Source organism: Gorilla gorilla, chromosome 3 (genome assembly GCF_029281585.2).
Source record: "Gorilla gorilla gorilla isolate KB3781 chromosome 3, NHGRI_mGorGor1-v2.1_pri, whole genome shotgun sequence".
In the NCBI taxonomy this organism is placed as follows: Eukaryota; Metazoa; Chordata; class Mammalia; order Primates; family Hominidae; genus Gorilla; species Gorilla gorilla.
Window position 1 is genome coordinate 114,431,547 of NC_073227.2, and position 288,358 is coordinate 114,719,904.

General features: G+C 38.5%; 2 protein-coding genes, 1 long non-coding RNA gene and 1 pseudogene across 5 annotated transcripts; 2 read left to right on the forward strand and 2 right to left on the reverse strand.

The window, feature by feature from the left end:
* The first annotated feature begins 47,907 nt into the window (after nt 1–47,907).
* On the forward strand, nt 47,908–49,700 carry LOC129533131 (uncharacterized). The gene is made up of 2 exons (XR_008679171.2): nt 47,908–48,103; nt 49,523–49,700. It is a non-coding gene; the product is annotated as an uncharacterized lncRNA (long non-coding RNA).
* A 23,176-nt stretch (nt 49,701–72,876) lies between these two features.
* Nucleotides 72,877–74,586, reverse strand: LOC101125426 (high mobility group protein B3-like; annotated as a pseudogene).
* A 9,959-nt stretch (nt 74,587–84,545) lies between these two features.
* SMARCAD1 (SNF2 related chromatin remodeling ATPase with DExD box 1) lies at nt 84,546–170,974 on the forward strand. 3 transcript variants are annotated; one of them, XM_019025895.4, is made up of 24 exons: nt 84,546–84,679; nt 85,290–85,528; nt 105,968–106,145; nt 113,791–113,959; nt 116,785–116,851; nt 120,733–120,833; nt 129,495–129,596; nt 130,594–130,675; nt 132,454–132,845; nt 144,670–144,869; nt 150,698–150,788; nt 153,601–153,700; nt 154,712–154,771; nt 154,869–154,944; nt 156,328–156,463; nt 157,013–157,150; nt 158,416–158,511; nt 158,610–158,727; nt 158,913–159,034; nt 160,577–160,765; nt 161,461–161,579; nt 162,799–162,981; nt 164,618–164,727; nt 169,152–170,974. In XM_019025895.4, the coding sequence occupies exons 2-24, from the start codon at nt 85,339–85,341 to the stop codon at nt 169,211–169,213; spliced, it is 3,081 nt and encodes a 1,026-aa protein (XP_018881440.1). In that variant the 5' UTR covers nt 84,546–84,679; nt 85,290–85,338; the 3' UTR covers nt 169,214–170,974. The 3 variants fall into 3 exon arrangements, with proteins under 3 accessions (XP_018881440.1, XP_018881439.1, XP_018881441.1); XM_019025894.4 differs by having other exon boundaries at nt 84,558–85,014; XM_019025896.4 differs by lacking the exon at nt 84,546–84,679 and adding an exon at nt 89,986–90,103 and having other exon boundaries at nt 85,431–85,528.
* A 7,109-nt stretch (nt 170,975–178,083) lies between these two features.
* Nucleotides 178,084–222,476, reverse strand: HPGDS (hematopoietic prostaglandin D synthase). The gene is made up of 6 exons (XM_004039135.4): nt 222,348–222,476; nt 214,140–214,281; nt 197,483–197,575; nt 188,248–188,357; nt 181,752–181,850; nt 178,084–179,259 (listed from the first exon to the last, which is right to left on the reverse strand). Exons 2-6 carry the CDS (start codon nt 214,270–214,272, stop codon nt 179,095–179,097), a joined length of 600 nt encoding a protein of 199 aa, XP_004039183.2. The 5' UTR covers nt 214,273–214,281; nt 222,348–222,476; the 3' UTR covers nt 178,084–179,094.
* Nucleotides 222,477–288,358: the final 65,882 nt, after the last annotated feature.

The following is a 288,358-nucleotide window of genomic DNA, read 5'->3' on the forward strand; positions in this document are numbered from 1 at the left end:
ACAGTCTAAAAAAGATACAGTCTTTTTTTTCCCCCTTGAGATGGAGTTTCACTCTTGTCGCCCAGGCTGGAGTGCAATGGCACAGTCTCTGCTAACTGCAACCTCCCTGGTTCAAGCAATTCTCCTGCCTCAGCCTCCCGAGTAGCTGGGATACAGGCACGTGCCACCACGTCTGGCTAATTTTTGTATTTTTAATAGAGATGAGGTCTCACCATGTTGGTCAGGCTGGTCTCGAACTCCTGACCTGAGGTGATCCACCTACCTTGGCCTCCCAAAGTGCTGGGATTACAGGCATGAGCCACCATGCCTGGCCTAATCTAAGATACAGTCTTTTAAAAAACTGTTTCTTGGGACAGGCGCAGTGGCTTACGCCTGTAATCTCAGCACTTTGGGAGGCCGAAGCAGGCGGATCACGAGGTCAGGAGATCGAGACCATCCTGGCTAACACGGTGAAACCCCATCTCTACTAAAAATACAAAAAAATTAGCCAAGTGTGGTGGCACGTGCCTGTAGTCTCAGCTACTCGGGAGGCTGAGGCAGGAAATTGCTTGAACCCGGGAGGCAAGGGTTGCAGTGAGCTGAGATGGTGCCACTGCACTCCAGCCTGGCAGAGTAAGACTCCATCTTAAATAAATAAATAAATAAATAAATAAATAAATAAATAAAATAAAACTGTTTCTTTATGTTTTGCTGCAATAAGAAAAAGATTGCCCAAACTATATTCTGTTGTCCCTTTATGGAGTTCTATGTGAGAAATTTCTTGTAAAGCTTACTAGGAGATGTCTTGCTTTTCCTGAAAAAATAAGATTTTTTTTCTCTTTTACACTAGAAATATATAATGGACTTTATCTCTTTTCCCTTTGGCTGCCTTGAAGCTCAAAGCCAATCTAAATGGACCTTTTTTGTCTGTATACAGTGGAGGAAAATTCCTCTCTATTCTTAAATTCTTATTCATATTTTTGTAGTGCTGGCTTTAGTTCTTGATTTTATATGTATGTTTTCTCTGTGCTCATCTCAAATAAAAAAGAAGAAACATGACAAATATATAGATTAGATAGATAAAAGAGGGATAGAAAAATAATAAATTAAAGATAAATGAAATAAATAAGTAGTGATAAGAGAAAGAGACAAAGTAATGATCATGTATTCTTCCCATTTTATAGGCTACCTATTCAATTCCATAAATGTGTATACCTGTCCTTGTACCAATATCCCACCATTTTATTTTAATAGCACTATAAGACTTTATTGTCTAGCAGGGCCTTGTTTTCACGTTGCAAAATTTCTTTCGCAAAAAAAATCAGTGATAAAATCAACAATAATCGATGACTTTAAATATTAATTTTAGCATTTAATATTCGCTAATAAATTCTCTTCACTTTGAGCTCTTAATCAATTTTGTACTCTTTTGGAATATATTGGGTCTGATGCCTTATAGATGTGACTTGGCCAAAATTTTGGAGGTATGATCCTTTCCTTGCTACATTCATATCTCTCTACATGCATTAGGCCAGTTTTAAATCCACAGAGCTTATATCTTTTTCAGACTATTTCTACCTTGCACTTATATAACCATATTCATTTGGCATTAGACTCCATCCTTTTATTATATGTGAACTGTTCACCTCATATAAGGTCTCAGAAGAATTTAAGCATTAGACCTGGGATGGAGAGAGACAGAAAGGACTTGAAGGAATTAATGGTGATCCCATAAGGAAAGTGGAACATTTCACACAAAATTTGGGTTCATCTATACACTTCTTGGAGAACCCGGTGAGAATGCCAACTCACAACAAGACATTGTTTGGGACAAATATGTTCTGGGAAACAACTAAGCTCAAACTTGTTTGCCATCAGTTTAGTGATGATCTTGGAAGGAAGAGTAATTTTTCCTTTAGGGTAATTTTGAGGACCGGCCAAATCTTAAACCTAAGAGGTAACCTGCTAAAGATTTAACTTCTATTTTCTCACCATTTTTATAGATAGTTGGTTGAGTCTGCTAACTGTTGGGCAAAGTAGTGGCGAGAGACAATAGGCACAGAGGAGCAAATACAGATAATGATATTTACTGACCCAGGGAAACCAAAAAGGCAATTTGAGTGCCCAAGATCTAGGCCCTTCTTGTCTTCGAGAAAGATATAAAGAATTTTATGACTTTCTCAGTCCTCCTTTTGTACTCAAAGACCTGGAGGGAATGTGTATACATAGTAAGGAGGTAATGAATATTATTATTATAAAAAATATAATTATTCAAATCACTTTTCTATAATATACCTATAGAAAAAGTATCAACACTAACCTACTGTACTCCAACTTGAGACCTTACTTAAATATCCTATTAATACTTCTGTATTGTTAGAAGAGTTGAACAGTGAAGTGTTCTACTATTAGGGTTTTCAGGGGTTTTTTTGTTTTTTGTTTTTTGTTTTTTGAGACGGAGTTTTGCTCTGTAGCCCAGGCTGGAGTGCAGTGGCGCCATCTCGGCTCACTGCAACCTCCATCTCCCGGGTTCAAGCAATTCTCTGCCTCAGCCTCCCGAGTAGCTGGGATTACAGGCACCCACCACCACGCCCAGCTGATCTTAAACTCCTGACCTCATGATCCACCCGCCTCGGCCTCCCAAAGTGCTGGGATTACAGGCGTGAGCCACCGTGCCTGGCCAGGGTTTTAAATTTTTAAGATATTACTGATTGCTTAAGGAGAGCATCCCCCCCACCCCAAGACATACACCAGGCTGCTGCCCTGCACCCTTGACCTAATTTTTTAGCAGGATCCAGATCTAAACACATTCTAACTTTCATCAACGTGCAGCCTTGTATCTTACCTCTAACTTTTAAAAAGAATTCTGAGGACTTCATTTATTATTCTCCTCAATGCCTAGGTGATGCAAACCATATTCTTGTTGCTCAGTTACATTGACTGCCAGCAATTTTTTTTCTGGATGATTTCTGATACAGATACATTTCCTAGAAAATGAGAGGGTTAAAGGTAAAGTGTATCATTAAGGCAGAATCCACTTAACTCTTAGAATTCAATGGAAATAAGTTACAGGACAAATTATAGTATCTCTACCATACTTTCATCTTTCAGATGAGGAGAAAAAGTGTTTTTTGAGGACTCCAAGTCCCCAAGATTTCTTCATTTCTAAATAGCCCTTTGGGCTTTTTAATGTATACTATTAAATAGTTAATAGTGTATACTATTAAAGATACTCATAGAGACACTAGAATTTACAGACAAAATCTGTTCTTAGATCAGATTTTAGGAGGTGTCAGAATTATTTCGCTTTGTTTACTTGAGCCCTTTAAACAGAGCCATGTTTGGATTAATTTATTTCTTCAAGTTTGCTTGGGAAAATGATCACAAATTGTTTAAGTTTCCCACTTAATGAAGTATTTAACAATAGATGCTATGTTTGTGGGAAAAAATTACTAGGAATGAAAAAACGGTAATTTATTTTGATAACCTCCTATTGCATATATACAGATTATCTAGATTTTCCAATCAAAGCAATTGCATTGATTTGTTTGCTTTTTGTTCGCTGTTGTCGTTGTTGTTTTAGATTGAAGATCTGTTTGGTATTTTCCTCCTCTCTAGAATTGATTGGCCAATAGTTTAGTTTAGTTTATGTCAGTTACAGAGAGAAACAGGGGTGAAGAAGAGAGAGAGTCTTCCATACAGGTTACAAAGAAAGGGATTGATCTGAAAATTAATTTTCAAAACACATTAATTTAGAAAAAAATACACACTAAGCGGTAAAATTCACTAGCTACTTCAACAACTGAAGTCAGATTAGGTGCAGTTTTTTAAATTCACTGCAGATTTCTTAGTGATTAGATATAGTGATCAAATCCTCAAAAGATTTTGGAAGTAGGGAAAACACAGTGCCATAAAGTTATAATTGCTCTAGGGAAAAATTGCTTAGGTGACTGGTAATCTGGAGGAAGACAGAAGACTGGCCTCATACTATCACATGATTAAGATACATTATATATTTTATATCATCAAATGCTAATCTCAGATTCAATTTCCATGGAGGTGTCATAAATGACAATTCACAGCTACATCAAATACTTGTGGTTCAAGTTCAGTGTAAATATTCTCAATACTTAGTAGTCCGGTGAGCCTTGTTTCATAACATGGAGTGGGAGCTTGTGGGATAATGCCTTGTACTTCTCCTATTTACTGATTTCTATTCATTTTATTATTGAATTCAACCTACGAAAAATGTCAAAGAAAACGGAAAGACTGTTATTTTTTTCCATTTTAATGATCTCTGAAAACAAAATAAATGTCAGTGTCTCTAAAGACAATTTAGTCAGTTTCATTCAACGTAGTTTTCCAAAAAGTTAAGCTACTTCTCCTTATTATATTTTTTAAAAATTGGCCTTTCTATGTTTTTCTTGAGAGAGGAACTAGAGAATATGTATACAAAATGAAAAAAATAACATGTAAATTTAAAAATCAAATGGTGGGAAGAAAAAAGTCTTTAGCTGTCATCACAACACACACACACACACACACACACACACACACAGTGCTCCAAAATGAGGGATGTTAACTCTGACTTGATCTTTAAAGTCAGCAAATATAATTCTCTGTACTTGTGCCTAAGAATCTCAGCAGAACTTTATAACGTACCACTACTAAGCAAATTTTGGATGATTAGGAATATCATAGTAGGAGTGAAAGAATGTAAGGGAAAAGACAATTGAGTTGGGGTCCTGTTACCGTTACCAAATACAGTAGCATCTGCATAAAGCTTGTCAGGAGTCAAAGTACTGCTTAACTCAGCAAAGGAAGTGTGGCATCTAGTGGACATTTAGTTTCTGCAATATTTTTCTGTATTTTGCAGAGAAATAGATCTGATACATGATAGATCTTCGTGGTTTAATGGTTTTGTTGTGATTGTTTTTGTTGTTTTAAACAAGTCATGTTTTTATTTTCCACATTAAGTCTGATTTTTTTAAATGAATTTGGCAGTAAAATTCAAGCTGCTCATATAAAAATAAATTGTTTAGGACCTATAGTTCTACACAGTGATACTTTTCTGTGTGCTTACTTTTTATTTTGAAAATTATTGCAACCTAAGTTTCTTAAATTATACTTACATGACATAAAATCTTTTTATTTTTCTTAGAATATTTTCACAAAATATGAAAATGCTTTCACATTTGTTAGAACATTTTGTGAACTATGCAAAATATACTGCTTCATATCATGAAAATCTTACAAATCAGAGATTTCAAGTAATAACAGAGATAGTGAACTTAAAATTCACAGAGTCCTAAGATACACATGAACTTTATTTTGGAAAACAATATTTTCAAACCATGGCATTTTAAATTACAGAATTACAAAAATGTTGTAGGCTTTATTAATTTTAAGTTATTCACTGATAAAATTGTCCCAATAAACAACATTGTTCCAATAAAATCTTCTGTATATTTATCATGACCCCAAATACATTCACATACTACATTATGGAGTCATATTTCAAAATTCACCTTCATCTTCTTGTCAAATAAGTCGTTTTTTAAAAAATGTATAAATGTGGTATTTATTAAAAGTTGAGCAATTTCAAAATAGTTTATTGTTTTTCTAAGAATGGATAAATTTTCAAGTTATCAAAGACTCTTGGCAAGCTTTAGCTTTACTCTAAAATATTATATGTCTAATATTGACTCCCCAATATTTTCATACATTTGCTTGTATATCCTGATAGAGTTAGCCTTTTAGAAATAGGAAACACTGAAGACTAATTTGTGATTTCAAGTGGGTCATCTGAAATGGCTTGGGTTTTCCACCACCTGGAGAAAAAATAGAAGCATATATTCTGTTCGTGGTTTGGTCCCCCCTAGTGGACATCAAGTAACACTGTAAATTAAAATTCTTACGTAATAATCCAGTGGTCAAAGTAATAGAGACTAGTTGTAGGTTAAACTGAGGAACTAAAATGGTCGTGTTCCTGTGATACGTGTGAATTTTACAGTTCACACATAACTTAGTATCTTTCCATCTATTGTTCAAAATGTGGAGGAAAGACCCTTAAATAATCTGTAAATCCATGAAGAAAATTATATACTCCCAAAATTAATGTCTTAATGACTTGAGAAAATTTGAAATAAGACACTTATTTATTTGGAAACCCTCTTGTTCATTTCCGAGGTAGATAAATAATCATCTATACGTTGTTCCATGAGACTTTCATAAATTTGGAAATATCTCTTCTGCTTCCTAAAAGACACCTCACTCTAAAAGTTTTGCAGTGGCTTCTTAAGTGCACAATAGTATTTCTTAAAGGGAAAGCTCTGTGTTCCCTTATAATGATATCTCTTTGCACATAATCTTCCACATCTTTCTGAAATAAATGAATAAATGAGAAAATGTAATGGAAAGACTCAGTGAATGTTTAAGGTAATATTTGTGTTTAACAAAATTTGCTGTTAATCTACCATTTCTAAAAAACACATTATTCCTGACCTTAGGGGCATACAGTAAACTAAATGAATAGTAATTTTATCTCTTTAAATTTAGCAGCCAGGAGTGGTGGCTCACGCCTGTAATCCCAGCACTTTGGGAGGCCAAGGCGGGCAGATTGCCTGAGGTCAGGAGTTCGAGACTAGCTTGACCAACATGGTGAAACACTGTCTCTACTAAAAATACAAAAATTAGCCAGGTGTGGTGGCAGGCGCCTGTAATCCCAGCTACTTGGGAGGCTGAGGCAGGAGAATCGCTTGAACCCAGGAGACAGAGGTTGCATTAAGCCGAGATTGCTCCACTGCACTCCAGCCTGGGTGACAGAGCAAGACTTCATCTTAAAAAAAAAAAAAATTAAATTTAGCAAACATTCTAGCTAATTTTCACAACTCCTTACCAAAAAAAAAAGCAGAAATAAGGTTTTTTAATGATTTCAAACTTTCTGAATATTCAATTTACCTTAGAAAAGACAATAAAATTAGTCAAAAAGTTTACAGTGGTAAGCCTGCACATCAGGATCTTGGAAAGGTCATCTTCATAGAGCAAAAGAATTCCTAGAAACAAGACTTTAGGACAATTAAAATGAGCAAAATTTAGTTATAATGACTATAATGTTAGCAAAGGTATACTTTGAAAAAAGGTGACGGTCTCAAGCTATGAAAATATTCATACACTTTTTCTTAAGAATTGTTGTCTTGGAAATTTGTCCCAACAGAAAGAAAATTAGAGAGAATGCTGTAAACATCAAAATATTGCTCACAGCATTATAAAGTAAGAAATTAGAAACAACCTAAACAACAAAAGAAGAGTGATTATGTGATTATGAAACTAGGTGAAATTTACTAAAATAGCTATTATTATGAAAACTAAATAGCATTATAAATAAACACATTAAAAATAAAATTAGGCAATTTCTTGGGAATTAATTTTAGAATTTTTTTTTCATTTCTTTCAGCTTCAAAAAGAAAAAGTTAAAAAAAAAAAAGCAGGAAAAAAAGACTACAAAATACTTAGGTTAAGTAGGGTTTTTGTAGGTAGAAGGAAAAAAGTGATGAACTGCCAGAGCTTGTGTTTTCTTCAGCATCCAAGAAACATCCTCTGCACCAGAAAGTCAATGTTTCTGTAGCTGATGGAGTGATAATGAAAATGAGTACACAGGGCCAGGTGCAGTGGCTCATGCTTGTAATTCCAGCACTTTGGGAGGCCGAGGCAGGCAGATTACTTGAAGTCAGGAGTTTGAGACCAGCCCAGCCAACATGGTGAAATCCCCTCTCTACCAAAAAATAACAAAAATTAGCCGTGCATGGTGATGCATGCCTGTAGTCTCAGCTACTAGGGAGGCTGAGGCAGGAGAATCCCTTGAACCCAGGAGGCAGAGGTTACAGTGAGCCCAGATGGCACTACTGCACTCCAGCCTGGGTGACAGAGTGAGACAATGTCTCAAAAAAAAAAAAAGAAAGAAAGAAAAGAAAAAGAGAAGAAAAGAAAAGTGAGCACACAGCAGCACATGGTTGTCATATAGCTAGACTATGCTCATGAGTTCAAGGCCTGCATACCCTTAGTTCATGATGAGATCCCCCAAGTATACAAGATGTTGAAGGATGAAAAGAGAAGGAAAGAAGGAAAAAGGAAGGGAGGGCGGGGAGGAGTGAATGGAGTTGCTCTGTGACATTGGGAATGGGAGGGATTGCTCTACTTTGGCCATTTCAGCACTCTCCTATGCAAGCAGCCATGGCAAAATGCTGTAACGTAACACAAATGCATTTTATACACATAGCTACAAATTATTTTAGTATTTAGTATTAGCTGGGGCTCAGAAAATACTACCTCAACAACTTTGAGCTGAAAGAGATTGGGAGGGCCTCAGAAGCAAGATGGTCACCCTGACCTTCCCCTACCTTTCTGTGTGAGAGCTGGCCATAAAGAAAAGGAAAGAAAAGAAATTCTCTGACCTACCTTCTGTGAAAGTAAGTCATAAGACCCTCATTCCAGGGAGGTCCTGCCCCATACTTTTTTTTTTTAAAAAAAAAAAAAGGTCTAGGGTCTCACTCTAGAGTGCAATGGCGCCATCACAGCTCACTGCAGCCTTGACCTGCCTGCCCCATACTTTAGGGAAAGGAATCCTGCACAGAGAGGCCAAGAAGAATCTGAATAGACAGGCCTTCCTGGGTTTCCCCTGCTCAATCTGTTACCATTAGATCATACCCTTTTATCCAATCATATTTCTACACTGCTGTTTATTTTTCATCAAACCTAACCATAGAAATAAACAGTTTTCCCTGGGTCTTTGGGTCTTCATTTCTGAAGGCTCCTGTGTCACATAAAACTTTGATAACGTAAATGTGTTATGCTTTTCCCTTGTTAACACATTGGGAGGCCTGCCTCGGCCTCCCAAAGTGCTGGGATTACATGCGTGAGCCACGGCGCCCAGCCAATTTTTTGTATTTTTAGTAGAGACAGGGTTTCACCATGTTGGCCAAGCTGGTCTCGAATTCCCGACATCAGGTGATCCACCTGCCTCGGCCTCCCAAAGTGCTGAGATTACAGCCATGAGCCACTGCGCCCTGCCTCAGGTATTTCTTTATGGCAATGCAATAATGGCTTAACACACCCAGCAACTTCCAGTCTAGTAAGCTCCATTTATGGTAATAGGAGTTTGTTATAGGAGTTTCAGCTGTTACCCTGATGGTGAATTAGGAAAGGTGTCCCACATTGGGACCCCTACACCACAGGATTTCTTTAGGTATGAGAGCCTTATGTAATGTCTAAAGCACTACACAAACATGGTAGCAGTATTAGTAGAGTAGTACCCCCTTCTTCATGGAGGATATGTTCCAAGACTGCCGGTGGATGCCTGAAACCATAGATAGTACTGAATCCTATATAGACCATGTTTTTCCTATACATACATACCTATGAAAAAGTTTAATTTCTAAATTAGACATAGTAAGAGATTAACAATAACTAATAATAAAATACAATAAAATAAAAAACAATTCTAATAATATTCCAGCATCACTTCTCCTGCACTGCAGGGCCATTATTAAGCAAAATAAGAGTTGCTTGAATACAACAACTGTGATGCTGTGTCAATCAATCTGCTAACTGAGAGGGCTAAAGCAAATAACAGGCAGGCAGCCGATCACATCCGCAGTGTGGATATGCTGGGGAAAGGGATGATTCACGTCCTGGGAGGGAGACAGCAGGTTAGCAAAAGATTTTATCACACTATTCAGAACAGTGTGCAATTGAAGACCAAAGAATTTATTATTTCTACAATTTTTCATTTAATATTTTCAGACTGCAGTTGATCACAGGTAACAAACAGCAGAAAGCAAAACCGCACAGAGGGGGAACTACTGTACTGCTGTTTTTGCAGCAGCAATAATAGCTGGGACTTAGAGAGTGCTTACAAAAAAATATAGATACAGTTTTAAGTGGTATACATACCTAAATTAGTTCATTTAATCCTTACAACAACCTTACAATGTGGGTTCTGTTTTATCCTTATTTTACATATAGGAAAATGAGGCACAGAGAGAGGTTAACTGCCCAAAGCCACACAATTAGGAAACGGTAGAGTAAGGTTTTAGCCAGTAATCCTAACTCATAAATCTGTGTGCTTCACCTCTGAGTCTCTTGAAAATAATATTAGTAATACAGGAATAGTAATAAGAATCTGATACGGAAATGCAGTCACGGGCTACAGAATGACATTTCAGTCAATGATGAACCGCATATACGACAGTGGTCTCATAAGATTATAACGGAGCCGAAAAATTCCTATCACCTAGTGACGTCTAGCTGTCATAAAGTTGTAGCACAGTTATTATTTTTACAAATTTAGTGTAGCTTAGGTGTACAGTGTTTCTAAAGTCTATGCTAATGTACAGTGATGTCCTGGGCCCTTACATTCACACACCACTCACTCACTGACTCACCCAGTGATATAGTCTGGATGTTTCCCCTCTAAATCTCATGTTGAATTGTAATCCCCAGTGTTGGAGGTGAGGCCTGGTGGGAAGTGATTGGATCTTGGAGGCAGATCTCTCATGATGTGGTGCTGTCCTCACAATAGTGAGAGAGTTTTCATGAGATCTGGTTGTTGAAAAGTGTGTGGCTGCAAGGAGCTGTGGCTGACGCCTGTAATTGCAACACTTTGGGAGGCTGAGTTGGGCAGATGGCTTGAGCTCAGGAGTTTGATACCAGCCTGGGCAACATGGCAATACCTTGTCTCTACAAAAATAAAACAAAATAGCCGGTCTTGGTGCTGCACACCTGTAGTCCCAGCTACTCAGGAGGCTGAGGTGGGAGGATTATTTGAGCCTGGAAGTTCATGACTTCAGTGAGCCAAGATCATCCCACTGCACTCCAGCCTGGGCAACCAAGCAAGACCCTGTCTCAAAATAAATAAATAAATAAAATGTAAAAAACATAAAAAGTGTGGGGCACATTTCCCCCCCACCCCCCACCACTGTCTCTTGCTCCCACTCTTGCCATATAATACACTGCCTCCCTCTTTGCCTTCCACCATGATTGTAAGCTTCCTGAGGCCTCACCCAAAGCCAAGCAGATGCCCGGCACCATGCTTCCTGTATAGCCTGCAGAACTGAGAGCCAATTAAACCTCTTTTCTTTATAAATTACCCAGTCTCAGATTTTGGGTTTGTTTTGTTTTGTTTTGTTTTGTTTTGTTTTGTTTTGTTTTGTTTGAGGTGGAGTTTCCCTCTGTCACCCAGGCTGGAGTGCAGTGGCTTGATCTCAGCTCACTGCAACCTCAGCCTTCCAGGTTCCGGCAATTCTCCTGCCTCAGCCTCCCAAGTAGCTGGGATTACAGACACATGCCACCATGTCCAGTTAACTCTTTGCTTTTTTGATTTATTTTTGTTGAGGGGGGGATGGAGTCTTGTTCTGTCGGCACAAGAGGGGGGGATGGAGTCTTGTTCTGTCGGCGGGGGGGATGGAGTCTTGTTCTGTCGCCCAGGCTGGAGTGCAGTGGCGCGATCTCGGCTCACTGCAAGCTCTGCCTCCCAGGTTCACGCCATTCTCCTACCTCAGCCTCCCGAGTAGCTGGGACTACAGGTGTCCTCCACCACACCACCACACCCAGCTAATTTTTTTGTATTTTTAGTAGAGACGGGGTTTCACTGTGTTAGCCAGGATGGTCTGAATCTCCTGACCTCGTGATCCGCCTGCCTCGGCCTCCCAAAGTGCTGGGATTACAGGCGTGAGCCACGGCGCCCAGCCAATTTTTTGTATTTTTAGTAGAGACAGGGTTTCACCATGTTGGCCAAGCTGGTCTCGAATTCCCGACGTCAGGTGATCCACCTGCCTCGGCCTCCCAAAGTGCTGAGATTACAGCCATGAGCCACTGCACCCTGCCTCAGGTATTTCTTTATGGCAATGCAATAATGGCCTAACACACCCAGCAACTTCCAGTCTAGTAAGCTCCATTTATGGTAAGTGCCCTATACAGTTCTACCATCTTTAAACTTTTATATCATATTTTTACTGTACCCTTTCTTACACAATACTTACCATTATGTTATAATTGCCTATAGTATTCAGTTCAGTGACATACTGTACAGATTTGTAGCCTAGGAGCAATAGGCTATGCCATATAGCCTAGGTGTGTAATGGACTATGCCATCTAAGTTCATGTAAGTACACCTTATGATTGATGTCCACGTGACAAAATCACCTAACACCACAATTCTCAGGATGTATCCCTGTCATTCAGCAACACATGACTGCTTATTAAGTGTATACAGTAGAACTAATTATTATAACCCAATTTTGGATAAATTCTACTTTAAAATAACAAATATCACTAACATACATTGTAGACACTGATATTATGTTTTAGATTCATTTTCACATTTGAGAAACCAACCAGCAAAAAAATGCCCTCTTGCAGAATCAGTTTCTATACGTTAATATTTAAAATGAAACAAAAAATATGAAAAGCCTCTGCACCAACTTGTAACAAGAAAATAATGTATTTAATCCAAGATCTTCATTTATTTATTTTTTAAACTGGTTTTTTTAAGTAGTGAACCCCTTATAACCTTTCAAAGCATTGGATTAAAGGGAGATTTATCTTTTTCTTTAAAAACAGCTTGCATGTAAAAGTCTGGAAATTCCCCAGCTCTGGGTGATAAAAGTTCAAGTTTATACAAATGTATCATCCTTTGAATGTGAATTAATTATATCAAACATTAAATAATAAGAATTTCAACGTATTTTCAAAGTAAAAGTATCAAATCTGCATATTAACACCATTGACACAATTTAGCACCAATCTTTGTTGTATTTGCTATCATTATTTTCCCTTCAATTAAAATGTTTTCCTATTTTATGATTGATTTAGATTTATGTACTATAAGAACATTAATTTTAGTTATATGATCTTATATAGAGCTCAAGTTACATGAATGTCTTATACCAGAAAGGATAAAAATTGATCTTTTACAAATTTTATCTTTTGCAATTGGTGTGTTTCTAATTTCTTTATACACAGGCTTATTTGTTTTTAATAAACCTCAAAAATATCAATATAAACATTAGAGCCAACACCAAAACTATGACAACAGAGTATGTTTTTCAAAGAATGAATGACTTTTGAGTAATAGAATAGAAGCAACAGAATAGAATCAACAATTATGAGGTACCTAGAACTGCATTAGATATTTTAATGTATCATCTTATTTCCATGATTCTCAAAGTGTGGCTACTAGTGCACTTACATAATCAGCAGGGTACTTGTTAGAAATGAAAATTCTCAGACTTACTCAATCTGAAATGCTGGAGGTGAAGCCCAGCAATCACTGTTTTAACAAGCCTTCTAACAATCCAATTTAATCTTCACAATTCGAAATTAATAATTTCTGCACTTTACAAACAAAAGTTAACCAACATTCCAATGGTACAAAATGACAGAGAGAGAGAGAGATCCAATTGTATGCTACCTATAAGAGACACATTTTAGATTTAAAGACACAAACAGGTTAAAAGGATGGACCTGGCACAGTGGCTCATGCCTGTAATTCCAGCACTTTGGGTGGTCTAGGCAGGTGGATCACCTGAGGCCAGGAATTTGAGACCAGTCTGGCCAACCTGGTGAAACCCCATCTCTATTAAAAATACCAAAAAAAAAAAAAATTAGTTGGGTGTGGTGGTGCATACTGGTAATCCCAGCTACTTGGGAGGCTGAGGCAGGAGAACTGATTTAACCCAGGAGGTGGAGGTTGCAGTGAGTGGAGATTGTGCCGCTGCACTCCAGCCTGGACAACAGAGTCAAACTCCAACTGAAAAAAAAAAAAAAAAAGTAAAAGGATGAAAAAAATGCTATACATGCTATACAATTAATAGCCACAAGACAAGTGGAGTGGGTATGCTAATACCACACAGAACAGAATTTAAGACAAAAGGTATTACTAAAGACAAAGAGTAGCATTTTATAATGATAAAAGCATAAATTCATCAGAAAGATATAACAATTATAAACATACACATCTAACAACTGAGCCCCAAAGTATATGAATTTAAAGAATTAAAGGGAGAAAGAGACACTTCAAAAGTAATAATGGAGGACTCAAAATCCCATTCAAAAATGGATAGAGCAACTAGACAGAAAAATCAACACGGATATAGAAGATCAGGATAATACTGCCAACAATCTTGACCTGACATTTACAGCAAACTCCAGCCAACAACAACAGAATGATGCTCAAGTGCACATGGAACATTTCCCAGGACAGACCATATGTTAGTTCACAAAGCAAGTCTCAGTTAATTTAAAAGAATTGATATCAGCCAGGCACAGTGGCACACAGCTGTAGTCCCAGCTACTCAAGAGACTGATGTGGGAGGATCATTTGAGACCAGAAGTTCAAGGCTGTAGTGCACTATGACGATCGTACGTATGAACAGCCATTGCACTCCAGCCTGGGCAATTCAGCAAGACATCATCTGTAAAAATAAAAATAAGAATAGAAAAAATTGATATCATACAAAATATATTATCTGATCATAAGGGAATTAAATAAGTCATAAACAGGAGAAAATATGGGAAATCTACAGATATTTAGAAATTTTAAAATGTACATCTGAATAACCTATGAATCAAAGAAGAAATCACAAGAGAAATTAGAAAATATTTTGAGCTGAATAAAAATGAAAACCTGGGCAGGCATGGTGGATCTTGCCCGTAATCCCAGCACTTTGAGAGGCTGAGGTGGGAGGATCACTAGAGCCCAGGAGTTTGAGACCAGCCCTGGCAACATAGTGAGACTGCAACGCCACAAAAAATTAAAAAATTAGCCAGGCATGGTGGCTCACACCTGTAGTCCCAGCAACTCAGGAGGCTGAGGTGGGAAGATTGTTTGAGCCTGGGAAGGTGAGGCTGCAGTGAGCCATGATCACATGACTGCACTCTAGCCTGAGCAACAGAGCGAGAAGAAAGAAAGAAAGAAATCAAAAGAAAAAAAAGGAAAGAAAGAGAGAAAGAAAGGAAAGAGAGAAAGAGAGAAAGAAAGAAGGAAAGGAAGAAAGGAAGGAGGGAGGAAGGGAAGGAGGGGGAGGGGAGGGGGGAGGGAGGAGGGAGGGAGGGAGGGCGGGAGGGAGGCAGAGAGGAAGGAAAGGGAAAGAAGGAAAGAAAGGAAAGAGGGAAGGAAAGCAAGCATTATATATCACAATTTATGAGATCATAATTTAATTTATCACAGCTTAAATCAGGAATAACTAAAATGTATAGAAAAGCTAAATAAACCTAACAAGTGAGGAAATTGAACTAGTAATTAAAAATCTTTACACAATGAAAAGCCCAGGTCCAAGAGGCCTCACTGATAAATTCTACCAAACGTTTAAAATATGACATTAATTCTTAACAAAATTCTTCTAGAAAATAAAAAAGGAGGTCAAACAGTTCAGTCTGTGAGGTACTATCTTCATATTCGAAGAGAAGAAAAAGTGACCGAGAAAAAGGAAGATACAAATGACCAAATCAGAAAGGAAAGAGGAGACATCACTAGTGATGATAGGGAAATACTGTGAATGATTTTATGGCAACAAATTAACTTAGACCAGGTGCAGTGGCTAACACCTGTAATCCCAGCACTTTGGGAATTCAAGGTGGGCAGGTCATTTGAGGCCAGGAGTTCAAGACCAGGCTGGGCAACATGGTGAAACCCTGTCTCCACTAAAAATACAAAAATTAGCTGGGTGTGGTGGTGCATGCCTGTAATCCCAGCTACTCGGGAGGCTGAGGCATGAGAATTGCTTGAGCCTGGGAGGTGGAGGTTGCAGTGAGCTGAGATTGCACCACTGTACTCCAGACTAGGAGACAGAGTAACACGCTGTCTCAAAATAAAAATAAGAAAAAGAAAAAGAAAAAGGAAAGAAAAGAAATAGAGGAAAAAAAATTTTTGAAAAAAGAAAAATATTACTAAAATTGACTCAATAGAAAATATGAATATACCCACAGTAAAAAAGAAATTGAATTTGTAGTTTAAAACCTTCCCACAAAAATAAAGCTCAAGCATAGATAACCTCACCGGTGAATTCTACCAGACATTTAAAGAAGAAAGCAGATCAGTCCCTCATAAACTCTTTCTCAAGATAGAGGAGAAGCTTTCCAACATATTGTATGAAGTCAATATTACTCTGATAGCAAAGCCAGACAAAAATATCACAAGAACACTACAGGCCAATATTCTTCATGAATATACATACAAAATCTTCAACAAAATATTAGTAAATCAAATCCAAGAACATATAAAAAAAGAGAATGTACCATGACCAAGTGGTATTTAAACCCAAATGCAAGATTGGTTTAACATCCAAATATTAATTCGTATGATACCTTACTAATTAGAATTAAAAATGCACTCACACAATCCTCTTAATAAATGCATGAACATCACTTGGCAAAATCCAAGATCCATCCGTGATTTTAGAAGAAAACTATCAACAAATAAGAAATAAAAAGAAACTTCCTTGCTCGATAGAAGAAATCCACAAAAAACCTAAAGCTTTCCCCCTACTGTACTATAGGGAATAAGGCAAAGATGTCTGCTCTCATCACTCCTATTTATCATTGTACTGGAAATTCTAGCCAGGGTAATCTGGCAAGAAAAAAATAAATAAATGAATGAATGAATAAATAAAATACATAAAGATTGGGTTAAATCTTTATTTAACAAAACCAGTAAGTTCAGCAAAGTTGCAGGACAAAATTTCAATATACAAAAATTAATTGTACTTCTAAATATTAGTTATAAACCCAAAAATAAATTTTTTTAAAAAATTCCATTCACAGTGACATTAAAAAAATACTTAAGAATACATTTGGCCAGGCATGGTGGCTCATGCCTGTAATCCCAGCACTTTGGGAGGCCAAAGCGGGAGGCCAGGAGTTCGAGGCCAGCCTGACCAACATGGTGAAACCCCGTCCCTACTAAAAATACAAAAATTAGCCGGGCATGGTGGTGCCCACCTGGAATCCCAGCAACTCAGGATGCTGAGGTGGGAGAATTGCTTGAACCCAAGAGGCAGAGGTTGCAGTGAGCTGAGATTGTGGCAGTGAGCTGAGATTGTGCTACTGCACTACAGCCTGGGTGACAGAGTGAGGCTCTGTCTCAAAAACAAACAAAAAAAGAATACATTTAACAAAAGATATGCAAGACTTGTACACACAAAATGTTAAAACATTGCTGAGAAAAATTAAATATCTACATAAATGGAGAGATATGCCATGTTTATCAATTGGAAGACAAGATTATCAACATGGCTATTCTCCTCAAATTGATCTAAATATTCAACACAATCCCTATCAAAGTTCCAGCAAGCTATTTTACAGATGTTGACAAGCTGATCCCAAAATGTATGCAAAAATGCAAAGGATTCAGTATAGCAAAATAATCTTGAAAACAAAGCAAAGCTCATACTACCCCATTCCAAAACTCTCTATAAAGCTACTGTAATCCAGGCAGTGTAGTTGGCATGCAGAGAGACATTTAGGTCAATTAAACTAAGTTGAGAGTCCAACCATAAATATTTTTGGTCTATTGGTTAAAACTAAGACAAAGGTGCCAAGACAATTCAACAGGGAAAGGGTAATCTTTTTAACAATTGAAATGTGCATACAAAACAGTGAATTTAGACTGTTAACTCACACAATAACACAAAAATTAACTCAAAACTTATCTTAGCCCTCAACACAAGACTAATTAAACATAAACTAAAAATTCTTGGAATAAAATATTTTAAGAAAATTTGCATGGCTTTGGGCTATTCAAACTTTTTAAGCTACATCAAGAGCATGATCTGTAAGAAAAAAAAAACTGGAGACAGGTTCAAGATGACTGACTAGAAATATCATTTGCCAGTTCTCCTCAGAAATAAGAACCAAAATTACAAACAGATTATCATAACTCGAATAGAATATCAAGGAGAGAGTACTAGAACCCAATGGAGAGCTCATGGGGAAAAATAAACTGAGGCACAATAAAAGAAGGAAGGAAGGGGCCAAGTCGGGCCATCAGACGTTGTCTGGAATCCCTGAGGGACCTGGCATTGGGTGGAAAGGGTAAGTGGGAGGGTTTGGACTCCCCTCACCTCCATGGCAGACTGCTGGTATATAAACAGTAGGAGAGCTCTCTGCACTCATGATCCCAGACACTAGTCAGGGCGGTGATTTGGGGACTTCTTGAGGGCATTACACTAGACAGTGATTTTTTGCAGGGGCACTTGCCTTTTCCCCAGACTCGAGTGTCTGCAGCGAGGCACCATTGTAGGGGCGCAGCTGTTGGGGGACTGAATTCTGCCCAAAGAACCTCAGCCCTTGTGTTTCCATGTCCTGGAAGCTCCCATAGACGTTCGCTAGCACTCGCTAGGAGGGTGGTAATGGCACAGTAGTGTCTGGACCCAAGGGAGCTTCAGGGTTCCCAGTCATCTAACCCTCCGTGGAGCGCTGCTCCTAATGGAAGGGAAAGTACACCACACCAACGGGACAGCTCTTGGGACAAAGGAAACCAAAGTGTATGTTTCCCAGTACCCAAAAGCTCCCTGCTTGGGGCTGTGATTGGCAGCCCTCCTTCCAACAGACACACTCTATGCTGGGCTCTGCAAGTGAGGAATGAAATCCCATTTCACCAGCTGAGCAGCCTCAGTACTTGAGCCTGACATAGAGAAGGAGATTTCTCCTCTCTCTCTGCTCACAACTGCTGACGCGACTGTCGCTGCCAACAAGAAGTTAGCACAAGCAAGCAGAGGGGGCAGCCTGCCTGGGCCTGTGAGGGGAGACTGCATCCCCACGGGCAATGTGACCTCTGGGCCCAGATTAGCAAGAAAGGCAGAACCCCTTCCTCTCTCTGCACAGAACTGTGAAGGAGAACAGGAGGGCCAAGGAGCTGTGTGTTTGGGACTGTGGGGGAAGACTGCACTGCAGCCATTTCCAGACAGCACAGAGGCTTAGTGTTGAGCCACAAGGTAGGCATCTCCTACAGTTCTGGGCTACATTGCAGCCTAGTAATAAACAGCTGTGTCTGACCAAACTGAATAGCCAGAGCATCTGGATGGAAACATGACAGGGAAATAAATCACATTAATGCATGCTGAGGCCATGGTACTGGGACACCCCCTATCTGCCCTGCAGAGAGCTCAGTGTGTTTCACCAGGGGTCCAATGACTCCTCTGCCACCTTTGTCAGGGCTGGTGCTTGCACCCACCATTGGAGGACCAGAGGGCAGGCCTGCCTGGTCCAGCTCTACCCAGCTTCACCGTCACCTCCCTGAGGATGAGCATGGAGCCCAGGCCACTGTGCTTTCACAGACCAGTCCATTGCCAGAAGCATCAGAGAGCTTCTCCCAGTAAACAAAGATCTCCCCGTTAACAAAGCATAATTCCTACTGCTACTGCTGCAGCTAGCTGTTACCTACAAGTATCAGTAACTGACCTGGAGGTTGAACTACACAATCCAATACAAAATATGCTGACACAAGTACACAGTGCTTGTGAATGAGATAAGCTTCTCAAGACCTCTGCAACTCCAGTTCTTCAGGAGGTCATGAGCCTGCTCACATGCCCAGTACACAACTACTACAACCGACATTTGATAACGTCACCACACTGAGGCTATCTATAAAGAAGGAATTTATACAGCATTTTTGCTACTGAAAGCACCCAGAAGCAAAGCCGAACAACCCTGTTCAATGTACATTGCAGTCACATACTCAAGGGGAATAAAAAGAAGTCGTGTCCAAATGACAGTAAATTCAAAAATAACAAGAAATGAATTTCTTCAGATGAGAAGGAGCCAGCATAACAATTCTGGAAGTATGAGAAAACAGGATGTTACAGCATCCACTAAGTATCACAGTAACTCTCCAACAGTATATTCTAACCGAAATGAAAATTTTTTGTTTTGTTTTATACTTTTTCATTTTTTATTTTTCCAAATGAAATTTTGGATATACAAAATAAAGACTTCAAAATATTTATTTTAAAGATGCTCAGTGAGATCCAAGAGAAATCTGAAAACCAATACCAAAAAAAATCAGAAAATCAATTCAGGATATGAATGAGAAATTTACCGAAGTGATAGATTAAAAAAAAGAACTTCTGGAAATGAAAAATTCATAGAAGGAATAACAAAATATAGTTTAAACCTTCAACAATAGGCCAGGTGCAGTGGCTCACGCCAGTAATCCCAACTCTTTGGGAGGCTGAGGCCAGGTGTTCAAGACCAGCCTGGCCAACACGGTGAAACCCCATCTCTACTAAAAATACAAAAAAAGTCAAGCACGGTGGCACATGCCTGTAGTCCCAGCTACTTGGGAGGCTAAGGCAGGAGAATCACTTGAAAGGAGAAAGGAGTTGCAGCAAGCCAAGATCGTGTCACTGCACTCCAGCGTGCGTGACAGAGCAAGACTCCATCTCAAAACAAAACACAAAAACCTTCAACAGTAGACTAGACCAAGCAGAAGAAAGAATTTCAGAACTTGAAAACAGATCTTTCAGATTAATTCAGTCAGACAAAAATAAAGCAAAAGAGGATTTTTAAAAATGAAGGCTTCCAGGAACAATGAGACTATGTAAAACATCTGAACCTACAAATCATAGGTATTCCTGAGAGAGAAGAAAAAGGCAAAAGTTTGGAAAATCTATTTGAGGATATAATTGTGGAAAACTTCCCTAGTCTAGCAAGAGATCTAGACATGGAGCTATAAAAGCCTCAGAAAACTCCAGGAAAATACATTGCAAGAAGGACTTCACCATGACATTTAGTCATCAGACTGTCTAAGTTCAACGTGAAGGAAAAATTTTTCATATCAGCAAAAGAAAAGCATGTAATCACCTATAAAGGAAACCCTATCAGACTAACAGCAGACTTCCCAGCAGAAACCCTACAAGCCAGAAAAGATTGAGATTCTATTTTCAAAATACTTAAAGAAAAAAACTGTCAAGCAGAAATTTTATATCCTGCTAGAATAAGCTTCATAAGAGAAGGAGAAATAGTCTTTTCCAAACAAGCAAATACTGAGGGAATTTGTCACCACTACACCAGTCCTACAAGAAAGGTTAAAAATGTTCTAAACATGGAAACAAAAGGTCAATAATCACCATCATAAAAACACATGAAAGTATAAAACTCATATGTCTTATAGAGCAATTACACAAATGAAGAAAAGAAAGAAATCAAATGGCAACATGACAGAACACCAGACCACAAAGACAAAACAAACAGAGGAAAAGTGAATAAAGAATCTGCAAAGCAACTAGATAACAATTAACATTATGACAGGGACAAAACTTCACATACCAATATTAACCTTGAATTTAAATGGATTAACCGCTCTATTTAAAACATTCAGTTTGGCAGAATGGATATAAAAACATGAATCAACTATAGCTGGCTTGTAAGAAACTCACCTTACTCATAAAGACACTTATAGACTGAAGGTAATGGGATGGGAAAAGATATTCCACACAAATGGAAACCAAAAGTAAGCAGGAGTAGCTATACTTATATTAGATAAAACAGATTTTAAATCAGAAACAGTAAAAAAAAAAAAAAAGATAAAGAAGGTCATTATATAATGATAAAGGGATCAATTCAACAAGAAGACATAACAATCCTAAGTATATATTTAGCCAAAACTGGAGCACCCAGATTCATAAAACAAATATTACTGGACTATTGTACTTTAGACCAAATGGACCCAACAGACATTTACAGAGCATTCTATCTAACAACTGCAGAACATAAATTCTTCTCATCAGTACACTAAACATTCTCCAAGGAGACTATATATGTTAGGCCACAAAAAAGCTTCAATAAATTTTTAAAAATCAAAATCACATCAAGTATCTTCTCAGATAATAGTGAAAAAAAACTAGAAACCAATTGCAAGAGGAACTCTCACAACTATATATACACATGGCAACTAGATTACCTGCTCCTGTACAATCTTTTGGTCAATGACAAAATTAAGACAAATTTTAAAAATTTTTGAAACAAATGAAAATGGAGACACAATATACCAGAAAAATCTGGGGTACAGCCAAAGCAGTGCTAAAAGGAAAGTTTATAGATAGCCTTCAATGCCTGCATTAGAAAATAGATCACAAATTAACAACCTAGTGACACACTTTAAGCAACTAGAAAAACAAGAACAAACCAAACCCAAAGCTAGCAGAAGAAAAGACATAACAAAGATCAGAGCAAAACTAAACAAAAAGGAGACCAAAAAAAAAAAAAATACAAAAGAACAATAAAATGAAAAAATGGTTCTTTGAAAATATAAAACAAATTGATAGATTGTTAGCTAGACTAACCAAGAAAAGAGAATATTCAAACAAATACAATCAGAAATGAAAAAGGAGATACTACAACTGACACAGAAATTTATAAGATCATCAGAGACTGCTATGAACAACTCTATGCTCACAAACTAGAAAACCTAGAGGAAATGGATAAATGCCTGGAAACATACAACCTCCCAAGGTTGAACTAGGAAGAAATAGAAAGCCTGAACAGACCAATAATGTGTAGGGAGATTGACTCAGTACTAAAAATTCTACCTGCCCCCCCGCCCCAAAAAAAAGAAAAAACAGGAGCAGATAGATTCACAGCCAGATTCCACCAAACATACAAGTCCTGAGACTTTGCTGAAATTGCTTATCAGCTTAAGGAGTTTTAGGGCTGAGACAAGGGGGTTTTCTAAATATACAATCATGTCATCTGCAAACAGGGACAATTTGACTTCCTCTTTTCCTAATTGAATACCCTTTATTTCTTTCTCTTGCCTGATTGCCCTGGTCAGAACTTCCAACACTACGTTGAATAGGAGTGGTGACAGAGGGCATCCTTCTCTTGTGCGGGTTTTCAAAGGGAATGCTTCCAGTTTTTGCCCATTCAGTATGATATTGGCTGTGGGTTTGTCATAAACAGCTCTTAATATTTTGAGATGCGTTCCATGAATACCTAGTTTATTGAGAGTTTTCAGCATGAAGTGCTGTTGACTTTCGTTGAACGCCTTTTCTGCATCTATTGAGGTAATCATGTGGTTTTTGTCGTTGGTTCTGTTTATGTGATGGATTATGTTCATTGATTTGCGAATACTGAACCAGCCTTGCATCCCAGGGATGAAGCCAACTTGATCGTGGTGGATAATCTTTTTGATGTAGTTACTGCTGTATTCGGTTTGCCAGTATTTTATTGAGGATGTTCGCATCGATACTCATCAGGGATATTGGTCTAAAATTCTCATTTTTTTGTTGTGTCTCTGCCAGGCTTTCGTATCAGGATGATGCTGGCCTCATAAAATCAGTTAGTGAGGAGTCCCTCTTTTTCTATTGATTGGAATAGTTTCAGAAGCAATAGTACCCAGCTCCTCTTTGTACCTCTGGTAGCATTCAGCTGTGAATTCGTCTGATCCTGGAATTTTTTTGGTTGGTAGGCTATTAATTATTGCCTCAATTTCAGAGCCTGTTATTGGTGTATTCAGAGATTCAACTTGTTCCTGGTATAGTCTTGGGAGGATGTATGGGTCCAGCAATTTATCCATTTCTTCTAGATTTTCTAGTTTATTTGTGGAGAGGTGTTTATAGTATCCACTGATGGTAGTTTGTATTTCTGTGGGATCTGTGGTTATATCCCCTTTATCATTTTTTATTGTGTCTATTTGATTCTTCTCTCTTTTCTTCTTTATTAGTCTTGCTAGCAGTCTATCAATTTTGTTGATCTTTTCAAAAAACCAGCTCCTGGATTCAGTGATTTTTTTAAGGGTTTTTTGTGTCTCTATCTCCTTCAGTTCTGCTCTGATCTTAGTTGTTTCTTGCCTCCTACTGGCTTTTGAATGTGTTTGCTCTTGCATCTCTAGTTCTTTTAATTGTGATGTTAGGGTGTCAATTTTAGATCTTTCCTGCTTTCTCTTGTGGGCATTTAGTGCTATAAATTTCCCTGTACACACTGCTTTAAATGTGTCCCAGAGATTCTGGTACGTTGTGTCTTTGTTCTCATTGGTTTCAAAGAACATCTTTATTTCTGCCTTCATTTTGTTATTTACCCAGTAGTCATTCAGGAGCAGGTTATTCAGTTTCCATGTAGTTGTGTAGTTTTGAGTGAGTTTCTTAATCCTGAGTTCTAATTTGATTGCACTGTGGTCTGAGAGACAGTTTGTTGTGATTTCTGTTCTTTTACATTTGCTGAAGAGTGCTTTACTTCCAACTATGTGGTCAATTTTAGAATAAGTATGATGTGGTGCTAAGAAGAATGTATATTCTGTTGATTTGGGGTGGAGAGTTCTGTAGATGTCTATTAGGTCCACTTGGTGCAGAGCTGAGTTCAATTCCTGGGTATCGTTGTTAACCTTCTGTGTCGTTGATCTTTCTAATATTGACAGTGGGGTGTTAAAGTCTCCCATTATTATTGTGTGGGAGTCTAAGTCTCTTTGTATGTCTCCAAGGACTTGTTTTATGAATTGGGTGCTCCTGTGTTGGGTACATATATATTTAGGATGGTTAGCTCTTCTTGTTGAATTGATCCCTTTACCATTATATAATGGCCTTCTTTGTCTCTTTTGATTTTTGTTGGTTTAAAGTCTGTTTTATCAGAGACTAGGATGGCAACCCCTGCTTTTTTTTTTTTTTTTTTTTTTTTTTGGCTTTTCATTTGCTTGGTAGATCTTCCTCCATCCCTTTATTTTGAGCCTATGTGTGTCTCTGCACATGAGATGGGTCACCTGAATACAGCACACTGATGGGTCTTGACTCTTTATCCAATTTGCCAGTTTGTGTCTTTTAATTGGAGCATTTAGCCCATTTACATTTAAGGTTAATATTGTTATGTGTGAATTTGATCTTGTCATTATGATGTTAGCTGGTTATTTTGCCAGTTAATTGATGCAGTTTCTTCCTAGCATCAATGGTCTTTAACTTTGGCATTTTTTTGCTGTGGCTGGTACCAGTTGTTTCTTTCCATGTTTAGTGCTTCCTTCAGGAGCTCTTGTAAGGAAGGCCTGATGGTGATAAAATCTCTCAGCATTTGCTTGTCTGTAAAGGATTTTATTTCTCCTTCACTTATGAAGCTTAGTTTGGCTGGATATGAAATTCTGGGTTGAAAATTCTTTTCTTTAAGAATGTTGAATATTGGCCCCCACTCTCTTCTGGCTTGTAGGGTTTCTGCAGACAGATCCGCTGTTAGTCTGATGGGCTTCCCCTTGTGGGTAACCTGACCTTTGTCTCTAGCTGCCCTTAACATTTTTTCCTTTATTTCAACCTTGGTGAATCTAACAATTATGTGTCTTGGGGTAGCGTTACTCTTCTCGAGGAGGACCTTTGTGGTGTTCTCTGTATTTCCTGATTTTGAGTATTGGCCTGCCTTGCTAGGTTGGGGAAGTTCTCCTGGATAATATCCGGAAGAGTGTTTTCCAACTTGGTTCCATTCTCCCCATCACTTTCAGGTATACCAATCAAATGTAGATTTGGTCTTTTCACATAGTCCCATATTTCTTGGAGTCTTGGTTCATTTTTTGTTTTTGTTTTTAATCTTTTTTCTCTAACCTTCTCTTATTGCTTTATTTCATTAATTTGATCTTCAATCACTGAAACCCTTTCTTCCACTTGATCGAATCCGCTATAGAAGCTTGTGCATGCGTCACGAAGTTCTCATGCCATAGTTTTCAGCTCTATCAGGTCATTTAAGGTCTTCTCTACACTGTTTATTCTAGTTAGCCATTCGTCTAACCTTTTTTCAAGGTTTTTAGCTTCCTTGCAATGGGTTCGAACATCCATTTTTAGCTCGGAGAAGTTTGTTATTACTGACCTTCTAAAGCCTACTTCTGTCAGCTTGTCAAAGTCATTCTCTGTCCAGCTTTGTTCAGTTGCTGACAAGGAACTGCAATCCTTTGAAGAAGAGGCACTCTGGTTTTTAGAATTTTCAGCTTTTCTGCTCTGTTTTCTCCACATCTTTGTGTTTTTATCTACCTTTGGTCTTTGATGTTGGTGACCTACAGATGGGGTTTTGGTGCAGATGTCCTTTTTGTTGATGTTGATGCTATTTCTTTCTGTTTGTTAGTTTTCCTTCTAACAGTCAGGTTCCTCAGCTGCAGGTCTGTTGGAGTTTGCTGGAGGTCCGCTCCAGACCTTGTTTGCCTGGGTATCACCAGCAGAGGCTGCAGAATAGCAAATATTGCAGAACAGCAAATATTGCTGCTTGATCCTTCCTTTGGAAGCTTTGTCCCAGAGGGGCACCCGCCTATATGAGGTGTCTGTCGGCCCTTACTGGGAAGTATCTCCCAGTTAGCCTACATGGGTGTCAGGCACCCACTTGAGGAGGCAGTCTGTCCGTTCTCAGGGCTCAAACGCCGTGCTGGGAGAACCACTGCTCTCTTCAGAGCTCTCAGACAGGGACATTTAAGTCTGCAGAAGTTGTCTGCTGCCTTTTGTTCTGCTGTGCCCTGCCCCCAGAGGTGGAGTCTACAGAGGCAGTAGGCCTTGCTGAGCTGCAGTGGGCTCTGCCCAGTTCAAGCTTCCTGGCCACTTTGTTTACCTACTCAAGCCTCAGCAACAGTGGACGCCCCTCCCCCCAGCCAGGCTGCCACCTGGCAGTTCAATCTCAGACTGCTGCGCTAGCAGTGAGCAAGGCTCTGTGGGCGTGGGACCCACCGAGCCTGGCACGGGAGAGGATTTCCTTGTCTGCTGGTTGCTAAGACCTTGGAGAAAGTGAAGTATTTGGGCGGAAGTGTCCCGTTTTTTCCAGGTACAGTCTGTCACGGCTTCCTTTGGCTAGGAAAGGGAAATCCCCTGACCCCTTGTACTTCCCAGGTGAGGTGATGCCCCACCCTGCTTCAGCTCACCCTCCATGGGCTGCACCCACTGTCCAACCAGGCCCAGTGAGATGAACCAGGTACCTCAGTTGGAAATGCAGAAATCACCTGTCTTCTGCATTGATCACGCTGGGAGCTGCAGACCGGAGCTGTTCCTATTCGGCCATCTTGGAATGGACTCCATGAATAATATATCGTGTAAAAGATTTCTAATCAATAATTTTTTAAAAAGCACTCTTGAAATCCAAAGGCAAAAAGACAAATTACTCAATCTAAAAATAGGCAAAATACTTAGACATTTCACCAAAGAAAATATATAAGTAGCCAACATGATAGGAAATATTAGGTGTCAACTTGATTGGACCAAGGGCTGCCTAAATAGGTAGTAAAGTATTGTTTCTGGATGTATCTGTGAGGGTATTGCTAGAGGAGATTGACATTTGTGTCAGTGGGCTGGGAGAAGAAGACCCACCCTCAATGTGGGTGGGCACACTAACCACTGCCAGAGTGGCAAGAATAGAGCAGGTGGATGATGGTGGGATAAGTTTGCTTGCTGAGTCTTCTGGTTCTCTTTCTTCTTCTTATGCCGAATTATTGCTTTTGTTCCTCCTGTCTTTGGACATTAAACTCCAGGTTCTTCAGCCTCCGTACTCTGGGAGATGCACCAGCAGCTTTCCAGGGGTTATCGGGTCTTCAGGCACAGACTGAAGCCTGCACTGTCGGTTTCTCTGGATTTGAGGCTTGTGAACTTGGATTGAGCCACTACCAGCTTCTCTCTTTCCTTGGCTTGTAGATGGCCTATCATGGGACTTCACCTTGTGATCATGTGAGCCAATTCTCCCTAATAAACTCTTTCTTATATATACATATATCCCATTTGTTCTGTCCCTCTGGAGAACTCTAACTAAAAGAGATGTTGGTACCGGGGTGGTTCTAGAGGAACAGAATTTTAAGGATGAATTTCCTTAATTGGTTTTGTCATTTCTGGAGTTAGCTCTCTAATCTGATTAGACCTAAAAATGCTAAGGACTCTACTTTGTTTTTTCTTCTAATTTTACTTTAAGTTCTGGGATACATGTGCAGAATGTGAAGGTTTGTTACATAAGTACGCATGTGCCATGGTGGTTTGCTATAGCTATCAACCCATCATCTAGGTTTTAAGCCCCACATGCATTAGGTTTTTGTCCTAATGCTCTCCCTCCCCTTGCCCCCCATCCCCTGACAGGCCCCCGTGTGTGATGTTCCCCTCCCTGTGTCCACGTGTTCTCACTTTTCAAGTCCCACTTATGAGTAAGAACATGCAGTCCTTGGTTTTCTGATCCTGTGTTACTTTGCTGAGAATGATGGCTTCCAATTTCATCCACATTCATGCAAAGGGCATGAACACATTCTTTTTTATGGCTGCATAGTATTCCATGGTGTATATGTGCCACATTTTCTTTATCCAGTCTATCATTGGTGGGCATTTAGGTTGGTTTCAAGTCTTTGCTATTGTAAATAGTGCTGCAATAAACATACGTGTGCATGTGTCTTTATACTACAATGATTCATAATTCTTCGGGTATGCATCCAGTAATGGGATTGCCAGGTCAAATGGTATTTCTGGTTCTAGATCCTTGAGGAATTACCGCACTCTATTCCACAATGGTTAACTAATTTACACTCCCACCAACAGCGTAAAAGCATTCCTATTTCTCCACAGTCTTGCCGGCATCAGTTGTTTCCTGACTTTGTAATAATCACCATTCTAACTGGCATGACATGGTTTCTTATTGTGGTTTTGATTTGCATGTCTCTAATGACCAGGGATGATGAGCTTTTCTTCATATGTTTGTTGGTTGCATAAATGTCTTCTTTTGAGAAGTGTCTATTCATATTCTTCTCTCGGTTTTTGATGGTGTTGTTTTTTTCTCATAAATTTGTTTAGGTTCCTTGTAGATTCTGGAAATTAGACCTTCATCAGGTGGGTAGATTATGTTCTCTCATTCTGTAGGCTGCCTGTTCACTCTGATGATAGTTTCTTTTGCTGTGCAGAAGTTCCTTAGTTTAATTAGATCCCATATGTCAATTTTAGCTTCTATTGTAATTGTTTTTGGCGTTTTTGTCATGAAATCGTTACCCATGCCTATGTCCTGAATGGTATTGCACAGGTTTTCTTCTAGGTCTTTTCTGGTTTTGAGTTTTACATTTAAGTCTTTAATCCACTTTGAGTTAATTTTCGAATAAGGTGTAATTTTGTATAATTTTATATAAGGTATAAATTTTGTATAAGGTGTAAGGAAGGGTTCCATTTTCCGTTTTCTGCATATGGTTAACCAGTTTTACCAGCACCATTTATTAAATACGGAATCCTTTCCCCAATGCTTGTTTTTGTCAGGTTTGTTGAAGATCAGATGGTTGTAGATGTGTAGTGTTATTTCTGAGGTCTCTGTTCTGTTCCATTGGTCTATATATCTGTTTTGGTACCATTACCATTCTGTTTTGGTTATGTACCCTTGTAGTATAGTTTGAAGTCAGGTAGCATGATGCCTCCAGCTTTGTTCTTTTTGCTTAGGATTGTCTTGGCTATACCGGCTCTTTTTTCGTTCCATATGAAATTTAAAGTAATTTTTTCTAATTCTGTGAAGAAAGTCACTGGTAGCTTGATGGGAATTGCATTGAATCTATATATTATTTTGGGAATTATGTCCATTTTCAAGATATTGATTCTTCCTATCCATGAGCATGAAATTTTTTATGAGGCCAGCATCATCCTGATACCAAAACATGGCAGAGACACAATAAAGAAAAGAAAATTTCAGGTCAATATCCCTGATGAACACAGATGCGAAAATCCTCAGTAAAATACTGGCAAACCTAATCCAGCAGCACATCAAAAAGCTTATCCACCACGATCAAGTTGGCTCCATCCCTGGGATGCAAGGCTGGTTCAACATTCGCAAATCAATAAACATAATCCATCACATAAACAGAAACAATGACAAAAAACAAATGATTATCTCAATAGATGCAGAAAAGGCCTTCAGTAAAATTCAACATCCCTTCATGTTAAAAACTCTCAATAAACTGGGTATTGATGGAACATATCTCAAAATAATAAGAGTTGTTTATGACAAACCCATAGCCAATATCATACTGAATGGGCAAAAGCTGGAAGCATTCCCTTTGAAAACTGGCACAAGACAAAGATGCCCTCTCTCGCCACTCCTATTCAACATAGTATTGGAGGTTCTGGCCAGGGCAATCAGGCAAGAGAAAGAAATGAAGGGTGTTCAAATAGGAAGAGAAGAAGTCAAATTGTCCCTGTTTGCAGATGACATGATTGTATATTTAGAAGACCCCATTGTCTCAGCCCTAAAACTCCTTAAGCTGATAAGCAACTTCAGCAAAGTCTCAGGATACAAAATCAATGTGCAAAAATCACAAGCATTCCTATACACCAACAACAGATAAGCAGAGAGCCAAATCATGAGTGAATCCCCATTCGCAAGTGCTACAAAGAGAATAAAATACCTAGGAATCCAACTTGCAAGGGATGTGAAGGACCTCTTCAAGAAGAACTACAAACCACTGCTCAAGAAAATAAGAGAGGACACAAACAAATGGAAAAAAAGGACTCTACTTCTAAGAGTACATAGAGCACTGGTAGTCCTTGGCATGCATTGTTTAGAGAGTTATGCAAAATAAATGCATTTGATACTCCTGATTCACCACTACTGAGAGGCAAGGAGTTTAGCGACTCTATATATGATACCTTTGAATGTTTACAGAGAACCAAGGAACATAGTGAAGTTGGTTGGCTGCTCCTAAGTTTGCTGGACAAAGTGATGAAATAAAAAGATGAGCTCAGAGATTATATATCCCAGCTCCAGAAGTTCATACTTAACCTCAGTCTTCTAAGATTGCCCTGGGTTTTTTTCAGGTTTGTTTGTCTTGTCTTCTGCAGACAAAGGGCTGAAATTGCTGAAAATAAGACCAAGCTCTTATCATGTGAGTGGCTGACATACAATGCAAGGCACATACTCAGCCTCACCAGGTGTCTACTGATAAAGTGAGACCATTGACTAGGAAATAATGGAACTCTACAACTTGAGATGGGGATGTGTGGAAGGACCCTGATGAAGCTGGGGACACTCAGTTCCTGAATTCCCATGAGTTTTTTTTCCAGAGGAAATGGCCTTCACCTCCCTCACAACCCACTCCCCTGTGGGGGCAACATCCCCTCCCTCACCCAAGCTGCTATCAGCCTCTCCACCTTTGTCTGAGATTAACCCTGCACTGGCTGAGCAACAGTGATGGCCTCCCCTGAGGCAGTTGCCAGGCAAGACAATGCTGATTCTCCTCAGGACCCACCCCTAATACCTCTCTTTGCTTCTAGACCTGTAACTAGACTCAAGTCCCAGCAGACCCCTAAATGTGAGGTACAAAGTGTGACCCATGAGGGGGTGCACTATACTCCAAAAGAACTACTTGAGTTTTCTAATTTATATAAGCAGAAGCCTGGAGAACAGGTATGAGAATGGATATTAAGGGTGTGAAATAATGGTGGTAGGAACATAAAGTTGGATCAGGCTAAATTTATTGATATGGACCCACTAGGCAGAGATTCTGCATTTAATGTTGCAGCTCAGGGAGTTGTGCTTTTGTTTTTGTTTTTGAGATGGTGTCTCACTCTGATGCCCAGGCTAAAGCGCAGTGGTGTGATCTCGGCTGATTGCAACCTCCACCTCCCAGGATCAGGCAATTCTCCTGCTTTAGCCTCCTAAGTAGCTGGGGTTACAGGTGCCCGCCACAATGCCAAGCTATTTTTTTTTAAATTTTTTAGTAGAGACGGGGTTTTACCATGTTGGCCAGGCTGGTCTCAAACTCCTGACCTCAAATGATCCACTCACCTCAGCCTCCAAAGTGCTGGGATTACAGGCTTGAGCCACTAAGCCCAGCCAGCTAAGGGAGTTTTAAAAGGTTCTAATAATTTATTTCTTAGTTGAAACATGCATCAAAAGATGGCCCACTGTGAGTGAGCTGTAAATGCCTGATCTCCCTTGGTTTAATGTAGAGGAAGAGATACAAAGGCTTTGGGAGACTGGAATGCTAGAGTGGATTTTTTCACGTTAGACCTACTCACCCCAAATGGGAGGGTTCAGAGGGCATACCCTTCACCAATACCCTGTGAAATAGATTTGTGAGGGGAGCACCAGCATCTTTAAAGAGTTCTGTGATTGCTCCTCTCTGTATGCTAGATCTTACAGTAGAAACCACAGTCACTCAACTGGAAAACTTAAACACAATGGGAATAATCGGATTCCAAGTGGTAGGAGCCAAGTGGTAGCACTCAATTATCAAGGCAACGTGGGAGTAGTTACCATAATGGACAGCACAGGCAAAGCCACAATCAGAATATTCTGACCCATGTAGAGCTCTGGTACTGGCTAATTAATCACGGCATTCCTAGAAGTGAAATCGAAAGGAAGCCTACTATGTTTTTACCTGATCTGTAAAAAGAAAACTTCCAGGTCAAGTAGACAAAAGTCTAATTTCAGTTATAAAAGCAGATAATCATAGCCTTCAATCAGTTTCCACACTTGAGCCAGTTTACACACCCAGAGCCCCTTGAATGAAGAGGAGGCCAGGTCCCTTTGAGGAAGGACCCCACTATACTACTAAAAATTTATACTGTTAATCTTTCTTCCATCCTTTCCCAAAGAGACCTCTGGCCTTTCACCAGGGTAACTGTGCACTGGGAAAAGGGGAAAAATCAGACCTTTGGGAATTACTAGACACTGGCTCTGAACTGACATTGATTCCAGGGGATCCTTGGCCTTCCAGTTACAGTAGGGGCTTATGGAGGTCAGGTAATTAATGGCATTTTGGCTCAGATCTGACTTACAGTGGGTCCAGGACCTGTCCTGTGGTCATTTACCCAGTGCCAGAATTCATAAATAAATAGACATCCTTACCAGCTGGCAGAATTCCCACATTGGTTCTCTGACCTGTGGAGTGAGGGCTATTATGGTGAGAAAGGCCAAAGGGAAACCATTATAGCTGCCTCTACCTAGAAAAATAGTAAATAAAAAAACAGTATTGCATCCCTGAAAGGACTGCAGAGACTAGTGCCACCATCAAGGACCTGAAAGGGGTGATGATCCCTACCACATCCCCAGTCAACTCTCCTATTTGGTCTGTTCAGAAGACAGATGGATCTTGGAGAATGATAGTGGATTATTGTAAGCTTAACCAAGTGGTGACTACAATTGCAACTGCTGTACCAGATGTGGTTTCATTGCTTGAGCAAATTAACACATCTCCTGGTACCTGGTATGTAGCTACTGATTTGGCAAATGCCTTTTTCTCCATTCCTGGCAAGGCGTGGTGGCTCACGCCTGTAATCCCAGCACTTTGGGAGGCCGAGGCGGGCGGATCGTGAGGTCAGGAGATCAAGACCATCCTGGCTAACACAGTGAAACCCCGTCTCTACTAAACAAAATACACAAAAAATTAGCCAGGCATGGTGGCAGGTGCCTGTAGTCCCAGCTACTCAGGAGGCTGAGGCAGGAGAATGGCATGAACCTGGGAGGCAGAGCTTGCAGTGAGTCGAGAACACACCACTTCCCTCCAGCCTGGGTGACAGAGCAAGACTCCATCTCAAAAAAAAAAAAAAAAAAAAAGTAGCAACTGGGGAGACATTTGCATATCAGGGGATGAGAAATAAATCTGACTGAAATTCAGGGGACTTCTACCTCTGTGAAATTTCCAGGGTTCCAGTGATGTGAGGCATGTTGAGATAGTCCTTCCAAGGTGAATGATAAGTTGTTGTATTTGGCCCTTCCTCCAACCAAGAAAGAGGCACAATGCCTAGTGGGCCTATTAGGATTTTGGAGGCAACACATTCCTCATTTGGGTGTGTTACTCCATTCCATTTATCAAGTGACCTGAAAGGCTGCTAGTTTTGAGTGGGGTCCAAAACAGGAGAAGGCTCTGCAACAGGTCCAGGCTACTGTGCAAGCTGCTCTGCCACTTGGGCCATATGACTCAGCAGATCCAATGGTGCTTGAGGTGTCAGTGGCAGATAAGGATGCTGTTTGCAGTGTTTGGCAGGCCTCCATAGATGAATCACAGTGGAGGCCTCTAGGATGTTGGAGCAAGGCCCTGTCATCTTCTGCAGATAACTACTCTCCTTTTGAGAGACAGCTCTTGGCCTGTTACTGGGCTTTAGTGGAAACTGAACATTTGACTATGGGTCATCAAGTCACCATGCGACCTTAACTGTCTATCACAGCAGCATTCCATCATCAAATGGAAGTGGTATACACGTGATTGGGCTCAAGCAGATCCTGAAGGCATAAGTAAGTTACATGAAGAAGTGGCTCAAATGCCCATGGTCCCCACTCCCGCCACCCTGCCTTCTCTCCGCCAGCCTGTGCTGATGGCCTTATGGGGAATTCCCTATGGCCAGTTGACAGAGGAAGAGAAGACTAGGACCTGGTTTACAGATGGTTCGGCATGATATGCAGGCACCACCCGAAAGTGGACAGCTGCAGCACTACAGCCCCTTTCTGAGATGTCCCTAAAAGACAGTGATGAAGGGAACTCTTCCCAGTGGACAGAACTTTGAGCAGTACACCTGGTTGTGCACTTTTCTTGGAAGGAGAAATGGCCAGACATGCATTTATATGAACTCATGTGCTGTAGCCAATGGTTTGGCTGAATGATCAAGAACCTCGAAGAAGCATGATTGGAAATAGATGACAAAGAAATTTGGGGAAGAGGTATGTAAATGGACCTCTCTGAATGTTCAAAAACTTTGAAGACATTTGTGTCCCATGTCAATGCTCACCAAAGGGTGACCTCAGCAAAGGAGGATTTTAATAATCAGGAGGATAGGATGACCTGCTCTGTGAACACCACTCAGCCTCTTTCCCCAGCCATCCCTATCATTGCCCATTGGGCTCATGAACAAAGTGGCCATGGAGGCATGGATGGAGGTTATGCATGAGTGAGAAACATGGACTTCCACTCACCAAGGCTGACCTGGCTATGGCCATCATTGAGTGCCCAATCTGCTAGCAGCAGGGACCAGCACTGAGCCCTTGATGCGGCACCATTCCTCGGGGTGATGAGCCAGCTACCTGGTGGCAGTTTGATTACATTGGACCTCTTCCATCATGGAAGGGGCAGCAGTTTGTCCTTACTGGAATAGACACTGACTCCAGATATGGATTTGCCTTTCCTGCACCCAATGCTTCTGCCAAGACTAAAATTCATGGGCTCATTGAATGCCTTATCCACCTCCATGGTATTCCACACAGCATTGCCTCTGACCAAGGCACTTCACAGCCAAATAAATATGGCAGTGGACTCATGCTCATGGAATTCACTGGTCTTACTATGTTCCCCATTATCCTGAAGCAGCTGGCTTGATATAGAATGGTGGAATGGCCTTTTGGCCTTTCAGTTACAATACCAACCTGGCGACAATACTTTGCAGGGCTGGGGCAAAGTTCTCCCAAAGGCTGTGTATATATGAAAGGGAGTTTATTAGGGAGAATTGGTTCACACAATCACAAGGCAAAGTCCCACGACAGGCCACCTGCATGCTGGGGAAGAAAGAAGCCAGTAGTGGCTCAGTCTGAGTCCAAAAGCCTCAAAACCAGGGAAGCTGACAGTGCAGCCTTTAGTCTGTGGCTGAAGGCCCAAGACCCCCTGGCAAACCACTGGTGTAAGTCCAAGAGTTCAAAGGCCAAAGAACCTGGAGTCTGACGTCCAAGGGCAGGAGGAGCAGGAAGAAGCATCCAGCAGGTAAAGTTATCCCACCTTCTTCCTCCTGCTTTGTCTTTGCTGTGCTGGCAGCTGATTGCATGGTGTCCACCCACATTGAGGACGGGTCTTCCTCTCCCAGCCCACTGACTCAAATGTCAATCTCCTCTGGCAACACCCACACAGACACACCCAAGAACAATACTTTACCAGCCATCTGGGCACCCCTTCATCCAATCAAGTTAACAAATAATATTAACCATCACAGTACTGTTTCTTTCAGAGCCAGTATTTATGCGTCCAGGAATCAAGGGGTGGAAGTGGAAGTGGCACCACTCACAATTACCCCTAGTGACCTGGCTAGCAAAATTTTTGCTTCCTGTTCCTGCCACATTATGTTCTGCTGGCCTAGAAGTCTTATTTCCAGAGGGAGGAATGCTGCCACCAGGGGACACAACAATGACTCTATGGAACTGGGAAGTTAAGATTGCCCCCTGGCCACGCTCCTCCTACCTCTAAGTGTACAGGTTAAGCAGGGAGGTACAGTGTTAATTGAGGTGATTGACCCAGACTATCAAGATGAAATCAGTCTACTACTCCACAGTGCAGATAAGGAATGCAGAGTATGTCTGGAATACAGGCGATTACTTAGGGCATCTCTTGCTATTACCCTGCCCTGTAACTAAGGTCAATAGAAAACTACAACAACTCCATCCAGGCAGGACTACAAATGGCCCAGACCCTTCAGGAATGAAAGTTTGGCTCACTCCATCAGGTAAAAAACCATGACCAGCAGAGACGCTTGCTGAAGGGAAAGGGAATACAGAATGGGTAGTAGAAGAAGGTAGTTATCAATCCCAACTATGGCCATGTAACCAGTTACAGACAGGAGGACTGACTGTCGAGAGTATTTCCTCCTTATTTCATTAAAAATATGCTTGTGTATATATACCTGTACTAAGGAAATATCTAAGTACAGGTATATATACCTGTACTAAGAAAAAATCTTAATGATTTCACAGTAAGTGATGGACCTGGCATTTAAATTCAGGCCCACCTGCCTTCAAATATGTGTTCTCCTTTATGATGACTTAATTGCCTAAAAATAGACCTTTTGGATTTGGAGGTAGCTGAAAGGTAAAATATTTTAGCAAAAGGTACCCTCCAATACAATTAGTTTGTGAGGCTTTTTTCACATTTTCTTTCCCAAATATTTTTCTTTAAAATTGTGATTAGTCAATGATTACTTGCAGGTTATTATCCTTTATTTGCTAACTTTACTAGCAGAAAGTCATTACAAAAATTTTAAATTCAAAACATAACACATTATAAAGTGCCAGGTTTTCTTTTATTCAACAAAAGTAACAGATTATATCAGCAGCCTAGTCATCCTGATTTCTACTCTCTACATTGTCTAGGACTTCTCGGAGCCAGAACATCACAGACTGAAAAGTGAGTCACCTTATCCAACACCTGCATATAACAGGATCACCTCAATACTAATTCCACTGAGATTTTTATCTAGCACATTTTTCTACACCTCTAATGATCCTGGCTTAATAACTAAACACAGTAATATATCAGTAAAACACATTTCCTTTACAAAAAAAAAAAGTTTCCTGTATTTCACAAAGCAGAGCAAAGCAAATTTCTAATCTCACAATTGTGACACTCATGGCCTTTCCCTCCTTTAAAAGCTTCCAAAAGTTCTTGCAGAAAAGTCTTTCTAATGCTTCCCTCCTACACACAACCTTTGCCTAGCTAAGTCCTAGTCATCACCCTTCTGGTCTTAGTTTAAATGTTACTTTATATACCCAGGTTTTTTGGGGGGGGGGGGGGTTTCTTTTGTTTTGTTTTTAAGTGTAAGTACCATGTGCATACTAGAGGCAAGGCACTGCGTTGTGCTGGATTTTGAGGGGTGACAGGACAAGCATGGATATCTATCCTTTGAAAGCTTCTGGGAAGTTGGGGGTAGGGACAGAGAAACATTACAATTTAAAACCTATTTATAATGATATAATTATAATCACTAAAGGATAAGTGCTATGAAGGAAAGGTTCAGGTTACAAAGAGAAAGTAAAACTAGGGAATCTAATTTAAAATGAGATGTCTCTGAAGGCCTCTTGGTAAATGACATTTAAACTGAAGCCTGAAGTATAAAGAATAATTATTGTGAAGGGTGAGGAGAAGTGTTGACTAAACCAAAAAAGTGAGGAGACACTAAAGCTTGGGAGGGCCTGAAAGTAGCCTAATGTGACTCTAGGACAGTGAGCAAAATGGAGAAAGGCATGCATGAAAGTGAAAAGATAGGCCAGGTGCTTGGTGGCTCACACCTGTAATCCCAACACTTTGTGAGGCTGAGTCGGGGGTGAATCACTTAAGGTCAGGAGTTTGAGACCAGCCTGATCAACATGGTGAAACCCCGTAACTACTAAAAATACAAAAAAATTAGCCGGGCATGCTGGCGGGCACCTGTAATCCCAGCTACTCAGGAGGCTGAGGCAGGAGAATCACTTGAACCTGGGAGGTGGAAGTTGCAGTGAGTTGAGATGGCACCATTGCAGTCCAGCCTGGGTGACGGAACGAGACATTTGTCTCAAAAAAAAAAAAAAAAAAAAAAAAGTGAAAAGATAGACCAGACTTGTAGGCCTCCTTGAGGATACCTAAATTTTATATTTTATTTTAGTACAATGGTAAGCCTGTGACTGGTTTCAAACTGGTAAATAACAAAATCTGATTTACATTTCAAAAAGATCTCTACTGCTATTGTGGGAAAATTGGATTAGGCCAATTAAATTCAGAATGTTTAATCCCCAGATTCTTTTTTTTTTTTTTCATTTTACTTTAAGTTCCAGGATACATGTGCAGAACATGTAGGTTTGTTACATAGGTATACATGTGCCATGGTGGTTTGCTGTACCTATTAACCCATCATCTAGGTTTTAAGCCCCACATGCATTAGGTTTTTGTCCTAATGCTCTCCCTTCCCTTGCCCCGACCCACGGACAGGTCCCATTGTGTGTTGTTCTCCTCCCTGTGTCCATGTGTTCTCATTGTTCAGCTCCCACTTATGAGTGAGAACATATGGTGTTTGGTTTTCTGTTCCTGTGTTACTTTGCTGAGAATGATGGTTTCCAGCTTCATGCATGTCCCTGCAAAGGACATGAACTCATCCTTTTTATGGCTGCAAAGTATTCCATGGTGTGTATGTGCCACATTTTTCTTTATCCAGTCTAACATTGATGTGCATTTGGGTTGGTTCCAAGTCTTTGCTATTATGAACAGTGCTGCAATAAGCATACATGCGCATGTGTCTTTATAGTAGAATGATTTATAATCCTTTGGGTAAATACCCAGTAATGGGATCATTGGGTCAAATGGTATTTCTGATTCTACATCCTTGAGGAATCACCACACTGTCTTCCACAATGGTTGAACTAATTTACACTCCCACCAACAGTGTAAAAGCATTCCTATTTCTCCACAGCCTCGTGAGAAATGAGAGAATCACTTGAGCTCAGGAATTCGAGACCAGCCTGGTCAACATAGTGAGACCCCATCTCTTTAAAAAAAAAAAAAAAACAGGCAGTCTGGATCGGGACGCTTTTCCGTCAACATCTTTCTGTTGAACCACTGAAGGGACAATATTAACTTTGGGTAGGTGCTGGGGTCTGGTAACGTCTTTCTTTCTTCCAAATTTCTGGTGCCCTCTACTATCTCCCACTTGATGGAAAATCAAGTAATCTCTGGATCACTTCCCTCGGGATGGGATGACCTGTGATGGCTGTCATGCTAACAAACGTTTTGTTTGTTTGTTTGTTATTATGGATCATGGTTTTGTTACTCGTGGACCCCAGATGGTTTTATGAGCATGGAGCAGTATCAACAAGCTAGCAGGATGCATACCTCACCACAGCATCCTCAGGGCACTGTCCTTCAGTAGGAGTTCTGTCACCAAAACCAGGGGGCTGCTCCTCAATGATGCATCTCATCCTAGAGTAGGAGCTTATTTCTCATTCAATGAACAGTTTCTGCATTAACGAGAACAGCAGCATAAATAAAGAGCCACATCAGAAACTAGTATGTGTTGAAAGCCAGTGATTACTAATACTTCAAAATAATTCTGGGAGTAAAAGTAAAATGTGTTCAACCTTTCATGTCTTCCCTGAAGTCTTACAGGAAGCTTTTAGTGTTCTGTTTTTTATTTTCTCACATTTAGAGATAAGAATGGGAGAAGAGCAAACATCATCATGTTTATATATTGTTAGAAGAAAGCAGAATTAGAATAATTGAAGATATAAAATATCTACTTTGCATGGGAAAATGTCATGTCTAATATCTGCTTTAAAATAATTCAACAAGAAGGAATAAAAATAAAGTTGATGATTATTGAAATGGGATGTTGGGTTTATGGGAGCTCATTAGACTATTTCCTATTTTTGCTGTATTTAAAATTTTTCGTAACAATAAAAAGCGAAAAAGAATTCATATGGGGGCCGGGCGCGGTGGCTCACACCTGTAATCCCAGCACTTTGGGAGGCTGAGGTGGGTGGATCACCTGAGGTCAGGAGTTTGAGACCAGCCTCAACATGGGGAAACCCCGTCTCTACTAAAAATACAAAATTAGCCGGGCGTAGTGGTGCATGCCTGTAATCTCAGCTACTCCGGAGGCTGAGGCAGGAGAATTGCTTGAACCTAGGAGGCAGAGGTTGTGGTGAGCCGAGATCGAGCCATTGCCCTCCAGCCTGGGCAACAAGAGTGAAACTCCGTCTCAAAAAAAAAAAAAAAAAAAGAATTCATATGGATTGAAGAAGACATTCTCTGACATATTACTGACAGCACAAATTAGTACAACCTTTTTTTTTTTTTTGAGGCAGTGTCTTACTTTGTCACCCAGGCTGGAGTGCAATGGGGCAATCTCGGCTCACTGCAAACTTGACCTCCCGGGTTCAAGCAATGCTCCCGCCCCAGCCTCTCAAGTAGCTGGGAAAACAGTCATGTAACACCACACCCTGCTAATTTTTGTATATTTTTTAGAGACAGGGTTTCACCATGTTGCCCAGGCTGGTCTCAAACTCATGAACTCAAGCAATCTGCGTGCCTCAGCCTCCTGAAGTGCTAGGATTACAGGCGTGAGCCACTATGCCCGGCCTTGCACAATCTTTTAAAAAGTAATGTGGAAGTATCTATTAGAATTTAAAATGTGCATACCTTTTGATTTATCATCCCAGTTGAAATTTAACCTACAGAAATAATAACATTAATATTTATGTGCAAGGACATTCACTTCACTATCATAATAGCAAAATAATAGACACACAAATGTTTATTAAATAGACCAATAGTTAATAAGACAAAAAAATACTATATTCATCTTAGTACATACAAGTGTCAGAGGCGTTTGAACTAGAGCAACTCCATCTTGAATAGGGGCTTGGTAAAATGAGGCTGAGACCTCCTGGGCTGCATTCCCAGATGGTTAAGGCATTCTAAGTCACAGGATGAGATAGGAGGTCGGCACAAGATATGGGTCAAAAAGACACTGCTGATTAAACAGGTTGCAGTAAATAAGCTGGCTAAAACCCACCAAAACCAAGGTTGCGATGAGAGTGACTCTGTTCATCCTCACTTCTACACTCCCACCAAAGTCAAGTGACACTTTACAAATGCCATGGCAACGTCAAGAAGTTACCCTATATGGTCTAAAAAGGGGAAGCTTGAATAACCCACCCCTCGTTTAGCATATGATAAAGAAATAACCATAAAAATAGACAACCAGCAGCCTTCAGGGCTTCTCTGCAGATGGAGTAGCCATTCTTTATTCCTTTACTTTCCTAATGAACTTGCTTTCACTTTAGGGACTCTTCCTGAATTCTTTCTTGCACGAGATCCAAGAACCCTCTCTTGGAGTACGGATTGGGACCCCTATCCAGTAACACAAGATGATTAGTACATACAAGATGAATATGTATGTACTACATGGCTCATGTTAGATCACTGAATGATGTTTTTAATTCCAAACCAGTATTATTGGCATTATGCATGTGTCCATTATATACTGATCTGTATAACTTTTGGGGAAAAGTTGAGAAGGATACATATTACATGTAGAATGGTTAATGGAGTATGGGTTTGCTTTCATACTTTACTGTAAATACTTTGTATTTTTTTAAGTAGTAAGATTACAGGCGGTTTTGTTTGTTTACCCAAGTGGCAAAGCTGAGCGATAAACCCAGGCAGCCTGGCTCCAGATGCCTGGCTTTTAACAACTCACTACATTGCCTTTAACTGGAGCAGTATATAAAGGGTGAACTTAATATTCTTAGAATTTATTTTTATTTAGTTCTTCATATCATATCTTCATCTCTCCTATCATACTCAGAGTGACTATATGTTTCTGATTCCAAACATCCCTTGCCATCCTTGCATCAAGAGTACCTTCTGTTTCATGAAGTATTGACCCATAACATTGCAGGCCCTGGGTATGTCCCTTAGAGATCTGTTTACAAGAAAGAAAGAAAGAACAAAGAACTACTTAACAGAACTTTAACATAAATCCCTGTTAATTGTGGTGCCCTTGAAATTATAACTTAGTTTGATAGTGTAGTTAAGCCAATTATTTTGAAAATGCTACCGAAATGTTCAGTAAGCAACAACCCCTCTGGCCCCGTTTGCCTGGTTTCTTTGTCATTGTTTGGAGCTTCTACTTTGAAGCACAATAGCCTCTTTGTTGCGGAGCCATAGGTAAAAAGTACTCATGCTCAAAGGTGACAGATTCCTTTCATCATTAATCCCAGGATGACCCCACCCCACCCTCCAGAAGTTCTTAGTCTATAAAGGTTCTCATGTATATGCCTGTTAAAACCAAGTTCTTTTAGCCTTGTTCTTGCCTTTCTTCCTACCTCCTTTGCAATTGCTTTTTCCTTAAGGCATTTTATTTAAGTGGAGACACTAAGTTATATAAGAGAGGCAAGGAACATTTTCTTGCCTAGCCAACTAAAGGAATCTTCTTCAAGTAAATTGAGATAAGATTAGTGAAAAAGGCAAATTTTCTGCCAAAAAAATCAAAAAATTATTGTTAATATATTACCCAGAATTAATTAGATGGGCAGTTTAGCAACAGCATTACATTACTAATTTTTTTCCTTACCTCCAGCAGCTTTTAGAAGACTGATTTACCAAGCGTATTTTCTGTCCAAGCTTTCTTTCCTGGAAAAATTTGCTTTACCTAGACAAAGCACATTAAAGCAAATTAAATCACATGTAAGATTAAGGAGGTTCTTGTTTGCTTTCAAAGCATATTCTTTTTTTTTTTTTTTTGAGACGGAGTCTAGCTCTGTCGCCCAGGCTGGAGTGCAGTGGCGCGATCTTGGCTCACTGCAAGCTCCGCCTCCCGGATTCACGCCATTCTCCCGCCTCAGCCTCCCCAGTAGCTGTGACTACAGGCGCCCGCCACCATGCCCGGCTAATTTTTCTGTATTTTTAGTACAGACGGGGTTTCACCGTGTTAGCCAGGATGGTCTCAATTTCCCGACCTCGTGATCCGCCTGCCTCTGCCTCCCAAAGTGCTGGGATTACAGTCATGAGCCGCACCTGGCCGCACCCGGCCTCAAAGCATATTCTTAAATTATCCTGGTCTTTTCTATTCAGAAGCTTTGTGCACCAGGTATGTTTACTAACATGAATATGAAAATATTTCTGCTCGTAAACTTCAGTGTAAAACTCCAGAGCAAAGATGATGAACTTTTTAAGACTGATATTGGTCTTATTTGTAATTTGTAGAATTTAACTCTGCAGCAATAGATAAGCCCATGCACATCAGTATGCAAATGAAAATGGTGGCTATCTTAAAATCTTCCCTAAAAGAAATATGCCCTGAGTTAGCACATACAGTGTAGATACCATGATGCCCAATAATACTTACCAGGTTCTTTCATCCACTAAAATTATTTAGAATATTTCCACCAGGGCAAAATGAATAAACAAACTTTTATCTGATCTTCATATTAAATAGTTGAGAAAAACTGCCTACCATGGCAGCCACTCCCAATAAGGACTGTGATGATAATTTGACCTCAAAAGGTACCCCATCAACCCCACTTGTTCCCCACTTGTTCCCCACCTTTTCCCTGAAATGGTCACTTTCATGCGCATCCGTGTGAAGAGACCACCAAACAGGCTTTGTGTGAGCAATAAAGTTTTTAATCACCTGGGTGCAGGCGGGCTGAGTGCGAAAAGAGAGTCAGCGAAGGGAGATGGGGTGGGGCCATTTTATAAGATTTGGGTAGGTAAAGGAAAAGTACAGTCAAAGGGGGTTTGTTCTCTGGCAGGCAGGAGTGGGGGTCGCAAGGTGCTCAGTGGGGGAAATTTTTGAGCCAGGATGAGCCAGGAAAACGACTTTCACAAGGTAATGTCATCAGTTAAGGCAAGGACCGGCCATTTACACTTCTTTTGTGGTGGAATGTCATCAGTTAAGGTGGGGCAGGGCATTTTCACTTCTTTTGTGATTCTTCAGTTACTTCAGGCCATCTGGGCGTATATGTGCAAGTCACAGGGGATGCGATGGCTTGGCTTGGGCTCAGAGGCCTGACAGTCACCAAGGAAAACTTTCCACCTCTAACATTGAACAATTCTTCCTGTTTTGAAATGACCCCAACTGCTTGCCCCTTTATGGCCTACCAGCTATTGCCAGATGAACTCAATGACCACTCAATAAAATTCTCCCTTGCTTCTAAAATTCCTACCTTAATAAATGCTTGCCAATCAGAGGCTTAGTATTTTCTTTACACACTATAAACTCATACTTGTCCAATACCATTGAAGACCTGCTGAAATAAAACATTGCCAAGGGCTTTCTTGCTACAAGTTTATGAATAAATAGACTTTGTTAATTTTGCCTCATGCTTAGTTTTGTCTTTAACCATAATTGTATATGATATGTTAAACTATCTCCTAAATATCTCTGAATCCATCTTTTTCTCCCCATCCCCACTAACAATCTCTTTTTTTTTTTTTTTTTCTTTTGAGACGGAGTTTCACTCTTGTTGCCCAGACTGGAGTGCAATTGCACTATCTCAGCTCACTGCAACCTCTGCCCCTTGGGTTCAAGCGATTCTCCTGCCTCAGCCTCCCGAGTAGCTGGGATTACAGGCATGTGCCACCATGCCGGACTAATTTTGTATTTTTTTGTAGAGAGGGCGTTTCACCATGTTGGTCAGGCTGGTGAACCCCTGACCTCAAGTGACCCACCTGCCTCGGCCTCCCAAAGTGCTGGGATTTCAGGCGTGAGCCACCGCGCCCAGCCAGTACTAATATTCTTATTATGCATCATCTAGAATGAGAATTAGTCCAGGAAGTGATCTCTTTGCCTCCAATGTCCTCGGATTCATCCTTGTCTTGCTGACAAAGTATTATTGGTAGAAGGCAAATGCATTCACACCCTTCTCTTATTTTAATGGCATCCCCAAAGCTAACTAACGTAATAATACCCAAATGCTTTCCAAAAGACTTGCAATAATAGTAATAGTAGTAGAATATTCTAATGAAAATAAATTAATACGTGTTAATTTATAATAAGAGTTTCCATTAACCTTGACAAATACTCTGAAGGGTAGAAAGGCTTTGTTATCCTAGCTGAGAAATCTAAGATTCAAGGAAGCTAAATGAAATTGCTCAAGGTAACTTAGCTAGTAAGTAGCGGATCCAGAATCTAAAACTGTGTTTATCAGATTCCAAAGCCCATGCTTTCCTGAATGCCCTCCCCAACAGCCATACTGAATTCTTTCCATTCTTTCAGTATGCTGTGCTGGCTCATACGTCCTTCCCTCTGTACATGCTTCTGTCACTCTCATCTTCTGTGAAACTTTCCCACACCTTCACTCTCCCCAGGCAGAGATGACTGTTTCCTCTCCCTACTGCTGCTTTAGCTGAAACTTGCCTCTTTCATAGTCTTCATCACACTTTAATATTATATAAATAATCCCTTACATTGGCATTTCACAAAATTGTAAGCTCTTTGAGAACAAGGCGTTCTACTCCATTTTCCAGTTTAAAAAAAAGTGTTAGGCCAGGCGCAGTGGCTCACGCCTGTAATCCCAGCATTTTGGGAGGCCGAGGCGGGAGGATCACAAGGTCAGGAGATTGAGACCACGGTGAAACCCCGTCTCTACTAAAAAAAAATACAAAAAATTAGCCGGGGGTGGTGGTGGGCACCTGTAGTCCCAGCTACTCTGGAGACTGAGGCAGGAAAATGGCGTGAACCCGGGGGGTGGAGCTTGCAGTGAGCCGAGATGGCGCCACTGCACTCCAGCCTGGGCGACAGAGCGAGACTCCGTCTCAAAAAAAAAATTAAAAAAAAAAGTGTTATTCTGACATACCAAATGACATAGAATTTTCAGAGAATTCAAAAAAACCTTTTTTTATTGCTCATTAAGGCTCTTCAACAAAGAAAGGAAACGGAGATGATAATTAGTTATTTCTTTGGTGAGTTAGTTTGAAGACTACATCAGTGGTTCTAAAACCTGACTGTAAACTGAAATTCCCTTAGGAGAGTGGGATAATGTGAATCTCCAGATCTTATGCCATATCTTGTGATTCATAAATTGTATATGATTCATGATTCTATGTGCATGTGGATATCCAGGGGGATCTACTAAGCAACTAGATTTGGCTACCACAGAATTTAATGTTATAAGCTATTTAAACACTCATTAAACACAATGCCCAGCCCATGGTAAATGCTCAATAAATGTTAAATGATAACACCTTACAAATGTCATACTACTTCACAATTTACAAAGTATTCACACAATAATTATTCCACTTGATCTTCAGAACAATACAAGTGATATGGTTTGGATCTGTGTCCTCATCCAAATCTCATGTGGAATTGTAGTCCCCAAAGTTGGAGATGGAGCCCAGTGGGAGGTGACTGGATCATGGGGGCAGATTTTTCCCCTTGGTACTATTGAGAGGTGACAGCCTGCTGGCAGCCCTTGCAGCCCTCGCTCACTCCCAGCGCCTCCTCTGCCTGGGCACCCACTCTGGCGGTGGTTAAGGAGCCCTTCAGCCCGCTGCTGCACTGTGGGAGCCCCTTCCTGGGATGGCGGAGGCCGGAGCCAGCTCCCTCAGCTTGCGTGCAGGGAGGTGTGGAGGGAGAGGCACGAGCGGGAACCAGGGCTGCGCGAGGCGCTCACGGGCCAGCTGGAGTTCTGGGTGGGCGTGGGCTTGGTGGGCCCCGCACTCGGAGCCGCCGGCCGGCCCCGCCAGCCCCGGGCAGTGAGGAGCTTAGCACCCGGGCCAGCAGCTGTGGAGGGTGCACCGGGTCCCCCAGCAGTGCCGGCCCACCTGCGCTGCGCTTGATTTCTCACGGCCCTTAGCTGCCTCCCCACGGGGCAGGGCTCGGGACCTGCAGCCCGCCATGCCTGAGCCTCCCCACCCCCACCGTGGGCTCCTGCGCAGCCCGAGCCTCCCAGACGAGCACCGCCCCCTGCTCAATGGCGCCCGGTCCCATCTACCGCCCAAGGGCTGAGGAGTGCTGGCGCACCGCTGCTACTGGCAGGCAGCTCCACCTGTGGCCCCAGTAGGGGATCCACTAGGTGAAGCCAGCTGGGCTCCTGAGTCTAGTGGGGACTTGGAGAAACTTTATGTCTAGCTAACTTTGTCTAGCAATCAGCACTCTGTGTCTAGCTCAAGGTTTGTAAATGCACCAATCAGCACTCTGTGTCTAGCTCAGGATTTGTAAATGCGCCAATCAGCACCCTATGTCTAGCTCAGGGCTTGTGAATGCACCAATCAGTGCTCTGTGTCTAGCTAATCTAGGGGAGACTTGGAGAACTTTTGTGTCTAGCTCAGGGATTGTAAATGCACCAATCAGCACCCTGTCAAAATGGACCAATCAGCTCTCTGTAAAACAGACCAATCAGCTCTCTGTAAAATGGACCAATCAGCAGGATGTGGGTGGGGCCAGATAAGGGAATAAAAGCAGGCTGCCCAAGCCAGCAGTGGCAAACCACGTGGATCACCTTCTGCACTGTGGGAGCTTTGTTCTTTTGCTCTTTGCAATAAATGTTGCTCCTGCTGAGTGTTTGGGTCCACGCTGCCTTTATGAGCTGTAACACTCACCGCAAAGGTTTGCAGCTTCACTCCTGAAGTCAGCGAGACCATGAACCCACCAAGAGGAAGAAACTCCAAACACATCCGAACATCAGAAGGAACAGACTCTGGACATGCTGCCTTTAAGAACTGTAGCACTCACCGCAAGGGTGCGCGGCTTCATTCTTGAAGTCAGGAAGACCAAGAACCCAACAATTCCGGATACACTATGTAGGGATAGTGAGCAAGTTCTCATTTGATCTAGTTGTTTAAAAGTGTGTGGCTTTTTTAACACTTTTTGGTTAAAGTGTTAAACCACCCCACCTTCCTCCTACTCCAGCCACGTGAACATGCCTGTTTCCCCTTCACCTTCCACGGTGGTTATAAGATTCCTGAGGCCTCCCCAGAAGCAGAAGCTGCTATGCCTCCTATACAGCCTGCAGAACTGTGAGCAAATTAAACCTCTTTTCTTTGTAAATTACACAGTCTCACATATTATTTTATAGCAATTTTTAAATTCTTTTATTTTATAGCAATTTGAGAACGGACTAACACAAAGATCAACATTAATCTTTCTCATCCCAAACTATTCAGTAGAATGTGATCACTTAAATGCTGTCTCCTTCTATTGGAATGAAATAAAGAGATGAAGACCCCTTAAAAATAAAACTTTCTTTAACCTGAAAAAACTCATCTGCTCTTCCAATGGTAGATTGAATATGATGACTCCCAGCTTTGGGTAATCAGATCTCTAGCTTGTTTAAATGGCATTTAGATCCACTGGTCATTGGGAGGAGAAAATAGAGAGTACTGGTTGGGCAATCAACACTGTTGTAAGAGTTATCTTTAGGCAAGATACAAATCTATATTTAGCCAAAAGAGTACTAAACCTTTATTTTGCAAGAAGGAAGAGCACCAAACGAATGAGAAAAGATGCTGTTGTAAACGTGATGCCAAATTGTGCAATTCCTACTCATACAACTTCAGAAAGCTGAAGTTGAGCAAATTCTTCCAAATTTTTGCTTCCGGAAGTCCCAGCAGGGCACCCTAGTGGTAATACTAAGAATTACATCTAATATATTGAGTAATCTCTGTCAATAAATGAACATAGAAAGTCATAAAAAAGATATACAATAGGTTTCATGTCAAATTAGGTAGGTCAGGAGTTCACGGCCAGACTGGCTAACATGGTGAAACCCCATCTCTACTAAAAATACAAAAAATAAGCTGGGAGTGGTGGCAGGCACCTGTAATCCCAGCTACTTGGGAGGCTGAGGAAGGAGAATTGCGTGAACCTGGAAGGTGAAGGTTGCAGAGAGCCGAAATTGCACCATTGCACTCTAGCCTGGGCAATAACAGCGAAAATCTGTCTCAAAATTAAAAAGTCACACTACAGTAAAAATGAATTTTAATCAGGGGATTGAGGGAAAAATCCTATAAGTAGTGTCAATATCCTTTTTGAAACTGTATTTGTATAAAGTTCCTAAGTTCTAACCAGTTACATCAGAGATGAGAATGAGTGGGCAGGCAATATCGCTTCTGTGCTAATCCAACAAATTTAATGATTTAATTTGTGATTTATTATGACATTTTTAAATAAATACATCTAAATACATTTAAATAAACTTAAATGCTGTTGGACTCACGAATTTAATTTGAAATGTATAAATAAGTTTGATATTAGACTTGTAACTTTAATTCAAAAATTGTGAAATTGTTTGTTCATGAACATTATTTCAAATTTTAAAATAATTCAATATTAAACCCTCAAGTTTAAATTTATCAGATATGTAAGTAATAGTCAAATGCTTGAATAGACTTGTTGGATTTGCAAGCCTTCCTTGATTTGTTGTATTCTTCCCTCAGACATTGGAAAACTCCAGTTGAGCTTTCTCTTCACACATGCCCTCTTCGCCTTTGACCTTCTATGTCAACATTTTGACTTAGCACAAAAGCTCTCACCAGAAGCCTAGCAGATGACAGCACCATGCTTCTTGTACAACCTGTAGAACCATGAGCTAAATAAACCTCTTTTCCTTGTAAATTACCCAGCCTCAGGTATTCCTCTTTTAGCAACACAAAATGGAAAAAAAAAATCTTCAATTGAGTATCTTCTAAATAGATGTTAAGAATATGTAAGAGATAGAAAAAAGAGAGACAATACTGTGTATTGGTTTTGTTAATGTGTCTACTAATTTCCTCTGTTTGGAATGACTGGCATTTCTTAATGTTTCTACTTCTATTAACATTGAGTGGAGGCTGGGCACAGTGGCTCACGCCTGTAATCCCAGCACTTTGGGAGGCCGAGGTGGGTGGATCATGAGGTCAGGAGATCGAGACCAGCCTGGACAACATGGTGAAACTCCATCGCTACTAAAAATAAAAAAAAAAAAAAAATTAGCTGGGTGTGGTGACATGCACCTGTAATCCCAGCTACTTGGGAGGCTGAGGCAGGAGAATTTCTTGAACCCGGGAGGCAGAGGTTGCAGTGAGCCGAGATTGCACCACTGCACTCCAGCCTGGGCCACAGAGCAAGACTCTGTCTCCAAAAAAAAAAAAAAAAAAAAAAAAAAAAAAAAAAAAAACATTGAGTGGAATACCTAAAATGTTTCTGATTTTTGTCACATGATGTACAAATTTAATCAAAATTTACAATTAGGTGGACACAAATTTCATTCACAAAATTATTTTAATTTTATTCCTGATCACCTTATATTCCTTAAAAAGAAAAAAAAAAGAAGGAAGCAGGGAGGAAGGAGGGAGGGGAAGGATAAAAGAAGGAAAGAAGGGAGGAAGGGAGGGAGGGAGGAAAGGTTGGGAGGGAGGGAGGGAAAAAGGCAAAATTCCTACGTTTCAGAGTGCTATGATCTGAACGTGTCCCCCCAGAGTTTTGTATTGAAGCTTAATTAACAATGTGATAGTGTTAAGAGGTGAGGTCTTTAGGAGGTGAATAAGTCAAGAGGGCAGAGCTCTCATAAATGATCAGTGGCTTATAAAAGAGCTGTGAGGGAGCTATTCATCCCTTCCACCCTTTTTTTTTTTTAAACCCCTTCTCCATGTGAGAATGGAGCAACAAGTTGCCATCATGGAAGCAGAGAGCAGCCCTCACTAGGCACCAAACCTGCCAGCACCTTGATCTTGTGCTCCCCAGCTTCCAGAACTGTAAGAAATAAATTTCTATTGTATATAAATTACCGTCTGGGGTATTTTGTTTGAGCAGCGCAAATAATCTAAGACACAGACATATTCAAAATGTGATCCTTTTACTCTTTTCTCTTTTGGAAATATTCAGTAATTCACCAAATATTTTTCAGGTGCCCAAGTGCCACATCTTGTGTTAGATGCTAAAGATGCACTCCTGAGTAATACAGGCATGGCCCATACCTGTGTAGAATTTAAACAGAACTTCATCAGGTACAATAGAATAGACTAAAAAACTACAAAAGACAAGTAGATTTTAATTTGCTAATTAACTTGAAATATCTCTAAAGTATATTTTAATTCCTCACTTTATCAATATTTACTATACTAATAGATGTATTGAATTTAAAGGGTAGATGTGGGAAAAAAAGGTTCTATTACACCAAATGCCCTGTAGGTGGATTTTTAAGATAAATATTTTCATATTTCAGTCTTTCAAACTAGTTATTGTTATTAAGCAAAGGACAAATATAACAGACTAATTATGCTGTTTGGGGCAATGGTTTTAAAAATGGTCACAATTGGCTGGGCACGGTGGCTCATGCTTGTAATCCCAGCACTTTGGGAGGCTGAGGCTGGTGGATCACCTGAGGTCAGGAGTTCAAGACCAGCCTGGCCAACATGGTGAAACCTTGTCTCTACTAAAAAATACAAAATTAGCTGGGTGTGGTGGCATGTACCTATAGTCCCAGCTACTTGGGAAGCTGAGAGGCAGGAGAATCGCTTGAACCCAGGAGGTGGAGGTTGCAGTGAGCCAAGATCACACCATTGCCCTCCAGCCTGGGTGACAGAGCTAGACTCTGTCTCAAAAAAAAAACAAACAAGTCACTATTAGTATAGTATATTAATTGTTTTATAAGCTTAGACAATACTATACAACAAAAATCTTTACTTCTAATCCATGGAAATTAAATCTGAGATTATTTTTAGCCTATTAATACAATTTTGAAATGCCTTCTAAAGGAATTATATAACAGACAGGAATCACTGAAATTCAAGTTAAGAAAATCTCTTTATAATTTAGAAAAATCTCCTATAGTCTATAAGATTTTATAGGAAATAATTAAATGCAAATAAGAAAGCCATCTCAATATGAATTTTGCTGGCTCTTGAGAAAATATTTTAATTTTAAAACCCACTTGATATACTTGTTCTTTTCTAAGTGTTTCATCCATTTCCATGAACTGAAAAGTATAATTTAGATTTAGGTCTTCCCTGCAAGAATTGGTCAGAAGCATTCCTACACAATACGCAAAATTCAGAAGGTGAGCACAAAAGGCTAAGTCTACTCTCTTACTATAAGAACAAACAAGCTAACATTGCACTTTCTCAGTCTTTGAGTCCTATCTGATTTCTTCATTCTTGTCTGATTACTTTTCTGGCCTCAATCTGTTAACACTGCCCCTTTTCCTACTCTTTAAACACCACTTAGCACACTGAAGTTGTACTGACCCATTTACATCTTTTGACATTATGGTTCAGTGTTTCTCATACTGTGCTATACATTTCCTTTTACTTTGTTCAAGCAATAGAAATGATTTTGTCATAAATTTTGACCCCAGCCCTTGTTCAAAAATGGGCACATTAAAAATTTGTGCTTACCTTTTAGATGTCTCTCAAATAATCTTATTGTTTCATTCAAATCCAAAGATCTAGTTTAGTTTCTGTGGAGCTGAAATGCTTACTGGTTGCCTCCTCACTGGCTCTACAACCTGCAGGCTGCCTCCCACTTATCAAATCATTCCTTAATCTTGTTTTCGAAGACAATGGCAGTAGTGACTATCAGCTGGTGATAACATTTGGTGCCTTCCAGATTTCAGCATTTCATGTCCCTTGTCTGGGACACATGCATACCACCAGGCTCACCCTGTTTCTGGGTTTTCTACAGCTTGGTAAAGCTATCACGGCTTCTCAATTTCTTACTTAATGCTTAGAGGACATCTACGGGAGTTTGGATTGGGTTGTCTGTCTTGCTGGAATCAGACATTAAATAGTGCCAGTGCTTAGAACCACAGACTCAGCACTTGCATCTGGCTCTGATTCACATCTGCTGTCTACTATCTAGTTCAAAATCATACAAGTTTTTTTTTGTTCATGGTCACGTGATCAGAAATCCACATAAAAGCAGGCAGCATGAATTATTTTATGGATTTATTACAATGATGAGGCAAGAAGGTCTGTGTGGCAACTCTTGGGGTGATCAAGTGCATGTAGAGGTTCTAGCTATACTTGTTTACCTCTGGTCGTGGTTCTTCAAAACACTCCAAAGTGGACTTTTAGTGGAATTTAATTTGAACATCTCAAAATTGATTAATTCAACTTCAATTATAGTGTCTAATATAACACCTTATAGCAGGCAATTATCCAACATAGCACAGAATTAGTTGGGACAAACTGGCACCCAGTTTGTGCTTGGGTTTTTTGTTGTTATTGTTTGTTTGTTAATCTCAGGGAATATATGCAGCATTTTAGATGCTCAGGGTCTACTTTAATTTTAGAAACACAATATTGTGTTCTTACTGCCACTCCTCCTTGTTTGGTACAGATCCTATAACCCAAAAAGTGTTTAAAAATGTGAATTTAATACAGGTGAATTAACATTTTCTAAGCTAGTGGCCTGTCTTTCTGGTGAAGCAAAGCTATAATTTTCCTATTCTTTAAAGCCGCAGTGGGGTGCAGTGGCTCACACCTGTATCCCAGCACCTTGGGAAGCTGAGGCAGGCAGATCACTTGAGCTCAGAAATTCAAGACCAGCCTGGCCAACACGGAGAAAATCTGTCTCTACAAAAAACACAAAAAATTAGCCAGGCATAGTGGTGCGTGCCTGTAGTCCTAACTGCTCCAGAGGCTGAGGCAAGAGAATCGCTTGAACCCGGGAGGCAAAGGTTGCAGTAAACTGAGATTGTGCCACTGCCCTCCAGCCTGGCCACAGAGCAAGACTCTGTCTACCACAATTTTGATCGCAAACGTGTACAATCAACCCTATCATGAAAGACAAAAGGCATCTGACAATTAAAGAGATTATTATATTTGGGCTGTATTGGGAGATTATTCATTGATGAGGAACATCTCAAGGAAAAGTGGAGGTAGGGTTTTAAAGAGGTGGATAAACAGGGAAGTCATTGAGGAAGGATGGAGATGGGTTTTTTTGTTTGCTTGCTTGCTCTGTTTTTTGTTTGTTTGTTTGTTTGTTTGTGACAGTCTCACTCTGTTGCCCAGGCTGGAGTGCAGGGTTGTGATCTCGGCTCACTGCAACCTCTGCCTCCCAGGTTCAAGTGATTCTCGTGCCTCAGCCTCCCGAGTAGCTGGGATTACAGGCACGTGCCACCATGCCTGCCTAATTTGTGTATTTTCAGTGGAGACAGGGTTCCACCATGTTGGCCAGGCTGGTCTCGAACTCCTGACCTCAAGTGATCCACTGGCCACCACCCCTTGCCAAAATGGGTCTTATCTAAGAGCACACAACAGACAGCAGGGTAGTTGTTTGTGGTTAGCTATTTCTTGGAGCACAAAAGAGTCGGAGGAGGGATCCTGACTATCTGACTTTCCAGGTACACAGGGTTCAGATAAAATTGAACATTGTCAATTGTCCTTTTGTTCAAGATAAATGAATATCACTTATTGCTGAACAACTGGGAGCTGATTATAAACTTCCCAAATGTTGACGAAGGGTCTAAGAAGTAGTCTCTCAAGAATTATTGTTGGTATTGTTCTTAGAAATCAGTTAAACCATCTATTAAGAGGTGGTAAAAAATGTTGATTGTTTTAGGATCCTGGAGACCCTAAAGGCTTGGGCATTGCAAGAGACAGATGCCTAAAACGAAAAAGAGAAATATTAGTATAAAAAGTTGTATTATAGTAAAGAGCTAGGAGTTGAACTCTGAGGGTACTAGTTCAGTGGATTCTAAGAGGTTGTCGAAAATCTTTTGGGTATATAGCATTGCTTGTTGCATTTCCTGCTCTTAAGATAGCTTGTCAGTGCTATTGATGTTGTCCACAGTCTTGGTTGCATCTCATCTAAGGGTATGCTTGACCCAGGAATTCCTGGAATTCACTGGAATTCCTTAGTAGTCCAGACAATGGCTTGTCCAGGGAGAAATCCAGCTCACTCATGGGTTGCTGCAGTGGTGGGTTCTTCCAAGTTTATATCAGATCATTGTTTAACTTGAGGGACTTCTTCAGATTCTGAGGAAAGGGTCAGCTGCAAGGCAGCCTAAAGTCCCAGAGATTGGGCAGTCAGGTTTAGTTCTCCGTGACTCCGAGTCAGGCAAAAGGAAGAAAAATTAGAAACATTAGTTTGGAGGACTGTAGCCAGATGTTGAAGGAAACCAGAAGAATTAAAAATTTGGTAAGGATTAACTGTTTGAGCAAGGTAACCAAATTCAGTCCAATTTGTGGGTAGGTACCAGAACTGTTTTTTTTCACAGGGTGAGGGTTGGAAGTCACTTAAATCTCTGACAGACAAGACAGAGTTTGCATGTCTATCAGTTATCTGAAATTTACAAAGAGACATGAAAAAGACTTCAAAGATCATGAACTGGGCTGGAATCTAATAACCAGGAAGGATGTGCTGTAAATGACGCATAGTTTTCCATTGAAACACAAAATTTCTCTCTATAGTCACCTGTCTTTTGATCAAAAATATTCCCAAAAAGAAGTTTTTTGTTTTTGGTTTTGGTTTTTTTTGTGTGTGTTTTTTTTTTTTTGTTTTGTTTTGGGGGGACAGAGTCTCGCTGTCACCCAGGCTGGAGTGCAGTGGCACAATCTTGGCTCACTACAACCTCCGCCTCCCAGATTCAAGCAATTTTCATGCTTCAGCCACCCCAGTAGCTGGGAGTACAGGCACACGCCACCATGCCCCGCTAATTTTTATATTTTTAGTAGAGACGGAGTTTCACCATGTTGGCCAGACTGGTCTCAAACTCCTGGCCTCAAGTGATCTGCCCAATTCGGCCTCCCAAAGTGCTGGGATTACAGGCACGAGCCACTACATCTGACCCCCCCACCTCTTTTTTTTTTTTTTTTTTTTTTTTGAGACAGGGCCTCACTGTATTGCCCAGGCTGGCCTCAAATTCTTGGACTTAAGTGATCTTCCCAGCTCAGCCTCCTGAGTAGTTAGGACTACAGACATGCACCACCACTGTGCCTGCTAAAATTATAGATTTTTTTTTTTTTTTTTTTTTTTGAGACAGGCTTTTATACCCAGGCTAGAGTACCAAGGCACGATCTTGGCTCACTGCAGCCTCTGCCTCTTGGGATCAAGTGAGCCTCCCATCTCAGCTTCCTGAGTAGCTGAGACTACAGGCATGCACCACCATGCCCAGCCAATTTTTACATTTTTTATAGAGACAGGTTTCACCATGTTGCCAGGCCAGTCTTGAACTCCTGGGCTCAAGCAATCCACCTGCCTTGGCCTCTGAAAATAATAAGATTATTCTTGATTACAAAATAAAACTGGTCTAATTAGATTTGACTTGATTATTTATTTAGGTGTAGTCATAATAATAACTTACCATTAAGACCTTTCTAAATTTGCTTTACTGAATGTTTTCAATAAGGATTTAAGAATTAGATTAGACTTTTAAAAGCTTATTGAAGCTAGAAAGCTAAGCCAAGAAGCTAGATTTCACCTGCAGAGGCTATAAATTTGGGAGAATTCTTCTCTTCTTGGGGTTCCCAAATTATCTTCAGGCATCTTGGCTTGCTAGGAAATACCTTTTCTCACTCATCTGTAAGGCTAGAATCACTATAAGCCATGAACCAGGCCAGTTTCCCAAGAGGGCTATGTAAGCACTGGGTCCACAAAGTCAACCTTAGTTCCTTAAAAGTGCCTAATGATATTAATAAAAATAGCATCATTCTCAAATATGATGTTCCAGGCCAAGATCTTGGTTGCATAACCAATGCTTCTAGTTATGTCCTGGTAACAAGGAGGACAGGCTCATTTTCAACCTATCCAGATAACTGTATTGCCATTAGAATAAGAATACTCAGTAATAGTTTCTGAATTTTGGAGTGGTTGAAATGGAAAAAAAGATCATTTACAAATGTTTTATATTGTTTTAAAAAGCAGAGTCTATTAAATTGTTATGAGTTATAGATAGCTTAAGAGAAAAGAGCAACTGGTTTCTTATATTTCCAAAAACTAGAACATTAAAGCATCAACAATACTCAAAACAAAAATCATAATCATCTCTCATCAGTTCATTCCTTTCAGTGTAATTCATTCATTCCAGTGTAATTAATTCCAGTGTAAGAATTAATGCCCAATCTTAGATTAGTAGCCTCATGAGTCCACCTGCTTCTTGAGTGGCTTCTGGAAATACCTGAACATACCTGACTCAGTCTACTGGTATAGTCTGAAAGTTGTTTAAGTGATGCCATCAAAAGTCTGTACCTCAAAACATTTGGCATCATCCTTTTCCACAGCACATGAGACAGTCCTTCTTTGCTGAAGATGAAGTATTCGGGCCTGTAGTTAATTATAAGAGCTTTCAGAGCAGCATTAGAGAAAAACAAAAAAAACTGTCTATTGATGTCCAAAGATTAAAAATGATCGTGGTTAAATTATTACTGATAATTTTCAAAAGTGGAAGGTCTGATGGGTGTTTTTAACAAGAATAGTGCAACTGAGAAGAATATTTGGGTATTTCTGTGTTATATAAAACAAGATAATAAAGTCAATCCAAAAAAGCATTTAAGACAAAATATAAGCATAATGATGAAGCCTACTTTCCAAAAAGAGTGGTTATTACATTTAATTTATACATATGGATACGCATGATCTTTATGAAGAAAAAACTCCAGATATAATAATCCTGACATATACTATAACATGACTATATGCCAAGCACATATTTAGAATATACCAAGAATATCAAGTAAAAGGATTCTGTAAGTCTGGAGTATGTCCTAATCAGAAGATGCTAGATTCAAATTAAAGAAGTACAGTTGTAGCCAATATTTTTTAAATAACTGAAATTATGACTAATAACACTATACTGTTGCTTTTTTAATATGAGGCAAAGCAGCACCAGGACTCTGATAAATAGAAACATATCATGGACAGTAAAGGCACTGACAATTCTCCAGCAACTTCCCATACAGCTTACAATTTCTGAAATATTTGTCTTAATAACATTTTACCATTTAATCTAGGGAAGACTAATCATAACTTCCTGCTTAGCAATTGCCCCACCCCAAGTTCCATTTAGCAACTATGGGCCAAGAATGAATAAGGGCTCTGGGGACTCAAAGGTGAACAAGACAAAATTCCTTTCTCCAGAGATCTTTGTCTTACAGTGTAGTGGGGAAAATACAGTAATAGGAGTTACAAGCACAGACTAGCCACTCTGTGCCCAAACTCGGAGTAGTGAGTAGAGTGAGAAAAGGAAAGGTAATGAAGGTGGGTTATGTATGGCTTTTGGAGAAATGATCACTAAATGATTTTATGTGGTTTGAAGAATGAACCTGAAGAGTAAAAGAAAGGATATCTATGTAGACTTTTCTTAAAAGAGTTTAATGGAGTGAGTAGATAGGAAGGCAATGAAGGTATAGACAAGCTATGAACAAGATCCTTAAAGGGACAGAAATCAAGAGCACAAATTAAGAATACAGGCCGGGCACAGTGGCTTATGCACTTCGGGAGGCCGAAGCAGGCGGATCATTTGAGGTCAGGAGTTCGTGACCAGCCTGGCCAACATGCTGGAACCCCATCTCTACAAAAAACACAAAAATTAGCCGGGTGTGGTGGTGGGTGCCTGTAATCTCAGCTACTCAGGAGGCTGAAGCAGGAGAATCTCTTGAACCCAGGAGGCGGAGGTTGCAGTGAGCAGAGATTGTGCCATTGCACTCCAGCTTGGGTGACAGAACAAGACTTCATCTCAAAAAAAATAAATAAATAAAAATAAAAAGTAAAATAAATAAATAAATAATAAAAAGCAGCCCTGAAATAAAAACGTGAATTTAAATGTAAAGTGATAGGTAAATTCCTCCCCAATCAGTAGAATTTTCCCAATAATGATGTCCTCTGCCAAGTGTGATTCATATAGTAATTAGAGCTTTTGAAGATTGGCTATAAATGTTTGAAATAGTTGCCAAAGAAAACAGGAATGAAAAGAACAGTGTCCAAAGACTGTAAAAGCACTTTCCATTGGCACTGATCCCCACCATGTATTGTAGAGATAATATTTCTGGAGGCACCAATCAGGTTCCACATTGGAACCTTCTCTAGCAGGGCCAAAAAGCCATTGTGTTGAGTGGAGAAGGCAGATTATGGAGGAGTAAAGATGTGAGACCTGGAGTGGGAATCAAAGGAATGGAGGGCTCTGTGCAATTAATAGTAGGAATAATGGGACAGCCTAAAATAGCTGGAAGGATAGGACCACCTTAGCTCCTAATCTGAACCTAAACTATTAAACAGCTCATTCATTATATTAAATCACTTAATCCTCACATCAACCCTCTGAAATGAAGTGACATATTTTAGAAGCCACAGGATCCCAGATTTTGTACAGAAAATATTCTTCCAGAAATTTTTATTACACAAGATCTTTTGAACCAATTCAAATCAAAAGGTATTTTGGTAATTAACTGATTTAATTTTATTTTTTTTTTTCTTTTTTGAGACAGAGTCTCACTCTGTCGCCCAGGCTGGTGTGCAGTCGCATGATCTCAGCTCACTACAACCTCCACCTCCTGGGTTCAAGCGATTCTCCTGTCTCAGCCTCCTGAGTAGCTGGGATTACAGGCACCCACCACCATACCCAGCTAATTTTTGTATTTTTAGTAGAGATGGGGTTTTGCCATGTTGGCCAGTCTGGTCTCGATCTCCTGACCTCAGGTGATCTGCCCACCTCAGCCTCCCAAAGTGCTGGAATTACAGGCATGAGCCACCATGCCTGGCCTTATTTTAATTTTGTATTGTAGATGAGTCTGCTTCTACAGTAAACTCTTTTATAGCTAAGGATTAGGGTAATTTACTCAAACATGCTTTAAAAAGTTTATTCATTCTCCAGCAAAGTCTTGGTAGAAAAAAAGTTTATTCAGTCCAACAACTGATGAATAAATAAATAAAATGTGGTATAACCAATGAAATATTATTTGGGGATAAAAAATAGTAAAGTACTGATGCATGCTGTAGCATGGAAAAACTTTGGGAAAAAAGCAGCATGTGAAGTAAAAGAAGCCAGACACGAAAGGCAACATATTATATGATTCCATTTGTATGAAATGTCCAGAACAGGCAAATCTATAAAGACACAAAGTAGATGATGGTGCCTAGGGCTAGGGGAGAGAGGGAGGAGAATGAAGAGTGACCAGGTTTCTTTTAGGGGAGAAGAAAATGTTCTACAATTAGATTGTAGTGATAGTTGCACAACCTTGTGAATATACTAAAAAATACTGAATTATATACCTCAAATGTGTAAATTATATGGTATGTGAATTATATCTCAAAGCCGTTTTTTAAAAATTTACTCATTTCATGTTTAAGAGACCTAAAATGTACTAACAATTCAAAACATGATAGTTATTAACAATTTAGTAACCCGCTAGAAAATATTTCACAACCTATATCTGTTATTCCAAATAATTGGAAGATGGTAAATCAGTCATGTACCTAATTGATTGATAATTTATTTTTTTAAAAACTATGATATTTTGGTATAATGTAGAATGGACTTTTTTCTTGGAATTGTATTATTGTAGGATTGTGTTATAATTTATTTATTTTATGGTGCTTATACTTCCATAATTTAAATGATTTAAACCCAATTGTACTGAATTTTGCTCTATACTCATATTTTAATGTGACATTGATATTTTGGTCCTCTATTTGGTCCATACTTATAAAATCATGCAGTTATTGGTATTTTAATTATAAAACATTGCTGAATCATTTCATCAAAGATTAACAAATTTCTTGGATTAAGAAAATGTGGCACATATACACTGTGGAATACTATGCAGCCATAAAAAATGATGAGATCATGTCCTTTGTAGGGACATGGATGAAGGTGGAAACCATCATTCTCAGCAAACTATCGCAAGGACAGAAAACCAAACACTGCATGTTCTCACTCATAGGTGGGAATTGAACAATGAGAACACATGGACACAGGAAGGGGAACATCACACACCGGGGATAGTTGTGGGGTGGGGGGAGGGGGGAGGGATAGCATTAGGAGATATACCTAATGCTAAATGACGAGTTAATGGGTGCAGCACACCAACATGGCACACGTATACATATGTAACAAACCTGCACGCTGTGCACATGTACCCTAAAACTTAAAGTATAATAATAATAATAATAAATTTCTTCACCGTGGATTGCTAAACATTAAATTCAATGTGTGGCACCTTTACCTGTTTGGATAGGTTATCTCCTTAGTTCCCAAATCAGCCTTACATTCTTCTTAGCAGCCTTTGTTTTTTGTCATTCATTCATTCAACAGCTTGTATTGAGCACCTCTTATGTGCCAGGCACTGGGGATATGCAGCAAACAGACACTCTCTCTGGGATGTAGGAGTCCAGGAAGGATGTATAATCGAATAAATAATTGCAATAATAGGCATTGTGGCAGCACTTAGTAAAGAGTCCTTAACAGATATAAAAATCAAGCTAAGGCATTTCAAGGAAGGTGATGACAAGGTCAAGACTTGAAAAATGAATAAAAATTAGGAAGGCAATGAGTAGGGTAGTTCAAAGGGATAATAAGCATATTAAAAAGTGCAGAAATCGGTTACATAATCAAGCTTCAAAGGTAACGTTCAATATTTCAGAGTGGTTTAAGAATTGAGTGCAAAGGAGGAGATATGGCTACAGAGAACTAGACAGGTTTTGAAATGCCTAATAAGCTGGTTTAAGGAATTTGGATCGTCTAAGGGGAATGGAAGTCTTGAAGAGTCTTAAGCTTTAAAACAAGATTAAGATCTGTGATTTTAGGAAGATTAAATATCTTTAAGTACTCTTCAAATCAAGCAACCTGACAAATCCTTATAATCATGATTCCTATGAACCTCAGCTATTATTTCCAAATATTTGGCATTTTTTCCCACTTGAAAAAGAGTTATCACAAAGGGATAATCTGTCCCTTCCAGTAGCAACCAATCAATTTGCAAGTGGAGCTCCCTTGGCTGAGAACTTCCAGGTGCACTAGATCAAGAAGAGTAAGAACAACCATTTTTAAAGCTCCTTTTCATTACACAATGTTCCCTCTGAAGAGATAATGGTACGTTTGCACCATGAAATATTATGTAATCATTAAAAATAAAGAATTAGAGCTATTGACATAGAAAGGTTTCCAGAAAGTATTTCTAACAAGAAATGCAAGATGCAGGAAAGTGTCTCCACAATCTTGCAACCATAACATCCCACTCTATATGTACATGTATATTAGCATATGTATTGTACATGTTTATATTTGAGTATGATGAACATTTATCACAGTATCCAAGCTGAGTAAAGTTTCTCATTTCCATTTGTTTTATATGCATGTATAAAACATACATTTATATATATTTTGTGTATATATATATTTTTTATGTGTGTGTGTATATATATATATATATATGTTTTAGATAGGGTCTGGCTCTGTCACCCAAGCTGGAGTGCAGTGTGGTGCAGTCTCCACTCACTGCAACCTCTGCTTCCCAGGCTCAAGTGGTTCTCCCACCTCAGCCTCCTGAGTAGCTGGGACTTACAGGCGTGTGCCACCACACCCGGCTATTTTTTCTTTTTCTGTTTTTTTTTTTTTTTTTGAGATGGGGTCTTGCTCTGTCACCCAGGCTGTAGTGCAGTGGCGCAACCTCAGCTCACTGCAACCTCTGCCTCCCAGGTTCAAGCTATTCTCGTGCCTCAGCCTCCTGAGTAGCTGGGATTACAGGCGTGCACCACAACGCACAGCCAATTTTTTGTATTTTTAGTAGAGGCTGGGTTTCCACATGTTGCCCAGGCTGGTCTCGAACTCCTGAGCTCAGGCAATCCACCTGCCTCGGCCTCCCAAAGTGCTGGGATTACAGGCGTGAGCCACCACGCTGACCCTGTTACATTGTTATATAAGAGCACGTGTGATTGCACAAAGCAAAACAAAACGAACCTAGTAAAAAGAACCCCATCAACCAACTCCCACTAGGAACCTCAGCTTAGTCTTGATTTTTAATGAATACACATACACACTGAAGTTTTCTCAGTGTTGCAATTTGGCCTCCCTGGGAAGCTGACTCTGAGTTGGAGAGTGCAGGGAGTTCATTGAGAAATGCTTTGGGGATCAACCACTGTGGAATATTCTTGCAGAATTGTGCTGAACTGAAACAAAAGGACATTTATATTCACGCAGTAATCAGTCATCGATGCGGGCTTCCTCCTCCCTACACACTTTGACTTTGTAGACAGCAGGTCTACAATCTTTTGAGGGAGAATGCAGCTGGGATGGGAACTGTAAGTTACCAGCAGTCAGAAGGACTTAGTGCTTCAGTCGTGAAATGGGGAATGAATAGAACATGTATCACAGCATCTACTACAAGTCATTAGCATTTTTTTTTTTTTTTGAGAGGGAGTCTCGCTCTGTCACCCAGGCTGGAGTGCAGTGGCGTGTCATTAGCATTTTATAAGGAATCATGATTTAATAGACTTATTTATCCTATTTAGTGCTTTCATCTTAAATTCCAGCTTGTTTCATATTAATCACATTTATTACTATTATTAAGATTCAGGTCATTTTATAGACCTAGTAGTTAAATATATATTGTGGTAGCCAGACTCCATGATGGCCCCCAATGATCTCTGTCTCCCAGTTCTCTCACCCATGTGTAGTTCCTACCCACACTGCACTAGGAGTAGTCTCTGTGACCACTGGAATACAGCAGAAGTGATGGCATGTCAGTAGTGACATTCAGTTATAAAAGACACTGCAGCTTTTATTACCCTCTTTTCAGATCCCTTGTTCTGGGTGAAGATGCTAGCTACGATAGGCAGGCTCGCTGCTGAGGACCTGTGGCTTGCAAATAACATTAGTAAGTTTGGAAGTCAATACTCCAGTCCTACTTGAGTCTTGACATGACTGCAGCCTCAGCTAAAAACTTGAGAACCCCTTATGCAGAACCACACAGCTAAGTCACTCCCAGATTCCTGATTCTCAGAAATGAGGTGAAATAATAAACATTTGTTGCTTTAACCTGCCTGATTTGGTGGGTAACTTGTTGTGTGGCAATAGATAACTAATACATATATATTTTAATTATTGAAATATTTCTACCAAATTTCTGGAACTCATGAAGGTATAATTTAAACCAGCTAAAATAAATAAAGGAGGATAAACAATGGAAGATAATTAGGATATTAGAACATTTAGGACTATCATACATTTTGCTTTGCTAGAATCTAGGTATCTGTGTAGGCAAAGGAATAGTAAGATTGCTATAGAAACAACATACATTATATACACCCTTTCTTATGTCCTCTATTAACCCAAGATGATTAAGTTGGTTTAAACATTTGAGGGTTTCTCCTTTTTTTCTTTTTTCTTTAATTTTTTAAAAAATTAATACTCATGTAGAAACTCATCTGGGGCTGACAGTCTGTCTTCTAGCTTACAATTTATAGCAACACAGAACAACTACTTTTATGATGCTCAACAGTCTTTGGGAATCAGTCTTAACAGGTGTGCTTCAAATGTCTGTTTCCAAGATGACGACGATGACTACATCAATTTCAAACAGGAATGTGTTAGAATAGGACTGTGTGTCAATATTTGTTGAAAACTTAAAATAATCATGAATCAATGACCAAAAAGACAAGATTTAAAGGAAACAGGCCTAACAGATACTATCTAATACTATTACATAATTTTTCCTAAGCACACTAAAAATTGTATTTTTAGTTTATATCAGTTAAAAAATTAATTTTTAAAATTATTTGATTATTCTTACATCATTGGAGGACAGACAGTTTTACAGAAATCACAAGGAACATGAAAACAAAAAATTTTTCAGCAACAAATAGAAGTATAATAACTTTATAAAACTTGGAATAACTCTAAAGAGTTTGCAACAGAGCCCACTAGAACACAACTTTTTTCAAGTTCTAAGAATCATTCAACCTAATGTTTTTATTTACGTATGAGAAAACCAAAGTAATAATAATGATAATATTTTACTGAAGGCTCATATATGTCAAGCAAAGCACCCACCTAAGCATATACCCCCGCACTTGATCTTTTCAATTTTGCCTTATCCTTTTCTTTCCAAAAGCAATGATCACTTTCTAATATACCACATAATCTATATCATTTATTAGTCTACTGTTAGGTTAAGTAATTTACCTACTCCCATGGAGCTTGAGCTGGGTTTAGATTCTAGATTTCCTTATACCTGTTTGAGCCTATTTGAGACTGTCAACAAATTTGTGCCTACTACGCACCACAACACAATCTATCCACAGGCCAAATTGCTGCTTCTTCTTTAATTTATTTATTTATTTATTTTGAGATGGAGTCTTGGTCTGTCACGCAATCTTCCTGCGTTCAAGCAATTCTGCCTCAGCTTCCCAAGTAGCTGGGATTACAGGCGCCCGCCACCATACCCAGCTAATCTTTGTATTTTTAGTAGAGATGGGGTTTCACCATGTAGGCCAGGCTGGTCTCGAACTCCTGACCTCAAGTGATCCATCTGCCTTGGCCTCCCAAAGTGCTGGGATTATAGGCATGAACCACTGTGCTCCACCTCCAATTGCCACATCTTACTGGAAATACAAAAAATTTTGAGGAGGAAAGTGCTTTAGAAATGATTCTAAATTTTTTTTATTTCCTTAAAGAGAGTGTATTTAGAATATGAACCCATATTAATTATGAACTATTTCATGATTAAAATACATATGTTATTGTTTGGCTACTCTAGATATACAGAAATGTGTGAAATAAATGTCCCTTGTAGGATTAGTTCTTTTATCTTAAAATATTATGTTCACATTTAACTTGTGATTAGGGACTGGAATTCAGGCAGAGTAAAGACCTGTTTGGTTTGTGACTCATACTATATAGATTTTGGGTGGTTTGGTGCCTGTGGCACTTCAGGCCTGTAATGGCAAATCATTGCTGGAATGATGATTTTTTTCCCCTCACTTTTGAAATCCTTCATCAAATGGATAAATGCACTTAAATAACATAACTTATATAGGCTAAATATTGCAAAAATAGATATGGGGTTATACTGTTAATATGCATTTCCCAGAATTTTTACAAAAGACTTACATTTAACCAATTACATTTTGATCTCTATTCTTCCTTACAATTTAATCCCCAAACTCAGCCCTAAATATCAAAGGTGTTTGTATACCAAATTGTTCAAAGTACGGTTTATACATTTCCAAATTATTTCTCATTTAATCCAGTTAAATTGGGTGAATTTAAGTCTGAACTCAAGTTATTCATTCCTTCATTCCAAGAATATTTATACAGCATCTATTTCAAAAAGCATTTCAATAGGCTGTCACAGAGCTTAGAGTCTATGGGGGGTGACAGAGAATTATACAAGCAATTATGACACAGTGATAAGGACACACAATAGGAAAATACTGTATTCTCTGAACACTGAGAATGGCTGAGAAAGGGCATGAAAGACAATCAGCTGGGTGAAGGTGGGTGGAGATAACCTACCTTCAAGGAAGAGTGTCCAAGACAAGAGAACGGCATATGTTTAAAGGCTAGGAAGGGGGAGAATGTTGCACGGAAGGAGCAAAAGTTCAGTATGGATGGAGTTGGGTGGGGAGGGTCATAACTGAATATGAGACTAGAGAGAACCCAGTAAATTTTCCCCAATACAAAAGCTTCTTATCTATTTGTCAATGCTTCAAATTCCATTACTTTGCTCACTGGTTTGCTGATGATTCAAACTCGAGCCTTTCATTATGTAATTAAAAATTAAATTTAAACTGCAAAGACACATGGCAGAAATAGCCGCTGAAGCATTAATAACAGAGTATGCCTTTAGCTCAGGCATACAGGTGAGTCTAGAAGTTTAAAATTGGGTGCAAATTTATGAGGGCCAGAATATTAACCTTTTATTACTTACACCTTGGACATATCGAGTTCACACTTATCTTCACCTCCTTTTCAGAAGACACAGAAACATTCGTAACTGAATGTCTATGTGCAGATACTGGTTCCAGCTGGAAAGTCTTATCCCACCTTCTTTGTTTGCCCTATTTCAACTCATCCTTTCAGGACCCAACTGAATAGCCATGTCCTTAATGAGGCATTCTCAATTTACACAGTTAGTCTTATACCTTTTGTGCTACCAAAGTATGTCATTCATACCTTTGTAATAGCATTTACTCTGTGGTAATATTCTGTTAACAAGTCCATCTCCTCCCTTAATGACAAACTCCTTCTCTACAGGTACTAGATCTTATTGTCTTGGTATCCCTAGCACCCAGCATTGTAACTAGCCTATCAGACATAAAACTGATGGGCATGGTGATGAGTGCCTCTATTCCCACCTACTCAGGAGGCTGAGGCAGGAGGATCATTGGAGGCCACAGTCTGCTATGATGGAGCCTGTCAATAGTCACTGCACACCAGCCTGGACAACATAGTAAGGCCATATCTCAATCAATCTATTGAAACATAAATCCAATCAGTGGCTAGCAGGGACTGGGGAAGGAGGGGAGAAGACTGATAATAAGATAAGAGGATGATATATTACCTTCTTGATATAGATATATGTCTCAGGGGATATATCTCAGGGGTGATATGTCTCAGGGATGGTGGTGGTTATATGACCATATATATTTTTCAAAACTCATCAAACCGTTCACCTAAAAAATGTAAATTTTACTGTATGTATATTATACCCCAAAAAACTGCATAGGAACAAGGGAATAAACATGAATTAATGAAAGATACAATGAAGCATTTACCTGAGACTTAATTTCCTTGCTAGGACTACTTACTTTTTTTAAAGTAATATCTGAAACCAGGGCAATGCTTAGCAGCAACAGAACTTTAATGGTGGGTATTTTAGGTACACCAGTGAGCTTTCTGAACAGGGGCACTTCTACTAATTATTTACATTATTCTAATTTGCCTAAGTATAAAAGTTACTGGCCAATATCTATCATTCTGAGACAACTTTGGTATTACTTCTGATACAGTACAAGTCATTATAATTCACAAAAATAAAGTATTCCTTTTGGTATAGTTAACTCAAAAGTGCTTTTCCAGTAAGTCTCAGAGATATATTAAGGGAAGAAAACAAGTGCGCTACAGAAATTTCAAATGAAACCAAACTCTGAACATGTAGAACTTATAAAATATTTTGGACCCGGTGCATGGTAGCTAACATCTGTAATCCCGGCACTTTGGGAGGCAGAGGTGGGTGGATCACTCGATCTCAGGAGTTTGAGACCAGCTTAGCAAACATGATGAAACCCCGTGTCTACTAAAATTTACAAAAATTAACCACGCATGGTGACACACGCCTATACTCCCAGCTACTGGGGAGGCTGAGGCACAAGAATCTCTTGAACCCAGGAGACAGAGGTTCCAGTGAGTCAAGATAGCACCACTGCACTCCAGCCTTGGTGAGGAAGTGAGATTCTATCTCAAAAAAAAAAAAGGAAAAAAATTGCATTAAATTTGTGACCTTTTTACATGTGCCTTAAGATGATCTATTTATCAAGTTATCCTTAGACACCTTTAAAATTGTGATAATCTGACAACAAATTAACCGATGTTGAGTTAGAGTTGTGATGGGTTACTAACCTGTTTCTCCCTCTCTAAAGACTTAGGTTTAAATTTGTCTTAGGACATAAATTTAAATGTTTACTATTCTAATTTAATCACCAGTGAAAGGTGGTGTCTATGCAGGCGTGCACATACAGCACCGTCACCTCTCATGAATTTCAATCTCTGCTCAGCGATGTAAGGATATTCTCCTACATAAACATAGTACCACTGTTACACCTAAGCATATGAACAATAATTCCATAATATCACCTAACATATAAACTATATTTAAATTCCTCCAATTGTCCCAAAAATGTTTTTTACATGATAAAAGTATTCCTAAAATAAAAAGTGAAACTTGAGGCCTGTGTCAAGCATCATGGTATATTACTTGAAGCAATGTCTAGTATTGCATATAATTCACAGTTGTTTCATTTCTTCTTCTGTAATTTTCAAACCCAGCATTTTCTACAACACCCCGGGGCAGTTGGAAACAGCTTATGTCTGTTTTCCAGTCTTAGTTCCACTTCTTACCAGCTAAAACATGGGCTAAGTCACTGCCATGTAAACTTTCCAAGAGTCAATTTCTTCGTTTATAAATGAAGAAGTAACATTGTCATGATTATAGTCAGGATTTAATGAAATTATAGATGTCTTTTATAAACTTAATATACTCCATTATTTTATCCTGGATTCTTATCTTAGGACATGGACAAATCACTAGGTTTGTTGTAACTAGTCATAGCACAAGCCTGTCTACTGGTAAAATGAAGGGTGAATATGGGGAAATTTCAGAGATTGTTGTAGCTAAATCAACATATATTTGTTAAGCACTTACTATATACAAAGATAGAATAGTAGGCACCTGGGAAACAATACAATTCCTGCTTTCCTGAACTTATTATAACAAGTATTTATGTAAGTATTATCCCTGTTTTACAGTGAGGAACCAGGGCTCAGAGAAAAAAAATATGCCAAGTAGCTATTTCATTGGTCTCTATTAGGACCATATGTGCAATGTATTTGTAAGTGCCCAGCATAGTTCTTGGTCTTACAAAACTGCATTAAGGCCAGGCACAGTGGCTCATGCCTGTAATTCCAGCACTTTGGGAGGCTGAGACAGGTGGATCACCTGAGGTCAGGAGTTTGAGACCAGCCTGGCCAATATGATGAAACCCCATCTCTACTAAAAATACAAAAAAAAAAAAAAATTAGCCGGGAGTGGTGGTGGTCGCCTGTAACCCCAGCTACTTCAGAGGCTGAGGCAGAAAAATCACTTGAACCTGAGAGGCAGAGGCTGCAGTGAACTGAGATCACACCACTGCATTCCAGCCTGGGCGACAGAGTGAGACAGCGTGAGACTGGGTTTTAAAAAAAACTACATTAAAACATCATCTAGGGAAAAATCAGTGACCTTCCAAGCAGGTCCTCACCACAATGTGGTTATCATGACAGCTTTGTATGTCTAGAAATCCTGTCTGATGGTTATCATTTTCCAAAGTTTATTTCACCATCTCCCCCAAAGTAGCTCCTCCTCCTCCACCTTTATTTCTTATGTCAGGAGAACCATCATCCATCTACATCATTGTCCATTCCAGAATTCTCCTTTCCTCATAATCAATGTCCCCTACCTCATCTCAAACTATCAGCAAATCCTGTCAATTCTATTTTAAGAATTTGTTTCCAAATTCATCTTCTTCTCTCCATCTCCATTAGCACTACCCTAGTCTAGATAACTGTCATGTTTCCCTTGGAAAATTACAATGGCATTCTCTCTTAACTTTAGGTGGCCTTTGGCCTTTTGTTGTTGTTGTTGTTGTTTTCAATAAAATTATTTGAAAAGTTGAAAAATAATGTGATTGGCTCCCACATATCTCTCAGATTCACCATTTAACATTTTGTTAAATGTGTTTTCTGCCCCTTTTTCTCTATATATACATCTATAAATTTTCTTCCCTAAACTCTTTGGGATTTTTTGTGGGGGAGGGTGGTTTTGTTGTTGCTGTTGTTTATTTGTTTGTTGAGTCAGAAGCTCATTCTGTCACCCAGGCTGGAGTGCAGTGGCCAATCTCAGCTCACTGCAACCTCCGCCTCCTGGGTTCAAGCAATTCTCAAGCCACAGCCTCCCGTGTAGTTGGGATTACAGATGCATGCCACCATGCCCAGCTAGGTTTTTTTTCTATTTTTAGTAGAGAAGGAGTTTTACCATGTTGACCAGGCTGGTCTCCAACTCCTGACCTCAAGTAATCCACTCGCCTTGGCCTCCCAAAGTGCTGGGATCACAGGTGTGAGCCACTGCGTCCAGTCCCCTAAACTTTTTGAAAGTAACTTTGGCAACATCTCTACCCCTAAATGTTTCAGCATGAATATCTAGATAAGGAGGTTCTCCTACATAAACATAGTACCGTCGTTACACCTGTGCATATGAACAATAATTCCATAATACCACCTAACATATAAGCTATATTTAAATTTCTCCAATTGTCCCAAAAATGTTTTTACACTATAAAAATATCTTCCTTCTCCCATGTAGACTCCAGTAAATGTCTACACATGGTGTTTGGTTATTAGATTTCTTTAATGTCTTTTCATTTAGAATAGCCATTGCTTCCAACATTGATTTGTTTATGTTTTTCAAACTTTGCCTTGTTTGACAAGTTCAGGTTAGCTGTCGTAAAATGTTCCACATTCTGATTTTGTCTCATTGCTTTTTTTTTTTCTTTTTGAGACAGGTTCTGGCTCTATCATGCAGGCTGGAGTGCAGTGGCACAATCTTGGCTCACTGCAACCTCTGCCTCCTGTGCTCAAGCGATCTTCCCAGCTCAGCCTCCCAAGTAGCTGGGACTACAGGCACACACCACCACGCCCAGCTAATTTTTGTAATCTTTTTGTAGAGACAGGGTCTTGCTATGTTGCCCAGGTCAGCCCTGAGTTCCTGGGCTCAAGCGATCTGACAGCCTCGGCCTCACAAAGTGCTTGGATTACAGGCGTGGGCCACTACACCTGGCCTGATTGCTTCTTTATTATGTTATTTAACTTATACTTATATCTCCTGTATTTCCTGTAGATTGGAAGTAAGGTAGAGATCTAACTAGATTATTCAAAATATTTTTGGCAAAAATATTGACAAAAGTCTGTACTTCTGTAGTAGTTTGGTAGAGCTGCCCTAACAAAGTTCCACAGACTGGGTGGCTTAAACAGCAAAGACTTACTATCTCACAATTCTGGAGGACAGAAGCCTAAGATTAAGGGGTCGTCTGGGTTGGCATCTTCTGAGGGCTTCTCTTTGGCTTGTAGATGGAGATCTTCTCCTGGTGGCTTCACATGATCTTTCCTCTGGGTAAGTCTGTGTCCTAATTGCCTCTTTTTTTTTTTTTTCGAGATGGAGTCTTGCTGCATTGCCCAGGCTGGAGTGCAGTGGCGTGATCTTGGCTTACTGCAACCTCCACCTCCTGGGTTCAAGCGATTCTCCTGCCTCAGCCTCCCAAGTAGCTGGGACTACAGGTGCGTGTCACCATGCCCGGCTAAGTTTTGAATTTTTATTAGAGATGGGGTTTCACCATGTTGGCCAGGCTGGTCTTAAACTCCTGACCTTAAGTGATCTGCCCACCTTGGCCTCTGAAAGTGTTAGGATTACAGGCGTGAGCCACCACGCCCAGCCCCTAATCTCCTCTTCTTACAAGAACACCAATCATATTGAATTAGGGTCTACCCATATGACCTCATTTTTTCTTCATTACCTCTTTAAAGGCACTGCCTCCAAATATAGTCACATTCTGAGGAACTGGATTAGGACTTCGACATATAGATTTTGGAGACACACACTTCATCCCATAACAACTTGTTGCTGCATTGCATCAGGGGGCATATAATGTCAAGTTTGCCAGATCTCTGCATTGTAAGGATTCTCTTTGTAATTAGTAAATCATCTGTGGAATGAAAACTTGAAGACCTTCATGTGACTGTCTTGTTCACCACCATCCTTTCACCCATGAATTTTGCCATCCATTAATGATTCTTGCTCAAATTATTATTTTAAAGCTGCAAAGCAGTGGTTTGCCAATCATTTCTCTCTACATTTATTAACTGTCGTTTTTCTGTAAAAAGAGGCCTCCAGTCTTTCTGCATTCCAAATTAATATTTGTACAGCATTAGTCGACTTAACTATAGCTGCCTAAAAAACGATTGATATTTTCCCTGCCCTGAGGATTAAGGACAAACTCCTTTACATAACCTCTCTTTTGTTGTTGTTGTTGTTGTTGTTTTACAGATAAACAGTTTTTTTAATTCCTCCTCCTCCTCTTCTTCCTCCTTGTCGTCTTCATCTTCCTCTTCCACTTCTTTCCAGGCAACTTTAGCAGGACTCTTTGCACTATCAAACTTTCCTGTAGACTTATAGTCAGCAACATCCTTCTCACATACTTCTCCTTCAGCTTTGCCGCCTTAGTGACGTAAGGCTGCTTTTCACTGTCATTTAAGTTATTCTACATCTCACCAAGCTTTTTTGCCACATCTCCAATAGAGAGGCCAAGGTTTGTGGATTTGATCTTGGGGCGGAATTCTGAACAGAATAGGAAGAACCCAGATGGTGGCCTTTGGGGGCATTAGGATCCTTCTCCTTCTTGCCTCTCTTAGCTGGTCCATAATCCTTCATTTTCCGATCATAGCGTTCTTTATCCACCTTGGCCGTTTCATCAAATTTAGACTTTTCTTTCCCAGACATTGTCTTCCACCTCTCAGAGCACTTCGTGGAAAATTCTGCAAAATTGACAGGGACCTCTGGGTTTTTCTTCTTATGTTCTTCTCTGCACGTCTGCCCAAAGAAGGCATAAGCAGAGATCTTGCCCTTTGGTTTCTTGGGGTCAAGAAACGAAGAACGTATTGTTCGCTAGTCTACACAACCTCTTAAGGACTTCAGCCTCTTCTCTCCTTGTCTCTGTTTTGCTTTCTTTACTGGTTTACTTCTACTCATCTTTCATAACTCAGCTGTCACTTTTCCCTGGCTTCTTCTACAAAAATTGTAAGAGCGCTTTAGCACTATACTTTCACTATCATAGCATATTTTGCACTATTTTGTAATTTAAGGTCTTCTCACTGACTGAGCTATCTGAGGAGAGGAATCTCATCAATCTTGTTTATTCTTACATGTCTCAGCATCTCTTATAGTCCTTGGAACAGAGTAGGCCCGGAATAAAGATTAATTAAATTAATTAATGGGAGTTATGCACCATATACAAATCTATGTACACTGTAATTTATAATCGATTTATGAAATTTACAAGGGTAACTTTTAGTTTTTTTAAAACCTAAAAAAACTTTAGTTTTTAAATTGACAGAAATTGTATATATTCATGGTATACAACATGATGTTTTGACATATTTACATATTGTGGAATGGCTAATCAAGCTTATTAACATATGCATCACTTCACATATTTATTATTGTTTTGTGGCAAAAACACTTAAAAATCTACTCTCAACAATTTTCAAGTATACAATACAAGGAGAATTTTAATTCAAAGTGTTTTTTTTTTTTTCACTTTATTTGCTTTCTGGGAGCTTAATTCCTAAGTACGATAAAATTCCATTCTAAAAATAAGAAATATTTACGTAGTCTTAACTATATGCCAGTCCCGGCCCTAAGCATGAATTATTTCAAATTTAATTCACAGAAATCCTTTAGCATGGGTACTATTTTCCCCATATTACAGATGAGGGAATTGAGAGAATATCACACAGCTAGTAAACAGAAGACACAGGATTTGCACTCAGGTGTCTCTAATTTCATAATGACTTTGTAATTTTGAAATTACTTTTTTTTTTTTTTTTTTGGTGGAGGTGCCAGAGAATGAACTTGGGACCTCATACTGAAATTACTTTCTTAAGAGTTCATTTTCCTCATTATAGCTGACTATAAATGTGTCATTTTATGACCATTTGTGGAAGCCCATGTTTTTGATTCAGTAATACTTCTACCTTCAAGAGAACAGACACGTACAACATAACGCATTTACACTATTAGCAAATATCTAAGTAGGAATAGTCTGGACAACATACATTGTGCAAAAAATGTAAAATGTTAACATGTAACTTATTCCCAGAACTGTGATTTGATTACATCTAAGTAGATACGGCAGTAAGAGAATTTTGAATTACGTTTAATGTTTGTGGAATTTTAAATGGCTGAAAAAAGAAATAGTTTATTTTCTCTTGGAATCTTTTTGTAAAGACCATTTCAAGAAGAAAATATATATACGTACAGGATTAGGGTGATTAGAGTGATCCTGTTTGAGTTGAATATATTGTGAAATGTGACTTTTGCAAAATGACACATATAAGAGGATAATTTTCAAGGTAAGAATTACTACAACAAAGATAAGGTACCACAAGTACATATGTGGTAAAATTTGGACATATATATGTGAATTTAATGATTCAAAGTATCAAACACGATCCTGACATTGTGGGTACATACAACAAAATGGTGACTATAAAGGAAGGGCATGATGGCTCACGCTTGTAATCCTAGCATTTTGGAAGGCTGAGGTGAGCTGATTGCCTGAGCTCACGTCTTCATGACCAGCCTGGGCAACATGGCAAAACCCCGTCGCTACTAATAATGCAAAAATTAGCTGGGCATGGTGGCGTGCACCTGCAGTCCCAGCTACTCAGAAGGCTGAGGCAGGAGAATTGCTTGAACCCGGGAGGCAGAATTCCAGTGAGCCCAGCTGAGATCATGCCACTGCACTCCAGCCTGGGTAACAGAGCAAGACTGTTTAAAAAAAAAAAAATAGTGACTATATAACGTAATGAGGAAACTGAATTGCAAGGCCACTAGAAGAAAAAATGTAAAATCTTGTGTATATGTGAGCATGAATTCAACTTGCCAGTTGAGGGTATCCTGAAAATTTAAGATATGCATAAGCAGAAAAAGGAAGGGAAAAAATAGGATTTTAAAAATCAAGTGAAAAAGAGATGCAGGCCAGGCGCGGTGGCTCACGCCTGTAATCCCAGCACTTTGAGAGGCCGAGGCCGGCAGATCACAAGGTCAGGAGCTCTAGAGAAGCCTGGCCAATATGGTGAAACCCTGTCTCTACTAAAAATACAAAAAGAATTAGCTGGGCGTGGTGGCACATGCCTGTAATCCCAGCTACTCAGGAGGCTGAGGCAGGAGAATTGCTTGAACCTGGGAGGCGGAGGTTGCAGTGAGCCAAGATCGTGTCACTGCACTCCAGCCTGGGTGACAGAGCAAGACTCCGTCTCAAAAAAAAAAAGAGTTACAATATGGAATTTGTTCTTCAAGTTCTAAAAAATCAAGTATCATGTAATTTATTTAGAATTTAAATCCCACTTTTTTAAAAAAAAATAAATTATGTTAGCAAAACTGGCAGATAGTTACCAAACCAAAAGTATGAAAATTTTCAATATTTTTTAGTTTCCTAAATTGGTAATGATAGTTGCTAGAAGTTTTACGTTTAAGAAGGCACATATATGGATGTAATCACCATAAATTCTACCAGAGTTATGAGGATTGTGGACATCTTTGTCAGAATTTCTTAATATGAAGCTCACAGAGCACTAAGCGTTCCATGAGCCCCCTGAAATTATGTGCCACCTGTCATGTGCATATGTAGTTTTTTTTTGGAAGGGGTTTGTGACTTTTTAAAATTTGGATTCCTAAGAGAGGTTTATAACCATGCCCTCTACCTTCCCAAATTAAGAATCATTACTCTACTTAAAGAAGTATTTGCTTACGAATTGGTAATATTTGGCTTACTTTCTTGTTACCAAGGAAGAAAGTTGTTTTTTAGTTTTATGACTTGGTATCTTGTCTTTTCCATTTTATATTCATGTGTGGGAGGCAAGATTAGTTTACACAAGTTTCCATTACCAACCAGGTGTGGTTTACATTTCTAAGATACCAAGTTAAGAAAGGATCCAAGTTTACAAATCTCATTTTTAATCTCTGTTGCTGTTCGTTTTTTTGTTTGGTTTCTTAATCAATTCAGTTCAATTTTGGAAGGGCTGCTCCTTCCTCAAATTGCTTCATGGTTTTATTTTGGTAAGTATGAAGCAAAAAGAAATAACAATAAAATTCCCACAGTCTTTTCTCCTATTTAAGAAATTTGAGGATTCTATCAAACATTTTCACTGAGCCCATTTAAAACTAACAGGTAATTAAAATGATTCTTGCAGCCATACATAAGTACTTTAATTTAAAAAGTGAATTCTGTGGGGCATGGTGGCTCACACCTGTAATCCCAACACTTTGGGAGGCTGGGGTAAGGGGATTGCTTGAGTCCAGGAGTTCAAAGCCAACCTGGGCAACAGAGCGAGACACCATCTCTAGAAAAAATACAAAAATTAGCTTGGTGTGGTGGTGTGCAACATTAGTCCCAGCTACTCAGGGGACTGAGATGGGAGGAACTCCTGAGTCTGGGAAGGTCGAGGCTACAGTGAGCCATCATCACTGTACTCCAGCCTGGGTGAGAGTGAGACCCTGTCTAAAATAATAACAATAATAAAAGAACAGAAAAAGAATAAAAGAAAGGTGAATTCTATCCCCATAGGGACCCTTGAAGCAATATCTTATTCTAACCACATTTGAGTTGCCCTGCTGACAAAATTCTATTTTACGGTCTATATTCTAGGAAGTTTCTCTTAATGGCAATGTTTAATCCCATAAAGCCCTTTAACAAAAATTAGAAATAATGATGCTTTTCTATGATTCAGTAGCTATTTCTAAAGAAGAGATGCCTTTAATCTCATTTACACTCCTGAGAAAGAAGAATTAGACACTATTGTGGGAAATAATTATTCTGTAAAAGAAGATAGAGAAAATGTAAGGACACAAAGTATATTAAAAGGTGATTTTTAGACTGAACTACTCAAAACTTGACAAAAAGAGCATAAGATTTTCAGGCAGTTTTTGAGTATAGGGATTTTAAGATAGAAAAAAGAAAACATTTTAATTTTAACTGGAAGAATTGGTACACTCAAGACAAAAATGTAGAAAATATTTGGATATGTTTCAATTATCTAATACTGCATGACAAACTACTCCCAAAATTTAGTGGCTTAGAACAATAGCCATTTTTTTATATCTCATGATTTTCTAAATGAGCCAGGCTTGCTAAGTAATTCCAATTTATAGTTTTTTTCTCATTTGCTAGTTGGAATACTTTTATAAAGAGACACTTTCCCTTACCTCTTCTTCAATTATCTAGTAGAAGCCTTCAAAGAGTAAAGACAGGATAAAGCTTAATTCTTTCCATCTGTTTATCAGTTTTCACGATAATAAATTGTTTTCCTTTCATCCTCCAAAGTCAACCAGTTTAAAAAAAAATCAGTAAGAACTCCTGGATTTCAACATATTTGATGGCTTTCAAATCACTGCAATTTTTAATCACATTGAAGCTCAAACTGCCCCATCTTTGGCCAGTAGGAACCTCAAGTTGACCTCTGAATCTTTTTGACATGGTATTAGTGGTCTTTGATAATTTCCTTGCTTTTTGGTATAGGAAGCTATTTCAGTCTCACCTTGTGCATTTTCCATTGCATACTGTAATCTGCTCTTTTTCAAAGAAGTCCAGGTTTCTGTTAGCAGTAAATGATATTCAAAGATTATGATCATGGTACTAGGGCTGTGTACTGGGCTAGTCACTTCCTAGGCCTTTTCAGTGGACAAAGATGGAAAACAAACACACATTGTGTCTGTGTGTGTATCACATCTCATAAGTTCATATTGATATTTCCAATTCAAATAAAAGACCATTCCACTTGCGCTCTAGGGTTTGTACTATAACCTCTCTCTATTATATCTCTGTTTCCTTTCTTCCACTCTGAGAATTGTGGTTCTCGAAAAAAAAAGAAATAATTAGAATATAATTATTAATTTGTTTTACCCAACAATATACACACATTGGTCTCAGGATAGCAACACTAAATACACTTCAACTGTTTTACTGAAAACCACTTAAACATTTTTTTCATATGTTCCTATCATTCTTTGCCTTTTAGGAGGTGAACATTGACAGATCATATAACCATTATAAACTGTACTGTCTTTCTTTTAAACATCATATTATCTTTGTTCTGCAATAGTTAATGCTCAATACATATCCTTACAACATTGTCTCTATAGACATTTTGGTTTTGTGAAGCTTATTCTCTGATAGATACCTCAGTAGTACTCATGGAAACAATACCCACAGAATTCTTACCTGATGTTAGTAGTGTGTTTGTGCCTTTATATTTGGAAGGCACTTTTGCCTGATATAAAATTCTTGGATCACATTTTATTATCTTAAATCCTGGATGTCCAAGAAACTTTTTTATTTTCCTTTAAAATCTAAATTTTAATTGAGTATGTCTTAGGGTTGGCCATCTGTGTTGGTATGCTTAACTAAATGATGTGTTCTTTCAATATATAGTTTTAAATCCTTATAGTTTTCAGGAAATGTTTTTTTGAACGATAGTTTTTAGTTATTCTACTCCTTTGCTTTGGTTTTCTTCTGTAACAACTCGTATTATAATTATATTGGATCTTCTTTATCTTCAGTAATTATTTTTTAAAAATCTATTTACCTTTCTATTTTTATTTTTAAAGTATTTTCCCTTTCCACACTATATTCCTCTAAAGGCATTATCCATTATGTTTGCCTATCTATCTGTTAGGTCTACTTTAGTCTCCATTTCTAAAATATATATATTTTTTTCTCTTCCTTTCTTGAGATCTGTTGCCTCTTTTCTGAGATTTATGAACTCTGATTTATGTTGTACTTTTGTGACATATATCACTTGAATGGTAGTTTGCCTTACATTTTATTTGTGGTTATATGTATGCTCATACAATTTATCTAGTTATTAATATCATTAATTCACTCAACAAATATTCATTGATCCTCTACTATGTGCAGGCATTATAGTCTGAAGTTGAGCCACAGTAGCCAATCACTAGAAACATGAAAGAGAGATAAAAGCTTATTGCTTTATGCAACTAAAATTTTGTAGTTTGTTATACAACAATAGCTGACTAACACAACATATTTACAATCATTAACTCATGTGTTTAGTCTCAACAGAATGCTTTTACACCATGAATTCACCATATTGAAATTCTCATTTTGACATTGTCAGCTGGATTTATGTCTTTAGGAATATTTTAAGGAAGATATATTTTCAGGAAATTAGAAGTTTGAATTTTTTTCTTCCACAAATGAATATTTGTGATCTAGAAAATTATTGAGTCACAATCGTTTTCCCCAAATCATTATAAATATTGCATCATTACTTTCTGACGTTTAACAAAAAAGCTTTTGCTTGATTTCTTTCCCTTTGTAGGCTGTAGATTTTTTCTGAAAAATGCTTGCAAGACATTTTTTAAATTCTTGAAATTAAAACAAATTCTGCAGGATATTTTTACTGTATAGTCTCTTTCAATTGATTCTGCCTGAATTCACTAAGCTCTTTCACGTGCAGACTAAATGAAAGCCCATGAACATTTTCTATTATGTTTTTCATTATTTCTTTTTTTTTGGTATGTGTGTGTGAGTATGTATGATTGTTTACACCTATTATTCAAAGCTTCATTCTCACTTCTATGAATCTTATATTTATCATTTCTTTATATTTCATTGATTTTTTTTTTTTTTTTTGAGATGGAGTCTCGCTCTGTCACCCTTTAAAGCAGTGGCATGATATGGCTCACTGCAACCTTTGCCTCCTGGGTTCAGGCAATTCTCCTGCCTCAGCCTCCTGAGTAGCCAGGGCTACAGGCACGTGCCACCACGCCTGGCTAATTCATTGATTTCATCTATTGTCTGCAACAGATCTTTCCTTCATGGCTCTCAGAATATACTAACTCTACCAAAACCTTGAGAGTGGAAATCTAGCCTCCGGAACCAAAAGAAAATAAATTTCTGTTGTTTCAGTCATCCAGGCTGTTAATATACCAGCCCTAGCAAACTAATACATACCCTTAAACTTCTACTTCACTTTCAAAGAGAACCCCAATCATGAATCATTATAATTCTTCCAGGTCAATGAAGGTTGCAGAAAAATCCTACCCTTAGAACTGGTCAAAAGGAGTCCCTATCCTGGTCTAGTGCTTTAAAGGGCAAAATCTAGTTCTTTCCAGGTATGCCCTGCCCTAAAGGAATCTTTGGGGCCAAGAAGACATGTTCATTCAGAACTTGTGCCTTCACTTTTAGACAACAATTTGAGTACCTGGTCCCTAAAATTCTTTGCTCACACAGCCCCAAGAAGTCTAACAGTGACTTTTCCCGAGGTCCTTCCTACTGAGGGCAAACAGTGTTTTCAGTATCTATAACCCTAGGCCAAAAATGTAGCCAAAAGGCCCCAAGGTCCAAGAGGTGACAAAGGAGTGGGAGAGCAGTAAGTTTGCCAAATAAAATACAAGACAACTTGTTAAATTTGAGTTTCAGATGAACAACAAATAATGTCTTAGTATCAGTTCCAAGTATTTCATCATACAAATTTATACTAAGAATGTATTCATTGTTTATTTAAAATTCAAATTTAACTGTACATCCCTTTTTTAAAAAAACAAATATGGTAACCCTAGTTGGGGGCCAGAGTTGGGTGTCCATATGCTGGGCATCTATGTGCATAAGCACATGGCCCATTATGATATCATTATTGATACCATTAGTATCAAATTGTGTATGAAAAGGTGACACTAGGAAGGCAGGATATATGAGCCAATCAATTCTCTTTCATTAGCCCACATTCTGACACAATAGAAATTCTAAATTCAACCTGGCTTCCCTGGTATTTTCAAAATAGGAAGAACATATTTAACTTTTACATTTTGTTGCTATATTTATAATGTTTAAATATTTAGACATTTTTAATTTATGTGGTTCATTTTCAATCTTGTCCCAGCTATAACGTCAAGAGGTGGTACTGTTGCAGAAAAGCACTCTAAGCGTCAATATTATTGTTAATCACATTTAAAGAATGATGAAACTAAGACTTAGAAAGGTCATTCAGCTAGAGGAGTCCATTTTCAACGTCAGATCTCTCTAAATAGAAATCAAATTGTCTTCATCACCAAAAATAATTTACTACTTACAAGTAAATATATATTTTTTTCTTTTCTTTTTCTTTCAGTCATGGCTCACTGCAGCCTTGATGCCCCCAACCCACCTCTCCCCACCCCCACCACCAGGCCAACATGGCAAAACCCCATCTCTACAAAAAATGCAAAAATTAGTCAGGCATGGAGACAAGTACCTGTAGTTCCAGCTACTTGGGAGGCTGAGATGGGAGGATTGCTTGAGCCTGGGAAGTCAAGGCTACAGTGAGCCACAATTGAACCACTGAACTCCAGCCTGGGTGACAGAGTGAGACCCTGTCTCAAAAAAAAAAAAAAAAAAAAAAAGAGAGATGAAGTCTCCCTTTGTTGCCCAGGCTGGTCTTGAACTCTTGGCCACAAGTGATCCTCCCACCTCAGTCTCCCAAAGTACTAGAATTACAGGCATGAGCCGCTGTGCCTGGCCATAAGTAAATATATTCTTTGATCATATAATTTAATATGCATGCATAAAACTAATGCATTTCATGGGATATTAAAGATAGGTATAAAGGAAGTCCTAATTGTTCAGGCTTTGATCTTGAGTTTTATAGGCCCAGACACCTGATTTTATAAATGTGCCCACATTTGATAAAACTGTGGGTATGTGTTGTAAATATACAATTCACAACACTGACTTATAAAACAAACTGGCAATTTAAGTTTACAATGGCTAATATATCTGGCAGAATGATCATTTGTAGCAATTCCTCTTTATGGGAAATGCCAACCAGAAGATCAAATTATAACTCAGAAAATTGCTTGTCTAATGTTGGAACAAAGGGAGTATATCTTAGTTTTTTGTTTTTTTGAGACAGGGTCTTGCTCTGTCACCCAGGCCAGAGTGCAGTGGTGCAAACATGGCTCACTGCAGCCTCGACCTCCCAGGCTCAAGTGATCCTCCTGCCTCAGCCCCCAAAGTAGCTGGGACTACAGACGTGTGCCATCATGCCTGGATAACTTTGTATTTTTTTTAGAGATGGGGTCTCACTATATTGCCCCAGCTCTGCCTTGGCCTCCCAAAGTGCTGGGATAACAGACGTGAGCCACTGCTCCTAGCCCAGGAGTATATATTCTTTGTTTTTTTGAGATGGAGTCGCCCAGGCTGGAGTGCAATGGCGTGATCTCGGCTCACTGCAAGCTCCGCCTCCTTGGTTCATGCCATTCTCCTGCCTCAGCCTCCCGAGTAGGTAGGACTACAGGCGCCTGCCACCACGCCCGGCTAATTTTTTGTATTTTTAGTTGAGACGGGGTTTCACCGTGTTGGCCAGGATGGTCTCGATCGCCTGACCTCATGATCCGCCCGCCTCCACCTCCCAAAGTGCTGGGATTACAGGCGTGAGCCACTGAGCCCGGCCAGGAGTATATATTCTTAAGGTAATATTTCCATCAAGATAGGTGAATTATATGCAAAAGAAAGGAAATCAGTGTATCGAAATGATATCTGCATTCTCATGTTTGTTGCAGCGCTATTCACAACAGCCAAGATTTGGAAGCAACTTAAGTGTCCATTAACAGGTGAATGAATAAGAAAAATGCGGTGCATATACACAGTGGAGTACTATTTCGCCATTAAAAAAAATGAGATCCTGTCATTTGCAACATGGATGGAACTGGAGGTCATTATATTAAAGGAAATAAGGCAGGCACAGAAAAACAAACTTGGTATGTTCTCATTTATTATATTTGTGGGAGCTAAAAAATTAAAACAATTGAACGCATGAGAAACGGTAGAACGATGGCTACCAGAGGCTGGGAAGGGTAGTGTGGGGCGGAGGAGGGCCCCGGTGGTCGGTGAGCATGGTTAATGGGTACAAAAATACAGTTAGAATGAATAAGATCTAGTATTTGATAGCACAATAGCATGACTACAGTCAACAACAATTTATTGTACTTTTTTTTTTGAGACAAGAGTCTTGCTTTGTTGCCCAGGCTGGAGTGCGGTGGAGTGATCTCGACTAACTGCAACCTCCGCATCCCAGGTTCAAGCTATTCTCCTGCCTCAGCCTCCCGAGTAGCTGAGATTACAGGCGCCCGCCACTACGCCTGGCTAATGTTTTGTATATTTAGCAGAGACGGAGTTTCACCATGTTGGCTAGGCTGGTCTCAAACTCCTGACCTTGTGATTCACCTGCCTCAGCCCCCCAAAGTGCTGGGATTACAGGCGTGAGCCACCACTCCCAGCTTATTGTACATTTTTAAATGACTAAAATAACTGGATTGTTTGAAACACAAAGGATAAATGCTTGTTATGGATACCCCACTTACCCTGATATGATTATTACACATTGCATGCCTGTATCAAAATATCTCATGTACCCTATAAATATGTACACCTACTATGTACCCGCAAACATTAAAAATTAAAATATTTTTTAAAAATTAATTAATTAATTAATCAAATTCCACTCTAAGAACAATCAAGCCGAAAGTGAGGAATTACTTCAAATGCTTTGAAGCTCAGCATCCCGGGGTTCTTACCCGTCACTAATTACCTATACATTTGCAGGTCTCAGTTTCTTTGCTTTGTAAACATAGGCTTCTTGTAAGGATTGGGATTATACACTGAAAAAGCTTAGCACAGTATTATTACTATCATGCTATCTACATTATATTATAGATGAAACACTACAGATTATAATACATACAATATATACTAATTGTATTATATGTTGTTATTTTTTGTCATTATGCTATTTACTATTGTTCTATTTAATAACTCTAGATAATTTAACAGGACAAAGGTACAGAACAATCTGGCCTTTACAAGCCGGCGGAGACGGGTACGAATTACCATGACAACAGCGCGCGCCTCGACATTGTGGCTCGCGCGTTGTTTGGGAAGAAAAAGCCTAGGCTGCGTGTTGCGTCATCATTACGCGCTCTTAAGGGTTCTCCGTGGTGTTTTGGAAGGTCCCGGCACGGCTACCGTCGCCCCACGCCAGGAAATTTTTTTTTTTATTTTCAACCTTTGTTACATAGCACTGAGGCTACAAGATCGTAAGTACTGAGGGAAGAAAGAACAAGCGAGCGATTGAACGTTAAAAAGATGCCTTAGCATGCACTCCACCTCTGAACCTTCCTGTGTGTTCTTAATCCTATCAGCTTCCTCTCAGCTGGGATCGCGCCGCGTCAACTTCCGGGCGGATGCCCGCCAGCGCGGCCTCCGCCGCTCCCGTTCTTTGGCCCCTTTGTGTCCCCGCAGTGTCGAGGCGCGGGCCCTGGCAGGTCCTTTCTCGAGGCAGGGGGCACGGTAGCACAGGGAGCTTCTCTTTGTGGGCGGGCGCGAGGCCCGCTAGAGGGTTATACTGGGGAACGTGCCTGCGCGTGCTTGGGTAAGAGGAGGTTGCACGAGGGTCAGCTCGTGGCTTCAGTAAGGAGGGGCGGGCGGGGGAGGCGGACGAAGGGGAGTGAAAAGCAATGGAAAATTTTAAAAGATACCCCCGTCCACCTTCTAATTGTTGCGGCCTAACAATGAAGCGCAGCCATAACAGTCCTGAGCCACTGGCATGTTTGCGGGCCCTTTATTGCCTTGGGAATAAACTGCTGTGGCATTGTATCGTATATTGTTTTCATGGCCTCTTTTCGTCTCTTTATTTTTCCCCTGCAGATAGTTCATTTAAAGCCCCCATCCCTGCAAGGTGGTGCTTTCTACCAATATGAATCTTTTCAACCTGGACCGTTTTCGCTTTGAGAAAAGGAATAAGATTGAGGAAGCGCCCGAAGCAACCCCTCAACCCTCCCAGCCTGGCCCTTCTTCACCAATTTCTCTTAGTGCTGAAGAGGAGAATGCTGAAGGGGAAGTTAGCAGGGCAAACACTCCTGATTCAGATATAACTGAAAAAACAGGTGAGTTACAATGTTAAAATTGATGTAACATCAAGGACAGTTTTTAAAAGATGAAAGGCAGAAGGGATTCTCATTTTTATTCTTGATGTCATATATATTGATGCATTGTCCTACGGTGTGCCCTTTTAAATACAGCTTTGGGACTGCCATAAGCACCATGTACCCTCAACTGAGCATCCATCCGTTGTCGCCTCACTTTTATATGAGTTCTTCGAATATGGCCCCATGATGGAAGTTGAAATTAGAATTTAGGGCATCCATAGGTCAGAACGGTTGCTATTGGAAGAGCAATGTCAGTGATTCAGTCCTATGATAAACTTTGAGGCTATTTGGCCAGACATTTTCATTCATTCCAGTATTCCCTCAAAATATTGATCATCTACTGTGAGCTAGACATTGAGCAAGGTGCCTAAAGACAATCTCTGTACACAAGGGAAGATCAGCTCACATCAAGTTCTTGCATCCACCTGACTTCCTGGATGTCCTCAGAATGCAAATGAATAATTGGTATTCTTTATGGTGAATGAACATTTTTAACCTCATCAGCAGATTGTCAGAGACAAAAGTATTTGAGAATAAGCCAAAAATTAAGATTTCCACTCGAATCTATGTTCATTGAACAGTTAACTATTAGAGGAATATATTTGAGCTCTTGTTGTATTATAGGAATAGTGATAAGTGCTTCACCTTCTGTCATTTAATTTGCACAATAATCCTACAAGGTAGATATTACTGACATAGAGGTTAATGTGAAATGAGATTCAGAGAGGTTATTAGGAACTTGGTAGAGCCTGAACTCAAGTCCTGGCAGTATGATTCCTGAGCATAAACTAATTAGTTAGATAGTTTTTTATGAAAGGTGAAAGGAATGTTGGAAGTTATATTTTAATATTTATTTCAGTAATATCTTTTTTTATGCAAAACTCTGTTTCGTAAACAGCTTTTAACTTAATGTAGCCTGAAAGATTGGTAACACACATGTTTATCCTTGGTATCTTTTTGTTTGCCACTCTTCTACTTAAATGTAATAATGATGGCAGATCCTCTACAAGTTATCATTAGAATAACATTTTTAAATACTTTGGTGTAATTGGAAATTGGCAGAATGATTTGGTAGATTGGATTAGGAGTCAGATTTACAAAGGCTTTGTCTAAGTAGTTTTGAATTTAAATGCTATAGGGAACAACTGAAGGATTTTAAGCACCAGGATTTTAATCCCTGTGTTCACTCTTTGAATAGATATTTGACATCCAGGTATTTTAATGCTTTTCCAATGAATATATTTGTCTGTTTCCTCTGTAGTTAGATAGTTCAGCAAAGCCAAAGTGTAGACATGGGATTTCGAGTCCATAGAAGCTTCTGCTTCTTCATTTTTGTTAAATGTGGGACATTAGACAAGTCACTTGAAATCTGTGATCCACACTTTTTTCATCTCTGAAAGTGAAAGCAGTTTGTAAACTGGATTTCAGTGGAATGTTTTAGTTATTTATCAGTATTGGTCATGTGAAATCTTTAATTTCCTTTATTGATCGGAAGATATTTTTCTGTTTTTATTTCTTTCTAATGATACCACTCATTTTCTCTTTATTGGGACTTTTTTCCATACATAAATTCTGCTTAAAAACTGAGATTGCTTTAGGAATTACATGATCAGCCTTGATGGCTTCGGGAAATAAGAAAACTAAGTTTGTTCTAGGAATGTTGAGAATTAATCCTTGTAGGAATGGAGCACTTTGCTTTAATAAAAGATTGTTTTAAATGATACGGTGAATTTTGGAGAATCTTGAAAACTGAGAAGTTTAGATTTTACATTATAAGTATTAGATATCCATTGAAGACCTTACAGAGTGAATGGAAAATGGTGAAAGAAAGTTTTAAAAGTCAGTTTAGCAGTAGTGACTAGTACACACTGATTGAGGGTAGGGATTGAAGGGAAAGAAAACATTTAGGCAACTCCTGTAATTGAGCTTAATGATAGCTGTAGAAATGGAAAAGAAAGAGATACGAGAGGTTTCAAAGTAATGAAGGGCAGGGTTTAGATCCCTGATGGGAATGAGATAAGATGAATGGTAAGATTTTTATGCTCGGTGGCTGAAGCCTGTAATCCCAGCACTTTGGGATGCAAAGGTGGGCAAATCACCTGAAATCACAAGACCAGCCTGGCCAACATAGTGAAACCCCGTCTCTACTAAAAATACAAAAATTAGCCAGGCATGGTGGAGCGTGCCTGTAATCCCTGCTGCTCAGGAGGCTGAGGCGCAAGAATTGCTTGAACCTGGGAGGCAGAGGTTGCAGTGAGCCTAGATCACACCACTGCACTCCAGCCTGGGGGACAGAGACTGTATCTCAAAAAAAAAAAAAAAAAAAAAAAAGTAAATGTCTTTAAGAATTCAAATAAGAATCGAAGGTCTGGCTGGGCACAGTGGATCACCCCTGTAATCCCAGCACTTTGGGAGGCTGAGGCGGGCTGATCAGCTGAGGTCGGAAGTTCAAGACCAGCCTGACCAACATGGAGAAACCCCGTTTCTACTAAAAATACAAAATTAGCTGGGCATGGTGGTACATGCCTGTAATCCCAGCTACTCGGGAGGCTGAAGCAGGAGAATCACTTGAACCCTGGAGGTGGAGGTTGCAGTGAGCCGAGATTGTGCCATTGCACTCCAGCCTGGGCAACAAGAGCAAAACTCCATGTCAAAATAAATAAATAAATAAAAATAAAAATCAAAGGTCCTGCCCCCAAGTGCTAATTTAGCCTGGGGTCTAGGGGGAGCTGAGGAAGTGGGGATTCAGAATTGAGTGTTGGATCTCCGGAGAGGACAAGATACTGAAGTTAGATTTTAAGGTCAGGACTGGAGATGAAAATTGGTGAATTATAAATAGGATGTGACTATTGACCTTACTTCCTTTATCATGTGGTAACTTTTCATACTCCCATTGTGGGATAATGCTATGTTAGTTTATTTACAGTAAAGTGTCAGGTCAAACTAAGTCAGCTTACAGGACAGAAATTGTATGTAGTCAAAATTACCTGTAATCACTCTTTTTGACTAACCCTGTTATTTTATCTAGTGAGTTGACTTCATTTCCTATGACTCTCCTTCAGTTACTGTGCCACCACCACATTGTTTCTTGAATCTTTCAAGCAAGGTCCCATCTTTGCTTCTTCCAATTTGCTTTTTTGCCTGGAAGACTCTTCCTGCTGATATTTGCATATGACTCAGATGCTTTGTTTCATTAAATCTCAGTAAAATGTCACCTTTTTAAGAAGACCTTCCTTGATCACCCTGTGAAATAGCCACCCACCCCAGCCCACCCTACCCCAGCTTTACTGTTATTTTTCTTCATAGTATTTATCACTAGCTAACCTTTCATTATGTAGTTGTGTATCACTAGCTAACATTACATTATATAGTTGTGTCTCCCTTGTTAGAACATATGATTCATGAGAGCAGGACCTTATCTGTTGTGTTCACCTATTTATCTCCATTGTTTAGGGCAACGACTGGCTTGTAGTAGGCCCTCAATAAGTGCATTGAAGTAAATATTATTGCATGATGAGTGGGCATTATTAGTACTTTATACATTTTTTAAAATTTATTTATTATTTATTTGTTTTTAGACAGTCTCACTGTGTGGCCCAGGCTAGAGTGCAGTGGCAGAATCTCGGCTCGCTGCAACCTCCACCTCCTGGGTTCAAGTGATTCTCATACCTCAGCCTCCCGAGGAGCTGCGACTACAGGCTCATGCCACCATGCCCGGCTAATTTTTGTATTTTTTGTAGAGACGGAGTTTCGCTATGTTGACCAGGCTAGTGTCAAACTCCTGACCTCAAGTGATCCACGTGCCTTGGCCTCTGAAAGTGCTAGGATTATAGGCATGAGCCACCACGCCCAGCCCTATACGTATTTATTTATTATTATTTTTTTGAGATGGAGTCTTGCTCTGTTACCTAGGCTGGAGTGCAGTGGCACAATCTCGGCTCACTGCAAACTCTGCCTCCTGGGTTCAAGCAATTCTCCTGCCTCAGCCTCCCGAGTAGCTGAGACTACAGGTGCACACCACCACAGCCGGCTAATTTTTGTATTTTTAGTAGAGACAGGGTTTCACCATGTTAGCCAGGCTAGTCTCGAACTCCTGACTTCAGGCAATCTGCCTGCCTCGGCCTCCCAAAGTGCTGGGATTACAGACGTGAGCCACCACACCTTTATTTTAAAATATGACCTTAAAATAGTCCCTTTAGCCATTAGGTGTTCTTTGGCCATGGTTGCTTGAAGCTTCTTTCGGTACAGGACATGCTCCCTAATGCCCCTCTAAATCCCAGCCAGCCTTTGGATTTGAGGGCATACACTTAACCTCTGCCCCCTGATTTATTTTACTCTTCTCGGTGCCCAAAGTTGTCAATGATTGTTATTTACACATTATTTCTCCTTTTTTTCTTTGACTTTTGGGAGTACAGTGAGTTTGGAGGGATTGAAATAATGGCAGGTGAAAGGGAAGAGAGATCCTACTATATTTTATGAATAAAGAATAAAAATGAGTGAAGCCTGATCCTCCAAGAGCACCAGGAGAAAATGGTATGTAAATATATAGTTAAAATAGTATGGTGTGATAAAACCATATAATAGGGCAAAATACTAAGCAAAGTAGAATCACTATCTGTAATTCACAAATGATTAAATTATCCATTCTTCAGGGGAGGATCACAAAAAGTCACAGAGATGTGACCTTTGGAGTGGACTCTAAACAATGAAATCATTGTTTACTGGGTGAACAGATGACGAGAGAGTTGAAAATATATGTTGCCTCCAAGAGTCTAATATGTGTGTGGAGGGTTGGGGGCGGATTATAGAACAGGAGGTTTTAGACAATATAGATGAAACTGAAAAGATAGAAGTGTAAACCGTTGGGTTGTGAGGGGCCTTTATATCCTGTGTCAGGGAAAATAGATCTTATTTGGTACCCATCATAGAGCATTTCATTATGGAAATGCTATTAGTGAAGCTGTTGTATTCATTGAAGCCTCAATGTAGGGAAATGACTGTAGAGATGACAGAGGAGGCAACTGAGGGGAGTTGTAAATGATACGCATTTGATGATATTAGGTGATCAGTTGAATGTGGAGGATTTACAGATAACTCAAATGTTCCTTGCTTGGACAGCTGGAGGATTGACACCATGGACTGAATTAAGAGGTGAGTTTAGGAGAAAGATACTAAAAATTATGTTGTGTTTGCATTACCCATCCTATTTTAGTACCAAGGTAGTAGATGGTTGAATATTAGAGCTCAGAGAGTGGTCTAAACCCTAGAACTTGGGACTCATCAATGTCCTAAGCAGGGTGTACAATAAAAAACATCATTTGACAATGGGCAGGAAAACCAATGAAAAATTTGAAACCAATGAAAATGATAGTGTCCTGGATACCTAAATACCTAGTTTGGTATTTAGTTGTCTAGTAACAAATCCTGTAGAGAAGTCAAGTTGAGTGGGGACTGATCAGTGACCAGTTTCCTTGGAATTAAAAGTAACTACTAACCTTTAACAGTTTCAGTAGAATGGTGATGAGATAGAGATTATTCATTCAGGAAAGGAAAGAGAGAAATAGGTAACCTGATAGGGAAGTAATGTCAAGAAAATATGTTTCAGGATTATTGAAAATTGAGCGTTTTTTTGTTTTTGTTTTTGTTTTTTTTTGAGACAGTTTCACTCTGTCACCCAGGCTGGAGTGCAGTGGCACAATCTCAACTCACTGCAATCTCTGCCTCTCGGGTTCATGCCATTCTTCTGCTTCAGCCTCCCGAGTAGCTGGGACTACAGGTGCCCACCACCATGCCGGGCTAATTTTTTTTTTTTGTATTTTTAGTAGAGACCCGGTTTCACCGTGTTAGCCAGAATGGTCTCAATCTCCTGACCTTGAGATCTGCCCGCCTCGGCCTCCTAAAGTGCTGGGATTACAGGCATGAGCCACTGCACCCGGCCAAGCGTTTGTTAACCAAGGACAAGAAGCTAGTGGAGAGGGAAGGACTGAGGGAGGGAGGTATCTGAAGAGAGGCATCAAGTGATGAGAACTGAAGAACAGTTGGACTGTTTAACTGTGCAAAAGAATAAAGACATATTTTCCCTTGGGGGGGGGATAATTGAAGGAGATAAAAATAGATGGGTTCATAGATTATTTTGGCATTGGCGGAATGGAGGAAAGTTTTAGTATGTGTTTGATGAATTTTTTTTTTTTTTTGCTGAAATAGATTTAGTCCTCTAGAGTGGTTGCCTCTTCAAGGTGGTTGTCATATTGAAAGTAGCACTTGTTGATAAGTGAGAGACATTTTTAAAACTATACCAGTCGTCAAAAAGATTTCCTGAGAGTATTGCTCTGCCACATACAGATTGTATGATCTTGAGTAAAAAGTCAACTGTTTGGGTCTTACAGTCTTTTCCTGGCTTTGCTTAGTTTTCTGTATTCCTTGCCCACATTAAAATGGTTATTATCCTTTGAATGATGATACTGAATGTATCATTTTAGCTTCATAATTCCGTGACCATTGCGCAATACTCAGTCTTTTTGTAGGTGTCTGTGGCCAAAATGTGAGCCATCGTTAAACCTGTAGATAGTCATTGTGGTTTCTTAATGTCTGTTAATGTTAATTGAAAAGCAATACTTGGTTAAAGGGTTAGTGCTGAATTGTTGTAACAGAAAGTACAATAAGTACTCAAAAGTAAGTAGGAATCTTAAGTGCATTTTAAATGTACATGTATTTGGCTGGGCGCAGTGGCTCATGTCTATAGAGTCCCAGCACTTTGGGAGGCCAAGGCAGGAGGATTGCTTGAGACCAGGAGTTCAAGACCAGCCTGGGCAATGTAGTGAGACCCTGTCTCTACAAAAAATGAAAAAATTAGTCAGATGTGGTGGTGTGCACCTGTAGTCCTAGCCACTTGGGAGGTTGAGACAGGAGAATTGATTGAGCCCAGGAGTTTGAGGTTACGGTAAGCTGTGATCACTACACTACATTCCAGCCTGGGCAACACAGTGAGATTCTGTCCCAAAAAGGGGGGTGGGGGGGAGGAGGGGGATAGAAATATTATTTTAGTCATTGTCACTTCACCCTACACACAAATTTCACTAGTTTGTATCAGACTACATCTTGGTTTTGATGTCTGCTTTTTCATACCTGTCTAAAATATTGCAGACCTTTATTATCTTTAATAAGCTAATAGGCAAAAGTATGTTATTGTTGCTTTTTCTTTATTTTTTAGTTTAAGTATGTTTTCATAAATTTACTAGCCATTTGGATTTTTTGTGTTTCTTTATGCTTTTCTGTTTTTCTAATACATGTCTCTCCGATAAATTATTTGTAAGTATATTTTAAATTCCACGTGTCTTAGTCTGTTAGAACTGCTGTAACTACCATGAACTGGGTAGCTTATAAGCAATAGAAATCTACTCTTGGCAATTCTGGAGGCTGGGAAGTCCAAAATCAAGGTGGTGCAAGATTAGGTATCTGAGGGCCCTATTCCTAGACCACAATCTTTTAACCCCATGTGGCTGAATGAGTGAGGGGTCTCTTGGGCCTCTTTTATAAGGGCACTAATCCCATTCATGAGTGCTCTGCCCCCATCACCTAATACCCCTTCCTCCCTCCAGCAAATGTCACCTCCTAATACCATTACCATAATGGTTAAGATTTCAACATACCGTTTTGGGGAGTGGGGCACAAACAGACCATAGCACCCCCTTTGTTGTTTGCCATAGAAAAATTTTAGATTTTTATGTGGTCACCTTGTTCATCCTTTCCTCTAAGTCTTCTGCATTCCCCATTACCACACTGTAAATATACTCATTCATGTTTTCCTCTAGTATATCTGTTAATTTTAAAAATTATGATAAAATACACATAAGAAAATTTACCATCTCAACCATTTTTAAGTGTACAGTTCAGTACATTCAGTTCAATACATATACATTGTCATGCAATTATTCTCCAGCACTCTTTTCATCTTGTGAAACTGAAACTCTTTATGCATTGAACAACTACTCCTCATTTCTGATTCCCGCAGCCCCTGGCAACTACCGTTTACGTTGTCTTTTTATGAATTTGACTATTCTAAGTATCTCATTAAAGTGGAATCATCACTTAGCATAACATCCCCAGGATCCATCCATGTTGTAGCATATATCAGAATTTCCTTCCTTTTTAAGACTGAATAATATTTCACTGTGTGTATATACACATTTTGTTTATCCATTCATCCATCAGTGGGCACTTGGATTGCTTCCACATCTTGGCTGTTTGAATTGTATTGCAGTAAACATGAATATGTAAATATTCTCTTTGAAACCCTGCTTTCAATTCTTTTGGTTGTATACCCAGAAGTGGTATTGCTGGATCATATAGTAATTCTATTTTTAATTTTTTGCGGAACCTCCATACCGTTTTCCATAGGTGCTCCACCATTTTACATTTCTGCCAACAGTGTGGTGGGTTCCAGTTTCTCCACATCCTCTCCAACCTTGTTATTTCCTGTGTTTTTGATAATAGCCAACATAATGGGCATGAGTTTGTATCTCACTTTGGGTTTCGTGTTGATTTTTAACTTTAAATCTCCTCTGAATTTTATTTCATTATAGGGACTAAAGAAAGGGTGATATCGTTTTCTCCTTTGTTCATTATTCACCAGTTACTAGTCAGTTTTTCATTTATTGAAAAATCCTTTTTCTTACATTAAAACGTCATCATTATAGTCTAAAATTCCCATGTTTGTTTGCATCTTTGGGTCTGTTAATCTGTTCCTCTAATCTTAATTTACCAGATTATTTTAATTTTTATAGTGTCATATATATGATGTATCCTAGATTTTGATGTGTTTTTGTTGTTGTTGTTTTCTCTTTGACCTGAAAGTTGTTTAGAAGCCATTTTTATGAGGTTTTGTCTCTTTTTAAAAAATTTCCAACTGGCAGAAATTTTGCTTGCATATTTTTGTTAACATTTACTTCTAATTTCACTGTTTTGTGACCAGAGAATGTGGTCTGTAGTATTTCTTCTTTGGGGGAAATTAACTCAGATTTTCTTTGTGGCCTAATATTTAATTTCTGTAAAAATTCAAGGGTGCTTGGAAAGAAAACATAATCTAAGTACAGATTTAATTATATGTCAGATAATAGATGAGTTTTATTATATCTTTGTTTTTCAAACTGTGGATCATAAACATTTATTGTGTCATAAAATCAGTTTCTTGGGTCCTGACTAAATATGTATAACTACAATTTTTTTTTTTTTTTTTTTCTTTTTCTTTTTTTTTTTTTTTTTATTGATCATTCTTGGGTGTTTCTCGCAGAGGGGGATTTGGTAGGGTCACAGGACAATAGTGGAGGGAAGGTCAGCAGATAAGCAAGTGAACAAAGTTCTCTGGTTTCCCTAGGCAGAGGACCCTGCGGCCTTCCACAGTGTTTGTGTCCCTGGGTACTTGAGATTAGGGAGTGGTGATGGCTCTTAACGAGCATGCTGCCTTCAAGCATCTGTTTAACAAAGCACATCTTGCACCGCCCTTAATCCATTCAACCCTGAGTGGATACAGCACATGTTTCAGAGAGCACAGGGTTGGGGGTAGGGTCACAGATCAACAGGATCCCAAGGCAGAAGAATTTTTTCTTAGTACAGAACAAAATGAAAAGTCTCCCATGTCTACCTCTTTCTACACAGACACGGCAACCATCCGATTTCTCAATCTTTTCCCCACCTTTCCCCCCTTTCCATTCCACAAAACCGCCATTGTCATCATGACCCGTTCTCAATGAGCTGTTGGGTACACCTCCAAGCCGGGGTGGTGGCCGGGCAGAGGGGCTCCTCACTTCCCAGTAGGGGCGGCCGGGCAGAGGTGCCCCTCACCTCCCGGACGGGGTGGCTGGCCAGGCAGGGGGCTGACCCCCCCCCACCTCCCTCCTGGTCGGGGCGGCTGGCCGGGCAGAGGGGCTCCTCACTTCTCAGTAGGGGCGGCCGGGCAGAGGCGCCCCTCACCTCCCGGATGGGGCGGCTGGTCAGGCGGGGGGCCGAACCCCCACCTCCCTCCCGGACAGGGCGGCAGGCTGGGCAGTGGGCTGACCCCCCCACCTCCCTCCCGGACGGGGCGGCTGGCCAGGCGGGGGGCTGACCCCCCACCTCCCTCCCGGACAGGGTGGCAGGCTGGGCGGTGGGCTGACCCCCCCCACCTCCCTCCCGGACGGGGCGGCTGGCCGGGCTGAGGGGCTCCTCACTTCCCAGTAGGGGCGGCCGGGCAGAGGTGCCCCTCACCCCCCAGACGGGGCGGCTGGCCAGGCGGGGGGTTGACACCCCCACCTCCCTTCCGGACGGGGTGGCTGGCCAGGCGGGGGGCTGACCCCCCCACCTCCCTCCCGGACAGAGCGGCTGGCCGGGCAGAGGGGCTCCTCACTTCCCAGTAGGGGCGGCCGGGCAGAGGCGCCCCTCACCTCTCGGACCGGGTGGCCGGCCAGGCGGGGGGCCGAACCCCCACCTCCCTCCCGGACAGGGCGGCAGGCTGGGCGGTGGGCTAACCCCCCCACCTCCCTTCCGGACGGGGCGGCTCGCCGGGCGGGGGGCTGGCCCCCCCACCTCCCCCGCGGACGGGGCGGCTGGCCGGGCGGGGGACTGACCCCCCCCCCACCTCCCTCCTGGACGGGTTGGCTGGCCGGGCGGGGGGCTGACCCCCCCACCTCCCTCCCGGACAGGGTGGCAGGCTGGGCGGTGGGCTGACCCCCCCACCTCCCTCCCGGACGGGGCGGCTGGCCGGGCTGAGGGGCTCCTCACTTCCCAGTAGGGGCGGCCGGGCAGAGGCGCCCCTCACCTCCCGGACGGGGCGGCTTGCTTGGCGGGGGGCTGACCCCCCCACCTCCCTCCCGGACGGGGCGGCTGGCCGGGCGGGGGGGGGGCTCCTCACTTCCCAGTAGGGGCGGCCGGGCAGAGGTGCCCCTCACCTCCCGGACGGGGCGGCTGGCCAGGCGGGGGGTTGACCCCCCCACCTCCCTTCCGGACGGGGTGGCTGGCCGGGCGGGGGGCTGACCCCCCCACCTCCCTCCCGGACAGAGCGGCTGGCCGGGCAGAGGGGCTCCTCACTTCCCAGTAGGGGCGGCCGGGCAGAGGCGCCCCTCACCTCTCGGACCGGGTGGCCGGCCAGGCGGGGGGCCGAACCCCCACCTCCCTCCTGGACAGGGCGGCAGGCTGGGCGGTGGGCTAACCCCCCCACCTCCCTTCCGGACGGGGCGGCTCGCCGGGCGGGGGGCTGGCCCCCCCACCTCCCTCCTGGACGGGTTGGCTGGCCGGGCGGGGGGCTGACCCCCCCACCTCCCTCCCGGACGGAGCGGCTGGCCGGGCAGAGGGGCTCCTCACTTCCCATTAGGGGTGGCCGGGCAGAGGCGCCCCTCACCTCCCGGACAGGGTGGCTGACCGGGCGGGGGGCTGATCCCTCCACCTCCCTCCCGGACGGGGTGGCTGGCCGGGTGGGGGGCTGACCCCCCCACCTCCCTCCCGGACGAGGTGGCTGCCGGGCGGAGACGCTCCTCACTTCCCAGACGGGGTGGCTGCTGGGCGGAGGGGCTCCTCACTTCTCAGACGGGGCGGTTGCCAGGCAGAGGGTCTCCTCACTTCTCAGACGGGGCGGCCGGGCAGAGACGCTCCTCACATCCCGGACTGGGCAGCAGGGCAGAGGTGCTCCCCACATCTCAGACCATGGGCGGCCGGGCAGAGAGGCTCCTCACTTCCCAGATGTGATGGCGGCTGGGAAGAGGCGCTCCTTGTTTCCTAGATGGGATGGCGGCCGGGCAGAGACGCTCCTCACCTTCCAGACTGGGCAGCCAGGCAGAGGGGCTCCTCACATCCCGGACGATGGGCGGCCAGGCGGAGACGCTCCTCACTTCCCAGACGGGGTGGCGGCCGGGCAGAGGCTGCAATCTCGGCACTTTGGGAGGCCAAGGCAGGCGGCTGGGAGGTGGCTGTAGCGGGCCAAGATCACGCCACTGCACTCCAGCCTGGGCACCATTGAGCACTGAGTTAACCAGACTCTGTCTGCAATCCCGGCACCTCGGGAGGCCGAGGCTGGCTGATCACTCGCGGTTAGGAGCTGGAGACCAGCCCAGCCAACACAGCGAAACCCCGTCGTATAACTACAATTTTTAATGGAGTAGAACAAATAGAAAATTATCAAAGTGTATTGCTTATAGTAAGAGCTGCTCACATTTTCTTTCAGTTACACTTGCAAATCTAACAATCTGTGTGCTTAGGATCATAATCTGAAATATGTCTCTCACAGTGGGTTTCAGTCAAAAATGTTTGAAAAACACCGTTCTACGTCTTGTTTATTTTTGTGCTCTTGCTTTATTAAGAGCATAGAGAAAAGTTAATGCCTCATATTTGTCTCTTGACTCTTTGCCTTATATATCCTGAATTTTTATGCATTTCATTATTAGTATGGAGTTGGGATATGTCAGTTATATTTTTATTGTAGGTATAAAGTCTATTATTTAGAAGTCCCTCCTTTAGGTTTAACGCTTTTGCCTTGTTCAGTGTTAATTGCATGACTTTCTTTTCCTTTATGTTTTAATTAATTAATTGTTTTATTTTATTTTTTTTTGAGACAGAGTGTCACTCTGTCCCCCAGACTGGAGTGCAGTGGCGTGATCTCTCTCACTGCAACCCCCACCTCCTGGGCTCCTGAGTAGCTGGGACCTCCTCCTGACTCAGCCTCCTGAGTAGCTGGTACCACAGGCATGCATCACCACGCCCAGCTAATATTTGTATTTTTGGTGGAGACAGGGTTTCACCATGTTGCCCAGGCTGGTCTCAAACTCCTGACCTCAAGTGATCCACCTGCCTTGGCCTCCCAAAGTGTTGGGATTACCGCACCCAGACTCCTTTATGTTTCACCCTTTCTTTTGGCTTAAATTTGAAATGGGTTTTTTTCCCTCATTTTGTCTTAGAATGATGTATTAGAAACTACTCTTTAATCTTATATTTAGTGTATTGTTTGTCTTTTCTAGAGTATTTATTAGAGAGTTTGATTCGTCTTCTGTTAAGATACTAAAGGTATTTTCCTGTCTACCATGATATGCAAATTAAGACTACAGATTTTATAGTCTATTGTTTTGGTAATAACTCTTTTGAGACAGAGTCTCACTCTGTCACCCAGGCTGGAGTGTGGTGGTGGGATCATGGCTCACTGCAACCTCTGTCTCCTGGGTTCAAGCAATTCTCGTGCCTCAGCCTCCCAAGTAGCTGGGATTACAGATGTGCACCACCATGCCTGGCTAATTTTTGTGTTTTTAGTAGGGACAGGGTTTCACCATGTTGGCCAGGCTAGTCTCGAACTCCTGACCTCAAGTGATCTGCCCACATTGGCCTCCCAAAGTGCTGGGATTACAGGTGTGAGCCACTGTGCCTGGCCATATTTTGGTAATCTTCTAAGAGGGCAAATATATGATGTGTTTTAGTTGGTATTTGAAGGAACTGCCTTGAAAATCAGTCGCCATCTAAAGGATTGAACAGTGTAGAGCAATACATGATTTGAATATCAGAAATGGCAGGGATTTATAATTCTGCAGGACAGGTATAAAGGTTTAGGTGTTTTTATTCTATTTTGGGAGATCACCTTTGTTTATGGATTATCAAATTAATTTAAAGTATTTCTGTGTGAATTCATAATCTCCCACTAGTGATTTTTTTTGTTCAAATGAGCCTTAATCTCCCACTAGTGATTTTTTGTTTGAAGGAGCCTTGATCTTGGACCACCGAAAAGGTAAAACCAGTGGCAAGCTTGAATGCTTGTTTTATGGTACACTTAGATACGAGAACGGGTAAAGGGTACTGGATAAACTTGGGATATAAGATTGTCTTCTTTTATGCATACCACTCATACCACTGGTGGGAAATTTCATTTGGAATTACTCCCTAGGGCCATGGAGTCTTCCTGCATATGCTAATAATGTAAGTTCCCATTACCTTTGGTAATAAGAAAATATCTTTAAAACAAGTTAGCTTTTCCTATTGTTTTTATATGGAAGGACAGGCTGTTTTCCCTCCTGTTCATTTAGCATTTTGTGTATTCTCTCATTGCACAAATTATGCTTATAACATAGTTACTCATGAACATGGCTACTTCACTCCTATTTCAAAAGGGCAGGTTGAACTGTAACTTGCCATTATTTTGCTTTAATATCCCCCACCTGGTACAATGCCTTAAACATAGACGATATTCAGCATATGTCAGAATTGAATAGTAGCAGATGTCTTTTCTTTATAACTGTTTCTGCTTTTCACTATTCTTTCCTCTGTTTTTGTAGTTTTCCTTTTTGCTTCCTGTCTCTTTTATGGTACTACTTAAAAGTGCTTACTTGCTTTGAATTAAAAAGTGTCATTGCAGCAGGAATATCTTTTTAGCCATTGGCTGTTAGCTATTTTGCTGTTGCTTACTTCTGAAAATAGTCCAGATAAACAAATCTAAGTGTTCAGCACTATTCTAATTCTGATTATTGACTATACCAGTACGTTGATATATTATAAACGGCTTTTACTGATTTTATTTATTATTATTATTTTTTTGAGATGGAGTTTTGCTCTGTTGCCCAGGCTGGAGTGCAATGGCGTGATCTTGGCTCGCTGCAACCTCTGCCTCCCGGATTGAAGCAATTCTCCCACCTCAGCCTCCCTAGTAGCTGGGACTACATACAGGCGTGTGCCACCACACCTGGCTAATTTTTGTATTTTTAGTAGACATGGGGTTTCACCACATTAGCCAGATTGCTCTCGAACTCCTGACCTCAAGTGATCTGCCCGTCTCGGCCTCCCAAAGTGCTGGGATTACAGGCATGAGCCACCGTGTCCATCCCTCATCAGTTTTCAAAGTGTGGTCAGTGAACTTTTTGAATGTTCCCTGAGGCCTTCTGAGGGTGTCTACAAGATCTAAACTGTTGTCATAATAATATTAAGACACTACTTGCCTTTTTCACGATATTGATATTTGCACTCATGGTGCAAAAGCAATCATAGGTAAAATTGCTGGTGCCTTAGCACCACGGATCAAGGCCAAGGCTCTAGACGGTTCTAGTAGTCAATGTATTCTTAAAATTGTGTAAATGCCAGTATCACTTAAAGACTCTTGAAGCAGTAAAAATTAGTAATTTTATTAAATCTCAACTTAGGAGATGTCTTTTTAATACTTTGTGAAACAAAATGTGAAGTACGCGTTACTGCATACCGTACAACAGTGATCTCAAGGGAAGGCGTTTGAGCAATTGCTTTGTGCTAACCAGTCACGTTTCTTTCCCAGAACGCCACTGATTCACAAAGTATAGTTATACAAACTTAGGAATTTGGCAGATGTTTTCTCAAAATGAACAGAGTAATACAAAGAAAACAACACAGTATGTATTTCCAGTGATAAAACCCCAGTTTTCAAAGGAAAGTTTGAATTTTGGAAAACTAGTGTCCATGACTGTGAGTTTGACAGCTTCCAGATACTTAGACATTTCTGAGAAGATCAATGGTGATATTAACAAAAGTAATTTTTTAATATAATATCATGAAATGTGTCAACATTTGGAAGATGCGTATTACTCGGTGAACTAGTATTTTCCAAATGACCAAAGCACAGTATTAGGAAATAATACATGGTTAACGGTTTTAACGTAATAGAATGCAAAATGTTTTTTCGTATGGTTCCAGATTCCACATTGCAAATAACTCTAAGAAATTACCACCTGTCAAGTTTTAGTATCAAAGAAAAATATTCACAATAATCTAAAAAGACTATGCAAGTACCCCTCCTTTCTCCAACTACATAACTTTGTGAGGCATAATTTTTTCACAAAATGAAATGAAAACAATGTATTGCAACAGATTAAAGGTAGAAACAGATATGAGAATCCAGCCATCTTGTATTAAACCAGAGATTTTGACAAATATAAAACAGTGTCATCTGACTAAATAAATTGCTTGTGGCGTGGATATATAGTTTTCATGAAGATACTGTAGGGGAGCCAGAGATCACTTCCAATTCCCCTTTAGCTCTTATATGGGCTCTTTTGGCTGAATCTAGAAACCAGATCAACACCAGGAAGATTACAAAAGAAAAGCGTACCAGTTTATTAGGTCTATATGTACATGGAGATCTGCCTGAGAGAAATCAGAAGAACTGACCAAAGCAAGATGCTTTTTTACTTTTTAGACAAAGAGCAATAAATTTGAGAAGAAATGATAGGACAAAGGGGATCTGGCAATGGGCAGCAAACTTTTAAGGGAGTCACTAGGAGACATATGGGGGGTGTAAAACTGGTGGAAGATAAGTGTTACTTTGGTAAGTATATTTAATCAGGTCTGTGCAACCCTCAATTCTCAGTCACTGGTGATAAGGGCTATATATTTGCCCTGCTACGGAGAGGGTACCCCTCCCAGAGGAGCCTTCATGACTTGCTACATGCAAGAAGAGATGAGTCAGCTACCCATTTCTGAAACTACATTTTCTCCAGTGTTGTCAACTCATATCAATGGTTTGGCATATTTTGAAATGACATGTTTTTCATTACTTCAATATATTATGTTAATATGTGAAATGTTTGGTTTTAAGTAAATATTTAAACATTCACTTTTATTTTCAAGTATGGTAAGTATCAGAGATACAACTGACATAAGGAAAAACTCTTTGGGACTTAAAGAGTACGAAGGGGTTCTGAATTGGAGAAATGTTGTATCATAGCTTTTCCTTACCCACCCCCCAACCCCCAACATTATACTATTTCCTCTGTTAATCACTTGCCAAGCAGGCTGTGAGGATGCCACTTGGTTCAGTACAGTCTGCATGTTTAATGTATATATTTTGAGAGTATATATTACATATCTGATAAGCGCTAAGTAATTGAGTACATAATGGGAAGTAAGCCAAATTTTATTTTATTTTTTCTGTATTCTTTTTCTGTTCTGTTAACTAAGCATATTAAAGGTTAATTTTAAAAATTGGGGCTGGGCTTGGTGGCTCACACCTGTAATCCCAACGTTTCAGGAGGCCGAGGCAGGTGGAGCACCTGATGTCAGGAGTTCGACACCAGCCTGGCAAACATGGTGAAACCCAGTCTCTACAAAAAAATACAAAAATTAGCCAGGTGTCGGGGCAGGCACCTGTAATCCCAGCTACTAGGGAGGCTGAAGCAGGAGAATCACTTGAACCCGGGAGGCGGAGGTTGCAGGGAGCTGAGATTGTGCCACTGCACTCCAGCCTGGGCGACAGAGCAAGACTCCGTCTCAAAAAAAAAAAATAAAATAAAAATTGGTATGTCTTCACCATGTATTTTGTACTACAGTCTGTATAAGGGAGAAAAACAAAGAAAAGGTCAATAAAAAGTCATGTTCAGGAAGTTCTAGTTCTCCTAATCCTAAATTTTTAGACCCCCCCCCCCACAGGTGAAAAGATTATTCTTCATTTTTTATCTGCAGTCCAGTGCTCTGCCTCTGAGCTGTAACCCCTCCTGTCTTCATTTTTAATAAAGAGGGCCGGGTGTGGTAGCTCACATCTGTAATCCCAGCACTTTGGGAGGCCGAGGCAGGTGGATCACGAGGTCAGGAGTTTGAGACCAGCCTGGCAGATATGGTGAAACTCCATCTCTACTAAAAATACAAAAATCAGCCAGGTGTGGTGGTGGGCGCCTGTAGTCTCAGCTACTCAGGAGGCTGAGGCAGAAGAATCACTGGAGCCCAGGAGGCGGAGGTTGCAATGAGCTGAGATCACGCCACTGTACTCTAGCCTGGGCGACAGAGCAAGACTCCGTCTCAAAAATAAATAAATAAATAACAATAAAGAGAGTTTTTAAGGAAAACCGGACAATTCATTTTCTCATAGCCTTTCCTTTTTCTTTTTTTTTTTTTTGGAGACAGAGTTAAGCTTTTGTTGCCCAGGCTGGAGTGCAGTGGCACGATCCTGGCTCACTGCAGTCTCTGCCTCCCAGGTTCAGGTGAGTCTCCTGCCTCACCTCCCGAGTAGCTGGAACTACAGGCGTGCACCACCACTCCCGGCTAATTTTTTTTTTTTTTTTTAATTTTTTTTTTTTTAAGTAGAGACGAGGTTTCACCACCTTGGCCGGGCTGATGTCGAACTCCTGACCTTGTGATCTGCCCACCTCGGCCTCCCAAAGTTCTGGGATTATAGGTGTGAGCCACCGCACCCGGCCTCTCATAGTCTTCCTGAAGTGTCAGAAAGTAGGACTTTATTGTTAAAGTGCTCAATTGACAGGCATTAACTTTAGTTCTCATTTTTAATACAGTAAAGATCTAAATTTTTAGTTTTATATATTTTTAGATTTGTGATACATCAGCAAAACTGTAAAATCAGAGTCTAAAGTACCTCTATACTTACTATATAGGAGTTTGGACTGTTTTATTACTTTGTGTATGATGATAATATGTAGGTTTCTTCATGTTTATGGCAATTAACATGGATGTGATTTATTCCACTACAGAGTTGTTTGCTCAACTTGCATGCAATGTTTATAAAATTGTTCTTTTGGAAAAAAGTATGATTTGCTTTTTGCTGTTGTTCCTAGGACTGCATTGTAGGAAATAGAGAAATGTTTGTGTTTTGGTGCTCTCCAGAGCAAATAGTAGTTGTGTAGTACTTGGTTGTTGTTACAGGTTGAGTATCCCTTATCTGAAGTTCTTGGGACCAGAAATGTTTCTCATTTTAGATTTTGGGATATTTGCATATACATAATGAGATTGGGAATGGAACCCAAGTCTAAAACCCAGCTGATCTGTATTTCACATACACCAAGTTTGTGTGTAAAACAAAGTTTTTACAGCATTTTTGATCACATGAGATCAGATGTGGAATTTTACACTCTTGGAGTCATGTCAGTGCTCAAAAGATTTCAGATTTTAGAACATTTTTTATTTTGGGTTTTTGGATCAGGATGTTCAATCTGTATTTACAGATACAGCTCGTGAGCCCTAATAATGATTGTTATAATTTAGTGTTACGATTTAATGGAGGTGGCTAATAGTTTTAGGGTATAACAGTTTAGACTTTTGGACTTGGATTTCAGGTCTACTTTCTCCTATATGACTTTGGGCAAGTTGCTTTTTCTCTCAGGGTTTATTTCTCTCTTTCATGGGGGATATGTGTCCCTCATGATTATTGTGAGGTTTAAATGTTTATTATATTTGAAGACTTGATAATGACCTACGAGAGAATTAATGACAGCTATCATTTTTAACCTTTGAACTAAAGATTCAACTGGTCATTGCTTTTTAAAATTAATTTCCTAGACCAGGCACTGTGTTTACTTTAATACGACTCCCTTCAATCTGATCCTTTCCTCCTAAAATATGTAAGGGTAAATGGTGGTTTTATTGGCAAAAGGGAAAATAATGTTGGAATTTACCCCTTGGAGAGAAGAGATCTTGGTGTAATACTTTATTGACCTGTTTTTGAACAGACAGATGATACCAATCATACTAGTTTTCTAGAACTGCCATAACAAAAATGCTACAGATTCGGTGACTTAAGAAATTTATTTTTCACAATTGTGTAGCTTTGAAGTCCAAGATCAAGTTGGCATGTGTTTTCTTCTTAGGCCTCTTTCCTTGGCTTGTGAGGTGATCTCCTTCCTGCCTTGTCTTCAAATGGCCTTTCCTTCTTTTGCATCCCGGTGTGTCTCCCTTTTCTTATAAGGACATCAGTCATATTGGACTCAGAGCCCATCCTGTAGGCCTCATTTTAACATAATAATTTTGAGGGTCCAATCCCCAAGTATAGTCACAAAGAGTAGGGCCCACACACATGACCTCAGTTAAACCTTAATTACCTTTTTAGAGGTCTCATCTCCAAATACAATTACATTTTGAGGTATTGGTGATTGGGACTTATGAATTATGGGGAGGAGTACACAGTTCAGCCCATACACCACATATTCATAAGAGCTAATGTTTATGGGATGCTGGCTATGTGCCAGTTACTGAACTAAATGCTTTACATATATAATCTGATTTTATATGCATATTAACTTTGTGATTATTAGTATCTGTATTTACAGAGGAGGAAATTAAGGCTTAGAGAAATTAATAAGATGAAGAGGTGGGATTGGAATCTTTTGGGCTATGGCGTTCATGCTGTCTCAAGTAAAACCTAAGTGCTGCAAAGTAAAAGCACAAGAGAAAAGTATTAGAATATAAAACACAAACCTATGTTATTTTGCAGTTTCCACTAAAGTCTTGTTAGTAAACAACCTGTGAAACAGAAAATGTAACACCAGCCCTGGTTGATGATTAATTTTTTTCTTTAAAAAGTGGTGAGAATTTTGGTTTTTAGATTGGAAACAATGAATGAAATTTGAGATTTTAGCACATGATTATAACTAACAACAGATTCGTTTTCCAGTTGCTCAAAATATTTTTCTCCTTTTTATTCTCTTGCAGAAGATTCTAGTGTTCCAGAAACTCCAGATAATGAAAGAAAAGCAAGTATATCATATTTCAAAAATCAAAGAGGAATACAGTATATTGATTTGTCTTCTGATAGTGAAGATGTCGTTTCCCCAAATTGCTCCAATACAGTTCAAGAGAAAACATTCAACAAAGATACAGTGATTATAGTGTAAGCCGATTAATAGATATATTGTATTTGCATGTGTGTGAGATTTTCCAAGAAAAAAACCTACCTAATTTGAGATATTTTGGTGACTTCCCTTTTTTTTTTCTTTTTTTTTTTTTTGCCCCACCTGCCTTTCTTGGCCACATCTTGGTTACTTTCTCTAACTTATAGTCATGGAGAGGTACAATGTGTGTGTTTTCTGGGTAACAGTGATTTTTTTTTTTTTTTTTGATAACAGTGATTTTGAGAGCAGATACTTAATTTCCTTATTACGGATGTTTAAAAGAATTATTTAACTAGTACCTTTGATCGTGTATAACTGCTTTATGATTTATTCTTCAGTCCATGAATCAAGTCATTTTAACATGTTTATTGGAAACACTCTGAGCTAGGCACTGTTTTATGATTAGAAATACAACAGTGAACAAACCATCCCCAGCTTCCTTTCTGCCCTCACCCAGCTTATATTCTAGTCAGGTAGAAAAGTAATAAAAGATGTAGTGTGTCAAAAGATAAGTGTTATGGGCAAAGGGAAGAGCAATAGGGAGTTAGGGTCAGGGAATCTTTTTTTTTTCTTGTTTTTTCTAGAGATGGGGTCTTGCCATGTTGTCCAGGCTGCTCTCAAGACTCCTGGCCTCAAGCAGTCCTGCCATCTCAGCCTCCCAAAGTGCTGGGATTACAGGCGTTAGACACCACATCTGGCTCGAGGGTCAGGGAATGGTTTCTAAAGAGCGTGGTCAGAAAAGCCTCAATTGAGAAGACAGTGCTTAATTGAGAAGACAGTGCTGGAACAAAGACATAAAGGGGGTGAGAAAGTGAACCATGTAGATGTGGGGGAAAGAGTATTCCAGGCATTGGGAATATCATGTTCAGTGACTGTATTATGCCTGGTGTTTTTGAGGAAAGTGGGAGGGACATGATGCGGAGTGAAGGATCTGAAGCCATAGTGTAAAGGATGAGATGAAGGAGGGGCTTCATCACATTAGTTCCATAGGCTGTTTGGTTTTTATTCTGACTGAGATGGGAATTCCTAGGAGAATATTGAACAGAGAGGTAAAATTATCTGAGTTAGATGTTTAAAAGGTCTTAATGACTGTAAGGGAGCAGTAGTAAAAGCATAAATATTGTTGTAATAACCCATCAAAAAATGATGGAGACTTAGATGAGGCTAGTGCCTGTGGGAGGGATAATAAGTGGTTAGATTCTGGAATATACTTTGAAGATGGAGAAAGAGAGGATTTGTTGCTGGATTTCATGTGGGTTGGGAGATAAAGGAGTCAAGGATCACCCTAAGATTTTTGGCCTGAGCAAACTGGAAGGATGGAGTTACTAGGTACTGAGATAAAGGTGACTGTTTCTGCTGTGGGTGGGCAAACACCTTTTGAAGGAAAGTCAGCAATTCATTCTTGAACATGCTATGATTGAGAACACTCCTAGACGTCTAAATGGAGATGTCAAGTAGGTATAATTAGATTTGGGACATTTGAGTTCTGGGGAGAGATTACATGTCTGAATTTACTAGATGACAGAGTATTGGTTTGCTATTTAAAGCCATATGATCAGATGAAATCAGTGTAAGGGACACTAGTACAGTATAGCTGAAGAAGGGAAGTCCTCTTGGTTGAAATACTGAGGCTAGGGGAACTCTGGATTTTTAGGATCAGGGAGATGAGAAGAAACCTGTAGAAGGTTCTGAGGAGGAGCAGCTATTGAGGTAAAAGGCTACATGGTCTTCTAGAAGTTAAGTGAAGATAAAGTGTTGTAAGAAAGAGCAAGAGATCGGACTGTCTACTTCTGATAAGATGAGGACTTCATCTTAAAATGAACTTTTCACATGAAGCTGTGATAAACATGCCTAATTCTGAAATTTACTCCAAGATAAAATGTAGTGAAGATCCTGCATGGTTAATCCTGAGGAAAATTGGCATATTTTGGAAAAATTGTAGAAAAGTTGCAAAAAAATAATGCATTATCAACTCTCACAATCTTTTCAGAATTACCCTTGTTAGCATTTTCCCACAATTGCATTATCACTCTCTTCGTAAACAGCAATTACAATTACTACTGAAAACTTTGCCTGCAGTATTTTCTCATTTATCTCCTAAAAACAAGGTCATTCATTCATTTGCATATTAACAGTAATATTTCAAACCCAGAAATACCAATTAACACTAGTACAATACTATTATCTAATATACTTTTCATATTTCAATTTTGCCAGTTATACCAGTAATGTCCTTTAGAGCATTGCTACTCAAAATACTGATTTATAAATAAGGAATATGTCTTAGAATGCAAATCAGGGTACTGATTCCTTCACCAAGAATATCTTGCAGTGAAAAAAAAAAAACAGCTGAACTAAGCAATGTGCTCAGTAACGTAGTTGTTTACGTTCTGTTGCTAGTTCCTTATGTTGTCATGGACAGACTGCAGTTGGAGAACTAGCAATCAGTCCCTGGACCATATTTTCAGTAGTACTTTATGGTAATTTTTTTTTTACAGTGGATTTAGTTTGTCATATCTCTTTAAACTCATTTAATCTGGAACTATTTCTCAGTCTTTTTTTGTTTCTCAGGATACTGACCTTTGAAGATAATAGGCCAGGTTTTTTTAGAATTTTTCTAAATTTGGGTTTAACTAATGTTTCTTCATGGTTAAATTTAGGTTAAGTGGAAAGACTACTACATACTACTACCTAAATGATCTTGTGTCCTCCTCAGTGTGTCATATCACCCTGAGGCATGTGTCAGGAGACACATGATATCCATTTGTCCCATTATTGTTGAACTTTGATGACTCAATTAACGTGGCCCCTGCTAGGTTTTGTCTGTCAAGTTACCATTTTTCCCTTTGTAATAAATAAGTTATCTGTGGAGAGATACTTTGAGACTGGGTAATAGTCCTATTCGCTAGCCAGCTTTCACTCAGTAGTTTTAGTATCTATTGATTTTTGTCTGATTAATTTATGATAATGATGGTGGGAAAATGTGGTATACTAACCAGTGTTCTAGAACCTAACACTTGTATTTGGTAGTCTGTAAAGAAATGTTCCTTTTTCTCCCCATTTGTGCTTTTATTTATGTGGTACAATAAATATCAAAATGAAATTATAGATGTGTACTTACTCAGTGGTTTATAATTTATTACTATTATTATTCATTTTGGTGCACAAATTTCTCAGTTTTGGCAGCTGAGGGCCTCTTCAAACAGGCTGTTGTGTTTGTTTGAGGGATTCCTATCATTTTCCTTTCTGGAACAAGGTATCCCAGACTTGTACTTCTCCTACCTCAAGCCTGAAATTAAAATTAGCAATTTCTCCAACTAGTTCTGGTTCTTTTTAGTAGGAAATGATACTTGGAAATCTAGAAACTTCTTTTGTGTTCTTTCGTTGCTGCTGGTGAGGTAGGAATTAATGTCATTGCCCTTTCAGCAGAAGGACCTAGGAAATATTGGGGTGTAGGGGGTTGGAGTTAGGGAGAGAGAGAAGGAAAAATGTGAAAATGTGTGGTGTTTTTTTTTTTAATCATTTGTTTACAGTGATACTGATAATTCTAATCTATCACTACAGGTCTTTTCTTTGCCTCTCATTCTGTTTTCTTCTGACAGTGAGAACCCTGACTTCTACCAGTATCAGTATATTTACTAATCTGTTCAGTCATCAAGTATGCATAAAATAGTTTTAGAATAGCTACACCCATACTACTTGACCATTGAGGGTATACAGTCAGTGCACTTGGATTATTAATTAATTTAAATGTTTTGTTATTCATTTGAAATACCGTTAATTATTTTGTATTCCTTTTAGGGTTTTTCCCTTGTTCTTTTCTTTTAAATTTTACTTTCAAATATTTAAAATATGAACAAGATTCCAAAAATCAAAACTCTACAAAGGATATACTCAGATCCCTTACTCTCTTTCTGTCACTTCTCCATTCAAACCTTAGAACTAACCAGTTTGTTTAGTTCATTGTCATACTTTCGTGTATTTTTTTCTTGTTTCTTACACAAAAGATAGCATACTACATGTGTGTATATTCATTTGTTCTTTTATTTATTTAGCATATATGTATATATCTCCTGGAAATCATATCAGTTCTAGAAATTTTTATTATTTTTTGCAACTCCATAGTACTACATTGTGTGAACATTCCTTATTTTATTCATTCATTCCCCATGTATGGGCATTTTGGTTATCACAGTTTCTTAAGCTTGACATTTATTGACATTTGGGGCCAGATAATTCTTTGTTGTGAGGTGCTGCCCTGTACATTTAGGATGGTTAGTTAAGTATCTCTGACCTCACCTCAGCAGATGCCAGTAGCATTTCCCTAGTCAAGACAATCAGAAATATCTCCAGACATTGCCAAATATCCTCTTGCGGCAAAACTACCCCCTACCCCAACTTTGAGAACCCACTGATGTATATGCTAGAAACTCTGGCAGTAGATAAAATCTCCTAGGAAGCATTCATAGACAAGAAAGAACTGAAGGCAGAATCCTAGGTAGCTTCAGCAGTTGAAGAAGGTGAACAAAGGAAGAAGAGCCTGTTACAGAGATTCAGAAGGACAGGCTGAAAGGTAAAAGGAAAATCAGAAGTAACGTTGCAGAACCCCTGGGGTGAGGGTGGGGCCAAATTTTCAAGGATATGTTTGTCAACAATGTACAGGACAACACAGGAAAACTTAGATAAGCAATGAAAAGTTTTTATTCCATTCAGCAGTTTAAAAGACATTATTGTCCTTAGAACAGTTTCACTGAGTGGTTGTGCGAAAGATGTAAAAACAGTAAGTTTGAGAACTCCATAAGAAAGGGTGTAGAAAATCAGTCTAATAAAATCTGTGAAATAGAGGAGAATGGGGTTTTTCGTTTGTTTTTTTTCTTGCTGCTGTGTCCACAGTGCCCGGAAACCCTGGCACATGGAATTAATTGAATTAATGCAGTCTTGAGCACGTTGCTGACTGGGGAGGAAGAGCTTGTGAAGAGAGAAAAGATTCAGGAGAAACATAGTAGATAGTTAGAGCAGAGTCTTGTAGATGTAGAAAGGGCTAGAATGCCTTAGCAGTGAGAGGGGACTTTGTCTTTAACAGGAAGGAACTTCTTTATCTGAGACTGGAAAAAAGAGCAAGTGGTCAACTCTGTTGTTCTTACAGGTTTTTTTCTTTTGTTTTTAAAGTTTCAAGCACACAAGAAAATGAAATAGTATATAATGAACACCTGTATACCTTCCACCTAGATTTAACAGTTGTTTTCCGTATTTGTTTATTGTGTCGTCTATTATTATTTTTAGCTGAAGTATTTTAAATTACGGACATCCCAGCATTTCTCCCCTTAATACTGGTTATGTATCTGCCATCTATCAATGAACAATTCTCTAATATCATTTAACTTGTACCTTAGGTTCAGATTTCATGTTTTTTTATAGCTGATTTTTTTCAAAACCAAGATCTAAATTACATTTGGCTATTAGGCTTCAACTGTGTTAATCTAGAATGGGCCACTCCCCTTTTCTGCTTCTCTAAAGAGATCAAGTCTTTTCTCAGAAAAAACAGATTTTTCTTTTTCTTTCCTTTTTCTTTTTAGACAGAGTCTTGCTCTGTTACCCAGGCTGGAGTGCAGTGGTGTGATCTCAGCTCACTGCAACCTCTGCTTCCTGGGGTCAAGTGATTCTCATGTCTCAGCCTCCCTAGTAGCTGGGATTACAGGCACCCGCCACCATGCCGAGCTAATTTTTTTAATTTTTAGTGGAGATGGGGTTTCACCATGTTAGCCAGGCTGGTCTTGAACTCCTGACCTCAGGTAATCCACCCACGTCGGCCTCCCAGAGTGCTGAGATTACAGGTGTGAGCCACCGCACCCGGCTGTTTTTTCTTTTTCTTCATGACATTATTTATTTTCTATCACTTGTATTTCCTGTAGTCTGGAAGATAAATCCAAGCCGTAGTGATATTCATGGTCAGCATCAATATTTATTACATCATGAGGCACATGAATTTGTTAGATCATTGAGTCTGATCACTGGATAAAGGTTGTGACCACCAGAAGAGTAAATATCTTTGAAAGTGGTTATCCAGGGCAGGAATTATAAAAGGATTTTAACCTGAATGCTTTCATTTTCTCAGTCACCTAAGAGGCAAAGTCAGGTAGGGAGCAGGGAATATAGAGAGGCATAATGAAAATTCAAAGTTAAGTACATCAGGAATGAGAAGTCTAGGTATAATAATGCAAAGGAAATGCATGTGATTGTCTTCAAATATTTGAAGGACAGGCATAGTGATAAAGGAAGAGGTGTATTTGCCTCGTTTCTTTAGAGCGGTTTCTCAGAGGTGATCTCAGGAAGTCAACATAGAAGCTTTTGAAATACATACACTGGCTAGGCACAGTGGCTCACACCTGTTATCCCAGCACTTTGGAAGGCCAAGGTGGGCAGATCGCTTGAGCCTAGGAGTTCGAGACAAGCCTGGCAGAAACTCTGGCAGTAGATAAAATCTCCTGGGAAACATGGCAAAACCCTGTCTGTACAAAAAACACAAAAATAGCCAGGTGTGGTGGCAAGCACCTGTGGTCTCAGCTATTCAGGAGGCTGAGGTGGGAGGATTGCTAGAGCCTGTAAGGCAGAGGTTGCCATGAGCCAAGATGGCACCACTGCACACCAGTCTGGGTGACAGAGTGGAACCCCGTCTCAAAAAAAGAACATATTCCTGTTCTTTGGAAATTTGCTTTTAGATGTTCTTAGGCATCACATGTTGTGCCATAAAGGACACAACAGAAATAACATGAGTACATATAGAGAAATTGCATATTCTAGATATGTGTCTAAGAGAGCTATTCAGAAATAGAATTAGCAGCATAGCAAAGTCTGAGTTCACTAATGTTAAGAATATACCTAAGTATAGTCCCATCTTGCTTTCATTCTCTGATCTCTATAACTTAAATTCATTTGTTACTGTTCTAGTTCTGATCTCTAGAGTGCCTACCATGTTTGAAAACCAAAATTTCAAAATGAGATTTTTTTGTTTAGGGAATAAATGAGTAAAATTTGACTCAAAATGTCTTTTATAAAGGATAAACATATGAAGTTAAATAGAACAGGATTAAAGTTAGTTGTTGGAGAATAAACCCTCATATGAAATAAATATTCCCTGTTTGCTGAGGAAATGTTTTGTTTCTGGCAGAGATTCCTATATTCAATGGGACCATTCTGATTTTAGCAGTTAGATCCTGATCACACCTAGGTAGGCCTGAAAATTACTTTATCTTTGTATCCATTTAATCTTCATAATTTCTTAGGAGTAGCATAACTTCGTCTGACATAAAGAGTATTGGTGAAAGAAGATGAGTAAAGAGGAAGTGGGCATGCAATAAATGCGTGTGAATCCTAACAAAATAAATGCTAGGAAGTTCCTTTTGTTCGTTTCCATCCCAGCTCAGGGTTGAGATTTTTTCAGTGTATACTGATGTTGGTAATGTAGATTTTTCACATAACTACACTGAAATGGAAAAAAAAGGTCTCTTTCTGACAAGTATAGATTGCATTTACTATTGAAAAGAACTGCAGATGTGTTGTACTATGTATACACATAGACGCTATAATGAAATAACATTAGTAATACATTAAAAATGTTTTTTGCTCCTCTAAAAATATTTTTAGTTCTGAGCCATCTGAAGATGAAGAGTCCCAAGGCCTTCCTACCATGGCACGTAGAAATGATGATATTTCAGAATTGGAAGACCTTTCGGAATTGGAAGACCTTAAAGATGCTAAACTTCAGACTTTGAAGGAACTTTTTCCACAAAGAAGTGACAATGATTTACTTAAGGTTATATTCATTGGTTATTGTAGCTGTAATGGTGATAAAATCTCTCCTGCATTCAGTGCTATAGTTAGTAGTGGATAGTCATTTTTCTAAAGATATCTTACGTTTGAAGATATTAACTATTAAATCTAAAGGAAATAAATGCCAGACATTTATTTATTGAAAGTCTTAACTTTTTAATAGATGAGGTTATTTATTTATAAATAATGCAGTAATTAAAGCCTTAATAGCGAACATAGGTTGTGAGTTTTTTTGTGTTTGAATGTTTCTAAAATGCATAACCTCCCCATTTCCATTAGAAATACTCAGAAATGTCAGGAACCACCTCACACAACTGTGACAAGGGTTTGCAGTGGCATTTAGTGCCCTGAAGCCAGCGATGCTAAACACCCTGCAGTACTAAGGACAGTCCATAACTAAGGATAGTCCTGCCGGTAGCACTCTTGCTGAGAAATATTGATTTAACTACAGAAACAAAGGAGTATAGTTGAAATGTAAAGTGATGTTTAGGTATCTCTAATTATAAGAGTAAATAAAAATTGACCAATTTAGTTTTAGGTAGAGAATAAATTTCTGAAGATTAATAAACAGTCTGTTCGTAGCTCTGCCACTTATTAGTTGAATTATCTTAGGGGAATCATTTAATTGCAAGTCCTTTGTATTTTCACCTTTGTATCTGTCATCGCTGCTACCACTACCAGTTCTCCTCACCATATGAGGCTTAGGAGTTACCATATCTGTATGGACTAGGCAGGTAACTTTGAAGTGGTAGAGACTAGTATACTATAGAGTACATATTCTTTTTAAAAGGGGTAGCTGCTGTCTAGCTTCAGCAGGACATGGCCATATGAGCTGTCAGTGACAGCCCATTTTTACTGGATACTCAGATTTTTCAAATAAAGCCATAAGGCTGGATTTTTATTGAGGGTTGGTCACCACTTTAACAGCTATGTTCCTGTGCCTAAAATCACCCATTTAAAATATACAATTTAGTGGTTTTTACTATATTTATGAAATAATGCAACTGTCATAATCTTAGTACATTTCAATGACTCCCGAAAGAAACCTTATATCCATTAGCAGTCACTCTCCAGTTTTGTCCCTCTCCCAGTCCCAGGCAACCACCAATCTTTTTTTTTTTTTGCTTATTGTGGATATTTCATATAAATGGGATCAGATATGTGATATTTTGTGACTGGCTGCTTTCACCTAGTGGAAGAGATTCATCGCTGTTGCAGGATGTACTTTGTTCCTTTTAATGCTAACTAATTTAAAGAAAGATAAAAATAAACATGCTGTTCAAGCCAAACAAAACATGTGTGTGAACCATAGGTGGTCCTGTGCCTGCCAGTCTAAGTGTAGATTACATTATTTTTAATCTATGTTATTTTTGACATGAATCCACTGGATTTTTTTCCGCCCAGATCATTTTGATACCATCTTACTATTAGCTAAATGAAACTTTAGTGATATCTTGAGTCTACATTTTCTCTGACAGCAGTGTTACTTGTCTGCTAATGTGAATTTTTTTTTTTTTTTGTGGAAACAAATGTAGACATGAGGGCTAAAGTATTTTAAAGCAGTAATAAGGAAAGAGCTTCCAATAGAATAAACATGGAGTATTAAAATATTCAACATAAAGGGCCAAATCTCAGTTTAAAAATACTTCCACTTGATTGCCAATTTTTAATGTAGTTCAGAGTTTTTTTCTTGTAAAAATATTTCTAATTTTGTAATTTTATTGGAAAAATAAGATTGATATGCATAATTTCCCTGAATGTTTCATAAATCAGTATCTGAAATTGTGTAATTTAGTATATCACACACTCCAGAGCACTCTTGAAGTAATCTCTATTTCAAGTGATCCCCTTCAGTTCTGGAGATTTAAAGGTAATGTTTATAAATTACTCAACAAAAGGTTTTAAATCCGTGTAAAGGAATTCAAGAGGTTGAGAAATAGTTCTCGGCTCGCTAAGAATATGCTTTGGCTATTTTGAAAATGAAGAAGGCCAATAGGATATATCTTAGCACCCAAGATTAGGAAAAATTAGTGTGGAAGAGAGCACTTTGATTTGAGGCTACTTGATTTAATACAAAAAGTAGCTTATTTAAAAGTAAGATCTTTTTAAAACAAGTAACTCGTTTGAAATATGGGAAGCTATAATAGGAGAAAAATAGGGGATTTTAGTTTCTTCTGAAATCTAAAATTACTGAGCAGTGTAAAAACAGTATATTAGAATGATGTCATGCAAGTAATATATGCATATGTTCTTGAAAAGATTCAGACAATTCAGAAATAGAGTAAAAATTAAGAGCCCTTATCCCATTTATCTCGAGCAGTATTAGATTTTTTTAAAAGAGCAGAATTGTCCTTTTTCCCCTAGAAATTAAAAAGAAAGTAAATAGATGTCTGTGAGTCTCCTCTTTCCCCTTTCTCTCTCCATCTGACACACACACATACACAAACGTGAGCATGCACACACAGGCATGGAGTGGCCTGGACATGTTAAGTAGGAAGTTTTGTGTAAAACTTTGTAATTAAAATAGCAAAAACCTAGAATATACTGTATATATGTGATTGTGTTTTAATTTTTCCTTTATAGTAAGAATGAGTCAACCTGATACATTTTAAAATATGCTTAAAGTTCAGACCTTTTACATAAAACAGATTTTCTGAAAATTTATCATAGGACTTAATGAACTTAAACTATGACACACATACTTTGCTGTCATGTTTATATTTAATATGTTTGTTCTTAAATATTTCAGTAACTGAAATAATTCTTAAAGTGCTGATTTAAAACATTAATCTTTTCTCGTTCTGTTAGTTGATTGAATCAACAAGCACTATGGATGGAGCAATTGCTGCTGCCTTGCTGATGTTTGGTGATGCAGGTATGCTTGACTTAATTTTAAGCCATGTCGATTTATTGTTACGTCATAATAATAGTACCTTCTCATTAATATTGCTCCACAGTTTATCAAACACCTTTATGAATTCTTACAGGAATCTGTGAGGTATTAATAGTTTCACTGTTTTTCCCTAAAAAGGGAAGAAGTTTCTCACTGATAATTTTACTGCTTTTCTACCAATCAAATCTTGTAACAGTGAAGTTTTGTAGGATATATTTTCTCTCTTTTTAAAGTATAATTTCTAGTTGCGTTGTGGTTTTATTACAGGTTTACAAATCTTAGTAGGAACATAATGTCTTAGGGAAATTCGTAGCTGGTAATCAGCATTCCTTTAGTAAATATTTTTTCATGTTTCAGGGGCTTGGGATACAAAAATAAATGCATTTGAATGAGCTTGCAATGTAGAAGCGTGTCCAGTTTTTTAATAAATGCTGACTTGATTTTAACTTACACATACTAAAAAAAAAAAAATGTAAAAATCACCTGACCCTACTACTAAAAAAGTATTTAAATAGTGAAAGCAAACCCACACTTCATTAACCACCCTTAAATTATAACCACCTTTTATGTCATTCTCAACTTTTTTCCTGCTTATATACACTGGCATACAACACACATACATTAGTTTACAAAATGTAAATATATTGGTTTGCATCTTTTAAAAAATCATGTAATAATTTGTCATGGATAGCTTCACATTCCTCTGTGACTACCCACAGGATTAGATTATTAACTGTTTCCCTATTAGCACTTACGTTTTCATTATTTCATTATTATAGCACTAAAGTAAATGTCCTTATACATAAATAGAACAAAAATTTCTGTTTTTTATATAGGTTAAATTTCAAACTAGGATGTTCAAGCAAAGTGTATGCACATTTTAAATTTTAATATGTATTTCCATGTCCTTATGTTAAAGGTTATGCCAGTTTATGCTTTTATCAACAGTATGTTTCTGAATGCCCATTTTTCTAAGTGGATTCTTACTACTTTTAATTTTTTCGAGGCTTAAAATATGTACAAAAATACAAAACGATGTGTTCCCATGGACCCATCATTCTCCAATAATTATCCACCTCATTTTTCTTCCACTAAGTGGCCTGTATTCAAGTAGATTCTACATAAGATTTTTATTTTATCCATATGAAATATTTTAAACCTTTAATTTCCTCCAGTTTGAGCAAGGAGACAGTATTTTGTGGGTGCTACCTACAGAGTATCAAGATTCTTTTTTGTCTTCTATTTATTAATAGCTGTGTGACCTTGAGCAGTGTTGCCTGATTCTTCTGTCTTTGTTTCCTTAGCAGTAAAGTAGTATAATAGTGCCAAACTCAAAGGTCGTTGTGAAGAACTAATAATGTATACTACTTCTTATGGTGCCTGGTACATAGTGAGTGCATACCAAATGTTAGCAACTATTTGTTTAAGGGTCATCTGATGATTAAAAAAAAAAGTTAGAGGTGAATGTTAGCTGTGTCTTCCTCATTATTGCGTCCCTAGCACTTACTTTAAAAGCTTCTGAGCTAGGATTGTGCCACTGCACTGCAGCCTGAGTGACAGAGCAAGACCCTGTCTCAAAAAAAAAAAGAAAGAAAGAAAAAATCTCCTGAAAAATGATAGGCTCAGTGAACATTTGTTGAGCTGCAGAATAGCTTGGGAAGTTTTGCAGCTTCCCAATACATTCTTGCTCTCACATTATCTCATTGGTCCATAAACATTTCATTAAAAACAGGTTGTGGAATTACTTTATTCCACGGTAGTATCTAATCTTTTTTCTCTTGAGCAGTTCATCTTATTCAACTTATTCATTAATTTCACAAATATTTATTATGCTGCTTTTACTAGGTAGCACAGGCTGTGGCTTAGGTACTGAGGTTACATGAGGAAACAAAGTGGATACAACCTCTGCCGTCATAGAGTTTACAATCATTAAATTTATTTAACTTCAGCTGAGCTTTTTCTTATTCCATTGCACTTCAGATTATTTCAATTAAAAAAATGTTAAATGGCAAATTACAAGGAAATAAAAAATTAGGATTTTCTGGTTTTTTAATTAAACTTCCATGCTGCATCATGGAACGGACAGAACAGTCTTATCAGACATCTTCATTTTTAGTGTAGTGCACTTTGAGGTAGTATATAGAATGACAGGTTTGTCTAACCTTGAAGATAAGCTTAATCTTCAGTATACTATGTTATTGAGACAGGAAACTATACTTGCCATTTTAGGACAGTTTTCAACAAAAGACCTTTTTAAATACCTGTAAGTGATCTTTAACAGATCCAGAAATTGTGACAGTTCCCATTGTTTCTTTTAACCACAAATTGCAGTCTTACAGACAGTATCAGCCTGCATATTAAACACTAGGGATGTTTTTATGCTGTTTGTTTTGAAAGTTTTTGTTTTTGAATATGAAATTACAGAAACAAAAAAGTGTGTATCCAAAGTTTTTACTCTACGTCAGAAGGTAAGAGTACGAATTTATTGATGTTGTCCGGAGTCTCTCTAGCTGCCCTGTTGTGTTTTTTTTTTTTTTAATTTTTTATTTTGAGACAGGGCCTCACTCTGTCACCTAGGCTGGAGTGCAGTGGTGCAGTCTCAGCTCACTACGACCTCTGCCTCCCAGGCTCAAGTGATCCTCACGCCTCAGCCTTCCAAGTAGCTGGGACTACAGGCATGCACCACCACGGCTAGCTAATTTTTGTAGTTTGAGTAGAGATGGGGTTTCACCATATTGCCAAGGCTGATCTTGAACTCCTGAGCCCCAGAGATCTGCCCACCTCAGCCTCCCAAAGTGCTGGGATTACAGGCATGAGCTCTGCACCTGGCTTCTGTTCTGTTCTTTTTAGGAAAGAATTCAGCATGTCTAGGTGATGTGGCAAGATTATCTGGTTTGAAGGTTTTTTTCAGACTTAAAATATTACATTTAGAATATTGTGGTTAGTGCTTGTAGTGACACAAATACTGTGCTTAAAAATGTTAATAACATTCCATTTTTATTTTGTAATAGCCATGTTAATGAAATTTTTAAGCTGACATGTATGTATGTATTTGAGCTGCATAGTTAGGGCTCTGATATAATTAATGCTGAAATCTTAAACCTTTGTAGTCTAGCAGGTGCTTTCATAGTAGCACAGCAATATGTCTGACAAACTTGTTCTCTGAAAGCAAAAGTATTTAAGAGGTAGGTAAATGTATACATAATGTATACAATTATACATAAGTAGCATATGTAGCTCTAGTTTGTTTTCTTCCAGTCACGACAATGTGCAGATTTCCTGTTACTGCTGTACTCTATGTTATATTCTCTTGTTTTTACATTAAAAGCATTTGTTGCTTAAGCTCTCTGTATCTCTATCCTCCTCATTTGTGAAATAAAAATGTTACCTACTTTGTAGGTTTGTGTGTGAAAAGTAAATGAAACAATAGTTTATAAAAGACCTTGTGCAAGGCCTGGTACATAGTAGACTCAGAAATTGCTGGTTTCTGTGATGGTATTCAGATAACTTACACTTGGTGGGGGTCAGCTTTATTTCGCTGCTCAACACTCAGCCACTTGGAAGAATCCCTCCCTCCTAATGTTGCTCTGTAGAATTACTCATCAATTTAGAGATGTATATTTTTAGATTAAATAATGTGATGGTTTATGAATATAGTATTACAGTGATTTCTACTTCTGAAAGACTGCAAAGAATGTTTACTTTTTTTTTCAATTCAGTCATATGTAGAACAACAAACACTGGGCCTGATATCAAGAGAACTGTCTAGTATTCATTATAATACATTTTTGCCTTTGTTTTACATTAAATTGATTTTTTGCTATTTCTGTGCAAAGTTTGAGTGTGCTGCTCTGCTTTAAAAGGTGGTGGGCCCAGGAAAAGAAAATTATCTTCTTCTTCAGAGCCATATGAGGAAGATGAATTTAATGATGATCAATCTATAAAAAAGACAAGACTGGATCATGTAAGTTTACATTTGAATTACAGTATCAAAATTGGCTGCTTAAGGTTAGGATATGTGGAGTTTGTGGATATTACTAGACCTGAAAATCCACCTAAATGAATTCCTTTCTATCACAACTAAGGGAATTTACGTCTACATTTAATTTGTGACTGTTTTTGCTTTTTAATTTATCCAGTATGAAGCCTGCTTAAGCACAGACTATTTTGTGTCTGTGGATATCAGACCTGAAAATTTGTCTAAATGAATCATTCTTTCTTTTCTTTCACAACTAAGCCAGATAATTTGTGCTTGCATATAATTTGTGACTGTTTTTGCTTTCTTTTAAATTTATCCAGTATTAATTGCTTATCTCTGCCCTCTTCATTACATTGGGTTCTCTGAACTGTGTGCGTGTTCATGTCCAAATTTCCCCTTTTTATAAGGACAACAGTCAGATTAGGTCCCACTCTAATGACCTCATTTTAACTTGAGTGTCTCACTAATGACCCTGTCTCCAGTAAGGTCACATTCTGAGGTACTGGGCATTAGGACTTCAACATTTGAATTTGGAGGGGACACAACCCATAATAGTGGTGTTTCCAGAAGCAGGTGGATAGGGAAGGCAAATTCATATTTAGAGCAGGTTATCTGTTACTATATCTTTCATGATGAATCGTGAAGGTGTAATCATCCTGCCACCAGACAGTTGACCGAATCTCCCAAGGAATGGTGCTATAATGGGAACTCGTTGGCCTCTGTTCCTTGCAGGTTGAGCACTGACCGTAACAATAGCCAGATTAATCTTGGTGTAGAAAGTCTTACCTTGTTGACTTGCATGCACAGACTCAAGCCCAGTTGCCATGGCCATTTGTAAATGGGCCTATTGAGCAGGCATTCAAGTGGCTGTGGACTTAACTGGTGTTCACAAAATGGATGATCTTGTATACCTGATCTTTAAAAATTTTCTCTGCCATGTGTGCACCCTTGGCTGAACATTCACACAAACACCGTTATCCTTGTATTCTATTCTCAGGATAACTTCTTTTTTTTTGTTTTGTTTTGTTTTTGAGACAGAGTCTCACTCTGTCCCAGGCTGGAGTACAGTGGTGTGATCTTGGCTCACTGCAACCTCCACTTCCCTGGTTCAAGCAATTCTCGCGCCTCAGCCTCCGGAGTATCTGGGATTACAGGAGTGCAGCACCACGCCCAGCTATTTTTTTTTTTTTTTTTTAATTTTTTGTAGAGATGGAGTTACACCATGTTGGCCAGGCTGGTCTCGAACTCCTGACCTCAAGTGATCCACCCACCTCGGCTTCCCAAAGTGCTGAGATTACAGGCATGAGCCGCCATGCCCAGCTGTATTCTCAGAATAACTTATATTCTGAGATGTTCAACAATGTACCTCTTCCCCAGACTTCCTGGTCACCAGTTTTTTAAGTCTTCTTTTTAGCCTCTGTTCCTGATACATTGCTGATCTCTACCTCTGGCCATCTCTTGGTACACAAAATGGGCAACAAGATGTACTGCCCAGAGTTGTACACAGGGCTACTCTCTGAGTTGGGTTTATATTATAGCAGTTGTTCACTTGGCTGGTTCTAAAATTATGCAAATCCTTTGTAAAGTCAAGCTGGTTCAGGCTGGGTGCAGTAGCTTATGCCTATAATCCCAGCACCTTGGGAGGCCGAGGCAGGAGGATTGCTTGAGCCCAGGAGTTCAAGACCAGCCTGAGCAATATAGTGGGACTCCTGTCTCTGCAAAAAAAACAAAAATTTTTTAAATTAGCTGGGCATGCTTACATGCAGCTGTAATCTCAGCTACCTGGAGGCTAAGGAGGGAGGATTACTTGAGCCCAGAAGGTTGAGGCTTCAGTGAGCCATAATTATGCCACTGCACTCCACCCTGGGTGACACAGTGAGACCTGTCTCACAACATACAAATGAAGTTTAAGGATTTCTTCCCTCTTTATCAGGTCATAAAGAATTTTCTCTTTTCTTTCTTTTCGAGACAGAGTCTCATCCTGTCGCCCAGGCATGATCTCGGCTCACTGAAACCTCTGCCTCCCGGGTTCAAGTGATTCTCCTGTCAGCCTCCCACGTAGCTGGGATTACAGGCGTGTGCCGCCATGCTCAGTTAATTTTTGTGTTTCACCATATTAGCCAGGCTGATCTCAAACTCCTGACCTCAGGTGATCCGCCTGCCTTGGCCGCCTCCCCAAGTGCTGGGATTACAGGCGGCAGCCACTGTGCCCAACCTATCAGGTCATAAAGAATTTTTTATAATGCCTCAGGTAATGGTTGAAGAAGGGGCAGCAGTGATGCAGAAGCAGGTACCATGAGAGTCTGAGACACCTGCACATGCAATTTATTTGTGTCTCTTGAACCTACTCAAGTCCATTCTCAAGTATACCATTTCTACTTGATGATGGGTTGCTGCTGCCAATGCTCCGTTTTAGGCTAGTTAAATCAGATACCCAGATCACATAACGGCTCAAGTCTCATGGTCATTTGATGTTCTGTGGTCAACCATTCAGCTTTTATCAGGATTTATTGTCAAGTCAATAGCTGTTTTACAAAAATACATCAGTCAGTTCTGTTTTTAAAATGTGAATTTATTCCAGTGTTAATACATTAGAGAACGATTTGAGCATAATCCAAAATTTGCGTGTGCTTATGTGCAGTTTTGTCCATGAGAAATAGTAGGTGATCATAGAAAATTGCTTCCAGCTGAACCAAGCCACATAGGAATGCATAAAACACCCACGTTTCCAGTATCCACTGGCTGCCTCTTTTTACCATGTATATTATCCTGTTAGGTGGTGATATGCTATTCTTTGACATTTGTGATCTTTTCTATTTGAAAAAAGCACTCATTGAACATCTCAAACCTACCTAAGCATTCTGGTTCAAAAATGCCACACAGTGCATGCAGAGGGAATGTTTTGAGTATTAAGGAGAAGCTTGAAACAAGAAAACATTTGGAAAGATAAAAACATAACGATACATCCCAAGCAACAGATATAAAGGAATCCACATTATGGACCATCAAAGATAATGCCACAAATATAAAAGTGTATGTATGGCTGGACCAGGTTCAAGTGCTGGAAAGTCCATAAGAACAAGGCATAAAGAAACAGAAGAAAAGGAAAGATTGTCAAATATTTGGATTCAAGACCAAAGGGTGAAAAACTTAAGGAACAACCTTTCTCATATAGATCTGTGTAATTATATACACAGACCTAAAATAGAAGTCACTGTACCCTGCATAAGTGGCTCCTTTTAGTGCTAGTAGTGGTTGCTTTAATGATTTCAAAGAGTGCTACAGTTTCCTACAAACAATGCTACAGTTTCCTAAGCCTTTGGCTGTCAGACATAACTATTAGTGTAGATATGAAAGCTGCAAAAGAATTTTTCAGCAGTGATACGGAAGTAAATTGAAGGCAGCTGTGCATGGTGTTAAATTCTTGGTTTTGATTAAACAAATATCTGTTATGAACGCATGCCTCGAATAACCCAAATATGAAAGACAGAAAACATGCTCTAGGATTTAAGGCTCCTAAAGGTAACATAACTGTGATATTCGGCACCAGTGCCAAATGGAGATTTGAAGCTGAAGCCAATAATGTCACTCACCAAACTTTGAGCTTTTTAAAAGATATTGTTAACGTCAGCCTTTGAGGTTTATGTCAGGTGTAGCAAAAATGTATGGATGGCTGCCCACATTTGCATTTATATTTTTACTTAGTTCTCTGTTAAAGAGGATGAATGCCCCAAAACATTAAAAAAAAAAACTTAACTTTAAAAATTCTTACAGTGTATCAAGCTCTCTACAAAAGCAGAATTCAACCTATGTCACATTCTTCCTTTTGCCTCCAAAAACCACCTCTCTGATAACAGCCCCTTTTTAAATGTGTGACAGCAGTGTTTATAGCTTACTATTTAAAGTGAACATTTAAGATATTAATTGCTGTTATCTAAGGCAGGGATGCAGAAGTGGTTACAGAATGTTGGAAGAGGTTTAACATTGCAATGTCATTGTTGAAGCCTGGAGTAATATACTGAGAGTGTTTGTGTTATGTGTGGCAGAAAATTGCCTTTGACTTGATTCTTTATTTTGAAGAATTTGATACTTCAGAGAAATTTTAGAAGTTTAAAACAAGCTATAATGATCTAAGAAAACAGTTTGGACTTGGAGCAGTCAAAAATGAGGATATTGAAAAGTTTCTAGGGTCCTGTCCTGATGATCTAACCACAGAAAACATTCAGCAACTTGCTGCTGATGGCTCTATGGATGCAGAAGATGTCGATGACAGTGATAATGAAAGTCAGAAGTCTGTGTATGCCATGACAATGTAATACAAATGATCAGATGTTTTAAATGCTGTGAAAATAATTGGACTGCCTTGAAGATAATGGCTTTACTGCTGAAGATATTAGGATAGTCTTGTATGGCATCTGGATGAATTTGGAACTGTACAGGCAGCTTTAGTGTAAAAGGAGGAGGCTGGCAACACCACAGAAATTTTATTTATTCTTTATATTTTAAGTTAGTACAGCAGACATAACACAAGGACAGTGAGCTACAACCTTCTGTATCTGGTGTTAAAAATTTCCATTCATTTTCAGATAACCTGTTTTTTGCCACTTCACAATAACTTGTAAGCTGTAACCCTTCCAATGTCCACAAGCAAACTTCAGCTCATATTTATTGTAGTATTTAGGTATTAACTATTTAATGTGTATAAAATTGTGGTATCATTTTTATTAGATTGCCTTCTCTTTTTATATGTCACTGATGAAGTTTTTGACATTGTATCTCTAACAGTTTTTCTCCTAAAGGCTGCAATTTTTACTTTAACAATTTTGCATAATGCAGTAATTTTTGGAAATATATGTGTCACAGCAAAACTGACTGTGGTCAGTAGAAGAGGACATGATGACCTTTCTTTAAAACTCTCTGCAACGATTTTCCCACTGGGCCTTGCCAAAGACTTCATACAATATCCTTACCTGCAACAGATTCTTGGAGAATCATTGCATCTGCTGGTCATGAAACCTAAGTGGCAGAGTACCTTGTATTGCACTCTGGACCTGGTATAGAGCGGTCTCTTAACCTGGGCCCCATTCATAACTGACATTCTTCTTTTTTTTTTTCTTTTGAGATGGAGTCTCGCACTGTTGTCTGGGCTGGAGTGCAATGGCATGATCCTGGCTCACTGCAACCTCCGCCTCCCGGGTTCAAGCAATTCTCCCACCTCAGCCTCCCGAGTAGCTGGGATTACAGGTGCCTGCCACCACACCTGGCTAATTTTTTGTATTTTTAGTAGAAACGGTGTTTCACTGTGTTGGCCAGGCTGGTCTCAAACTCCTGACCTCGTGATCCACCCGCCTCAGCCTCCCAGGGTGCTGGGATTACAAGCGTGAGCCAGCGTGCCCAGCCATAACTGACAATCTTAAGAGGTATTTTATAAAATGAATCAAGCAGTACACACCCTAATGAAGTATATCTTGCCTCCAGTGCGCAGTGAGCTCCCAATGTCCAAACAGTCTAAAGAGGCAGATAGGTACGGCCTTTCTTTTTTCTTAAGAGTCGAGTTTGCAACGTGCTCCAGACTACACTCCCACAAAAGTGGTGGGCCTCAGAGTGAGGATGGTTATTCCTTCACCCTGATAATGTGGCATGTACGTATCTGACCAGTACCATTGAAAATACCCACTACCTGTATCAAGTCCAGTCAACATGATGTCAGTATAGTGGATCAAGTGATACTCTCTAGACTGTGCAAAACCATATAAGTCCATGAGTACTGTATTATTTGAGAGAGCCAGGAAAGTTACTCTAACTCTGAAGACTGAAGGTATATCATTAAACCTGCCAAGATAAAAACGGATTGCTTCTGTTTGATCTAATTGGGAAAGGGGAAAAAGCAAGTGCTTGATTGATAACTGCATAGCCATATTGATTTGCTCCAGCAAAAATACCACATCCTGTAAAGCAGCTGCAGTTGGAATTTGATTGTTTATGATACTCTTAAATAATTCTTGCAAGACTCATCTACTTTTTGTATAGGTCAAGGAGGCATCTTACATTGGGATGGGATGGTGGTGTCAATATCTGCAGTTCCTTTAGGACTGTAGTAATTGCTTATTGTTGTTTTGATTGACCTCTAGGGACTTGGATTTGGTGTTTCCTATAATAGTAGCCCATACATCATGGGTCAGGGAACTGATATAGTATGGGATTTCTGCCAGTGCCAAATATGTCTGTTCCAACTATGATTCTGGAGATGGAAAAATAAGCACTGGGTCGAATCATATCCCTTGGGCCCGCTGAGACAGATACAGGCCCAAACTTTATCAGCTAGCTTTTGTAAAGTGTCTGTGTAACCTCCTGGACCACATGAGTATATTCAGTCACCAGGGATTAGCAGAGCTGGCAGAAGTGTGGGACCCAAGAGCAAACAACACATGATAGGCACACCATCTACTAAATATTTGATTCCGAAGAGCTGTTTACTGTTTTCCAGATATTTTATCTATTTTTTTATTGAGGTGAAATTCACATAGCATAAAATTAACCATTTTAGAGTGAACTATTTAATGCTATTTACTACATTCACAGTGTTGTATACCATCATTCCTGTCTAGTTCCAAACGCTGTCATCACCTCGTAATAGCATGCTATACCCATTAAGCAGTTTCTCCCCATTCCCTCCTCCCCCTAACCCCTGGCAACCACCAATCTGCCTTCAGTCTCTGGATTTACCTATTCTGAACATTTCATTTAGGTGGAATTATATAATATGCAACCTTTTATGTCTAGCCTCTTGTTTTTTAATTTCAGAAAAATGTGTTTTATTTGTTTTTTCTTTTTTCAACTTTTATGTTAGAATTGGGGTACATGTGCAAGATTGTTACAAAGGTATATTGCGTGATGCTGAAGTTTGAAGTATGAATGAATCTGTCACCGAGATAGTAAGGATAGTACTCCATAGGTAGTTTTCCTTAACTCTTCCCCCACATCCTCCCTCCGCCTTCTTGTGTTCCCCAGTGTCTGTTGTTCTCATTTTTATGAACATGTGTACCCAATGTTTAGCTCCCATTTATAAGTGAGAAATGTGGTATTTGATTTTCTGATTTCACATTAGCTTGCTTAGGATAATGGTTTCCAGCTACATCTGTGTTGCTACGAAGAACATGATTTTGTTCTTTTTTATTAGCCTCTTACATAGCATAATGCTTTCAAATATACTACAGTGTTCATTCATGTTGTGGTGTGTATCAGTACTTCATTCTTTTTTATGACTTAGTGATATTCCATTTTATGTGTTTACCACAATTTATTTGTTTGTCCATGACGCACATTTGATATATTAACAAATGAACAACTGAAGTTTAGTTTTCACTTATGTAGTGAAAAAGCAGTGGTCTAGAGTTAGATACTTGGATCTGTTCCCTCCTCAGCTGGTTGTTATCCATCTGTGAGCTTTAAAATACTGTTCTTGGAATTTCAGTGTGCCTGGGCTGTAAAGGTGGCAGTATGAATTTTGAAGATTTTGAAATGTTTTCTCCAGATGGATTTCACCAGTATGTCTTATTATTCCCCTGCTCAAAATCCTGTTGCTTCTTTAAAAAGACTAACCTTAGGCTTTATTCCATGTTAGCTCTGGTTTAATTCTTCATCCTTGTAACCTGTTGACATTCTCTGCATTTGAGCCCAAGTAGACCACTTACTATTATGAAACACATGCAATTTTCTTCTTTAGTCCAGATATCCATAGCATTTTATTGGTCTCTGTTTTATGAAATTTTATTTTACTCCATTGTGCAGAGGAGGTATCAGAATTTAGTTATTTCTATCTAAGGTACTGAAAGAGAAAAATAGCAATTCAGTTGTTGGATAATAAAGGAGGTTGAAGAAGAAGATTGTATTTTTCTCCATCTTGTGTGTATAGCATGTGGTGCAGTTCTAAGCAGAGTAGAAAAATGCTTTTTTGATTGACTAAAATTTTTCCTATGCATGAACACAAGGAGTCTTTTCTTTTTGCTTAAATGTGGACTTTAACCAGTTTCTTCAAGTGAAGTTAAGTGACAGAGAAGAAGGAAAAGTGAGACTATGTATAGCCACAATTCTCATATTAATTAATCTGTTTGGTTTATACATTATTTAGTTCCACTTAAATTCCTTTTATCATTGTTTCAGTTTTATGTTGTGACTGAGCAATTAATATTTAAGCTATTCTGTGAATCAAGAGTGAAGTAAAAGTAAACTCTTCTCAGAATTTGAAATTTATAGGTGGGTATATAATAGTGAACATAGATGAGATATTTGTATCCTTTTAAAATTTACCGTTGTCTTGGAGAAGGCATCAGTATACTTGAATTATATTGAGTTAATTTGAGGATCATTCTAGTTTTTTAGCAGATTTATCTCATTTTAAGCACTGAGAATAAAGTTTGAGTTACCGGATATGCAATCAGGGTCTTTCAGTGATCTTAAGTCAGCAATATTTTTCATCCTTAAAGACATAAATATGTCAATGTTCACAGAAACAAAAAGAAACAGTTTGGATTCTTCTGATTGATGATGATTATTTTCAGATCAAGTCAAAATACAATGATAATTGCCTTAAGACCATTGTTATTGATATCTCTTAAATTGTTTTCTTTTTTTTCTCCCCGTTAGGGAGAGGAATCAAATGAGTCTGCAGAATCTAGCAGTAATTGGGAAAAGCAGGAAAGTATTGTACTGAAATTGCAAAAGGAATTTCCCAATTTTGATAAGCAGGTGAGTAGTCGTGTATGAAAATTTAATAAGTGTGTACTAAGTGTTTTTATTATAAAATAGTGTTAAGAGTTCAACCACATAAAAGCTTAGGGTGAGTTTTGTATTCTTCTAATTAAATGTTCTCGTTTTATCAGTGTTATAAAGTATTTTCATACTGTTTATTTATGTTGTTTATTTACCTTGTTTACTGTAGTATCTATACTGTATCCCTAAGTCATTAAAAAATAACTGTAATAAAAATTTTGAACTCATTTATAACATGTAAGACATCTAGAAAGTCATCTGTAACCCTGCCCCCATGAAGTAACTGCTTAGTTTTTTTCATGTTCTCATTCTTGAAATTTCTTACAAGAATTTAAAAAGTATTCCATTTCAGTGTCTTAATATTTCATAAGCTTTCTACTACTTCCCAGATAGTGAGAATATTTTCAGAGTCATTAAAAAAAAAGACTCATGCCACGCATCCTGTTGCTAAAAGGCCCTCTGTTTAATCCCATGATCATATATAGAAGCACATATTTGTTTAGCATTTAGAGTACATTTACACTTGCACTGATTTATTTGAGTATATATGTTCAGATAGTACATCTACTAAATTCTGAGGAGCTGAATGCAAAATCTTGTTGCAATATTGGTTCTTTACCTTTGTTGAAACTACATGTTTTGAAGTTAGCAGTTTGTAAAGGCCTAGCTACATATTGAAATTTCATTTTTAATTGAGAAAACATTTCTTGATCTCTAGTGTTCACAGTACTTCATAGTGAGCATTAGAAATGCAAAAAAATGTCAAGTTTTCTTTCCTTTGAAGACTATTGTGTATTTGTGGAGGTGAAATTACACAGAAAGCATTTGTAAAGCAGTGTAAAAACAAGTGCAAAATAATCAGATATGAATTCTCTGTTTTCAGGTGATTAACTTATTTTTAAAAGAGCATAGACGTTTTCTGCAAGTTGCTAATTTGAGATTTTTAACAAAAAGATCAATGACTTATTTCTAGGAACTTAGAGAAGTACTCAAGGAACATGAATGGATGTACACAGAAGCTTTAGAATCTCTAAAAGTGTTTGCAGAAGACCAAGGTAATTATTCTGGGTCATAGAAAATACGTACTTCTCATTATAGTCTGTATTTTAGTATATAAGAAAATGGTATATAAGAAAAGCTATTAGCTGTTAATCAGAGGGTGGGATTGCAAAAGATGTTGAAAGTAATGATGTAAAAACATTCTTTAACAACCAGTTTTTAAATGTTTTGACCTGCCTGTTCTTTATCATAGTGTAAAACAAAACAATAAATATCTTTTTCTATTTGTTCAGTCTTTCTTAATAGTTAAGGCTACTTTTAAATTGCCATGTTTTATTGAGTGTAAAATAACCTTTTTAACAACTGTCAGGATGGATCTTGTGATTGGTGATATCATATCATTACTGTAATGTGGATGTCTTAGCCTATACTTGCACAGATATCAAAAGCACTAGCATCAAAAACTTAAGGGTATCATAGGCATGAACACATTTTGGAACACTCTTAATTGTAGGAACCAAATGATAGAGGAGAGGTGGTAAGGAAGAGTTGAGTCATACATGTTTAGTAACATACCTAAGGAAGAATCAAGTAGACTAGCTCTTCATAGTTGCAAAGCCAGCATGGTAGCTTTAGGTGTTTTGGTTTGGGGTTTTTTTTTTTTTTTTTTTTTTATGTTTTAAAAGGCTATACTACCAATACTGTTGATGGCACAGAAAATGATATTCTGTGGCAAAAAGAAAGCCACCAAATGTGAGTTTGAAAAATGAGTCAGAAGAGCCATGTTATGAATGTGAAAACATTTGAGGAATACTTTAGCCAATTCATTTTGCTTATTTTTTATAAATGCACAAAAATAAAGGTATGATAATCTGTGTAACTCTAATAGCTTTCTGAGTAAGTAAAAATTTCTGAATAAAGTATTGTATTATAGATTGGTGCATGTTTTCTCACTGGTACATAAAATAATGGTGTACCTTCATTCACAGGCATCTTAGAATTCTGTAAACTGATAATCAGTGATAAAGTAGTGGGGCTTTTTGATAATACTGTATTTGAATAATATTTTTTTTTTTTTTATTTTTTTTGAGATGGAGTCTTGCTCTGTCACCCAGGCTGGAGTGCAGTGGCACAGTCTCGGCTCACTGCAACCTCCACCTCCCAGGTTCAAGCGATTCTCCTGCCTCAGCCTTCTGAGTAGCTGGGATTACAGGCATGCACCACCATGCCTGGCTAATTTTTATATTTTTAGTAGAGACAGGGTTTCACCATGTTGGTCAGGCTGGTCTCAAACTCCTGACCTTGTGATCTGCCCGCCTCGGCCTCCCAAAGTGCTGGGATTACAGGCGTGAGCCACCATGCCCAGCCTATTTGAATAATTTTTTAAGTAACGATGAAACTTAGAATATTGAAGATAGTATTGGAAAATTATGGATAGTTGAAACATATACACTTTTTATTAGTAAGCTTTATAGTAGTGTAAGCATCATTCTGCTATATTCTTCAGTGTTGGCATAGTTGAGTGGGGCTGCTAGGAATAGCTGAGACATCATACAGATATGCAGCTGCCATTTGTGTTCTCAGGACCTTTGTTAGAAAATAGAGATTTATATTTAATTCATTTTAAAAACAAGTTATCACCTGCTTTTGAAACAATTGTTTAACTTCAAATTCTACTTAAGTATTTTTAAAGTGTATCAAATTTAACAATAAATTGTGGTTGAATTCTTCTGTATTCAAAAGGAATAGGTAAATGTTTTAAGTTTTTATTTGAAGTCTATCTTTATATTTATGTATTTCTAATTTAGTTACTGTTTTTGTCTTTTATATACAGATATGCAATATGCATCACAAAGTGAGGTTCCAAATGGAAAAGAAGTTTCTTCAAGAAGTCAAAATTACCCTAAAAATGCAACTAAAACAAAATTAAAACAGAAATTTTCAATGAAAGCACAAAATGGCTTTAACAAGAAACGTAAAAAAAATGTTTTTAATCCAAAGAGAGTTGTTGAAGACTCTGAATATGATTCAGGTTCTGATGTCGGTAGTTCACTAGATGAGGACTATAGTAGTGGTGAAGAAGTGATGGAGGATGGCTATAAAGGTAAAATTCTTCACTTCCTTCAAGATGCTTCAATTGGTGAACTTACTTTGATTCCTCAGTGTTCTCAGAAAAAGGCTCAGAAGATAACAGAACTCCGGCCCTTTAATAGTTGGGAGGCTCTGGTAAGGCTTTATTCTTTTTTTCCCCTTGTATGTGTGTGTGTATTTAATTCACAGTACCGGTTATAGTCAAGTTGTCTTCAGCCCAGGTAAGCATAGATGGGTGGCCTTATCCTGTGTGAAGTCAAACATTACTTTCATTGTAAGCCAATAGTATTTCAAATAGTGTCATATGACCTAATTTTGAATGAATTAAGGGGTGATTTTCCTGAAAAAACCCAAGCTGATTGGCTGGGAATACTGTCACTCATTCCTTTGCATAGAAACTTCGTTCATTTCACTGCAGAAGAAGAAATTAGAGCTTACATTTAGGAAGGAGTTGTTTGCTAGCCTGTTCTGATCTGTTACTGCTGAGACACCATGCAGAAAGCAAGAATGTGGCAGAAATTTTACTACAACTACTTGAAGAGCAATAGCAACGGCCAGGGGAGCTCCATGATTCAAAATGCCAGCCTAAGTGTTTTATGCTTCACCACAAAAGAAGCAATTGTTTATTTTCTTTTTTTCTTCTAAAAGTAACAGCTCAGTCTCTAACATGTTTTTGTTGGTTAAGCAACGCGGCCATTTTATGGAGTGTAGCAGGCTGCAGCGTTTTTAATTGGAAAGATAGAAAAATTTCTGGAAGCCTGTAATTCAAGCGTTAGGTGAAGGGAAGGCATAAGCACTGGTAAGTACACTTTGCATGATCATTTTCTGGAATTTGACTTTCTATAAACAGGTTTTATACAGAATACCTGCATTTTGAGTTTTATGAATGCCAACAGTCATCAAATCTTATTCATACAAATAAATATAAGAACTCTTAAATTTTGCTTCAACCCTTACGTAGGCTTTTATAGCAGGAATTGTATATAGGCCTGTTGTAAAAGCAATATGGATGATTTTTTACAGCTTTAAAAGATGCAGCGACTCTTGATGCTTTATAAAATTTTTTAGGAAGTTTTATTCCCTAAGTTAGGGAGCAAAGTTGCTTTTGTGGTTAATTTTATACTTGAAACAAATCTAAATGAGCATTAAATACCCTGATAAGTGTCTTGAAGTGGCAGTAGGGGAGAGTCCCTGAACAATGGTTGTAAATGCATTTTTTTAAATTAAAATATTTGAAAAATACAGAAACAACATTAATAATATTCCATAGCTTTAAAAAATAATAATAAAACCATTCGTTTTGCCTGAAGCCTTTGCTTTTCCAGAGAACATCTGTCAAAGCAGGCCCTTTCAAAACTTGTTTGGCTTTGCCTGAGTGATTTATTTGTTAAAGTATGTGCTGAAGGGCTTTCTTGTTCTTCTTTTCTTCCTTTTCTTCTTTCTTTTAATCTTTAATGGTCTCTTATGTTGTTGCAGAGTTGGGTTGCTCAGGCTTGTTGAGATTCTAATTTATTTAATAAGATATGCAATTATCTGCACTAGTTTGTTTAGTTGCTGTAAATACTTGCCCGAATATCTTATAGTAAAAGTAAATTATACAATTTTACCAGAGGTATATGTGCCAGATGTTTTTAAAAAATATTCAGCAACTTAACATGTAGAAAGCATATTTCCCCTACTAATTAATCAGCAGAGTTTAAATTAGTCTTGACATGAATTTGGAGATTATGCATTACTTACTTAAACCTCGTAACATCTTGCCCCTTTCTAAAAGTTGAACATAAAGACTATATTGTTTGTTCTAACCATCCATCCAAATGTGAAATATTTTATGTAACAGTCTAAACGTATCTGAAAAGTAAACTTTCTACTTGAGTTCAGTGAATACAGTGCTTTGCTGTCCTTAGCAAAGTAGGTGAATGAGCTTTTTCAAATTAATAGTGTAAATTAGCAAGTAAATATATATATGCTTTAAATTTTAATTTGCTTAGAACTTTGAGCTCCTACTTTAAAAACCTGTAGAATTTTAAATGTGATTTATTTATAGAGTACTTTTTTAGCCCAAACCCTACCCTAGAGCAGATTTAATATCTTAATAAAATTATCAAAAGTCAATATTATGCATATTTTTTAGTTAAAAGCTATATAATTTGCTTCTTCCCTGTTAATCAGTGAGGTTTGATAATGTACCTCTAAACAACTTCAAAAGGAAACAAAAGCCAAAAAAATTGTTTTGTGTTGATAGCTGCCGTATTTAGAAATTTCTGTGAGAATTAGTTGAGGTTTTAATCATATTGCTCAGTCATATTTTAATGAAAATTACAAGGTATTAAATATATTAAGAGCAACCTGCTAACAAATAGTCTGCTCTTTCTTGAAATCATTGTTTAATCTTACTTAGTCTTAAGAATTGGGGAATTTCTGTTTACAAACTGTAAAGTTCATAAATATTTCATTAAAAAATGCATACTTGAGCCCATGAATAAAGTACATATATACAATAGTAATTTTTGTTAAAAGTGAGGTTTCTTTAACGTTGGTGATTATTAAATGATTAAATGTAATCATTAGTAGTTCATTGTCTTATTATAAAAGTAATTTGAATGTGAAAATTATATTGTGCCTTTTAAAACAACATTTGAAAAGTTGTAGATCATTGGGTTGTTTTCAAGGTAGTAGACATATAAATGTAATGTAAGTGTAGTAGATATATATAAAATGTAAGTATAATATACTTATTAATACCACCTACTTGGTAATCTAATTACAGTAAGTTTAGAGGTTACTACCTTTCTATACTACTATGACTTATTTGTCAGATAATTATGCTTTTTGAAGCTAAAATACTCTTAAGATATTTTAGTCACCTTCATTTTACATGAGGAAAATTTGATTTTTTTTAAAGTATATTACCTAAAAGGATATTTATGCTTCAGCTTTATAATCATTTATTCTATGAGTCAAAATTTAAATATTGTTTTTAAATTTTTCTTCATAATTTTTTCCATTTTACTTACAGTTTTTCTGCATAATAGCAGTAATGTAGGTGCCTATTGTGAGAACACCTCATCATTAAATCAAGTAGGGTTCAGAAATATAGCAAGCCAAAAATGTCATTAGTTTAAAAACTTGTACTGTTATTGTGGTAAAATTGGAATTTTTATTGCCAAATTTCACACATTTGATGGCATCAGTTCACCATCCACTTACTGGATTTTTGTCTAGCCTTGCGCACAGTAGGGAGGGTATATTATTATGTCTGTGAAAAATATTACTCTGTTGCATCTTTATATGTTAATCAGAGTAGTAATGTTTTTATGCTGACCAATGCGACATGCATCAGTAACTCAACCTGAAAACTTTCATATATGCATCTACTTTGTTAACATTTAGATCAGTGTAGATCCAGTTTTCCTTGGCTGATAACCAAGCAACTCAGGTTTAGTCCATGTCACACACTGTGCTCCTCATTGTGTTACTCTCATCTACTAGACTGTGGATTTTCTTTTTTGGTTTTTGTTTTGTTTTGTTTTGAGACAGAGTTTCGCTCTTGTCACTTAGGCTGGAGTGCAGTGGTATGATCTCAGCTCACTGCAACCTCCACCTCCCGGGTTCAAGCGATTCTCCTGCCTCAGCCTCCCTAGTCGCTGGGATTACAGGTGCCCGCCACCACACCTGGCCAATTTTTATATTTTTAGTAGAGATGGAGTTTCACCATGTTGGCCAGGCTGGGCTGGAACTGCTGACCTCAGGTGATCCACCTCTCCAAGTGCTGGGGTTACAGGCGTGAGCCACTGCATCTGGTCCTTTGCTTTGTTTAACTGGTGATTTCTGTAAAATACCTGGCCTAAATTGGCCACTTAAAGCATGGTAATACATATTTCTTCCTTCTGAATAAGGTGGCACCAGTGAATTTATTTGTAAGATTACTATATATTCAGGCTTTGTTTTAATTTGTGTAAGTTTGATAAGTTTGTATTAAAAAAAACTGCAAGTACATTTTGAGTACTTTGTAGGCTGCTGCCAGGTATTTATAATAACGAATAAGCTTGGGATTCTGTCCTCGGGGCTGTCTTTTGGTAAGTGGGGATTTAATGATTTGAAAATTAAATCTGCTTTTAAACAGTTTCCTCCTTCCTATGGAAATTCAAAAATATCTGTACAGTAAGAGTGACACACTGTGGCAAGAGAGTGATACTTCAGATGCTGACTGTTTTTGAAAGAAAAAAGTCCTTTGAGTAGTCACTTGAGTTTTTAATGAAGAGATATGATTGGGGCCATATTGATGAGTTTTTTTCATGTAATTATTCAGGAAGTAACAATTAGCTTTTTAACTTTCTTCCTCCTGAAAAAAAGATTTATCATTTTTTGAGAATGATTTGTTTTACCTAAAATTGAAACAGCATGTGCAGAAATGAAAAAGTAAAGTTTACCCCAAATTCTACCAAAGATACCCACCATTTAAGGTGTTTTGAGCATCATCTGTTTATGTATACGTTTGTATACTTCATACCATGTAAGCAGGATCATCTTTTCTGTGCTTTTCAGTAACTTCAGATTTACTAGTAGATCCCACATTTATAGGGTACTTTGTATTTCTTAAATCTTTTTTGGGGGAAAGTTAAGTAACTTACAGGATTAAGTGATTTTTGTGTTCAGAAAACAGTAACATGGTGGCAGTAGAGTGTTCTTACATCTTTCCTTAAGTGAGAGCCCCTCTTTCCCCCTCCCCAAATTGTTTCTTTACTTTTTGTTAGTGTTTATACTTTTATTATTTACACATATACTTAGATTAACAAATAATTCTATAGGCTTGTTCTCCGCCCCCCCCCCCCAAAAATCTATATCCACCCTTTTCCCCAGCCTGTTGCCCATGCTGCAGATAACTTCTTTCATGACTTTTTGTCTCATTGTTCTGATCACCTCCATATCTTTATGTAATATAATTATAATGCACTTTTTGTCATTTGTAGGTCTTATCTATCAACTTAATGTTATAGACAATAGGATTTAGCTCTTGCTGTCTACCTCACTTCACATGCCCATTTTCTGTTCCCCAGTTCTATTAATATATGTTAATATGGTAATTTTGAAGATCATTTTTAGTGTCTACATTGTTATGACTATGCAAATGCCTTTCATAGATGAACCATGTGGTATACTACATGATTTTTATTTTTTTCTCATTTTTTTTCCTAGTTGTTATTCGTCTCGGTTTTTCTCTTTGTTTATTTTCCTATATACTTGTCATTAGGTCAACTCTAAAGTCTTTTCCAGTTGCCTAAATTTCCCGTCAGATTTTTTTTTTTCTTTTTCTTTTTTCAGACAGTCTTGCCCTGTCACCCAGGCTGGAGTGCAGTGATGCGATCTCAGCTCACTGCAATCTCTGCCTCCCACGTTCAAGCGATTCTCCTGCCTCACCCTCCTGAGTAGTTGGGATTACAGGCGTCTACCACCACACCCGGTTAATTTTTGTATTTTTAGTAGAGACGGAGTTTCATGATGTTGGCCGGGCTGGTCTTGAACTCCTGACCTCAAGTGATCCGCTCACCTCCACCTCCCAGAGTGCTGGGATTACCTAGGCCTGTCAGATTTTAGACACCTCTGGTAATCTGTCCGTTTCATCTCTTTTAGAAAATCAGGAATCTTATCACCTGCTCTGATTTGGAAGTGGCCTTAGCGTTTCATTTTCCTGTCATCCTGGAGAATCCTTTTGTCTCTCTCATTTTGAGTCTTTTGTTTCTGAATTCAGTGCATGCCACTTTTTTTATTCCATTGGTTTTGTAAGTGCATACTAGGTGATAGATGAATAACATAGTGAAGCTAGATGACCTGATTTTGAATTCTTGTCTGTCATTTTCTAACAGCTTACATATCTGTAAGCAAATATCTGTAAGTGGGGTGTAATTATAGTGCCTGCCTATGGGAAAGTCTAAAAATTAAATGCCATCAGTTGCCTGGCTCTTTAAAAACATTAGCTGCAGATATTCACAATAATTTGCGTTGCAAGTGTTGTGTATATTATTAATGAAATGCTAAGAAACTATTTGTTTTTTCTGTTTGTCCACTAAGTTCTAGCCATATTGAATCAAACTTTCTAAAATCAAACCATTCTTTTTTTGTTGTTGTTAAATATCCATGCCCACCCTATAGCTTTTTAAATCAGATTTATGGCTGGGCTTACGGGCACATTACCCACAATATATTAAGACTAATTGTTTTAGCCTCCCTTGTGATAGTTTGACAAAGTTCATTCCAATGGGATGTGAGCAGTAGTATGTTACAACTTTTGGAAAGTGTTGTTTCTTCCTGCCGGTAGAAGGGTCAATATGATGGTGGATGTTGAGGTTATTGAAGCAACAGAGTTAGAAGAATCCTTAATTTTGGAAGCAACATACCAAATCTGAATCAGTTCCTCAGATTTTTATTTACATGAGAGATTAATAACTTTATTTAAACCCGTGATATTTGGGTTTACTGTCACAGCAGAATCTAATCACAGTAAATTTATTCAATTAAACTCTTTTTCCTTTAAAAAACTGTCTACTGCTGTTTTACATTCGTGGTTAGTGGATTGTTATTAGATAGATCTAAATTCTAAATCAGCAACAGTCATTTTGATCATCTCTAAAGTTGGTTTACTTGTGTGGGAGGGGAGAGGTAGGGAGTGTTAGGGTGTCCTAAGGAGTTGTTCTGAAATTTCAACTTCAAAATAACCAAAAAGTGAAGTTCAGTTAAAAATCTCATAACCAACCCTTAACTGTTAAAGCGTCCTGAAGTAAGAATGACCTTGTACTCCCCTTCATTGCCTCCCCCATTTTGTTATTACAAGAAATTTAAGCACACAGTGTTATAATGAACCCCCATGTGTTTCTTCCATACTCTTGTCCACTTCCTTCCATCATATTATTTTGAAGCACATCTCAGACATCATTTTATCCTTATGATTTTAAATATGTATCTCCTGAAGAAACATTATCTTAAATAATGTTTATTTAAATTAACATTATTTAATGTTAATTAAATTAACATTATTTAATGTTAATTAAATTAACATTAATTAAATATGTATCTCCTGAAGAAGATATAACATTCTTATATCTAACAAAAATCATCAATAATTTCTTAATATCAAAATATTCAGAGTTCAAATTTCCAGTTTTCTCATAAATGCCATAGTATTTGTTCATTTGTTTTATAGTTTGTTAGTTTGAATTAGGATCCAAGTAAGGTCCACTTACTAAGATTGCTTGATAGGTCTTTTAATCTGTAGATTCCTCATCCCTCTCTCTCTCCCCCTTCTGTTTTTCCAGTTTTTGGTAAAGAAACTGGGTCATTTGTTCTATAACTCTCCTGTCTAAACTTTTCTGATTATACCTCCCCAGTATAGTTTAACATGTTCCACTGGACTAGTACTTTCTGTAAAATGATCATTAGAAGGTTAAATGCACCCACCAATATTATTACATAGTTAGTGACGTGTTCTTTCATCAGAAGACAGTAATATCTGATTGTTACTTTTTGTAACATTAGCATCTGTTGATGCTACATGTCTGGATCCATAATTCATTAGCCATTGCAAAATTAATACTTTTTATTATTTTTTTTTTATTTTGAGACAGTCTCTCGCTCTATCACTCAGGCTGGAGTGCAGTTTCGTGATCTTGGCTCACTGCAACCTCTGCCTCCTGGGTTCAAGAAATTCTTGTGCCTCAGCCTCCCGAATAGCTGGGATTACAGGCGTGCACCACCACACCCAGTTAATTTTTGTATTTTTAGTAGAGACAGGGTTCCACTGTGTTGGACTTGAACTCCTGGGGCCTCAAGTGATCCACCTGCCTCGGCCCCAAAAGTGCTGAGATTACAGGCGTGAGCCACCATGCTGGCCTGCAAAAATAATATTTTAATACTGTTATTGCTGCTTCTTGAGGAAGTATCTATAAAAGAACTTCTTATATGTACCACTCTAAATGTTGCTGTTCATATACAAAATTCAGAATAAATGTTTATTATTTCCTTTAATTTTCCAGCTCTCAAAATGATTGGTCACCCCCACCTTTTAACCCTTTCTTGTGGCTTCCAAATGACCATAATTAATTTATGCTCTTAAAAAATAAGTAAAAGGAAGAAAATTTTTTTATGAATAAAAAGACATCAAACTTAAATGTGTAAATTGGTACAGCTTAAGTGAATTTGTGATTTATGTCTGCTGTAATTTTTTTTATATTAGGAAGTTTCAGCTATGAAGGAAATTTTACACTTCAAAAAGCTGTTCAGTGGCAGAAAATATGACAATGACAGATTAGATCACAATATGCTAATTTTTTCAGTTAACCTCTCCTGTAACACAGGTTTTGAAAATATTTGAATAGTACTATATTCTTTTTTAAGTGAAAAAAAACCTGTAATTGCTTTATAAAGATTCAGTGTGCTTCAGCTTCACTTTGAATATATCCACTTAGTATAATCTAACATTGGTTTTCTTAATAATGGTTATGTGACTTAACATGTTAGGAATCTTCACAGTACACATTTTACTTTTTATCTGTTTCTCAGAAAATATTGACTTATTTATCACTAAACTCATAATATGCTTAGGCACTAACCTTCAACAATACAGTAACATCTTTAGATTTCTACCGAATTGTGAATATGTTATTAGATGAATATTTACCTCTCCATGTGTTTCTGGCACACATCTTCAAAGCATAACTATTATGAATAAAATTATACATTTATAACCACTGTGAATAGTTACATATTTAATTACTCAGAACTGTCCATGAGAAATACTATAGAAATTATTTACCATGTTGTGTATTTTATATAAATTCATTATAATTGGTGAAAGATTAAGTTTGTTTGTTTGTTTGTTTGTTTGTTTTTGAGACGGGGTCTCACTCTATCATCCAGGCTAGAATGCAGTGGCGTCTTGGCTCACTGCAACCTCTGACTCCCGGGCTCAAGCCATCGTCCCACCTCAGCCTCCTGAGTAGCTGGGACCACAGGCACGTGCCACCACACCAGCTAATTTTTTGCATTTTTGGTAGAGATGGAGTTCTGCCACGTTGCCCAGGCGGGTCTTGAAATCCTGGGCTCAAACAATGCTCTTGCCTTGGCCTCCCAACATGCTGGGATTATAGGTGTGAGCCACCACAACCGGCCAGTTCATTGTTTTTTGGCAGTTAAAACTTAACACTTTACTTTTTGAAATTATTTCTTCCTTGGCTTCTCTGATACCACATCCTACATTTCTTCTTGCTCTGTCTATTTTTAAATGCTTCTAAGTGTTGATGTTCTTCAAGGTTTTGCTCTCAGTCTTCTAATCTCCAATTTCATGTGCTTTTCCTTAGGTAATCTCAGCATCTTTGACTTTGATGGTCACCTGTGTGGCATCTTTTTCTCCAGCTTACATCTCTTCCCTAAGATACAGATCTTTATTTAACTAACCACTGGCTCTTTCTCGAAAATTTGGTAGCTACCCCAAATTTAATATATCCAGAAACAGACTTCCTTTGCCATCTTGGTAAATTTTAATCTCAGTAGATGGTACCACTAATCTGTTAGCATTGAAGCCAGAAGTCTGGGAGTCAGGCTTAACTCTTCATTCATCTCCCCACACTTAATGGGTTCTACCTCCTAAAGATCGTGAATCTTACTAGTTTCTCCGTGTCCAACACAGACCACTATTGTCTCTCAACTCAAAGCCTTCATAATAGTTTTTTGCTCTCAAGCCTTCTTCACATTACTCTCATAGAGTTCTTTCTAAACAGGAACTCTCTAAAACCCTTCAATAGCTTTTTAATGCCCATAAGTTCAGTTTAGAATGCATCAAAATGATTCATACCCTTACTGCCTTCCTGTTCAGACTTGTCTGTTGCTTCTCTAGGTTCTGACATGTGAATTTATCTTTGCATTAAAACAGTTCTTTTATTATTTCTGGCTTCTTACTCCATAAGGAATTACTAGGTCTTAGATTTTATTAGTCTTTTTGTGATGAGTGCCCATGAACTTTTGTTGTTTCCCTTGTTTATACCAGAGGTTATGCTTGAAATTGTTACTTGTGTTTCCCAATGTTCGTAGACCACAAGGACAGGGGCTGTGTCTATCTCCCAGATAATTCAACAGTTACAGTAATTTCTGTTAAAAAAAAAAAAAAAGAAAGAAAGAAATGGTAGTTGGTTACAGAAAAAAAAAGTGTATTTTGAACTTTTAAGGTCTTAAATTATTTTATTTAGGGAGGTACTAGTTATACAGTGAAAAGGGCATGGACTTTTTCTCTTACCCAGCTTTGTGATGTTGGAAATTGAACCTTAGTTTTTTCATCTAGATTTGGTAGGCTAGTCTTGGTAGTTGTTACGAGGATTTAGTGAGTTACTGAATAAAAGGTATCTAATAGTTACTAGCATATAAATGGCACCTAATGTATGTTCATTCCTTATTTCCTGATTAATTTGTTGGGTTTCTCTCACATTTACATGTATTACACACACATACTACAATCAGCATGAGATTGGTTTATGGCCTATAATTTTTGGTTGCATTTAAAAATAAAAGTATTTTAGCTAAAAGTTCTAATAGAACCTCCTTAAGACACTGATTGTTATCTATACTGCTGCTTATGAATAGATCTTTCCCCTGAAAAGCACAAAGTAGGGGGAGTAGGAGATCATATTGTGATTATGAATTTTGTCCCTGTGAAAAATAAAGAGTAGTATGCAAATAAACTTAGTATTTTACAGTGCCATTTTTGAAGTGCTAAGAATAGATTGGATATTTTGTATATTTCCAAGTTATTCTAGGATAAATATGGAAAATGTATATTGCTATAAACTGTATTTTATTTAATTATCTTAGTATATCCAAAAAGCACTTAATTACTATTGCTTGAGCTTTTTGCTGAACTTAGAAATACTGTGATCACAGTGATTACTTAGAGTTGTTAATGTGATTCTTGTCATAACTTGGAAAAATATGCTAAATAGGATGACATGAATAAAAATCGTGTGCTATTTTCCTAATAGATGGTTTTATTTTAGTTTCCTAGATTTAGTTCTGGCTTATGGGATTTTCATTTTTGCCCCAAGTATTTCAAATAGCTTTTGGGCTTTCTCATCCTTTCCACTAAAAATATTTTTTGTCATGTTTTATAGAATATATATTTTCAGCTATCTATCTGAAAAATTCTAGTTCTGATATAGCTTTTACATATGAAGTATTCAGTGCCTCCTTTTGAAAAATAAATACAACTATATTTTGAAAGAAGTTCTGTGAGTTTTCACAGAGAACCATTTATAGTATTATATTGAAATTGGTTTTTAAAAACCTTATCTAATTATTGAATTGGTCATAGTTAACTTTTGATTCATGTGATATCTCTCCATGTGATAGTCTCTGTTTAGAAGTAAAGTATCAAGTGACAAATAATTAGAGTTTTGAAAACTTGAGGGTCTACACTTTGATGATAGATGTGGAAAAATATCTTTTAAGATTAATCTTAATATGTAATAGTCATAGGAAATGACAAGTAGAGGTGAGAGATCAGATTTGCAGTGACTACATTTGATACTATTACCTTTGGTATTAGGGAAAAGTGATTTTAAGATTTTGAAATGTTTTTAAAAACTTGATAGGAGATAGTAACAATTACTTGTGAATGTTTCTCCTATAAGAGAATAGCTGCCAGGGTCAAAGTAACAAGTGTGGGATTATGCATTTTTTGAGGTAAGATATATTTTACTTTAACATAATGAGTTTGATGTGTGACAGTAGAATATAAAAGTGAAACATGTAGCAACTCAAATATAAACATGAAGAATCAGGTTCTCTTAGTAGTTGACTATAAGCTCATTAAGTAAAAGTTTAAATTAGCAAACTTGTTTTCCTCATAAAGAAATCAGGATTGCCTTTCTCTTTCCTAGATCTGAACTATTCAATTATTTTTCTTTTTATGCTATAGTTCACAAAGATGTCCAAAACTAATGGCTTATCAGAAGATTTGATATGGCACTGTAAAACACTGATCCAAGAAAGAGATGTAGTTATAAGGCTTATGAACAAATGTGAAGACATTTCAAATAAACTGACCAAACAAGTTACCATGCTTACTGGAAATGGAGGTGGATGGAACATAGAACAACCTTCCATTCTAAACCAAAGGTAGTAATCTTTGTTGAATATATTTATTCGTATTTTATCTCAATTATACAAAATATCTGAACTTATTTCTGTATCATGCCTAGAAAGTGATATGGCAACTAGTGGTAGGAGAGAACCCCCAGGTTTTCTGTAATGGCACATAAGTGGACTATGAACTGTTTTTCATTGATTTCCCCCACCCCCAAGTAGGGTATTTTATTCTATCATATCATTATAAATTAAAGGGGGGGATGGTATGATACTATATGACCAGTGTCTTTTTTGCCTCATAACAGGTAATTGTTTATATAATCAGAGAAACTGAAAAAGTGGTTTTAGTTACTCCTATACACAAATTTGATATCCTAAAAAAAGTCAGCTGCTTAATTGCATCAGCGTAAAAACTCCTTTCCTAGCCCATTTTCTTTTTAATCATAAATAAAATGAAATGATATCCCATACTGTGATGAAATGTTTTAAATGATAAGGCCAGCTTTTTAAATCTCCTTTTGGGGTAGAAATACATCAGCAAGGGAAAGGACAGATACTTTGATTAAATAGATCATATAAGTCTACATATTTCCCCAATTTGCTACTTTCAATAAAATGCTTGTCAGAATTCATGCAAAAAAAAATACTGTCTAGTGGCCAGTACATATTAAAATGGTTTTTGTAATTGTGACCGCCCACATTTTGCATGTTGTTGGCGGATTGGGGTGGGGGAAATTGTGTTGAACTTCCTTTAAAAGTTTGTATATTTTTAAGTAGTTTGGAGACTCAGAACTGTTCAGAATACTTCCCTTTTTAAAAAAAAATAATATAAAACTGTTAATAGTATGATATTTATAGTGGCAAAACCATGGAAACAAATGGAGTTCCTAAAATTAGGGAATAATTGAAATGAATTATGGTATATCCATACTTTGCAATGTTACACAACTTTCAAAATGAGTTACATCTGTTCAGAGTATTTCTGATAGGTTAAGATTAGCAGTAGGATCTCATTAAAATTAATTGCCTTAGTTGCTGATTTTATTTACTTCTGATATTTTTCTAAGTTAATAATGATCAAAGCATATTTGCTGATCATTGGTTAATAATTTAAAATCAAGGTATGGAAAAAAAAAAAACAAGATGATTACTGGCCTTTAATAGTAAGCTACAATCTTTTCTGTGCCCTTCTAGGGTGCTATGGGATGGTGTAGGGAAACGTGATGCAGTTCCCACAAAGAAGCTCTTTTCTCTGTTGCATAGAAAGAACTATATCAGCAAATTTCATCTCCTAAAAGTGTAGTTGGAGCTGCTGCTTCTTGTTCTCCAGCATTGGATATGGGGAGTTCTTCACTCTACAAGACTTACCCAGTTGAGTCTACTTTATCATAATTTGGATTTTTAAAAATCAAGTGCTTTATTGCATCACTTTAAAAATTTCTCTCTCAAAACCACATTCACAAAGTCCTGTTACTTGTAAATAGTTTGATCAGGTAATAAACTATCCTTTCCATTAGACTGAGGATTTTTTAAATGAAATACTTAATAGATGAGAAAAATAGTTGTTGTTGTTGTTTTTTTAAGTGCTTGTTGGATCTTATCCAAAGTACAACTTCTAAAACCTATATGGATAGTCTCTTTAGAGTTTATTTAAGTGCACTTTTAGGGGTTAGAATTTGTTGTCTTGATTTTTGTTCTTCAGCCAAGGTAAGAGTTGCATAAGCAATTTTTACTTGGTTTACTGGCCAGGCATTGTGGGTACTTAGTATGTAGACATTTAAAGTTGTCTCCTTGCTTTAGTAAAGGATTTATTAGCACAGAGGAAAATATTAGACTATCCTGATGAATAACCTATCATGCTTGCATTTTTCTCTAAACAGAACAAGTTCTTCGTGACGAAGTTTACTTTGCTACAAACTGTTGCAAATTTATGTGAATTGTAGGAGAAGCAAGTTTGCCTTTTAGAAATACAGATATTCCGGAATTCCTTGTGAAAAATGATATCTTTATAGGGAAAAGCTAAAGTTTTCATATGTACTTCAAAACCATTACTTTCATAATCTTTATTTTAAAATGTCAAAATTTAAATTGCTTAAAATATAATACAGTGAGGAAAAAGAAAAAAAATCCTTAGTATTTCTCCTGTTTTATTCTTACTATAGATGTAGCCATCTCTAAAGCTTTAGTTAATTAATCTATAATTTATCAGCCTTAAACTAAAAAGATTTCTCACATGTTCAGAATACAATATATTTAATCAAGTGTGTCTTGCGTTTTGAGCTAAATCTGCCAAGGTTCTTCTGATCTTGTTCATCCTGAACTTGACAGCATGGTTCCTACCCTGTTCTTACACAGGAGCTCTGAGACCCTTTGTCAGTGATGTGAATGCAAATTAACACTGCAGATGTGGTTTCACTAACTCAAAAGTAGTAGGATGTAAATGTTTAGTTTGAACATTTCTGTCACTACAGACTAATATTGTGGTAGTATTTGCAGCAGCCATGTCATACTTACGGGACACAAACTTTTGGTTGGACAGCATCCCTAACCTGTTTTCTATGAACTGTTTCAAACAAGTCTCTCTAGCCCTGTATTTCTGTATTTTAAACTCAAATTTATCACATCACATGTACCCCTGTTGTTTCTATTTTACACCTTTCTCACCTTTGAAAATAATTTTGAAACTAGTTTCTCTGGCAGATTTAAACCCAATTGAATTTTCAGACTGTGGAGGGAATTTTTTTTTTCCCCTAACAAAACAATAACTTCAAAATAGCCTGTTGCCTCATTTTCTTTCATTATCTCAGAAAATCTTTAAATCACTTTTTTCCTTAGTGAGAGATAAAAAATCTTCAGTTCAGAGATATTTTAATACTCTGTTGAGAAGAAAGCACTTAACTTATTCAGAAGACCTGAGCAAATCCCCATGTTCTTAACAGTAAATTGGTGGTTCAGATTTATATTTGGTCATGAAAATTCTTAGAAAACTGTGAAGCGTCAAAATAGATGGGAAATATGATTATATGGCATCTAAATATTAGAACCAACTGGAAAAGAATATAGGTATCCTATTTTTAAATGTCGTTATAATAAATGGGTTCAGAGTCTATCAAAATTGCCTTTTCTTTGGTCCTTTTACATGCTGAGAAAGGATCTGTAATTGGCAGCAGTTCCATGATAGTAAGCAACAAAGCTACTTGTAATTTAGACAAATCTAACAGAACAGCAAACATATATACACATTAATACTTTATATTTTTATAACAAATATTTCAGTGTAATAAAACCATTTCATGTCCTGATCAAAACACCTTACCATAATTTGTCATTTTGAATAAAGCAATTTTATTTAAATTTTAAAAATCTGTGTAGTTTTTTAAATTTCCTCATCACTTTTTAAAATGTGATGTTATAGTGAGTATTTTGACAGTTAAATTGACTCTTTTCCCAGTGTGTGTTGGTGATGAAGAATTTCAGTAATTTTTGTTTATTAAGAATATTTCATGGCTATTTGTGATAGGTTGTATGTTGGGATGGCATGTGGGTCTTTGGCTGCGTTTATAAGTGATGTATGCCTAGCTTATCAAGTTTCATTAGTCGTAAATTGTGAGCCTTATGTGAATAGGATGACTAAAGAATTGGGAAGGATGCATAAAAATAATGGAAAACTCAGTGTGTTGACCGTAGGATGGGTGGGTCAGGATGAAAGATAATTTTTTCATTTCTGCTATTTACTAGTTAAGTGCTGAGCTCTGGATCACACCTGGATTGGATACTGGCACTACCATTGCAGATACAGATTTGGTTAGCTACATGACCTTGGGGCAAGTTACTTAACTTCTGTGAGCCCCAGTGAACTTCTCATCTGTAAAATGCATATAATTAATATTTCCTATTTTTAATATGGATTAAATGAAATAATAATGTATATTAAGCCCATAGCATAGTCTGAAATATGGTAAATATTCCAGTTTTAGCATTTACTCTCACCATTATAGTAGAAATAATTGTTTTGGATCTGGAAATTAAAATGTCTATGATAACATGTTCTATTTATTACTACTTTTATAGTAGTAGCATAGATATTATATGGATTGGGAAAGCAAAGACCTTTTTTAAAATTCAGCAAAAGAATTGTAAAGAGAGAATTAGAAAATTATAAAGACAGAATTAGAAAAGAATTATAAAAGGCAGAATTAGAAATACTGCTTTTTCTCCTACCTATACTTTTAGTTGTATTAAATGGGAAATGTTTTATAAGTTGCATACCCCACAGTTAAAACATAGATTCTGATTTAAGATGGACATCATTCAACTACCTGTTCTTCACTCAGTTCTAATTATGTCTTGATTTCAGAGTTTGATCCTTCAACAATTTATTATACTATAGCTATGTCCAGACCCTTCCCTGTGTGCAAACAGGATATATGCAACAGGAAATTAAGGGGACAGGATAAAAGCTGGAGAATGGGAGGCATGGCCTTGTCCTATGTTTTCACATTAATGTAAGGTGTTTTAGTGAATATGAGAATAGGCTTTGGAGTGAGATCGACATCCTGAATTAAAATCTTAGTCTTAACACTTTGTAGCTATGCAACCTCAGGCAAATTAAGTTTTTTTTTTTTTATCTGTTAAAGTGATGATAGTAACTACTTTATGGGATTTTTAAAGGGTTAAATGAGGTGATGTTTGAAAAATATCTGTGCATATGTATAATAGATGTTCAATAAGTGATAACTGTTAATAGTTTTTAACCATCTGAACTATTGTTTTCATTCTGTTGTTGTTGTTGTTGTTGTTGTTGTTGTTGTAATTGAGACAGGGTCTGGCTCTGTCACCCAGGCTGAAGTGCAATGGCATGATCTCAGCTCACTATAACTTCTGCCTCCCAGGCTCAGGTGATCCTTCCACCTCAGTCTCCTGAGTAGCTGGGACTACAAGCATACGTCACCATGCCCGGCTAATTTTTTTTGTATTTTTGGTAGAGATAGCGTTTTGTCATGTTGCCCAGGCTGGTCGCGAACTCCTGAGCTCAAGCAATCTGCCCACCACAGCCTCGCAAAGTGCTGGGATTACAGGCATGAGCCACTGTTTTCATTCCTTATAACTCTGCCATATTACTTTCCAAACAATTCATTCTCAGGGATTAGTCTGTTAATGTGTTTCCAAATTAAATAAGGTTTTTGACACTTGCATGCTACTTTCTACTCACTGATGTTCACTGTCTTTTAGCATTTGCTAAAACGTCAGTGAACATCAGTGAGTAGAAAGTAGCATGTAAGTGTCAAAACAAATAATTTTGCTAAACGTGCTGTGTACATTTGTACGTAGTACGCACATAATACACACATAAATGCGTGCTTCAGAATTATACATACCACTGATATTAGGAGTGATTGACACACATTCAGAAAGTATTTATTCAACCTACCTGGCCAAAGTAGCAAATTATGTTTGCGTTTTTTTTGTCCTAATACTTTTAAGTTCTTTAATGTGCTAAAAATCAAATCAACACAATTCAATTTTCTATTATAAATACTAGCTTAGTATTAATATTATCATAGTTAATATTCTGATCATTTATGGAATTAATTTGGAGGTACTCTATTATGACCAAATATGGAAATGCTTGATTCTTACTGCCAGAAGAAATAAATAAGAATAGAGGATAAAGTTTGAGAAGATCTGAAAAATCATTTATGTCTTGGGTTCATTTTTTTAAGTAGGTGTACATAGCATCTAACAGTTAAAAGGTAAGATTAGACCTAGGCATTTTAGTTTTTATGTGCATTGTAATAACTAATAGAAAACTGACAGAAATATAGATGTGTAATATTTGGTAATTCTCTCTTTACCAGTTTGTCACTCAAGCCCTATCAGAAGGTTGGTTTGAATTGGCTGGCATTGGTACATAAACATGGACTTAATGGCATTTTGGCAGATGAAATGGTAAGTTGTACTTTATTTCTAAGATTTGTTGTTCAAAGTGTCATTAAAAGGTATTCTTGCTGTCATTTAAAACATGAAACTTTTTTTTGCTACTGTAGTTAACTACTGCCACCTCAGTACCTTATATTTTATCTCATCTTTGTTTTTGATAGAGTTAGTTCTACCCTCCTCACTCCTCCCCAAGATGAAGATAGATTTATTGTCTTTCTGATTATTAGATTCGTAAATACATGTTACAAACATAAAAATACAAATTTAAAAATCAAAATCAAAGTCACCTATAATTCCACCACTTAAACAAGAACTAGTTTGGTGTCTTCTTTTCTAGATACTACCTTCTGCAGATGTTGTGTATGTACATGTATACGTACATACATATATGTGCTTTTTCTACAGCTGCCTTTAAAATTGTAACTTAGATCCCTGTCCTTGTCAGTGAACAAATCCACATATATATCAGCAACATCATTTCAGCTATTTTATTTTTATTAGAGGTCTCTCTGGGTCTCTGTTCTTTCTCAAATCACATTTCCTTAAAGCTGAGTTCACAAAGTTTGTTATAGCCAGTAGTCCAGGTGTTGTCATATGGAAACTTGACCTTTAATCTAACATCTCTATTCCTCCAGCTATACTTTTTTGAAGTGTATATTTAAAATGATTCATGTTCAGCAAAGAAAATGTTACACTGTGTGTTGGATTCCTAAAATAAAAGTTAACACAGATGATGATATTTGTTCCCTCATTAGCCTCTAAGAAAGTAATCTTTAGCATTGTAAGATATTTTCCCATATATATTTCATACTGTCATTAAAACAGAGATACTGTTTATCTAATAGAAAAGTGAATAATATTCACAGGATTTCAAAATACTTACAGAAATTACAGAATATATGTCATTTCAGTTGTGTGACTGCACTTGGAAATCAGACCTGGGTTTGGGGTCTGCCTTTCAGGAGCTTTGCCTTTCAGGAGCTATCTGATCCTTTCCAGTTGACCTAATCTCTCAAAACTAATAATAAAATGTAGATAGTCTTTATATCATAAGATTGCATTTGCTATCAAATGAGGTATATATTATGTGAAACTATTTTTGTAACCTGTAAAGCGCAACACAATATTTATAAGTTGATGGCTTAGTCAGCTAGCATTGCCATAACAAAATACCACAGGCTAAGTGGCTTAAACAACAGAAATTTGTTCTTCACAATTCTGGAGGTGGACAGTCCAAGATGAGTGTATCGGTAGCTTGCGTTTCTCCTGAGTCCTCTCTTTGACTTGAAGACAGCCACTTTCTTACTCTGTCCTTATGTGGCCTTTTCTGTGTATGTACACATGCCTGATATTTCTTCTTACAAGTACAGTCATATTGGGTTCGGGCCCCACACTTATGAACTCATTTAGCCTTAATTTCCTCCTGAAAAGCCCTGTCTCTAAATACAATGGCATTGGAGGTTATGACTTCAACGTATGTATTGTCAGTGGGAAGGAGGTGGGTACAATTCAGTCCACAACAGTTGATAGCATTCAGTTCCCCCGAGGATCTGTATCTCCTAAGTAACTTTTTTAAACCAGTATTTTAATGATGTCTAATTTAGTTGCAGTAAAATGTACAAATATACAGCTTAGTGACTTTTTACATATATGTACACCCATGTGACTATTACCCAGAGAAGCTTTTCCATCATCCCAGAAAGTTTCTCATGCTTTTTTCCAGTTACTGCTACCACTATTCTTATACCTATCATCGTGGATTTTTTTCTGGTTATGTAGTATATGCAGTATACTCTATACTATTTGTTTTTGGTTCATTTGGTGCAACATAATGTTATTGAGATCTATCTGTGTTCTTATATGTATCAGTAGTTTTTTTGTTTCTGTTTTTGTTTTTTTTAAATTGCCATGTGGTATGGTAGTCCATGGTATAAATACAGTGCAATTTGTTGATCTTCTTCTGTTGGATATGAATATTTAGGTTATTTCTTTCTTTTCTTTTCTTTTTTCTTTCTTTCCTTTTTCTTTTTAAGCAGGTGCTTGCTCTGTCACCCAGGCTGGAGTGCAGTGGCGCACTCTCAGCTCACTGCAGCCTCGACCTCTTGAGCTTAGGCAGTCCACCCACCTCAGCCCTCCCGAGTATCTGGGATCACAGACGTGCGCCACCATGCCCGGCTAATTTTGTATTTTTGTAGAGATGGAGTTTTGCCATGTTGCCCAGGCTTGTCTCAAACTCCTGGGCTCAAGTGATCCACCCGCCTCAGCGTCCCCAAGTTCTGGGATTACAGGCATGCACCACGGCACCCAACCTATTTAGGTTATTTCCAGTGTTTGGCTATTAAGATAAAACTATGAACATTCTTACCCAAGTCCTTTTGCCAACATAAGCGCTCATATCTCATGATTATATTCTTAAGGGTAGAATTGCTGGGATAGATTAGGCATATGTTTCCTCCATTTAGTCATGGGACATTGCCCTTAAACCATTCAGTGGATATTAAACATTCACTGTGTCTAAGCAATAACCAAAATTATATCCTTTCCATGCAATGCAAAAAGTCATCCATATTAATGTGTATTGTATATGAACTAGCAATGAAGATCTATCCACTGCTCAGTAAAGTAAGTTATAGCATCATTTGGAGATTATAATCAATTCTGTCATTTGAGAACTAAGAACGTAGTAGAAATTCCTTTAGAGTTGCATTATGGGAAATCAAAAGTGAATACAGCACAGAATTACTGCTTTTTCTTTTGTATTTTTATGTATTTATTTTTTGTTTGTTTTAAAATGTTATATATTGTCTTTTAAACTTTTTAGGGCCTAGGAAAAACTATTCAAGCCATTGCATTTCTGGCCTACCTCTATCAGGAGGGTAATAATGGTCCTCATTTGATCGTTGTTCCAGCTTCAACTATAGGTTTGTAATACTGGAGACAACTGTATTTAACTTTATCATGTTTTATATAGGTAGAAGAGAGTGTGTGTAAGGGTGTGTGTCGGAGGGGTGTTGTGGTTTCTTAGTTTGTAGAGATGAATATTAATTTTATGGTCTCTTTATACTTTTCTCCTTTGTTTATATATGTGTGTTTGATTATATTGGCAGTCTTTTAAAAAGAACTCAAATGTAAGTCAGTTTTAAAATTATAGACCAAGGACGATTTATATTGGTTTCATAATACTTTTAGTTACTTTTAAAAGTGACTAAGAGAAAATGAGTACTTTTAAATGTAGAATTAAACAGATACGTAATTAATTCCTACACATATAACTGTTCCATTCTTTCTCAATTCGTTGGATGCAGAAGTTAGAATAAGAGAATATTTGTACATGTGAATGTAACCCCCTTCTCTTTAAATTGGAGGTTAATAATCAACTGTAAATACAATATTTGGTCGTCTGCCCTTCATTTTGATGCCTCACAAAACCTCAAGATCATTTTACATAGGTTTCATAAGGAGTAATATTGTAAAGGGTCTGTGATAAAAACAACCGCCATGGTATTTATGTTTTAATTTTTAATTTTTATTTTTTTTTTTAAGACAGTCTCGCTGTGTCACCCAGGCTAGAGTGTGGTGGCTCAATCTTGGCTCACCGCAACCTCCGCCTCCCAGGTTCTCGTGCCTCAGCCTCCCGAGTAGCTGGGACTACAGGCGCCCGCCACCATGCCTGGCTAATTTTTGTATTTTTAGTGGAGATGGGGTTTCACCGTGTTGGCCAGGCTGGTATCAAACTCCTGACCTCAGGTGATCTACCCACCTGAGCTTCCCAAAGTGTTGGGATTACAGGCATGAGCCACCTTGCTGGGCCAGTATTTACATTTTATAAAAGACTGATTTCTGAGTAGCACTTGTCAAAGTTTAGTGTTCATTTAACCGTGTGAACATACCCTATTGTAGCAGATGCAAATAATGTCTCTTCTGTTCCATAGATAACTGGTTAAGGGAAGTTAATTTATGGTGCCCTACTTTGAAGGTCCTCTGTTACTATGGTAAGAATATGTCATTCTGCTTTTAACTTTGGAAATTAAAAATAAAGTACAGCACAATAAATAGAGTCAAAATGTGTTTATTGTTTTTAAATTCTAGGTTCTCAAGAAGAACGTAAACAAATTAGATTTAACATTCATAGTAGATATGAAGATTACAATGTAATTGTGACCACGTAAGTATTGAGAAATTTGGGGAGGATGGATATTTATGCAGCCCCCAAATTTAAAAAAGAAATTGTAGTAGTACTATGTAGGAAAGTTTATGCTGTCAACTGTGATACAAAAGTAATAGAATGACTAATGTTGAGGATTCAGGCATTTTTTAGTTTGGTGTGTAATACCCATATAGGAGGTTTTTGTTAGTGCATCGCCTCATTAATGGTGACTATAAAAAGGTTTTGCCTACTTATTGAAAAAAGTCGTCTTGTAATAGTAATTTCTCAGTTAAGCTTAAAGTAAAATTTGAGATATCCTACCAAAATTATTTATATTTTTAACTTACAAATAAGTATCTGTAATAAATACAATGAAATTTCATTTTCTCAATGAAAAATTTGAGCTAGGGCAGAAATAAAAATGAAAAATAATACTAATACTACTACTTGGTAGTAATTGATGTAAATATCTTGCACAGAACTTAATGCTCTTGTGTTACATTTATTAGTTGATTTATTTAAAGTTCTATTTTAACTGTAGTTATTATTTCTCTCTACTGGCTTCTTGTGTAGGAGTCTGTCCTTTAAAAATTCATGCGGAATTTTGTTTTTTCTTAATAAAACAGGCTCCATATGCAGTCTCAAGCTGCTAGCTATTAACTATTATTTCTTGGATCTACTCTGCTAGTTTAATAAAATATTATGTTTTAAAGAGAAACATGTTTTAGCTTCACGTTCTTTTTTGTGCTTATTAAAATATAACACTTCATGGAGCAGATTACTTACAAGTTATACCCAAATTGACCTCCTCCCGGGTATGTAAAAGTTGTCCGATTGTAACATTAACATTTTCTTCCTTTTTTTTTTTTTTTTTTTTGAGACGGAGTCTCACTCTGTCCCCCAGGCTAGAGTGCAGTGGCGTGATCTCAGCTCACTGCAACCTCTTGCCTCCCGGGTTCACGCCATTCTCCTGCCTCAGCCTCCTGAATAGCTGGGACTACAGGCGCCCACCACCACGCCCGGCTAATTTTTTATATTTTTAGTAGAGACAGGGTTTCACCGTGTTAGCCAGGATGGTCTCAATCTCCTGACCTCGTGATCCGCCCGCCTCGGCCTCCAAAAGTGCTGGGATTACAGGTGTGAGCCACCACTCCCAGCCTTTTAACATTTTCTTTCAATTATGTATTGCAGCTTTCATAGCTTGATTACAGTGTACATCAATAATTATTAAATACAAATACGTCAGTATTTATTTGAGTATCACCCGTATCTAGTGCTGTGCTTTAAGTACTGGCTGTTAGAAATGTGTAAATAAAAAATGATTTTATAAGACATTAAATTTCACTAGACTCCAAGCTCTTAAAGGTATAACCTTAGAGATGTTTTTTCTTTTGGTGACAGATATAACTGTGCGATCAGCAGTTCTGATGACCGTAGTCTGTTTCGACGGCTGAAACTTAATTACGCAATTTTTGATGAGGGCCATATGCTGAAGAATATGGGCTCCATTCGCTACCAGCACCTTATGACAATTAATGTAAGAGAATGTTTGTAAAGTTTTCCAAATTACCGTAAAATTTAGATTACGTAATTTAATATATGTAGTATTCTTTATTAGCAGAATCTGTATTATGTAGTTTAATATATGTAGTATTCTGTGTTAGCAAGTTTTTTCTGTAAAAGGGAAGATAGTAAATATTTCACACTTTATGGACTAGATGGCCTCTGTCACGTATTCTTTGATTTTGTTTTTTAACAACCCTTTAAAAAATTATTAGGTCATAAGCCATAATTTACCTGTTCTATATGTTAAACTATTTATAAATAATCTTTCATCACCTCATAAAGGTGTACGAGGACACAAGTTACCTACTTATAAAATAAGACCAACGGTTTTCATATTCATTGCTGTTGATGATAGCAGACATCAATTATTTAAATTACTATATCATTCATCACAGAATGTTAAATAATTATTAATGGTTTTAATTTATCTCTCCTCCCTTCACCTTTCACTGGGGAGGATAGACATGAAAGGAGTGGCTCTTTAAGAAAAAGCTAATATAAATTTTACCTTCATTCACAGGCAAATAACCGTTTGCTGCTCACAGGCACACCTGTACAGAACAATCTGTTAGAACTCATGTCGCTGTTGAATTTTGTTATGCCACACATGTTTAGTAGTAGCACCAGTGAAATACGAAGAATGTTTTCCTCTAAGACAGTAAGCATAAATGCATATTTTCTCCCAAATATGTTATTTGTGTTTTATCTGGGCCATTCTTCTGTTAGGTCTCTTTTGTTGTTTTCATAGTGCACATGCTCTATGAAGTAACTTTAAGTAGGTGATAACTCTATATTGGATTGGTTTGGAAACCAGCCAAAATATAATGGGAAAAAAATAGCAATTTCCCCAATCAATGGCCAGAAGTCTTGGTTAATATCCTAATTTTCTGAAGGATGACTATTTTAAATTGATGAAGGGCTCAGATATATAGTATGTGCGGAAAGTTTGATCATTACATCATCTTTATCAAAATTGGCTACGTAAATTAGTAACATTTCTTTATGGGTAAACTATAAAACTAGACAAAGCTAGAATATCCAGAAAATGCCTATGCTGAGAAATATATTTTGAAATAAAAGTTCATAAAACCAAAGTCACAACTAAAAGCGACAGTAAAGAAATCCTCTTCACAAGAAAAGTTTTGTTACTTCTTTATTGTTTAGGAAAAGTAAGGTATAGTCTTCAAGAACTCCCAGATTTTTCAATACCGCAGTGTTTACACTGATTCTTGGCTCTCTTCCACATCACTAATCTTTTGCAAGAATTTTCTGTGATACTCGTCCACTGCAAATTAACTGCCTTTTAAACATTTACTAATTTGAATTCCTTCCCACTTAATGTACAGTGTTTTAAATGGCCTAGCAGATTTTATGAACCACTTTCTATCTTCAGTTCATAATATATGGAGGACTCCTTCACATCCTAGAATAAAATTCTACTTCTTAATTCTCCAGAATCACCCATTTTGACTAAGTACTATTCCCCATTTTTAGACCAAGTGATTTGCATCAGTCTGCACTAGCTTCCTTTTGGGGCCATTTTCCACAAAGAAATAAAGGATTTTCTACCCCCCACGCTCCTCCTTACCCACACTTAGACACATTTTTCAATGAGAGTTATCTGGGTAATCGATTCATGACTCATCAGTTGATGACTTCTGAACACCCATCTGGTACAGTTCAGATTGATTACTTCAGCAGAGAACATGATTACGTATCATAAAACTTCGAAATACATATGGAGCTTCAAGAAATACATGGCAGCCCAGAATTCAGATGTGAAGTGCCATCTAGAATGAATCACGTTTCTACAGAAAATAACTCAGACTCTAATGAGGGAGATTTTTATGTTGTGTAATAATACTGTTATTGCAATAATTTAAGTGAATAATTCCTAAAAGGATATGTTTTTATTTTGCTCAGAAATCAGCAGATGAGCAAAGCATATATGAAAAGGAGAGAATAGCACATGCAAAACAAATTATAAAGCCATTTATTCTCAGAAGAGTAAAAGAAGAGGTAATGCATATCTACGTGTTTTTTATTTTTATTGTTTTTAAAACTTAGGTTTTTCTCTTTACTAGAATGATTATCTTAAACTGTTTTTTCTGTCTCAGGTTCTCAAGCAGTTACCCCCCAAGAAAGATCGAATTGAGTTGTGTGCAATGTCGGAGAAGCAGGAGCAACTCTATTTGGGTCTTTTCAACAGATTGAAAAAATCTATCAATAACTTGGGTATAATCTGATTTTTACTCATGAAAAAGAATCTTGTACTGGGGATGCATTTTGTTTAGTCATATAATGGGATTTGTGCATTTTAAAAAATTATCTGGAATTTGAGGAAATAATTTTAAAAGTTGATATATTTCAACAGTTATCTGCTTGGTTTTATTTTTTACTGTGTTCTCTTTGGGTCACAGAAAAAAACACAGAAATGTGCAATGTCATGATGCAGTTGAGGAAAATGGCCAATCATCCTTTGTTACATCGCCAATATTACACAGCTGAAAAACTCAAGGAAATGTCTCAGCTTATGCTAAAGGTAAGGATTTCATAGTATGTTAACACTAAGCTTTAATAAGAGGTTAAGTTGTTAGGCTATAAGATTGGTGAACCCAATGGGCATACTAAACCTTTAACTACATATTTAAGAAAAACTTTTTTTTTTCAGACCAGGTCTGGTTCTATTGCCAAGGCAGGCAGTCTGGGCTCACTGCAACTTCTGCCTCCTAGGCTTAAGCCATCCTCCTGTGTTGGCCTGCTGAATAGCTGGGACTACAGGCACGCACCACCATGCCCGGCTAGTTTTTTTGTACGGATGGGGTTTTGCCATGTTGCCCAGGCTGGTCTTGAACTCCTGAGCTCAAGCGATTCGCCCGCCTTGGCCTCCCAAAGTGCTGGAATTACAGGCATCAGTCACTGCGCTGAAACACGAAAAACACATTTTAGACTAAGTTCAAAATGATTTGGGGGACATAAAAACAAAGAAGGACTGATAACCTACATCATAAGTCAGCAAACTGGCCTTACAGCAGTGACTATTTTTATGAATAAGGTTTTACTATAACACAGTCATGCCTGTTTTTGTTTTCTGGGACTGCTTTCTCACTACAGGGGCAGAGTTGAGTACTTGCCGTACAGGTCATTTTGCCTACAAAGCGTAAAATATGATCTGGCCCTTTACAGGAACAGTTTGCTAACTCCTAGTCTAGACTTCCATAATGCACTTCTTTTTCATTTTATTTCTTTATAATTTTAGCAATTACTCTTTATTTTAGCCTCTTTCTCCTTTAACATTTTATCCTTATTTATCCTTACTGATCTGTGGTTGAAAGCAACCCATTTTCTTCCTTTTCTTTTCTTTTTTTTTGAGATAGACTTTTGCTCTTGTCGCTCAGGCTGGAGTGCGACGGCATGATCTCTGCTCACTGCACCCTCCGCCTCCCAGGTTCAAGTGATTGTCCTGCCTCAGCATCCTGAGTAGCTGGGATTACAGGCACCTACCACTACGCCCAGCTAATTTTTGTATTTTTAGTAGAGATGGGGTTTCACCACGTTGGCCAGGCTGGTCTCGAACTCCTGACCTTAGGTGATTTACCCACCTCGGCTTCCCAAAGTGCTGGGATTATAGGCGTGAGCCACTGCACCTGACCAACCCATTTCTTTTTAAATTTTTTTTTATTATTTTAAACTTATGGAGAATTTCAAACATTTATAAAAGTAGAATTGCATAATGAAACTGTCTGCCCATACGTTACTTCACCCCTTTGAAAGTTACCATTTGATAATGACACCACCCTTGTTTCATCTATACCCCAGACTTCTCCCCAGGGTTATTTTGAACCAAGTTCTAGATGTTATTTCATCTGTAAATATTTTAGTATGTTATCTCTCAAACAGTAAGGACTTCCCCCCCTTCATTATACCTAAAAGATTAATACAGATTTTCCTTGATAAGTCTGTTACACTAAAAGGTTCTATGATTTAGATATTTTATCAGGTGTAAACAGTTTTATTAAACTTTTCTCATCATATTATTAATTATTTTTATTTTGAAGTATACTGTGTTTTGTTTTGTTTTAAGGAACCTACACATTGTGAGGCTAACCCTGACCTAATCTTTGAAGATATGGAAGTTATGACAGACTTCGAACTACATGTACTTTGTAAACAGTACCGACACATTAATAACTTTCAGTTAGACATGGACTTGATTTTAGATTCTGGAAAATTTCGAGTTTTAGGATGCATCTTGTCTGAATTGAAACAGAAGGTATTAAAAAAGAATGGCGTTTCTTTTGTATTTTCTCAATTACTTTAACTTCTTAAAGCAATTCTGGCACACTGACTTGCTTGAATTAGCCTATGTCTGTTCTGCATTCTTCCAGAACTTAGTGTTTTGAACATTTTCTTGACGTATTTTCTTGATTACCTCCTTTCCTCTGTTGAACCTCAGACAAAAACAATAGAAAGTTAGTAGACTGTATCTGTATTGATGTTTTAAAAAAATCCTAATTGTCATTATTTCATAGGTGACAATCTGTATGTGTGCTTCAAAATTAGTTTTTAAAGACACTATTTGTTAAATAGTTATTTAAGTAATGCTGCCGTTTATGTGTGAAATAGCCTAAATTTGTAAAATCACAGTCCAGATAATACATACATAAGCAGTTGTCCACATTTTCCGACGTTTTTCTTATGAAAAGGAAGTAATTTAACTGTTCTTAAAATCAAAACTGAGAGCTAGCTTTTAGCCCTGAAGTTAAGGCAGTTTATTCATATATAGGCTGCAATAAGACATACGTCTTAGGTATTACTGATTTGTATTAAAGAAGCAGTTGATCATAGAGAATTTTCTGCAAATTTATCAACATGTTATAAGTAACACTTCTAACTGTTTAAACCTGTCAAGGCTTTGAGTAGTAAAACGATTTTTTCTATTTCTAATTCATGTATGTATTTTCACAGGGTGATAGAGTTGTGTTATTTAGCCAATTTACCATGATGCTGGATATCTTAGAGGTTCTATTAAAACATCATCAGCATAGGTACCTCAGATTAGATGGAAAGACTCAGATTTCTGAAAGGTTGGTATACTTCATGTTAGTTACAAAAAAATAACTCATTTATTATTATTGTTAGGATTTTAATGTCTAACAAACAATTGATAGTATTTTGTTGTTTTTATGTTTGATTACTTCAAATCATTACCTTAAAATAAGAGTAATTTCAATGGTCAGGCATGGTGGCTCACGCCTGTAATGCCAACACTTTGGGAGGCTGATGCGGGCGGATTGGTTGGGCTCAGGAGTTGAAGACTACCCTGGACAACATGACAAAACCCTGTCTCTACTAAAAACACCAATAGCAACAACAACAACAAAAATAGCCAGGTGTGGTGGTGCACGCCTATGGTCCCAACTAGGGAGGCTGAGGTGGGAGGATTGTTTGAGCCCCAGGGGGTGGAGGTTGCAGTGAGCCAAGATCGCACCACTGCACTGCAGCCTGGGTGACAGAGCGGGACCCTATCTCAAAAAATAAATAATTTTCTTTTAAATTTTCTTTCTGAATTACATACAAATATATTTTGAAACAGCTATTAGAATTGTATTTTTTATGGTTTTCACCTTTAAATTTTTTTCAAAGTCTAAAACACCTTATCTTTCATCAAGATTGTTTTAAAATCTTTCACATTTTAAGGGTAAAGTTTTTTTAATTCCCACAGGTTGTAAAGATTGAGCTTAGTAAAGAAGGGATTGTCTTAATAAGGACGGAATTGTGTAGTATGTTTAAATTGCATTATATATTTTGATTTATTTTTTTTCTGTTGGCCAGAGTGATTTCCCCCCCCCCCCCCCCCACATTAGACTAACGGTAAAAGTAATGGTTTTTTTTTTTAAAAGAAGAGAATCCACTTATACAATTTGATCATGAAGTCCTTGATTCATCGGAAATGTTGTCTGCCAGTAGGAGCTGATATACTTCTGAGAAGGTTAAAGATTGAAAAGCCATACACAGAATTTAGCTAAGCCACAAGTTTAAAAAGGACAAAATAGTCATTTAGGAATTAATTGAATCTGAATAGTTGAATTGAAGTAAGAGTTGGTAGGGGTAGCAATATCATAGAAAAGAAGTTGGGGAATTGAGGAGGCTCTTCAGTGATATAGCCAGAGGAGAAATAACTGCAATACTAAGAGATGTACATACATCTTCAGGTTTCTTTTTCATGTGATAATGATTGTTTTCCATTTTAATTACATTATACAACTTTTTAGTGAGATTTAACCTAATTTGTTTATCTTACAGGATTCATCTAATTGATGAGTTTAATACCGATATGGATATCTTTGTGTTTCTGCTATCAACAAAAGCTGGTGGATTAGGAATAAATCTGACTTCAGCAAATGTTGTTATACTTCACGATATTGACTGTAATCCTTATAATGACAAACAAGCAGAAGATAGATGCCATAGAGTAGGCCAGACTAAGTAAGTGTTTTTAGTTGAAATGTATTTTTAATTCAGTGCCACTTTAATTTGTGTAGACCATTAGAATATAGTGTTGGATGTCCTGCCTTAGTTTTTATTTTTTCGGCAAAGCATGGCTACTGATGTATTTTATACCAGCAGTGTTGAACATCAACTGCACTACGTAACCCTTCCATTTTCTAGTAATTATCCACCCACATTCCAAATAGTTGTGCAGTTCATGAAGTATTAACAATTGATGGCCGGGCGCGGTGGCTCACGCCTGTAATCCCAGCACTTTGGGAGACTGAGGCGGGGGCGGATCATGAGGTCAGGAGATCGAGACCATCCTGGTTAACAGGGTGAAACCCCGTCTCTAGTAAAAATACAAAAAATTAGCCGGGCATGGTGGCAGGTGCCTGTAGTCCCAGCTACTAGGGAGGCTGAGGCAGGAGAACGGCGTGAACCTGGGAGGCAGAGCTTGCAGTGAGCCGAGATCACCACCACTGCACTCCAGCCTGGGCGACAGAGTAAGACTCCATCTCGAAACAAACAAACAAAAAAATTGCCTACCCCTTTGAAAAAGATGAGTAATTAAAAAAACTTGCTTGTTAGATCAGTTAAGTCCCAGACAAACTTGGTAATATACAAACTTGCTGGGCTGTCCTGTTACCCTTTAGGAAGTAAATTGAGTTGTAAATTATTTTAGATGAATGGTACATTTTGACATTGGTCACAGCACTGTAAAGAGGTGAAGATAGCCGGGCACAGTGGCTCACACCTGTAATCCTGGCACTTTGAGAGGCCAAGGCGGGTGGATCACGAAGTCAGGAGATCAAGGCCATCCTGGCTAACACGGTGAAACCCCGTCTCTACTAAAAATACAAAAAAAAAAATTAGCCAGGCGTGGTGGCAGGCGCCTGTAGTCCCAGCTACTCGGGAAGCTGAGGCAGGAGAATGATGTGAAGCTGGGAGGCGGAGCTTGCAGTGCGCCGCGATCGCACCACTGCACTCCAGCCTGGGTGACCGAGCAAGACTCTGTCTCAAAAAAAAAAAAAAAAAGTAATTTCCATCTGAACACAGAACTGTTTGTTGTAATGTAATTGTAATGTTTTGTTTTGTTTTTGAGACAGAGCCTCACTCTGGCTGGAGTGCAGTGGCACCATCTCTGCTCACTTCAATCTCCACCTCCCAGGTTCAAGCAATTCCCATGCCTTAGCCTCCCAACTGCTAGGATTACAGGTGTGTGCCACCACACCCAGCTAATTTTGGTTTTTTGTTGTTGTTGTTGTTGTTGTTTTTAAGTGGAGACGGGGTTTTGTCATGTTGGCCAGGCTGATCGGCTGATCTCGAACTGCTGGCCTCAAGCAATCCACCTGCCTCAGCCTCCCAAAGTGCTGGGATTAGAGGCATGAGCCACTGTGCCCAGTCAGTAATTTACTTTAAATACAAATATCTTTCTCTTTTCTTCCATCTGTAGGAGTGTCTAAAAGTTAAATAGTCAGAAAATGTCAGTCTCAAGTGGCTTAAATAAAAGAATTTAAGGATATGTTTGTCGTAATTTTCAAAGTATTCTTTTTGAACTCTTAAATATAGTTTACATATATCCAAATAACTATATTTAGTAACCAATGGACATATTTTGTATTTTTTTTAGAGAAGTACTAGTTATAAAACTAATAAGCCAAGGGACGATTGAAGAATCCATGCTAAAAATTAACCAACAGAAATTGAAACTAGAACAGGATATGACTACAGTAGATGAAGGTGAGTTGTTTGTAAGCAGAAACTTCAATATTTATCTATATGACCATGCATCTAATTAGTCAGTGCAAGAGGATGACAAAGATGGCTACCTTAACTAGCTTACAGTTTAGGGATGATGTGTGATGTGGGAGAAGGTAAGCATGTTTATTTCAAAATACTAAAATAATTTTTTTGAAGTTTCTTAAGTTCAAAATTTTTATTTTTGTGTATGTTTTTGAAAAGAATATGTTCAAAACTCAGAAATGAAAGAACAGACGCCTCCTAGTCGCCCCATCTCCCAACTTCCCCAATAGAGGTGACAAGTGTTAGCCTTTTGTTTTTGTGTGTGTGTGACCAGTTATTTTATGTGTATAAAAATAAACACGTGTTCTTTCTTTTATGGGAGAAAGGGTGCATGTCAACTTACGATACACTCTTCTGCACCTTTTCTTATTTAATGTTAAATTAATTGGAAATAAGCAAGTTTTTTCATTCTAATTCCTAATATTGATAATTGTTCATTTTAATTTAGCAAATTTCTGTTCATGACAGACACTGTTATGTCTGTGTTATATTAGGCACTCTGTGCTGTAAAAATCAATACACTTTGTCTACAGCGAGAGAGAAGTGTGTATGATCAAATAATTACTTGTCTTTCTTGCATAGCATTTATTTCAGGGTGCTGTGGAAGCTTGGGGAGGTGGGCGGTAGAGAAAGTTTGAGTAAGAAGCAACTGAGATCTTTAAGAGTAAGGATAAGTAGAGTGATCATAGTTAAACAATTAGCAGTCATCACTAGGCTTTGTGTGCATGTGGCAACTTGCCAGTTTCAGGTTGTCCAGGAAATACAGTAAAGTGAATGCATAAGGCAGATTCTCTTTGGGCAATGTTTTCCTTATTATTTTGGTAGGGCAGCTTTTAGAATTTAGTAAAGCATTTAAATTCTTTTTCAGCAATACTAGCAAATATCCAAATATATGGATTTTATTCTAACAATAAGTTTCTAAATATAACAGAACCATAATAGTTGATAAAATTAACTATAAGTCTTTTCTTATGGGCTAGTTCATTTCCTCAGAGGGAAATTTTTCAACCTCCTGTGAAGTGAAGAGAGGTGGGGAGAGGTGGTATGAGAAAGGCCCTGAGAAATGAAGGAAGGAGGTTTGTTCTCTTATTTAAATATTAATAGTTAATCTGCCTGTTTTCAGCAGCCTCTTTCTTCTCTTCTATGACAAGTCCAGAGTTCCTCAGACTCATGTTCTCCAAAGAGAATAAACCTTCAGTTTTATACATTTGGAGCAAATGGCTGGCTCTCTTGGGCAAGCTTTAGACATCTTACCTGTTCAAGCTGATTATAACTTCATGTTTCCCATTTACCCCCATTTCCTGAGCTTTGAAGGTAGAAGGGTAAGGATTCTGGGTGTGAACTAGCGTTGCATTTCCCACCTGCAGACACTTAAGCTTTTACTTTATTGTCGAAAATCAGTTTCCATTCTTTCATCGTTTTGTTTCAAAAGTTGTAGACAACTCTCTCTCTGCTGTTGTCTTTTTCTCCTATTCTTTCTCCTTTGTCTAATTCCCTTACACTTTTTTCTCCCATCGTATTTTAATGGTATTATGGATGATGGGAACAGAGGTGATGTGTATGTTTGATCATTTTCAGTCATAATTAATGTAAATTATTTGTATTTGTATAAATTTGGTCAGTCTAAAATTTTGCCTGTTATGTTCACCTACATTGTCCGTTAAAATAGCAGTGTATTTTTAGCTGTGCTCTCAAGCCAATAGCTTTGAAATGTTTAGTTACGAAGAATCCTGCCCTCTCCTTACCACTTTTTTCGGAGTCTTGCTCTGTCATCCAGACTGGAGTGCAGAGGCGCAATCTCCGCTCACTGCAAGCTCCGCCTCCCGGGTTCACGCCGTTCTCCTGCCTCAGCCTCCCAAGTAGCTGGGACTATAGGCGCCCGCCTCCATGCCCAGCTAATTTTTTGTATTTTTAGTAGAGACGGGGTTTCACCGTATTAGCCAGGACGGTCTTGATCTCCTGACCTCGTGAGCCACCGCGCCTGGCCTCTCCTTACCACTTTTCCTAGAAGTTTTCCTCTATCTTGTTAAAGCTGTTTATATGTGTTTTTCCCAGTGTGTATTTTATTTGCTAGAATAAGGATGTAATGGTGTCTCTTATTTACTCATTTAGCTGTAATCATTTGTCTTCAGCTGTGTCCCGGATTTCATTTAGGTAATTTTGACACTGGACTGATGACAATACATGTATGCCCTTCTTTCCATCTCTCACAGTGAGGTCCTTTTCCTCTATAAACAAAAATGTATATTTGTAATTGACTATGTATTGCTTTTTGTTACCAATCTGTTTGCCCCCTCTTACATGAAACTATGAAAGGTAAAGACCATGATTCCTCTCAAATATGCTTATCAGATTTTTGTGTTCCTAGAGCTTGCCTTAGTTGTTATCAGAGTACCAGCAGCAGGAGCAGCATCTCCTAAGAAATTGGCAATTTGAAATGCAAATTCCCAAGCCCCATTCTATACCTACTTGGTCAAAAACTCTGGCGATGGCACCTAATAATACTTGGTTTAACAGGCTATTGAAGTGATTCTGATAAAGCTAAAATCAGAGAACCACTGCTTTAAAATAAAGACTGTGTTTGGGTTTTTTTTCATTAACTTCCCTTAATGTATTAATTGTATTAATACATTTTTTACCTTTTGGAACTTTAAAAATATATATATATTACCACAATCATGACTACATACTTTTTGAATTTTTTTATTACAGAAATAGTCATACAAAAATGAAAGCAGTGGCTGGGCGTGTGGTTCATGCTTATAATGCCAGCACTTGGGGAGACAGGCGGGAGGATTGTTTGAGCCCAGGAGTTCAAAACCAGCCTGGGCAACATAGCAAGACTCCATCTCTATTAAAATAAATATATATATATATATATATATATATATATATATTTTAATTGTTGAAAATATAGTATGAATGAAAAATACAGCGATTTAACAGTTGTGACATTTGCAGTGTTTGTTTTTTCTACTTTTTTCCCATTGATCCATAATAAAGTCAATTGTAAACATGGCAATTTATTTTCAATATCACAGCATATTCCTCAAAGTTGGTACAATACCATTGTAGCATCTAAGAAAATAAACAGTAATTTTCAAACATTATCATATATTATTCATATCCAGATTTCTCTCATTTGTCCCCTTAATGTCTTTTATAGCTTTCCTTAAAACACTAGGGTCCAAAGTTCACACACAGCATTTTATTGTATTCTGTCTTTAGTATCTTCAAGTTTAAAAGAATCTCCTTATTCTTTTCCTTCTTTTCTCTTCTCCCTGCATTTTTCCTAACATAGTATCAGTTTATATAGTAATTTATGAAGTGTCAATTTGGATTTTATGGGCTATTTTCAAGTCTGTGGATGAGCTTGGAAGCAAGGATGTCAGTGAACTGACATCCCTAAGAGTTGATGTACTATTTTGTGTTCCTGTGGATATATGTGTTTTGTTTTGTTTTGTTTTTTTAACAGAGAAAAGAAGAGTGGATGAAAGTACTCATAATTCTAGATTATAGCTGAGGTGTATATTTGTGAGAGAGGGGAGGAGGAGAGAAGTGGTTAGTTTTGCTACATTTCAGCCACATCTAATTTATAAAATTATTCATAGTTACAGATCTATCACAGATCAGCAAATATTTGAATTGCCAGCTGTGCTGTTGTCACTAACTAGTAAATTAATAAATCAACTCATCTCAAAATATTCTCAGTGCTGAATTGAATTAATTAGGGATGGCTAGATTATCTGCCACTGTGACACAAAGAGATTTAGAAAATCTCAAATAATTCCTGTAAGTGCTTATAAATACTGGGGCCTCATTTAATTAAAATATAGGGCAAACGTTGGATAAACCAGATAATTTAAAGTGGCTAATTTAATCATCAGCTGGTATGCTGTGCTCAGAATGTTGTTTATATGTATACAGTGTGGGTCTGAGTCAGTGATTATATCTTTAGATGAAAAATAAGAATATAGATTGGTTTTCGTTGGTTTAGGTTTGGGTTTGTTATCCTTGTTTTCCCTACTCCATTTCTTACATAAATGTTTTTTATTTAGCAAATGTGAGAAGTTAAGTACCATGAATTAGATACGATCCAGTGTATTACCGTGTATTTTTATATAGCTTTATAAAATTGGAAAAATAACCTTAGATTGCTATGTTGGCAATATGAACAAGAGCATAGAGGAAATAGCCCTAATCTAAGTAGAGCTTAGGAAAGTTTTTACCAGGGGTGACACTGAAGCAAACTAGCCCTTGAAAGATGAGTAAGAATTCACCAAAGAAAAAAAATAATTGAGACAATTTTTTTTAAGTAAAATATTTTTATAAAGCTTTTAATGCTACTTTCTGACCTACAGGTGATGAAGGGAGTATGCCAGCAGATATAGCCACATTACTAAAAACATCAATGGGCCTGTGAAATAAGAACTGTGAACTCTCAATTGATGAGGAAATATCAACTTGGTGCACTCAAGGACATTTACATTATGATGACCATGGGGTTTATGAACATTTGTAACTTTTTATAATTTCCATATTACATTTCTCATAGTATGGACAACTTTTTGCCACTAACTGAATTCTCCAAATACTCACACGTGAAATTTCAAAAAAGAAGCCACAAATATGTAGTTCTGAAGATGTTGAATAATCATTTTACAAAGCAGTTTTCTGAATGGGGATTAGTTGGTGATTGTTTGTAACAAATATGCTAATGCTTTAGAAATGTCAGTATTTTTGTAATTATTTCTACCTCCAAATATATATATATATTGTCTTTCACTGGATAATGTGTGTAGATTTTTACATGTGCCTTATTTGACAATGCTTATGTCTTGTTTTTGCTTGTCTCATTTGAAGTTCTTTTTTATTATGTTAAAGAATGCAGCTGTATAGATTATATACCTTTCATTTTATTGCTATTTGAAGCAGATGTTCACCAATGTCAGCAAGAACTCAACCTGAATTTAAAGGTGGCATTCCATATACTAACATCCCCCAGGTCCTCTCAAGTACTTCTGCTGAAACAAATTTGTTTGGCTAGGCACTAAGTTGTTTTCCAGTGAATAGTAACTAAAGAAGCCCCTACCTTGCTCCATGGATTAATTCCTTCTGTTCATTTTCCAGCTGCACTAATTGTGCATATTACTCTGCCTAATCTTGTGCATGTTTTCATTGATTTCCCTCTCCCGGCTTTTGCTTCTCTTGAAACTGTTGCCCAGTCACTTCTGCTCCAATTCTCTTCCTCTCTAAATAGTAGTTTATTACTGCCACATCTCCATGCATCAGCAAAATGTTGGTGACATTTTTCTAGCCTGGCAGAACAGATTACTTAAAGCTATTTCACTTCAAAGCAGACTGAATGTGACTTCATCTAAAGGCAGCATTAGGTACTGCATGGAAATAGATCATTAACTTGAAACTCTTATCAAAATATATTTTACCAGTTTCCAGAATTTCCAGTACAGGACCGCCTGAAGAGAGAGCCATTGTTCAATTCCAATTCAGTGTGAGTGACAAAGTGAAATTTAGAAGTGAAGTTGTCTATTTGATATTTAACTCTTTATTAAATCTTTCTTTAAATTTCTGCCTGTCAGTCTATATTGCTGTTTTTATTATACATCAGTTTCTTTGTATAACTTGTGAGTTCCATGTGTTTTGTTTTTATTATGTAAATATCATTATAAATAAACTTATTTATAAATCAAAGATTTGTTAATTTTTGGAAATCATGCTTTTCAAAGCATCCTAACTTGCTAAGATGCTAGGTAATAACAACCCTCTGGATTTGGAAGGCAAATAAAACTCTTACAGTGATTATTTAGATATTAAAGACTGAGAACTCATGGCTTAACCCCAGTCTTGATGGTATATTGAACAGACTGAATATATTTTACCATTACAGGGCTAAAAGGAGTCTTCATGTGTTAATACTACCTCCTTGTACATCACCATACCCAAATCAGTTATTCAAATTGTTAGGAATTTTACCTTTTAAAATCTCATAATGGATTTCTCATGTTTTCTGTATTAATGTATTTTCAATGATAGGCTGTTTCTTTTTTTGTTGTTATTGTTGTTGTTGTTATATCCATACTTTTATCTCTAATGAAATGTAGTTGGGTTCTTCCTGTAATGCGCTATTATGTCTTGGGCTTAATAAAAATATTTGTGATCATAAGTTGTATTTTCACACCCTTTTTAATAGTTTCTAACCCTTCCTCCTCCTACCCTTAAAAACATATAATATTGGGCACAAATGAGATTATCTTATGTGCTTAATATTGCCTGTTTGCCACTAAATTGGAACTTACTACTTAGGATGTATTCTCATTGGTTCCTTCATTGGACTGATGTCAGGAAATACTGTAACCCATTATCACTACAGAGCAAATGAAGCGAGAGTTGGAGTAATATCTTGACCAACTGAAGCATTTTTTAAATGCAAGCTACACAAAGAAGACATGCCTTATGCATTTTTATAACTGTTTGGGACCCCCATAGACTTTTAACTTTATGCCAGTAGATACTTACTTTGAAACATTACTGTTGTTCCTAACAGTTGGTATTATCGTGTAGTGGAGAGACGGGGGTATGAGGAGATTTGGTTTCCATTTGTGTGACCTTACGTGTGATACTTCACAGTCCATAAATTTAAGGAATTCGGATTGTTTTAACTCTTACCAAAAATGTATTTTTGAAATTACAAATTCAATATGCAGTTCACTTTCTGCTTGACTTCACTCTCCCTCAGCCACCCTCTCTTTGTATAGAAGCAAAGAGACATTTAATTTGGATACACAATGGGATAATGGAATGTATTGTCCTTCAGCGCAAAAAGATTACCTAAAGGTTATAATAATGCTAAATATTTTCTTATGAAACTTGCTGTGGTTATACTTTATACTTGAATTATGATTTGTATAAATAGGATTATCTTATTTTGAATTTTCATAATTTTGTATAAGCATTGGATTATCACTTAGTTCTGTCTTCATTAAAGCTTGATGTGGGGGAAATTTATGCAGAAGAGTGAAGAAAAGTTAACTACTTTCATTATCTGGAACATTATTTGCATTTCTTTTGTTAAAGGTAATTTTTCTTCAGATTGCCTGGATTACATGTTGGAGGGTTTTGAATGAGATTCACATACAACCTATTATCATTTACTTATAGCAACTAATAACAAGAAAATTTGATCCAAAGAATCAAGGTACTTAGAAAATACACTGTTTTTATGTGTAATCCTTAATAATTTATATTTGTTGTTGTTGTTGTTTTGAGACAGAGTCCCTCTGTCATGCAGGCTGGAGTGCAGTGGCACGATCTCGGCTCACTGCAACCTGTGCCTCCCAGTTCAAGTGATTCTTGTCTTGGCCCCCTGAGTAGCTGGGATTACAGGTGCCCGCCACCACACCCAGCTTATTTTTGTATTTTTAGTAGAGATGGGGTTTCACCATGTTGGCCAAGTTGGTCTCGAACTCCTGACCTCAAGTGATTCACCCGCCTCGGCCTCCCAAAGTGCTGGGATTACAGGCATGAGCCACTGCGCCCGGCCTCAAGTATTAGATAACTTTTTTTTCAATTTCATAAAACATTGAGAGGAAAGGAACACCTTAAATAAGATGATACCTATCTGGGCTTTTCTTTTCCTCTTCTTTCTTTCTCCCCAACATCCTCCTCTCTTTTTTGACTTCTTAATTGTGAATAAAGCTTCTGTAAATATATGTGGACAGGTTTTATGTGGACATGTTTTCAGGTCCTTGAAATAAATATCAAGGAGCACAATTGCTGGATTGTATGATAAGCATATGTTTAGTTTTATAAGACATTGTCACTGTCTTCCAAGGTAGCTGTACCATTTGTACTCTCATCAGCAACAAATTAGAGTTACCCGTGCTCCACATCCACGTCAGCGTTTGGTGTTGTCTGCTGTTTTGGATTTTTTACCATTGTGACAGTCATATAGTGGGATCTTGTTTTAATTTGCAGTTCCCTAATGACATTTTGTTGGGCACCTCTTCATATGCTTATTGCTACCTGTATCTTTGTTGAGGTGTCTATTGAGGTCTTTTGCCCATCTTTTGATAAGCTTGTTTGTTGTCTTATTGTTGAGTTTTATGAGTTTTTTGTTTTTTTTGTGTGTGTGTGTGTGAGCAACATGGCTGTTTATTTCACCTGGGTGCAGGTGGGCTGAGTCCGAAAAGAGAGTCAGTGAAGGGAGATACGGGTGGGGCCGTTTTATAGGATTTGGGAAGGTAATGGAAAATTACAGTCAAAGGGGGTTGTTCTCTGGTGGGCAGGGGTGGATCTCACAAAGTACATTCTCAAGGGTGGGGAGAATTACAAAGAACCTTCTTAAGGGTGGGGGAGATTACAAAGTACATTGATCAGTTAGGGTGCGGCAGGAACAAATCACAATGGTGGAATGTCATCAGTTAAGGCTATTTTTACTTCTTTTGTGGATCTTCAGTTACTTTAGGCCATCTGGATGTATACGTGCAAGTCACAGGGGATGCGATGGCCTGGCCTGGGCTCAGAGGCCTGACATTCCTGCCTTCTTATATTAATAAGACAAAACAAAATAGTGTTGAAGTGTTGGGGCGGCGAAAATTTTTGGGGGGTGGTATGGAGAGAGAATGAGCGATGTTTCTCAGGGCTGCTTCAAGCGGGATTAGGGGTGGCTTGGGAACCTAGAGTGGGAGAGATTAAGCTGAAGGGAGGTCTTGTGGTAAGGGGTGATATTTTTGGGGATGTTAGAAGAAACATTTGTCATATAGAATGATTGGTGATGGCCTGGATATGGTTTTGGATGAATTGAGAAACTAAATGGAATAAGAGAAGGAGAAAAACAGGTATAAAAGGTCTAAGAATTGGGAGGACCTAGGACATCTGATTAGAGAGTGCCTAAGGAGATTCAGCATAGTCCTGCCAGCAAAGATTATTTATTTACTTCAAGGGTTTAGAGTGGCAGTTTGGGGATAGCACCAGGAGATATCAGCTGTGGTGGCTTGGAGAAACAGTGTAAACCGGCAGTGTAAACAAGAGCAGGGCATGTATGAGTAGTTGAGAACGGTGAATAGGAGTATGACTAGACAAAAGATAGGGATGACAAGTTTTTTTGGGGCACAGTCTAAGTTGGTCTGGTGTCAAATGAGACTGGGGCCTAATAAAAAGGAGCGTCTATACAGGAGCTTAAATGGGCTGTATCTTGTAGCACTCTGAGGACAGGCCTGAATTCTGAGAAGCGAAAGTGGTAAAAGTATTGTCCAGTCCTTTTTAAGTTGGTGGCTGAGCTTGGTGAGCTGTGTTTTTAAAAAACCTTTAGTCCATTCTACTTTTCTTGAAGACGGAGGACCGTAAGGGATATAAAGGTTTCACTGAAACCTACTAAGAGCCTGAAAAACTGCTTGGCTGATTTGACTAGTAAAGGCTCATCTGTTATCAGACTGTATAGAGGTGGGAAGGCTAAACTGAGGAATTAGGTTTGACAGAAGGAAAGAAATGACTGCGGTGGCCTTCTCAGACCCTGTAGGAAAGGCCTTTACTTATTCAGTGAAAGTGTCTATTTGGACTAAGAGGTATTTTAGCTTCCTGACTCGGGCATGTTGAGTAAAGCTAATTTGCCAGTCCTGAGTAGGGGCAAATCCTCGAGCTTGATGTGTAGGGAAGGGAGGGGGCCTGAATAATCCCTGAGGAGTAGTAGAATAGCAGATGGAACACTGAGAAGTTATTTCCTTGAGGATAGATTTCCACGATGGAAAGGAAATGAGAGGTTCTGAGAGGCGGGCTAGTGGCTTGTACTATATAGCATAGCCTGCCTTTGCTGGTATGCGGCAATTAGGCCTGGTGCAACTGCCATCAGTCAAGCGTGATCAGGGTGAGGAACAGGAAAGAAGGAAATATGGGGAAATGGGGTGAATATCAGGTGGATCAGAGAGATATAGTCATGGGTGTCAGGTGTGGTATCAGGAATAATGTGGGAGGCCGGATTGAAGTCCGGGCCAGAAACAATGGTAATTGTGGGACTTAAAGAGTGAGTACAGCTGAAGAAGCCGGGGAGCAGAAAGTATATGCGTCAGGTATGAGGAAGAAAATAGATTTTGGAAGTTATGAGAAATGTAGAGAGTGAGTTGAGCATAGTTTGTGATTTTTAGGGCCTCTAAAAGTATTAAAGCAGCGGCAGCCGCTGCATGCAGACATGAGGGCTAGGCTAAAACAGTAAGGTCAAGTTGTTTGGACAGAAAGGCTACAGGGTACGGTCCTGGCTCTTGTGTAAGAATTCTGACCGCACTAACCATGCCTAGGAAGGAAAGGAGTTGTTGTTTTGTAAGGGATTGAGGTTTGGGAGATTAATCGGACATGATCAGCAGGGAAAGCACGTGTGTTTTTATGAGAATTATGCCGAGATAGGTAACAGATGAGGATGAAATTTGGGCTTGACTGAAGTAATGGGGGCTGTCTGTGAAGCCTTGCGGCAGTACAGCCTAGGTAATTTGCTGAGCCTAATGGGTGTCAGGGTCAGTCTAAGTGAAAGCAAAGAGAGGCTGGGATGAAGGGTGCAAAGGAATAGTAAAGCACGTTTGAGATCTAGAACAGAATAATGGGTAGTAGAGGGAGGTATTGAGGATAGGAGAATATATGGGTTTGGCACCACGGGGTGGATAGGCAAAACAATTTGGTTGATAAGACGCAGATTCTGAACTAACTTGTAAGCCTTGTCTGGTTTTAGGACAGGTAAAATGGGGGAATGGTAAGGAGAATTTATAGGCTTTAAAAGGTCATGCTGTAGCAGGCAAGTGATAACAGGCTTTAATCCTTTTAAAGCGTGCTGTGGGATGGGATCTTGACATTGAGCGGGGTAAGGGTGATTAGGTTTTAATGAGATGGTAAGGGGTGCATGATCGGTCACCAAGGAGGGAGTAGAGGTATCTTATACTTGTGGGTTAAGGTGGGGGGATACAAGAGGAGGACGCAAAGGAGGCTTTGGATTGGGAAGAAGGGAGGCAATGAGATACAGCTGTAGTCCAGGAATAGTCAGGGAAGCAGATAATTTAGTTAAAGTGTCTCAGCCTAATAAGGGAACTGGGCAGGTGGGGATAACTAAAAAGGAATCCTTAAAAGAGTATTGTCTAAGTTGGCACCAGAGTTGGGGAGTTTTAAGAGGTTTAGAAGCCTGGCTGTCAATACCCACAACAGTTATGGAGGCAAGGGAAACAGGCCCTTGAAAAGAAGGTAATGTGGAGTGGGTAGCCTCCATATTGATTAAGAAGGGGACGGACTTACCTTCCACTGTGAGAGTTACCCAAATCTCGGCGTCCGTGATGGTCTATGGGGCTTCTGAGACGATCGGGCAGCATCAGTCTTCAGCCGCTAAGCCGAGAAGGAGTTGGTCAGAAAGCCTTGGGCCAGAGTTCCAGGGGCTCTGGGAGTGGCTGCCAGGTGAGTTGAACAGTCCAATTTCCAGTGGGGTCCCGCACAGATGGGACATGGCTTAGGAGGAATCCTGGGCTGCAGGCATTCCTTGGCCTGGTGGTCAGATTTCTGGCACTTGTAGCAAGCTCCTGGGGGAGGAGGTTCTGGAGGAACGCCTGGCCGCTGCAGTTCAGGCGTTTGGAAGTTCTTGTGTGCTGGAGATGTGGCTGGGGTTTGTCTCACAGTGGAGGCAAGGAATTGCAACTTTTTTCTATTATTGTACACCTTGAAGGCAAGGTTAATTAAATCCTGTTGTGGGGTTTGAGGGCCAGAATTTAATTTTTGGAGTTTTATTTAATGTCGGGAGCAGATTGGGTAATACAATGTATATTGAGAATAAGATGGCCTTTTGACCTTTTAGGGTCTAGGGCTGTAAAGCATCTCAGGGATGCTGCCAAATGAGCCATGAACTGGGCTGGGTTTTTATATTTGATGAAAAAACCTAAACGCTATCTGATTTGGGATAAAGAAAAAGGAGCATTAACCTTGACTATGCCTTTAGCTCCAGCCACCTTTTTAAGAATAAATTGCTGCGCAGGTGGGGGAGGGCTAGTCACGGAAGGAAACTGTAAGCCAGACCAGGTGTGAGGAGGGGAGGCGATAAAAAGATTATAGGGTGGAGGAGTGGAGGCTGAGGAAGAATTGGGACCTAACTTGGCCTGGCTAGGAGGGGAGAGGTCAGATGGGTCTGTAGAAAAGGAAGATTAGAAAGACTCAGCGACGCTTGGCGTTGGGACTGGGGACAGGCAGGAGATTTGGGACGAGTTGCATTGGGCACAGAGACTAGGAAGGGACTGATGTGTAAAAGAATGCCTGGACGTCAGGCACCTCAGATCATTTGCCCATTTTACGACAAGAATTATTTAGATCTTGTAGGATGGAAAAATTGAAAGTGCCGTTTTCCAGCTATTTGGAACTACTGTCGAGTTTGTATTGGGGTCAAGCGGCATTGCAGAAGAAAATAAGATGCTTAGATTTTAGGTCAGGTGAGAGTTGAAGAGGTTTTAAGTTCTTAAGAATACAGGCTAAGGGAGAAAAAGGAGGAATGGAAGGTGGAAGCTTGCCCACAGTGAAGGAGGCAAGCCCAGAGAAAAGAGAGTGTAGAGACACGGAGGGAAGGGGTTTGGGGGTTCTTGCCCCCTAGAAAAGCAGGACTTGCCGCTAAGGGTGAAGGAGAAGGGGTTGAGGGGTACTTGCCCCTGCCCCAGGAAAGCGGGACTTGCCGCTAAGGGTGAATGAGAAGGGGTTGAGGGGTACTTGCCTCTGCCCCAGGAAAGCGGGACTTGCCGCTAAGGGTGAAGGAGAAGGGGTTGAGGGGTACTTGCCCCTGCCCCAGGAAAGCAGAGAAGGGGTAGAGACAAGGAGAGAAGGGGTTGGGGTACTTGCCCCTTCCCCAGAAAAGCGGGACTTGCCGCTAAGGGTGAAGGACCAAGGCAGGCATCCCTGCATTGATTGAACACCAAGGGAAGGCTGCCTTCCCAGTCCGTGACCGGCGCCGGAGTTTTGGGTCCACAGATAAAACTTGTCTCTTTTGTCTCTACCAGAAAATGAAAGGAATTGAAATTAAGAGAAGGGAGAGATTGAAGTGTAGCGCCAAGATTGAAAGGAGAAAGAGGTTGAGGGATAGTGAGGGAAGTTGGAGAAGAGAGTAAAAAGAGGCCGCTTACCGGATTTGAAATTGGTGCGATGTTTCTCGGGTTGGTCGGTCTGAGGACCTGAGGTCATAGGTGGATCTTTCTCACAGAGCAAAGAGCAGGACAGGGGATTGATCTCCCAAGGGAGGTCCCCCAATCCGAGTCACGGCACCAAATTTCATACGCATCCGTGTGAAGAGACCACCAAACAGGCTTTGTGTGAGCAACGTGGCTGTTTATTTCACCTGGGTGCAGGTGGGCTGAGTCCGAAAAGAGAGTCAGCCGAGTTTTATGAGTTCTATATAATTTTGAATAATAGTCTTTTGTCAGATACATGTTTTACAAGTATTTTCTCCAAGTCTGTGGCTTGTCTTCTCCTTCTCTTGATCTCTGGGGTATCTACATTTTTCTCATCACAACAACTTTATTCATGTCAGTAAATTCATCTTTACAAGTTTCTCTGGCTGCATATCTAGAGCCTTTTGAGCCGTGTCAGATTCCCACAGTCAGCTCTTTTCTCAGTAACTCTTTATATTCAGTTTGAATTTCATTCCAGGATTATCAGTTTTTGTTCCTTTGCTGCACTTTCATCTTTGTTGGGGAGTTCCCTCTTTTGATTCATTTTTGTAAAATGTCGAAGGGATTTATCACTGGGCCACAAGCAAGCAATAGCAATACAACTACACACTTTGCTATCTATGCAGGAATAACAGATGTGCAGTGACCTCTGGCAGTCTTTGATAGAAGTGACTGGTCATTGGTCATGATGTACATAGGTTATTTACACAGCGATATGTGAACTGGAGAGCTACTAGCAAAGTTTGTGTTTTATGCAATTACAGGTAATTGTGGTAGCTGAAGTCCAAACCATTTTGGGGGAGGGGAAGAATGGTGTTGCTAAACCATTATGACTGCAATTCGTGCATGTTAGAACCTGTGCAAAGCAAGGTCTGCCTGTATTACATACTATTTTTCTGTAATTGTAAATGATGAGAAGCTATTCTGAAAGAAAAAGATACTGAAGAAAGATTTGTTTTTGTTTTCCTTTTTAAAAATCAGAATATGGCTGAAGTGAATATCTTAGTGGAGCTGGGGAGGGAGCATGTGGATTATCTGGCAGGCTGATGTAGCTGTCTTATCTGATGAGAGAGATGCCCCCGAGAAAAACAAACTTGAAGGCAACATGGATCAGCTAGAGTTTGGTTTGGGGTCTTCGTTTTATCCAGTTAGCGATGGCAGGAATGGCTTGGACTTTCTTCCGTAAAGTCACCAGCCTTGGATGGTTGTCTAACAGGTCAGGCTTAAAGACCAAAAGTGTGGTACTGCAAATCTCCCAGTAGAAGTCTGCCCAAGTTACCTAGTTTAAAGGAAACAAACTTTTCATTTGAACATAGAAAGTGTAGCTGTATCAGCATTCCAAAATTAAAATTAGTTTCTTAATCTAAAAGATTCGAAACAATCTTGTTATTACAAAAGCAGAATGTTTATATGATAGAAGTTCAGAAAATTACTGATATCATACTCCAGCAATCAGGTTACTACTATTAAACATTTTCGTGTATAAGATATTTTTCTATGCTGATAGATGTTGTTTTACTAACATGAGATCTTAATGGTACATACTCTTGTAACCTTGTCCAGTCTCCACCTCTCTGTGACAATACATTTTCCTTATCCAATAACCAATACGTATTTTTCCATCTGTTCTAAAATTGCCCTTTACAGGACAAAGCAGGATCTATTCCAGGTCTATGCATTTGATCTGCTTATGTCCATTAACTCTTCAAAGCAGTACCCTTTTTTTCACATCACCAAATTATTGAAGATTTCACACTAGTCCTACAGAATGTTCTATCTTCAGGACCTTTGTATTTCATCTTACCTTGTTCCTTTGTACTACGTAGTATAAAGGAAGGCACAGGTTACTCTTAGAGGGTGTATAGTTTCAAGTGAAATATTTGTGGCTAAAATACATTATATTGTATCACATAAAAAGAATATATGGATGTCTGACCATTAGGGGTATGCCAAGATTGGCCACTGGATTAGTGATGACAGCCTGGTCCTACGATTTTACAGTTGTATGTTTTTATCTTTGTGTTAGAAACCAATCTGTATGCTGTTACTTTGGCTCCATATAATTATCAAAGAGTGAAGTTTAAATGTGGCCCACTCTTTTTTCTTTTTGTATAGAATTTAATAAAGCTGATTGCTGGTGTCTCAGGAACTTATTAAACATCTGTCAGCCAAGAGAAGCTACTGGCTGGAAGACTCAGAATTCAGAATAAATCCAGAATTTATTCAAATATTTATCAAGCACCTACTGTGTGCCATGCCCAGGTCTAGGTGCTGGAGAGCAAGGTAGGATGCAAGCCCTTCTCTCATGTAGCTTTTATTTTAGAAGGGAAAAACAAATATGCAAAATGATAGGGGTTAGGAAAAAAAAAGTGAAGTCATGTGATGGACTATGACATGGTCAGGGAGGACTTTTTAAGAGGTGACACGTAAGCCCAGGCTTAAATATAAAAAAGGATTAAGACCTGCAGTGAGCAATCTGGGAATTAAGCATTCCAGGTATAGGGAAATGCGTAAAGGCCCTTAAGTGGGAGTGTGAGTTAGGTCTGAGGGACACACACACCAGTGTGGAGCACTGTGAAGAAGGGAGAGAGTGCCCAGAGATGAGATCAGAACATCATTTACAAAGGAATCTTAATAGAAAATGAAAAATAAATTCTTAGAAATTTTTCAATAGGGCAGGGAGAGGAGCATTTTAGTAAAGGCTATGAGGGGAGTCAGAAGAAATGAAGGGGTATGTGAAGAGGTTGAAAGTTGAGAATAAAGATATGGCAAGTTTAGTTCTGTATCACCCAGAAGGGCTGAACAGGGCAGACAGCAGAGTGTCAGCATGCTACAAAAAAGCAGTCTTATCTCCCAAAATGCAGTCTCCCTGAAGGTAGGGACCGCCACCTACCACAACTTGTAAATCAGGTTTAGATTTGAATTTTTTGGTAAGACTACTAGGTGGTAGTGTGCCTAGTATCTGGTTGTCTAACTTTTTTGTGATTATTGATGGTCCATGCCTACGCCAATTAATTTTTCTGGGGTTGGAAAGTGGTGATAGTTTATTTCAGTCTTTCTTATCTATTAACTGGAATACTTTCATGAAGAGAAACTTTTTCCAATTGATCGAGATATAAAATGCTTCATAATTTATCCTGATATAAAATACATATGAGTTTATACTGTTAGCTGTAGTTCAAGTTCAGGAATGGATATTTACTTGACCTTACTCACCTTACATCTCTATCTCCTTTCTCCCACATTGAAGATCCTGATTCTCAGTGACATCAACACAATTTATTTTTGTACCCACAATATAAGTATAATAATACCAGAAAAAAAAACCAATAGTTTGTAGTACCACCAACATGATTACTGAAAATAGTATATGATTTTTTGTTGTTCTAAGCTAAGAGATATCTGTCTTAGATGTATAATCAGATTAGTGTGTTTTACGAATGATACTTCTTGAAATAGTTCTTCTCTAATAGAGTACATATGTATTCTGTGTGTTCTCTATGCACCTCTTTTGCAAAGTTAGGTTCATTTACTTTGCTTTGATTTTTAGGATAGCTTTTTAAGTTTTTGCTGCTAATACATAATTATATAAAATATGGTTCCAAAGTCAAATCTATTTTTTAAAAAGGTTTATTTAAAGAAGTTTAACCTTTGTTCTTGCTGTAAATTCTATCCCCTCCCTACAGGTAACTTTTTTTCAGTAAGTCTTTATACTTCTTTTGGTTTGTCCTTTTATTTGCTTGAATTTTTTAAGATATAAAACATACTCACCGAGTTACCAATAAGCCACTCTCTCCCTGCTAAATATGTGTCCAAGTCTTGCATAAGATGAGGCGCATTATACGTGAGCAGCTCATTGAACATCTGCTCCTAGGAGAAGGAGAAAATATCACTTTAAGAATAATGAGAAGAAAAGTAACATGATCTGAGGAGGAAGTAGATTTCTCCATCTTTATTCTCCCACATGAATTCAAGAAGAAAGAGAAGTAGCTAGATTTTTTATTCAAATTTATGACATGGAGATTTAGGTCTGATTCTCTATAGATGTGAGTCATCTCTTTATTGCTCATGGATTAAAAAAATAGTTTTGTGTCACCAGTTCTTAGTTTCTTTGTGTATAATGACTAAATATTTTACCCACAAAATCTTATTTTTTCTTAAATTTACTAAAGCGAAATGATTCTATTGTCTTTTTAGATTCCTAACATTTCCCTCTTTCTTAACCTAGCTTTTTTAAAGCTAAATAATATAACTGAAGGTAAAGAAACTTATTTTATTTCATAAGGCTAGACTCCTCTAGTTTGGCAGTTCTTCGTTTCACTATTGCGTTTATGATGAATCATGATCTTGGGCCTTTATGTATTTTCTCATTGGACTACCATTGTGCCTCATTATCAGATTTGTCCATCTTGAATATCATCTACAAAATGCATCATCTGGTTATCCCCTCTTGATATATAAACTAATATTATTTTAAAATTAACATCCTTAGGAAAATATATATAAAACATCCATTTTTTTAATTGTCATCATTTTTCTACTTGAAGCTCTGAAGACCAAATAATTTACTCAAGGCCTCTTTCTTGATAAGAGATATTTGTTTATATATAAGAATTCTGCCTGTTTGAGTCTTGGTTATGAAACAGAAGCCAAACTCAAAAATATAAAATGTATATATCATTTATTAATATGTCTAAATGATCTATAATGAAATCCAACCTTTATTAAGATAAGTCAGATAGTGGATACCGTACCAATTTGCTGATTTACTTGCTGTTGTGATTATGACTTAGCTAGATGGTATATACTACCACAACATAATGCCTTATATTTAGAGTACAGTTTGCAAAAGCATCCTTACATACAGGTTGAGCCTCCCTAGTCCAAAAATCCAAAATGCTCCAAAATCCAAGACGTTTTGAGCATGCGCATGATGCCCAAAGGAAATGCTCAGGGGAACATCTGAGATGTCGGTTCTCGAGATGTGGTATGCTCAACCAGTAAGTATAATGCAAATATTCCAAAATCTGAAGAAAACCCCAATTCTGAAATACTTCTGGTCCCAAGAATTTCAGATAAGGGATACTCAACATGTACTTAGATATATGTTTGCCAGATTTAAAAACCGAAGCTTATAAAGCTTGTCATTATTTTGACTTTATGTTCTTTCCCTTGTTCTATAAAGTGCTCTGTGGTCAGTATGTTCATAGTTTTAAACAAAACATTAGTTATGAGTCTTTCTGCTGCTTACACAGAATTTGTAATCCCATTGAAGGGCAGTGAGTCGAGAACCATGTGGTGCTTGCCACAGGTCTGCTCACCTCAGTTGGCATCAGTCAGAAAAGTAATGGCCAATTTGATTGTTGGACAACTTTCCAAAAACTCCTGTGTGCACTCCTGGCAAATTCTGTTCTTCTAACGTGCATTTCCAGAGCTTCAGGTGCACCAATGTTTGTGTATATGCAGAGTCAAATAAAACTCATATCTGTGCTACTGACTTCTCCTTGAGCCCAGATTCTCTTTGTAAGTTTGGTGAATTATTTCAGTCTAATGAAATGTAAATTAATAAACAGTATAATTAGTATTTAAGTTTCATTTTAAAGTACAATCAACCAAAATAACATAAAGAAGATAAGATTTTATTACACTTCTTTTTTTTCCAGATATATTTTAAAAAATACATTTCCTGATCCATCCTAGATAGCCACTCCTTTACTTGATGGATTCAGAAATTTCTAGCCTCCCTTTTCAGAGAGTTACAAAGGAGGTTTTTTCACCCTGAGAAGTTGTTGCTATGAAAGTTTAACAAATGACTTTTAGAGAGGTTCGTATATTTCTCAAAAGCATTTTCATGTATGCACTACCAAAATTATTTTGTGTTGGAACCAGGATGTCCTCAGGCCTTCTCATTCTTCTTCCCCATCCTGTTCTTTAGATGAGGAAATGGAAACACAGATACATTAAATAACCAAAGTAACACTAATGGTAAGTTCAAGGATTGTCATGGTGACCAATATCCAAAGACATCTTTTGCTTTTAATTCTTTTTTTATTGGAAATGGAATTTTTAGTAATAAATACTGTAAAACTGTGTGTATTTGGTAGATTTTTAAGGTGTATATGACAAGAATATATTCACTATCCATCTTAAGTGCATCAATATTCTGCCTTTGAAATTTTCACCTGACCACAAGATGGCAGCAATGTAGCCCACTACCAACAGTCTAAGAAATGAAATACAGAACGGTGCATTTTTCATTATATATTAGCCAAGTCCTGCTTGTTAATTAGATAGTCTATAGCTATCAGCAATGTTTCAGCAACGTGTTCTGCCTTTGTATGATTTAATCATGAACTTGGATTGCTGTGTCCTTTGAAATTGTTTTTTTGAAATAGGTGGTACATAAGAGAGTTGTTATTCTAATACAAAGGTAGAGGGTTACTCTTATCATAAATGTTCGAAGAATATTTTCCTCTGGGAGGTGGTCTCTGTTATGGAGCCTCAGCCACAGAAAGGTAGAAAATAGAAACGTAGAGAAGAGCAAACTGATAAATTGATAGACTGCACATCAGGGGGGTGTTTGGTACATGGAACAAAAATCTTTAGACACTTCTAAATTGGAGAGCATCTGTTTCTACATTTATAATGATATGTAAAATACAGATGTCATGTCTGACAAATAGTAAAAACAATTAACACCAAAGTATATAACACTATTAATTGTAATAGTTAATATTTAACACTTCCTACCTAGCCATAGGCACATATGCTAACATTTAATCCTGCCAACATACTTCAAAGTAGAGCCTGTTGTATCCCCACTTTACAAAGAGTTTGAACTATAAATAGGGAGTTAAGTGACAGCTAGTAAGAAGGGAATCAGGATTCAACCTGGCAGTTTGACTCCAGAGCCTGAATGTACTTATGTCAAAAAGTTGTATTTCTATCATCAAAGCTGAGCTTTATTATTTCCTGGCTAGGCCTATATATATATGTGTGTGTGTGTGTGTGTGCAGACCCTACACACCTTATATTTATATCATGGAGTTAGTCAATGTAAATACTTTTGTGTCCAGATATCTCTATTCAAATCAGAAGGTGCTAATTAAATAGTATTTACAATAAATACTAAGTAGATAGTATGTGCTTAAATATGTGCTTAAGTAAATTGATAAGACTGCCTGCTATTTGTGCTGTGGCTTTCGACTATAGGCTTTAGCTTTAACATGTACATAAATATTCATGTGCAGCTGTTTTGAACAGCTGCTTGCACTGTGGTATTATACCCAGTGGTTAAGAACCTGGGGTTTGAGTCAGTGACGATTTGAATTCCTTCTGCACCACTTCTAGCTGAACAATTTTGGGTAAGTTGTTTACACTACATGAAACTCTTGTTTTCTTACCTTGAAGATGAGGATAACAACAGTTTCATTCTAAAGGAATGCTTAAATTAGTTACTAATTTAAGCAATTGTATACCTAGGTGATGAGGCTATGGGATCTAAATTCAGCTGTCTGGGCTCAGTTCACAGTTCTGTCAGTTGTGTGACTTTGGGCAACTCTGTAACTTCTGTTTCTTAGTGTCTTCATCTGGAAAGTGAGCATGACAATAAAAAGCACTTATCTTGAAGGGGGAGAAGGAGGGCTGACTGAGATAACACATAGAGCTGAGAGTAACACAGGCACATGGTGTGCATTTGATGAGTGTGGTTCTGATCACTTATTCAACAAGTGTGTAATGCCTACTATGTAAAAGGCACTGTGATGGCGGTGGGGGATCAGTTGAATAATACAGACATGATTCCTACCCCACGATGCATCCAGCTTGAGGAGACAAACAACAAACAAGTAATCACACACCACCTGCCAGTCTCTTTAAAATAGAGACTGTGATGAGCGTCCTAAAGGAAACCACTAGAAGCTGTAATAAAGACGTCTATTTAGAATTCTGCATAAAGATGAATAATTTGACAAATATATATCATTTTGCATTCATCTCTAAACAACAGTAATGAATATTTTTAAAAAGATAGAACCCACAAGGAAGTGGAAAGAGAGGAGATAAGAGCAAACAAAATTTGAAGCTAGTAAGCAGATGGCTGAATGGCACCTGTGAAGGGAAAGCCAAGAACCAATCCTTTCAACAACACAAAATCCTTAAATGGCTCAGGAAATGACCGGATATGTCTAGAACTGGGGTTAAGGAGGTTTGGGAGGGGATAAAATGAGGATTGGTGGAAAACTATTAAGCGGTTTTAGCATGGGATGTTCTTCATTTTACATTACTAGACAGCTGTCCCTTCCCCATTCTTAGCGGAAAACAGCCTAAGAATTTTTTTAAATTTAGAAGCACAATATCAGAAATTTAGAACTCAAGGACTGATGAGAAATGCTTTCTAAAAGTAATGCAGAAAAGCCAAGAGATGGGAAATAGGAAAAGAGCCAACATCTGAATTACTGGAATTCTACTATAATGGAACAAAGAAAATAAAGGGGGAGGAAATCATTAATGAAAGAATTAAAGGAAATTTCCTTGAACTAAAGGACATGGGTCCCAGATTGAGCGGAATCACCAAGGAAACAGCACAATGGATGAAAACAAGATCATACCAAGACTCATCACTGCAAAATTTTAGAACTCTAAGGGCACATGTTTTGTAATCTTTCAGAGTGGAAAAAAATAGGTCACATACAAAAGGTCAGTAATTACATTGAATTCAAACTTCTCAACAGCCTTTCAAATACTAATGAAAAACTACTTTCATCAGAATTCTACACCCAGCCAAACTATAAAACAAGTTTGAGAATAAAATAAAAACATCTTTAGACAAATAAGGCCCCAAAAGCCCCAAACTTTTATTTCCTATGACCAGTAAGCTCTTAGAGGACTGTTCCACAAAAGCAAGGAAAGGAAACAGGAGAATGAACCCAGGAAAACATAAAAAAAAAAAAAAATCCGGGGTAATAATAAAGATCTCAGGATGACAACTGTGACCAAGTATCTAGGACAACCATACCAGAGCGAAGCAGTGTGACTCACAAGATAGACATATCCATGCCATCTGTCATAATCATATCTGCTGCCATCAAACCTTCATTTTAACTTTTGGAATACTAGAGGATGTGCCCCCAAATAAACAATGGAGTAAACAAAGAAAGAAGGCAGCATCCAGGAACAGGACTCCAGCTCCATAGAATGGCATCACTGGAATAACAGCAAAGGGAATTCCAATGATGACAGCTGTGCAGAAAACCTAGAGAACTCCACAAAGAGTGGAAGTCTCCTAGACAGCGCTCCAAGAAATATTGGAAATAACAGATGAACTGATACTACGTTGACCTTGTGGAAAATCGTATTGGCAGGCTATTGGATACTGTGGAAAGTCAGCAGTAAAAGTGAAAAGAAGCAAAAGAAAGCAATTACTAATTTTGAGGAAGAAAAGTGAGAAAGGAAATATTATAAAAGCATACTACAGTGCACAGTTCTGTGCATTATTTGCATAGCCTACTAATCACAGGATATTTAACCAAAAAATTTTCACATCACAATATTGGGAGCTTGGTGAAAAGGAAGCAGAAAGGATGACTATGTAAGAGAAAAATTGTTATTTCAGGTTGAGATCCCTTATCCAACATGCTTGGGAACAGAATTGTGTTGAATTCCAGACTTTTTCAGATTTTGGAATATTTGCATATACATAATGAGATATATAGGGGATGGGGCCTAAATCTAAAAGCCAAATTCATTTATGTTTCATTTACACCTTATACACATAGCCGAAGGTAATTTTATACAGTATTTTCAATAATTTTGCACATTTGCTAAAGTTTGTGTTAGGTACTTACATGTGGAATTTTCCACTTGTGCTGTCATCTTGGTACTTAAAACGTTTTGGAGTTTGGGGCATTTTGGATTTCAGACTTTCAGGTTAGGAATGCTTAACCTGTACTATCATAAGTCCTGAGAAATCATTTACAATTGGTCAATCAGAGGAAGTCATATTTATATATCCTATAGAAATATGGAAATGTGTAAATCCTAAAGAAACTGCTAAACAAAGTTTTAAAAGGGTTGCATCTGGGGAGGAGTTAATGTGAAGGGGTACAATAGGGAATTGCTGTACTTTATTTTAAACTTTTAAAATATAATTTGGTATTTTAAAATTGTACATATTGTTTTGATATTAAGGAACTTTCTAAGGCACCTAACACAATGTCTGGCAGGTGGAGTGTAATTAATACTAGGAATAGCAAATGGATCACATTACTTTCACATCTTGCTTTTTCTCTGCCCAAGGAAAACATGACATGAAATCATCCAGTGTGTCCACAATAGCATCAACATGACATTGTTCCATTTCTGTGTTTCCAGCCAAATCTGTGGAATAGAGAGAAGCCCATCATGTAAATTAAATATGTTTAATTTACTATATTAAAAAGTTTGTTTTTAACAGATAGTATACTCATATGGTTGAAAATTCAAAGAGTGTAAAACAATATCCAGTGAAGACTAGCTTCCATCCACCACATTTTGCTCCCTTACCTACCTACCTTACTAGTACCACTTTAATTAGTATTCTGCATTATTTCTTTATGAAAATACAAGCAAATAAAAATATATGTCCCACTAGATATGCTTCCTCATCCCATGTTCCCTACATATCTTTCTTTATAAGTACCCAAAGGGTGTACTGGCTTTTTTTTTTTTTTGGCTAAATAGGGATTCATTGAGGTAGATGCACCACAATTTTTTTTTTATTTTTTAAATTATACTTTAAGTTCTAAGGTACATGTGCACAACATTCAGGTTTGTTACATATGTATACATGTGCCATGTTGGTGTGCTGCACCCATTAACTCGTCATTTACATTAGGTATATCTCCTAATGCTATCCCTCCCCACTCCCCCCACCCCACAACAGGCCCCGGTGTGTGATGTTCCCCTTCCTGTGTCCATGTGTTCTCATGGTTCAATTCCCACCTATGAGCGAGAAGAGTGAGAACATGCAGTGTTTGGTTTTTTGTCCTTGAGATAGTTTGCTGAGAATGATGGTTTCCAGCTTCATCCATGACCCTACAAAGGACATGAACTCATCATTTTTTATGGCTGCATAGTATTCCATGGTGTATATGTGCCACATTTTCTTAATCCAGCCTATCATTGTTGGACATTTGACTTGGTTCCAAGTCTTTGCTATTGTGAATAGTGCTGCAATAAACATACGTGTGCATGTGTCTTTATAGCAGCATGATTTATAATCCTTTGGGTATATACCCACTAATGGGATGGCTGGGTCAAATGGTATTTCTAGTTCTAGATCCCTGAGGAATCGCCACACTGACTTCCACAATGGTTGAACTAGTTTACAGTCCCACCAACAGTGTAAAAGTGTTCCTATTTCTCCACATCCTCTCCAGCACCTGTTGTTTCCTGACTTTCTAATGATTGCCATTCTAACTGGTGTGAGATGGTATCTCATTGTGGTTTTGATTTGCATTTCTCTGATGGCCAGTGATGATGAGCATTTTTTCATGTGTCTTTTGGCTGCGTAAATGTCTTCTTTTGAGAAGTGTCTGTTCATATCTTTCACCCACTTATTAATGGGGTTGTTTGGTTTTTTTCATGTAAATGTGTTTTAGTTCTTTATAGATTCTGGATATTAACCCTTTGTCAGATGAGTAGATTGCAAAAACTTTCTCCCATTCTGTAGGTTGCCTGTTCACTCTGATGGTAGTTTCTTTTGCTGTGCAGAAGCTCTTTAGTTTAATTAGATCCCATTTGTCAATTTTGGCTTTTGTTGCCATTGCTTTTGGTGTTTTAGACATGAAGTCCCTGCCCATGCCTATGTCCTGAATGGTATTGCCTAGGTTTTCTTCTAGGGTTTTTTTGGTTTTAGGTCTGCCATTTAAGTCTTTAATCTATCTTGAATTAATTTTTGTATAAGGTGTAAAGAAGGGATCCAGTTTCAGCTTTCTACATATGGCTAGCCAGTTTTCCCAGCACCATTTATTAAATAGGGAATCCTTTCCCCATTTCTTGTTTTTGTCAGGTTTGTCAAAGATCAGATGGTTGTAGATGTGTGGTATTATTTCTGAGGGCTCTGTTCTGTTCCATTGGTCTGTATCGCTGTTTTGGTACCAGTACCATGCTGTTTTGGTTACTGTAGCCTTGTAGTATAGTTTGAAGTCGGGTAGCGTGATGCTTCCAGCCTTGTTCTTTTTGCTTAGGATTGACTTGGCAATGCAGGCTCTTTTTTGGTTCCATATGAACTTTAAAGTAGTTTTTTTCCAATTCTGTGAAGAAAGTCACTGGTAGCTTGATGGGAACGGCACTAAATCTATAAATTACCTTGGGCAGTATGGCCATTTTCACGATATTGATTCTTCCTACCCATGAGCATGGAATGTTCTTCCATTTGTTTGTATCCTCTTTTATTTTGTTGAGCAGTGTTTTGTAGTTCTCCTTAAAGAAGTCCTTCACATCCCTTGTAAGTTGGATTCCTAGGTATTTTATTCTTTTTGAAGCAATTGTAAATGGGAGTTCACTCATGATTTGGATCTCTGTTTGTCTGTTATTGGTGTATAAGAATACTTGTGATTTTTGCACATTGATTTTGTATCCTGAGACTTTGCTGGAGTTGCTTATCAGCTTAGGGAGATTTTGGGCTGAGATGATGGGGTTTTCTAAATATACAATCATGTCATCTGCAAACAGGGACAATTTGACTTCCTCTTTTCCTAATTGAATAACATTTATTTCCTTCTCTTGCCTGATTGCCCTGGCCAGAACTTCCAACATTATGTTGAATAGGAGTGATGTGAGAGGGCGTCCCTGTCTTGTGCCAGTTTCAAAGGGAATGCTTCCAGTTTTTGCCCATTCAGTATGATATTGGCTGTGGGTTTGTCACAGATAGCTCTTATTATTTTGAGATACGTCCCATCTATACCTAATTTATTGAGAGTTTTTAGCATGAAGCGCTGTTGAATTTTGTCAAAGGCCTTTTCTGCATCTATTGAGATAATCATGTGGTTTTTGTCATTGGTTCTGTTTATATGCTGGATTACGTTTATTGATTTGCATATGTTGAACCAGCCTTGCATCCCAGGAATGAAGCCCACTTGATCATGGTGGATAAGCTTTTTGATGTGTTGCTGGATTCAGTTTGCCAGTATTTTATTGAGGATTTTCCCATCAATGTTCATCAGGGATATTGGTCTAAACTTCTCTTTTTTTGTTCTGTCTCTGCCAGGCTTTGGTATCAGGATGATGCTGGCCTCATAAAATGAGTTAGGGAGGATTCCCTCTTTTTCTGTTGATTGGAATAGTTTCAGAAGGAATGCTACCAGCTCTTCCTTGTATCTCTGGTAGAATTCGGCTGTGAGTCCATCTGGTCCTGGACTTTTTTTGGTTGGTAAGCTATAAATTATTGCCTCAATTTGAGAGTCTGTTATTGGTCTATTCAGAGATTCAACTTCTTCCTGGTTTAGCCTTGGGAGGGTGTATGTGTCGAGGAATTTATCCATTTCTTCTAGATTTTCTAGTTTATTTGTGTAGAGGTGTTTATAGTATTCTCTGATGGTAGTTTGTATTTCTGTGGGATCTGTGGTTTTATCCCCTTTATCATTTTTTATTGCATCTATTTGATTCTTCTCTCTTTTCTTCTTTATTAATCTTGCCAGCGGTCTATCAATTTTGTTGATCTTTTCAAAAAATAAGCTCCTGGATTCATTGATTTTTTGAAGGGTTTTTTGTGTCTCTATCTCCTTCAGTTCTGCTCTGATGTTAGTTATTTCTTGCCTTCTGCTAGCTTTTGAATGTGTTTGCTCTTGCTTCTCTAGTTCTTTTAATTGTGATGTTAGGGTGTTGATTTTAGATCTTTCCTGCTTTCTCTTGTGGGCATTTAGTGCTATAAATTTCCCTCTACACACTGCTTTAAATGTGTCCCAGAGATTCTGGTACGTTGTGTGTTTGTTCTCATTGGTTTCAAAGAACATCTTTATTTCTGCCCTCATTTCATTGTTTACCCAGTAGTCATTCAGGAGCAGGTTGTTCAGTTTCCATTATTTGTGCGGTTTTGAGTGAGTTTCTTAATCCTGAGTTCTAGTTTGATTGCACTGTGGTCTGAGAGACAGTTTGTTGTGATTTCTGTTCTTTTACATTTGCTGAGGAGTGCTTTACTTCCAACTATGTGGTCAATTTTGGAATAAGTGTGGTGTGGTGCTGAGAAGAATGTATATTCTGTTGATTTGGGGTGGAGAGTTCTGTAGTTGTCTATTAGGTCCGCTTGGTGCAGAGCTGACTTCAATTCCTGGATATCCTTGTTAACTTTCTGTCTCATTGATCTGTCTAATGTTGACAGTGGGGTGTTAAAATCTCCCATTATTGTGTGGGAGTCTAAGTCTCTTTGTAGGTCTCTAAGGACTTGGTTTATGAAACTGGGTGCTCCTGTATTGGGTGCATATATATTTAGGATAGTTAGCTCTTCTTGTTGAATTGATCTCTTTACCATTATGTAATGGCCTTTGTCTCTTTTGATCTTTGTTGGTTTAAAGTCTGTTTTATCAGAGACTAGGATTGCAGCCCCTGCTTTTTTTTTTTGTTTTCCATTTGCTTGGTAGATCTTCCTCCATCCCTTTATTTTGAGCCTATGTGTGTCTCTGCACATAAGGTGGGTTTCCTGAATACAGCACACTGATGGGTCTTGACTCTTTATCCAATTTGCCAGTCTGTGTCTTTTAATTGGAGCATTTAGACCATTTACATTTAAGGTTAATATTGTTATGTGTGAATTTGATCCTGTCATTATGATGTTAGCTGGTTATTTTGCTCATTAGCTGATGCAGTTTCTTCCTAGCTTGGAAGGTCTTTACAATTTGGCATGTTTTTGCAGTGGCTGGTACTGGTTGTTCCATTCCATGTTTAGTGCTTCCTTCAGGAGCTCTTGTAGGGCAGGCCTAATGGTGATGAAATCTCTCAGCATTTGCTTGTCTTTAAAGGATTTTATTTTTCCTTCACTTATGAAGCTTAGTTTGGCTGGATATGAAATTCTGGGTTGAAAATTCTTTTCTTTAAGAACGTTGAATATTGGCCGCCACTCTCTTCTGGCTTGTAGAGTTTCTGCCGAGAGATCAGCTGTTAGTCTGATGGGCTTTCCTTTGTAAGTAACCTGACCTTTCTCTTTGGCTGCCCTTAACATTTTTTCCTTCATTTCAACTTTGGCGAGTCTGACAATTATGTGTCTTGGAGTTGCTCTTCTCGAGGAGTATCTTTGTGGCATTCTCTGTATTTCCTGAATTTGAATGTTGGCCTGCCTTGCTAGATTGGGGAAGTTCTCCTGGATAATATCCTGCAGAGTGTTTTCCAACTTGGTTCCTTTCTCCCCATCACTTTCAGGTACACCAATCAGATGTAAATTTGGTCTTTTCACATAGTCCCGTATTTCTTGGAGGCTTTGTTCATTTCTTTTTATTCTTTTTTCTCTAAACTTCTCTTCTCGCTTCATTTCGTTCATTTGATCTTCCATCACTGATACCCTTTCTTCCAGTTGATCAAACCAGCTACTGAAGCTTGTGCATTCTTCATGTAGTTCTCGTGCCATGGTTTTCAGCTCCATCAGGTCCTTTAAGGACTTCTCTGCATTGGTTATTCTAGTTAGCCATTCGTCTAATCTTTTTTCAAGGTTTTTAAACTTCTTTGCCATGGGTTCAAACTTCCTCCTTTAGCTCGGAGAAGTTTGATCGTCTGAAGCCTTCTTCTCTCAACTCGTCAAAGTCATTCTCTGTCCAGCTTTGTTCCATTGCTGGTGAGGAGCTGCGTTCCTTTGGAGGAGGAGAGGCGCTCTGATTTTTTGAATTTTCAGTTTTTCTGCTCTGTTTTTTCCCCATCTTTGTGGTTTTATCTACCTTTAGTCTTTGATGATGGTGACGTACAGATGGGGTTTTGGTGTGGATGTCGTTTCTGTTTGTTAATTTTCCTTTTAACAGTCAGGACCCTCAGCTGCAGGTCTGTTGGAGTTTGCCGGAGGTCCACTCCAGACCGTTTGCCTGGGTATCAGCAGCGGGGGCTGCAGAACAGTGAATATTGGTGAACAGCAAATGTTGCTGCCTGATCGTTGCTCTGGACGTTTTGTCTCAGAGGGGTACCGAGACATGTGAGGTATCAGTCTGCCCCTACTCAGGGGTGCCTCCCAGTTAGGCTACTCAGGGGTCAGGGACCCACTTGAGGAGGCAGTCTGTCCATTCTCAGATCTCAAGCTGCATGCTGGGAAAACCACTACTGTCTCCCAAGCTGTCAGACAGGGACATTTAAGTCTGCAGAGGTTTCTGCTGCCTTTTGTTTGGCTATGCCCTGACCCCAGAGGTGGAGTCTATGGAGGCAGGCAGGCCTCCTTGAGCTGTGGTGGGCTCCACCCAGTTCGAGCTTCCCGATAGCTTTGTTTACCTACTCAAGCCTCAGCAATGGCAGGCACCCCTCCCCCAGCCTCGCTGCCGCCTTGCAGTTTGATCTCAGACTGCTGTGCTAGCAATGAGCAAGGCTCCCTGGGCATAGGACCCTCTTAGCCATGCACGGGATATAATCTCCTGGTGTGCCGTTTGCTAAGACTGTCGGAAAAGCGCAGTAATAGGGTAGGAGTGACCCGATTTTCCAGGTGCCATCTGTCACCCTTTTCCTTGGCTAGGAAAGAGAATTCCCTGACCCCTTGCACTTCCCGGGTGAGGCAATGCCTCGCCCTGTTTCAGCTCATGCTCGGTGCACTGCACCCACTGTCCTGCACCTACTGTCTGACAATCCCCAGTGAGACAATCCCCAGTACCTCAGTTGGAAATGCAGAAATCATTCGTCTTCTACATCGCTCACGCTGGGAGCTGTAGACTGGAGCTGTTCCTATTCAGTCATCTTGGAACTGCCTCTCCCACAATTTATTTAACTAGCCTCAACTGATTAGGTTTATTTCCAGTCTTTTGTTAATACAAGCAACACTGCAATAAATAACCTGTACCTACGTTATAATTTATTTTGTATCAAGAATTATTTTTATTTTTGCAGACAGTTTTTGTCAGGAGCATTTGTTTTCTGACTGGAGACTAAAATTTTTAAATAATAGAGGGTTTTTTTTTTCTTTTGTCTCATTTGTTAATCATTATTTTTGGTAATAAATCATTGGTCTTCCTAAAAGTTTTCTCAATGGTGCCAATTTAAAATGCTTCTGTGTAGAAGCTTTCTAAAATGGATTGCTTTTGTAAAACTGTATAAATTTATTAAAAATTAAGAAACTGTATACTGACAGTGGATGAATTGTATGTAAATTATACCTCAATAAAGGTGTTAAAATCGAAAGAAAATTCTTGAATGATTTAGAGTTCCTCTGTAAACTATATTTTTGTATGTGTGATATTCAAAGGTTGATTATTCATCTTTCTGACCTTGAATAGTCTTCAGAATTCTTCACTCATTTTCATCCCTACTTTGACTTCCACCTCAAGGCTTCAGCTAAAAATTTGTGGAGGTGACTCCTTATTCAATATTTTTAGTCCTAAACCACAGGCTCATTTTTTCAGCCTCCTTTTGGATATATCTCTGATTACTCTTTTGGCCCCTGAACATTCTTCCACAAATCCTCAAATGCAGTCATCACACCTTTTCTCAAACCAGCTCTCCTTTTTTTACCCAACAAATAATTACGGGCCTCAACTGTGACTCAGCCCCAAGTAGTGGCTGTATATAGTAGCATTGAATAGAAGAGGTAAATTCCTTGCCTGCATGGCACATATGGTCAACTGGAGAAGGCAGACATTGAGGAGGGAATACCCTCCTCAAGTTGAAAAAAGTATTTTGAACAGAAAAGAGAAAGAGACAAAAGAGAAGAGGAGAAGGAGGAAGAAAAGGAGGAAGTAGCAGTACATAGCACATTGAGAACAGCAAACTCTGTCTATTCTATTCCTCTCCTGGTTAAATAGACTGCCTTCCACATGGCAACGTCTATCTACTGTCTCTAAGATGATTCTACATCCACACATTTTTCGTATTATTCTTGGTCTCTCTTCTTTGCCATCTGGACCATTTCAATGATCTCCTAATATGCTTCCCTGCAGTAGCCACAAATACAAGTAACCACAATAATCTTCCCAAAATGCATAATGGTAGTTATGCTGCTTTTCTAGATAAAAACCTACGATTGCATAAGAAAAAAAGTCCATACTGTGGATCCTTCTAGATCTTTCTAATCAGATCCAATCTATCCTTCTAAGCATTTCTCTAATTCTCTTCCACCTGCAAATTTGAAGTTCATTCTTCTTCTCATGCCATTTTCTCTCTGCTTAGAATGTTCTAGCCCAGAGATTCTCAAAGTGAGATTCATGGACCACCTGCATCATCTGGGAAATTGTTGAGAATGCAAATTCTTGGGACCCACCCACGGTCTACTGACTCAAAGTTGCACAAAGTATATTTTAGTGAGCATCCAGGTGACCCTGATGCACATAAAGTTTGAAAAGCACTGCCCAGGTCCAAGTCTTCCTCTTGAAATTCTAGCTATCTTTGAGCCTAAACCTAAATGTAATTTTCACTTTAAAGCCTAATTTCCGTGGTCATAAATAATTTCCATTTCTTCTAAACTTTCAAAGTAACTTTATTTGTTGAAACATGTTAGTGTAACACAAAACTTTGTATTTTTAAAATACACTATTTCATTCCAAAATGAGGTTTAGTATTCATGGCCCATTTTATTTGTGAGCTATGTATGTGTCTATGGCTTGGATCATAGCAGTGGCAATGGTGGTGGGGAGATAGGTTTCAGAGAATGGTGATTCTACAGATTGATTGAAAGAAACGAGCTTTAAAAGAAGCCAAAAGTAGCTTTTGGCTCAAAAAGGGTGTGAGAATAGTTTGAGGGAAGAGAGAAGACAATGGAGCATAGGATGGGAGAAAGTGTGTTAGGTAAAAACAAGAACAGTTTCTATTGTTTCTCTTCCAATACCATGGGTGTGGGCACTAATGCAACAATCCGAAAGCCAACTATCCCCTTCAAGTTTCCTCAGATGGCACTGACTGGAAGCAAAGAAACTCCCTATTTTTTTCAGCATGATTAGGATGAAGGACATTACTGAGTATATAATTTTAAGTCTAAGAAATTTCAACCTCCATATGCCATATGTATTTTCTGCTAAGTAATTTTCTCTAATAACTTACAATATGCATACTAGCCAAAGTTTGGAATGAAACATACCTGTCCAATTTTTCAGCTAAACTCCAAAAAGGGCTTGGAGAGCAAACAGATGTAAGGCAGGAAAAGCAGGAGGCGATATAAAATAAAATTGTCTAATTGTCCAGGGAACTCATGGAAAGTTAAACTGATACAGGTGGTATATTTATACTTTTCTCTTATTTAATTCCATTCTTATTTGTACTATAGTATGCTATGCTAAAGTCATTTAATGAATATTGAATATATATCATGTATTTGTTTCAGTTATCAAAAATCTTAAGCACAATAAACATGTTACCTGTGTTTTTGGTCAAATATCTTGCTATTGCTAGGCTCTGGTGAAGGGTAAGTCCATCAACTTCCAAAATGGGGATTTTTCCAAATGGGAGAGCTTAAAATAAAATCAGCAAAGAATTAACTTCATAACAAAACCAGAAGTTATATTACTTCCATTTTTACTGATCATCGTGAAAACAAAGCATGATTTTATGGAATCATGAAATTCTTAAATATTTTTAGAAGAACACTTGACAACTTGTAGTGGAATATTTATATTTTATAAGTTTTCTTTAAGTTGTTAGAAAACCTGATTTAAAATTAGTGATGGAATTTGTTCTTAAGCTCAGGTTTATAGTGACACCATATACTGTACTGTATTTTACATGCTTACTGTTAAAAAAAATTAATTGTAAAGCTTCATTATTTTTTGCAGCCTCAATTGCAGATTATTAAAATCGTAGTCTGAGGATTATGAAGACTTTGATTTACATATTGAGTTATGGTAAGAACTTAGCCATAGCCTTTTTAAAATTAATACATAATAATTGCACATACTATGGGGTACATGATACATGCACACAATGTAATGATCAAGAAATTTTTTATTTCTTATTTAATTTCTTCGTTGACCTAGTGATCATTCAGGACCATGTTGTTTAATTTCTATATATTTGTATAGTTTCCAAAGCTCTTTTTATTGTTGATTTCTAGTTTTATTCCACTGTGGTCTGAGAAAATACTTGATATAATTTCCATTTTTAAAAATTTATTTAAAAAAATTTATTGAGATGTGTTTTGTGGCTTAACATATGGCCCATTCTGTGTGCTGCTAAGAAGAATGTGCAGTCTGTAGTTTACGGATAAAAAAAAATTTTTTTTGAGGTGGAGTCTCGCTCTTTCACTGAGGCTGGAGTGCAGTGGTGCGATCTCGGCTCACTGCAACTTCCACCTCCCAGGTTCAAGTGATTCTCCTGCCTCAGCCTCCTGAGTAGCCAGGACTACAGGTTCATGCCACCACACCCAGATAAGTTTTGTATTTTTAGTAGAGATGGGGTTTTTCTATGTTGGCCAGGCCGGTCTTGAATTCCTGACCTCAAGTGATCCACCTACCTCAGCCTCCCAAAGTGCTAGGATTACAGGCATGAGCAACCACGCCTGGCCTATGGATGAAATGTTCTGTAAATGTCTGTTAGGTCCATTTGGTCTCTAGCGCAGATTCAGCCCAGTGTTTCTTTGTTGGTTTTCTGGCTAGATTATCTGTCCAGTGCTGACAGGGAAGTGTTGATATCTCCAACTCTTGTTACGTTAGGATCTATCTCTAACTTCAGTTCTAACAATATTTGCTTCATATACTTCGGTGCACATATACTTACAATTGTTATATCTTCTTGCTGAATTGACCACTTTATTATTATATAATGACTTTTTCTCTTTTTACATTTTTTACTTAAAGTCTACTTTGTCTGCTACAAACATTGCTGCTCCTGCATGCTTTTGGTTTCCATTTTTATGGAATATTTTTTTCCATTCCTTCATTTTTAGTCTATGTGTGTCTTTTCAGGTGAACAGAGTTAATTGTAGGCAGCAGATAGTTGGCTTGTATTTTGTTTTTGATTCAGCCACTTTGTATCTTTTTAATTGGGGAATTTAAATCATTTGTATTCATTGATAGATAAAGGCTTATTTATCTTTGTGATTTAGTGGTTATCTATAGTAATAACTTTTGATTTTTTCTCTTTCTCATTTATGTATCTGCTCTACCAGTTAGTTTTATACTTTCATGTGTTTTCATGATGGTAGATATCATCCTTTCACTTCCAGATGTAGGGCTTCCTTAAGCATTTCTTGTAGGAACAGTCTATTGGTGATACATTTCCTCAGTTTTTGCTTGTGTGAGAAAGACTATTTCTCCCTCATTTTTGTATTATACTTCAAGTTCTAGGGTACATGTGCACAACGTGCAGGTTTGTTACATAGGTATACATGTGCCACGTTGGTGTGCTGCACCCATTAACTCATCATTTACATTAGGTATATCTCCTAATACTATCCCTCCCCCCTACCCCCACCCTGCAACAGGCCCCAGTGTGTGATGTTCCCCATCCTGTGTCCAAGTGTTCTCATTGTTCAGTTCCCACCTATGAGTGAGAACATGCAGGGTTTGGTTTTCTGTCCTTGCAATAGTTTGCTCAGAATGATGGTTTCCAGCTTCATCCATGTCCCTACAAAGGACATGAACTCATCCTTTTTTATGGCTGCATAGTATTCCATGGTATATATGTACCACATTTTCTTAATCCAGTCTAACACTGATGGACGTTTGGGTTGGTTCCAAGTCTTTACTATTGTTAATAGTGCCGCAATAAACATACATGTGCATGTGTCTTTATGGGAGCATGATTTATAATCCTTTGGGTATATACCCAGTAATGGGATCACTGGGTCAAATGGTATTTCTATATCTAGATCCTTGAGGAGTCACCACACTGTCTTCCACAATGGTTGAACTACTTTACAGTCCCACCAACAGTGTAAAAGTGTTCCTATTTCTCCACATCCTCTCCAGCACCTGTTGTTTCCTGACTTTTTAATGATCGCCATTCTAACTGGTGTGAGATGGTATCTCACTGTGGTTTTGATTTGCATTTCTGTGATGACCAGTGATGATGAGCATTTTTTCATGTGTCTGTTGACTGCATAAATGTCTTTTTTTGAGAAGTGTCTGTTCATATCCTTTGCCCACTGTTTGATGGGGTTGTTTGATTTTTTCTTGTAAATTTGTTTAAGTTCTTTGTAGATTCTGGATATTAGCCATTTGTCAGATGGATAGATTGCAAAATTTTTCTCCCATTCTGCAGGTTGCCTGTTCACTCTAATGGTAGTTTCTTTTGCTGTGCAGAAGCTCCTTAGTTTAATTAGATCCCATTTGTCAATTTTGGCTTTTGTTGCCATTGCTTTTGGTGTTTTAGTCATGAAGTCCTTGCCCATGCCTATGTCCTGAATGGTATTGCCTAGGTTTTCTTCTAGGGTTTTTATGGTTTTAGGTCTGACATTTAAATCTTTAATCCACCTTGAATGAATTTTTGTATAAGGTGTAAGAAAGGGATCCAGTTTCAGCTTTCTCCATATGGCTAGCCAGTTTTCCCAGCACCATTTATTAAATAGGGAATCCTTTCCCCATTTCTTGTTTTTGTCAGGTTTGTCAAAGATCAGATGGTTGTAGATGTGTGGTATTATTTCTGAGGGCTCTGTTCTGTTCCATTGGTCTATATCGCTGTTTTGGTACCAGTACCATGCTGTTTTGGTACCAGTACCATGCTGTTTTGGTTACTGTAGCCTTGTAGTATAGTTTGAAGTCAGGTAGCATGATGCCTCCAGCTTTGTTCTTTTGGCTTAGGATTGACTTGGCGATGCGGGCTCTTTTTTGGTTCCATATGAACTTTAAAGTAGCTTTTCCAATTCTGTGAAGAAAGTCATTGGTAGCTTGATGGGGATGGCATTGAATCTGTAAAATACCTTGGGCAGTATGGCCATTTTCACGATATTGATTCTTCCTACCCATGAGCATGGAATGTTCTTCCATTTGTTTGTATACTCTTTTATTTCGTTGAGCAGTGGTTTGTAGTTCTCCTCGAAGAGGTCCTTCACATCCCTTGTAAGTTGGATTCCTAGGTATTTTATTCTCTTTGAAGCAATTGTGAATGGGAGTTAATTCATGATTTGGCTCTCTGTTTGTCTGTTATTGGTGTATAGCAATGCTTGTGATTTTTGTACATTGATTTTGTATCCTGAGACTTTGCTGAAGTTGCTTATCAGCTTAAGGAGATTTTGGGCTGAGATGATGGGGTTTTCTGAATATACAATCATTTCATCTGAAAACAGGGACAATTTGACTTCCTCTCTTCCTAATTGAATAATCTTTATTTCTTTCTCTTGCCTGATTGCTCTTGTCAGAACTTCCAACACTATGTTGAATAGGAGTGGTGTGAGAGGGCATCCTTGTCTTGTGCCAGTTTTCAAAGGGAATGCTTCCAGTTTTTGCCCATTCAGTATGATATTGGCTGTGGGTTTGTCATAAATAGCTCTTATTATTTTGAGATATGTCCCATCAATACCTAATTTATTGAGAGTTTTTAGCATGAAGGGCTGTTGAATTTTGTTGAAGGCCTTTTCTGCATCTATTGAGATGATCATGTGGTTTTTGTCTTTGTTTTGTCTGTTTAAGTGATTGATTACATTTATTGATTTGCATATGTTGAACAAGCTTTGCATCCCAGGGATGAAGCCAACTTGATCTTGGTGGATAAGGTTTTTGATGTGCTGCTGGATTCGGTTTGCCAGTATTTTATTGAGGATTTTCCCATCAATGTTCATCAGGGATATTGGTCTAAAATTCTCTTTTTTTGTGTGTCTCTGCCAGGCTTTGGTATCAGGGTGATGCTGGCCTCATAAAATGAGTTAGGGAGGATTCCCTCTTTTTCTATTGATTGGAATAGTTTCAGAAGGAATGGTACCAGCTCCTCCTTGTATCTCTGGTAGAATTCAGCTGTGAATCCATCTGGTCCTGGACTTTTTTTTGGTTGGTAGGCTATTAATTATTGCCTCAATTTCAGATCCTGTTATTGGTCTATTCAGGGACTCAACTTCTTCCTGGTTTAGTCTTGGGAGGTTGTATGTGTCCAGCAATTTATCCATTTCTTCTAGATTTTCTAGTTTATTTGTGTAGAGGTGTTTATAGTATTCTCTGATGGTAGCTTGTGTTTCTGTGGGATCAGTTGTGATATCCCCTTTATCATTTTTCATTGCATCTATTTGATTCTTCTCTCTTTTCTTCTTTATTAGTCTTGCTAGCAGTCTATCAATTTTGTTGATCTTTTCAAAAAATAAGCTCCTGGATTCGCTGATTTTTTGAAGGGTTTTTTGTGTCTCTGTCTCCTTCAGTTCTGTTCTGATCTTACTTATTTTTTGCCTTCTGCTAGCTTTTGAATGTGTTTGCTCTTGCTTCTCTAGTTCTCTTAATTGGGATGTTAGGGTGTCAATTTTAGATCTTTCCTGCTTTCTCTTGTGGGCATTTAGTGCTATAAATTTCCCTCTACACACCACTTTAAATGTATCCCAAAGATTCTGGTACGTTGTGTGTTTGTTCTCATTGGTTTCAAAGAACATCTTTATTTCTGCCCTCATTTCATTGTTTACCCAGTAGTCATTCAGGAGCAGGTTGTTCAGTTTCCATGTATTTGTGCGGTTTTGAGTGAGTTTCTTAATCCTGAGTTCTAGTTTGATTGCACTGTGGTCTGAGAGACAGTTTGTTGTGATTTCTGTTCTTTTACATTTGCTGAGGAGTGCTTTACTTCCAACTATGTGGTCAATTTTGGAATAAGTGTGGTGTGGTGCTGAGAAGAATGTATATTCTGTTGATTTGGGGTGGAGAGTTCTGTAGATGTCTATTAGGTCTGCTTGGTGCAGAGCTGACTTTAAGTCCTGGACATAATTGTTAACCTTCTTTCTCATTGATCTGTCTAATATTGACATTGAGGTGTTAAAGTCTCCCATTATTATTGTGCGGGAGCCTAAGTCTCTTTGTAGGTCTCTAAGGACTTGGTTTATGAATCTGGATGCTCCTGTATTGGGTGCATATATATTTAGGATAGTTAGCTCTTCTTGTTGAATTGATCCCTTTACCATTATGTAATGGCCTTCTTTATCTCTTTTGATTTAAGTTGGTTTAAAGTCTGTGTTATCAGAGAGTAGGATTGCAATCCCTGCTTTTTTTTTTTGTTTTCCATTTGCTTGGTAGATCTTCCTCCATCCCTTTATTTTGAGCCTATGTGTGTCTCTGCACACGAGATGGGTCTCCTGAATACAGCACACTGATGGATCTTGACTCTTTATCCAGTTTGCCAGTCTGTGTCTTTTAATTGGAGCATTTAGGCCATTTACATTTAAGGTTAATATTGTTATGTGTGAATTTGATCCTGTCATTATATTAGCTGGTTATTTTGCCCATTAGTTGGTGCAGTTTCTTCCTTGCATTGATAGTCTTTACAATTTGGCATGTTTTTGCAGGGGCTGGTACCAGTTGTTTCTTTCCATGTTTAGTGCTTCCTTCAGGAGCTCTTGTAAGCAGACCTGGTGTCGACAAAATCTCTCAGCATTTGCTTGTCTGTGAAGGATTTTATTTCTCCTTCACTTATGAAGCTTAGTTTCGCTGGATATGAAATTCAGGGTTGAAAATTGTTTTATTTAAGAATGTTGAATATTGGCCCCCACTCTCTTCTGGCTTGTAGAGTTTCTGCTGAGAGATCTGCTGTTAGTCTGATGGGCTTCCCTTTGTGGGCAACCTGACCTTTCTCTCTGGTTGCCCTTAACATTTTTTCCTTCATTTCAACCTTGGTGAATCTGACGATTATGTGTCTTGGAGTTGTTCTTCTCAAGGAATGTCTTTGTAGTGTTCTCTGTATTTCCTGAATTTGAATGTTGGCCTGTCTTGCTAGGTTGGGGAAGTTCTCCTGGATAATATCCTGAAGAGTGTTTTCCAGCTTGGTTCCATTCTCCCCATCATGTTTAGGTACACCAATCAAATGTAGATCTGGTCTTTTCACATAGTCCCATGATTCTTGGAGACTTTGTTCATTTCTTTTTACTCTTTTCTCTCTAAACTTCTCTTCTCGCTTCATTTCATTAATTTGATCTTCGATCACTGATACCCTTTCTTCCACTTGATCAAATTGGCTACTGAAGCTTGTGCACGCATCACGATGTTCTCAACCCATGGTTTTCAGCTCCCTCAAGTCATTTAAGGTCTTCTCTACACTGTTTATTCTAGTTAACCATTTGTCTAATCTTTTTTCAAGGTTTTCAGCTTCCTTGCAATGGGTTCAAACATCCTCCTTTAGCTCGGAGAAGTTTGTTACTACCGACCTTCTGAAGCCTGCTTCTGTCAACTCGTCAAAGTCATTCTCCATCCAGCTTTGTTCCATTGCTGGCAAGGAGCTGCGATCCTTTGGACAAGAAGGGGTGTTCCGATTTTTAGAATTTTCAGCTTTTCTGCTCTGGTTTCTCCCCATCTTTGTTGTTTTATTTACCTTTGGTCTTTGATGATGGTGACCTACAGATTGGGTTTTGTTGTGGATGTCCTTTTTGTTGATGTTGATGCTACTTCTTTCTGTTTGTTAGTTTTCCTTCTAACAGTCAGGTCCCTCAGCTGCAGGTCTGTTGGAGTTTGCTGGAGGTCCACTCCAGACCCTGTTTGCCATTATATCACCAGCGGAGGCTGCAGAACAGCAAATATTGCAGAACAGCAAATATTGCTGCCTGATCCTTCCTCTGGAAGCTTCATCTCAGAGGGACACCCAGCTGTATGAGGTGTCAGTCAGCCCCTACTGGGAGCTGTCTCCCAGTTAGGCTACTCGGGGGTCAGGGACCCACTTGAGGAGGCACTCTGTCCATTCTCAGAACTCAAACACCATGCTAGGAGAACCACTGCTCTCTTCAGAGCTGTCAGACAGGGACATTTAAGTCTGCAGAAGTTTCTGCTGCCTTTTGTTCAGCTATGCACTGCCCCTAGAGGTGGAGTCTACAGAGGCAGGCAGGCCTTCTTGAGCTGCAGTAGGCTCCACCCAGTTCGAGCTTCCCAGCCACTTTGTTTACCTACTCAAGCCTCAGCCATGGCAGACGCCCCTCCCCCAGCTAGGCTGCCGCCTTGCAGTTCGATCTCAAACTGCTGAGCAAGCAGTGAGCAAGGCTCCGTGGGCATGGGACCCACTGAGCCATGCGTGGGATATAATCTCCTGTTGTGCCGTTTGCTAAGACCATTGGAAAAACACAGTATTTGGGTGGCAGTGTCCCAATTTTCCAGATACAGTCTGTCATGGCTTCCTTTGGCTAGGAAAGGGAAATCCCTCAACCCCCTGTGCTTCCTGGGTGAGGCTATGCCCCACCCTTCTTCAGCTTGCCCTCCGTGGGCTGCACCCACTGACCAACCAGTCCCAGTGAGATGAACCAGGTACCTCAGTTGGAAATGCAGAAATCACCCGTCTTCTGCATCAATCACGCTGGGAGCTGCAGACCGGAGCTGTTCCTATTCAGCCATCTTGGAAAAGATCTCTCCTTCATTTTTGAAGGATAGCTTTGCTGGTCATAGTATTCTTGGCTGACAGGTTTTTTTTTTTTTTCAGCACTTTGAACATATCATTCCATTGTCTCCTGGCCTGTAAAATTTCTGCTGAGAAATCTGCTGTCAGTCTGATAGGGATTCCTTTACATATGACTTGACACTTTTCTCTTACTATTTTTGGAATTCTCTTTGTCCTTGAGGACAAAGTCAAACTTGACAACTTGACAAGCTTGACAGTTTGACTTTAATGTTTAATGACTTTAATGTTGAATCTATACCTGAGCTTCATGTATCTGGATGTCTAAATCTCTTGCTAGACTTGGGAAGTTTTAACTATCATTTTGTTAATTGGTTTTCTATGCCTTTGTCCATCTCTTCTCCTTCTGGAATTCCCAAAATCCCCAAATTCAAACATTTGGGTGCTTTATGGTTTCCCAAATGATGTAATACAGGCTTTCTTCATCCTTTTTTCATTCTTTTATTTTTTTCTTTGGTCTGACTGGGTTATTTCAAAAGACCTGTCTTCAAGTTCAGAAATTCTTCTGCTTGACCTAGTCTATTGTTGAAGCTCTAGTTGTATTTTTTAAATTTCATTCATTGAATTCTTTAGCTCCAGAATTGTTTGGATTTTTTTTATAATATCTATCTGTTATATTGAATTTCTCATTCAGATCATTGTCTTCCTGATTTCTTTGTATTATCTGTATTCTTTTGTATCTCACTGAGTTTCTTTAATACCATTATTGTCAATTCTTTTTCAGGCATTTCATGTATTTCCTTTTTTATGGAATTGGTTACTGGAGAATTATTGGGTTCCTTTGGAGATGTCTTGTTTCCTTGCTTTTTCATATTTCTTGTGTCTTTATGTTGATTTCTGTGCATCTGGTATAATAGTCGCTCCTTTCAGTTTTATGGATTGATTTTTGTAGGGAAAGTCTTTTTCCTATAGATGTATCTATAGTGTTGGTTGGGTAGGGTACTTTAGCTTTGGTTCTAAGTAGGTGCAATAATGTAGTCTTCATATGATTTCTTCAGCTATAGTCAGCGTCAGGGGTGTCTGTGAGTTTTTCAGTGGCTTAGGCTGTAGTTATTAGTGGAGGCTGTGGTGAGTCTTTGCTGGGGAGGGGGATGCCAAGTGGACTCATCCTCAGGCACTAGTGGTGGCTACAGTGGCCTGGGTGTGTGGATTCCTAGGCCCCTGAATGGGATGCACTGGTACCAGCAGTGCTGGGTAAGGCAGCTCCAGCCCCCAAGACAATGCTTGTGAGTCCCAATGACAGTGGCAAGCAGAAAAGGTGACCTCAGGCCCCTGGATGATATGCACAAGCACTGGTGGTGGCTGGTGGAGTAGGTTGATCCTCAGGCCACTGGACAATGCATTCAAGAATTGGCAGCAGCAGTGACAGGCAAGATAGGCCTGTCCTCAGGTCTCCTGAGAGTGCATGTTGGCACCAGTGGCAGCAGGCAGGGCACGTTGATCCCCAGACCCCTGGATAATGTGCTTGGGTGCCAGTGGCAGTGGTAGTGGGTGGGGTGGGCTGGTCCTCAGGTGCGCAGATGGTGCACATAAATGCTAGTGGTGATAAGTGTGGCAGTACTATCCTCAGGTTCTGGAATGGCATATTGGTGAGCTGGTTCCCAGGCTTCATAAAGGTGCATGAAGGTACATTGTGGCCCTGATACTAGAGAAGGTACGGTTGCTGTCTGTGGCAACAGCCCCAGGCAGGCAGCTCTCAGACTCTGGAGAGTGCATGCTTTAGCTTCCTGTGTTACAGCAGCAGCCTGTCTGGTATGCTACACTGTCTCTTCCCCAAGGTTTGGGACACTACATGGGCTAAAGGGCTAGGCACCCAGCCACAACACTAAGTGAAGCCAGTATTGCAATGCTGCAGCCCTCTGGGTTGTTGTGGGGGGATGTCAGCAGGGCTTCAGGGATGTGGAGATGCACAGGCTTTTGGGTTCCAGGGCAAGATATAGTCTGGTGGGGACTGGGCTCTCCAAGTGGCACCATGATGCAGCTACTTGGGTCTCAGGGGGTGTGTAGGACACAGCACAAACTTCCACTCTGGAACAATGTTCTCACATGGACTCCAGGCACTCCCTATCCTAGTCTCAGGGCCCATAAGGCCCAAGGGGGCTCTCCCATGGCTAGAATTGCAGGAGTCTGTGGAGTAAATGTGGACCACTGGGGATATCTCTCTTACCTTTTCCCCACAATGGGGAGTCCCTCCTGGCTCCAAGCTGATTCCAGCCACATCAGCTGCTTCGCTTCCTTTTCTTTCTGTGCCTCAGAGGTTTCCCATCACTTCCCAGCTGAATTCCAGTCTTCTCTCTTAGATGCTGTATTAGATGTGTGGTTATCTACTTGCTATTTTGATCCTTCTTTGAGGAGATGAGTGTCAGTTACCTCTAGTCATTAATTTTGAAGCCCCACTTCATTTTGATGAGGGACTATTTGAAATGTATAGCAAGGCAGCAAGCATTTTTGCACAAATATCGGACAGACTGATAGCAGATACCATATTAATATTTTATCTGTAAATCCTACTGGTTTCTTATCTAAACCTATTATATTTTTGTCACAAAGTAATATACATTTATTATAGAAAAATTATAAACTGATAAATAAAAATAATTCAGCCACATAGTTTTAACCATTTTAATATTTTAATTGATTTCCCATATATATTTTAAAACAAATTATAATGCATGTAATGTTTTGTAAATCACTTTTCATTTCACAGTATCTTTTAAACATCTTTCTAAATCAATGAAACATCATCTTTTTAATGACTACATAATACTTTGCCATGTGTATTGACCACAACTTTCCCAACCAGTGCCTTAGTTTTGGACATAAAATTATTTTAAAAGAGAGAAAATAATAAAGTGCCAGTCACACTCTGATGACCCTCATACAACTACTAGAATCAACTTTGTGTGTCTCCTTCAAGTATCTTTCATATGCACACCTAAATAAGTATAAGAGAACTGTACTTCATATCTGGAATAAAAATACCTTTAAGTACTTACCTTTAAGTAATAAGTGTCCCAACTACTATTTTTGGTGCCTGAGATACTTCAGTGAGCAAAACAAAGTCTCAAATGAAATTGACATGAGTTGGGATGCCTTATTTGAAGCAAACTATGTGAACAAGAAGGAATCAAAATGCCTAATTTTTTTGTCAGGGAGAGGTTTTTTTTTTGTGCTAGGCATTGTACTAAATATTTAGCATGCCCATTAGGTCTTCTTTTACCTACAACAACCCTATGAAGTAGGTGATAACTATCTCATTTTATAAATGAAGGGATGAAGTTAAGAGGTTATATAAATTGCCCTGGTCGCACACCTGGTAAAAGTAGGCTTCACACTGAGGTCACTTGGAACCCTTGCTCAGCTGTTTTCTTAGTTCTATGAGTCATGTTTTGAGAAAGATATTAAAAATCAGAGCAAGCTCAGAGAATAGTCTCCAAATTAGTGAGAGATTTGAAAATCTTATTTTTTTGAGGATTGGTTGAAGAACCTTGGCACTCTTCACCTGGAGGAGATAAAACTAGCTAAGTGGAACATAACCACCTCAAATAGGACAGAACTATCAAATAGAAGAAAAATTTGACTTATTCTGACTACCTCTAAAATGTGAAACTAGAATCAAAGGGTAGTAGAATAAAGGGCAGATGAAGAATAATTTTGTTCGCATTACAGCCATTGACAAGAGAATGCATTTTCTTGTGAGATAGTGAGCTTTTAGCTACTGGAAGTGTTTGAGCCAACCTTGGGATAACTGCCCACAACTGGAACATTGGGCTGCATCTAACAAGAAGACATTTAAGAAGGCAAATGCCAAGTCCTTCATTTGATTCCAGAAAAAATAATAATAATCCCAGTGTTGTTGGAGGTGTCAACAGAAGTATTCTAAAGCTTAAAAAGCATTAAGGAATTTTGTTACACTGAATATGAGGCCTCGATGTGATGTGGCTGGCAAAATAACTACAGTGACCTTGGTAAAATGTCTTACAATGATGTCTAGTCTTGTGACAGGAATGATGGTCCCATTTTTCTCTGTGCTGTTCTTGTACCTTAAACACTGTGTTCTCCATAGGTATCACACCTTAAATGGCAGATGTACAGTAACAGGAACTTGTTTGGAGGATACCTACATGAGTGGTGAAGAAATGCAAATCAGGGAATATAAATGAGCACTCAAGGAAGAAAACTGAATTGTCCTTTGGACCTGGATGTGATTGTAAAATTGTAAATCGCAGATGGTCCAGGGAAGAATGGCATCTAAATCAAGAAGTAGAGTCAGGGATGGGAAAGTTGGACTAAAATTCACAATGATGATCAGAGGAACTAACAAGGAAGTTCCAAAATTTGTTAACTAGGTAGAGGTACAGATGCATGAATTAAATGGGACCCAATTACAAATTCTGCCAAAGACCTTTATCTTCACTCAGCACATTTGTATTGAACTAACCACTCAGAAATAGCTTTTTTTTCTATGACGTCTTTAAAGAAACTAGGTTTCTTTTAAGTATTTGGTTGTAAAAGAAGGAGTAATCTGGTTCTCCATGGATTAAAATTATTAAGTACAAGACCAATCTATGAAAGCTATAAGGAGACAGATCTCAACTTTGTATAAGGAATAGTCTTTCAAAATTAGTCTCCCTTCTATTTTCTGTTCTCTCTTTCCAGAATTTTATTTGAAAGTTGGACCTCCTAAACTGAGCCTCAAGTTTCCTTTCTTTCTTCTTTTATTTTTCATTTATTTGTCCTATTTTTGTACTTTTGGGAAAAATATCCTTATTTTTTGTCATTTTATTGATGTGTTTGTATCATAGTTTTAATTTTCAAGAACTGTTTGTCTCTGAATATTTCTTTTGACAGCACCCTGTTGTTAAAAGAAAAACTTCAGCCAAATTAAATTTAAAGGAATTTAACTGAGCAATGAACGATTTGCCAATTGGGAAGTCCCCAGAATCACAGCAGAATCACAGAGGCTCCAGGGGAGGCCTCATGATCAGAACAAATTTATAGACAAAAAAAGTAAAGTGACACACAAAAATCAGAAGTGAGGTACAGAAACAACCAGATTGGTTACAGCCCAGAGTTTGCCTTATTTGAACACAGTTTGAACACGCAGCAGTATATGAGTGGTTGAAGTGTGGCTGCTGGGATTGGCCAAGACTCAGCTCTTCTTATAGGTGCATATTCCTAAGTTAGGTTTTAATCTTGTCTACTTACTAAGTTAGGTTACAGTTCATCTACAGGGACTCAAATATAGTAGTACAGAGTCCTTCTCAGGCCATATTTAGTTTGCTATTACAGTGTTCTTGTTTCATGGATAGAATATCTTCTCTTATTTCTCTGAGGATTTTAAAAAATGTTTGAAGTGGTATTTTTTTCTCGCTAAATCATCTTGGTTTCCCCAGAGTTGCTTTTTTTCTGCTTCTTTGTTTAGGTATGTTTTCTGTTAGATTTTTCTCAAATATCTATTGATTTTTGATTGCCATTTATGTCTTAAAAGGCAAAGAAATAAAAACTACCTGTAAGCTCAGTGTGCATGGGAGGGTCTTGCCAACAGATTGGGCTGGGCTGTTTCATTAAGAAACTCTCATTCGTTCATTAACTTGAGCTGATCAGCTTCCCCAGAGAGGAATTTCTGCTCAAGGAATATTAGCCTGGTTGTAGCCTTCTGATTGTAGAGCAGGGGTAAGGTGCTATGGATCTCACCATTTAGTTTCTATACTTCCACTGAATCCCACCTTCATTATAGCATTGTGTGCTCAAGACATGTCTGTTGTCCCAGAAGCCTCTGGCCTATCCTCCCCTGAGAGTAACCTCCACTCTTATTCTAGGGACGAGAAGGGATATGGTGGTCACAGTGCTTCTTCACATTGATAGAGGCAGGAGGCAGAGAAATTCTAGGCAGACAGCAGTAGGTCCCCAGTGAAACCCCACCTTCAAGCCAAAAAGCCTGAAACCTGCGGCCCTACATAAGAAAATCTATTCCTGTTTGCCCGCTGTCTCCTGATTGGTTCTTTCTGAATAATGCTTTTTTACCAATTGAATGTTGCCTTTTCCAAAACTACCTATAGCCCACCCTGCCCCACAATCGTGTGCCTATAAATACTTCAGACTCAGTTGGTAGAGGAAAGAAAAGCGGCTCAGCTGGAGAGAGTCGACTTGACTTCAGAGAGATGGCTGGACTTCGGAGGAGAGATGACTTGACTTCAGGGGAAGACTACCTGCCCACCCTGTCCTCTCTCCAGCTCCCCTCTCTGCTGAGAGCCATTTCCATCACTTAATAAAATTTTCTGCCTTCACCATCTTTCAAGTGTCTGGACAACGTAGTTCCTCGGACGCTGGCCAACAGCTTGGGACCCACTAAGTACAGGGACCCACCAAGTACAGGGAACCAAAAAAGGCTGTCACACTGGCCCTTTGCCCTTGCTGGTGGGGGCAGCCACCCCATGTGATGAGGCAAGAGGCCCACTGAGCTAATAACACACCGCTGTCCATGGATGGCAGGGCTAAGAGAGCATTGTAACATGCCTCTGGGGCTTCAGGGGTCGCAGGCACCCCAACCTGGGTGCTGCTGCAGGGCCCTCACAGAGCTTGCTCCTGCCAGCGCCCAAAGCGGTCAGCTGGATCCCATGCTTGCTTGCTCACGTGCTCCCTCCCACAAGGGATTGAGTGCAGTGGGCCAAGTAAATGGGGCACCCCATCACAAGTCCGACAAAGGGGTCAAGAAAAATTCTCCATCAACATTTTTCCAGTCAATCCTGTCAGCTCAACTTTTCGAGTTATCTGCTACTACAAATTCATGAGCCTTTTTCTGTATCTCTGGTGATTTAGCTTGCCTTCTGCTCCTCAAGGTTTATGTTTGAACTCTGGGCCTACTAAGTCACTTTACCATTCTTTGGCCTGCTTTTTAGCTTCCAGAATTGTGTGCTATCATATCTACATTCAAGCTTTATTTCTTTGTCCTTATGGACTTTGGCCCTTTTTTAAAGTACTTCGGTGTTATTAAAGGAGAGAAAAAACGTTTTAAAGAGAGAAAATGTAAACTCATATGTGCAATTTACCAAGTTTGTCCAGGAGAACATTTTAATAAAAGTATCCAGTGATGGAATGTGTTCACTGGAGATTTTCTAGGTTCTAGCAGAAGGAGTGTCATAGCAGGTTTCAAGCACCAGAGAGCACTGCTAAATTGGACAGCAGATGAGACCAAATAACATTTGTAATAGAAACTGCTCCTTAGTAGTACCTATTCTTTCCTTTCTTCTTAGAGTAATAAAACTCTGGATTTTTACCTGTGCAAATGATTATCCACAATTAAATCAGCATTCTCAATTTTCCTTGTAGTAATATGTGACCGTTGGGCTTACCAAGTGACGTATGCAACTTTCTAGTAAAAGGAAGGGGTGTGTCCCCTCCCTCTTTCACACTTTCTCTGAGCTACAATGTGGAAGGAGCGTGAACTATCTCACACTGTGTCAATAAGGCACCAAGGGGTGGCAGATCAACAAGAAACCTAATCTTTGACAACTGTATGGAGCAAAATCATGATACCCACTTGGGGTTTTGTGTAAATGAAATTTCTGTCCTTCCTAAGACAATTTTACATTGTGTCTTTGTCTATTAAAACATTTGAAACTATATCCTAACCATCATGAACTTTAAGATTCCTTTCAACTCTGAAAATCTATGGAAATATTAAGAAAATACAGAAATTCCATTTTCAGTAACAATGAAAAGTTCAGGTAGAATAGGGAATGAGGCACTCAGTGAACTTATATTTCAAAGCTAACAGGCAAAATTTATTACATGTAATATCTGCACCTTTCTATCCATGTTGGTCTAATTAATTAGTGGATAAAAGTAATGTTCACCTATTATATATTCACTGTCTTAAAATCCCGTGTGTAAATTCCGATATCGGAAGAAACATTTGGATATTAATGTAAAGTATCATGAGAATAAGAAATAAGATACACTATCTCACCAGAGAAGAGGTCTCTGCTAAGAAAAAGAATGGTTATAAGGGCAATGACTTTTAAGGAGCTCGTGCTTCCAAAGGCTGTGGCAATTCATTGTTAATATGCCTGTTATCATAGTAGTGTTGTTTTGGCATTGTCTAGTGCAAATAGCTTGAGCTTGGTATTAAACTGACCTGGGTTTGAAACTCAGTTCTACTTGCTAGGGACGTGAAACTGGAAAAATTACCTAAACTCTGTGCACTTCAGCTATCCCAGTGACAAAATAGAAAAACAAACAAACAAACAAACAATGTCTCATGTTTATTTCAGCTCATCTTCTCGTCTGCTAAAGCTTTATACTGGTTTACCTTTATATTCTCTTTCTGTAAGTTTTGTGTTTTCACCTCTAATAGGAAATTTGCTTGATCGCACAGCATTTATTTAGTCTGAACTGCTGCTTTTCAATTTAAAGCTACATGAGCTTCGAAAAACCTTGATTTTTTTTTTCATTTCCCTGAGGAAAAACAAAAGGTTCTGAAAGCATATTTTTCCTACATTTATTATTTGTGCTACTTACTTGATTTGATTTCAGGCCAGTCAGCTTGTTCTATTCTGTGGTCTTCATACTGTATGTCCAAATAAGCAAATATGTAACGAATAATTTCTGCTCTCCCCCTCATATTAAAATAAGTGAGTTTGTAGTTTGGCATGGTGCAATTCTGGAAAAAGAAAAATGGAGGGATTATTTTAAGAGCCCTCTAGAGATGCCTCAATATTTTTCTTCAGAATTTTTTGGAAAACTTTATGGCATCTCTTGAGATAACTGGAGACATTAGAGGATATTTCAAAACCAAAATTATAAATCACTATCTAATTACATACAGGGAAACTTGGTTGAAATCAGATCATGACTCTCTCTTGGCACTACTTAGAACATTACAGTGAAATAACCAAATTCAAACTTTATTTATAAAAATATTCAGATTAAGAGGGTAACTACACCCCAACCTTCAGAGCATGGAGCAAAAAAACTTCCCACTTTAAGATGATTTTACCCTCCTTTTAGTCACTGGTAATGTGTAATATTTGATATTTTGCCTGTTTTGTTTGCCCTTGTGACACAGCTCAGAGTTTATGAGGACATCTGGGTAAGGACAGCCAAGGGCTGGACACATGCAAGAGGAATGTGAGTGCCATGCCAACCTGTCTTTGCCTCTCTTTCCTCACCTGTGGCTTTCCCTCTAGGCATCCAAGGCCTAGGGAAACACTGCTCTATGGTTCCCTCTGACTACATCCACGCTACTGGATTTTACCGGGTTACTTGCACCACAAAACACACCCCATCTCGAGACCTCTGCAGAGATGGGACAATCTTCCTTCATTCCCTCTGTAGAGGAAGAAAGCCAAGTACTCTTACATTTCAAAACGTTTGCTAATACCGACGAATTCAGTCATTATAATTTTATGGGTTTTCAGTGATTTGTATGTTTTCATTTTCATTGTTTATAAATGGTTAATGACTTTAAGCACTCGTAGTGGAATATATTTTAATTTCATAATATCAAACAACTGAGAAAGAAATGTTTTCATTTGAAATTCAATTCTTTGAATTTGGGTTTTGGCCAGTTAAAATCTCCCTGAATTTCAAAGACCACTTTTTATAAATAGTGATATTAATATGGATTTGTAAATTAATGAGGTAATACATATAAGGTACGTAGCACAATGGCAAACTTAATCGTTAGCATCAGTAATGACTTTGATCTCATTCTGTAGTCAAGAATAAACACTATGAATACACTAAAGATAAATAATAATTATGGTAACTAAATGAATAAAAGCATATAATGATGATTATTTATTTAAAGTGGTGAGTTTAAATAGTTTATTCACTACTAAGAAAGTTTTTAAAGAATATTAATGGAATACTAATTAGATAAAAAGGAAAGTTGGGCTCAAGCCTCAAAACAAAGTTTCATCAAAAATCACATCACAGACCAGGCGCGGTGGCTCATGCCTGTAATCCCAGCACTTTGGGAGGCCGAGGCAGGCGAATCACCTGAAGCCAGGAGTTCGAGACCAGCCCAGCCAACATGGTGAAACCCCATCTCTACTAAAAATACAAAAATTAGCCGGGTGTGGTCGTGCACGCCTGTAATCCCAGCTATTCAGGAGGCTGAGGCAGGAGAATCGCTTGAACCCCAGAGGTGGAGGTTGCAGTGACCCAAGATCACGCCACTGCACTCCAGACTGGGCAGCAGAGTGAGACGCCGTCTCAAAAAAAAAAAAAAAGAAAGAAAGAAATCACACCACATAAAAGGTTAAACGCGAATCATAAAAATCTAGCTTGCCTAGTCTTGACTTTAAGTTTATATATTCCTGGAGTCTAGTGGGAAGAGGATGACCTGGAAATAACTGGTTGCCTATCTAGAAGCTCCCAGGTTCAGGAAGTGACGGTGATGGTAATTCCTAGCAAAACCATTTTTTCTGGCCCTGGCTTCTGTGTCCAGACGTTGTAGAGTGAAGCTGGTGCTCCTTGCTAAAACGAGAGAGCTACTGCCAATCATTCCTGCCCAGTTTGCATCAGCCAGTCCAGTCCCCACCCAACTGAGATGTAGCATTCACCGCATGTATAGATATGTGGGGAAATGTCCTTGAAAGAGACAAGAACTGACTAAACAAATAAGAATTCCATGATTTACAGCCATAAATTTCTTTCAGGGAGAACTATACATATAAAGGAGTTCAAATTTGGGAGACTAAATGAAATGCCCATCAGAACAATGGAACTGTTTTCCAGGTTACTTAGAAATGTTGAGCTTAGAAATAAACAGTGGAAAAGGTCTAAGAGCACGAAAATAGTAAATAAAAAACGTAATAATTAAGAGATTATTCTTATCCAGGAAAAGCATGATAGTTATAATTCCTGGACGTATTTGTTTTAAATATCAAAACAATTTTTGAAAGCCTACAGAGTGGAAAAAGTTTGATTATTAGTTTTGGTTTCTATTTGGTGTTTCATTTTGTTTCATTTTGTTTTGTTGCAGCACAGTCTCACTCTGTCCCCCAGTCTGGAGTGCAGTGGCTCAATCTGGGCTCACTGCAACTTCCGCCTCCTGGATTCAAGCAATTCTCCTGCCTCAGCCTCCTGAGTAGCTGGGATTACAGGCATGCACCATCACGCCTGGCTAATTTTTCTATTTCTAGTAGAGATGGGGTTTCACTTATGTTGGCCAGACTGGTCTCAGATTGGTCTCCCAACCTCAGGTAATCCACCCCCCTTGGCCTCCCAAAGTGCTGGGATTACAGGTGTGAGCCACTGTGCCCAGCCTGCAGCTTCTATTTGAAAAGCATTCTGTATAAAACTTTTTATTGGTTTTATTGGCATAGTCAATGTTTCCACAGCATGAAGAAATTATATTTTCTCCCTTTAATATTAAAAGTTATTAGCATTACGTGGGGCACCATGGCTCACGCCTGTAATCCTAGCACTTTGGGAGGCCAGTGCAGGCAGATCACAAGGTCAGGAGTTTGAGACCAGCTTGGCCAACATGGTGAAACCCCGTCTCTACCAAAAATACAAAAATTAGCTGGGGGTGGTGGCGGGCGCCTGTAATCCCAGCTACTCAGGAGGCTGAGGCAGAAAAATCACTGAAACCCAGGAGGCAGAGGTTGCAGTGAGCCAAGATCATGCCATTGCACTCCAGCCTGGGGGACAGGGCAAGACTCTGTCTCGAAAAAAGAAAAAAAAGTTAACAGCATTAAAAGTTAAACATATAACCTTTTCTCATTCAGTCAATTACCACATAGATACCAGTGTCCACCTGTTGAATTCTGCATGGAAACAAAGTGATTGTTTTTTATTATTGTTAATTTTCAAAATCATGCTATTTTATATTATATTTCACTCAAGTAAAGAAGACATTTAAAAATTCTCAGCATAGTGGTAGCTATCTATATTTCTCTGCAAAAATATCTTGAAGTCTAAGATTTGGCAGAGGCCCAATAGCAGCTAACAAATGCTTATCTTTCCTTTTAAAATATTCTTTCAACAGTTGTAACTCATTAATGAAGCTGTACTTTTTACATGACATTTCTGTAGTTATTTGCATAATTATATTTTCTGTTTGTCTCAGGAATACAAGATGTTATATCAGAACATCCATCTGTATAATAAACTACATTAAAAGAGAAAAATCAGGCCGGGTGCAGTGGCTCACGTCTGTAATCCCAGCACTTTGGGAGGCCGAGGCAGGCAGATCACTTGAGTTCAGGAGTTTGAGACCAGCCTGGCCAACATGGTGAAACCCCGTCTCTACAAAAAAATATACAAATTAGCTGGATGTGGTGGTGTGAGCCTGTAATTCCAGCTACTCAGGTGGCTAAGGCACGAGAATTGCTTGAACCTGGGAGGCAGAGGTTGCAGTGAGCCAAGACCGCGACGCTTCACTCCAGCCTGGGCGACAGTGAGACACTCTCTCTCAAAAATAAGAAACAGAATTATCATAAAACATACTATCATCTCAATAGATACTAAATGCTTTTAAAAAGCATTTATAACATTATCACTCATTTGTGATCAAAATTCTTAGCAAAACGAAAAAACAAAATAAAATACCTCTTATCAAACTAGCAATAGAAGAATACTTCCTTAACCATATAAAGAGTCTCTACTAAAAACTTATAGCAACTATAATACATAATGGTGAATCAATAAAAGCATTTTCTTTAATGTCAGAAATAACAAGAATCCCGCTATAACATCTACTATTCAGCATAATGCTGGACAGCCTAGCTAATTCAATAATGTAAGACAACAATAAATAACATTTGTTAAGTAGTAGGAAGGGAGCGACACAGCATCCATTTGCAATCAAAATGGTTGTCTATATTTAAACTTCGAGAGATTCTACAGATAAACTGGATCCTAGATTTCAAATGGAAATGCTAAGGACCAAAATAGCCAAGACAAACAAAAAAAGAGAACAGGAGAGGAGGACCTGATGTACCAGATAGCAAGACTTAGATAAAAAGCCTTGTAATGCTGTATTTGTTCAGAGGTGCATTGTCTTAAAACAGAACCTCATATATAGGACAGACATGACATAGAGTGAGGACTAAATGGTTCTGAGACTGAAACTAGACTAAAATGGTTCTGAGACAATAGAGGGAAAATAAGCATAATTAGACCCCAACTTTCTATCATACACAGAAATAACATCTAGGTTATCTTGGTATGATTTGACTAGCATAGCAAAACTGCAGTATCATTCTGGCCCCTTATTTCCTGTTAGCTTCATTTCTGAACCCTTCCACTGTCATTGTGTTAAGAATCTCATGTAGAGAAAACTGCATGTTTCCTGAAATGATACAGAAGCATGAAGTTTAAAAGCTGATTGTGTTTGAAGATATTTACATCTAAAGATCTTTGCATCTAAAATTAACCACTGGCTTCCTTACACCCCAAAGTATATCGTGTAAAGTTACTAATTCAGCAGATAGATAAAAAGCTCATTTAGAATTCTGTTTGAAAAATAACCTATATGGTTTATCAAAGAACACATAAATAAACGACTAATAAATACCCTGGATAGAAACTTACACATATAAACTCATATGAACATAGCTATCCACTGCAGAAGATTTAACTTTTAATATTAATATATGCATTAGGAAATAAGCTCTTTTACATGGGAAATGACAGTGTTTTCTAAAGTACTATCTTGGGTACTTCCTTTCTTTCCCTTTCTTTCTTGTAGCTTTTTTTTACTTTATAGAATGCTTGTTATGGTTTGGCTATATCCCCACCAGAATCTCATCTTGAATTGTAGCTCCCATAATTCCCACGTGTCGTGGGAGGGACCCGGTGGGAGATAATTGAATCATGGGGGCGGTTTCCCCCATACTGACTTCATGGTAGTAAATAAGTCTCACGAGATCTGATCATTTTATAAAGGATTTCCCCTTTAACTTGGCTCTGGTTCTGTCTTGCCTGCTGCCATGTAAGACATCCCTTCCTCTTCCGCTATGATGGTGAGGCCTCCCCAGCCATGTGGAACTGTAGTGCAGTGGCGCAATCTGGGCTCACTGAAATCTCCGCCTCCTGGGTTCAAGCGATTATCCTGCCTCAGTCTCCCAAGTAGCTAGGATTACAGGTGTGCACCACCACATACAGCTAATTTTTGTATTTTATTTTTTAGTGGAGATGGGGTTTCACCATGTTGGCCAGGATGGTCTCGATCATCTGACCTTGTGATCCGCCTGCCTGGGCCTCCCAAAGTGCTGGGATTACAGGTGTGAGCCACTGTACCTGGTCTAAACCTTTTTTTCTTTCTTTCTTTCTTTCTTTTTTTTTTTTTTTTTTTTTTTTGAGATGGAGTCTCTCTCTGTCGCCCAGGCTGGAGTGCAGTGGCGTGATCTCGACTCACTGCAAGCTCCACCTCCCGGGTTCACGCCATTCTCCTGCCTCAGCTTCCCGAGTAGCTGGGACTACAGGCACCCACCACCACGCCCAGCTAATTTTTTTGTATATTTAGTAGAGATGGGGTTTCACCGTGTTAGCCGGGGTGGTCTCGATCTCCTGACCTCGTGATCCGCCTGCCTCAGCCTCCCAAAGTGCTGGGTTTACAGGCGTGAGCCACCGCGCCTGGCCCCCCTTTTTTTTTTTTTTTTTTTTTGAGACGGTGTTTTGCTCTTGTCGCCCAGCCTGGAGTGCAATGGCGCGATCTAGTCTCACGGCAGCCTCTGCCTCCCGGGTTCAAGCGATTCTCCTGCCGCAGCCACCAGAGGAGCTGGGATTACAGGCACCAACCACCACGCCCGGCTAACTTTTTTTTTTTTTTTTTTTTTTTTTTTTTTGAGGCGGAGTCTTGCTCTGTCGCCCAGGCTGGAGTGCAGTGGTGCAATCTCGGCTCACTGCAGCATCCGCCTCCCGGGTTCAAGCGATTCTCCCTGCCTCAGCCTCCCCAGTAGCTGGGATTACAGACGCCCACCACCGCGCCCAGCTAATTTTTGTATTTTTAGTAGAGACGTGGTTTCGCCATGTTGGCCAGGACCTCCTAACCTCAGGTGATCCGCCAGCCTCGGCCTCCCAAAATGTTGGGATTACAGGCTGAGCCACCGCGCCCGGCCAAACCTTTTTTTTCTTTATAAATTACCCAGTCTCAGATATGTCTTAATCAGCAGCGTGAAAACTAACTAATACAATGCTGATTTATTTCATCTGATTAATTCAATGCCAGAGGCAATTTTAACATAATCATTGAAAAAATTACAAACTTTTATAATAAAACAATTTAACAATATATTATTCCGTATATTGCTGTAAAAGCACAGTAAAAAATAGTCTCAAAAATTCTAGTCTCTGTGCCAGAAAGATGACAACAATCCAATTTCAACTCTCTGACAACACAGGCTAATCAATATCCAATGCCTACACTAAACATCTTAATAAAGACTTCAGCCGAAATATTTTTAGTTCAAAAAAGAGAACTTTTGGAATAATTTTGTTGGATAGAAAACTTACAAATAAGGAATTAACTATTGACCATTCTACAGTTCAATACAAAATGTTAGCCAACGTAAGCTCTTACTCTTAAATAAGAGACATCAAGAATTCAAACATATTTGGGCATTCCAGACACAGTTTTTTACATGCTTAGTAATTGTGCAATAATCTGAGTTAGAGATATTAAAACAAAGATTACTTGTGAATTTGCTATAGCTCTTCTTTGAGTTTAAGATGCAGATCTTAACTTGCCCAGTAATAAACTTATACAAAATGTAATGGCCTAGAGCGTGTTTACACTCCTATTATATAGACCCTGGTGTTCTGAAATGTAAAAATTGGATTCAGACAGCAATCATGTGAGATACTATTGTTCACAGGGGAACTTCTTGTATATACTGACATTAAAACAGCTTTTTATTACCCCTAATATTTGATGGTAAAGAATGTTAATTTCCCTCATTTCACAGTGTCCCTGGGCATTTCAAGTTCAATTCTGGAAAAGTTGCCAGGTTGGAGTTAAATTACAGGACAATAGAGAAATAGGAGAATTGTTGTTGACTGAGTAAGATATTGATTTCAATCAAGCACTGGATGTTTAACTTTGAATTAGCAAGCTGAAAGCTCTATTTTTTTTTTATCAAATATCAACTAAATGTCATTTTAAGTGGCTGTTTCACATTAAAGCCAAAGCAAGAGGAATAACTGAAATATCCTTTGGGAGCTGTGAGTTGAAATTCCTGGCCTGGGGTAAATCCCTTAAACCATCTCTGAAGCCAAAAGATGATAGGATGCAATTCTTATCAAAACATGGAGATGCTTCAACAAAATGTGCCTTAAAATAATATAAAATATTACCAGTAAAAGTCTTAAACTTTAAAGCAAAGGAAAGAAATTGAAGAGCCATGAGATAATATTCTCTACTCCATCAATCCAAGTTATTGAAGAATCACTTGGGAAATTCTGGAAGTAGTAACAAACCCTGATTAAGACAGGATTTTTCCTCTAGCATTGATTATATTTTCTATGTTAAAATCCACTTGAAGAGATCTTCTTAAATCTCCTGTACCTATATTTCCTTAAAAATGACTATTTGAGTTTCACATATTTGCATATATGGAGAGGTTCTGGGTAAGACAAGGTCAGAGTGAGCACCATCATGAAAATAGCTCACAAGAGAGTTAGTCACAAACAGGATATGAGAATAATAAAAACTCAAAGTAAAAAGTAAAGCATATCTCATTTATTATCTATGTGGAGTTCAGTAATATGACTTACCTGTGTTATGTCTCTCGGGAGTCTGCAGTGTCTTGTATCCCTGGGTATGTGACTGTGCCTTGGGTTTATATGACGAGTAAGTGATAATCACAAGCCAGTGAGAGGACAGGCAACTTCCTTCTACCTAACGCTCTTCCTTCTTTTCTTAGATAAAACATGCATGCCAGGCAGTTCAAGCCTGCGAAGACTGCTGGTTATACAGGATATCTGGGTATAAATAAACCAACACATTTGTATACAAGGTAAAGTCAAAGTTATAGCTGCATATGTATGCCCACTGTTACATGTTCACTTATTTTCAGTCTTACACCATAGGCTCCTGGAGAATAAGAAAACCTGAATGTAATGAAATCATCTTTGCAGATGTGCACATGACTTGCTTCTCTATTTTAGAAACAGTCTCTCCTGTACATGCTGTATGTTCCTTCCAGGCAGTGTCTAACAATGTGGTGTATTTCACTTGTTTGTTTTTGGTTTCTCCCAGTGGAATGTAAGCTCTGTAAAGGCAGGCACTTCACTGTCTTTTTCACTATTGTCTCCTCAGTTCTAAGAGGAGTGCCAGGCACATCATGACCACTAATATACATCTGATGATAGAATAACCCTAATTTATAGTTCACATTTTTGCAAGGACTGTAAATTTGCATTGTTGCTGGTTTATTTCATTTACTCTCATTTCTCAGAAAAGCCAAAGTGTTTAAAGTAAACCTGGTGTAGAAGTTTCCAATTCATCTTGTTTGTGATCCTTTTACAATTTAGTAACAAATGCCTAGACATTTTAGAAATTTATTGTTTCACTTCTTAGTGCAGGAATTATTTTCATCTATAATATTAGGACAGCTCAGTGAAAAGATCCAATAAAATGCCTGCCTGGGCCTTACTGAGCCTGAGGATTATCCATGAAACATTTCAATGACCAGCTGGCTTTCGACTTCCAGAAAATTACTCCCACAGGCAACAATAGCAACATATCAATCATTTAATATTTCTTATTTCTAAAGTGCTTTTAATTTTGAAAAATATGTTTACATCCACTTAGTATAAACATCAGAAATGAAAATAAATGTAAATACTAGTATGTAAAAAGAGAAGACGCAAGTGTAGCCCTTTACCCACCAAAAAAGAATACATGTGTGTCAAAATCAAGTGCAAATGGGATGGGAGTGGGAGCTATACAAAATTAACACAATGCATTTATTATCTTTGACAGCTTTAACTTATATTTTCAAAAAAAATCTTTTTATCCTCACCTCAATGATTTTTAGTCCCTATTTTTATAAATGAGGAAACTGAGACATAGGGAAATTAGGTAAATTGCCTGCGAATTTTTGATGGGACAAGCTAGGATTAAAACCTAGTCCTTCTGATGACACATTTAATATTTTTCCTTACATAATGCTGCCTATATATAATACGAGACTGCTTCAGTTAAAAAAAAAATCAAGTATACAAAAAATAGCACTTTTCTCATTTTGTATTACAATTTTATCTTTTACGACCAGTTGTTTTGGCTGGAGGAAAGCAGAGTAACACATCAAGGATTGGGGAAGGAGCAGCCACTTGATCCTTGGTCACCGATCAACAGAGGCTGCTCTAGAGGCATCCATTGTCCTTGTGTGCATGGCCTCCGCGCCAGGAGCTCTCTGCAGCTCCTGTAGCATTCTCATTTTGCTACCTTCTTGCCACAGTGTGGCGGTTTCATCACAACGCTGCCTGAGATTCCACCTGCCCAGTACCCAACAGAGCCACTTCTTCTCTGTGGTCTTTCTACCTCCCTGGAGGCACAAGAGGGTCCCAGGTCTCCTCTACTCGGGAAGCACAGCTTTCCCATCCTCTTGTCTCTTCTCCCAGCCCAGGTGGGGGTGCCCTAACTCTCCTAGTCTTCTACCAGCTGTGGGCCTTTGGGCAGGTAACTTAATCTCTCTGTGCGTAAGTTCCTTCACCTTTAGATGGAGATTGATTCTACAATAAATATTTATTTGTTCCTAATCTTTGCCAGGTATTGTTCTGAACACTAGAGATATAGCAGTAAATAAGGCTGGGCGCGGTGGCTCACTCCTGTAATCCCAGCACTTTGGGAGGCCGAGGCGGGTGGATCACAAGGTCAGGAGATGGAGACCATCCTGGTCAACATGGTGAAACCCCGTCTCTACTAAAAATACAAAAATCAGCCAGGTGTGGTGGCCCACGCCTGTAATCCCAGCTACGCGGGAGTGTGAGGCAGGAGAATCGCTTGAACCCGGGAGGCGGAGATTGCAGTGAGCCGAGATCGTGCCACTACACTCCAGCCTGGCGACAGAGCGAGACTCCATCTCAAAAATAAATAAGTAAATAAATAGAGATATAGCACTAAATAAAATCAGACAAAAACAAATCTTCATGGAGCATTCTAACAATATTAGTAATAACTCCCTCATAGGCTTTTAGAGAATTAAATGAGTACACAGATATGTGCTTCAAAGTGTGCCTAATGCATAGTTAGGGATCCATGAGTGAGAGCAATTGTTAATATTATTAGCAGTTCACCTGAAGGGAAAATCGTTTCCCTTCAAGAATCTATGCTCAAGAATTCTTTCCTTTTCTGTGGTTGGGTTTGGGCACTAACAGCAGAAAGAGAAGTAGCTGTCAGGCAACTTTCATTTTTCACCCTGCTTCATCCTCTTCTGAGGAAATGAGCAGGGAGCCAAGTGTCTACTGGAATAGGGAGGAGGAAAAGGGCAAGGGCAAAGTGAAAACCCCTCATGGATTGTTACCTCTCAGTTCCCTGCTCTCCAGGGCAGTGACTTCTTCATGCCACACACCCTTCAGGAGCATGTTGTGGATCCAGACTGGACTGCATGAGAAATACCCGTGAAAAAACGTGTCAAGTTGTATGATCATGTCCACACAGTCATTTAAAGGCCTATTATAATTTAATAAATATGTCTTCATTTTCTCTGGGGCTTCCTAGTTGGAAAACTTTTAATCCTGTGGTATTGAATTAGCAAATTCCTAACTGCTGTTAAAAATCCAACGTTAAATCACAGTCCATTTCTGTCCTTGTTTTCTTTATTTGCCCACCTGTGTAGTAATGTGACTATACAAGATAGTGATTGAAGAGTTTCATCCTGGAATCATGACCTCTTAGAGGAATCTCCACTCCATTATTTGCAAGCTCTGGGACTTTAGGCAGCTCCCTTAGTTTCCTTATCTGTAAAATGGTGATGATAAAAATCATTCTACTCAGAGTTGAAAGGATTCAATGAGTTTGTGCATTTAAGTCACTTAGTGCCTTGCTTAGCAAGCAGTTGCTCGATAAGTAATGGAAAAACACACACAATTTTTAAAACGTGGCCCACGTATTTGTTCCTCTTTATTTATTTTTGTAAAAGAGAAGTGTTCAAACAAACCTATTTCTCCTTTTCTAGCTTGTCTGTTGATGGGGAAGGGGAGAAGTATCCAGGAGAAGCCCACAAAACTTCCTTTGCTCAGATTCTAGAGTGGTCTGGTTTACTTTTGTATATTTTATTTAATAAAACAGTTTTCCTTTTTATAGTTAGTTATTTGAAAAACTAAGAACATGTAAAACTGACGTATTTAAACCTGGGGTTGAAAATACAGGAAATAAATAATATGTTTTTCTGCTTCTAACCTACTTGAGTAATTGAAACATGCTTGCAAATATTTTAGTGTCTGTGTTTTCCCCGATTTCAATAATGATAATGCTATTTTTCTTGTCTGCCTCTTCAGATACTGTGAAGAATGATATGGTAATTATATCCAAGATTATAAGCAAATCTTTCACTACCTAGCCTTTTGGCTAAAAGATGATTCCTATATGTAGGCAAATAATAGTAATAGAAATAGCTAAAATTCATTAAGTATTTCCTGTGGGCCAAGCATTGAACCAAGCACTTGTCTTGTATTACCTCATTGAATGCCTACAAAACAACATCACAAATAGTGCATGCACCCTTGAGTGTAGTTGCATAACTGACCGGGCCTTGTCATGAAAGCATTTATAGATAGAAAATTCCTCAGACATTTGAATCTCATTCACAAGATTTTATGTTTTTTCTTCTGTCAAGAATGAAGAAAATAAGCATTAAGTTAATTTGTTTTTCAAGGTTTTTCCAGAATCAATTAATGTCACCTCTGTAGCATTACAACTTGTACTGTAGGAGGAAGGACTGTGCAGTAAGTCCCACCTTTGCCTGTGCCCTGTCCTGTGTTCCCCAAAAGAGTCATGTCTCCTCTCTGAACCTCAGTTCTTGGAAAAGAAAAGAGATGTCCTGGTGACCTCTGAAGTCACTTCCTACTCTATTATTTCGTGACATAATTTTCCCCCTGAAGACATTTCTCTGTCTTACATGATAATTGAATGAAAACTAAGTCCAAAAAGGCACAGAGCTCATGGGCTGAGAGTTACAGGTGCACAAGTTACCTTTGTCCCCAAGTCTAGCAAGAAAGGCAAAATTCTCAGATCAAAGGAAGGCCTCCCATTCTGATAATGCCAGGTCACAGGATGGACTTACTATTTATACGTACTAAGAAAATGCAAACAAAAGTGTAATTTAGAGAGAATTTTTTTTTTTTTTTGGTGAGATTAAAGTGTCTTCCTAGCAGTTATCAAGAAGAGGCAACCAAAATATATCTATTAAAGGAATTTGTATATTTGGAATTTTCTTATAACTCAAAAACAGATTAATCTGAAGAGGTGTGTTTTCCTCATGAAGTCTAGAAAAAGGAAATTTTGGAGAATAAGAAGGTGTCAGAAAATTTCTAGGACTCCACAGAGGACTAATAATAGCAAACACAGACATTTGAGTTTATCGTGTACCTGGTACTCACTCAAGATTTTAATTTGCCAAGGTCTCAAACCTAGCAAGCAGAAGATCCAATATTTGAACCCAGTAGTCAGCCTTCAGAGTCTTTGCAATTAATTACTGCATGAGATTGACTCCAAAATATAGAATACTAGAGTGAAAGAAAAGAAACAAGTTACAATCATTTGCTGACATTTTCTCAGGATGATCCAACTTTCTTTGGCCTAACTGTAAGTATCAAGCAAATTTCAGACCTAAATTCTTTCTCCTAAGCAGGTTTTTGCTCACCATTTTATTCTGAAAGTTGGTTTTGCATCATTCTGAGCAAACTATCACAAAGACAGAAAACCAAACACTGCATGTTCTCACTCATAGATGGGAACAGAACAATGAGAACACTTGGACACAGAGCGGGGAACATCACACACTGGGGCCTGTCGTGGGGTGGGGGAATGGGGGAGGGATAGCATTAGGAGAAATACCTAATGTAAATGATGAGTTAATGGGTGCAGCACACCAACATGGCACATGTATACATATGTAACGAACCTGCACGTTGTGCACATGTACCCTAGAACTTAAAGTATAAAAAAAAAAAAGTTGGCTTTGCATGCCTTCATATCAAACATACAGAATTTCTGGAAGAATACTTTCAGATTGGCCTGTGATGCAAAGAAAGGAAGCTACCTACAAGAAAGAAAATCAAGAAATCTTGGTTTCTGATGACACAGCTCACATTTGCTGCCCTGTTCCTAGGGAAAGAATTCTACAGTGAAAGGAGAATTTTAAGAGATGACTGCAGTAATTAAATGAAGCTTCAATCCTTACACACAAACTTATACAATAATATAAAAACATATAGCTATGTACAGAAAGAAAAAACTGTTTTCATCTGAACCAACGTAGCAAGAAGATCCAGAAAACAGTGAACAAAATTATGCTAAAAATATTTTTCTGGCCTCCAAGATACAATTTTACTACATATACTTTGGCTTTTCATAAAGTGAGCCATTGAGAGAGAAAATACCAGCTGCTTCTAAAACTCTAGGATCCAGTCCATGAAAGGCTAGAAATGATCTGTTTTCTAGCAGTACATACATTTTGTTGGTGTTAACAGTTAAATAACTCAGGGGAAGCTACAGGCCTCAATTACAATATATCATCAAAATTTAGAGACAAGATCCAGAATTGCCACTAGGTCTGCGATTTGGAAGAACTTATATAAATGGTAAAATTTGTCCCCTGTGGACACCAACTGAAAGATGATGTGTAAATTTGATTCTGAAAACTTGAATGTTTCCTAAATTTTAGCACAGACTCTATGACTCACGTAACAAATATCAGACACATGGTTTTGAGATCGCGGCATCTTTTGTTTAATGACTTTAGATGGATTTGACCATTTGGCTATTCCCTTTCTGGTTGCAGACATTTTATTAGGCCCAATTTGAAAAGACAGTCTTTCTTTTCTGCAAACAGAAATTCATATGAAACTGTATGTCACATTGACTTAGACTTCGTGCTAAAGTGCTGCTGTGTTTCTGTAAATGTTCAGAATAAAATCTTTGCCTTTTATATTATTTGTTTGGATGTAGTGGTAATCTCCCATCAATTTTAAAATTTCTATTTGTTTCTGTTTTATAACAGCAGATTACAAATACGTATGCTCTGAACTACACCAAAATCTCTTTAGTTACACAGCTTAAGCAAGATGATATTCTGATACAGATTAGCTACCAAAGTGAAGTGGCCGTTCATGACTCATTTTTCCAGTCTTAGCAAATGGAAAGTATTACATTCTTTTCAAAACATCAAAGTCAAAGGCATCTTTTAACACCCCACGAATGTCAAAAAGTAAAGTTTGAGCTTAAGCTGATTGAGTATTTAGTTTTAGTTCTCGTTCTTTGGATCATATTTACAAAGCCCTGTTTATAAACTCAAGGAATAAAATTACATAGCAATTTTCCTGGAAAATATGCTTTTTAAAAATAAATATTTAAAAATGTTCTGCTGTTATCTTAAGAGCTATATAATGGAAGTACACAAATTAAGTGTATGTATTGATCTCTGGAAACAAGTCACAAATCTTATGTATTTTACTTGAAGTTTTAAAGATTTTTTTCTCTTTTGTATTATTCATATCAAGTTTAAGATTTTTTTCTCTTTTGTATTATTTATATCAAGTTTAAATCCTATTATTTAAATTTCCAAACTTGCTCTTTTCAAGGCTTCTGGTTAAGCATGACATATTGACAATGCATCTTAATCTCATTTCCCTCCCAAAGACCCATGAAAGGTCAGTAAAATTATACAAAAGGTATAGTCAACAAGGACAAAGAGAAAGGGTATAAAAGCATGTAAGAAACATTAAAAAAAGAAAAAAGAAAAAAGGCTGGGTGCGGTGGCTGATGCCTGTAATCCCAGCACTTTGGGAGGCCAAGGCGGGCAGATCACCTGAGGTCAGGAGTTCGAGAACAGCCTGGCCAACATGGTGAAATCCCATCTCTATAAAAAATACAAAAACTAGCCGGGCATGGTGGCGAGCACCTGTAATCCCAGCTACCCAGGAGGCTGAGGCTGGAGAATCACTTGAACGCGGGAGGAGGAAATTTCAGTGAGCCAAGATCATACCACTGCACTCTGGCCTGGGCGACAGAGCTAGACTCCGTCAAAAAAATAAAAAAAAACCCTTTATCTGACAGGAAGCAAGTGGAGGAGTGGCAGTTGAATGGACTGCATAGTCAAAGTTATGAGCTAAGTTTAGGGGCAGACACACTGAGGGGAACAATGCCATCCCAAGCACCTTTGAAGGATCCATGAAATACCTGGCCCCCAAAATCCACATACATGAATTTGATATTTGAGGTCAAAAATGAAAAGATTAGTTAAAAGTCAGCATAGAAAGCACTAGAACCTGGTTTCCCTACCTCTTCTCACCCGTTGCTGCCCACCAACCAATCCCTTGGTCTTAAAAAGAAAAGAAATAGGAGAATCTTCAGGAAGCAGAGAAAATACAGGCTCTAAGATAAAAATTAAAGTATCAGTCATTTATGCCATTTGAAAAACAGTGACTGTTGGCGTCAGACCAAATTCCCATCAGACTCCACTCCAAAGCTCACTATAGAACGCATTTGCCTCTGGCTCGGATAATGAACCACGGAAGGTAAGAGAGGACTTCCAAGGTTTCTGTCAACTCGGATTTTTGTAGACATTTCTACCTGCTGTTCCCAGTTCATTTTTGCTTGGAAAAAACTTTGCCAAAAAAAGACTTATAAGTTCTTCACAATCACAGTTGCAATAGGAATTGCAATTACTTTCATACTGAGAAAGTACATGGAAAGCATTGTATGGATGAATAGAGTAGTCTAATTTTTGAAGATCTTCTTATTTGAGAACATTGCAGTGAATTCAAATATTTGGTATGCTTATACATAGTCATGATTGCTGTGGGGCTATTTAAGGCACACAGCAAATCTGTAATGCAGATATTATTAGACCCATTTTTACAGATGAAAACATTAAGGCTTAGAGTGATTAAGTAACTCATGCAGAGTCATACAACTGTGAAGTAGTGGTGGTATTAGTGATGAAACTCAGTTCTGTTAATTACAACTATCCCAAAATTCTTCACAAAGTTTTGGTTCACAACAATTCTGCACCAAGGGGAGATTCTCCAGGGTAAAGAAATAAGTGTCAAGGAAACTTCCCTACAAGTTTAGAACTTCTAGTTATATGAGTGTTTATTAAATTGATGAACTTGAAATTTAAAGGCTGGGAAAAATACTTTCAAATGTTACTTTTTTTTCTAAAACTGCAAGTACACAAAATCAAATTTAGAAATACAAATGAAACTGAACAATGTGGGTCAAACTTATCAAGTGTTTCTTATCTTGTTTCCGTTAGTCATTTTCTCTGACACTTTTTCTCTCTGCCTAATGTGGTCTGGACTCATCTGCCTGATAAAAGTTTTGCCCCGGTTAATATTTGGTCCAAGATGAATTAATATGATTTCTATTCATATAAATATTAGCTGAATATTTTTTGAATTCTGTGTCACCCTTTGTCAGGTAGCCCAAAGAGCAGTTTGCATATTCACATTTTGATTTTAAGTTCCCATTTTCTTTATATGTAACAGTCAGGCAGAATCACCCTCCAGGACAGTTGGCTGAGGTAGGGGTAGGGAATTGGGTAGAATGGGTAGAAGGATCAATTTGTGGGAAGATCTGGAAGGAAAAAAACCTTACAGCAAGTCTTTTGCCCGTTTGCCATACCCAGCATTTTTAGGCAGGTTAAATAAAATGAAAAGTGTATCAAGAACAGCATTAAAGAGGAGAAAAGGTATAAACAGCAAAATCCTTTGAGGATACTGTACAAATGGGGTAGGGGCAGCGCCATCTGATCATCTCTTTATGCCTAAATTGGGGAGGGGTGAGCTCTTGAACGTGTTCCATCCTCAATAGTCTGTTAGCACCAATGCCAGCCTCCCCACCAAGTGCCTGCCCAGCTGGGAGGATCTTCACAATTCTGAGCCAGGGCTGACCATCCCAGTTCATTCTTTATTAGAAAGTGCCTGAAAACGCTCTGCATCAACTATGCTGCATTTGTTTTCTTCCCCTGCAGTTTCATAAGATCTGCTAAAGAAACTCCCGACAAAGTGTGCTAGGTCCAAAAGTTTACAATCTGTGTACAAAATGCTATAAAATTCAACCTTTTTAAAGGTCTACAATGAAACCCAGAGAACATGTTAAAATGAATTGCCTGATAACCTTCCTCTTTTCATTTTTTTCCAGCTTTATCTTTCTATCTCATATTTGCCTTCCTGTTTCCTGATAGTTTTTAATGTTTCACAGTAAAGACACATTTTAGTTCTGAAAAGGAATTTATTATGTTGGTGGTAAATCTGTTACTTTATTGGTAAGTTTAGTCTACTATGAACTACAAAATTTGTGATTATATGCAACAGATGAAATGATCGATTTAGCTCTGCCATGTATATAATGGTGATGTTCAGGAAAAAGCAAGAGAACAAAGAACTTTCCTCAATTTGGTCATTTTTTTTCCCCAAGTAAATACCTTTGTACATAAGTCTTTGCACAATCACTTTTGTTGTCAATTCCTAGAAGAGGAATTGCTGAGTAATTGGCTATATGCATTTTAAAATGTTAATACCTATTGTCAGATTGATATCCAGAAAGATGGCACAAATTAATCTCTAGCCAATGAGCTGATGTTTATCATCCTATTATTTTCCAATCTTATGGGTTAAAAAGTGTCTCACAGTATTTTATACTGGCATTTCTTTGATTACAGATAAGACTGAACATCCCATGTTTCTTTATTTTTATGTGTATACTTTTGTGAATGTCCTGCTATTGCCGTGGAGTATTTTTTTCTATTGTGGTTTTCATCTTTTTTTCTTATAGATATTATAGGCAAGCCATAGAATATATATTCTATATATTTACCCATCCTTGCTGTGGATTCTCAGTAGGCAGAGTGTACTTTCTCATCATTTGGCTGAAAACTTGGCCATGCGATTTGCTGTGCCCAGAGTGTAATACTAGATGTGATGCAACCAGAGGATTTAAATGTGCTTTCACAGTTTGGATTTTCCTCTTTCACTCCTGTGATGTGACATAAGAAGGGCATTCTTGTAAGAAGCCATCCCAGCTGCCCTGTAGACTTGTGAATGAGGACACTAAAATGTTTGTTGTTATAAGCCACTGAGAATTTGTTATGCAGCATTACGGCAGCAACATAATGCTGCGAAGTTTTTCTCTAAATATCAATGTGCTCCTGTCAACTTACAAAAAGAGGAGACATTTTAAAATACAAGAAAGAAAAAGAAAATAATGTAGAGAAAAAATATACTGCTCTTTTTCAGGGAAAGAGGTATACTAAGAACACTTTGCCCACAAATAGTTGCTAAGGTTGGCAAGAGAAGTAGCAGCTTCCACCGTTATCAGCCAGTATAGCAGACTGTACTAGGAGGCAAAGTCAGAACAGCCATTTCTTCATGAAATATTTAATGGTCATTGTATTGGGTCAGGATTCTCCAGAGAAACAGAACCAATAGATATAGAACCAACAGAACCAACGTGCATAGATATAAAAAGAGGTTTATTTTAAGGAATTGGTTTGCATGACTGTGGAAAGTGGCAAGTCCAGGAGACCCAGGAGAGCCAATGTTGTAGTTCCCGTTTAAGGGCAATGTGCTGTAGAGCCAGGAGGAGCCAATGTTGCAGGTGAAGTCTGGAGACCATCTGCTGGAGTGTTCCCTCTTGCTCAGGAGAGGCTGGTCTTTTTGCTATACTGAGGCCTTCCACTGATTAGATCAAGCCCAACCATATTATGGAGGGCAATCTGCTTTGCTCAAAGTACACCAATTTAGATGTTAATCTTATCTAGAAGCATCCTCACAAAAACAGCTAGAATAATGTTTGGGCACCCTGTGGCCCAGCCAAGTTGACCCATAAATTAATTACAACAGTCATTTTGAGATAATTGTTGACCATAAGGCTAAACTTGGAATTTTGAAGTCAACATGAACCCAGTGTAACCAGGGTATGTGGCAAGATAAGCCTGATATAAGGACACTGAAGCCATGGACAATCTCCAAAGAACCATGGAGGAAGATAGGGTCAGTCACAGTCCAATCAGGAGACCATGACCACACCAGTTATTTTAACCAAGAAAACTTAAGAAAAGGAAATACTAAGTATTGAAGGACTAGAAAGTTTAAAAGAGCACCTTTAAATACCATGGAGGTTAGCATACACAGGAAGCAACTCACCTCTCCTGGCCTACACGAACAAAGGGAAAGAGGTTGACATTATTTAAACTTATAAGCTTGAAGGAGATGCCCCATGTCACTGAAGCTCAGACCCCTGAGGAGGGGCCCACGAGGTTGCGACACAGACCTCTGAGGAGGGATGCAGGTCAGCTGCTGATAGTGTCCCTGAGAGGCACAGTGAGGCTGGTCCTACAAGGGTTGGAAGAACGGAGAGCTGAGATCAAGGGCTGCTAATAGAATGAACTGCCTCTTACAGGGTGAAGAATTGTTGCTAGGGTGATGCTTGACACTGGGAGGTACAGCAAACAAACAGGGAGAAACAGGAAACGGCAATTCCCTTCTTCCTCTTCCAGCCTTGACATCTCCCTGTAGTGTCCTCTACTGACAAAATCTAATAGACAGCTAGCTGGCCAAGGAGAAATGTGATTGGCAGAGGTCCCGCTCAGTCCCAGCTGAGCACAGAAGGGTAGATTTGCAGCTGGGAGACATTAGCTAATAACAGGCACAGACCTATTATCTCCAAAGTGGGGTGCATGCACCCAGGGAGTGCAAAAGATAGCCCACTAGGACATGAGAAGAAATCCATTTCCACTATATTTCTTTTTTTTTTGAGACGGAGTCTCGCTCTGTCGCCCAGGCTGGAGTGCAGTGGCGCGATCTCTGCTCACTGCAAGCTCCGCCTCCCGGGTACACGCCATTCTCCTGCCTCAGCCTCCCGCGTAGCTGGGACTACAGGCGCCCGCCACCACGCCCGGCTAATTTTTTGTATTTTTTAGTAGAGACGGGGTTTCACTGTGTTAGCCAGGATGGTCTCGATCTCCTGACCTCGTGATCTGCCCGCCTCGGCCTCCCAAAGTGCTGGGATTACAGGCGTGAGCCACCGCGCCCGGCTTCCATTATATTTCTTATCTAAGAGAATAGGAAAAAAAAATCAAGCTTTATTCATATTTAAAATGCAGACTGATAAGCCTCATTGGGAACAGTAAGACTGTGGAAAATAAAAGTAAAGAAAACAGCCAAGAGAAAGCAAAACAAAACAGCAGGTAGGAAACTGGTCTCAGTAAAATGCAATGTTTACATATGTAGTGACAAGGAAGAGAAATTAATAGCCAGGCTCGAATTTGCTAGTTATTTCTCTAATGTGGCATAAGCATCTGCAATATTAACAGTTAGTTAAAAGTTCAAGGATAGGCCGGGTGCAATGGCTCACAGCTGTAATCCCAGCACTTTGGGAGGCCGAGGCGGGCAGATCACTTGAGGTCAGGAGTTCACGACCAGCCTGACCAACATGGTGAAACCCCATCTCTACTAAAAATACAAAAATTACCCAGTCTTGGTGGCGCATGCCTGTAGTCCCAGCTACTTGGAAGGCTGAGGCAGGAGAATCGCTTGAACCCAGGAAGCAGAGATTGCAGTGAGCCGGGATCGTGCCATTGCACTCCAGCCTGGGCGTCACAGCAAGACTTCGTCTGAAAAACAAAAAAAGATTCAAGGGTAACAGAGAGAAAGATAATTGACTGCTAAGGATGGAGGAAAGTCTTCCCAATAGAAAAAATGCCTTTGAGGTAAGTTAGTATTGATCAGGGCCAGAGTTCTAGCTAGCATCTAGCTCCAGGTAGATGAGTCTGAAAAGCAAGCAGAGGTCAGACCATAGCAAGTCTCTCATGGCATGATGGAAAGAAAGAAGCCTGTGGAAACTACATGTAAATTTTCTCCTTGAGAACTCTGTCAGTTGCTAATAGCATGCTCTACCCACTATTTCTTATATATGTATAGAGAACTAAGGCTTAACTGTATATTTAAACACAGTCATAGGAACAGTGCATTCATGATCAATAAGCCCAACTAAGTCTCAACTCTCTTTTAGAGTTTAGATATAATCAACTTGATAAACCTTTATTGAGCAACAGCTATGTAATACTTAAGCCAAAACTTGAAGATGAGAAAGTGTGGGAAAGAAGAAAAGCATTCAGGCAGAGGGAAGGTTCAAGTAAAGGCACAGAAGTAAGAGTGAAGAAGACATTCCAATCTCTACGTAAAGCAGAGATCCTGGTGGGTGGCAGGTGCGGTCTGAGCCTAACCCACCAGACTGAACCTCATGGAGCTTGTACCCCAGGCAGTGAGGAATCACTGAAGGATTTTAAGTAAGGAAGCAACAGGAGTACATTTCGTTTGTAAACAATCGCTCTGACCAATATGAATCAGAGAAAGAAAAGAACTATGAAAAGAAAGCAGTGAAGTTGCACTAAGACATCATAAAATGTTAAATGGAAGTATCGAGCCTCTTCCATAACACACCTACAGTAACAACACAGGCAGTGTTTGCTTTTTAAGTTTCATTAGGCAGTTGTTTCAGGGAGGACCCTGTTCAACAGCAACCCCAAATTACACAGACTTCAGAAAAAAATAAAAAAAGAATTGTATTGGATATAGAAATGGCTGCCTGATCTCATGCTGTTATCACCAGCTTCATCCCTCGGTTCTGCTTATATAAAGTTAGTGCCATTCCCAGGTTCCTCCTCATGGCTTCCAGCTACTCCCAGATTACCCCTTGTGGTTGAAAATATCTGAGCAGATGCAAGCCCAAAGGTCTTTTGCCACCAAATCCAGCAGAATAGAAGGCTTCTGTTTCCCAGAGGCCTGGCAAATGTCATCTAGAATCTCACTGCCTGACTGCAAGTCCAGTTTATCATTAGGCACAGCAAGGCCCTGTGCCTAGGGCCTGCAATACTTTCAGGGGCCTATGAAAAATGTTTTAATTTCTTTCAAAATCAGATGAAAAAACACTTCTAGTTCAAGGAAAATGTTTTATTAACAATATCAATATATCTATCTTTATATCAGTGCCATTTAAAATAAGATTTTTAATTTTTTTGTATGGAGGAAGGTGTCCACATAGGCAAAAGTACCCAGGGCTCACAAAAGCCGTACCTTGCTCCTGGGTGACTGGGTTATGTGCTCATCTCTGAACCAATCACTGAGTCCTGACTGGTGGTGGAGGGTATGGTGATCAGGGAAAACCAATAAAGGCTCACTCCAGATCTAAAGATCAATCCTACGCCAACCACTTGGCTGGGAATGGGGGTTGTAGTTTTAGGATGCTGTTTCCAGAAAGCAGAGGATGATACTGGACAGCAAATAATAGATGCCCAACATGCAGGGCCTTCTGATAACACAGGGATTTGTACACTTTTTTTTTATGCTCTTGGCATTGCGTGAGACACTTCCTACTACAGGTGTTGCTGTATTTTATAGTTCTCTTAGTAAATCCAAATTTTTAATGTCCAGTCTTTGAAGAAAGAAATGTTCTAGGCATAGTTTTAGTGATTATCTGATTTCAAGCCCATTAGATGAGAAAGAAATGTCTTTTTAGTTTATCATACATTTTTATTTTAAGAGACAGATTCTTGCTATGTTGCCCAGGCTGGACTTGAACTCCTGGGCTCAAGAGATCCTCTCACTTCAGCATCCCAAGTAGCTGCAATTCTAGGTGCATGCCACCACACCCAGTTTATCATAAAATTAATTCTAATTAAGGAAAATAGTGGGTCTTGTTATTTTCTCAACAATCTAGCATCCCCTTTCCCCATTCCACTGGGTTCTAATGGGGCTTTCCATCACATTGCTCTACCTTCCCAAACACAGAGATGGATACGTGACTTATGCCAAGTCAATCTGAATTGTAACTTTTCTATCAATGATAATTATGATTCATTTAATGAAAACAAATTGTTCTACAACTTGATGGGGTATCTCAGCAGATCCCAAGCTAGGATTCAGAGTCTGGCTGCAGGCATTGGGTCAATGATTCAGCCCTTCATCCAAGATATTGACTTGAATTATTTCATAAGCATGGGAGGAGAACATTTTTCTATCAGTCTATCAGTGAGTGAAAGAAAAGGGATGGGAAGACAGAGAAAACTCAGGTTTGTGTTCTCCTTGCCTGGCCCCAAAACTAGATTTGTAGGGTTGCAGGAAGCAGAGAATGGGGGTCTTTTCATAAACAATTTTGTGAGTACTGCTTTGGATCTCTGTGTCAAAGTGTAGCACTGAGTTGGGATGAGGAGAGGATTCTATTTCTTGTACCATTTGCCATCCCAAGATTTCTCAGTTGCAGGAGCATCAGGACATGCACCCTTGTTGAAGGCAGCAACATTTTCCCATTCTCACATTGTTTAGCTAAGGCAGTGATCATGAGGAGACACTCCCTCAAGGTGCTTGTAGGTAACAGGCAGCAGCAACAAGGAAGGCAAGTCAGGAGAACCAGACCAGACTTGTTCTTGCACACATGTGAGACATACTCTGGGGATGTTACAAAAAACTGAAAATTTTGGAAGAGGGATGCTAATAACTGCCAGTCAAGAAGGTGAGGCACAGAGCCTGTTAAATTTGGAAAAATTAATGTTAACATGACCTCATTTGTACCTTCATGCTGTTGTAAACAAGAGATGTGTGTGTCTGTTGGAGGGGGTGGGGTGTGGGGAGCTGGTGGGGTGGGATATTCTTTCAGTCTAGAACTATTTCTTGAGTGCCTTCTATCTGCCTGGCACTATTCCAGAAATCAGTGGTGTGCAAAATAAGCAAGTTTCCTTCCCTCAAGGGTTACACACCTAAGAAGTCTCTGTGAAGTAGAAACAACCTGGAGCTTGGCTTTCCCTGATGTTCTAGAGTTCTGTGGGTGTTACACTCCATGTCATTTAAGGATTATCAGGCTCTATGGAACTAGCTTCTAAATCAGAGTCAGTATCAACGTAATCTCACTAACCCTCTAGCCAACTCAGTAAAATTGTAATGCCTGTCCCAAGCTAAACTCAAAGCGTAAAGCTTTACTCCAAATTCAAGTAGTCATCCATTAGCTCTATTAATTCTATGCCTAATATTTGGAGGCCAGTGGTCTTGAAATGAAACATATGGTTATTTAGCTTGGTTAGAGAGATAGAGACTGAATTCTTAGCCTCAAACCATTGGTTTTCTTTCTTTCACCTTTTTTCAAGGTGTGTCTTTAAAAAATGGGATCACTGTGGCAATAGATCCAAAAATTATTTGATGAAGTGGAATATTGATCATTCAGGTGCCTAAGTACTGACACTATTTTTTAATTCTTACACATTTTCACACTGAATGGAAATATAATCCAAGGTAACCTTCTGCTCATTGGGACTGCCTTAATCCTTATGCGCAGTAGGGCTATTTATCAGTGATCCCAAGCAGAGAATTAAAAAACAAACAGCAAAGCATCCATTTGAACAAATTGAACTCATATGGTAAACTCAGATACACATTCTTTAAAGGAACTGTGAAGTAATCAAGAGTTTCTTCCAAAAGACATTTATAAGGAATCAAATGGGAAAAAGCCAAACGTGTATATATTCTAAAGCTACTCATCCTTTGGGATGGTGAAAAAGATCTGAAAATGGATAGTGGTGATGGCTATACAGCAGTTTGAATGTACACAGTGTAATGTCCCTAAACTATACATTTAGAAATGGTTAAAAAAGTAAATTTTTTGTTATGTATATTTTATCACAATAAAAATATTTGAAAAAAAAACCTTTCCATCCTGAGTTAAACCAGAACTTAAAAATATTCTCCAAATTGAGCTTGAACTTTCATCATATGTCATTTGGTTTGAGCCTTGAGTGACTACCACACCAGTGACTCTTTAGCACCTGCCAAAATCTTTCTGAATGTATTTGGCTTAGTTTTAAATAGTAACATTTATTGGATACAGAAAATATAACTCATGTCCTTTCCGATTCATTGAAATAAACAAATAAGTAAACATACTGTCCAAACTGAGCTCGGTTTTGAATTAAGTCATTATCATAAGCACAAAGCAAAATGCCTATTGTCTTTCTAGCATGTGTGTTCAATACTTGTATTTGTATTTGCCAGTTATTCCCCCAGAGATGTCATATGACTGCTTTTAATTTGAAAAATGTTGGACTACTTTATCTGATGTCCAAACCTTACAAAAAATGTTTGCATGGAAAACTAATTAATGGTTCAATGTCTATCTTCAAGCCAAAGTATGTGCACAGCTCAAATGACGTTCAATTTTAGGCCATTGGGATCAATGCTTGATACAGAGTTGATGGTCCTAAGATCCTGGAGATTATTGTCAAGTATCTCAGCCAGGATTCTTAAGCCAAGTGGCTGTTTGCTTTTAACATAAATTTGACCTAGGTTTTCATCCATCACAGAATCAGGATATTGTTTTCCACGTGGTTTTGTGTGTGTGTTTGTGTGGTGAGACAGGCTATTATGCAGTGAGTCTATGCATAATTACTGAATTTTTTTGTTTCATTTTGTTGAATTTTTATTTAAATAATTTTCTGTTATGAACAATTTAATTCTAGTTGGTTATTGGTATTTTATTAATTTAAATATGTGTTTAAATCTGATCTGCATAAAATGATCACTACTCAACTAAATTCCAAAGACTTATAACAAAAGTAATGTTTCAATTCCTGGTCAGTGATACTTAAGCGTTTTGGTTGTTTTCAAAGAAAAATTTCATCATCTTCTCCAGTATAGTCATATATATAACTAGTGGCACCCTATGTAGAATGCCACCATTTATGTTGATGATTCTAGTTAATATTCCAATCAATTATTACTGAATGATCTCCAATCAAATATATCAGTTCTTAAGAACATCATTGACTTTTTCTTTTGAGATAGATACAGTGGCCCTATTTTGTGATTTGATTAAGTTACTGTCTTTGATTACATCTTAACAATACTCTTAGCTAACATAACTTACTGGCACTAGGCATTGTTCTAAGTACTTCATATTAATTTATATATTTAATTTTCATAACTGCACTATGGGGTTTTGTATTATTGTTACTACTACTGTTATTCTTATAAGTATTTTACTACTACTATTATTTTTTACTATTTTTAATTATTACTACTACTATTATTATTCCTATTTGATAAGTAAGAAAACTGAGGATCAGAACTTGCTCACAATTACACAACTAATAATGAAAATAATATGGACTTGAACCCAAGCAGTCTGTCTTTAAAATCATTGCTCTTAATCCTTACACTATAATCCAGGCACATCCTCATAAATTTCCTACCTGTATCCAGCTTCCTCTCTTGGCATTTGCCTCTTAACACCCTGTGTTCATACATTACAAAACTCATAGTTGTTTTTGTTTTATTTTGTTTTGAGCCTTTACAATACTTACTTTAGTTAGGGAAAATTATGTGGTAGAGGGCAGAAAGGTGTTTCTGATTCACTTGCTTTGCTTTGGGTCATGGTCTCCTTGTAGATTGTGACTTGCAGCCAATAAGGATTGCTGAAGTGACTTTGTCAAATGGAAATCAGTGTTTGCAGAAATGCAATAGAATAAAAGATATCACAAATATATTTTTAAATGTTCTGTATGGAACTACTTAGATTCCATATAAAGATAATCTAGGTAAGACCTGCAAGAAAAGCTGAGATCCAGCATCACTCATACTTTGTCTGTGACAGAACTAAGTGTTGGTTGCAAGGCTGAGAGTAGAGGCTACCTCTCCTGACTCCCTATTTAATGCGCCTTCTTCTCGCCTCAAGAACTAATAGTCCAATAATGGGTGCATGGAAGTGAAAAGACAGTTATACAACTGGGAATGTGGTAGAGGTGAGCATAGAATGGAAAATGAATATATAGAGACTAGAAAATATTTCCCAAAGGAGGAGATACAAACTTTAGAATTGACTAGGTAAAGGGGAGAAGGGAATGCTCCATGCGGTGAGAGCAGCATATTTTAAAATCCCAGGTCTGTGAGCATAGAGGAACTGTTCAGAGACTGCAAACAACCCAGGATGTCTGGGTAAGCTGGAAAATGAGAAAGGGGAAACTGGATATAGATAGGAGAAAAAAAATATGCCTACTATGCCATATTGAGGAATTAAAGTTTTAGCCAGTCTTTTATGGATGACACTGGATGATTTTATACAAAAAAAAGTGTCGTTATTAGATTCGCATTTTAGAAAGAATGCTCTGTAAGAGAATGTGTTGGACTCTGGGATGGGAAGAGAGCTCTGTAAAGACTAAAGACGGGGTGCAAAGAGACAAGAGGAAACTGTTGCAATGCAATGGAGAGGAAAGAGCAAATCCCAGAGACAGGAAGAAAACAGTGACATTATGAAAACACGTGCCTTAGGTATCTGTTGCACGACGCCAAGACAAAAAAAAAAAAAAAAAGCCAAGTGAAGAGCCCACTAAGAGGTTCATCATGAGGTAATTGTGAGAAATCCAAGTGGAAATATCTAATTGATATATGGTTCTGTGCATCTGGTGCTCAGAAAAAAATTCAAAGGCAAAATAGAAATGTGGTCATTATCAACCATTTGTTTGAACAACATCTAGTAAGCATTTACAAAGTGCCGGTATTGTGATAGGCTCTGGGAATTCAGAGATGAATCAAGTCAGATCCTATTCTTGTGTCTGATTGTACCTTACAGAGGAGGAGAGGAACATATGAAGAGTTAAGGGAAGGAAAGAATTTTTGGTTTGACCACACATTGTGTCCAGAGCACAATGCGATAGTTGTCTCTGGGAAAGGTAATCCAATGCAGTCCTCTGCAGTTATAGTCTCGGTGCCTTTGAAAAAATAATTTGCATAAATAATGAATTGCTATCTCACAATTCAATTAAGTTTCCTTTGGCATTTGACCCTGATTATTATTATTATTTCTGATGTCTCAGAAATAATAATAGTAGCTAACATTTATTGACTACACTTACTACATTTATTGACTACCTTGTCTACTACCTGTTAGAGAATTTTCTCAGTATTTCAAGTGTATTTTCTCATTGACTCCTCCCAACAACCCCATAAAATTGGTACTATTATAATCTCTATTTTACAAATAAAGAATCCAAGCACAGAAAGAATAGGTGACTTGTCCAAGTACACTAGTTAGAAAATAGCCAACCTAAAATTCAGGCCTGCAGATTCACGCCAGGTCTGAATCTTACAGAAAAAATAAGAGTAACAGGTTATAGGAAAGATAATAAAATGCTACTTTTTCATCATCGGTTGTGCATTCATGTTAAATTCTCTTATTTTGCTCTGCTATAAAATTCATATGAAGTTAATTTTTTTCAGAAAAACCTTTAATTTGGAATTACTTAATGGATTGAGAATCATTGGTATTTTTTGTGCCAGGGAGTAAAATATCTTCTTGATTTCCTTGATTGTGTTTGCTTTTCTTCATTCTCAACCTACCAAAATATTTAATGACCAACTAAGAATGTGACCACCCTCACTGTTACCATGTTGAACAAGCTTAGTCACAGACCTCTTTTTCCGGCTCCTTTATCTTTTATCTAAAAAAAAAAAAAATCAAACTAGACTCATTTCCTTTTAGAATCTTTTTTTCTCTTATCTCTTTAACTCTAATTCTTCCATCAATTATAGCTTTTATTCCAGAGAAAAAATATAGACACCCTCAGCAAGAAACTCAGGGTGTCAACACTGTTGGTGATAAAAGTGATACAGCCTTGCGTTTCCTGTGGGCTGCTCGGAGAAAAAGTACATAACAATGTGCAAAAAGGTCCAGGATTGTCATGTTGAGTCTGCATTTACTTACCTAACTATAATGCTGTGAAGACACATAACTGTAAATTGTCCTAGTCTCCTGACTTTCTCTATTTTTGTTTTTAGACAAGGTCTGTCTCTGTCGCCCAGGCTGGAGTGTGGTGGTACCATCATAGTTCACCGTAACTCAAACTCCTGGGCTCAAGCGGTCTTCCTACCTCAGTCTCCCAAGCACTGGGATTACTGATGTGAGCCACCGCACACTGCCTCTCCTGATTTTTATCTCCTCAAAAGAAATAAACAGGAATCATAAATTGTGTGAATGAATATGAGCCATCTCACAGAGAAACAAACTCCAAAACTGCTAAATTTTCTTCTACAAGTTTCACTCTCTTAGTCTGGACCACAACACACTGGCTGTAGCAATTATAATCTTAAAACAAAATTAAATTCAATTAATTATTATGGACTATGTTCCATGACTGCTGGTAATCATGTTTTTAAAGTTATGTTTGAACACTTGTTTGACTTTTTTGGGTCATGATTATGAAGCACAGTTAGTTTTTTTAACATAAATTGTTTTGGATCATGATTTTTAAAGCAAGGTTAAGAAAGCCAACTCAATGGCGTGCCATAACTAATGGTAATTTTAATTGAACTGACAATCAGACTTCAGGTTTGATGGAAATTGCCATCAAACTGTATTTGAGGACACAGAAAAGGAAGCTGTCCTGAACATTAAGTTAGATTATTAGAGACTGGTCTTCCTCACTCCACTCTTGCTGTTTCTTATTTATCTTGATTTTTACAATTAAATTAATCTTTCCAAATAGCAAAATAATTGTGTTATTCTTTGGCTCAAAACCTTTCGTAGCTCTTTATTGCATACAGAAAAGGAATCCAGTTGATTACAGCAGTGGTCTCCAAACTTGTTAAAAAATCAGCTATGACTAAACAAAGTAAGGAAAAAGAAACCATGCAAATATGTATTGCCTCTGTGTAAAATCATATATTACTATAATTATCTAATATCTAGTAGGATATCTAGTATAATTATCACTTATCACAGGCCTTATTGCTAACGATAGTAGATTAAATTCATCTCTCAAATGGCCTTCTTGATTGTTTGACTAATTTTATTAGACTACTTCCTCTCATATTCAATTAGATTATCATTTGCTTTTTATCTCTTAACATAGCTGGTCAAAGATGGGCAGGAAGAAAGTCAGCTTTGTAATTTCCTCGTTGTCTGTCTGTGCTTGCATTTTTAATATTTTCCATTTATGGCTCCTTTGCAGAGATATTTTCATGTGTTGTCCATTTATGATTGTTTGAAACATATTGTTTATCAGTGATTTCACATAAGCAGGCATACAGTATACAGCAGGTGAAGACTTTAAGGTCTGATAAGATACCCAGCCCTAACCTCTGTTTCCAGAAATATGGCAGTCTGATGTTCACAGAATTATTCCTAGTAGGAAGCACTGAACAATATTGTATAAAATACTTTTCAAAAAGTATTATTGATTAATTCTGGCAGAGGAATTAAAGAACCCTTCAGAGATTAGAAATAATAAGAACATGGAAAGTGAGCAATTTTTTTTTAATTTTTGTGAGTACAATAGGTGTATATATTTATGGGGCACATGAGATATTTTGATACAGGTATACAATGCATAATAATTACATCAGGGTAAATGGGGTATCCATCACTTTAGGTATTTATCCTTTTTTCTTTTGGATTACTTTGTTTCGGTGTAAGATTCAAAAACTCCTTTAAAATAAGCCTTCCAACACTATAATTTCTGAGAATGAGCCTTACATTCTTGTCTTTAGTATCACTTCCTTCATGATTTTGCATTTTATATGTTATATTTACATTGGATACTTTCCACAAAATTATTTTATGATGAGAAGACTTCTATTTTCCTTGTACAATGGTTGTTAGCAAGATTGAGTTCCTCTTGAGCTGTTGGACTAAGGGCATCAGGTACTTGTTGGCTGCCCTCAGTTTCTTGTAATATGGGTCTCTCCACAGGGTAACAGGCTAGCTCACATAGCTGGGTCACAGGACTGATTTTTGGTTCTTAAGAAAGTGTTTTTTGGGTGGATAGTTTTCCAATTTGGTGTTCCTGTAGGAGGAACAATTGCTGGAGGCTTCTATTTGGCCATCATTTATGCCATCTATGCCTCCTCATTTATCCTTTCTTTGAGGTTACAAACATCCAGTTATACACATAACTAAAAGTTTAGTTAAAATAACTGAATTTTGAAATGTACAATAAATTATCGTTGACTTTAATCATCCTGTTGTGCTATTAATACTAGATCTTTTTTATTCTAACTATATTTTTGTACCCATTAACCATTTCCCCTTCCTCCTCCACCTCCGCTACCCTTCCAAGCCTCTGGTAACCATCATTCTGCTTTCTATCTCCATGAATTCAATTGTTTTACTTTTTTTTAAAGCTCCCACAAATCAGTGAGAATATACAAAGTTTGTCTTTCTGTGACTGGTTTATTTCACTTAACATAATGACTTCCAGTTCCATCCATGTTGTTACAAATAACACGATTTCATTCTTTTTTATAGCTGAATAGTATTCTGTTGTGTATACATGTGCCACATTTTCTTTATCCATTCATTTGTTGATAGAGACTAAGGCTGCTTTCAAATCTTGGCTATTATGAATAGTGCTGCAATAAACATGGGAGTGAAGATATCTCTTCAATACACTGGTTTCCTTTCTTTTAGGTATATACTTAGCAGTGGATTGTTGGTTCAAACGGTAGTTGCATTTTTAGTTTTTTGAGGGAACCTCCAAACTGTTCTCCAAGTGGTTGTACAAATTTACATTGTCGCCAACAGTATACAAGGATTCCCTTTTCTCCACATCCTTGCCAGCATTTGTTATTTCCTGTCTTTTGGATAAAAGCCATTATAACTAGGGTAAGACGATATCTTATTGTAGTTTTAACTTGCGTTTCTCTAATGACCAGTGATTTGAGCACCTTTTCATATACCTTTTTGCCATTTGTATGTTTTCTTTTGAGAAATGTCTGTTCAGGTCTTTTGCCCATTTTTAATCAGATTATTATATGTTTTCCTATAGAGTTATTTGAGTTCCTTAGATACTCTGGTTATTAATCCTTTGTCAGATGGATAGTTTGCAAATCTTTTTCCCAATTTGTGGGTTGTCTCCTTGTTGTTTCCTTTGCTGTGCAGAAGCTTTTTAATTTGATGTGATCCCATTTGTCCATTTTTGCTTTGTTGCCTGTGCTGTCTTGGTATTCCTCAAGAAATTTTTGCCCAGTCCAATGTTCTAGAGAATTTCCCCCAATGCTTTCTTTTAGTAGTTTCACAGTCCAAGATCTTTAATCCATTTTGATTTGATTTTTATACATGGTGAGAGATAGAGGTCTAGTTTCATTCTTATGCATATGGGTATCCAGTTTTCCCAGAACCACATATTGAAGAGATTGTCCTTTCCCCAATGTATATTCTTGACATCTTTGTTGAAAATGAGTTCTCTGTAGATGTATGAATTTATTTCTGGGTTATCTATTCTGTTCCACTGGTTTATGTGTGTGCGTTTATGCCAGTACCATACTGTTTTGCTTACTGTAACTCTGTAGTATAATTTGAAGTCAGGTAACGTGATTCTTCTGGTTTTGTTATTTTTGGTATATTAACATCAGGTACTGTGATCACTCACCTGATTTTTGGTTCTGAAGAAGGTGCTCTTTTGTGCGGATAGTTGCTCAAATTGGTGTCCCTGCAGTGGGCAGAGTATGATCACTGGAGGCTTCTATTCAGCTGTCTTGCTCCACTGGGCTTTAATGGACCACTAATAAGGCCATGAGACAAACCTGGGGTCCTGACCAGAATACAGGTTTGGGACAGAGATCTTGGCATAAAGTCAGTACTCTTAAAGGACGGTATCTATATTAGGTGAAATAAGAAAAAATAATGGTCCTCACAGAGAAAGATAGCTGCCACATTCTGAGAAGATTAAAAAAAAGAAAATTTCTCCTAATAATTTGTAATCACAAGCCTGCCCTCATATGGGTTTGTTGCCTAAATTCATAACATTTGCCCCTCTCCCAAAAAACACAATAAAAAATTTAACGTAATTCCAGATTGTAGTGTTCTCTGAAAAAAGGTACATTAAACTCAAATAACAAATAATTCTCCCAAAGTTCCAGGGAAAATCAACTCATAAGAAAAAATTACTAAATAAAAATTAAAACAAGACACCATGAGTGAAAGTCAACTGAAACAACAAACTCCTATGTTAAACTCTTTAAAACTATAAATGTTAGAATTGTTAACAAAGGAAAATATGAAATAAGTTTGTTTAGTATATTTAAAGATATAAAATAAATTCATTGAAAGTATGATGAAAGAGCAAATTATCAAAACTGATTAAATTTGTAAAAATTGTCAAAAGAAGTGTCAAAAATGAAAAATATAATAATTAACATTAGCAAATCAATGTTTTGGTTAAATTGCAGATTGGAAATGACTGAAAGAGAATTAGTAAATTGGAAGAAAGTAGAGCTAAAGAAATTATAATAAATGTAATCTAGAGACTCAAGGATCTAGGAGATATGGAAGAACAAGATCAGAAACGTATGGAATAGATAGAGAAAATCATACCTGCATCTAATTGAAGTTCAACAAAGAGAAAGAGACTAGGAGAGAAAATTTAAAGAGATAATGGCTGAAACTTTTCCAGAAATGATGACAGAAATCGATCCCAGAGTCAGAAAGCTAACGAATCTAACAAAGAATAAATGAAAAGAAATATACACATTATACTATAGAGAAATTTCAAAGTATCAAAAAGAAGATCTTAAGAGTAGCCAGAGGTAAGATACAGATCATCTTAAAATACAGATTAACTGAGTTCTCAACTGCAAGAATAGAAATCCAATAACAGTGAAACAACATCTAGATGTTGTCAACCAGGGTGACAAGTACTCTATCCTTAAGCAGCACTTGGAAATGTGGAGTGTCTTCCTTGTCACAATGACTGGTGTGTGACTAGAAAGTTACTCTTCTTTGTGCCTCAATTTTCTTATCATTATGGGAGTAGTAGTATTTATCTCATAAGATTGTTGTGCAGATTACATGAGTTAAATATATAGAAAGCATTCATAATAGCACTTGACACATTGAAAGTGCTTGTAATGAAAAAAGGAGTTAAGACAACCAAGAATTGTCTCACCCAAATTTCTAAGAAAATCCCTCATTGGAAAAAACTGGAAACCTATCCAACTTCTTATACAACTCCTACTATTTTTCTCCATCTCACCTCATCACACCCTATTCTCCAGTCACTCTCACTTTTTCATCCAATAAATTTAGTTAGACAATTCCTAGTAGGTGCCAGGAACTATTCTTTGCATTGTTTTGTGATTACATAGGTTTAAATTTCACAAGGGCATATGTAGCAGAGACTGGCTAGATATTCACTAATTTCATTTTCTCTTCCTGTTCACATGAGATGATTACATTCTTCAGCCTTCCTTGCACTTGTGGTAGAGCTACACAACTGGGTTCTGGTTAGTGGAATGGTAGAAATCACGCACTCCACATCTAGGCCTGGCCACAAAACATCACATGCTATCGTTTCCTCAAGTGCTCTTTTTACTTATGAGCCTGCTAAGTGCGAAGTATCCAAGGGTGGACTTCTAGGAGACCAGAAGCTCTGAATCACCATATCCAAAACACCTAATAAGACTTTGACATAAGCAAGAAATAAACCATTATTATGTTGAGCTGCTGAAAATTTTAATATGCTGACGAATGCAGCATAATTATTTCCTTTAAACCTTGTAAACCTAGAACACAGCACAGTGCCTAGTATATAGTAGATCTCTGTAAATATTTGTTAAGACAATAAAAGAAAGGAAAGAAAGAAAAATGAAAGAAAGGAAGGAAGAGAGGGAGGAAGGAAGGAGAGAATCCACTAATAAATGTAACCATTCCTTATTTTATGTGAAGTGATCACTTTAACCTATCTACATCTCTAATTTTACCAGTCATGCCCTCCGTTTTGATAAGGAAGACTCCCTCCTCTGCCTCCTATTTATCTTCTTTGACTTATACACTGTAAGAAAATACAAGACCACTTTTCTCTCCCGCCATCTTGGATCCTGTGGAGGCCTGCTGGGAATAGGACTTCTAAAAGGAAATATATCTGGAAGGCTGTTGTCCAAGCCATTTTGCGGTCTATAAGCGGGGTCTCTGGAACCAAAGGGAGCACACAGCTCTTCTTAAAATTGAAGGTGTTTATTCCCGAGATGAAGCAGAATTCTATTTGAGCAAGAGATGTGTTTATGTATACAAAGCAAAGAACAACACAGTGACTCCTGATGGCAAACCGAACAAAACCAGAGTAATCTGGGGAAAGGTAACTCCGGCCCACGGAATCAGTGGCATGCATGGTTCATGCCAAATTCCAAAGCAACCTTCACGCTAAAGCTATTGGACACAGAGTCCGAGTGATGCTGTACCCCTCAAGGATTTAAACTAATGAAAACTCAATAAATGAAAGTGGATTTGTGCAAAAGGAAGGAAGGAAGGAAGGAAGGAAGGAAGGAAGGAAGGAAGGAAGGAAGGAAGGAAGGAAGGAAGGACCACTTTAGTGATAATGTTGGCTTTTTAGGTACTGTTCTTAATGGATTAAAGTAAGAGCATCTATTCAAAATTGTTCCTCAGACATTTCTTTTTCCAGAAGAAAAGCCATCCTGAGCATTTCACCATTGGAGCTGGAGTGGAAGTGATGCAGTCGGATAGGCTGGAGGCTCTGAATGAGGCAGGAGATAGTACACTAGTACTGAGACCCTGCAGATAAGATGAGCCCAGTAGTGGAATGGAAACGACAAGCAGAGCTTTCAGAGGGTCACCTTCCCTTCCTTCCTTGTCCTCAGCCATCTCTTCCCACACACTCTCCACTGAAGTAGTACTAGGGAAATGGGTGTGAGGAATCTGAGCTAGCATAAGGGTAGGAACGGGGATAGAGGAAGAAGAGGAAGTGAGGTCTCAAGATCAGCAACTGGAAGGAAATAAGAATCTCTGTGCTCAGCACTGGCAATTTTTCCTGTGTAAGGGCTATTCGTAAATTGAGCTTAAAGACTTTTTAGGCTGTCTAATATATGTTGGAATGCTAACTTAATTCCAATACATACCATCAGGTGATCTCTAGTTCACTTTTACGATTAAAATTGTTCCTAAGGTTTTACAAAAGGGAAAGCAAACCAAACACTTAATATTAAACCTGTCCACATTTGAAAACCGTACATGTACTGTTTCATTTGTTGTTATTTTTCTTGTATTTCTCCAAGATTCCTTTGGAAATAACCACTGTTGTAAACTCACTGATGTATCCATGGAGACAGTTAGAAGCCTAGTTTCAAACATATGGCAAAGTAAATACATAAAAATATTTGGAAATGAATTTTTCCAATCATAAACATTCTTACTAATGCTTGGGAAAGCACAAAAGACATTTTTATAGCTCTCTGGTGGTGATTTGATTTAAGACAAGAAAATTCTGGTAATCATTTTTCTCCTCCGTACTTTATAACTTTTGTTCTTTCTTATAAAGGAAAACATTTTTGTGGGACTATAGCTTAAGCTGAAGAAATGCCTATTTTTATATATCATATCACTCAAACCAATTTATATTCTGACTTTTTAAGGTGTCCCAGCATCAGAGTAATGTATAATTTTCTTTGGAACTCTTGACAAAACATTCTAATTCACAAGTCTTTAAACACTTCAAAAAGATCATATTTTCATAAATTTCATATTGTCTCTTTCCTGAAACAACAACTTCAGTTAGGAAAATTTGCACACAGCTTTGGGAATTACCAGTTTGTAAGAAGCCCATGTGTTCACTACCACATTTCAAAATATATAGAGATGGTTTCCCTGGAATCTTCCCAGGAACCCCAGTTTTGGAACCATGAATATAGAGGACATACTTCAAGAGTGACCAGTGAGGAATAGGACTTCCTCGATGCAAGATAATACAAGAAGTTGGGAAGGAACTGGATTAGAATAGTGACTTTCAATCTCTAGCCCACCTGACTATAAGGGGTTTTAAAACTAAGTAAAAAGCCTATAATGCACATTAAATGCTACCTTTATTCAGAATAAATAAAATTATTTGCAAATATAGATATTAATAATGCTATGATTTCTGGAGATATTCTTAAAAGTAGTAAAATATCAAAGTGTTGCTGAACTCATGGTAGCTCCTGCTACTATCTGTTCCCCATCAGTTACTTTCAAGTAGAATATTGGTTTGATATCAAGTAGCTATGGTTTGAATGTATATGTCCCTTTAAAATCCACATTGAAACAATCCCTATTTGTGTGGTATTAAGAGGTGAAGCCTTTTGGAAAGTGATTAAATCACAATGAATGGAATTATTGCCCTTATAAAGAGGCTTCAGAGAGCCACCTGACCCTTCCATCTCTTTCACCATGTAAGAACACAGTGAGAGGTACCATGTTGTAAGCAGACAGCGAGCCCTTACCAGACACCAAATCTGCTGGCACCTTGATCTTGGACTTCCCAGGTTCCAAGCTTTATTATTATAAATAATTTCTATTATTTATAAATTACCCAGTCTAAGGCATTTTATTATAGCAGCAGGAACAGACTAAGACAAATGTGTATCAGCCCCATTACTAAAACACAACCAGAGGAGGAGTTGGTCTGGCTGAGAACAGAGGTGTCCTGGGAGGTAAATAAATCTCTATTTCAATGGAAACAAATGGTCTTCACTAGATGTTTCCCATTTATCAATGACAGTTGTCATCCTTTCCTTCTACTGCCAATATATCTTGTTAATAGCTGCAGAGGTATGTACTGTGCTTAGTTACAGGTTGTTGTTTTTATTGACTGGAGGCCCTGCTACTCTCAGATAGACTTCTCTGATGACAATTGTCTGCACGGTTCAAATAATAAATAACCTTGCTTCAAACCCTGTCCTTGGCTCCACCAACCTACTAGAATATCCAGATGCCTCAGTTTGTACTAATGCATTTGTTGGTGTTTGCTTGAATTGTGTTTGAAGACTATTGAAACCCTTAGTTACCAGGCTTTCCTGCAAGACTTAATCTGTCTCATCACCTGCTACAGATGGAACTTGGGCCTATCCTACTCCAGTGGGAGGGTTTATTGCCATCCCTAGATTTACAGTTCCAGTAGTCAAGTGCCATACGGTGTCATAAACTGTAAGAATGGGCACCAAATGGAAATGTCCTCTAAAAGGTAATACAGTTCTTCGTTTAGAAAAAGAATGTTCCTTCCTTTCTGGAGAGTTCTAAACTGCTTTTTCTTCAATGTGCCCTCTACCTTAATTGAACTAAACTTTCACCTTGCATATTTTGAGCCATGATAGGTTTTATTTCCATATAGGATGTTAATGAACCATATAGGATGTTGTGTTAAATTTTCAACTCTTTATCAGTAGTCTCCACACTAGGGCGCGTGAAGACTTACTTCTCATGGGGGATGTGAACATGGAAAGTTTTAAGGGAATCAAGTTTCTTTTCTCAACTTTTAAATGTTCACTTCCTTGAAACTGATCTGCCTGAGAATATGACTGTGTTCAAGGAGTCATGCCAATTTTCCTGTCCCACCCTCCCTTTCACTATATAAAAGTGAGGTGAACTGCCCGGCCATACTGAATTTAATATGCACATTATGCCAGGGTGTAAAAATCTCTGGGAGTGCCAAAATAGAAGAAGTTCAAAATTATTGCTGTCCGTGAAGCTTCATTTAAGTAAGTTACCATAAATCCACAGTAGAACTTTATATATTTCCCTCTCTTACACATGTTTCTTTGCATAGTGTTAGAAATGGGGTGTTTTGGCCCGTGTTGGAATGGAGCAGCAAGAGGGATGACTGTTTTTGTTTAATGATAATTTCTTTTCTCTCCCCTAATTATGGTCAAGAAAAATATGTTTCATGTGAGAGAGAAAGCAATAAAAACATCCAAGCGCAGTGGTTCACATCTGTAATCTGAACACTTTGGGAGGCCTACACAGGCAGATCATTTGAGACCAGGAGTTTGAGACCAGACTGGGCAACGTGGTGAAATCTTGTCTCTATAAAAATTAGCTAGGTGTGGTGGCGCACGACTGTAGTCCCAGCTACTCAGAAGGCTGAGGCAGGAGGATCACTTGAGCCTAAGAAGTGGAGGTTGCAGTAAGCTGAAATCGCACCACTGCACCTTAGCCTAGGCAACAGAGCGAGATCCTGTCTCAAACAAACAAAAAAAAAATGCAATGAAAATAAAGCAAACAGAATGTCAGAAATGTATACAAAATGAAATGTCACCACAGCACCTTATTTTATCCAGTCAGCAAATTCAGTTTTTTGAACTCCTCTTCTCCAATGATCTTTTTCTTCATCCTACCTCAGCCATCAACTTTCACGATTATCGATTATATTTTATTAGGCCTTGTCATGTACAATAACTGCAACAACTCCAGAGTCTCTCACCACCACAGGTACTCACCCACAAAGAAATGTAACCATATCTTCCATTCCCTCCTGTTAGTAAAGATAACTATTATACTCTGATCAAAATCCAATTTCTCCATCTGGGTACCGGTCCCAACCTTTCTCTACTCAGGAACTGGGAAGAGTGAGCTATGATCACATCATTGCACTCCAGCCTGGGTGACAGAAGAAGACCCCATCTCTTTAAAAAATTATAAAGGACTGAGAATAGCATTCCCGCTCTTTTCTGCATCATCAGTGTTCACCCTGTACCAATTATTTCCTATCAGTATCAAAACATGCTGTCATTTTTCCTGTTAGGAATATCCTTTTAACCTCACTTCTTCAGAAAACTACAATCACTTTTTGTTCTCATTTCTAACAAGATTCCTCAAAAGAATCATCTATACTTGCTTTCCCTAATTCCTCTTTTTTTTTTTTTTTTTTTTAGATAGTCTCACTCTGTCACCCAGGCTGGAGTGCAATGATGCAATCTCAGCTCACTGCAACCTCTGTCTCCCGGGTTCCAGCAATTCTCCTGCCTCAGCCTCCCGAGTAGCTGGGATTACAGGTACACACCACCACACCCAGCAAATTTTTGTATTTTTAGTAGAGACGGGGTTTCGCTATGTTGGCCAGGTGAACTCCTGACCTGAAATGATCCACCTGCCTTGGCCTCCCAAAGTGCTGGGATTACACGCATGCACCACCATGCCCAGCCCTCTTCTCCCATTCTCTTTAACTCATTATGTGCTACAAAATTAGGTTTTCACTCATCACATCACAGTTACTAAACCCAATGATCAATTTTGTCTTAGGGGCTTTAATTTGGTTAATTAATCTTTCCTCCTTAATATAGAGATTTTCCATTTGACTAAACTCTTCGTTTTCTTTCTCCCTCACTGGTCTCTCTTTTTCAGGTCCTTATTTTTTTCTTCCTTTTCAATCCAACCTGAATATGATGACCTGTCACATGGCTCAGTCCTTCATCTCTTCTCTACAGCCAATCCATTTGTGATCGTATCCAATCTCATCACCTTAAATAACATAGTCCATATGCAAATGACTCTCAAATGTATATTTCTAGCCCAGTCCACTCTCCTGAACTTCAGGCTTATTATGTATTTTATTTTATACACACACACACACATTTTTAAAAGCCCTTAGTCATCCTTCATCCTTTCTCTCATGTTGCACATCAAATGCATCTAGAAATCATGTGACCCACCTTCAAAAAAATTGATAGACCACTGCTCATCAGTCTCTTCTGAGATATTGTCATTTCTCACTTGAATTATTCAATAAGCTCTTTAGAGGTCTCCCTAGTTCCACACTTGCATCCATACTGTCTATTCTCAAAGCAACCAGAATGATCCTTTCAAAATGTAGTTCAGATCATGTTATTTATCTGTTTAAAACCCTAGAGGGCCCCCTCCTCCATTCCGCTCAGAGTTAAAACCAAAGTCTTCACAGTGGCGCTCAGGGCCCTTCATCATCTGGACTCCTAATACCTCTCTGACCTCCTCTTCCGCTCTCCCATCCCTTACCACACTGCAGACACATTGGCACCCTTGAACATGCGAGGTGAGCTTCCACGTTAGGACCTTTGCATTGGCAGTTCCCTTTATCTGGAATAGTCTTCCCCCACTTGCCTCATCCCCTCCCCTCTTTTAAGGCATTGCTCAGGTCTTATTAATACTACAAACTACCTAAACCTCTCCCACTGCCTTTGCATTCCTGACTTCCTTTTTCCTATTCTACTTTTTCCTTTTGCCATAGCACATATTACCTTCTAATATACTATTTAATTTAATTATTATGCTTATTATCTGTTTCTTCTCACTAGACTGTAAGCTTTTTGAAGGCTGGATCTTGGTTTTATTTTGTTTACTGATGTATTCCAAGAATGTAGAATAGCACCTGTCTATAGAGGATGCATAGGAAATATTTGTTAAATAAATGAATGAAAAATCCTTTAGAGAATAGGCAAGCAAATAATTTTGAAAACCGCTACTAGGAATGATTTCCAATTTCATAAGGGAACTATAAGTTCAAGTGAGACATGTCTAAATGAAAATCTTCTAACAGCAAATTTTGGGTTTGATTTTTTTAATTTAACAATATTCAAATTGGAAACTATTTTAAGTCATTTTTTTGAAATGTATTTCTGAATAAACACTCAAAGATGCAGACTATTCTTTTATTCAGAGCAATGAGGAACTATCATCAATTCATGACCAACTTAAAATAGAACATTTTCTGTGTGTCAGCTTTTGGAAGAGAATGGAGAACTACATTGAGGAGTTTTATACTATGAGGTTATATAAATATATGTACGTATATATATATTTGTATTTTTAATCAAGAATTGATTTATTAGGCTGAGCATGGTGGCTCATGCCTGTAATCCCAACACTTTGGGAGGGCGAGGTGAGCGGATCACTTGAGTCCGGGAGTTTGAGACCAGCCTGGGCAACATGGTGTAACCTGGTTTCTGTAAAAAATACAAAAATTAGCCAGGTGTGGTGGCAGGCACCTGTAGTCCCAGCTACTCAGGGGACTGAGGTGGGAGGATCACTTGAGCCTGTGAGGTCAAGGCTGTGGTGAGCCAAGATTGTGCCACTGTACTCCAGCCTGGGTGACAGAGTGAGAGACCCTGTCTCAAAAAAAAAAGAAAAAAGAAAAAAAAAGAATTTACTTTATTGCCTTAGCTTTTTAAATGCCAATCCTTATTAAGTATTTTTCATTAACTATAAATTTTGTCAGTCAAGAGCCAATGCACTACCTCATTTTAAGAAGGAAAGCTTCCCTCCAAATAGCTAAATTTAATCATTAGAAAATCAACTGGAAAACACCTTAGGAACAATAAAATAAGACACAGCATGGCTCTGAGAAAAATAGCATCCTGTGAGACAAACCTAACTTTTTTGGAGACCAGAATGACAGAACTGGTTAGAATAGATATAGTTTATCTTACCTTGAATTAGGATCACTACAGGAATGAAAATCATGACCCCAGAAAAAACACAGTTTAGCATGTTTGTGGCAGCCCCTTCTTTCAGTCAGTTTCTGGTCAAGACTATAAACAAATTTTCTGCACATATCGCTTTTTGTGGTGATAGGAAAATTTTTTGGTGGCAATAGCTCATGGCCATGGTTTGGAGGCATGCAAAAGAAGGAGTGAGATACACCTACTAAACTATGTTGTGGAGCAAGCTAGCACACACTAAAGCCTAGTGACACAAGCTCACAGTGAGCCATTTCTGATCTGTCTACTATGGCAAAGCAAATGATGCTACAGGAACAAACTCAGTGCAGCTGCAATGTAAATCAACACTGTCCACAGACTGTGTATGTGTGTTGTCCCTAAAGATTGGCCTAAGCTAATGTTATTGCTCAGCGGAAATATTTTCCTAGGAAAAAGAAGCAGTCATCAAAGGTAACATTGACCTGGAAGCCAAATATTTTCTAGGATCTATGTTTAATAAGCTGTTTTTTTCATATTGTATTTGATAATCACATGAATGTAATGTGGAGCATATAAATTAAAATCATAGGTAATTTCAAATAGAAGAATAAGATATTTGCAGTCTGCAATGGATATTTGGCTTAGTCAGAAAAAATAGAATTCAGTTTAATTCAAGTTAGCGATAAGATTTATGTTCCTAAAGTGATACAAATACAGAAGAAGAAGAAAATGCACATATTTAAGTTGAAGAATGTGTGACTTAGCTATAAAGAAAACAGCATGAAGGATACAGATAATGATATATTAGAAAATACACCATATTATTTAAAGGTGGATATAATATATGAAGCAGAGAAAAGAAATTATTCTCAACTCTGGTACAAACATCGAAATGTCTTGTATGCCATTTATGAGAAACATGAAAAACATATAATTTTCAGGTGTGAATTAAAATGATTAAGAGTTTGAAAATAGGTGATAGGGAGACAGGCTAAATGAATGGGATCATTATCCAGTAAAAGAGAACACTGTGGGATGACCTCAGCCATCTAATTTATAAAGAGATATGCAGATGGTTCCCAGCTGTTCTCCACCTCTCCTCTGAGGACTAAACCAAAGGAAACGGATCTAAACTTTGGCTTCTGGGATTTAAGTTAAATATGAAGAATAGTTTCCTGACAGCAAGGGTTGTAATATACTGAACAAATTCTTGAGAGGCAATGTAGAATCTCCTTCGCTGGTTATCTCTTAAGAACATAAAGTGCTTTACCATCTGCTGGCAATGAGCTCACTATAGAGCTGCAGGGTAACAAAGGGCTATAACTCAGATAGCCTCTTTATGAGTCAATAAGTATGATCAGATGTGATATTTCCACCCAAATAGATTTCCATGGTGGTCGTTGTGTTTTTGTGTTATTTATTTATTTATTTTTGAGAAATAAAGTCTTAGTGGTTGAGAATTTTACTCACTTCCATACATTTTTCTTCAATACCCATAGTTCATTTTAAAATATATGTGGCTCATTTTTCCTGGTCTCTAAAAGTAATACAGCTTTGTAGGATTTTTAGACATAATTTAATATTGCCTTATTTCTCACTCAAAAGATGTTATGGGAGCTGCAGTTTTTGCCTCAGTTTTTTTTTATCATCCTATAGCTAGAGTACTATTTCTAGGACACCTGGATCAGTATATTTTCATAGGGTGAAAATATTTCAACTGCCAATAACAGCTAGGCTTGAGACTCACTCCCAGCAATAAGAACCGTAGTGTCTCATCCTCACTTTGCATGTATTTAAGCCTTTATTTTTCTCTTGAAAGCAGAGAAGATGAAACATATCTTATGTCCCTAAGTATAAGAATTTAGCTCTGTACCTCTGCTCATCTTATCTGAGTAAATCAGGCAAGGTAAGTAAGTATGAAGCTCATTGCTCACACATATGTAGACTGAAAAAAATAATAAACATTTTATGTTCAATTCTAAATTTTCTAAGAAGGCAATATATATTGGCTACAGTTGTTACTGGGTTTTTTTGTAATCGGAATTGACCAAAGTAGTTACAGTTTTTATGAGTGAGTTTTTATATAATCTATGACACTAATCAGGGACTTATTTGCTTATGCAAAAATGTCATGTTTAATGTTGGCTATAAGAACTTTCCATACCTATTACTTTATTAATGACCTTGAGAACTTAATAAGTTGACATTTTATAAAATACTTTCCAAATCAATAATTTGCCTAAGGTCACACAGTAATGAGAGAAGTCAGAACTAGATCTCAGAAACTCTATGGATAGAAGTTCTCCCAGAACTCCTTGTCTCGGGGAATGCATTCTCTACCCATCAGAATTTACAAAATGAATGCTTGCCTCTTTCTCCTCCCTTGCTCTTCCTTTCCCTTCCCTTCCAATCAGAAGACCACAGCATCACTCTGTGCTAATCCTGCCAAAGATACCTGAATTTAATCATAAGGAAACACTTTTTTTCAATGAAGTATGTTCTACAAAATAAATAGCCATAATATTCAAAAGTATCAAGGTCATAAAAGTAAAAAAGGGATTGGGAGTAGTTTCAGATTAAAAAATACCAAAGAGACATAACAACCAAATGCAACATGAGTTTCTGGGCTGCAATTTTTCACTATAAATGACGTTATTAAAGTATTTTGATGTCTTAAGGAGGAAAGAAGTTCTTAGTGGATATGAGTACACCTGGCACCAAAGTACACGTTAGTAATACTTCCTCAGAGGTACCTAAACTCTCTTGTCATATGTCAATGGTAGGAGTCAGAATTTAACACAATGTCTCTAATCTCTGATATTAATTCTTTTTGAGAACACGTATATAAGTGAACAACTTTGGATGATATAAATAGTGTCTCTTCCAGAGCAAAGAGTAGGCGTGCTTTCTGTTCACTATAAAAGATTAAGATTCACTAAGCTTAGGGCTCCTTTCCTATAACACAACTCACTGCGTGAACAGATGCCATCCGGCCCTGTTTGAGTTGCCTGGGAATTTTGTCTCAGGGAACTGACACCAAAAATGCTCATTCTCTGGCTGTTGCAATTGATAAGTAATAAGCCGTCTTTCATCTCTGACCCAGGAGTCTTGTGTCTTCCATCAGCATCTATGAAACTATGGCAGGTTAACCTGTTAACTTGCAAGTAGGGTAAATCTCATACCTTTTGCAATTCTTCACAGTTCATTCCTTCACTAGTTTTATTTGAAATGTTATGCTGATATCCAGTACCGTATAGACTAATTTATAATCTTAGCTACTACCAACTATGCCATATAAAATAACAGGGGAAAGGAAAAAATGAAGTAAAAATGTAATCAGTTACATACACATATGACATACACAAGGCAAGATGAAATATAACCATTACAATACTCATTCTGCAGCTGATCAAAGGCCAAAATTTGTAACTTTTTTCTCCAATATCCCTTTTACGGTCCCCTTTACCCTTGGTTGCACTTCAGAAGGTCTGAGTTCTTTATTTATCTAATGTGATGACTAAATAATACATTATGGTTTATGCAATGAAATACATGTCTCAAAATGGAAGAAACTCACATATATAAATGTTGTTGATAAAGTGACAAAAGAAGGCACAAAGGTGGTATCACTTACACTAAAACAATATATATTTAGGGATTTCATATATATGTGTATTACATATATAATATATGTATAGCAAAACTATAATGACAGAAAAAGAAGGTGACAAAAATCATAAACACGAAAAGCAGAACAATATTACCTCTGAGAAAAAAGAAAATATGTTCATTGGCCAGGCGCGGTGGCCCACGCCTGTAATCCCAGCACTTTGGGAAGCTAAGGTGGGTGGATCACCTGAGGTCAGGCATTCAAGACCAGCCTGCTTAACATGGTGAAACCCCATCTCTACTAAAAATACAAAAAATTAGCTGGGCGTGTGGGGGGTACCTGTAATCACAGCTACTTGGGAGGCTGAGGCAGCAGAATCACTTGAACCTAGGAGGCGGAGGTTGCAGTGAGCCGAAATCATGCCATTGCACTCCAGCCTGGGCAACAAGAGTGAAAATCTGTGAAAAAAAAAAAAAAGAAGAAGAAAGAAAGAAAGAAGAAAGAAAGAAAGAAAGAGAAAGAAAGAAGATAAGTTCACACATTCACACATTCAAGAGTTAGATAATCTTCTATTTGTTGGGCTGGGTGGCATATACAGATATTTGTTTTATTAATATTTTATGATATGTGTATTTGTTGGACATATAAGTGATATTCAAAGCCTTTCTAACCTAGCCACAGAAAATCAGTGTAAAACAGCACAAGGCGTCTTGGAGATATTGTGGATTCAGTTCCAGACCACCATAATAAAACAAATATTGCAATAAAGCAAGTCACATTAATTTTTTATTTCCCAGTGCATGTAAAAAATTATGTTTACACATAATGAGAATACAATATACACAGAGAACTAGAATTAAAAGTGGAGCCTGAAGATGGGACTGAATTGCTGCAATCTCATGACAAAACTTGAATGGATGAGGAGTTGCTTCTTATGGGTTAGCAAAGTGGTTTCTTGAGATGGAATCTACTCCTGGTGAAGATGCTGTGAACATTGTTGAAATGACAATAAAGGATTTAGAATATTCCATAAACTTTCCATACACTTGAATGTATATTTACAGTAACTCACTGAGTATCTGGTAGTTTATTTAGTGTGCAATAGCCTTATGTCTAAAGAAATGTACACACCTTAATTTTAAAAATACCTTATTTCTAAAAAATGCTAACGATCATCTAAATCTTCAGTTAGTTTTTGCTGGTGGAGGGTCTTGCCTCCATGTTGATGGCTGCTGACTGATCAGGGTGGTGGTCACTGAAGGTTGGAGTGGCTGTGGCAATTACTGAAAAATAAGACAATAATGAAGTTTGCTGCATCCATTGACTCTTCCTTTCACAAAAGATTTCTCTGTAGTATGTGATACTGATGAATAGCGTTTTACCCACAGTAGAACTTCTTTCAAAATTGAAGTCATCCTCTCAAATCCTGCTACTGCTTTCTCAACTAAGTTTATGTCATATTCTAAATCCTTTATTGTCATTTCAACAATGTTCACAGCATCTTCACCAGCAGTAGTTTTCATCTCAAGAAACCACTTTGCTGATCCATAAGAAGCAACTTGTCATCCATTCAAGTTTAATTACGAGATTGCAACAACTTAGTTACATCGTCAGGCTCCACTTCTAATTCTAGTTCTCCTGCTATTTCCATCACATAGGCACTTACTTCCTCCACTGAAGCATTTAACCCCTCAAAGTCATCTGTGAAGGTTGGCATCAACCTCTTCCAAACTCCTGTTCATGTTGATATTTTGACCATTTCCGATGAATTGTGAATATTCTTAATGGGATCTAGAATCGTGACTCTTTTCCAGAAGGTTTTCAATTTACTATGTCCAGATCCATCAGAGGAATTGCTATCTATGGCAGCTATAGCTTATAAAATGTTTTTCTTATTTAATAACACTTGAAAGTTGAAATTCCTCCTTGATCCACGGACTGCAGAATGCATGTTGTGTTGGAGGAATGACAACAATATTCAACTCCTTGTATATCTCCATGAGAGCTCTTGAGTGACCAGGTACATTGTCAATGAGCAGTAATATTTTGAAAAGTATCTTTTTTTCTAACTAATACGTCTCAACAATGGGCTTAAAATATTCCATAAACTATGCTGTAAACAGATGTGCTGTCATCCAGGCTTTGTTGTTTCATTTATAGAGCACAGGCAGAGTAGATTTAGCATAATTCATGCACGTCAGTGTGAAGAGACCATGAAACAGGATTTGTGTGGGCAACAAGGCTGTTTATTTCACCTGGGTGCAGGCGGGCTGTGTCTGAAAAGAGAGTCAATGAAGGGAGATAAGGGTGGGGTCGTTTTATAGGATTTGGGTAAAGGAAAATTACAGTCAAAGGGGATTTGTTCTCTGGCGGGCAGGAGTGGGGATCGCAAGGTGCTCAGTAGGGGAGCTTTTGAGCCAGGATGAGCCAGGAGAAGGAATTTCACAAGACAGTGTCATCAGTTAAGGCAGGAATAGGCCATTTTCACTTCTTTTGTGATTCTTCAGTTACTTCAGGCCATCTGGGCGTATAGGTGCAAGTCACTGGGGATGCAATGGCTTGGCTTGGGATCAGAGGCCTGACATTCCTGCCTTCTTATATTAATAAGAAAAATAAAACAAAATAGTGCTACAAAATACTGTTGAAGTGTTGGGGAGGTGAAAATTTTTGGGAGGTGGTATGGAGAGAGAGAATGGGCGATGTTTCTCTGGGCTGCTTCAAGCGGGATTAGGGGTGGCGTGGGAACCTAGAGTGGGAGAGATTAAGCTGAAGGGAGATCTTGTGGTAAGGGGTGATATTGTGGGGCTGTTAGAAGAAACATTTGTCATATAGAATGATTGGTGATGGCCTGGATACGGTTTTGGATGAATTGAGAAACTAAACAGAAGATACAAGGTCCAAATAAAAGGAGAAAAATGGGTATTAGAGGACTAAGAATTGGGAGGACCTAGGACATCTGATTAGAGAGTGCCTAACAAGATTCAGCATAGTCCTGCCAACAAAGATTATTTATTTACTTTAAGAGTTAAGAGTGGCAGTTTGGGGATAGCACCAGGAGATATCAGCTGTGATGACTTGGAGTAACAGTGTAAACCGGCAGTGTAAACAAGAGCAGGGCATGTATGAGTAGTTGAGAACGGTGAATAGAAGTCTGTCTAGATAGAAGATAGTAGGGATGACAACTTTTTGGGGGCACAGTCTAAGTTGGTCTGGGGTCTGGAATGAGACTGGGGCTTAATAAAAAGGAGCATCCATACAGGAGCTCAAATGGGCTGTACCCTGTAGCATTCCAAGGACAGGCCTGAATTCTGAGAAGGGAAAGTGGTAAAAGTATTTCCAGTCCTTTTTAAGTTGGTGACTGAGCTTGGTGAGGTGTGTTTTTAAAAGACCATTAGTCTGTTCTACCTTTCCTGAAGACTGAGGACCGTAAGGGATATAAAGTTTTCAATGAATACCAAGAGCCTGAAAAAATGCTTGGCTGATTTGACTAATAAAGGCCGGTCTGCTATCAGACTGTATAGAGGTGGGAAGGCCAAACCGAGGAATTACGTCTGACAGAAGGGAAGAAATGACTGCGATGGCCTTCTTAGACTCTGTAGGAAAGGCCTCTACCCATCCAGTGAAAGTGTCTACCCAGACTAAGAGGTATTTTAGTTTTCTGACTCGGGGCATGTGAGTAAAGTCAATTTCCCAGTCCTGGGCAGGGGCAAATCCCCGAGCTTGATGTGTAGGAAAGGGAGGAGGCCTGAATAATCCCTGAGGGGTAGTAGAATAGCAGATGGAATACTGAGAAATGATTTCCTTGAGGATAGATTTCCAGGATGGAAAGGAAATGAGAGGTTCTATGAGACGGGCTAGCGGCTCCTAACCTACATGGAAGAGGTTATGAAATGACGACAGAATAGAATGGGCATGTGAGGCTGGAAGGAGATATTTTCCTTGGTCTAAGAACCATTTGCCTTGTGTGGGAAGAGATTGATAGATGGAAGTTTCAGTGGGGGAGTAGGTGAGAGTGACTGATATGAAGGAGAAAAACTGGCCATGAGGGACGAAGTTGGAAAGCTAGCTGCTTGTCTAGCCACCTTATCAGCATAAGCATTGCCTAGAGCAATGGGATCTGACACCTTTTGATGGCCTTTGTAGTGAATGACTCCAGCTTCCTTTGGAAGTAAAGCGGCCATGAGCAGAGTTTTTATTAAAGAGGCATTAATGATGGAGGACCCTTGCGTGGTGAGGGAATCTCTTTCAGCCTATATAACAGCATGGTGGTGCAGCATATAAAAGGCATATTTAGAGTCAGTATAAATATTGACGTGTAGTCCTTTTGCAAGAGTGAGGGCTTGAGTTAAGGCAACTAATTCGGCTTGCTGAGAGGTAGTGGAGGGGGGCAGAGTGGTAGCCTCAATGATAGATGTGGAAAATACTGTAGCATAGCCTGCCTTCGCAGGTGAGTGGTGATCAGGTCTGGTGGAACTGCCATCAATAAACTAAATGTGATCAGGGTGAGGAACAGGAAAGAAGGAAATATGGGGAAATGGGGTGAATGTCAGGTGGATCAGAGAGATACAGTCATGAGGGTCAAGTGTGGTATCCAGAATAGTGTGGGAGGCCAGATTGAAGTCCGTGCTGGGAAAAATGGTAATTGTGGGAGACTCAACAAAGAGTGAGTATAGCTGAAGGAGCCGGGGAGCAGAAAGTATATGTGTCAGGTATAAGGAAGAAAATAGATTTTGGAAGTTATGAGAAATGTAGAGAGTGAGTTGAGCATAGTTTGTGATTTTTAGGGCCGCTAAAAGTATGAAAGCAGCGGCAGCTGCTGCATGCAGACATGAGGGCTAGGCTAAAACAGTAAGGTCAAGTTGTTTGGACAGAAAGGCTACAGGGTGCGGTCCCAGCTCTTGTGTAAGAATTCTGACCGCACTAACCATGCCTAGAAGGAAAGGAGTTGTTGTTTTGTAAGGGATTGAGGTTTGGGAGATTAGTTTGACACAATCAGCAGGGACAGCACGTGTGTTTTTATGAGAATTATGCCGAGATAGGTAACAGATGAGAATGAAATTTGGGCTTGACTGAAGTAAAGGGGGCTGTCTGTGAAGCCTTGTGGCAGTACAGCCCAGGTAATTTGCTGAGCCTGATGGGTGACAGGGTCGGTCTAAGTGAAAGCCAAGGGAGGCTGGGATGAAGGGTGCAAAGGAATAGTAAAGAAAGCATGTTTGAGATGCAGAACAGAATAATGGGTTGTAGAAGGAGGTATTGAGGATAGGAGAGTATATGGGTTTGGCACCACAGGGTGGATAGACAAAACAATTTGGTTGATAAGGCGCAGATCCTGAACTAACCTGTAAGTCTTGTCTGCTTTTAGGACAGGTAAAATGGGGGAATTGTAAGGAGAGTTTATAGGTTTTAGAAGCCCATGCTGTAGCAGGTGAGTGATAACAGGCTTTAATCCTTTTAAAGCATGCTGTGGGATGGGATATTGGCGTTGAGCGGGGTAAGGGTGATTAGGTTTTAATGGGATGGTAATGGGCATGTGATTGGTTGCCAGGGAAGGAGTAGAGATGTCTCATACTTGTGGGTTAAGGTGGGGAGATACAAGGGGAGGATGTGAAGGAGGCTTTGAACTGGGAGAAAAGGTGGCAATGAGGTGTGGCTGTAGCCCAGGAATAGTCAGGGTCGCAGATAATTTAGTTAAAGTGTCTCGGCCTAATAAGGGAACTGGGCAGGTGGGGATAACTAAAAAGGAGTGCTTAAAAGAGTATTGTCTAAGTTGGCACCAGAGTTGGGGAGTTTTAAGAGGTTTAGAAGCCTGGCCGTCAGTACCCACAACAGTTATGGAGGCAAGGGAAACAGGCCCTTGAAAAGAAGGTAATGTGGAGTGGGTAGCCTCCATATTGATTAAGAAGGGGACGGACTTACCTTCCACTATGAAAGTTACCTAACGCTCGGCATCCATGATGGTCTAGGGGGCTTCCGAGGTGATCGGGCAGTGTCAGTCTTCAGCCACTAAGCCGAGAAGATCTGGGAAGGAGTCAGTCAGAGAGCCTTGGGCCAGAGTTCCAGGGGCTCTGGGAGTGGCTGCCAGGTGAGTTGAACAGTCCGATTTTCAGTGGGGTCCCACACAGATGGGACACAGCTTAGGAGGAATCCTGGGCTGCAGGCATTCCTTGACCCGGTGGCCAGATTTCTGGCACTTGTAGCAAGCTCCTGGGGGAGGAGGTTCTGGAGGAACGCCTGGCTGCTACGGTTCCGGCATTTGGAAGTTCTTGTGTGCTGGAGATGTGGCTGGGGTTTGTCTCACAGCAGAGACAAGGAAATGCAACTTTTTTCTATTATTGTACACCTTGAAGGAGAGGTTAATTAAGTCCTGTTGTGGGGTTTGAGGGCTGGAATTTAATTTTTGGAGTTTTATTTAATGTCGGGAGCAGATTGGGTAATAAAATGTATATTGAGAATAAGACGGCTTTTTGACCTTTTAGGGTCTAGGGCTGTAAAGCATGTCAGTGTTGCTGCCAAACGAGCCATGAACTGGGCTGGGTTTTTATATTTGATTAAAAAGAGCCTAAATGCTCTCCGATTTGGGATAAAGAAAAAGGAGCATTAACCTTGACTAAAGGCTGGAGCCTTTAGCTCCAGCCACCTTTTTAAGAGGAAATTGCTGGGCAGGTGAGGGAGGGCTACTCACGGAATGAAACTGTAAGCCGGACCAGGTGTGAGGAGGGGAGGTGATAAAAGGATTATAGGGTGGAGCAGCAGAGGCTGAGGAAGAATTGGGACCTACCTTGGCCTGGCAAGGAGGGGAGAGGTCAGATGGGTCTGTAGAAAAGGAAGATTAGAAAGACTCAGTGACGCTTGGGGTTGTGACTGAGGGGACAGGCGAGAGGGAAAGAAGGAAGATTTGGGATGAGTTGCACTGGGAACAGAGACTAGGGAGGGACCGATGTGTAAAAGAATGCCTGGATGTCAGGCACTTTAGACCGTTTGCCCATTTTACGACAAGAATTATTTAGATCTTGTAGGATGGAAAAATTGAAAGTGCTGTTTTCTGGCTATTTGGAAACACTGTCGCGTTTGTATTGGGGTCAAGCAGCATTGCAGAAGAAAATAAGGCATTTAGGTTTTAGGTCAGGTGTGAGTTGAAGAGGTTTTAGGTTTTTAAGAACACAGGCTAAGGGAGAAGAAAGGAGAATGGAGGGAGAATGGAGGGCAGAAGCTTACCCGTAGTGAAGGAGGCAAGCCCAGAGAAAAGAGAGAGTAGAGACATGGAGAGAAGGGCTTGGGGGTTCTTGCCGCCGAGAAAAGTGGAGAAGGGGTCGGAGTGTGGAAATAAGGGGTTGGGGCGCAGAGATAAGAGGTCAGGACATGGAAATAAGGGATCGGGGCACAGAGATAAGAGGTTGGGGCACGGAAATAAGGGATCAGGGTGCAGAGATAAGAGGTTGGGGTGTGGAAATAAGGGATCGGGGCGCAGAGATAAAGGGTCGGCGCATGGAAATAAGGGCTTGGGGCACAGAGATAAGGGATCAGGGCATGGAAATAAGGGATTGGGGAACAGAGATAAGGGGTCAGGGTGCAGAAATAAGGGATGGGGTGCAGAGATAAAGGATCGGGGCACAGAGATAAGGGGTCAGGGCATGGAAATAAGGGATCAGTGGGTTCTTGTCCCCCAGAAAAGCAGAGAAGGGGTAGAGACAGGCAGAGAAGGGGTCAGGGTTCTTGTCCCTCCCCCAGAAAAGCAGGACTTGCCACTAGCTAAGGGTGAAGGACCAAGGCAGGCATTGCTACGTGGTCAGACACCTCTGAAACATGGGTGAATAATCAGAGAGGCATCCCTGCAATGATTAAACACCAAGGGAAGGCTGCCTTCCTGAGTCCATGACTGGTGCCGAAGTTTTGGGTCCACGGATAAAACGTGTCTCCTTTGTCTCTACCAGAAAATGAAAGGAATTGAAATTAAGAGAAGGGAGAGATTGAAGGGTAGTGCCAAGATTGAAAGGAGAAAGTGGTTGAGGGATAGTGAGAGAGGTTGGAGAAGAGAGTAAAGAGAGGCTGCTTACCTGATTTAAAATTGTTGAGATGTTCCTTGGGCTGGTGGGTCTGAGGACCCGAGGTCGTAAGTGGATCTTTTTCAAAGAGCAAAGAGCAGGAGGACAGGGGATTGATCTCCCAAGGGAGGTCCCCCAATCCAAGTCACGACACCAAATTTCTTGCGTGTCTGTGTGAAGAGACCACTAAACAGGCTTTGTGTGAGCAACAAGGCTGTTTATTTCACCTGGGTGCAGGCGGGCTGAGTCCGAAAAGAGAGTCGATGAAGGGAGATAAGGGTGGGGTCGTTTTATAGGATTTGGGTAAAGGAAAATTACAGTCAAAGGGGATTTGTTCTCTGGCAGGCAAGAGTGGGGATCGCAAGGTGCTCAGTAGCGGAGTTTTTGAGCCAGGATGAGCCAGGAAAAGGAATTTCACAAGACAGTGTCATCAGTTAAGGCAGGAACAGGTCATTTTCACTTCTTTTGTGATTCTTCAGTTACTTCAGGCCATCTGGGCGTATAGGTGCAAGTCACTGGGGATGCTATGGCTTGGCTTGGGCTCAGAGGCCTGACACTAACAGCTCTAGGATTTTCAGAATGATAAATTAACATTGGTTTCGACATAAAGTCACAAGCTGCATTAGCCCCTAACAAGAGAGTCAGCCTGTCCTTTGAAGTTTGAAAGCCAGGCACTGACTTCTCTTTAGCTAGGAAAGTCCTAGATGGCATCTTCTTCCAATATAACTGTTTTGTCCACAGTGAAAATCTGTTGTTTAGCCACTTTCATTCTTTGTCTTAGCTAGGTCTTGTGGACAACTTACTGCAGCTTCTCCATCAGCACTTGCTGTTTCACTTTGTACTTTTATATTATGGAGACAACTTCTTTCCTTAAACCTCATGAACCAACTTTTGCTAGCTTCCAACTCTTCTTCTGCAGTATTCTCACCTCTTTCAGCCTTCACAGAATTGAAGAGAGATAGGGTCTTGCTCTGCGTGAGGCTTTGGCTTAAGGGAATGTTCTAGCTGCTTTGATCTTCTATCCAGACCACTCGAACTTTTTCTCTACCAGCAATAAGACTGCTTCACTTTCGTATCATTCACCTGTTTACTGGGGTAGCACTTTTAGTTTCTTTCAAGAACTTTTCCTTTGCATTCACAACTTGGCTGTTTGGCACAAGAGGCCTGGCTTTCAGCCTTTTGACATACCTACCTCACTAAGCTTATTTCTAGCCTTTAACTTGAAGTGAGGGGCACTGCTGGGTGTGGTGATTCACGCCTGTAATCCCAGCATTTTGGAAGGCTGAGGCAGGAGAATCATTTGAGACAAGAAGTTTGAGATCAGCCTGGGCAACAAAGTGAAACCCCGTGTCTACAAAAAGTTTAAAAATTAGCCAAGGGTGATAGTGTGAACCTATAGTCCTAGCTACTTAGGAGCCTGAGGCAGGAGGATTGCTTGAACTCAGGATTTCAAGGTTACAGTGAGCCATGACTGTACCACTGCACTCCAGTCTGGGCAACAGAGCAAGACTCTGGCTCTATAAAAATAAATTTAAAAATAAAGTAAAAGGCATGTGACTCTTCCTTTCAGCTGAACACTTAGAGGCCATTGCTATTAATTGGTCTAACTTTAATATTGTTGTGTCTCAGAGAACAGGGAGGCCCAAGGAGAGCGAGAGAAACAGGGAAAAGGCTGGTTGGTAGAGCAGTCAGAACACACACATTTATTGATTAAGTTCACTATCTTATAAGGGCACAGTTCATGGCACCCCTAAACAATTCCAGTAGTAACATTAGAGATCACTGATCACAGATCACCATAACAGATGTAATAATAATTTAGAAATATTGCAAGAATTACACAGAGGCATGGAGTGAGCACATGCTGTTGGAAAACTAGTGCCAGTAGACTTGCTTGACACAGGGTTGCCACAAACCTTCAGTTTGTAAAAAACACAATATCTATGAAGATCAATAAAGCAAAGATCACTAAAATGAGATATGTGTGTAGTCATTTTAAATGTACTTACCATTTTTCCTCCTCTTATCTTTGTGGCTATGTTAATTTAAAAAAAAAATACATATAGATCTGAAGTTCATTTGAAATCTCCTTGAAATAATTGCTTTAGTTTTTTATTAATTTGTTTCTTCATGGATATCTCTTCTTCTCTGGATAGTAAGTAGCTTTCCTGTAGTAACCATTAAAGTATAAAAAAAAATGAGTAGTAGGGACCAGGACCTGGGTCCAAATCTTAGATTGTAGATCTCACAATTTTTATTTTTATTATGTTTCCTTTTCCCTTTTTGACACAGAGCCACCTGCTGGCAAGAGGAGGTTAACTTTGAATATATTGTAACATGCAATTGGGTTCAAGTGCACAGGAAAAGTAGCATTGATGAGGCTGCACCTCAAAATGGCTTATAGATTTTGACTGTTAATGATACTAAAAATGTTAAAATGTACCATGTAGTTGGAGAAGGATTTTTTTTAAGCTGAGCTTTCTCAAAGATCAAATTAAAATGTTGATGAGAAAACCTCATTAAAAGCAAAGAAGTTGAAGAGACAGTGGAGAGGAGGGAGAATCCATTATCTAAGGTTCTTTAAAGGCAAGAGTAGGAGAATTCCTAGGCAAAGGTGGAAAACAGGTGAAGACAAGAGAAGGGGATTCTCCACAGATGCACCAGACAAGAATGGGAAGAGATAAGCGGAAGATGGTGAGGTAGTGGGAAGTTGATTTTGATTTTATCTGGGCTAAAAGGGAAAATGGGATAAGAGTCTAAGGCATAAAGTAGAGCACAGAAAACATAAAACAGTCCAGCAAGTAAGAAAGCAACTTGCTTAGGGAAACACACTAGGATTTTAGGGCCATGTTGAAAGTCCAGTTGAAGTTGATGATAGCAAATTTCCAGTATTATTGAATGGATATGCCCTACTTTGCGATTTTTCTCCAAAATTGGTCTGTTATCCAGGTTAAGATATACAAAAATGAAAGAGTGGAGGTTACACTGCATTAGTTTTTGCTAAACAGGAGAGATAAGACAGTTTATGGCACTGACAAAATTATTCTTAGAATTATGGGCCATGAACTATAAACTGAATAGGAAGATAATTAAACATAGGGAGAGGATATAGAAATGGGGACTGGACCCTCACTGAAGGATCATCAAGGTAGGAGTAGTTAAAGAATCAATCCAGAAAAATGAGACATTATGGTAAGAGTGCTCAATGTCTAAGCCATTTATTTGGAATATTGATAATTTTGTTCTTTTTCATTAAAAGATCCAGAATTTCATTAAAAGATCCAGACCAGGGGAAGAGATAACTGAGTGTAGAAAAGGCCATAAAAGATGAGTTTGGTAACAAAATGAGAAATCAGAGCATCGAAAAGATACTATGGGTATTGAAACCACCCACAATGATGGCAGGAATTAGAGCAGGGGAAAGACTCTGAATCAAGTGCAAAGTTGTTGACGATCAAAGGAAAGTAATCAAATGATAGCAATGACAAAGAAAATTAGCAGGTCATAGAGGTAAAATGGTATAAGCCTTAAGAAATAGGATTCCTTTTCACAAGAGATTGGGTGGGTCATGATCTGAAAGATGAAATGAGGAGCAGAAAGTTTTCTAATCTTGCATCTAGATAGCAAAGTCTCTGAGGTTTGAAAAGAATCACATCCACCACTCCACTGGGCTGCTGGAGAGCACCAGCCCTGCAGTAAGGCAAGTGAAGGGGCTCCTTGGAGACAGGAGTTTGTGCTGATGATGAAGGAGCAGTTCCAGGGCTCTACAGCTGGGGAGGTGGGAAATGGAGATGGAATGGAGGACAAATAATTTAGCTTCAATAATATACTTAGTTTATTAGTCTTAGTCGAATAGTCTTCCTCTTTCCTAAAGGATCTTTTCAAATTGAAGAACTAAGTTGAGGTTACTTGTATTAAATACTCAGTTACTGATGCCACGTGTGGTAGCTCACGCCTGTAATCCCAGCACTTTGGGAGGCCAAGGTGGGCAGGTCACTTGAGGTCAGGAGTTCAAGATCAGCCCGGTCAAAATGGCAAAACCCCATCTCTACTAAAATTACAAAAATAGGGCCAGGTGCAGTGGCTCATGCCTGTAATCCCAGCACTCTGGGAGGCCGAGGCAGGCGGATCACGAGGTCAGGAGATCGAGACCATCCTGGCTAACACGATGAAATCCCGTCTCTACTAAAAATATAAAAAAATTAGCTGGGCATGGTGGTGGGGGCCTGTAGTCCTAGCTACTCGGGAGGCTGAGGCAGGAGAATGGCATGAACCCAGAAAGCAGAGCTTGCAGTGAGCCAAGATCATGCCACTGCACTCCAGCCTGGGTGACAGAGCGAGACTCCATCTCGAAAAAAAATAAAATAATAAAAAATAATAACACAAAAATAAGCCAGGTGTAGTGGCAGGTACCTGTAATCCCAGCTACTCAGGAGGCTGAGGCAGGAGAATCACTTGAACCCGGGAGGCAGAGGTTGCAGTGAGCCGAGATTGCACCACTGAGCTCCAGCCTGGGCAACAGAACAAAACCCTGTCTCAAATAAATAAATAAATATTTAGTTACTGAAATAATAATGTTGATTGGTAAAATAAGAATGTATTCTCTCTAAAAACTAGTTTGTACTAAAAAATGGGCATAATTATTATCTCAAAGATTAGTAATGATGCAATGGAATTTATATATGTGTATACATGTGTTGCATATACACATAATGTGTGTATATATACAATACAATATCATTAAAAATAACTGACTGTTTCAAAAATAAGTACATACAATAAAATATAAAATAAATAGAAAAATAAAATCAGGGCAAGACAAATAGGATAGTAAGACGAAGGCAAGTGTGAAGTGGATATACTGGAAATCATAAGTTCTTACACAAATGCTGGAATTAAACCACAAATTTTTTGATTGCCTGGAAGGAAATATGATGAATTTAGTATTCAGTATCCATTGAAATTAAAATATTCTGGTTGCTTAGCAGAAGTACAACTTTTCTTAGCACTGATAATAAAAATGTCTCTCATGGGCCCTCATTAAATGAGATTCTCATGTAGTTAAGATCTTCAAAACATCCTGACAATAAAATGCCATACCACAAAAACTTAACCTATATTTTGTGACCATTATACGAGAATTTATGAATACAAGTCACGTTTCTGTCCCTAGATAAAAGCAATACCTTGTTTTTGAGGTTCAAGCCTTTAGACTGGCTCTTCCCAGTTGCAGGCAAGTGGATTTTAGTTTTTCAATCAAAATAATTATTTAGCTTTGAGAAAGAAAGAAAAAAACAAATAAAATAATGGTGGGGGGGATGAGGGAGAGTGAAATCAATACAATAAGTTGAAAAGTTTCTTATAAACTTTGAATCTTTAAAAATCTGTTGCAATTTAAAACTAGGAAGTGTCATCTCCAGATTGATCTATAGTTCCAACATTTTCAGTCAAAATCTCAACAGGCTGTTTTGGAGAAATGTACAAGGTGATTCTAAAATCTATATGAAAAAGCAAAATATCTAGAAAATCCAAGACAATTTTCAAAGTGAAGAAAGCGGTCAATTGATTTTTGATAAAGATGCCAAGGATTTCGATAGGAAAATAACTCTTTTTGGGTAGAATCAATAGTGTAAGAATGACCATACTGCCAAAAGCAATCTACAAATCTGATGCAATTCCCATCAAAAAACCACCATCATTCTTCACAGAAGTATAAAAAAACAATTCTAAAATTCATATGGAACCAAAAAAGAGACTGCATAGCCAAAGCAAGACTAAGCAAAAAGAACAAGTCTGGAGGCATCACACTACCTGATTTCAAGTTATTCTAAGTGAAGAAACTCAGGAATGGAAAACTAAACACCATATGTTCTCATTGATATGTGGGAGCTAAGCTACGAGGATGCAAAGGTATAAGAATGATACAGTGGACTTTGGGGACTTGTGGGGAAGGATGGGAGTGGGGCAAGGGATAAGAGACTACAAATAGGGTGGAGTGTATACTGCTGGGGTGATGGGTGCACCAAAATCTCACAAATCACCACTAAAGAATTTACTCATGTAACCAAATACCACCTGCACCCCAATAACCTATGGAAAAATAAAAACATAAAGTAAAAATAAACTTTATTCTTAAACTTAGGTTTTTTAAAATTCCCTTAAGATGTCTAAATATCCAAATATTATTGATATTTTAACTAAGATTTAGTCAGGAAAATATATTAAATGGTGACTGTATTTTGAAAAACAATTGATAAATAAAATTATCATTTTTCCAAAATAGTATTTGGATTCATGCTTTGAACAAAGTTTTCTGTATTAAAATAGTAAAGATTTTGGACTTACAATAGTATTTAACATTATTTAAAATCTACAATTTTTCATTTCTGATTTTGGTTTCAGTTGGAGAGAAGGAACTATAAAAACAGCTATTGAAGTTTAGTTTTTCCATATTACTTGGAAAACACGAGGCATATAATTATAACTTCAGATATATTATAGTCTATTTTCAGAATGTTTCAGATATTATTTTTATTAGTTGCATAGCTCAATGATTTGTCATACTATATATGTATATTTACATACATAAACATAGAAACATGCACACTTATATATGTAATAGTGTTTCAACAAAATGGCATTCACATTTTTCTGTTTCACAATAACTTTCAAAGTAGCTGGATGACTGATGAAATTTAGTTTACTCCTATAGAACATAAAAATATAAAGCTTAATTTGTGTTTCTCTGCCATGTGAAGTAAAATCACTCATAAAATTATTCAAGCCACAATGTTTTCTATGACAAAAGATGGAGCTGACATCTTGCTGTAATCTTACCTAGCATACCCAATATTACATGTAATATTTTGGAAGTAAGGCACAGAAATAAAGTTTCCTCGTGTTTGAGGCATCATGTTCTTTGATAAAGAGCATCTTGTTCCTCAAAGTTAAGCATCATTAGAAGATACTCTATCCTGGTTTGAACCCTTGCTCTTTGTTCTGCAGCTCTGGTAACTTGTCCCAGTCATCTAGCGTGGTATTGGCAAATGAACACAATTACCCTTCTGAACACATCATGGCTTTTGCAGAGAATTGTTCATGTCTAATCAGTCATGTTCTTGGAATCAGAGAAGATGCAGGTGTTTTCTGGGAATTATGCCTTTAAGTAGATTTATTTTTTTCAAGAAACTGAACTATATTTCTCTTTTGGAAGCTTGCTCACAAAATAAAAATCATGAGTCTTCTTTTTATTTTCAAAACAAAGGTTTACATTTCCATGAGTTAGTATTGATTTAAAACATTTTATCTAAATGGAAGTAATAGAATATTTTTCTAACTCATATCTGTACATATCTCATCAAAGTCAACAGCTTGGTTTCTTCTTCAAAATGTAAACCTTTTGTAGAAAGCCTATTCCAAGAGAAAAAGCAGGAGAAATTTTGGAACAATATAACAAAATTACAAAAAGATAATACAGACTCCACTTGGTGAGTTCTAGGTAGAATAAAATGAACATGATATAAGAAAGTAGAAAGATTAGGCTGGGCGTGGCGGCTCACACCTGTAATCCCAGCACTTCCGGATGCTCAGGCGGGTGGATCACTTGAAGTCAGGACTTCGAGACCAGCCTGGCCAACACGGTGAAACCCCATCTCTACTAAAAACACAAAAATTAGCCGATCATGGTGGCACACACCTGTAATCCCCAGGTACTAGGGACGCTGAGGCAGAGAATTGCTTGAACCTGGGAGGCAGAGGTTGCAGTGAACGCCAAGATCAAAATCGAGCCACTGCATTCCAACCTGGGTGACAAAGCGAGACTCTGTCTCAACAACAACAAAAAAAGAAAATAGAAAGAATTCACATTTGCTCCATTAAATTATGTTAAAGTGATTGGAATTTTTGTTTTCTTCTGTCCTATTTCTAGAAAAGGTCATTAACTGTTCATCACATATTTAAACTTCAAAATGCAGACAATCTGTATTACTAGAATTTTTTTTTAGTAACGGGAAAACAAAAATACCTTAAAACTTAAAATCACAAAAAAACATACATATTTGTGTGTATATATATATATATTTGTGTGTATATATACATATTTGTGTGTATATATACATATTTGTGTGTATATATACATATTTGTGTGTATATATACATATTTGTGTGTGTGTGTGTGTGTATATATATATATGTGTATATATATATATATACTTTTTTTTTTTGAGATGGAGTCTCGCTCTGTAGCCCAGACTGGAGCACAGTGGCGCAATCTCGGCTCACCGCAAGCTCTGCCTCCCGGGTTCGTGCCATTCTCCTACCCCAGCCTCCCGAGTAGCTGGGACTCCGGGGTCCCGCCACCATGCCCGGCTAATTTTTTTTTTTTTTTTTTTTGTAGAGATGGGATTTCACCGTATGTTAGCCAGGATGGTCTCAATCTCCTGACCTCGTGATCTGCCCTCCTCGGCCTCCCAAAGTGCTTGGATTACAGGCATGAGCCACCACACCTGGTCACAAAAAAGATATTTTTTAAGCGAAGACTTCTTGAAAATATATACTAAATTTAAACAAAAATACTAAAAGTTATTGAACTAACATTGTAACATGTATTATTTTGCAAGAAATTGCTGACTTTCAAAAAATTAATTTTTTTAGATTGTAAAGTTAGTACATGTGTATTGCAGAAAGTTTAGCAAGAAAGAAGATAAGAGATGGTCAAGTAGGGGTCAAGGGGAAAGGGAATGTCCTGCAAGTCTGGGGAAGCAATATCTTCAAGGCCTGGGCCATTAATAAGCATGAAGGTAATCCTTGGTGTGCATATTACTTAATCCCATATGATATCAAGATTGGTGACACTGGCTTCAGCTACTTCCTTGGCACCTTAAGTTTTCTTCATGTCTCTTTAGACATTCCCTCTCAGTTTGTTTTGCAGGTTCAGCTTGTGTATTAGGCCATTCTTGCACTGCTGTAAAGAAATACCTGAGACTGGGTAATTTACAAGAAAAGAGGTTTAATTGGCTCATGGTTCTGCAGACTGTACAGGAAGTACAATGTTGGTATCTGCTTCTGGGGAAGCCTCAGGATGCTTACAATCATGGCAGAAGGTGAAGGGGGAGCAGGTGTCTCACATGGTGGGAGCAGGAGCAAGAGACAGATAATGAGGTACCACATACTTTTAGGCAGTCACATCTCGAGAAGGCATTCTCTATCGTGAGGACAGCACCAAGAGAATGGTGCTAAAGCATTCGTGAAAAATTCACCGCTATGATGCAATCATCTCCCACTAGGTCCCATCTCCAGTACTGGAAATTACAATTCAACATGAGATTTGGATTGAGACACAGATCCAAACAATATCATCTTATTCAACTCATTCTTTTAATGTTGGTCTCCTTTGTGGTTATGTTTTTGGCCTTCTTTTCATTCTGCCCATCCTCCTAGATGGTTTGTTTGTTTGTTTTGTTTCGCTTTGAGACGGAGTCTTGGTCTGTCACCCAGGCTGGAGTGCAGTGGCACAATCTTGGCTCACTGAAACCTCTGCCCCCTGGGCTCAAGCTTCCCCAATAGCTGGGATTACAGGCGTGTGCCAGCACGCCTGGCTAATTTTTGTATTTTTAACAGAGATGAGGTTTTACCTTGTTGGCCATGTTGGTCTCGAACTCCTAACCTCAAGTGATCTGCCCACCTTGGCCTCCCAAAGTACTGGGATTACAGGCTTAAGCTACCATGCCCGGCCATCTGGATGGTTTTATTCATGCTCAGGATTTTAATTACAGTCTATACGCTGATGACTTTCAGATCCTTTTCTGGAATATGAATTTCTCTCTGTGCACCATATCCACATATAAAAAATAAATATTGCCACCATCCACTAGTTGGCCTGGAAGGAATTTCGGCATCGTCTTTCACTCTTCTCTCTCTTTCCCCAGTAACTACCAAGTCTTTTAGGGTTCACTTTCTAAATTTCTCTCAAGTCTGTCAACTTCTCTCAATCTCTTGATTTAAATCTCCGGCATTCCTTCTGGGATCCTTGCCATAGCTTCTTAATTATATACCTATCAGTATATCCCTGCTCTGATGTATTTCCAAAGGCAGACAGAGTGATTTTTATACATCTGCCCCCTACTTAGAAATCTACAGTGACTCCTCATGGTTCCCAGGGTAAAGTTCCAAATCCTAGTGAGGATGAGCATCGCCTTCAATACTTGACATCTCCAACCTCACCTCTTCTCACACTACCCCAGTCTCTAGGCTCACATCATGCTTCTCTAACCTTTGGGGTCTTGTTTATGCTCATATCTCTGCCCAAAATATTTTCCACCTTTCTTTTGCCCCCTCTTCCCTCCTCCATTTCTGATCTTGAACTTCTAACTCCTACTTATCCTTCAGTTCTTAGCTCAGATATTACTTTCACTGGAAAGTTTCCTGGGCCAAAAGATTGAATTGTATGTCTCTTTTATATGCTTCCATAGCACCTTGCACTTAATCTCCTCCTAGAACTGGTTATACTCCTGTACTGGGCTTATTGTAACTATCTATACACTCGTTTGTAGCCTATATAAGATGTAAAATGCTGCATCGGAGTCAGGATTGTGTCTTTTTTACTGTAACTTCTCTAGTAAACGCCTGGCACATGGCACATAATAAATATTTGTTATATGAATGAATGAATGAATGGTACAATTCAGAGATCAGCATGACCTTTTAAAAACATATAATCAACTGAAATGAAAGAATCTATATTCTTTCACTTAAAGGATGGCATTCTAAGCCTGGTAATAGGTGAACAAATTCAGACAGGATAATAAATTACCTCTTCTTTTCTTTTTAATTTTTAAGACTAAAAAAAACCAACATTTCAGAGATGGGGTCTTGCTACGTTGCCCAGGCTGGAGTGCAGTGCTATTCACAGGTGTGATCATAGGGCACTATAGCCTCAAACTCCTGTGCTCCCTATCTCAACCTCCCAAGTAGCTAGGATTACAGGTGTGCACCACCATGTCTAGTCTCTTTCTTCTTATGTAATTATAAAATGTTAAAATTAAATCATTAATGATTGAGGCTGCATCGGGGGTAGGAGGGAAGTTCCCTGAATAACCACAAGAATATACTAAACTTCACTTATTTTGAGGTTTGCAATTATTTAGAAGTTCTTATTTAGTAAGAGAAGATAATTTGCCTTTGCCAGTTCTAAGTACATATATAGTTGATTAACAGAAACTGATTAACAAAGGAAATAGGACAGTTAATAAAGAGCCCACTCCTCATTCTTGGCCTGGAGCTTCAGAACTGAATTTAAATGCTAACTGACATAAGCCCCATCTGTCATTTCTGGTCATCGCCTCAGTTCTATAAATAGGAAGAAGCCAGGACTTACCTCATTACTTCCAACCAGCAACTGTATGAAGTGCTAAGGAATAAAATTGAACCAGGGACAGTTAAGTGTGTGGGCCCCTGGGCTCTGCTGGAAAGAACAAGATCTACATTAAAATAACAAGCATTGCAATTTCATTCTCTTATTTATACAAGGGGGAAAACTGCAAAATCATATAAGAAATTAAATTTTTTAGCATTTCAAGAGAAACATTTTCCTCCCCTACCCCAGTTCCAGTTACAGGGTAAATATTTTTTAAATCAAAATGGGAAACATTATTTTTTTCTTAAGAGAGTTTTCTTTGTATACTTAATCATAGCTTATTCTTATTAGAGCTACATACTTTGGACTTGTCTATGTTAAGAGAGTTTTCATGCAAGTGTGTTCTGATTATGATTTTGATAACTGATGTTGAGTAATGATTACAGCACTTTCAAAGCCTTTTGTTTGCCTTTGCGTTCAACACAAGGCGTAGACAGAAAAGGAACATGAAGGTTTTATCTTATCTGGCTACAGTTTGCATCAGCAACTGAAAGCATAGCATACTTTTAAAGAAAGTACCATTTTAACTAGAATTTTCTCTCCCTGACCTTTATTTAACCAATAATTTTATTACTGGGCTATATATTTATCCCTTTTCCCCCCAAATTGTGTCAACTGCAGTGAAGCTTAATATTTCTAACTTTGAATTCAATTTTTATATTTAAGAATATCTATCTAGGAAAGAGACTACTATTTCTGAGTCCAGTCTCTATCATATACACAAAATTAATTCATCCTTTAAATCTGTACTTCCTACTAAAATCAATACTTTGAAAAAGACGTTTAAATCAATGCCTAAAACACCTAACATAACCATTCATCCTCTTATGGCATTTGAAACTGAGCATTTGCCTAATTTCAGATTGTTTTGCTTGTTTTCGTTGTCTGTTTTAATAAAATAGTATCTTTAACAGCTTGTAATTAAAGTTCCTGTAAAAAAGAAAATGTTTCTCTTGAAATAGTAAATATCTCAAATTAGTCTGTAGCATTCCAGAGTTTTTCCAGAAAATGGTGTTTTCTTATTTGTACACAAATACAATAGTAATGAAGTCAGAGAATGTCAGATAAGTTTTAAGTGGGGTCACTACGCTATATTCCAGAGGATCCCACAGCTCAGTCAGCAGAGAAAAGTGCTGGTAACAAAGGAGATAACTGAATGGTTTAAGTTTAAATTTTGCTTCTCCTACCCCAGGGGAAAAAAATTGCAGCACCATTTCCCTCATCTTTTATCACTTACCAATTGCCGAGTAGATAGCTCTCCACTGCAGTGAGACCTCATTTTAGAGCAGAAGAGTAGGTCAATACTACACTATTGTTTGAGACAGAGTCTCATTCTGTCATCCAGGCTGGAGTGCAGTGGCTCAATCTCAGCTCACCACAAGATCCTCCCACCTCAGCCCCATAGGCACTGCGCCACAACGCCCAGCTAAATTTTGTATATTTCGCGGAGATGGGGTTTTGCCATATTGCCCCAGCTGGTCTCAGATTCCTGAACTCAAGTGATCTGCCCACCTTGGCCTCCCAACGTGGTGAGATTATAGGCATGAGCCACTGCAAGTGGCCTAACACTACATTATTTCTAAGAATAATATTGGAAATCATTTATGCTTAGAATCTACTTGTAAATTTTGCATGTGTTAGAAAATCTGATAAGCCTAAAGATTCCCACATTCATTGCTGGCCACTCGGTCTACAGCACTCACTGAACACTTCCTTGCTTTTTCCTCCCTAATACTCCACAGTGGACTGAAGAGTAAATGCTTTCGGATAATGAATGATGACAGTGGAGTTGATGGAGTAACTGGCAACTCATTCTTGGTGTCCAATAGAGTTTTCATTTTGAACAACAGTGACCTAGATCTTTTATAAATGAAATGCTTGAATTACTTGGTGAGTAGTGTCTCTTACCTTTTTTTTTCTTTTTCTTTTAAATAAAAATTCCAAATGTACTGAAAAAGTACAAGAATGGTACAACTCATCTTTTACCTCTTACTTAAGATTCACCAAATTCTTAGCATTTCATTATAACTGTTCTTTCTCTTTCCCCTCTCCATATATATGTATGTATATGTACATATATGTGCACTTAGTAGTAAATTTAGTATGGTATCTTGTTGAATCTTTCTTTTACAGCATCATGGTATAATTACAAAATTCAAGAAATTTGACATCGATGAATTACTATTATCTAATATGCATCCCACATTCAGATCTTGCCAATTGCCTCAGTATTGTTCTTTACGGAAACTTCTTAAAAATTGGAGGTCCAATCCAGTATATGCATATCATGAATTCCATACCTTTTTAAAGAAAAATAAATTATCTTTTTTTGTTGTTTTTGGCTTTTCTTTTTTAAAACTTATATTTTATGTTCAGAGGTACATGTAGATGTTTGTTAGATAGTCAAACTCATGTCATGGGGGTTTATTGTACAGGTTGTTTCATCACGTACAAAGTCTAGTACCCAATAATTGTTTTTTCTGCTCCTCTCCCTCCTCCCACCCTCCATCCTTAAGTAGGCCTCAGTATCTGTTGTTACCCTCTTTGTGTCCATGTGTTCCCATCTTTTAGCTACCACTTATAAGTGAGAACATGTGGTATTTGGTTTTCTGTTCCTGCATTAGTTTGCTAAAGATAATGTCCTCCAGCTCCATCCACATTCCTACAAAGGACATGATCTTGTTCTTTTTTATGGCTGCATAGTATTCCGTGCTGTATATGTACCACGTTTTCATGAGCAAATCTGCCATTGATGGGCATTTAGATTGATACCATGTCTTTTCTGTTGTGAATAGTGCTGCAATGAACATACACGTGCATGCATCTTTTTGGTGGAACAATTAATATCCTTTGGGTACATACCCAGTAATGAGATTGCTGGGTTGAACAGTAGTTCTGTTTTTAGTTCTTTGAGGAATGGCCACGCTGCTTCCTACAATGGTTGAACTAATCTACACTTTCACCAATAGTGTATAAGCATCTCCTTTTCTCTGCAACTTTGCCAGCATCTGTTATTTTGTTATGACTTTTTAGTAATAGCCATCCTGACTGGTGTGAGATGGTATCTCATTGTGGTTTTGATTTGCAGTTCCCTAATGATCAGTGATATTGAGCTTTCTTTCATATGCTTGTTGGCCACATTGTATGTTTTCTTTTGAAAAGTATCTGTTCATGTCCTTTGACCTCTTCAAAAAGATTTATCTTACCTAAAATTAGAAAATGCAGGTGATGGCCAGGCATAGTGGCTCACACCTATAATCCCAGCACTCTGGGAGTGGGCAGATAACTTAGGCTCAGGAGTTTAAGACCAGCCTGGGCAACATAGTGAAACCCCATCTCTACAGATGAAAATAAAAATAACTAGCCAGGTGTTGTAGTGTGTGCCTGTGGTCCCAGCTACTCAGGAGGCTGAGGTGGCAGAATCGCTTGAGCCCGGGAGGCAGAGGTTACTGTGAGCTGAGATCATGCCACTGCACTCCAGCCTGGGCAATAGAGTGAGACCCTGTCTCAAAAAAAAAAAAAAAGAAAGAAAGAAAAGAAAAGAAAATTCAGGTGATATTGTGTGTAACGATTGTTAATCTCATCCTCATGGTACCAAGAAAACAATATTAAAATTATTATTTATCAAATATCAATTATGAACCTAGCACTGTCTAAAATCTTGAAATTTCAGAAAAGATGTCATGGTTCTTGTCCTAAAATTACACACAGTATAGAAGCTGAAGCAAATCTAATACCCCAGTAAAAACTGGCTAATAAATAACCCTTACATTAGTTATATTTTGCTGCAAAATAAGCCACTCTTAAACTGTCCTCAGTTTTAAATTGCTGGACAGAAAAAAACAACATTTATTTTTCTAGCTAGCAATTCTGTGAGTTAGCAATGCCAGCTGGCAATGTCAGTTGGCCAGTTCTTCTGCTGGTCTTTTCTGGGCTCAGACATTCAGCTGCATCTGCTGGTTGGGTTGGCTGGGGGTTAGTGGTTCTAGGACAGCCACACTCATGTGTCTTGCAATTGGTGCTGGCTCTTGGTTAGTATTGGCCATGAACTGGGAGACAGAGATGGCTGGGCTACATGTTTTCATCAGCTTTTTCATTTAAGTGTCTTAGGGTTCTCACAAGAAGCAAGAGAAGGCAAGCCCCAGTGCATAACACTTTTCAGGTTTTTTGGTATCACATTTGATTATTGTCTCTTTGGCCAAATTATGTCAAATGACTGGGTCCAGAGTCATTATAGGAAGATCTATCCAAGGTCATGGATACAAGGAGGCTTGGACAAATCGTGGCCATTAGTGCAACAAAATACTCTAAAAGTATAACATTTGACTAGAATGAGATCGATGAGCAATGTCATGGAATAGGTATTATTTTGTAGCCACATCTTACTAAAAAATCAAGTATTAAAAATTATGGTATAATCAAAATAGGCTATAGGAATTATGAGACAAAATTATTATGGCTATAATAGTTTACGAAGGGCCTAAAGGAAAGAATGGCATGTAATGGCTCTCCAAGAATAGACAGGAATTTGATGCATGAAGAGGAATCTCTGGACAGAGGTTTAGAAGTGAGTAGTTAAGGGATACAACCTGAGGAAAGGCACAGATGACAAAGAACATGACAGGTGTGTGATAGTGAAGGAACAAACTTAAGTATAGTAGATAGCCCACCGGGAATTCTAGAAAATAAGACTAAATAAGTAAAATCAGCATAAATTATGAATGAGGACATTTAAACGTGAGACGTAAATTCAAATTATACTTTCATGATATCAAGAATATTTTAGGATGAATCATTTAGTATCAGAATTAAAGCTGGATGAGGGCAGGGATGAGCAGTAAAAACCAGATATACATTTAATACAAGAATCCAAATTAAAGTACAAACATTGAAAATAGGGGGACTGGGACAAATACATGAAACATATTACATGAGAGGAATGGAAGGGAACAAATTCAAGACAAATTACACATAGAAAATAATGAAACTTTAAAACGATAGATTTAGACTCAATACCTGTTTCCTCCCACATCCCCTTTCCCTTTACAGCACAGTCTTTCATATATTTGAAAAGAGCTAAAACAGCACTACATCTTTAGTATTTTAGAAGTAATTTCCCCAGTTTAAGTATTCTTCATACGGCTTCCCACATTTCCTGCTGCTGAATACTATGTAGTTTGTCGATATCATTAAACTCTGATGCCCAGAACAGAGAAGAGTATTTCACATGTGTCTGACCAGGGTAGAGTACAGCACTGATCTAAATACCATACTTATATTAATGCAGGCAATGTCTACATTGGATTTTTTTCCCTGTAATATCACACAATCGGTTCATATTTATCCTATAAAATCAACTAACTTCCTCAGAAACTTTATGAGGTCAAAGTCAGACCATATTCTAAGTCAGTTTACCTTCAAATATTTTTCACAGACCAGGCTCTAAAAATATTTTAAAATTAAGTATATATATATATATATATATATGTATATTTTTTTTAAAAAAAAAAAGACTCACTCTAGACATGGGCAAAATTTTTTAAATGTTTAGGGATATTTTGAAATCTGTTAGAGTGACTTGTTTTAGGATTCTCTTGCTGCCATTACGCAGCCCTATCATATGTGGATGCACAAATGAATGTGGTATTTAGTACAAATGATGCTCTTTCACTTACACGATGAGAATTTACTGATCTTGGTTATAGAAACAATTCTAAAACCTCTATTCCTGTTCCTAGCATACACTTCACCCTTAGAGATCAAATAATTTGAAGTCGTAAGATATAAATCGACTGGGAATCCAGACATTTTTCTGGACACTCATGTACATGACAGCAGGTTCATTAATAATTAGGTCGTTACACTGACAATTAGTCAAGTCATGTCATTTTAATACATGGAAAATAAACCTGTCAGTGACAGCTTAACCACCTTTCATCTTCTTACAAGCAAGGCAACAAGTAAATATGACAGTTTAAGAACAGGTGTAAATAAGGGACACGGCTCAGACAGGAATCTTCTCCTCTCCCTTTGCCATCCTCCCCCATCACACACACCTACACTAGTTTTATTTAACACCGTAACTCCTCTCCCATTATGATTTTCTGTTTTAAAAATTGCAGCTGAAAATACTGAAAATCATTCCTATGACCAGTGAGTCAAGCATGTAAGATCAAATGATTATTTTTCTAGTAAATAAGATACAATTACTGGCCAGGCACAGCAGCTCATGCGTATAATTCCAGCACTTTGGGAGGCCAAGGTGGCAGGATTGCTTGAGGCCTACAGTTCAAGACCAGCCTGGGCAACATAGCGAGACCCCATCTCTACAAAAATTTTACAAATTAGCCAGGTGTGGTGGCACGTGTCTGTAGCCCTGCCTACTCGGGAGGCTGAGGTGGGAGGATCACTTCACCCCGGGGAGGTCGAGGCTGCAGAGAGCCAAGATCATGCCATTGCACTCCAGCCTGGGCGACAGAGTAAGACTCTGTCCCAGAAAAAAAAAAAAAAAAATATATATATATATATACACACACACACACACACACACACACACACACACACGCATATATATATGTGTATATATATAATTACTCTTTGACCTTGATGGGAAAAGATGTACCATAAATTTTATCTTTGTACTTATCATCACCTATATTGCAGGCTTCTTCGGGAGTAAGAACTAGAGCTATCTTAGTACCTTTTACATTTTGTTAAATGTAAAAATTTTTTATAGCAACGAACACAACCCACCAATATATAAAAATACAATGAGAATATGTGCCTTTTAACAAGGTAGATGAAAGCCTTTTGTGATGTGAAGATGGGACTGGCAATAGATGGTAAACTTTAAAAAAAAAAATAAGTAAAAGAGGCAACTTCTCCGGGATATGCTAAAGTACCTGAGAAGTAGAAAGGACACCACTAGAGGGCGGTAGCCTCCTCGCTTGCCATAACTAGATTCTCTTATGCGAAACTTCCTACACCTAAAGTTGTTCAGTATTTCTTCCAGCTAATACTTGATTATTTTCTTCCTCCCACAGCAAATATCTGTTATGTTGTTTCACTAACCTTGAAATCCCAGTGACTCGGAGGTATAATATAATGCCTAGGAGTGTGAGCTTGAATAGAACATTCAGAACCTATTGTATTTTTATTGCTATTTTGGCCAAATAACTTTGAAACAAGCTGACACCTGAGATTTGGGAGAGATGTCATTTCTCACACCAAGTACTATGCACGCAAGTAAAATTTAGTCTGTGGCCTGGCAAACGCTAGTTAAGATTGCTTCTTCTCAAGTCACACTTTGCCCTTTATCTTAGCACACAGGCAGCTGCGACAAGAGAGCCCTTTTGCCGAAAATAGCTTTCCAGCAGCCTGTCACTTTACCCGAATCCATTAAGAGAGTGGTTCCCAACCTTTCAAAATGAGGACCCTTTACAAGCAAAATTTCACAGACATCTGTGTGATAATTCTTGAGCTCTTAAAATTGGAGGTTAATATATCTATAACATCAAAAAGATAGTATAAAAAAGATACTATAATTTCAGTAACACCTTTTAATGAATTAGTATTGTATTAACCACAACAGCGTACATTTAAAAGATAGATAGAAGTACAAATATACAAAATATAATATTTAGCCAGTTAACAGTTAAGGCTCATTGCCTAAGCAGGTTCATGAACCCCTGATGTAAACTCATGGTCTACCCCTTACGTACCCCACAAGGTCTGGGGTGTGCAAAGAGGGAATTGTTGAATTTGTGTATTATCCCACCAGACATCCAGTTTTAAGATGGAAACATCCTATTTTCTCATTTGACTTTTTTTAATACCTCACAGACTCTCAGAAATGGAAAATGTGTATCTTTCTGCATACAATTAAGAAAGACCACAGTTTCTGGCATTCATCAGTTAACAAACCTAATCTAAGTTTGTGTGTAGCTGCTTACATATGATATTCTTGTGAAGATTTACCAGGGTTCACATTTTTAAAATATCCATGAAAGTTTGATCTCTCAAAGACGTCAGTTCCACATACAGTGTGTCAGTATGACCTGAAAAAATTTCTCTGGTGTCCTAATGAGTACGTAACATGCATTCTTTAGCTTGAATTTCCTGTGAGTTTTGACATCATAGATTAAATATCTCCTGGCATATTAAAAGAGTATCTGGAGTCATGTAGCTCTGAAGAGAGCCAAGATTCCATAGCTCATGTTAGCTGACAGTGAAACTCCACCACTTAATTCTGGGAAAAGTCAAATTCTATCTTGTACCAAAGTCACTTACTGTACATACATTCTGC

Bases quoted from the DNA above. Each gene is read 5' to 3' on its own strand.
- SMARCAD1 (XM_019025895.4), top strand. From the start codon at position 85,339: ATGAATCTTTTCAACCTGGACCGTTTTCGCTTTGAGAAAAGGAATAAG. The intron at 154,945-156,327 runs GTAAGTATTGAG...TTTTGGTGACAG, and splicing joins TACAATGTAATTGTGACCAC to ATATAACTGTGCGATCAGCA. The intron at 159,035-160,576 runs GTAAGGATTTCA...TTTTGTTTTAAG, and splicing joins TGTCTCAGCTTATGCTAAAG to GAACCTACACATTGTGAGGC.
- HPGDS (XM_004039135.4), bottom strand. From the start codon at position 214,272: ATGCCAAACTACAAACTCACTTATTTTAATATGAGGGGGAGAGCAGAA. The intron at 197,576-214,139 runs GTAAGTAGCACA...TTTTATTTTAAG, and splicing joins CTGGCCTGAAATCAAATCAA to CTCTCCCATTTGGAAAAATC. The intron at 181,851-188,247 runs GTAATGTGATCC...TCCTTCTCCTAG, and splicing joins AGAAAAAGCAAGATGTGAAA to GAGCAGATGTTCAATGAGCT.